The 288,358-nt window shown below is 38.8% G+C and overlaps 2 protein-coding genes across 9 annotated transcripts; one reads left to right on the forward strand and one right to left on the reverse strand.

The window, feature by feature from the left end:
- The first annotated feature begins 5,731 nt into the window (after positions 1 to 5,731).
- On the forward strand, positions 5,732 to 24,615 carry LOC114032522 (lanosterol 14-alpha demethylase). Its single transcript, XM_027847850.1, has 10 exons — positions 5,732 to 6,057; positions 8,852 to 8,950; positions 10,015 to 10,191; positions 10,752 to 10,878; positions 12,413 to 12,587; positions 15,931 to 16,050; positions 16,607 to 16,802; positions 17,129 to 17,224; positions 17,932 to 18,100; positions 23,054 to 24,615. The coding sequence occupies exons 1-10, from the start codon at positions 5,830 to 5,832 to the stop codon at positions 23,230 to 23,232; spliced, it is 1,566 nt and encodes a 521-aa protein (XP_027703651.1). The 5' UTR covers positions 5,732 to 5,829; the 3' UTR covers positions 23,233 to 24,615.
- A 422-nt stretch (positions 24,616 to 25,037) lies between these two features.
- On the reverse strand, positions 25,038 to 210,634 carry AKAP9 (A-kinase anchoring protein 9). Of its 8 annotated transcripts, none has more exons than XM_027847842.1 (50): positions 210,581 to 210,634; positions 174,995 to 175,246; positions 165,252 to 165,296; positions 162,260 to 162,310; positions 161,757 to 161,927; positions 154,753 to 154,908; positions 146,239 to 146,436; positions 140,724 to 143,162; positions 138,770 to 138,983; positions 137,369 to 137,448; positions 135,205 to 135,346; positions 132,268 to 132,365; positions 130,339 to 130,456; positions 129,737 to 129,935; positions 125,728 to 125,824; positions 123,689 to 123,781; positions 116,590 to 116,943; positions 111,731 to 111,955; positions 110,449 to 110,589; positions 109,888 to 109,988; positions 107,226 to 107,431; positions 102,530 to 102,756; positions 92,140 to 92,302; positions 86,353 to 86,565; positions 85,164 to 85,202; positions 83,715 to 83,947; positions 81,914 to 82,033; positions 72,149 to 72,325; positions 67,076 to 67,177; positions 64,456 to 64,608; positions 63,720 to 63,902; positions 59,339 to 60,247; positions 54,092 to 54,595; positions 53,439 to 53,502; positions 53,157 to 53,278; positions 52,315 to 52,488; positions 51,854 to 52,042; positions 51,367 to 51,511; positions 48,778 to 48,997; positions 47,068 to 47,218; positions 44,955 to 45,623; positions 44,493 to 44,707; positions 43,995 to 44,103; positions 43,071 to 43,253; positions 39,315 to 39,515; positions 34,265 to 34,497; positions 31,425 to 31,510; positions 30,286 to 30,436; positions 29,263 to 29,402; positions 25,038 to 25,603 (listed from the first exon to the last, which is right to left on the reverse strand). In XM_027847842.1, the coding sequence occupies exons 1-50, from the start codon at positions 210,626 to 210,628 to the stop codon at positions 25,557 to 25,559; spliced, it is 11,550 nt and encodes a 3,849-aa protein (XP_027703643.1). In that variant the 5' UTR covers positions 210,629 to 210,634; the 3' UTR covers positions 25,038 to 25,556. The 8 variants fall into 8 exon arrangements, with proteins under 8 accessions (XP_027703643.1, XP_027703642.1, XP_027703645.1 ...); XM_027847841.1 differs by having other exon boundaries at positions 52,297 to 52,488; XM_027847844.1 differs by lacking the exon at positions 162,260 to 162,310 and having other exon boundaries at positions 52,297 to 52,488.
- Between the last annotated feature and the right edge of the window lie 77,724 nt (positions 210,635 to 288,358).

The raw sequence follows: 288,358 nt of genomic DNA on the forward strand, positions 1-288,358 counted from the left end.
TCCTCCTATAAGGAGCAGGATGCCAGAGTCATACTACTTACCAGTCTTCGGAGCCTACCCGGATAAACACACAGAGACGAGCCGACCAGGAGGTGCCAACACCCGAGCTTTATTCAGAGGCCATCACAGCAAGGCCAAGCAGGAAGGCCAGAGCAAGAGAGCAGGAGCAAAGAGAGAGCGAGCTCCGACCACTACTGTCCCTTAAGTACCTACTTAGCCCCTCCTCCTCAGCCCGCCTACTAGTCATTGATTGTAGGATCAGATACCGGAAGGGGATGTCTGGGTTTAGCGCACCAAGGGAGAGGAAGTGACGCAGGAGGCTAGGACCGGATACAGGAGTCCGGGTTAGAGCTGTACCTAGGGAGAGGACGTGACCCAGGAAGTCAGGCCCAGATACCGGGAGGAGGCGTCTGGGGTCAGTACTACACAAAGGGAAAGTACGTGACCCAGGAAGTCAGGAAGGACACAGGAAGGAGGCGTCTGGGGTTGACGTTGCACCTAGGGAAGAGGACTAGACAAAGGAACTCGTTCTCTGCCGTCCCACTCCCACGTGGCACAGCCCCCTGCCTCAGGAGCATGTGCTCCGGCTACTTCCTTGTATTCTGTTCCTTCCCCAGCTATCACAGCTCCACATAGCACTGCCCACTGCCTCAGGAGCATGAGCTCCGGTTACTTCTCCGTATCCAGTTCCCATCCCAGTTCACCACAACTCCGCCTAGCACAGTCCCTGCCTCGGGAGCGTGAGCTCCCGTCACTTCCTAATATCTTGTTCCTATCCCATCTTGCCACAACCTTCACTTGGCAGTAGTCAACATCAGACAGTCCCTCACAGGCACTGGAGATAGAAATACAAAAGTGAGAACAGCCTTGGTCTTACTTATATCCTACTAGGGGATACAACCTGCTCCCAGACAAGTAAATATAGGATATATTTAAAAAAATAAATGGTTGGTAGGGGTTGGACACTATGAATTGGGCACTGATACAGGAGACAGCACTTCAGTCTCTGAAATGTGAAGGCTTGCAGAGGCTAAAGTGAGGAGAGAGAACATTCCAGGCATGAGGGGCAATCTCAGTCAATAAACATTGATAAAGCACCTACTAGGTGAGAAGGGCTGTTCAAAAACAGAAGATGAAATGTTACAAAGAAGGAACAAGAAGTTGCCCTTTGGATTGGAATGTCATCAGCCTAGAAAGGTAGGTTGGAGCATGAAGCTCTTTATTTGTATTTTTTGCTAGGCAATTGGGCTTAAGTGACTTGCCCAGGGTCACACAGCTAGTGAATGGCAAGTGTCTGAGGCCACATTTGAACTCTGGTCCTCTGCGCCACTTAGCTGCCCCTGTGTGAAGCTCTTTAAATGCCAAATGGTGTCCTTTGTACTTTATCCTGAAGACAAAGGGGAGCTCCAGCTTCCAGATTGGAGGAGGGACATAGCTGTGGCTGTGTTTTAGGAATATTGATTTCATAGTGGTGTGCTGGCTGGATTGTAGAGGTGTAAGAGGGTAGATAGGGAGATTAATTAGGAGGCTATCATTACTGGCAAGACTAGATGTGACGGAGGACTGTGGTCAGATGTGAGAAATTATTGAGGAGGTGGAATAATAGGGGTGATGGAGAAAGCAACTAGACTTGGATACGCGTGATGAAGGAGGGCTGAGTCTAGGATGTCTCCTAGGTTGTATACTGGGTGAAGGAAGGATGATGGTGCCCTTGACAGAAAGAGGGGTAACTTTTACTTAGTTTTTTATTTTTTTCCCAATTAGATGTAAAGATAGTTTTCAACATTTATCTTTGAATTATTTTGAGCTTCAAATTTTTCTCCTTCCCTTCCTTCTCTCCCTCTTCCCCAAGACAGCAAGCAATCTGATATAGGTTATACATGTGCAATCATATTAAACATATTTCCACATTAGTCATGTTGTGAAAGAAGAATCAGAACAAAAGGGGAAATCCATGAGAAAAAAAGGCACACAGAAAAGTGAAAATAGTATGCTTTGATCTGCATTCAGACTCCACAGTTCTTTCTCTAGATGTGGTCAGCATTTTCCATCACGAGTCCTTGGAATTGTCTTGGATCAAGAAGTAACCTTTAGTAGGAAAGATTCCTTAGGAAGAATATGGGGTTTAATATCCACACTTGTAAAAATGAGTTCTGCAGCAGTTAGGTGGTGAAGTGGATAGAATGTCAGGTCTGAAGTTACGGAAACTCATCTTCCTGAGTTCAAATGTGGCCTCAGACTCTTAGCTGTGTGATCCTAGGCAAGTCATTTAACCCTGTTTGCTTCAATTTTCTCATCTGAAAAATGAGCTGAAGAAGGAAATGGCAAACTACTCCAGTATCTTTGCCAAGAAGACCCCCAAAGGGATCATGAAGCGTCATAAAGGACTGAAAAAACTGGACAACAACAAAAATGATCTCTGTTTTGGACAGGTTGAGTTCGATACGCCTGTGGGACATCTAGTTGGAGATGTCTAGTGTGGAAGAGGTGGTGCAGGTCTAGAACCCTGGATGGAATCTCTCTCCCCTCTGATCCATCCTCCATACAGATGCCAAAGTGACATTTCTCAAGCACAAGGCTGACTGACCATGCTACTCCCTGCTTAAAAAGTTCCAGTGACTTTCTTTTGCTTCAAGGTCAAAATGCAATCTCCTACCTTTCCAGGCTAATCTCCAATGCCAATTTATTTTTCCTTCATAGTACTCTGTGCTCTGGTTAAACTGTCATGCTCAATGTCCCCATTGTCCCCATCACACAGTGCTCTTTCTCCCCTCTCTGGGCCTCCTCTCACCCACCCCAGAACACACTTGAATGGCTGGCTGGTTTCCTTCTTTTATTTTTGATGCCTACGATGATTGTGACTGGTGAGAAACAGTGCCACAACATAGGGAGAGGCTTCAGGCCGTTGTTTTTACATTTGTTCCTTTGTTTTAGGTGAGGGAAATGAAGCAGAAGGCTCCAGCTTTGGGAGATTCAAAAAGTCAGGAGATTGAGCCATCCAGGTGTCTGGACATTCAATAGTACAGGATCCAGCCCGGGACAGCTGAACTGAGGACTCATCTATCTAGCATCAACACCACATTTGGAATTGACTTTAGTGGTGCCGTTGCTTTGTAGAAATGGCACCAAATGTGACTCTATTCTCTCTAGGGGACGAGCCTGGATGACGGGGAGGATGGTGTATCCTCAGTAGTAACAGAGGGAGAGCATTAGCAATGGTATAGGGGAGACAGCGCCCCAAGGCACTGGGGGGCATGTTTCTTATACTATATCTTTGAAGTAAATATCCCATTCAAAAAGCAAATTGATGTTAAGTGCTTAAATGGAACTGGAGTGCTGGTTACTAAGTGATGGCTAACAGTGGGGGTGGATGGGGTTGAACCAATATTATTAAACAGATACTCCCAATAACTTGGGTAGTAGAGCTTGTTCTAGCAAGGCCAGAGCATACTTGTGAGATATAGAAGATAAATGTGACTTATTTTAAGGGGGATGGTAGTAAGAGGGGAGGCCCTATAGGATGCAACAGCTTTGAGGGAAGCTAGAGATTCGGAGGCGGAGGTGAGGGAGACGAAGGGTCACAGGGAGGGCCAAGGCACAGAGGTGAGACACAGAGCTCTCTCCTCTCCTGCTCCTGGATCCTCTGCAGGCTGGCTTTTAGCTTTTATCGAGACTACTGCAATAGCCTTCTAATGGGCTTCCCGCCCTAAGGCTCTCCCTGTTCCAATCCAACCCCTGCTCAGCAGCCAAAGTTATTTTCCCTAAAGCATAGGTGTAACCCTGTCACCCCCAATGTCAAGTGGCATCTTGTGGTTACCTCCTCAAATGACCTTTCATTGCCAAAACAAACGCCTTTTCTTAATTCTGTCTGCAGCTTCTCACTGTTAGCTCCAAAATATTCTCTCCTCCCCCCCCCCCCTTTTTTTTTTGTGGTGAAACTGTTCGTTCTCAGTCTCCTCTGCTGGTCCTTCATCCACGTCACACCCAATCTCTTCCCTCTTCTGAAGTTCCCTGTTGCTGTTGAGGGTACCACCATCCACCCCTTCACCTAGACTCCCAACCTACGTGTCTCCCTCATCTCCCTCACTGGAACTCACACACACAACAGGGTCAATTGGTTGTCAGGTCTTTCAGCTCTCCATGTCTCCTATTATTTCCCCTCTCTCAGCTCCTGTAGGTTCTACCCTCCTACAGGTGCCCATCACCTCTCACCTGGACTACCTCAACAGCCTTCTATGGTCTTCTGCCCCAAGTCTCTCCCATCCTCCCCTCAACAGCCAAAGCACTTTCCCTAAAGCATGTCACTCCCTTCCCCCCAAGACAAGAACTCCTAGTGGCGTCCCTCTAGGATCAAATATAAAGTCCTTCTGAATGTGGCCCCTCCTTCCTCATCTTACTGGCTTCCTTCCCCAGGAGGCCTTTCCTGGTCTCCCCAGATTCAATTCGGTTCAATCACATTTAGTAAGTGCCTCTTGTATGCCCGGCAGTGTGCTAAGATACAAAAAGAGGCCAAAGACGGAAACTGCCCTCTAGGAGTTGACAATCTAATGGGGGAGACATGCAGGTAAATATGTGCAAAGCATGACAAATAGGAAATAATTAACAGAGGGAAGATGATATCTCTGTCTTCTGTACACGGTGGACCGGTAGGTGGCGCCATAGTGCACAGAGCGCTGGGCCTGGAATAGGGAAGACTCATCGTCTTCTGGTCTCAGATAGTGTGTGGCCCTGGGCAAGTCACTTAACCATTTGCCTCAGTTTCCTCATCTGTAAAATGAGCTGGAGAAGGAAATGGCAAGCCACTCCAGTATCTCTGCCAAGAAAACCCAGATGGGGTCACAAAAAGTCGCTGTATATACTTCATACATGTGTATATAAAACTCTCAGCCTCGGTTTCCTCTTCTGTAAAATGGGGGCATTTAAATCTCGGCATTATTGGCAGGGTCAAGTGAGATTCACATTTGGTAAAGTTCCCGTTCTGCACACCTCACAGTGTTATTGCCATCATGTTCAAAGTCACTGACAGGCTGTGTCCCCATTAGACTGTGAGCTCCTTGAGGGCAGGGCTTTTTGTCCTCCTTGGGATCTTAATATTTATTGAGTGATTTGTGGTGCTTGCTCACTGACTGCTCAGCCTCGTTCCAGGTTCTGCTCGCTCCCCTTCTTCGCCCACCAGCAGGGGGCGCCCAACCACAGGCCTGACCTCCACGGGCCTCCCAAGAGCTTTTCCGAGTTCCGTGACCGCCTCCGAGTCAGCACGTGTGACTACGCAAAGGCCTCGCCCCCGCTACATGGTGGCTGTGACGTCACATAAGCCGACATCACCTCAGGCGGAGCCCGAGCAATCAGCGCCGCGGCCGCCGGTCAGGTGGGTGACTTCACGACGGCCTCCGAGAGATGGGTCCGCAGGATGCCTTCCACCGGCCGCCTCCCCTCCCCCCAAAAAAATAGTGCCTCGGAGCAGCCTCGCGGGGATCGCCACCTGTCCCTCCGGAAACATCGGCTAGCGTGCCTCAAGCCTGCAGGCTGGCGAGCTCGGCACCCCCTGCCCCGCCCGCCCCCCGGCGCGCTCCGACCTCCACCCCCCGCGGCGCAGGGAACCCCTTGCGGAGGGAGCGCTGAGTCCCGGGGCCCGGCTCGGGGGCGGGGCCTGGGCCGAGCCCCGCCCCGTCCAGTGTGACGTAGTCATGGTGCGAGCCGGGCCGGGAGGCGGGGCCGGGGGCATCTAGGGCGGCCGTCGCCGCCGCCCCCTACCCGGGCTCCATCCCGGTGGTGCCATCCGACGGTCCATCTGTGGTGCTCGGCGGTAGCTGCAGCGGCGGCGGCGCGATGGCGACCCGGGCCTCCAGGTCTCTCTGGTGGGCTGTAGGAGCGGCCACGGCAGGCTCGGCGGCGGCGGCGGGCATGGCCGTGCTCGGGATGCTGGAGGGCGCCGCGGAGGCGGTGACGGGCGGCGGGCGGCTGTCGGCTGCGCTGGCCGCGTGCGTCTGCACGCTCAGCCTGGCCTACCTGCTGCGCCGCGGCCTGGGCCACCCGAAGCAGCCGGCTGGAGAAGGGGTGAGGTCACGGGGGCGCGCGGGGGGGTCGACGGTGCACCGGGGGGGGGGGGGGAGGCGGGGGCGCGGTGGCCGGCGGGGCACCCCCGGGGGGGGGGCGGAGGGGGAGGAGCCGGGGCGGGGCACTCAGGGGGGGGGGGGCTGAGATGGAGGAACCGGGACGGTGCACTCAGAGGGGAGGAGGGCTGGGGCGGAGGGAAGGCGGTCCCGGAGGCCTGCTCTCGTGGATGCCCTCATCTAAGGTGGCCTCATCTAAGGAAACGGCTTATTTGGAAAATCAGGTTTTTCTCCCTGCGAGCCCCACTCCGCCCCCTCTTCTCTTCATCTCTGGGGTCCCCAGTGGAGCTGCCCGGGACCAGGCATGCCCCTTGGCCAGAGCTCGAGCTGGACGGTCCTTTATCTTGCAGCCCTCGGATGGTGGGGGGAGGGACTGCCCACCAAGAGGGACAGAGCAGATTTTGGGCTCGTGCAACGGATTTCAGTAGAGAAGTTATCGCTTGTGGTAGATTCTCCTGGTGAGAGCAGTGATGGGGGGTGCTGCCCTCTCGGGGTGATCGGAGCTCCGGCCAAGGTCAGCGCTCAGTCACTCACTCACTCAACAACTTTGTAGCGAGCGTTCACTGTGTGCGAAGCCCCGGCGTGGGGAGAGAAGCAAAAGCGACTTGTGCCCTTTTGGAGCCCTTAATCTAATGGGGGTGACAGCATGCAGGTGTCACTGACTGTGTGTCTGCCAGAGGGAAAAGACTGGGAGGGAGGAGAGAAACTGAGAAATGGAGAGAGGAGGGAGGAGAGAAACTGAGAAATGGAGGAGAAAGGAGAGAGGAGATGAGGGAAAAAAGGAGAGAGAATAAGAAAGAAGAGAGGGAAGACTGAGAAGGGAAGACAGAGAGAGGAGAAGACAGGGGGAGAAAAGGAATGTCTGAGGAAAGCAAAAGTCTGAGAAGGCAAAGGAAGAAGGGGCCTCCCGTGCCAAACAGTATTAACGTTGATTCTTTAAGTGATTTCTATTTCTAGAAATGGGGGGAGGGGGAGTAGAGAGCAGATGAGAGTGGGGAGGAGGCTTAGGAAGCAGAGAACAGCCGGGTCATTGCTGTGGTGCAGAAGGTAGAAGCCTGCCTCTGGTGGTGGCTCTTGAGTGGAGACAAGGGACATGGCATAAGCTAGAGACTGGGTGTGTGTACAGTGAGTGCCACAGGAGAATCTAGAATGACCCTTGGGTTGGAGGAGGGCCATGTGACCTGACAGCAATAGGGAAGGAGTTTGCTTTTTCTTCACCATTCATTACTAACTTGATTTCCAGAAAACTTTACTTTAGCATTAACAGTCTCATTTGGTGTGGTCAGAAGGGTTATTTATGGTTAGTTGCCAGAGTTCATCTTAAAGGGGAATTCATGTTAAAGTTCATATTAATCCTGCCTCTTTTTTTTTTTTGCTTAGCTTTTAAATGTTCCGAAATGTACTCTTTGTTCATTGATAAGTGTGTTGCTTTTATTTTGTTCCTTCCTATCCCTGTAGTTTTAATTTTTAGGTCTTTATCTACTATCCATTTGCTAGTGTTCTAGAACTGAAATCGAGAGTGCTAGAAGAAACTGGAGGCAAGGACACCCACATAGCAACCCTCCCCCCTTTTCTTCTTGCTATCTGACTCTGAAAATTTGTCCTGTATTTATTTATTTATTTTTTAATTAAACAATTTATTAACTTTTAGTTTTCAACATTCACTTCCATAAGATTTTGGGTTTCAAATTTTTTCCCCCTCCCCACTCTCCAAGACAGCATGCAATCTGATTTAGGCTGTACTTAAACTTTCATATTAAGCATATTTTCAAATTAGTCATGATCGAAAGAAGAATTAAAACTAATGGGAGGAACCATGAGAAAGAAGAATCAAATCATAGCAACAAAAGGAAGAGCAAATAGCGTGCTTCCATCTGCATTCGGACTCCATCGTTCTCTCTCTGGGTGTGGACAGCTTTTTCCATCATGAGTTTTTTGGAGTTATCTTAGATCTTTGCGTTGCTGAGAACTAAGTCTATCAAAGTCAGTCATTGCACGGGTGGCTGTTACTGTGTACAATGTTCTCCTGGTTCTGCATCAGTTCATATAAGTCTTTAAAGGTTTTTCTGAAGTCTGCTTGCTCATCATTTCTTGTAGCACAATAGTATTCCATTACATTCATTTACCACAACTTGTTCAACCATTCCCCAAATGATGGGCATCTCCTCAATTTCCAATTCTTGGCCACCGCAAAAAAAGCTGCTATAAATATTTTTGTACATGTGGGTCCTTTTCCCATTTTTATGATCTCTGAGATAAAGCCCTAGAAGTGCTATTGCTGGGTCAAAGGGTATGCACATTTTTATAGCCCTTTGGGCATAGTTCCAAATTGTTTTCCAGAATGGTTAGATCAGTTCACAACTCCAGCAACCCCTTAGTGTTCCAGTTTTCCCAGTCTTCTCCAATGTTTATTATTTTCCTGTTTTGTCATGTTAGCCAATCTGATAGGTGTGATGTGGTACCTCAAGCCGTTTTGATTGGCGTTTCTCTAATCAGTAATGATTTGGAGCATTTTTTCTATGACTGTAGATAACTTTAATTTCTGTCCTGTATTTATAGTGGTAATTTTTGCCGTGTCTTCAGCTGTGTCCAGCATCTGAAACTGCAGTGCATGTTGCTTCCATCCTTTGTGTTATTTTTGTTTTAAGTTTTAGTGGCGACTTACACAGAATTTTTTAAAACTCTGTTTGTTGTATGTGGGTCTATAATAAGTTACAATCTTTTTTCTTTTCTTTCAGAAATGTCCACCCTACATTTTCTCTCCTATTCCTTTCCTTGGACATGCAATAGCATTTGGGAAAAGTCCTATTGAGTTTCTGGAAAATGCGTATGAGAAGGTGAGTCTTCTACTTGAGTCAAGCCCAATCTACCTTGTGGATCAACAAAATTTAGATTAGCTTTTCTTAGGTTTTCCCTTATTCACTCATCCCAGGATTCTTGATAACCTGTTTATCCGTTCTTTTCAGTGTCTAGTCTTTCACACGCTTTTTCACTCTGGACGGACTCAGTTTTCCTCAGTGCTTCCCTCTTTACTCCATAACCATGGAAACTACACTGAGCTCCACTCACCTGATTGATGGTGGTTAGTAGGAAACACCTCCCTGTGGAAGGATGCTGAGGGCTAGGCTTCTTAGGACACTGTAGGGAGGTGCTTACAATAAGTACCTAAATGGATGGATTAGGGCAGTGGGTTCCTGGATGAGGCCCTGGACAGGTAGTTAGGAAGATCTGTTTTCATATTCTGATTCTTTGTGACCGTGGACAAATCACTTCACTTCTCTGTCCTTTAAGGTCAGTCAGTCAGTAAGCATTAAGCTCCTAATATAGTGAAAGTTGGAGATACAGAGAAAGGTAAAAGGCAGTCCCTGCCCTTGAGGAGGTCAGTCTGATGGGGAAGATAACACATGAAAAAGAAGCTGGAAAATGGAGGTGGAGATGTGACATGATGAAAACTTGCTGCCAGCTGATTAATGAGTGATGTGAAGGGTCAGGGAGGAGCTCTCCAAGGTCCCCACATGCCTTCCCGGAAGGAAGGGTTCCCAGGGCCGGAGGGTAAGGAGGAGGCTTTAGGCTCCTTTGTTTCTAGTTAGGTCACAGGTCCAACAAAGCTGTAGAAGGGCAGATTATGGCACAGTATAAGGGAAAACTTCTTAATCATTAGACCTGTTTAAAAGTGGACTAAGTTACGTTAAGAAATAGTGAGCTTCCTCTCACTGGAGGTGTGCACGTGGAGGCTGGCTATTGACTTGTTAGAGTTGCTGTAGAAGAATTTTGTATTTCAAGTAAAGATTGGACTAGTTGATTTCTGAGGTGTCTTCTGATCCTACAGTGTAGAAAAATTAATGAGAATGTTTCTGTGTTTCCTTCGTCACGTTATCGTGTATGCTTTCTTCCTTCCCAGTATGGCCCTGTATTTAGTTTTACGATGGTGGGCAAGAAGTTTACGTACCTCCTTGGCAGCGATGCTGCTGCCCTGCTGTTCAACAGCAAGAATGAAGATCTGAATGCAGAAGACGTTTACAGCCGGCTCACAACACCAGTCTTTGGAAAAGGAGTTGCTTATGATGTGCCAAACCCAGTACGAGTTACTTTTTGGGGATTAATATCGGTTAAATGTTTTAACCTAGAATGCCAATTAAAATTAAACATTCTCAAATTGCTTGCTGTATGTTATTAAGGAATCTCTAACCTAGTTCTGTAGCGTAGTAGTATCTTTTAACAGTTGCTACTAATTAGTAGCCTTGAGTTAGTAGGGATCGGGGAGAGGACATATATAAGGAGACCAGGAAGGTGAAAGGGCACTGTACTGAATCAGTGGAAAATTAGGAGGGTTTTGGAGTTGGTTGGTTTGGTGTCTGGCTGAGGTAGTGGGTTGGAGGGAATTTTGAAGCATGGAGTACTTCTGTGAGAAGAGTCATTTAAGACGGGGCAGCTTGAAGGCACTGGGTGCTAGGAGATGGGGGGGCACCCATTTTGCAGTTTATTTGTTTAGGGTTGCCAATTTTGGTATAGGTTTTTTAAAAAAAGTTATTCCTCTTTTAGAATATAGTTTTCTGTGAGAGAGATATTAAGGAGACTTCCTATGGTTAAAAAGAAATGTGTTCCTTGTCTTTTAATATTTAATTCATTTTTTTGAAGGTATTCTTGGAACAAAAGAAAATGTTAAAAACTGGCCTTAATATAGCCCATTTTAAACAACATGTTTTGATAATTGAAAAAGAAACAAGGGAATACTTTGAAAGCTGGGGAGAAAGTGGAGAAAAAAGTAAGCAAAGATTTAAAAAATTTATTCTAATATTTCTGCTTGGATTTGGAAAGTTATTTTAATATAGGCATTTTGCTTTTTAGGGGAGGGGAACACTTTTATTGGTATCTGTTTTGGCATCATCTGAATTTCTTGATATATCCTTCTTCCTTCTAGCTCCTCCCTACCCCCCAGTTCTCCCCCCCCAATTCTTTAACATAAGAATTTTGTTAGGTAAATTGCAGTGTTTAAAAAAAATAACTTGAATGGAATGGAAACAAAATGATTTAGTATAGACTTAAAAATCTGAGTAGAAAACTTTGTGCTGACTTGGATGTAGTTAATATAACTTTAAAATTAATATGTTTACAACTTAAGGATAAATGTAAATTTTATTATTTAAAACTTGATAAAATCTGAGATAGAAATGTAGAAGTCATTAAAAGAGGTCTTTTCAAAATAGGAAACTAATTTTAGTTTTCATGAAAGGTTAAAAGTTTTAAACTTCAAACATTCAAATTCACTTCAAAGTGTAATTATGTACAGTAATGTATCATTGAGGAAAATAAAATTCACACGAGTAAATTTTTCATCTTTATTAGCCAGAAAAATTAGTTTACCCATGACGACGGAAATATTTTCAAAGTGGATTACGTTGATTGCAATGAAGTGCACATGTTTAACGTTACCAAATGATGTTAGGTTGCCAGCATTTTTACTGGACTGCAACACAATACGGCCTTGTCCTCAAGACTGTTGGAGATCGTTGGGTCTTCTGCACTTAGAGTAAAATGACCCTTTGCTTTACTTTTGTGTAAAAAAAAAAGATGAAGTTTTTATAGTCCTTTCCTTCTTGCATTGTCAGATGTCTCTGTTCTTTTCTTGTCCTCCACAACAATTAAAATATCAAGACATTTCCATTTGAACCCACTTTGCTTTGGAATGGGAAGACCAGATAACCAAGTTTAACAGCCATCTCTCAAAGAAGAGGATTTGTATCACGAGAATAAAGCATGCAGTGCTTAGTTAATTAAGTGCTCTGTGTGGCTGGGAACCCTTTTGTTTACAAGTTAGATTTTTCTGGCGCTCAGCTGTGCTTGTCAGCTAAGTGAGGTGTTGTGATGGTCTTAGAGGAGTGATTTGAGTGCCCATCTTTGCTTGACTGAGGGCCCTTTCCTATTTTTCTTGGTTTCCTGTCTATTGCCAGTGATTCATCCATCACGCAGTGGCCGGTGATAAGCCTTGCCCTCCTTAGCAAGGCCCAGCTTCAGTCAGTGGCCCCCTGCCCACTGATGGCACCACCAGAGTGTTTCAGGCTCCCTGGAACCTGCCAGGCCTTTTGCGCAGCTGGTCGAGCCTTGAGAAGTTGCATCACCTCCATGCCACAGCGAGGTCCCTGCTTTACTTATGAAAGTCAAACACTGGCCTTCTTCGTTTCTGAATGTCTCCTGTAACGAGAAGGGTAGGCCCAGGGCCTGTCTTCTCGGTGGTCTCGGAGGAGGAGGGGGAGGCCCTGAGGGTGCCTTAACATGGACTCTTTGTCTCTTTTCCTCAGATTTGTTTGAAGCCCTTTCTGAGCTCATCATTCTCACGGCGAGCCACTGTTTACATGGAAAAGAGATCAGAAGCCAGCTGAACGAAAAAGTGGCCCAGCTCTACGCAGACCTGGATGGAGGCTTTAGCCATGCTGCCTGGCTCCTGCCAGGCTGGTTGCCTTTGCCCAGTTTCAGGTATTTACTGCACTACCTGGTTCATCTGACTCGGGACTTTTGTGGTGCTTTGTTGTTGCCTTTTGTCTGGATGGGGGATTTCATTGGCAGAGGGAACTCCCAGTGTGAGATTTCCCTCTATTGATGTAGATGAGGGTCTCTGACTCGCTGTTAAAGTGCTGGGATACTGAGGAGGGACGTCCTAAGGTGACAGAGCTGGTATGTGTCGAGCAGAAGGTGAACCCAAGCAGTCCTGACCCCCACGGCCAACTGCTTGTCCTGTCATGCTGTTTACTGTGATATTGGTATGCCGTGCTTAATGAAAAACTGACAAATGAAAGGCAGATTTAAAAAGCAAATTAGGGGATGTTTCCAGTAGAAAAAAAATTACCACAGCTGTCCTTTAAATACTGAGCTCATTTAAAGGAGAGTTTAGTTAGGTGGGTTGGTGCTGGACCTGGGCTCGGGAAGATCTGAGTTCAAAATTGGCCTCAAACACTCGGTATGTGACCTGATTCAATTATCTGTCTGCCTTAGTTGCTTCATCTGTGAAATGGGGCTGAAATATAGCACCTACCTTCCAGGGTTGTTGTGAGGATAAAATGAGATTTATAAAGCGCTTTGCACACCTTAAAAGTGCTATATGAATGTTGTTTTTATTGTGGCTGTCATTTGCAGTGGCCTTGTGGGTGTACTTAGGACTCTCTCTGGGTCTCTCTTCTTTTTTTGTGCTCTTGCTTGATAACTTCATCAACTTCGGTGAGTTTTTACTGTTGCTCTGCATGTAACTCCTGGATCAATAATCCAGCCCTGGTCTCTCTCCTGAGTTCCAGAACGTCGCTACCAACCACCTGTTGGTTCATACTGGACGTGTACCTTAGGCGGTTCAAATTTGGCATGTCCTAAACAGAGCTATTTTATTGCTTTTATTATTTCTTTTCTAAATTGCCATATATTTGTTGAGTATTCTACCTTCTTTCCAGTCCCTCAGGTTTGTAACCTTGGCGTTATCACTCTTCATTCTTCTCCCCACACATCTTTTCAGTTACGAATCTTGTGGTTTCTCCCTTTAAGCCATCTTTGGATGTTTACCCTCTGCCCACATGGTCACCATCTTTGTTTTGGCACATGTCATCTCTTACCTGGACTGCTTCAGCAGACCCTAGTGGGTCTCTCCCTATTCATCTGTTAACACACGCCTGCCAAAGTACCCCTGCGTTCAGGTGCAGGTCTGGCCAACATTGACCATTATCCTGTCCTCCCCTACTGTCCCCTCTCTCCCAAACTCCAGCAACTCCTCATTGCCTCTAAAATATAAACTGCCCTTAACTGTTTGGCCTCCCCCTGCCTCTGCTCTCCTTCCAGTAAGTCCTCAGTGGTTTGGCCAGGCTGGCTTTGCTGATCCTTCAGCACGCTCCAGTGTCTGTCTCTGTGCCTAGAAGGGCTCCCTCCTCACCTTTTCCTCCCAAAATCTCTTGTTTCCTTCCAAACTTGGCTGTAGTGCCGCTTTTCCCAGTCTCCCAGCTGCTTGTCCTCCCTGCCAAAATTATTTTGTGGCAATTTTGTGTCTTTTTAACGTACGTATAAAAGTAATGGTACTAATAGGATTAATAGTCAATGTGTACAGCACTTTAAGGTTTACATATGTTATCTGATGCGACCCTCAACCACCCTGTGAGGTAGGGGCTCTTATTCCCATTTTACAGATGGGGAGACTGAGGCAGACAGGTGAAGTGATTTTCCTAGGGTCACCCAGCTAGTCCAGGCTCAGTGTTCTAATCATTGTGCCTACCCATTGTGTCTTATGATGGAGTGTAAGATACAAGTACAAGGACTATTTCCTTTTTGTTTTTGTATCCCTTGTGCCTAAAATACAATAGGTGCTTAATAAATGCTTAATGATTGATAGAGAAAACCTTGAGAACAGCTGCATTTTCCCAAAATGCTGATTGGGTTGTCTTTTGTGACTGGTAAAGTCATCTCTGACTTTTTCCTTACATCCTCTCACTGATAGTTATTTCTGTTTGTCCTTTTATAATGTTTCTTTGCAGTCCCATTGCTTTCACTTTACTGCTCTTATCACCTTATACCCAGATTTAATTAATAACCCTAATGAATTGGTTCCCCAGCTTGTAGTTACTTCCAGATTAATTTTTTGGATTGTGTCATAAGATCACTGATTTAGAATTGGAAGGGATTTTAAGAGGTCCTTTTAGTTCAGACTCTTAATTTTACAGGTGAGGAAACTGAGGCACAAAGTAGTTAAGTGAATTACTTAAGGCCACATGAGTACAATGTGGACATCAGAAATGAGGCAAAGTGGGCATCAGAAATCTTCAGTGATGCTCTCCATTTTCTTTTTTTTTTTACAGGATAAAGTCTGCCTTATTCTCTTCAAAACCATCTCTAATCTGATCCCAACACACTTTTATAATCATGTCTCATTCCCCTACATGAAACTCCTGCTCCACTTGGATCAGTGTCTTGAACATACTTAACTGCTTTTGATTCCAGTTATCCCGCGTGAAGTATCTTTCGCTGTGCCTAACTTATGTAAATCCTAACTTTTTGAAAGAAATCCAGCTCAAATTCTGCCTCCTTCATCAAGCCTTCCTTTACCACCTCAGCTAGAATACGTCTGTAGTGTAGGAACTTGTTTGTCCCGTTTATTTAGCAGTGGTACACTTTGACATTTCTTCATCTCTATAGCGTTTAACGTGAGCTAGCATTTAAAGACGTTATGCCTTACATCCCAAACTATATGTTTTGTCAGTTCTTTGAGGGCAAGCACTATGCTGAGTTTGATATCTTTCTGTCCCTCACACTCCACATCTATTGCAGTGCCTTGCACAGAGAACATATACATGATGTTGATTAATTGTTCAGGGTTTCAGGTGGGTGCTGTGGTGGGGAGCAACTGGAATGGGCTGTGTCCTGCTTATCAGTTCCTTTAGGGGAGGCGGAAGAAAACCATTCTGATTCTTTCTATGGGGAGGGAAAGAGTAGACAAGACAGTGAGAATACATGGGAAAGCGGAAGCAGATCTGTTAGAAATGGAGCCACGCTGCCCCCGTAAGCAATCTGTGCTGCAGTGAAATTCTGAAATTTGTTAAAAAAAAAAAAAACCAAAAAACTCTGCTTTCACTCACATTGGAAGATCCTTCAAGGGCGTGATCAGTATAAGTGGCTACCTCATAAATAAACAAATGTCACTGTGTCTAATAGGGTGGGGAATTTAAATTCATTTTAAAATGGGCTCCCTTTAGCTAGAATTTTATCACTACTTATGAAATGAAAAGCCCTGAAGTTAAAAATTGGTAATTATTTCGACATTTTTGCATAATTGATAATTTTTGAATTATAGGCGCCGGGACCAAGCACATCGAGCAATCAAAAACATTTTCTGTGAGGCGATCTGGAAACGTAGGAAGTCCAAAGAAAAAATTGATGATATTCTTCAAACTTTACTAGAATCTACTTACAAGTAAGTAAAAACTGTTCAGAGGCAGATGTACTGAGCTAAAATAAGGAAATTTACTTAATAATTTTGCTTAATGTTTTATCTTTTTGTCCTCTGACTGGTAAAAGTTTGTTTTTAGCACTGAATTATGTTATTTTATCTGAAATGTCTACAGATCATTGTGAAAAATAAGGAACCGAACAGTTGAAAAATGGAGTAGCATTTTTTTTGCCAGTGGACTTCTAATGGTTGAAATAAGTTCCTTTGGGAGCAGCTAGATGGCGCAGTGGAGAAAGCACCGGCCCTTGAGTCAGGAGGACCTGAGTTCAAATGTAGCCTCAGACACATACTATTCACTAGCTGTGTGGATCTGGGCGAGTCAATTAACCCCAATTGCCTCACTTAAAAAAAAAAAAAGGTCCTTTGTTATTTACCTTTCTTTCTACTATTTTCTCCAAGAAAATGTGAACTTTAACTTGTGGCTCTTGAGAACACCATGGATTTTTACATTTCATTGACATTCTGAGGTGTCTGTGCCTGCTGTAAGTGCTAACGTTGTTTGTCTGGCTGGCTTCCTCAGGGATGGGAGGCCTCTGACAGACGATGAGATTGCAGGGCTGCTGATTGGACTTCTGTTGGCGGGGCAGCACACGTCCTCGACCACAAGTGCTTGGATGGGCTTCTTTTTGGCCAGAGACAAAACGCTGCAGGAAAAATGTTTCTTAGAACAGCAGAGTGTCTGCGGAGAAGATTTGCCTCCTCTAAATTATGATCAGGTTTGCTTGACTCTCGGTTTGAAATGAAAGACCTAAGTAGGGTCACGGAGGGCAGTTTTGGAGGTGTGGGGGTCAGGGGTTAGATTGGAGACTTTCCTTGTAGTGGCCCGCTGAGCGGCATCCATGTAGAGGTGCTGCCTGGCTTTTTTCTCTTCTTCCTCTTGGCAGTAGAAGGTGTTTTCCAGGTCTTGGCCATTGAGATGCCGCTGAGGGTAATGCAGACTATAAAATATACTAGTCAAGTAGAAAAACATTTTATACTATTTTCTTTGTGAACTTTTACCTGTATTGATTGTCAATCAGCTCACAGATTTTTCTCTCTTTAGCTCAAAGATCTACATTTGTTAGATCGCTGTTTGAAAGAAACCCTAAGACTTAGACCTCCTATAATGACTATGATGAGACTGGCCAAAACCTCCCAGGTGAGTGTTCCTCCAGACAGATGCGTGGGCAGGATTCTCTGCGTAGGGCTGGCAGGGAGCTCAGGGTCCTTCCCAAGTCCGCCTCCTCATTTTACAGATGACCAGGCTGAGAGGCCCAGGAGGTGAAGGAGCTTGTCCAGGGCACACAGGGAGTCAGGTTCAGTTAACAAGCATTGATTAGTGCCTGCTGAGTGCTGAGGATACAGAGAAAGGTAAAAGACAACCCTGCCCTAATGGGGGAGACGACATGCAAACAGTCACACAAACAAAACAGTGTCTAGAGGGAAGAGGGAATGTGCTAAGCTTAAGGAGGACTGGAAAGGGCTGGAAGCGCTGAGGAGGTGAGGTTTGAACCCAGGTCCTTGGGAGCTAAACTCATTCACTGTGCCGCGCTCCCTTCTGCCTGTGGCTGTTTTGCAGGCAGGGCACACCTGTTCTTGAAAACCTGAGACCAAGATGAAAATGATACCTAACATAGTACTTTCTTAGTAGTAGCTGCCATTCAGAGAAAATCTGCCACATAATCATGTAATGGAAGTTTATGATAAAATAATGTATTTGTTTAAACAGTCTGCCACCTAGCTAGATTTTTTTGTGATGTACAATTGCATATTGGTTCTCACTTATTTTGTGGGGTTGATTTCAGTTAATTTGAAATATATTTGAGTTGCCTAAAGAAAAATGTATTGTGTTCCTTTAACTTGTAGATTGTAGCAGGCTATACAATTCCTCCAGGTCATCAGGTGTGTGTCTCTCCTACTGTTAATCATAGACTTAAAGACTCTTGGATAGAACGCTTGGACTTTAATCCTGACCGATACTTACAAGATAATCCTGCATCGGGCGAGAAGTTTGCATATGTGCCTTTTGGAGCAGGTGAGCCTGCTGTATACTTATTTGTGTGTGTGTGTGTGTGTTACTGTATTTTTATTTTTTTGTCAAACGTTTCCTACGTGGACCTCTTCCACAAAGGGTTGGGTTGAGGGTGTCATTCCACCTCTTCATTTGAGTCCTGCTGGATATTTATAATTGTGTTCTATTTACTTTTGATTTTTTTGGGTGTCATTCTTTCCATTTACATTGTTGTGGATATTGTGTAGCTTGTTTTCTTGACTCTGCTGACTTGATTCTGCATCAGCTCATTGAGATCTTTCCTTGCTTCTCTGTCTAAATCACATGCATCATTTCTTAGGTACAGTTCTATTCCATTATATTCGTGCACCCCAATTTGTTTAGCCAGTCCTCAGTTGATGCACATCTACTTTGTTTTCAATTCTTAGTTATCACAAAAAGTTCTGCTGTAAATATTTTGGAGTATATGGGGACTTTTCTTACTGATGGCTTCCTTGGGGTGTGATAAGCTCAGGAATTCAAAGGATATAGACAGTTTAGTCACTTCATTTGCATAATTTCAGTTGCTTTACAAAGTGGTTGCACCATCTCACAGCTCCACCAGCAACAAAATAGACTGACTGTCCTCCAATAGTAACTGTTGTCATTTTTTCCAGTTTGTAGAACGTGAAGTGAAACTTCACTTAAATTTGTATTTCTTTTATTATTAGTGATTTGGAGCATTTTTTTCATGTGGTTGTGAATATTTTGTAATTTTTTTTTGTTCTTAGCAGACATATTTTTAATTTTTAGTTTTCAGCATTCACTTCCAGAAGCTTTTGAGTTGTACGTTTTCCCTCCCTTCCTCCCCAAGACCACGTGCAATCTGATATAGGCTCTACATATACATTTCTATTAAACATTTTCACATTAGTCATGTTTTAAAGAAGAATTAGAACCAATAGGAGGATCCATAAGAAAGAAGCAGCAAAACAAAACAGAAAGAAAAAAAGAGCAAGTAGTATGCTTCGATTTGTATTCAGACTCAATAGTTCTTTCTCTGGATGTGGACAGCATTTTCCATCATGAGACTTTTGGAGATTTCTTAGATCTCTGCATTGCTGAGAAGAGTTAAGTCAGTCAGAATCAGTCATCACACAATGTGGCTGTTACTGTGTACAGTGTTCTCCTGGTTCTGCTTACTTCACTCAGCATCAGTCCATACAAGTCTTTCCAGGTTTTTCTGAAATCTGCCTGCTCACCATTTCTTATGGAACAATAGTAATTCTGTTACATTCACATACCACACATTCCCCAGTTGATGATTCAATTCCCCAGCTATTCCCCAATTGATGGGCATCCCTTCAATTTCCAATTCTTTGCCACCACAGAAAGAGCTGTTATAAATATGTTTGTACATGTGGGTCCTTTTCCTGTTTTTATGATCTCTTTGGAATACAGCCCTAGAAGTGCTATTGCTGGGTCAAAGCGTTGTATTTCTTTTTAAGTGTTTATTCATATCCTTTGACCATTTAATCATGTTTATATTTATTAATTGTTTTGTATCTTGGATACCAAACCCTTCTCAGAGAAATTTGATACAAAAGACCTTGTTCCCATTCAACTACTTTTTGTCTCTTAACTTACATGCATTAATGTTGTCTGTGCAAAAGCTTTTCAGTTTTAAGTAATCAAAGTTATATTTTCTCTTTTGTAACTGCCTCTCTGTCTGGTTAAGAATACATCTCTTTTACCCGTACCTGAGAGATGCACGACCTGTTTTTCTTCTGATTTTTCTGTAGTATCATCTTTAATATTAAAGTGATGTATCCATTTAGAATATGTTGTAAAATATGGTGTGTTGGTCTAAGCTGAATTTCTGCCTGACTTTCCCAGTTTTTCCAGTGGTTTTTTTTTTTTCCACATAAGGAGCTTTTTCCTCGATAATTGAGGTTTTCCACTTAATCAAACACTGGATTATTGAGTTCTCTTGTTTATGAGCTCTCCCTATTCTTTAACACCAGATGGTTATGTTGACTGCTGCTTTATAATGTAGTGTGAGCTCAAGAAATGCTGTTTCCCCTTCTCCTCCCCTTCATTTCCCTCAATATTCTATTGTGACCCACAGTTTAAGAAGCACCGAAGAGGTTGCGAGGGGAAAAAGTTTAAAAAGTCCCGTTCTACGTATCTTTGTTTTTCCAGACAAATTTGTTCATCGTTACGTGTTACCCTTTCCATCTTTTTTTGCACATACTTTAAAGACTGGAGTTCAGCCACATCGCCTCCTTCAAATGACTCTATGCTGTTTTTATTTCACGATGATGGTCAGAATTTTATTTTTGAAAGGCCTCTTATCCACTTTCAGCTTTATTATTGTTAAGAGTGACTGACTGGGATCTCTGAAATTTTTCAGATATGCTTTGGTAAAGGTTTAGGTTTTAGGGTCTACCAAATTCTGTCCTGAAGTCACAGCTTGAGTTACGAATTCTAAGTTGTCTTGGACAGTCTATCCCACTGTACTTGTTAGTTCTGTTTCATTGTTGATCAGAATTGTCTTCTAGAATTGTTCTTCTTTGGTTAGTAATTTTGTATGTCATTTACATTTTAACTTGATGCAATTAATATTTCTTTTTAAATGTAATCTCTGTACTTAATCCAAATTTTCAAATAATTGAACATTACCAACTAATTGTTGCTAAGCTATTGGGAAGCAGTTCTTCTGATCTTGCTCTTGAATTTTTGCCTAAAAAGTGGTTTTCATAAGCAAACAGAAAAAAAGTTATTTTCATTCTGTTAAATATTTCTCAATTACATGTAAAATTTTAACAAAAATTTAGAAATTTTTTTGATTTCCAAATTTTGTTGCTCCTACCAGTTCTCACTTATTTGAGAAGGCAAGCAGTTTGACAGCGATTCTGTATGTGAGGTGATGCCAAACATTTCTATACTGGCCATGTTGCAAAAGAAAACACAAACAGAACAATAGAGTAAAAGAAGCCTGCTTCAATCTGCACTCAGTTATTCAGCTGTCTCTCTGGAGGTGGACAACATTTTTCATCATGAGTCCGGGAATTGTCTTGAACAGGATAGCTAAGTCTTTTACAGGTGATCATCCTTATAATGTTGAGCAAACAGTTCAAACGTTTCTCTCCTCCCCCCATAGAACATCTTAAAGTTGTTACAGAACTTTATAAAAGGATAGTAAACACAGTCCTTATTAGTTAAACTAGGTAAGATTTCAGGGATTCTCGAAAGCTCTTGTAGCTGCTCAAAACGCTGGAATTCCCCAAAGAAACGGTTTTCATAGTTTTCAAATGTTAAGTGTCTTTCTTTAAAGCAGATTTTGTATTGTAAGGAGGATGATACTAATTAACAATAGCATGTATGTAGCACTTTAAAGGTGCAAAGCACTTAATAGATGTTATCTCATTTGATTTTCACAACCACCCTAGGAGGTAGGTGCTGTTATGTTCCATATATATTACAGATGGGGATGCTGAGGCAAACAAATTAAGTGACTTGTCCAGGGTCACACAGCTAGTAAGTATCTGAGGCTGAATATGGCTTTAGGTCTTCCTGCCTCTAAGTCCAGCATGGTTGCAAAAGATTTATTCCTGGGCCTACCTTTAGTTCATACTTTGTCTCAGGCAAAAATTGACTCTAAAATCAAAAAGTGTTACATAGCTAACTTCAGAAAAGACATTTCAGTGGAACAAGAGGAGTAGGACCTAGAAATGACAGTTAAGTAGCTTTAGTCAGTAATTAAAAGAGTGCTGAGTTGGCAGAGGAAGGAACTTAGAGAAAGCATAAATTATTATTTCAGGGTTTCTTGACCCAACCAGAAAGCTGTATCGGCCTCTTATGAAAAGGTGGCCCCTCTTCTGTCCTGCTGGCCATTTCCATCCTATCCCCCTACACTGCCCTCTCTTGGCTGTTGGGACACGTATCTCCTGACTGTTTTCTCTTGACTATTCTCTTGCATGCTATTTTTCACCTGCTCCCTTGAAGCACGGGCATCTTCCAAGGATCCATCCTAGGTCCTCTCCCTTTGTTCCCAGGCACCCTGCCCAGACCGTCATTACTGTAACTTTTTCCATCTTGCGTTGAGTTCCTCCTGCTCACAATCCTCTCTGCCTGGTCTAGTCAAGTCCCACCACTTACTAATCGCCCAGATCCTGTGATACTTAGGAGAGGGTTGTCTTAAAAGTAAACCACCCCCCTCGCCAGTCCCTATCCTCCTCAACCCTCCGTGTCCCAGTTTCAACTCTGCCCACATTTTCCAGTATACTCTCTGAAAATTTCATTCCTCGGCTGACTGACTTGACCTTCATTTGCACCTGTTTCTGTTACTTGTGCTCACTCCGTCTTCTGGCAGAGTTTCCTTAGATGATGCTACATTGATCCTTGGGCAGGCTGACTTCTCAGAGCCTCTGCCTCCTTCTCTGTAAAATGGGTAGAATGATACTTCCCTATTTCACAGTGTTTTTCTGAGTTACTCCATTGCTGCTGTCCTCACCACCAGGCTTCATAACCTCAGCCCTCTGTATCAGGTGTCACCTCCATGAAGCTTCTCACTTCTGTCATCCCGAGCCCACATCATGAAAACGGTTCTCGAGTGCAGCCCCCCCCCCCCCCCCCCCCCCCCCCCTAAAAACGGTTCCCGGGGGCCCCCCCCCCCCCCCCCCGGTCCTTTTTACTTACAGGGAGGTGGAGGCACAACTTCCTCAGGGCCATCCAGCAAATGGCAGAGGCAGGATTTCAGTCCCCTGGTTCTCCGTGATTTTCTAACCCTCAATTCTCATTTGTTATTGTTATCTTATTCCTCATTATACCCTGTGTTGACTTGTATACGTGTTATATTTTTTTTTAGTAGAACATAAACTCCTTGAGGGCAGTCAGTATCTATTTTGTTTGATTGAATTAACTTTCACAATTTTTAGTAAGTAGCAACATTAGTCTTTAAAGTATCTTCACATATATGTTGCTTTCCCCTCATAGGTCGGCATCGCTGCATTGGCGAAAACTTTGCGTACGTCCAAATTAAGACAATCTGGTCCACTCTGCTTCGCTTGTATGAATTTGATCTTGTTGATGGATATTTTCCTACTGTGAATTATACAACTATGATTCACACCCCAGATAACCCAATAATCAGATACAAACGAAGAACGACATGAAAAAAACAAGACGGGAAAACCATGTTTGTATGTTGTGAGGCGCTGTATAGCATTTGCACTGAATGAAGTTCACAAAATAACTTTAAAATGTACTGGGTTTTTGGGTGTGCAATTTCAAAAGAAAACTAGTCTATGAATGCTTATGCTACAGTGGTATTTGTTTACATGATTATAATGCCATTCTCCATACTTTACTTGCCATGTGTACATTACTGGAGTCAAGTTCATTGAGACATTCTAAAATTGGGCTGAGAAAGATCTAATCCTCTAAACAGGATTAATTTTAAGGGTAGTTTTCTACTATAAATTCTGAGAAAAGGATGTGTATGTTTCAACTGGAAGGCGGGAGCCTGCCCAGGACTATTAACATAACGAATGTGAAATCCAGTAAAATTCCAAGGATGGATGCAGGCTTACTCAAATGACATGATGCATTTAAAAAAAAAATAAATGGTGCTTTTAAATTAGAGTAGTTGTGTTAAATGTCTTCATACTATGGTCATATTCAGGTTACATGTGGGAATAGGGTTCCTCCAAAATATCCAATTTCCTCCAAGTTGTGTCACTAGAAAATCAGACAGTTCCTACCAAGGTCTGATAAGCTTTTTGTTTTTGTTTTTGTTTTTTTGGTCTTTTAATATTATAAAAAAGGAAACTAAAATCTTTACTCTCAAATTATATGTATTTTTACAAATTAATTTTTATACTTACCAGTTATTCATGGCTTGGATGATAGGTTTCATCTTCGGTTGACACTCCCAGGAGCCTACCTGCTTCAGCAGAATTTTGGGAAGCCCCACTCTTGTCCAAGAACATCTCTTTGGATTTCTGGGAGAGAAAAGGGTGCCAGAAGTTTGTCTGGTACCAAAGGTTTATTTGTTAATATTTTGAAAAGGACTAGTTCCTTCCTCCTTTTATCTATATCAGAAAGGAACACCTGTATGCCTTCCCCCTGCCTCCGTCTCCCCTCCCCCCATAGCTGTTAGAGATAGACTGTAGTCTAAGTGTCTCCTGGGATTAAGCCTGATTGTTATTCTTACTTAAATTACCTGAATCCAATAAATGTAGACGTCTGTTTTGATTGAGGGAGAGGGAACTAAATATCAAACTGTAAAGGTAGAATTGACAGATTCATGTATATGTTCTAATTTGAAACTTTACTAGGGGTGTGTACGTATGTATGTGACTATATTGATACTGGGTATTTCAGTACACAATTTGTTCTTACTAGGTAAGGCTTGAAATATTCCCTCCTTGAAATATCATGTATGTTCCAGTAATGTTCTTAGTTAAAATAGTTTTCAGGACTCATGTTGAACTCATTAAATGTAATTAAAGTTGTGCTGTTAATTTTTCACATTAAAATAATTTTGGATAAAACAATGAGTTTATTGGCAAAGTATTTTATTTATACCGGGTGGGAAGAAGAGAATCGCCTATAGATTTTAATCAGATCATCTCATTAAATATTTGGGATTGGACAGATGCATTTGTGTTTAATGTACAAATGTATGAATCGTATAAAATAGTCATTATAAAAAAAGCTGTATTAGTTTGCTCTTGTTTTCGTATGCTATCCTCAAAGAACCTAGAAAGTTGACTTTTATGGAGGCCTGTAAGCTCTGAGCACGGCTCAGGTCTTGGCACCATCTAGTTCAGTAGTTCAGTAAGATTAGCTAAGGTTCTTTCCAGCCTGTCCTTTCAAATCCTCTACAGACTACTTTAAGATAAATAATGAGGTGGCTGGATGAGCGTAAGTCACTGTCTTTTAAATCAGTTAAATAGCTTAAAAAACACACCAGTGATTAAAATGAAGTTGTTTTTTTTTTTATTTCAGTACTTTGACAAAATACCCCCATAAAATTCAAAACGTCTACCATTACAAAAATAGGTCTCTACAAGTGCGATTTTCTGTCTGCACTGCCAGTAGCAAATATATTAGGACAGAATCATGTAACTTCAGTAGTCTTGCAATAAAAGTACAGGACACTGCAAGCTACACATTTCATCAGTAATTATATGCACAAGTTTCATCTCTTTATCCCTTTGATAAATACATGAGTCATGGTTCCATAAGTTAATCATTTAAATTAGCATTCCACAAATATACATGTAATTTAGTGATTGCTGTGCATGAACACACAATGCTTATATACATAAATTCCAGTTTGCTTAGATGTGTTGGCAAGGGAATTGTATACAATCGTAGAGCTGTGTTCATGTTGGTCCCATTAAATATACATGATACAAAAGCACAAAAGATGCATCAATTTACAAAAGGCAGTTATTTCAAGTTACTACAACTGATGATGCTGTTCAAGGGATTATCTTCTCATGCCAGCATGGAACTGAGTGTATGAAGCTGTTGACCCTGAGAAAGAAGCAAAGAAGAAAAAAGCTGATCGGAAAACTGGAAGCCGAGAGTTCAACAGTCTCAAAGTACGTGACACAAAGAGCTGGGTTCAAGCTCAGGCTTCACCAGCCCCTCATCCCCCTGCGGACCTCACAGGACCCTTGTGAGGATCAGTTAAAGCACTAGGTGCTAGTGGTTACTTTAATTAAGATCCCATCCTCTGAAATGCTAGCACTTCTATAATGCTTTAAGGTTTGCTATGCTTTCTACAAATACCTCATTTGGTCCTTAACGACAATCATGGGAAGCAAGTGCTATTATCTTCATGTTACAGATGGGGAAACGGAGGTACAGAGGTTCAGTGATTTGCCCAGGGTCACACAGCTAGTAAGCCTCTAAGGGTGGATTCAAACTCAGATCTCCTGACTCCAAGTCCAGGGCTCTATCCACTGTCACCTGTCTGGTTTAGTGGATGCTAGGCTTGGAGTTGGGAAGTCCTGGGTTCACATAGCCTTGAACATCTGGCAAGGAACCTAACCTCTCGATTTACCTACTAAGTCTCACATGGATGGAGATCTGCTATAGTGGAGGAGGTTCCCATAGGAGTTTTACATACCGATAGAAATTAGACCTTTAATCCACATAATGAAATATCAGTATTGCTTGTACATATGTTTATAAAGAACAAAGATTTGTCATGAGGTAGGATTTCTGCTTTCTAGGAACTTTGAATAAAGGCAAACAACTGATGATATAGACCCAGAAAACAGTAATGGAGTAGATATACCCAGGAGGAATATTTTCCAAACTTGAGGGTAGATAACATTTGTTTCTTTTTTCTTTTGCTTTTTGGTAAGGCAATCGGGGTTAAGTGACTTGCCCAGGGTCACACAGCTAGTTAAGTGTCAAGTGTCTGAGGCCATATTTGAACTCAGGTTCTCAGTCTTGGGGCTGGAGCTCTATCCACTAAATTTGTTTTACTTTGGCAAATGCCCCATTTCTCTGGTTGGTAAGGTTGAGGCAGCAACGAACCCAACAGAGCCTGGGTAGGTGGGGACCTCTGCAGTAGCCGCCCCTCAAACAGCACCTTCTGATGCTCTCCTTCCTCAGCTTCAGGGATGCCCGCTCGCTACCCCTATTTTGCTTCTAAAGGCTCCTCCTTCTTCTCTTGACCTAGGTCCTCTTCTCCCTCCACATCAGGGATTCTTAACCTTGGGGCAGAACAGGTACCTTGTTATCTTATGTATTGTGTTTTATGTGCTCACAGGATTACTCTGAGAAGGCTTGTTCACATGTCTACCACCACTCTGACAACCACCTCTACTCAGACTGGGCCCTGAGCCTTTCCCCAAACACAGCTGCCCGTAGGACACCTCCATCTGAATACCATACTGCTACCCACCAGTCCTCACGTCCAACACCAGGCCAACTGTCCTCCTCTTCTCACTTCACCATTTACTCTTTGCCCACGCTGCTCCTCATTTCTGCAAAGTGCTTGCTTACCTTCCCCTCTGTCTGGGTTTCTATTCATTTAAGGTACAACTCAAATGTCACCTTTTCAGGAAACCTTTCCTGAATCTTTTGGCTAATGACCAGAATTCTGCCAGACAGTCTCTGCACTTTGGTTTGTACCTCTGTAATGTGTTATGTTGTGTGTGTGTGTGGGTGTAGAGATCTGTAATTACATGTGCTGTGGCCTCATTCCCATATCAGACTGTAACTGCTTTGGGGGGTAGGGACTGTCCTTTTGTCTCTTCACTGTTCAGTACAGTGACATGCTTTATAAATGTTTTCTGATGGACATCAAGTGAAAGACAGGGCAAGCTTAGAGGGATGGAACAAGAAGAAAAGAAGAGATGGGAAGAAAGAATAAAAGGAGTAAGAAGAGATTAAGGGAAGAAGCAGCTTCTGCCAGAGCCCAAGGACATGAAGAAGATAGACTAGGGCTGTTTTTGGATCCTACTATGATGGGGCAATAGTAATCAATGTTTAAAGAGCACTTTAAGATCTGCTATGTGAGGTTGGGGCTATCGTTATCCTCATTTTGCAGATGGGCAAACTGTGGATAAGAAGAGGGCCAATGGCTGGCCCAGGATCCCACATCAGGAGGAGCCCAAGTCTTCCTGACCTCAGATATGGTGTTTGCCACACCTGGCATCTCCAGACTTTTACAATGATGCACCCCCGTTGGTAAAAATGTCTGAGCGCACCAGCGCCCATGTGTATTTACTAATTTATAATTTATATTCCGGTAGTTAGAGGTGGCATGGTCTAGCAGATAGAGAGCTGCCTCAGAGCTGGGAGGCCGTGGCTCCACGTCCCGCCTCGGACATACACGACTGCGTGTGCCCGGGCACTATCATCTACTCATCTAACTTGTCAATGCTCTAAACAACTCCAACACTGCTAAAGAGAGAGGCCTCATCATGCCAATGAAGTCACAGGTCCAGTGGCCACCGTCCTACCTCCACGATACTACAATGCTAAAAATGAGGCACACTGTGAAGTGCACATAAAACAGATATTAATAAGTAATAAGAAGATGACACGATGAGACCTGTGCTTTAGGAAAATTGTTTTGGCAGCTGAGTGGAGGATGGATTGGAGAGTAGGGAAATGATGAAGTAGGGAGCCTCAAGAGAAGAGGGCAGATCAGAGAGCCGTTGGGGGATGAGATGTGACAAGATCTGGCAACTGTCTGGCAATGGGGTGACATGGAGCTTGTGACCCTGGTCCCCTGGAAGGCTGGTGGGGCCTCTTCAAATATAGGAAGAGAAAAGATAAGAAGAAAGGTTTTTTGGGGGGGGAGGGGGAAGATAAAGAGATCTGTAATGCAGAATGCAATTTTTCCAAGTCTTGTCACCTGACGTGACTCACTCTATCTCATCAAGAATAAAAAGACATGGGGGGAGGAGGGCCAGGTTCTCACAGGTCAATGCTCTGAAACAGCAAACTCATCCCCTGACAAGGCCCTGCCAAAGTCACAAAGTAACCTGGAGGTCAAGGTGAAGCACACTATGGGGAGAGTAGACTTTTCTAATGTTATATACACAGCCATAGCTGAAGATGCTTAAGTAACACGTAGGTTATTACTGCCCCGAGAGGTCAATGCCCAGCTCAGAAGGGGGGATGTCATGGGGAGGGGAGGATGTAACACATCCCCCCACCCTCTGGATGGGGTCATGCCATATCCCCACCTTGGAGACCACTGCCCTACCCTAAGCTGGATGTACACACATATTCAAATTCTGGGGTGTGCATATTAATATTTTATGACTGAAATTCACATATTATAGACTATGTTTTGTAGAAGTAATTTATTTTCATTCTTTTTTTTTGTGCTTCATAGATTGGAGTTCCATTGCCAAGAGTTATTCTAGTTCTTCTCTAAATTAAAGCAGCATGCAGGAGAAGCTAGGGCACTGGCCTTGGGATCCAAAAGCCCTGGGTTCATCCGCCACCTCAGTCATTAACTCTGTAGCTCCTAGGCAAGTCACCCAACTACCCTGGGCCTCCATTTCCTCATCTCTAAGGTGAGTGGGGCTGGACTTGATGACCTCTAAGGTCTCTTCTGGAGCTGGACTCAGGATAGTATGAGTGAGGCTTTCTTAGGTTTTGGTCAGAAAGTCTGGCAATTACACAGACACTTTGCTGTTAGAAAAGTCAGCTGAGTATACCTGACTGTACATTTCCAAGTCTCCTCTGCAGTGCTTCTAACCGACTGATATAATCTGTCAGTGCTCGGTCAGGATCATAATTCTGAAGTTGAGAACATGCGAGGGATCCAGGATTTAGGTCAGCAGTGGGGCCTTGGTACCTGTGGGATAAGATCCAGAACAAAGGCCTAGATATTATATGAATAGTTATGCGGGAAATTGTAAAAAAAAAAAAATATTTTGGAAGGTAATCAAAGCTGTCAAGAGGCTGGCCGCATGCCTTGTTACCTGTCCCCCACCACTTCCAAAGGACTTGTAACAGAAATGGGACCCTCCCACCCTCTGATTTTAAAAGGCTGATACAGAAGGAACATGTAAACATTTCTTTCATGTTCATGCTTCCCTATGTTTTCCTGAGTCTTGTCTGTACCTATAGATCATAAGCTTTTGATGGGTAGGCAACTATCATTGTAGCTTAAAGTCTACAAACAGTAGCTGCACTGTTGGGTCCAAAGAAAGCAATAAATGAAAACCAGCTCCCTCAATGACCTTTTTTTTGGGGGGGGGGGGGGGGGGAGGTACCAGAGGCTAAACCACAGTAATAAGTCTCCTGAGTTTTATGTACCACAAATTACCCGGGTCAGTTGAGATGAAGGACAAGGATTTGTCCTTGTCCCCTGGCAGAATCTGCCAAAGCCTGTGCTTTCCGTGGCCTAATCTTGGAGAACCCCCATCACCCCTACACAAAGATGAGAGAGGAAGCAGCGATCATGTTGTTCAGACAAATCGCTGCTTCTGAGAGCCAGCAGATGGAATAACTAAGGTGCTTTAAAAAGCATAAATTACAAGGACGAAAGGGAATTTGCCTTTCAATATATGGGAGGAAACAAGTGGAGAGAAACAGGGAGCTGTGGCTTTTCAAGAAAATGGTAAACAGACTCTTGCCTGAAAAGCAATATTTTTGCCAAGTCCTGTTATCAGCCTTTTCTGTTCAAGCGGAATAAACTTACTAATTATTTGAGGCAGATTTTATCATCGTCTTACCTGTGCTGAAAGTGTAAAGGAGACCTGGGGCAGTCCAAATCGGATCTTGACCGGTAAGAGGAATGTCTCTGTTCTCCACACAGCTCCAGCCCGCCAGGAGAAGGATAAAATGGATCACTTTTTTCTGTGCCTAAAGTGACCCAAAACGTACCTTTGTATAGAAAAGAAATACCTCTTTTAAAAAATCCTATGAGATAAGACTACCAAAGCTAACACTATACTTAATCATTATGGAAAAATCTCTTTTCTATTTTCAATTATGAATGGAGGGAAGCAGTGGTAAGAAGAATCATTTGGCCTTCAAATGCATTATTTACACTGAGATACAAGTGTTCCCCACTCTTAACTGAGAACTTGTCTTTGTTGCTTGCTTAGGATTAGAGACCAGAGGGTCACACACTTTGGGAGCTTACCGATCATCTGGTCCACCCACTTTTTATGCAGACAATGACATTTTCTTGGAATGGCAGAGTAAGTCGATGCTGTGGACAGGACCAGGCCCCCCTGCCTGGGTTCCTGACTTCCAGGGCCTCGCCACATGGCTTTCCAGCGCTTTTAAGCTGGAGGTAAATTCCATTCCTTCACACTGAGTGATGCAGACTTTCAGCTCAAAGTGATCTGTCTTTTTAAAGTCTACTGCCTTTTCAGTCCTTTTTACTCAGTATTTCAAGGGAAAATGAAGATTCTGGGTTAGAAGACTCCTTTCTAGGTACGAGGAGTGATATGGGGGTCATCATGAATACTAAACAAGAAACATGGACTGGTGTTAATAAGCAACTTCTACACCAAGTGTAGACAAGTATTCAATTATACAACCCATGGACACTGCCTTAAAAGAGGCCAGCAGGCCAAGGAGTGGACACTGAGCTGACTTCTGGGCACTGCTCCCAGTAGCCAGGAGAAACAAGCCCCACAGAGCCCTCCGTGTGCTCAGGAGATGGTGGCACACCAGTTCCTCCTTTCTTTTCCTGTCCAGCCAGTGGTCTGCAGCCCTAGCTGGCCTTTTCTCCTGACAAAACCTCTGCTGCAGGTTTCAAAGCTTATCTGAAGACAGTCGTCAGATTTGTGCTTCTTTATTTAGTCTCATAAAACAGTAATTTGGAAGAACCACAAGGAAGCTTGTTTTGTTTCATTTTTACCTGGATTCTGTCCAAAGCCATCCCTATTAATATTAATGGAACAAGAGCCTGTTACCCGATGCCATCTGCGAACCAAGAACTTCATTCTAAAATAGTCAGAAAAAAATTAAATACAAAATGTCATTATACAGCCCAAGACCAGAGACAAGTTAGCTTAAAAGCAAACTTAGTATACAAAAATTTAAAATCACATCTAAGTTTCAGTATAATTATACATTAATATAGCCTTTACTTTATTCGCACATATGTTCACTGGTTTATTATGCAAGTCTTCACAAAAGGACAAAAGAGGGGCCCAGATCATGGGCACCTGTCCTCCCCAGGTAGCATCTCTACCGCCCCCACTATCTGCCACCCTTTCTCCATGAGCAGAAAAAAAGGTTTTCTGTTCTTGTTTTTCTGAGTGTTATACCTGGAAAATAGATAAGAGTGAACAAGGAACTCAGGGAAAGAGAAGAAAAATGGGAAATAGGAGCATAGGTTAGAGGAAATGCAAAGAAGAAAGGAGAAACAATGAAAGAGGACAAGCTGGAAAATACAAGAGAAGAAAGAACAGACAATAAAGGGGAATCAAAGGGGCAAAGTGAAAGCAGGCTCCATGTGGAGGTGTGGGCCCCTTAAGGGTCACTGACAGTCACTGCTCACGAAGAAGCCAAAGCTGAGAAGCCGGCATTCCTCTGGCCCGGGGGAGCCCTGCGAGGAGGAGGTGGCGCAGGGCAGGGGAGCTCTTCATTTACCTTCAGGGTAACTAGTCTCACTCCTATTTCTGTCGAAATGAGTCATTCCCAAATGTGCATTAATCTGCCCCTGCTCTGAGTCTAGGAAACAGCACCACACTGGTCTAGAAATGAGGGAGTAAGGACACACACACAGATAAGAGGCATAAAACACTGCAATCGAAGCAATTTCTATTTATGTTCCTGGAAAAAAAACAGGTTGGAGAGTTAATTAAGAGGGCTGGGTTCCAGTACTGGCTCGGTCACCAGGACAAAGGCAAATGACTTCGACTTTCTGGGCTTCATTTTCATCAACTACAAAAGGAGTGGGCTGGACTAGTGAAAGTCCCTTTCATCCTTAACAGACTATGGAGCTGGATCAAATATAAAATAGTCATTTTGAAGAAGCTATTATTCTGTTTAATAATTTTTTTAAAGTCATAGAAATTTAGAGAAAAGCTTCCATTTTATACAGAGCAGGAAGCTGAGGCCCCCAAAGGTTATCTTGTCCAGCTGGGCTTAGATTACAGGTATCCTTAATCCTATTCCAATGCTCTTTCTATTATAACTCTCTTTTTTTGTTATGTTCAAAGTAACTTTATTACTTTAAAGAAATAACAGAGGGGAGACTACAAAGTAATAAACTTTAACGGGAGTAAAGGCCCTTCAAGAAACAGCTTGGCCAAGAAACAGGGGGAAGGCCAGCTTGTAAATACTGGGAGTTGGTGGGAAGGGGGAGGGAGGAAGGAGAGGGTAAGTGGAATGGATGGTGAAGCAGATAATTCTCATGCATGAGTCACAAGGAGACCCAACTAGACTAGCCAAGGTCTTAGCTAAGAAGGGGCTCAAAGTGATGTGGTTTAGGGGTTCAGGGGTGCTGGGACCCCAAATCACAATACACGGGTCCTGCCTGAAAGAATTTGACCAAAAGCCTTCTCTCAGCCAAAGACAAGGTTTATTAGAACATCCGTCATATTGGGCAGACTCTTAAGGAGTCTGAACATTAGTAAGCTATTGGCTAGGTTATAAGAATCTGACCAGTGGCTAGATTTTAGGAATCTGAGCATCTTAATGGAGATGAGATGGACCTTATGTACAGAAAGTCTGTGGGAGGGATCCAGGAATGGCCAATTAGTCCATGGGGTAATAGAATTACCAAGGGTGGGACGTGGCCTGGGGCCATAGGAAGGCAAGACAATGGAGGGGAGATTGGGTGTTGCCACAGTGAAAGGCCAGTTGACCGGATGATAGTCTTAGGGCAACGCCAGAGATTTGGCCACGTGGGAAAGGCCAGGGTTTTTCCTTTCTGAGGCCCAGATCCCAACCCCATCAAAAGGAATAAAGCTTTTTTGTCTAAAGCTCCAAATCTCTGTTAGTCACTGTGAGACTTTAATGCCTGTCCCAACCAGAGTTGTGATTAGCAATGGATGCTGGTCTGGGCTGCCTGGTGGGCACCTCTCTATGCATCTCCTGAAATCTGCAGCTTCTTTTGCTTCTCTTCTCTTATGAGAAGCATCATGCTGTGGTAGACAGAGAGTCGGCTTGGGGTGTGGAAGCCTGGCTTCAAGCCCTGCCTCTGAAACATACCAGACAAGGCCTTTGGCCTCTTGGGGCTGGCAGCCACCTCTCTGAGGCTAGGTTCCAAAGAAGGTGCAGATCTACAGGGGGACAAGGAGTTGCCCATTGGGAGGTCACTGTTTCTTTTCAGGCTTAATAACAGCATGAGCATGACAGCTTGGGACAGAAGAGGGCAGGAGGAGAATGTGGGATGGAGATCACACGGAATACTGGTGAGCTATAGCTAGATTATTAGGGACTCTGAAAACTAGGGTTAAGATCACAGCATTGGCAAAAAAACAAAAAAATAAAAATCATCTAGTTCATAATGTTATTTAACAAGTAGACTATTTCTAGGGGGAAAAAGGCAATCTATACTGGATTAACCACAAGAACCAGTGGGAGGCAACTACTAGACACAGGAAGAAACAAGTATCTCAATGTTAGGGGTGGCAAGTGTTACAACAATGAATGCATATGGATAGCAAAGAAAAGGAGAGACTTATTTCTAAATGCTTCAACTTTCAGAGAGCTGATGCAGTTTTTTTTTCTTTTGAAGTACTTTACCTTGAAATTGCAATAGACACTCTAACGGCTGATCGAAACCTGGTGAAACCTTTGGACTGGTTTGTGATGGCTGCTAGGTCGGTACAGGAGGGCTGCCCTCCCATTCGTGCAATGAGGGCCAGAGTAGCATCTTCACATTCTTGGAACCCACCAAGTAAGAGCAGCAGGTAGTTCTTCTGATAGATGAGAGCTTTCCGAAAACTTTCTGCTCTCAAATATTTGCCATAAACTCTCTAAATTTAAAAAAGGAAGGAGAGGGAAAAAGTATTAATGAATCATGTAAAGCATTCTTGTAAATCGCTGTTATAGAGTGGAGAAAGAAGCTTACAATCTAGCAGTGGGGAGAGAGGGCTGACCTTGAAAACAGGAGGGGCCTGTGTTTGACTATGCCCTCCCAGGCATACTAGCTGTGTGACCACTGTCCTCCCCTAAGCCTGAGCTAACTGATCCTCTAAAATGGGGAGGACACGACCTACAGCACTAACTTAGAAGGCTGTCATAAGGACCAAATGGGACAAGGTATTCTATGGCAAATTTGAAGAGACAGTCATCACTTTTTCTCTGTGAGCTGAAGAAAAGGTGGCCTCTGCAAGTGAGGGGAGGAGGAGGAGAACACGGGATGGAGATCACACAGAATATCAAAGGGGAAACAGCTGGACAGGTGGGTGATGGCCAGATGACGAAGGGCTCTGAAGTCTACAATAAGGACTTTATGCTTTATTTATGGGCAAGAGGCAATCACTGCAGGCTTTTGAGTAGATAAGGGTCACTCACAATCAGAGTGTGAAGGGGGGACGGGAGATGGGATAGAATTAGGGAGGTGATATACAGAATGAAGAGAAAAGGGCCAAGGACAGAACACCTAGAGGGTCATACAGGTTTAAGAAATAAATAGAAAGTCGATGGGGCTCTGGTAAAGGAGACAGAGAAGGAAGGTAATTTAACAGCTGATTAATAAGATGGTTTCTGAGAATGCAGTTTGGATTTCTGGGACCAGTGCTGAAATAGAGAAATGGTGGGCTCCTGAATAGGAATGTAGAAGGCCTTAGAAATGACTGGCAAAAATATATCTGCTAGGAGTCTTGCAAATCCAATCAAAAGGGCTTTAAACTGAAAAGGAAAGGGGAATGAGAAAATCATCCAGATATGTGTATTAAGCTAGACAGAAAAGAGCTACAGGGAAGGAAGAAAAATAGCCAATAAGGAGCCAGCAATGAAACCTATGGCCTCAGATGTCTACCACTACTTCACAAATTACTGGTAACCAGCAAAGTGAACTAGAAATCCTGTTGCAAAGAAGTAATTCTGATTTCAAAGTGTGTGAGATACATGAAGTTTCCTCAGTACTAAAACTCGTAAATCCCCTTTGTACCCCCAAAGCAGTAAAACTTGATGAATCTGCAAACATTAACCTGTGCTCTAATTCCTCTAGCAAGGTAAAAACTGCTAGTTTAACTGCCAAGGGCTTCCGGCTTATCTGTCTCTAGGCGGGACTTCTAAATGGTTATCAAAAGTCCTCCTGATTCTTTGTCTTTAGGCAGAACTTCTAAATGGTTATCAGAAGTCCTCCTGATTCTTTGTCTCTAGGCAAATATTTCCAAATAAGGGTCTTAGAAAGCCGCGTTTAGATTGTGCACCCTGAAACCCAGGGAATGGGAAGAAGGGTTCAGAAATGGGGAGGGAATATGGCATTAGGGCTATAAAACTTTGCTTCTCACAGCCAGCAGGTGTACTCTCTGGCTGTCCCATCACTGCTCTAGCAATGAGGGCTGTGCCCTTTCTCATGAGAAAGAATAAGACCTTTTTTGATCTCTGACTCAGCCTCCGAACTTTTAATTCTAGTGTGGCCGTTGTCCCACACAAAAGGTATTACTGAAATACGGGGGGACAGGATCCATAACTAGTCTATGACTCTGAATAACACCTACCTTACTCAAAAAGAATATAAGGGTAGAGGAGAGGATGAGGGATGGAATATCACTATATATTAAGAAGGTGTATTTTGTGAGGAAATCCAGGACCCAGAGGTGGGGGAAGCACAGTAGAGAGCTTTGGGTAAAAACGGCAAACAGAAACAAACTAAACAGAAGTCATATTGTCCCTGGAGTAAGCTATAGACCAGTGCTTTTTAAACTGTGGGTCGCAACCCCATACTGCGTTGTGAAAAGTCTGGCGACAGTAAAAGGTTTCTGAACACACAACGACCAAAAGTTAATTAAAAACCAAGAGCGTAATGAATCCGGTGTTTCTGGCAGCGTGTGGCTTGCCCATCCGTGCTGCACGGCATGTTGCATGGCACTTCACTGCAGCCTGGATGCTGAACACAAAGCATGTACATTTGCGCTGCGCATGCCCGCAGGCCACACAATCATTGGGGAAGTCAGCCACAGTAAAGATGAGAAACTTTCAAGAATGAAATTCTTAAGACAAAGAGAAACAATTCGGACAAAGAAGAAAAGAGAAAATTCCTAAAGAGATTACCTATGTGGTTTGCTAAGAATTTATTTGCCAAATGAAATCTTTAAAAAGGCAGAAACAGAAAATGGAAGCAAAGGTACTCAACAGAGAATGAATACAAATCATTATCATCCACAGCATCAGAATTGTTAAAGCTTATAGGAAAAACTAAGGATTTTTTTTTTTTTACAGATATAATGAAAGAAAAGAGGATGTTCAAAGGAGAGATAGGACAAGTACCTGGAGTATGTAGGATGACAATGATGGATGTTCAACTCATATTCTGAATTTGTTCTTGCTGCCAAGGATAACGATCTTTGGATTGGACAGGAAAGAACAAAAATAGCTGATGGGGAGTTGAAACCCAAGTAAAGTAAGGCTACTAGTATGAGAACACTTTCAACCCCTTGATGAGTTCAAGTCTCTAGTCCTGGAACAAGCTATATAGTTCAGAGTACTGAAGCAATTGATGGATGTGATTCCTGAGCCACTGTTGGGGATGTCTGAAAGAATGTGTAGAATGGGAGAGGTATATCTGTCTCTCCAGAGCCTGGCAAGGTGCCCAATACATGAAAGACCTTTAACAAATGCTTGTTGATTGAATGACTAGAGAGGGCGAATGTACCAATTTTCATAAAGGGGAAGAGAAAAGGATCTGCAAACTAATGACCGGTTAAGTTAACATTAATACTTCGCAAAATTCTAGAAGAGATTATTAAAAGGATAGTTAGTGGACATATAGAAAAGGAATCTTGTGATCACAAAAAATTCGGCCTGGCTCCATCAAGATCAGGGATGCCACGCTAACCTAACTTCCTTTTTTGATGTGGTTCCAAGACTGGTAAACCAAGGGAATGCCGTATCTAGATTTTTGGCAAAGCACTGCACAAAGTCTTGCAACGGTTCTTAGGGAAGAGATGAAGAGATAAAGGTTAGACAACAGCACGGTTAGGCAGACTGAGAACTAGTTGAATGACTAGATAGGCTCCCAAAATATTCATTAACAGCTTTGACTTCAACTTAGAAGGTCTCTAGTGTAATGTTTTGGAGATTTGTGTTTGGTCTTATTCTTGCTGACATTTTTATCAATGACTTGGATTAAAGCGTCATTGGCATGCAGATGACATAAACATAGGAAGGATAGCTAACATTAGATTACAGAATCCTGTCCTCTGGATAGGATTCAAAAATGTCTCAACAGGCTAAAATGTTGGGTTGGTTATCATATAATGGAATTTAATAGGGAAAAAATGTAAAATCCAACATGTGAGTTCAAAAAACAACCTGACAAGTACAAGATGGAGGAACTATGGCTAGAAAGTAGTTTGTTTGAAAAACACATGGGAATTTTAGTTGCCTGAAAATCTAGTCAGAGTCAACATTGTGATATGGATGCCAAAAAAGCTAATACAAATTTAGGTTACATAAAGACAGCCATAACATTCCAAGACTAGGGAAGAAATAGCATCACTGGACTCTGCCCTGGCTACACCCAATCCTGAGTACTGTGTTTCCTATGGATGCTGCATTTTGGTATGGACATTAACCACGTGAAAAGTGTCCAGAGGAGGATGACCAGAATGCTGAAAGGCTTTGAGATCACACCATATGAGGCTTAATTAAAGGAACTGAAAATATTTTGCCTGAAAAAAGAGATTTAGGGCAGACATAATAGATGTCTTTACATATATTTACACACACACACACACACACACACACACACACACACACACACACACCCCTTTAAATATCTAAATAACTTTAAATACCTGAAGAGCTATCATGGAAGAGGGGTTGGATTTGTTCTGCTTGGCCACAGAGGGTAGTATTAGAAGCAATGAGTGGAAGTGAATAAAAACAGTTGGAATTGATTTCAGGAACAACTTCCTAAAAATTAGAGCAATATAAAAGTGGAACAGATTCCCTTGGGAAGTAGTGGGTCTCCTCTCATTAGAGGTCTTCAAACAAATACTGATCAGAATAGTTCTCCAGTGTAAAGGCTGATAGAGGATTCTTATTCGACTCTGGATTAAGCTAGATGCCTTTTGAGATTCTGTGAGGCAGGAAGAGAATGATAAGACTGCAGTGTCCCAGAAGTCTAAGGCGGCATCAAGAAGGGTGCCCGTTGTTGTAATGACAGTAAAAAACATCTTTATAGCACTTTTGAGGTGACAAAGCCCCTTTCATCCAACAAACCCTGTTAAGGACGTAATAATGATAAAGAATGAAAAAGGACATTGGATTTAATGATTGAAAAAAAGTTGTTATTGATCTTGGAAAAGGCTTTCCTGAAGGTAGGTAAATAAATAGAAACAGTATGTACAGACTCCTCTTTGTAGATTTCTGATCAGTAAGGGGGAGTCTGATATAGGAAGATATCTTAAGGGAGTCCAAGGAGGGTTTTTTGTTTGTTTTTTAATACTGGAGAGACCTGAACATGTTTGCGTTTTGAAAGGAAGGATTGAGCAGACAGGGAGCAAATGAAGATTCATAAGAAGGGATTACCGATAAAGCAAAGTCACAAAGGAGAAAAAAAGGAATAGGATCAAGGGCACTGAGCATTAACACAACACAACACAACCAAACCCCCTACCTTTAAGATGGCATTTTCTGAGCTGGGGTTCAAGTCTTGCAACAAAGCTTCGTTTCTTAGCTCAGCCTTCAGTCTGCATACCTCGGCTTCAGCCCGTCTCAGGGACTTCTGGAGAGCCAGCTTTTCTCTGTTCCAGATTTCCTTCTCAGAAGCTATAACTGCTTCAATGTTAGTACCATGATTGAATGAATGGCGAGTAGACTGTAGAGAGAACAAATCTTATTCACTGACTTTTACCCCTTTTCCTCATATTAAGTAGTTTTTCATTAAATTATTTTTATTATCAGTCTCCTAGGCTTTCCATAAAAATTTCTATTGAATATTTAAGTTATTCACAATGAATAATATACTTAAGGTATTTTTCAAAATGATTTCTTTCTTATGGCTCTTTACATATTCCTTTTCTCTGTCATTTTTAATATGGGGGGGTAAATAGGCAATTTTACAGTATCTCCTATGTACCAGGCAAAGTGTTAAGTCTTATTTTACAAATATTATTTCATTTGATCTTCACAATGACTCTGTGAGCTGGGTGCGACCTTCCTCAGGGCAACCATTCATACACCACTCAAAATTTTCAGCCACATCCCAACTACTGGGCTTTTATAATGCTGCCAGATGTTTACTATTATAAATAACACATTCTGTATAGTTATAAAAAATGAATTCCTCAAGATATATCAGCAAGAGAATGCTTGCAGGGCCAAAGGGTGTGATCAGTTTTGTGACTGTTCTGGTATGCCGCCTGATGGCTCTTAAAACAAATTATAACCTTCTGTGCTGCTAGTCATCTACTGGTATACCAGTTTCCTCACATCCCAGCAAAAGCTGAATTTTGTAATTTTTATTTATTTTTGCCAACTCAAACATCATAGGACTTAAGAGATGAAAAGACCTTAATGATTATTCTTATAAACCCCTCATTTTATGGAGTAAACTGAATCCCAAATAAGTCAAGTGACTTGCCTAAGGTCATTTGTTGATGCTGTTTAGTCACTCAGGCGAGTCTGACTCTATGTGACCCCATCGACTTCTGAAGGTGGATACTGGAGTGGTTTGCCATTTCCTTCTCCGGTGTATCCCCATTTTACAGATGAGGAACTGAGGCAAATAGGGGTTAAGAGACTTGCCCAGGGTTACACAATTAATAAGTATCTGAGGCTGGATTTGAACTCAAATCTTTCTGTCTCCAAGCCTGGTGCTCTATCCATGTCTCTGCCTGCAAATCTAGGGCTCTTTTCCCTACCTCATAGGAAGGTATTCCAGAAATGTGTCCATTTGATTTTCTTTGCTTAATAGTGAGATTTTTCAATCTTTCAAAGTTAGTTTACAATTTGTTTCCTCTTCTGCAAAACATCCATTCATATCCTTGACCAAAATTTGACTCTTGTGCATTTTTATTCTCCATTAAAGACATACTCCAAAAATGCATCATTAACATAGTTGTGCCTAATCATTGTATGTTTCTGAGAGTTATTTTTATGCAATCAAATAAATTCATCATATCCAAATGTGATCTCATCAATTTGTATATTCTCTCTACGGATTCAGATCTTGGCACATCCATAAATGCCCATCTTGTCTAATCCTTAGCCATATCTTTCATGAGTTTGCCACAATGAGTGAGCGGGGGGCTTTTCCTCTTTCTTGACATTGTGAGGATACAAGGAGAACGCTCGGGTCTTCTACCAGTTACTCTCATAGGACCAACTCATCTTCTTTTCTGATCATAAATTTTCCTAATGAGAGCCTTGATTCCAGCTCTTATTTGTTATATTTTTTTGTGGCTCGTCTCACATCCAACATGTTATCTTTCCCTTGCCCTTTGTTGTACTAATTTTTAAATTCTTCAGGGACTGCAGTGTTCCATGACTCACAGTTATACTACAACACTGTAGAATATTAGTATTAAAAGATGAGCTTCTGTTTATAGTAAGAGTTCAGAATTATTAATAGAACTTTGTAATTTCTTAAAGGCATTCCAGGGCACTTGATTACTTCTGCTTAATTCTGGGCCTAACTTGATAATCATTTGTACTGTCTGCCTAGGAGATCGACTGGTTGATCTACTGATCCAACTCTCTACTGATATATCTTTATCCACCTACGTAGACAGATACAGATAAGTTGAAAGACAGGTAAGACAGAGAGCTCTTTAGGTTCTCCATTTAATTGCATGTGATAAGCTGGGTCACGGACGTTTTTCGTCTGCTTGACTCTTGTGCATTTTTATTCTCCATTAAAGTCGTACTCCAAAAATGCGTGATCTTTCCTACGTGGACAGTCAGGCCAAACTCTTGAGGGGTTGTAGATCTCTTCTAGGATGGTCTGCCATGTTCCACTTCTTGAAGCAGCCAGCACAAGGTCATCTGCAAAGAGGAGTATCTGGAAGATTTCGCCATCCCAGGGAATACCTCTTCAACTGTGATGGTAAATATACAACCCACTGTGAAATTTTGCTTCTAGTTTATGATTCCCCCCCTTTAAGTTTGATATCTCCCTCTGCCTTCAAATGCCTTCTCTGTTGGAGTTGTGCTGTCTCTTGCATGAATCTCTTCTACGGGTTCTTTGTCCAGCCCAGCTGCTGCTGTTCCTGCTTTTGTTCTTTTTACTCTCATTTCTACCCTCTTGACAAGCACTTCTAGGATTAGGACATTAGATTAGACATTAGATGTGTCTCTACTTTTCTTGATGCAGAAAGCAGTTCGTTAAAAGAATCTTTGCAGATCTTTTCCATTTTTCTTCTGTTGGTTGTTCATGCTCTTTTTCATCCTTAAAAATCCTTGGGGTGATTTTGCTTAGCTGGATCCCTTGCCAAGCTTTATTTAAATTGGTTCTACCTTTCACTGTTTATATACACCTCAAAACCACCTGAAGTGACTATCCAAATCTTGGGAGGTTTTCTATCATGTACTAGACAGGTGCTCCCAGAAAGACAATAGGCCTCTAATATTTGTCAGGTTGACTTTTTAATTCTTGTCTTTGATTAAAATATCACTGTAGGTACTAATATTTTATTTTCCTGTTTGTTTGTTTTTTCATTTAAAAAAAAAAAGCAATTTTCACTAGAATTGACATGATACTTTATTTAGGAGCTTCATTTTCTTCTTATGTGTGATAAAAGTATCTGTTTATGCAGTGTATGTATGCTAAGGAAGAAGAAAGAGTATTGGCCTAGGTTCCTTCTAGGCCTGCCTCTACCACATACTACATCACCTATAGGCAAATCAAGTAAACCAACACTTATTTAAGTGCTTACTACTGTGCTATAGTAAGCTCTGGAAAACAAATACAAGCAGAAAAAAGATAATTCCTGCCCTCAAGGAGCTTATGTTTTAATTGGTGAAGATAACACATAAAGGAAGCTGAAAAGAGGGTAGAGTCAAGGTACCCTTTGCAGGAGGATGGTTAGAGAAAGTACAGTGGAGATAAGTTGGCCGTACATGCAGCCTGGAGAACAACGAAGACCTGGTGGACCTGGGTTTCCTTCTTAAAATGAAGGTTTTAGGAGGAACCAACCAGATACCTCTTTCATACTATAAATTACAAAAACAGTGACAATCTGAAGAAGTTCCTCAATGGAAACTCCCTAAACTAAAGAAATCACTTATCTGGACCCCCTCCTCTCAAAAAAAAAAAAAAAAAAGAAATTGTACCTGTACAGTGTAGAAAGACAAAGATTAAGGCTCACAATGTGCCATCAGAAAATACAACTTGCAATGTTTCTAAATAAACAAACACTGACAAAAGACATACATAGTCTCCACAAGGTCCTGCCTGTCGAAACCACCTGATCTCCTCTTCCAGCTTCATAACCACATTTCTCAAATCATTCTTTTCCTCAGTCAGCCGGCTGATATGTCCTGTCAGTTCAGCATTTTGTCTCAGTAACCTTTCAGTCAATGAGCTACAGGAAATGCCTGGTGATACCAAAGTGGGCTAGAAAAGAAAAAAAAAGTGAAGTGAAATCAGATCCACAAAATTTTAAAATAGTAACACAAATACAATGCACGGTCATATTCTTGGGAGCAGTTTAAAGTCTTACTGCAGCTCGGCTATTCCATAAACAAGGAAACTACTGTATTTTGTGAGAGAGAAGGATAGATTGTGCAATGTAAAGTTCCATACAGGGAGAAGGTGCTTGCTCTCAATGATCCATGTTCACGAAGAAGAGAGAGAATAAATGAGCTTCAGACCATTCTAAACCTTAGCCGCTAGTTTCTTTCATCATTATCCCAAATTAAACTTTTTAAATGATTCAATAACAAATAACAAAACAGATGGCTTTAAGTTTCACCTCCGTTCTCTTCACATGCTCATGATTAAAATCTCCCAAAGCTATCCTAGCAGGAAAGCAAAGGATGAGAGGCAAAGATTCAAGGGGCCAAGCATAAAGTCCATTCTCTGCCCAATGTGAATGGCCACAGAATTATTCTGTTTCATACAGTGAATGAAAAGGGAAATTACATAAAGACAACTAGCACTAGGAGGCTCTCCTGCAAATCTTTGCTGTTCCTCCACTGTTTGTTAGAAGAAACACTGAGAGGTAATGTATTGAAAAACACATCAAAAGGTAAAAGTTTTTAGGGATGGATTACACTGCAACTTTCAAAAGGTTCCTAAAATTTTCTGACAAAACTAAAGTCCATATGGCTTTAAAAATGGCTAAAAATTTCTCACCTCCTCTTGCTGGGATAATCCAGTAAACTTTTGTAATTGTAAAAGAACATGATCAATATTTTTCTGGACCCAAATAAAATCTTCATCATCTGCTGGTTCAAACTGTAACCTGTAATAAAAAAAAAAAAATCCTCATGGTTTAATTCTACTAATTTGGGGTCTTAAACTCTGTAGATACAACAATCAAAACTAAAACTCTTCTTTACATAATACTCCCTTCTCACACTTTTCCTCTAGACTAAAGCTTTACATAATTTATTTTTAATTGTACTACATTTCTTAACCTTAAATGCCAGATGTTATTAAAGGAGAGTTGGGAAAAAAAATACAAGCTCAAAAAAACAGGTTTTTTTCAGACAAGTAAAAACTGTTTCACTATTCAGATATGACAATGTAAAAATGGTGAATTTCATATTGGTTGGATCTTAATAAGCAACAGTATCTGACATTATCTGGCTTACATATCCCTTCTTGGAAAGTCAAGAAGGTTTCTCACACCTGCTAGAGGTTTTGTGGGCCAGCTGCTGTAGTTTCGATGATATGAGCTGCAGCTTTTGTCTAATGGTCTCTAGTTCACGGATATCCTCAGTCGTTACACCCCCATTCATCTCAATCAATGGGGGATAACTTGATTCTTTTTTCTCAGTTCCTTCAATTTTCTGCTGGAGGACCCAATTTCTTGTTCGATCACTGGATGAGTCCCATGTGGTTGGCTGACAAAAGGATCAAGAAGACAATAATTAATTACTGTACATCACCTGAGTTTTTTTCTTAAGTAAATACAAAAGCAATTTCCTGCCACTTTAAATAAAACTCTAATTAAGAATTTAAATAGCTTAGCCTCAGTGGCTTCACTATTTTCAGATGTTATACAGCATCTAATCAAATAAATTTTATGACCACAGAACTACATAAACATTCCATTCAAGATACATAGTTATAAAAAATGAAAATCTATACCTCATTGAGATTCTGATATGATACTCTTCCAGTTTCAAATTTTTCTTCCTTCTCTCGTTCCTGCTTCTGAAGCTCCTGTATAATTTCTTGTAATCTCTTTCTTTCGAGTTCTAATTTATAAATGTGTTGCCTTTTCTCTTCCAGCTGCCAATGGAGGTCTTCCATTTTTGACTGCAGCTCATGTATCTTTTTTAGTCCCTCAGTGCTGGCCTGTTGTTCCGTGAGCAATGTCTTCCTGTGGATTTGTCTATCTTTCTCCACCTGCTGTCTCATTTGCAAAGAGTCCAGTTTATATTTTTCAATTGCACTGACCAGCTCTACTATGCGGTTGTGCTTTTCATACAGTTGTTTCTGCAGATCTTTGAGCACGTCTTCCCCTGATGTGGACGCCTTGTCCTGCTCACGGTCATCATGAGCCTGAAGCTGTGCATGTAATTCTCTTTCCCTTTCAAGGGTCTCCTGCATTTCTAGAACTCGAATTTTCTCTGATTCAAGCAGTCCTTGAAGCTCTGACTTTTGGCTTCGCTCTTCTGATATCTGGGCATCATACAGAGTTCCCTGGGACACTATTTTCTGTTGCAAATCACTCAGGAGCTGCTTCTGTTGTTCCAAAAGTTGATTTAATTGAACATTCCTTTGTTTTTGACCTTCCAGTGAATATTTTAGATCCTTGTATATAATAAAATAAAATGAAGGAACACGATACTATTACTAACTAATTTCTGAAACGAACCAATTCTGATACTAACACATCTTTTTTAGGATACTGTGATCAGTGTTAATCCTGACAATGTAAGAACTGGGAATTACAGGTTAAAATGATTCACCCCATGGAGCTAATAAAACATTTTTCAAAGTCAAAGAATGTAAGTTAAAAAACTCGGTGGGACAGAATTCTTTTGAGAATATTATTTTTATTCTTCTAAAGAGGAGGAAACACGAAGAGGATATGAACATATACCTTTCCCCAGCTAAAAAAATGAAATGGAAAAGCATTTATTAAGTGCTTACCATATGCCAGGCTCTGTGTTAAGTGCTGGGAATATGAAAAGTGATAGTGCTTGCTCTCCAGGGCTCACATTGGGATTGGGAGAGAGAACACATAAAGAAGGTTCAGCTTCAGGGTGGATCTTTACGCACAGTGGCAGGGTTGATGTTTCTGGGTCCTTTGGGAATTAGAATCCTGGTGGACAGGGTTTGGGCCAGCACCACTGGAACATGGTCCCACGGCTGTGCAATTGGATGTGCCTTTCCAGTGCTAGGTGTGATGGTCCCTTGTACACTTCTAAATAAGTATACTCGAATTTTGCATTACTAAGATAATTTTCATTTCCCTTTTTTAGTGAGAGATGTGAATGAATACGCTAAGACTATCTTCGTGTATCAAGGTAGTGCAGTTTCTGTTTTCGGACTGGACATGATAAACAGGGCTGATTATTTTCAATTAGTAGCAATGTAATCAGGGTCAGATTCCCCTCAGCCATCTGAATCATATTATCTATAATGTAACTTAATTCAAGAATGATAAATCTGTTATGTGACTTATCTGACATAAAACTAACATGTTTTACTTTTTTTGATGGTATACAGCTTAGATAAAATAATAACATAAGTCAGTATACTGGATGTCACCCAACCTGTTGTGCCTCACAAAGATAGTTTTAGATGGCACGTTCCAAAAATGCTTCTTACCAAAGCCAGGAAAACAATACATATAAGACTACAACAATGTAAAAAGACAGACCACAAAAAAAAAAAATTCAGAAGTGAATGTTGTAACATTATAAAGAACAAGCATGGTGTAAAAGACAAGATATAAGAAAAGACTCCCACTCCACCATTTTGCAGAGGTGGGAGGTCCTCAAGTGTTGAGCTTTGCACATATTTTCAGACTTTTTCAATGCATTAATCAGTTACACCAATGTTTCCTCTTTTTTTCTCTTTTAAAAAATACTATTTGCTATGTGAGATGGTTCTCAGGGACGGAGTGGGTTGCTGGGGGACTCTATGATAAGGTAAAAAAAAAAACCAACCCCAAACTACATCAATAAAAACTTATTTTAAAAAGTGTCTTCTACTGTTCAGGATTATTTAAAGACAAAGGTGGGCATACCTCAAGTTCTTCTCTTTCCCTTTCCTCGCTACGTTCCAACTTGGCTTTTTCCTTCTCCAAAGCCCACTGAAGCTCTCTTGTTTTTTTCTGTTCACTGGCTAATGTATCATTTAACAGATGAACTTCATCTGTTTTTTCTTTGACTTCCATCCTAAAAGAGAAAGAGAAACGATATTTTAAAAACAATATTTCATCAAGGCATTATACCAAGAAGGAAAATGCATCCTCCATTGCAAAGCTGCATGTTGGATTGGTGCTTACTGTAAAAGCTAAAATATGCACCATTTAATAACCTAATCACATGAAAGATTCTTGAATATTTATAACTGTTAGTGGCTCATTTCAGGTGTATCACGTTATTCCCCTTCACGCTCTATGGTCTAGCCAGATTGTCCTATGTGTTATTCCTCTCTAATGATCACCCATTTCCCACCCCTGTGCTTTTGTGGAGGCCATCTCCCATGCCTAGAATGTACTTCCTCCTTATATCTGCTTTGGAGAATCACAACCTTCCTTCCAAGTACAGTTTAGGTGCCAGTTCCTACAGGAGGCCTTTTCTGGTCTACCTGGCTGTGAGAATCTCTTCCTTTTTAGTATCCACTTTGTACATATCTTACATTGAATTATATGTAGACAAGTTGTTTCTCCTGATAGAATGTGAACTCTTTAAGGGCAGGAACTATTTTATGTTTATCTCCAGAACCCAGAACTGTGCCTGGTGCATAACAGACACCTAATAAATACTTATTAAGACTGAAGTTAACCTATTCCAGGAGCAATACTGGTTAACTACTGTCAAGTTACCATTTATTAAGGCAGATAATACAGTATTTAATGAAAACTTATACATTTATTTAATTAAAAGTGCAATTTACTACAGTTGTAAATACACATTTTTTCCTGAGTATGGTAAATAACCATTATATAGCTACATCTTTCCCTACCATTTTTCAAAATAATAAATGAGTTTTTCTTTAGGGATCCAAACTTCACTGATATAAATGTCTAGCCTTTATATAAAATATCACCTTTTAAAAATGTACACATTTGAACTAATCCCCAATCATACTAATTAATTCATCTCACAGAGGTCATACCCATCACCTTAAGTTACTTGTTAAAATAAGTTACTCAAAATTAAATAACTTTCCTAACACCAAACCAAGGTATGAAGCTTGGGCTAGAAAAGAATCCTGGATTCAGGATTAGGAAAAACTATTTTTTTTTGTTTTTTTTCTGTTAGGCAATCAGGGTTAAGTGACTGTGTCAAGTGTTTGGTCTGAGGCTGCGTTTGAACTCAGGTCCTCCTGACTTCAGGGCCAGTGCTCTATCCACTGCGCCACCTAGCTGCCCTAGGAAAAACTATTAATGCTATGCTAGGTGAAACTGCTTACAGAAATTCTATTTCTGTGTATAATCTTTTCATTTCTTTTTTTTAACATTGCCTCTCTCAGTACATGGTATCCATCAGCTCTAATGCTCTGCACTGTAAGTCTTCTCATGTGTAATTACAGAAAAACAGTCAAGAGTCAGGAAATCCTCAAGATTTCTTGTTTCACGTTATTTCCAAATAAGTTCTGGGAAGACAGGGAAAATTTGACTTCCAGATTGAATAGTGAGGTAATTCTGGGTGCGTATCAAGGTCAGTGGAAAGGATGATGACACGAACGCCCACAACCCAGGCCGCTGACATAAGGAAGCCCGGCACACCTGAATGCCTCTAACTCCTTCAAGTGCTTGTGCTGGGCTTTGAGTGTTGTTTCGAGCTCCAGCTTGGCTTGTGCGCGCTCATCCTGGAGCTCGGCAGCTCTCACTCTCTCAGAATTGAGCTCATCCTGCAGCTCGGCTGCTCTCTCCTTCAGTGTGCTCATCTCCACCTGCATCTCCAGGAGCTGAGCCTGCTTCTGCTGCACGTTGTGTTCCAACAGTTCTGGAAAGAACACATGAATATCTGTGACACAACTGCTTAATTCCTTTTAAGAATAACTATGTCAGAGCATTACTTAATTTACAGGTCTGGTTTCTTCTATTTTATTAGCTTTATGCTTTTATTTACACTTTATATTCTGTACCATTTCCAATATTTTATTAGACAGATGTGAAATGATAATGATCTGGGATTACTGGGTGAAACATATTGCTAAACATTAAGAAAGTTCCCCATGCTATACTGAAACACCACGAAGATTACATAGCTATTGAACAAATTTATAAAAGAATTAATAAAATTAATACAAATTAATTTAATAAACATAATATTTCAAATATAAATCTTTTAAAGTTTCAAATAAAAACATGAATAATAGAATCTTTATTTTTTTCCATTCACCTACAAATTTTATTAGCTCATGCTAACAACCCTCAACTCTGTACTCCATAAATAAGTTGCCATCTATACAAAGTACTTGCATGAGTTATCCATTTAACTAGTGCTACAATTTTCAGTTTTAGTCGGCTATTTCTTTCTTTGCTGTGCAGCGCCATTTTGTAGACAATTTCTGTGAACTTTACTATAATTCTGTAGAAGTTAAGTCCAAATCTGTGTTTTTGTTCACGATACTTTCTTTGAAAACAAAAAAAACAAAACACATAAAAATTTGTAGCATGACATTAAAGTTGAAAAGAAAGTACATTTTAAAATCCCTACCCAGTTTAGAATGGGATACTTTAATAAAAATGGTGTTAGGAGACAGAAGCAACACTAGCTTTATCGGCTATTAATATAAAACTCATATGTATTTATCTATATTTTGGGGAGCAAAATTTGACTTGTGATACATAGATATATCTAAGTAATAATATGTCACGCATAATGGGATTTTAAAGAACATCAATTAAAAACTCCAAAAATAAAATCTGCAGTAATAAAACTATAGTCCATTAAACTTAAGTTTAGATAAAAGGTATTTGTAAAATAAAGCATGAATTTGGCTGTATTATTGAAATTACTTTCATCTCCATTCCTAGTGGCAGATAGATATGGCTCAATATCCTATAAACTTTATGTCACAGTAATGTAGATTCTGTTATCATACTGGACAAGACTGACAGGGCTGGCAAATTATTTTCAATAAGTGTAGCTATAATTTGGGTCAGATTTCACTTTACTCTCTCTGACTTCATCTATGATTCGATTTGTTCCAAGAATTGCTACTGAAACGCTGAGTCCCACTTTTATGATGATATCAAATACTGGGTGGGTGTAGGAAGGGCAACCTGGTGGCGTGATGCTGCTGTCTTTGACAAGTATTTTTTGGTAGGGGAAGAGACACTGATTTTACCTGAGGTATGATGGAAATCAATAAAATTAGAGCCTCATACACTTAAATAACAACATGACTTGTTCTCACTGATCTAATGAAATATACTGTAAAATCACCTTCAATTAATTTTTTTCCTAGAAACAAAACGTTTAGATGGATTATCTTTATTTTACTTAAATTATGTTTTTAGTGGGTTGAAAGGAATGTAACACTTTAAATTTTATACAGTGGTAGGACAAACTCTATTACCACACTGGATGATATTGACACAACTGATTATGTGGAGACAGCCATGATTAAGATTAGAAGTCACCCCAACTCCAAAAGACTCATGATGGAAAATGCTATCCACAACCAGAGAAAGAACTATGGACTCTGAATGCAGATTGAAGGATATTATTTGCTCTCTCTCTCTCTTTTTTGTTTTGTTTTTTTTTTCTTTCTTGTGGTTCCTCTCATTCATTCTAATTCACAATATGACTAATGTGAAAGTATATAAATAAGAATGTTTATGTACAGCCTATATCAGATTGTGCGTCACCTTGGGGAGGTAGTGGGAGAAAATTTAGGACTCCAAAGCTTACGGATGTGAATGTTGAAAACTAAAAATAAGTAAATTAATTAAAAAAAAAAAGATTAGATGTCTTTGGTGAAATTTTTGTTTAAAGTAATAACTGTTTAAATCCCAGAATTCTTCTTTCATGAGGCCATCAAGTAGAACATGGCGAAGTCAATTTGTTTATTTATTATCTCAGCCTGGATAGATACAGCACAGAGAAAGATACTAAATTTATTCAGTAGGCTTAGTGTCATTTTCAATGAAATGTTCACTGGTAACTTTTTATAAGCAAATTAAGTATTATTTTAATACTAATGAATATTGCTTTGCTCTACATTTTGCATAGTTCTCTGAGAATAACAGTAAAGTTTCAGTAACAGAAAATTTTCATTAACTGAGCAAAGGACAAAAAATAGTAAAATTAGGACTATAAATATATACTTACATATATAGGCAAGCATACACGATACTACATACCTAGGTTTTGTGAATCACTCTCTTGTTCTCTCTTCATGGTCATCTTTTTACTATTCAGCTGAGCCTGTAATGTTTGGATCTCGGTCAACAAGCTTCTTCGATCTGCACTCTGAAGATACTCCATGGCAGCTCTGTATTCAATGCCCTGTTTGGAAAGTGATATAAAAATCTGTTAATGATATCAAACAGTGAGCTCCATGAGGGAAGGGACTGTGTTATTATTCTGATTCTCCCAATTATTTCAATGTATTTCTCCCATTACCTAGCACAGTGTTCTTTATTACATACATGCTTAATGTCTGTTTAAATGCTGAACTGAAAAGACCATCACACTAATTAAGAAGCCTCTCACTAAATAATAAAACACAAAGGATACTAACAAATTTGGGATTGTGGGTTCGTGGTGTATTTCCCCCTTCACGTACGTGTGTTTCTTAATAATACTATGGAAATCAGTATGTCTTTTGAAGTAGTTTTCTTTCAGTACCTGTTCTTGTAATCTTTGCTCCAACTGGTTCAGCAATCCAAGGACATCTCTAGTACCTAGAGATGTCAGATCCGTCTTAAACATGGCTAGCAGAATGTTTCGTTCCTTTAGAAAGACTTGCTGAAGGGCATGCAGAAATTCACTTCGCCAATCTGGAAGATTTTCATGGGACTGTGAACTCTCATAAAGCTAAAAGAGTGTAAAAATAACGTCATTTTTCAAGGAAGGACATTTTTCATTATGTTCTAAAAATGACTACATATTCAAAATTTTAAAATGACAAATATTTAAATAGGCAATTGTAAAAAGTACATTATTCAAGTATGAAATTTACAGCATCTTTTACCAACATGAAGGACAAATCTTGGCTGAGAAAATAGGGCTCATTGGAAAGATTTTAAAATTCTGAAAATTTATATGCTTGCATTACATTTCTGGAGTACCTCAGTTTCCCTCTGCACCTGCATTTTGGTAATTAAATCCTTAAGAGATGAGATTGTATTGAGGTAAGTTTTTCTTTCTTCCAGCCAAAATTCTGAAGCTTGCTGAGCAAAACTGGCATCTCCTTCACTGTAGGGGGGTTCAGTGAGAGAGAGTACTTGGATGCCCTCATTATGGACTGCTCTCAGCAACCCCTGTAAAACAAACCCAAAACAAAAGGGATGAGACTGTCTTCTTCTACTGGATGACTGAAGAATGAAACAGAGAGATATTTATCAAACTAGACAAAAAGACAGTGGTATCTGCATTTCTCTCTACAGATAGCTCAGGGAAATCAAGCAGGGACTACATCTCCTGATTGTGGGGGCTGAATGGCAGCTACTGAGGTCTCTAAAAGAGAAGGCCAACGCAGCCCTCTGATGGACCCGCACCTACTCTCACCAGCGTGCTCCTGCCTAGGTACATTTCCTTTCGGCAGCTGCTCAGTGGCTAAAAAGTACATAGGATATTGTTTTTAGGTCTGTAAAAACTATCCTCATTGCTGTTTTAATCATTACCAAATACGTAAAAATAAGCAGAGAAAAAAAATCATGAAAGTTAATGGAGTAAAATATTTTTTTTCCAAGCTATGTGCTTTTAAGTTATATGTTTCTTATGGTGGAGAAAAATTTCAAACTCTTTAAGCCTGAATTTCTTTACTTAAAAAAGCTGGGAATGAGTTAAAATGATCTATAAGCTCTCTTCTAATATCACAATTCTATGAATCTACATACATAAACGTAGTACTTGTAACTCCTAATACACCACTATCTCTAATGTAGAAAGGATTTAATGTTATAGAAAGATGCTAATTTATTAATACCTTTATCTTTTTTGGAAATGAATCTGTTGAACTTTCACCTTCTTCTCCTGGACCGTCTGATACTGTATCAAATCCCTGGTTTTGTGTAAGACAGGCACCTGGACTCCAGTCTGATCCGGAGTCTAATATAAATAAAAATAATTATTTAATACAAATAAAAGTATTATAACTTTTATTTATTTAAATTATAAAAATGAAAGGAAATTTTTCACATAATGGACAAAAAATTTAGAATATGTTATTGTGGAACATGTAAAAAAATAAAATTCTATCATGACTTACCACTGGAACACATTTCTCTACTTTGATAAGAGTCAGAGTGTGTTGATCCAGGAACTGAAACTCCCTATATTGGACAGAACAAATGCATTTTAAAGAAGACCTATTACTGTCTTGCCCAATAAATAATAAAAATAACAACTGACATGTATGTATGTAAATAAAAAAAATCTATAACTATTTCTGTAAGGCTTACAAAGTGCCTTACATTTATTCTTTCACATGACTGTCACAACCATTCTGTCAAGCAGGTTCTATTATTATAAGCATTTGACAGATGAGGAAACTGAGGCTGAGAGCTGTTAAGTGACTTGTCCAGGGACACACTAATAGTAAGGTCTGAGGCATGATGTGAACCAAGGACTTTTCATGACCCCAAGTCCAGCCCTCTCCCCATTATGCTACCTAGCTCTTCAGTGAATGCTTTTGATTCTTCTCTGACGCTATCAGGAACCCATTTCTGTCCCTTTTTATGATAAATGATTTTCAGCTTCTTACCCATTTTAATTTCTTCCTTATCTAAACATTAAAGAGGTAATGTGGGGAGTGAAAAGCAAGCGACATCTTCACATTTTTCTGTCCAGGAGTCTGGTGTCAAGCTCCGATCTTACACTGGGTACAGTGAACGCCAAGCCAGCGTTTAAAAAGGCTCATACCTCTTTGGTTCGTAGGCACTGGATCACCGCCTTCAGGGCGTTGCACTCCTCTGTCAGCAGCTGAACAGCCACAAACTGCTCCCTCTTCAGGTTCTCGGCCTCAGTGATGTGTCTGCCTTCCATGTCCAAGATCTCAGCAGCGTGCAGTTCCTGCATTTGGCCAATTTTTTCGGTGAACTGTCTTATTATTTCAGTGACTTCTTCTGATGGACAGGTGCTCTGTAAATCACTTTGGATTCCTGTACTTTTAACAGGGACCTGTGGGGTCTGATTGCCACTACTGACCCAGAGGATTCTGTCTGTTTGGGATGAGGAGTTTTTACCAAGAAGGTGAGAATCTCTTTCAGCAACAAGCTGTCCAAAGTCACACGAGGACTTTTTGCTTTCTGATACTGTGGGTTCACTTTCTTTTTCTGAATAACATTCAAGTTTTTTTTCGGCTTCCATGAGCTGGTGCTTAATTTGGCTTAGTTCTTCCTGAAGTGCCCCATTGGTTCCTCTTACCTAAAATAGGAAGGGTGGAGTAAGAGAGCTTTATAATGAAATTTTTTAGCCAACAAATACAAGATAGTTGGAAAAATTTTCACAATGAAGAGTTTTATCTTAATAAATCATGATGATATAAATTGACCTTTACCGGGATAGAAGGAAAAATGCATGGATGCTTTGTAGAGAGGGCTGAATATCAGAAATCAAGGGCTGTAGTGTAAGGCTTCCTTTGTCAGGCTTGTCTATTCGTTAACATCTGCCTGTACCACTGTAACCGATCTCAAGCCCACACATGATGATGACGATGAGCATTTATAAAGAGAGCACTTTAAGGTGTGCAAGGCATATTACGTATGCTAGCTTATCGCAACAACTCTACGAGGCAGGTGCTATTATTATCATCCCCACTGTACAGATGAGGATGTTGCCGAGGGTCACAGAGCCAGTCACTGTCTGAAGCAGGATTTAGACTTAGGTCTTCCTGACTTCAAACCTGGGACTACATCTACTGCGCTACTGAGCTGCCTGAATATATCACTGTCAATGAAGGCTTCCTTCCTCCAGCAAAAAGAGACTTCCATGAAATCCAGACCAAAAAGGTAACAGTAAAGAGAGTCAGCATAAACAAAATTTCTTAGCTATTTTGTATAACTTCCATCTGGCTCCTGCTCAGTCATATAGTCCAACGAGAGAAGACTTATTAGAATAGGCGATTAGGGATCATGCCACTAGTATTTCTTGAAGTTTTTCTGCCTTTTCTCTATAGTTTGTTGGGTCCTTGCCTGCTTTAATGATGGCAAGTTGAGCAAAAAGACTTCCCTACTTTCACTTGTCTTAGTGGATCTCAAACAGACGATGCCATGAATATAGTACTACGTAAAAACAAAATAAAGCGGAACGATATGAAAACATAGAAAATACTATGTTTATAAACTAGGAAAATTAATTATGAAGTGAAACGATACATGTTAATCATGTTTATTAATGGGAACAGAAGATAAACAGCTCTTCGTTTGTCTGCACCCTTTCATGTCCCACTGCCACCAATTTCCTGCCTGGGACAATGGCTTCCCCCATTTTTATTTCATTACATGGTCCTCCACGGGGTCAGAGAATAGGGAAGAGTGGAAGATAAGCTTCTAAGTCTAGTCTCCCCATCCCCCCTCCCCAAGTTCAGGGTGTGAAGAGGCAGGATTAGTAGTTGAAAAAAAAGGGAGCTGTCCCTCTTCCTCTACTCCAGTCCTAAATGTTCCTACCTGCCCATCCTCAGGGCTAAAGAATCTCTAGAATCTGACACATTTCTTCATCCTAACCCTAAACCTCTACTTACATTTAGCTTCTATGTAGAAAAGCTAGTTGGAGTCTCTTATCCATCATTTCCCACCAGGCTGATTTCCTAGACTTGATGAACTCCTCATTCTGCTAGATGAAATCCATTCTGAAATTCATACCTCCTCAGCACCCCCAGCCCCTGGGGCCACACCCTCCCTCTAACTGAAGAGGATGGAGGTTGGACATTGGAGACCGGGTCCTTGACCCTCCATCATTTAAGGAAGGCTCTCTGGAAATTGACTTCATCATTTCACACCTATCTGCTTTCCTGGACTTCATGAAACTTCCAGAAACTCATCACTCTCCAACACAAAATAACTCTGAAACTCTCACCTCCTTATCTTGTTTCCTGACTACAGGACTTCATCATAGCTCTACAGCTACTACCTACCTCCTCACATCAGATAGTGAACTCCTTGAGGGCAAGGACTATTGTGCCTTTCTTTGCATTTCCAGCCTTTAGCTCAGCGTGTAGCACATAACAGGTGCCTAATAAATGCTTACTGACTGACTCCTTAGAAATATACCTCAATCTTACTTCAATTCATTATAAATCAAACTATGACTTTCCCTACAGGGTCTAAGTAGAAATATAGAAAGTTGAGAAGGGGGAAAACAGAAGTAACTTCCTGTTTACAACTGTTACTACTAGTAAAAAACCAAAAATAGCCTTTTAGAAAAGCTAGAAAAGGCTATGCTCACTTTTGGTGATAGGTGTAACAGTACAGAAGTTGTGAGACTTATGCTATGTTCCACAGCAAGGTGAGAAAGAAAGAAATTCTAGTAAGAAGAATGCAGGTTGTGTTGGAAGAAAAGGAAGGAGGTGGGCCAATCCCCAGGGCCTCAAAAGGAAAGGGGGGAGAGAAAGATTGGGGGGGCTGATCCAGGGTCAAGAAGTGACTTGGGAGGTTTTATCCTGGTAGGTGGGTAGGTGGCACCTCCCTTTGAGCTCCTTACTGCCAGACCACTGAAGAATCCATCTTTGATAGAAGAGAGCTTGTCCCCATCCAAGATTCCCTTCCATTGCAATATTTTCCCTGTACCAGTGGACTGAAGCAAGGCAAAGCTCCCATTCCTACTAATTAGTATGGGGAAGAGCTGCCAAGTTCACTGAAGAGATAGCTATCAGTGGGAATTGTGTTCCTAGAATCCCAACTTGGAACTTTGAGTATATTTTCTTTTTAAAATATTGTCATTTTATGTTTCTCTAAGTACAAGACTATATTTTAGGAAAGGCAGTGGACATTATGGCCATTCTTTTTTTTTTGGCTAGGCAATGGTGTTAAGTGACTTGCCCAGGGTCACACAGCTAGTTAAGTGTCAAGTGTCTGAGGCCAGATTTGAACTCAGGTCCTCCTGTCTCTAGGGCTGCGCCACTGTGCTACCTAGCTGCCCCAGCACTGGACATTACGGATACAGTTTTACTTGGAATCAAGAAGACCCAGTTCAGTTTCACACATATGGGTTCTATGACCCTGAATAAGTCACAATCTCTCATTGCCCTAGGCTACTCTAAGATTCCAAGTGTCAGAATGGTTGATTGACAGTGTGCAGTGGTGGAGAGAGTTTCCTAGAGCTCCCCATACCAATGAAGTTGTAGGTCTGAGATAATAACACTCTATCTATATATAGTTCAGGTAAATTAGAAGTTAAATGACCTTTTGTGAGGTGTCCATCCTGAGAGTCTAATAATTGTATATAACATGTCAATGCAAAAATGCATTCCAAGTGCTAAATAATCACATTTGTAAAAGATTATACATATATAATTTTACCTGAGCAAAGTCATCTTGATGAAGTGCAGGTCTGTCTGGCCATGTCACTCCCCCACCCCACTCAATAAACTTCAGGGGCTCCCTCTCGCCTCCAGGATCAATTACAATATTGTTTGGTGTTTAAAGCCTTCATCACCTGTCCTCCCCCCTTACACTTTACCCATGTCCCCTAACACTGTCCTCCTCCCTGCCTCACACATACTCTTTACTATTCTCTGGGCATTTTCCCTGGCTGGCCCCCATGCCTGGAACATCCTCCCTTTTCATCTCCACTTTGGGCTTCCCTCCTTCCTTTCATTATCAGCTATTTTACATTTTGTAATGTTCTCTATATCTTGCATAGTCCAAAATTCTTCTCTTATCCATAGATTTGACAGGTAAACTATTCTATGCTATTTTAATTTGCTTATAGTTATCACTCTTTACGTCTAGATCGTGTATCTGTTTTGACTTTATTTTGGTATATGGTGTGAGATGTTGTTCTGCACCTAGTTTCTGCTACACAGTTTTCCAGTTTTTGCAGTAGTTTTTGTCAAAGAATGAGTTTTTGTCCTAAAAATCCCACCTTCTATAGAAAGCCCTTGCTGATCCCCTCTAGCGTTAATGCCTTCCCCCTATGGATTATTTCTAATTTACCCTTCACAAGGCGTGTCTATATCTAGGCCCCCTGCCCCACCAAATTAGGCTGTGAGTTCCTGGAGAGCAGGAGCTGTTTTGTAGCAAACAGCCTAGCACATAACAGACAACAAATATGAACTGAGTGACTGAATGACTGACAAAAGCCTTGAAAGGAAGGTACTACAGGTACTGTTCCCACACTACAGATGAGGAAACCAAGGCTTAGAGAAGTTAACTAATTTGCCTGTCATCAAACAGCTAGGAAGCATCTGACATGGGATTGTAACCCAAGTCCTCCTGACTCCTAATCCAGCTCTCTGTCCAGCACAACATGCTGCTCTCTGAACTTTGCAAGTTGGAGAATGTCTGTAGTTTAGAAATGAAAATTTTGCATCCGATTTTTGGTAATGTTGCAATGACTTAGTTACTGCAAAATAAATACATTTTTCACATAATGGAAACTTCACAAATTGTTGACTAATTCCAATCATAATAACAAAATCACAGAATTTTAGAGCTTGAAGAGACCTCGGCAACAACATACTATAAAGATAATGCACATTTATAGAATGCTTTAAGGTGTGCTTTCATCACACTAGCCCTGAGAAGAAGGTAGTGCAACTATTATTATACCATTTGACAGATGAGTAAACTAGACTCTCTACACACCCATGAAGGGTTGACTGGGGACTCAAATGCAGGTCTTCTAACTCTAGCATCTGTGCTCTTTTCACAGCTTCAGAGAAAAAGAATATACAGTGCATATTGTGGAACATACACTACACCAGTTAAATTTTAATAGAGCTTAATATGATTACTAATTAATACTGGAAAGATCACTAGAAAAGAGACCTGCGTTTGAGTTTTGCCTCTACTGATGGGTCCTTTGTGCCAGTTTCCTTCTCTGTAAACTGAGCGAAGAGGCTGAACGGGACGACCGTGAAGGTCTTTTTCTGCCCTACAACACTGTGATTGATTCCAGGATTTCAAAGGAAGAGCAGTTTTCGAGGTAAGCTATCAAGTCTGAACTGACCTCAGCTGTTCCTGTGTCTTCCCCTTCCTCCTCCGGGCTCTTCTCAAGGTCTTTTTCCAAAGTGTTTTTCTCTGCAGTTTCTGCCGGCTCCTTCTCATTCATTTCAGCCACATGGCCTCCTGGCTTGGAGGTTCTGGTGGTAGGTCCCGATGGCTGGGATGCTGCCTCTTCCCAGAGCTCTGCTGAGGGTGCTTGCATCTGCTGCCAGGAGCCCATGTACTCCTGCACTGCTCTGAGCTGGGCCTGACTCACAATGAGAGCAGCCACCTTCTCTTCCAGCATTTCCTGGAGGTTGCTGACCTCCTCCTGGAGGGCTGCCCTCTCGGCCCGGCCCTGCTCTTTCATGTCCTCCATATGCTGACGGCACCGTGTAAGCTCTAGCGTCAGCTCTGCATCGCCGACAAAGACCCTGCTCTTTTCTTCTGGGGGCTGGAGTGGGGCTTGGCTCTCTAGGGGCTCCAAAGCTGCCACCAGTTCCCCGGGTCGGTTTTTGCTGTTGTCCTCCCTCACGCCCCTGGCACTTCCAGTCTGTGCCTGGTCACGCTTCTCTTCCTTCAGGATGGCCAGTTCTTCTTTCAGATGATTCATTTGGAAATTAGTCTCCTCAAGGGCAGTCTGGGCGAGGACCACCTCTTCTTGGGTTCTTTCCACTTGCTGCTCCAAAGCCAGTTTTTCAGCTTTCAGAGCATCCAGCTGCTGTTTTAGACTGTCAGACTCCTCTGGAAGAGAAGGGCCGTCCACCAGTGCCTTCTGTTCAATATTTGACAATTCCTGCTGAAGTTTTTCAATTACATCATTGAACTGTTCTATTTCTTCTTCACTATTTTTCTTTATACGTTCTTGGTCACTCTTAAGACACTCTAGCTGAGATTCCAGATATTGTATCAGTTGATTTTTTTCTTCAATAACCTACAAGTTAATGAAAAAAATATTTTTATAGCCTATCAAAAGATACACTTACATTTTTATCCATTTCATCTTATTTTGGACCAAAGTTGGGTACTCAAAAATTCTGAATTTCTTGACTATATCACATTCTGTTGATTTCAATACAGACTACCTCCATATTTATCACATCAAAAATTGGAATCATATAGAAAGTATCACCAACAAATCCAACATAATTTGATTAAATGCAGTTAAAATTGTCAAAATAAACTCAGCTAGAAATTATATTTCCAAATAGAATATAAGCTCCTTAAGGGTAGGGCCTATTGTATTGCTGTTTTAATATTACCTGAATGAAACCCAGTATCTTACACATGGTATATCTTATTTTTTAAAAATTATTATTTATTGTCCCTCCAATTACATGCAAAAACAATTTTTAAGATTTGTTGTTTTTTTTCTTAAAAGTTTTAACTTTCAAATTCTATCTCTACTTCCTTCCTCTCCCCCTGCCCTGAGATGGTAAGCAATCTGATATAGGTCAAACCTGTGCAATCATGCAAAACATTTCTGTGTTAGACATTCTGTGGAAGAAAACTCAAAAAAGAAAGAAAGGAAGAAAGATAAAGAGGGAGGAAGAATAGTATGCTTTGGTCTGTATTCAGATTTCATTAGTTCTTTCTCTGGGATTTTTCATCATGAGTCCTTTGGGATTATCTTGAATCACTGTATTACTGAGAACAGTTAAGTCATTCAGTTGCTCGTCGTACAATACTGCAGTTACTGTATACGACATTCTCCTGGTTCTGTTCACTTCACTTTGCATCAGTTTTTCTGCAGTCTGCTTGTCATTTCTTATAGCACAATATATACCACAACTTGTTCAGCCATTTACCAATTGATGGGCATACCCTCAATTTCCAATTCTTAGTCACTACAAAAAAGAGCTACTATAGATATTTTTGTGCAAATATGTTCATTTCCTCTTAAAAAAAAAAAAAAAAACCTTTTTGGGATACAGACCGAGCAGTGGTATTGCTGGGTCAAGGGGTATGCACAGTTTTATAGCCCTTTGGGTGTAGTTTCAAATTGCTCTCCAGAATGGTTGGATCAATTCATAACTCTACTAACAGTGCATTAGTGTCACAGTTTTCCCACATCCTCTCCAACATTTATCATTTTCCTTTTTTGTCATATTAGCCAATCTGATGGGTATGAGGTGGTACCTCAGTCATTTTAATTTGCATTTCTCTAATCAATAAGTGATTCAGAGCATTTTTTCATATGACTATAGATAGCTTTGATTTTTTTTTGTCTGAAAACAGGCAGTTTTCCTTTGACCATTTATCAATTGGGGAATGACCTGTACTTTTATAAATTTGACTCAGTTCTATATATTTGAGAAATAAAGTCATTAGCAGAGATACGTGCTATAAAAATTTTCCCCCAGTTTTCTGCTTTCCTTCTAATTTTGGTTGCATTGGTTTTGTTCGCACAGAAATTGTGGGTTTTTTTGTTTTGTTTTTTTGGTGAGGCAATCCGGGTTAAGTGACTTGCCCAGGGTCACACAGCTAGTAAGTGTTATGTATCTGAGGCCGGATTTAAACTCAGGTCTTCCTAAGTCCAGGGCCGGTGATCTATCCATTGTGCCAGCTAGCTGCCCCTCAAAAACTTTTTAATTTCACATAATCAAGATTATTCATTTTACATTTTGTAATGTTCTCTATATCTTGCATAGTCCAAAATTCTTCTCTTATCCATAGATTTGACAGGTAAACTATTCTATGCTATTTTAATTTGCTTATAGTTATCACTCTTTACGTCTAGATCGTGTATCTGTTTTGACTTTATTTTGGTATATGGTGTGAGATGTTGTTCTGCATCTAGTTTCTGCTACACAGTTTTCCAGTTTTTGCAATAGTTTTTGTCAAAGAATGAGTTTTTGTCCTAAAAGCTTATATCTTTGGGCTTATCAAATACTAAATTACTACGGTCATTTACTAAAATGTATTGTGTACCTCATCTACTCCACTGATCCACCATTGTATTTCTTAGCCAGTACCAGATTATTTTGAGGATTACCGCTTTATAACATAGTGTGAGATCTGGTATGGCTAGGCCATCTTCCTTCACATTTTTTTTTTCATTGATTCCCTTGGTATTCTTGACTTTTTGTTCTTCCAGATGAATTTTATTATTTTTTTCCTAGCTCTATAAAATAAATTTTTGGTAGTTTGGTTGGTATGGCACTGAATAAATAGATTAATTTAGGCAGAATTGTCATTTTTTTTCTATTGGCTCGGCCTATCCATGAGCAATTAATATTTTCCCAATTGTTTAGATCTTACTTTATTTGTGTGAGAAGTGTTTTGCAATTGTGTTCATGTAGTTCTTGGGTTTGTCTTGGCAGGTAGACTCCCAAGTATTTTATGCTGTCTACAATTATTTTAAATTTGTTTTCTCTTTCTATCTTTTGCTGCTGGACTTTGTTGGTAATATATGGAAATATCGATGATTTATGTGGGTTTATTTTATATTCTAAAACTTTGCTAAAGTTGCTAATTATTTCAAGTAGTTTTTTAGTTGATTCTCTAGGATTCTCTAAGTACACCATCATCTCATAAGCAAAAGTGATAGTTTTGTTTCCTCACTACCTGTTCTAATTCCTTCAATTTCTTTTTCTTCTCTTATTCACATGGTATACCTTTAAAAAAATGTTTGTTGAATTGAATTTTAAATATTAACTGCTGAAGGAAAAACAGTATCCAGAAGATAGCACCAATACCTAAGCCCATACCTATCAAGTGGTATGCAGATATATTTTACAACTTTTTTCCAAATGGCTCTAATTACTCTTCAAAGTTTATAATCTACATATTTATTATATATAAATATAATGTTAGGTGATATTTATACACTGTGATTATCTTCATTTTACAGATGAGGAAATTAAGGCTCAGTGAGATTAAGTGACTTGCCCAGAGTCACAAAGCTCTTAAATGTCTGAGGCCAGACTCCAACCTGGGTCTTTTGACTCCAAGTCCACTATGCTGTGCTGTCACCAATAACCTTCAAATAGACATTTTCATTATATATAAACATTGCACACATATACATGCACCTATATGTGTGGATATGTACGTGTGTGTGTGTGTGTGTGTGTGTGTGTGTGTGTTTATTAGAATTCCACGAAGAAACCTGAGATACCTATACACTAAGAAATGCTAGAATGCTGCAATGATCAAAGGTGGGTGAGTGGGGGATACTGAGATAAATAAAAAAGCACTTAGTATGCAAAAATCACTAAGTAAAGTTTGAATAACTATAGAAGCCAAAAGGGAATGAAAATGAATTAGGAATTCTAGGAGCCTAGAAAATAAGAAATATTTGAAATCTACTTGATATCACTATGTACCAAAGTTCAACATTCTGCTCTTTATCATTCTAGCTCTAGAACTTATTTCAAGTATCAGCCAATTTAAGATAACCATACCTTATTATCTGTTGTAATTTCAAGCTGCTGCTGCTGAAGTTTTGTAATTTGGTCATTTAGTCTACAAATTTCTAATTCTTTCTCCTGTATCATTTGAGTAAATTTCCCAAACAGCTGATGATGGTCCTTTGTGGAGATATCTTCAAATTCTTGTACAGTAAAACCTAGGCTTTCCATTTCATCCTGTTGACAAATAATAAACACAATGGCTGTTATTATAGTGGCATTTTCTGAATGGCCTTCCAACTAAAGATTATGTAAATTAGAATGTCAAAATGCACAACAAAAAATATGGAAAAAACAGTGATAATGATGGGTCACACTTCTATAATGTTTTAAGGTTTACAAAGTGTTTTATTAACAACAATTCTGTGAGTGTGGTATATTGCTTTGCCCATTTTACAGAAGATGAAACGGAGGCTTCTTGGCCCCTGGTCACACAGCTGCTAAGTGTCACAGCTAGAACCTGAACCCTTGTATCCTAACTCCAATCTAACATTCTTTCCACTGTACCACTCGGCCAATCCACCTTCCTTCTGCTCAAATAGATGATCACATGGTTTAAAAAAAAAACAAATTTGGCAAATTTGGCAAACCACTTTGCACTTAGATAATTTTCATGTATAATAAAGATAAAATGTTCAACTGTAATGGATCTACATTTGTGTTTCTGTGTTATAGTTCAGTTGAACAAAAACAAAGCAGAAAGGAAACTTCATTTGCCTCCAATAATTACCTTGAACAATCTATTCTCTTGCTCGAGCTCTTCCAGGCGTGTAGTAGACTCCTTCTTCTGTATTTCTAACTGCATGTGCAATTGCTGAACTTCTTCATTTTTATTTTCCAGCTCTTCTCTAAACTGCTCTAACTGCTCTTCTAAGTTCGTGATCTACGCATTCAAAATAACAAACAGAAATGGAAGAAAGAACTTCTTTATATATAATGTTCATTTCCCAAGAGATCCTGTAGAAAAAAAAGTACTGTTACCTGTTCAAAATTATATCTTATGTTTATACATGACCGGGTTCTAAGAAACCAACAGAATAAAAGGGCTGGACTAAATGGTCTGTGAGATCCCTTCTAGTGCTAATATTCTGCAATTCTAAAGTTTTTTTTTTTGTTTGGGTCAATAAAAAAATTACTGTCATTTTCAGGCAACAATTCTGGTGCATAGATTATTTTAAAAAAGAAGTTACTAACTGGCTTTCTTATTGTATTACAAACTAAGCAATTTTAAGCTAGTAAGTCCAGAGCAGATAAAGCATATCACTGGCACCTCATGACCTTGTGACATAGGTACTATCATTTCCTCATTTTTGCAAATTTGGAAACTGAGGCTGTAGGAGTTACATAATATTTGGTCCTCACAATAATCCTATAAGAAGGGTAAGACACATATGATTCCCTTATTGCAGATAATGAAATTGAGTCACCAAGAGGTTAGATGACTTCCTCAAAGTCATACAGACAGAAGGTAGCAAAACTCAAGACTCAAACCCATAGCTTTCAGCCCCCAGAGCCCAGTGCTTTCTCTCTCCACTATGCTGCACATCCCAATGCTGCCAGATGAATCTTCCTAAAGCCAATTTGCTCAAAAGCTTGAACTGATCATGGAATAAAACCCAAATTCCTTATCATGGTTTTCACAACCCTCCATGACATGATTTACCTCCCAATAGTTCCCTTCTTCTCCAACCACACCACATGACTTGGCATCCTCCTCCTGTGCCTTTGCTTGGCTATTTCCTGTTTAGGATCCCCTTTCCCCCCCTCAATCTACCTGTCAAAACCCTGCTCATTCTTTCATGTCAAACAATCAATGAACAAGTATTTCATAAATGCCTGCTACGTGTTAGGCCCCGTGAACACAAAAACCACGAATGAAACAAACCCTTCTCACAAGCTCAAATGCCATCTCCTCTACGAAGCCATTCTGGATACTAGTAGACACTAACCCTCCACTGGTACGTTCTTTCTCTTTTATAAGACTGAAAACTTTTTATAGTATATCTTAGTTATTAGTGTAACCGTCTTGTTTTGCCTAAAAGGCTATACGTTCCTTGACAGTCAAAAGCCACAAGTAATATTTACAGAATATTAGAATTGGCAAGAAGGTTAGAAATCACCTTGTCCAATCTCCTTATTTTACAGATGAGAAAATGAAGCTGGGAGAGAAGAGACTAAATGTCTAGTAAGTGACAGAGCCAGGAGCCTTCAGAGATCATCTAATTAATTCAACGTCCTCATTTTGCAAGTAAGCAAAACACGCTCATCAAGGTGAAATGATTTGCCCAAAGTCACCAAGGTAAGTGGAAGAGCTGGGATTGTACCTCAAGTCGTCCAGCTCTCCGTCTGTCACATGAGGAATTTCTTCTGTTTTATCATTATTAAGGGCAGCCAGAGGTCTGTGTACCGCTCCCTCTCTATCCTTGCCCCAGGATGAAGTGGCTTGCAACTTGGAATCTGGATTAATGAATTGAGGCTATGTGGATGGACAGTGCAAGTACACCAGAGAAGATTGTACCATCCTTCCCTCTAGGTCTTCACCAGGGAGTACTTGACCCACTTAACCTTCACTCCTTTCCCAACAGCCTCAACATGAACTCTTAAGGGTAACTGAGTGCTTTCTCGGTATCATCACCTTGCCTATTTTGGGTTTCAACCCCCTATGAACCATTTTTGCTTTGTCCATTCCTGAGGGATCATTCTTCTTGGCAGAGAAAACAGAAGAAAACACAAAGTTGAAAAGTTCTGTCATCTCTTATTATCCCAGCCACTCTCAAGTAATGGCCCACTTCTTTTATCTGCCTCTTTTTTTCTAATACAATTAAAAAACAAAAAAAGAACCCACTGCCAAACAGCTTAAAAAAAAAGAAACAACTCTAAGTCAGTCTCTCATATTGTTCTGAGTTTCAGTATTTCTGATAATATTTTCTTAGCATCTCTTTCTGACTGGTTTTCTTAAGTTAATTCTAATTTACTTGGGACTATCAGAATAAATATCAATTTTGAATTTTTAAAAATCATGTTTACTTTATCCCAAGGGGTCTTTCTCCTTTAGAAAGAAAAAAAATATACTGAGAAAGTTCAGTCATGAGATAGTTTAGGAAGGTGTGAGGGTTGGGGTGTTCACATAGTAAAGATATTACTAAAGCAAGTTCAGAGAGAAGAAAAATACTGCTTATTAAGAAAACAATTTCTAAGCAAAATCTATTGCTGCACAGTGATATATCTTTAAGTAGGCAAATTAAAGTCTTCTTAGCTAACATGCTGTAGGATCTTATGTTGAACTGATGCTTTTAAAATAACACAAAATAATTAAAATCTCAATTTTTAAAATTAATATTTTTTTTAACCTCTTTTTCCTTTCTATCTAAAGCTTCTCGTTCTGCCTGTAATTGTACTTCGAAGGGCAATTCTCTGGCTTCCACAGCTCCGAACTGTTTTCGGTTCTCCACCTGTAAAAAAGAATGAGACATAAAAAGTGTTTTCTCAATTTTACATAAAGGAGTATGTATGTATAATAAAAAATTATTATGCACAATAGTAGAGGTAAATTAGTAGTAAAGACCTTCTAAAACAGTGTTGCTATTTTAGCAGATCTTTTGTGAGTACTGATACTCTCACTCTCTGTCTCTCCTCCTTCAGTCCATTTCATTCTTTGCAACTCTTGTCTGCATCATTCTTTTTAAAAAAATAAAATTTTCTTTTAATAATAAACATAAGCATTTCAACATACAAAGAACAGTAGAGGAATTATATACCTAGTTGAGAACTCTGTTATATTTAGTTTCAAGTGTGTTAAACTTAAAATGGTGAAAACAAAACTGCCCTGCTTCTTTGCATCTCTTTCTGCTCTTTTCTCTGCATTTAAATGTTTTACTGATGTCCTTTACTTCCTTTTCCACATCACTACCACTACCCACTAACTCTCCCTCTTCCGAAAACAGAAGCCCTCTTTTGTAATAAATCAATCAAGCAACAAGTACTTACTAAATATTTACTGTGTGCTAGTCACTGTGGATACAAATAGAAAACAATGTAACAATCCCAACACACAATGAACTTATACTCTAATGGGGGAAGACATCAAATACACAGATAAATATTGACAATCATCTACAAGAATATTGAAGTCCCTAGTATAAGGGCAAGAATAGGGGAGAGGAGGAAGATAGTAAGTCAGGTACTTAGCTTCCTGAGAAACGAGAAATACCTGGGGTTGACTTTGTAGTCACTATGATTTGGATTGGGTGGAAAATTCTGATGGAGCAAACTTCAAAGGAGCAAAGGCTGAGTGAAGGAGATAAAAGTAAAGTGTGGTGGGAAGCAAGGGGTATTGATTTCCCATCCAGGACCAGTATGTTGGGGAGTCGGTATGAGAGAAAATACAGCCAACACTGAAGAGGAAAGCTGGGGATGCAGAGTCACTGGGGGGAGTCAGGTCTCAGTGTGGGCTAAGAGATGGAAGGTGAGAGAAAGAGGTCCAAGATAAAAGGTAATTAGCTCAAGATGGAATAGAAATTCAACAGGGCACAGTAGAAGAGATATATAGGGTTGGAGTAGGACATGGGTGGGAAAGGACTGGAGAAGAGGATGAGAGAATGGGCAGGAAATGAGTGCGTGGGAAGTCAGATAATGGAAAAGGGCCTGGGGAGTGTTTTCTCCTAGTACAGGAAATAGAAGAGAAAGAGGAGTCATAGGGGTGATAGTGAGTGGCACATGAAGTGGTCTCTTCTAAACTCCTGACTTCTGATTTACATTATTCAACTTAACTGCTATCTCCAAAATTACCAACGATCTCCAAATTGACAAATTTAATGGCCTTTTCTCAATACTCATCCTTGACTTCTCCGCAAATTTGTGGCTGATCAGCTGCTTCTCCTGGATATCATCTCCTCTCTAGGCGTTTGTGAGACTGAACTCTCCTGGTCCCCTTCTACCTGCTCCTTCTCCATCTCCTTTGCTGGATCTTTACCCAGGTTACACCCACCAACCTTGGGTCCTGTGCTTGGACCTCTTATCTTCTCCCTCTGTACTCTCTCTTTTAGTGATACCACTAGCTTCTATGGGTTCAATGATCATTTCTATGCTGCGACTTGTTTCTCTTAACACGGTGTCTGGCACCTAATTAATGCTTCATAAAAACTAGTTGCCTCCCTTCCTCTCCTATACTCTAGTCTCTACCACCACCTGTCTATTGGACATCTTGAAGTGGATGTCTGGTAGATAGCTCAAACCTAAAACAAAACTATTATCTTTCCTCCCACACCCTCCCACGTTTTCGATTTCCCTTTTACTGTTGAGAGGCCCACCAACCTTCAGTTATGCAGTCTTTCACCTGAGGCATCATCCTTGATTCCTAACTCACCCTTTCTCCCAATATCCAATCTGTAACCAACTCAGGTTTCTAGCATCACAACACCTCTTTCTATACATTCTGTCCTGCCTTTTAGTATAGCCACCACCCTAGTGCAGACCCTCATCACCTCATGCCTGGACTTCTCCAATACTCTGCTGTTCTCCCTCATTCCAGTCCATCTTCCTCTTAGCTATCAAAGTGATTTTCCTAAAGTATGGTTTGACTATGTCACCTCCCCCAACTCTCGTGGCCCCCTTTAATTCCAGGATCAGCCTTTAAAGCTCTTCACAAGTTGGCCCCTTCCTACCTCTCCAATCTTCTTAGACTTGACCCTCTCCATGTTCTATAATCCAGTGACACCTGCCTTCCTGATGTCCCGCCTACCCTCCATCGCCCAACTGATCCCCATGCCTAAAATGCTCTCCCTTCCTTATTTCCAACCTCCTAGCTCCCTTCAAGACTTAGTTTAAATCCCACCTTCTGTAAGAGGCTCCCCCAGCCCTATTCCTCTGAGATTTGCAATATTATACTTTATATGTACATAGTTGTTTATCAATTGTCTCCCTCATTAGAATGTGAGCTCTTTAAGGGTAGGGACAGTATTTTTGTCTTTCTTTGTAGTTGCTCAGTGCGCAACACAAAGTAAGTTCTTAAATGCTCACAGACTAAGACACTGGATCTGTCTGAATACAACATCTTACTCTGCATCTCTGTCAAATGGGGAGATGCATACTTTACAATGTTCCTCAAGAGCAAGGACTGTCTTGTTTTTGTCTTTGTATTTGCACCATCTAGTCCTGGACCATCTCCTTGCTAGCTGCCCATCTGCTTGGGGCAGAAACCACCTCCTGAGGACCTGACCCCGTGCAGCTCCAGAACTCCTGCACTAGGGTCCCACAGGGCTGACTGATGAGTTCCTCAGCTGGTCCACTATTCCTGGAGGACTACAGCCAAGAATTACTGGACAGCCCAGCCACCTTGCTGCTATGCACATGTACCACCCTATGTTATACCCCTCCCTCCAGTTGTGGAACCATAATCAAATCAATATTGCCATTACCGGCAAAACCTCTGGGCCAATCTAACCCTATGGCTCCACTCACCATCCTGATAACTAAGCAAATCAAGCCCCCAACTCGGTCACTACTCCTGATACAGGCTTAAATCTGCACTAAGACTTCTGGGACACTTTGTATGTGGTATCTCCCTACCTTGGAATCTAAGTTCCTAGAGATCAAAGAATGTACTCCCTTTGTACTTGTATCCTCAGGGCTTGCATACAGCACACAGTAAGTGCTTAATGTGGATTTTATCACTCATTCATTGCTGACTGATTCCAGGTCAGTCTTTTGAGGTCTTTCTGAGTTGTTTTCCTTTATATTCCTATTGCAGAGGACAGATGCTGGGACAGGGAGACCAATTAATAGACTATACTGACGACCCAAATAAGAGATGGTGAAGGCCTGAACTGGAGAAGGACAGACAGGAGAGATGTTATGGAGGTAGAAAAGGCAACTGGATGGGTCTCTGAGGGAAGCGGGGTGAGGAAGAATTCAGAGTTGATGATGCTGAGGCTGTGAATACATGTGAATGGAAGAATGGCAGTATCCTTAACAGAAATAGGGAAGCTACAAGATGGGTGGATCTGTGGGGGAAAATGACTTCTGTTTGGAGAATAACCATGAGACACGTCATCTGAGGCACTGGTACTCAGTAGATAAGTTGACTAGATCGATCTTGGAGTTATGTGCACAGAAATGACAATGACATACTCATGGGAACTGATTAGGTCACCAAGTGAGAGACTAGGACAGCGCCTTAGGAAATATCCAGTTAGGGAGCGTGATATGGATGTGAACCAGCAAAAGAGACTGAAAAGACAGTCATATGGGTAGGAGAATTGACAGAACATTTTTATGAAAACTCAGAGAAGATAGCCAACAGCATGAGAGGCTGCAGAAATATCAAGAAGGACATTATTATCCTTCATACTATTTTATGACTAAAGGAAATGGCTCCCTATAAAATGTTGTCAGATCTGCTTTCTTTCTCATCTTTTTGTTATGATACTTTTGGTTTCATTTATGAAGGCCTCACAGCATAATGCTTTTTCATTGGACCTTACACTAATCTTTCTGTAGACATTTTTTTCTTTACTTCTTTTTGATTTTAGAAACAATAACTCTTCTTAATTATCTACCATTGTCCTCTGTGATGTCTTGTAAGCGGGCTTGTATTCTAAATCAGTGATACCCTCGATGGCCATCTCTCTCCTGAAAAGGATTATTTTCTAACTGAGGCAGGTCCTGTATTCCTTTATCTTCCTTGCTGACATGTCTGTTTTGTGCTATGTAAACGGCAAACAATGACAGAATTAATGTCTCTATTTTGTTCATTTCTGAGTTTCGGGAGTAAACAACTTGTATAAACAAGTCAAAAATGGAGTTGTAACTGTGAATTATGTCTTCTTACCTTTATTCTTAGAATCTATTTCTTATTTAATTCTATTTTTTTCCAATTTTATGCCTTCTGTTTTTCACACCAACAGTAATTTCCTAATCTACCATCCAACTAATAAAAATATAATAGAATGTGTTCCTTTAACAAAGGAAAACAGAAAAGTGAAACTAACCAATAAAAACTGACCACTTCTGATAGCTCCTGTAACATTCCACATGTCTAGTCAGTCCATCTTCCTACTGAAAGGCGGGAGATGTGTTTTATCATCTGGGAATAAGACTAGTTATTGTGCTTAATCTGAGTTAGGATGTATTTTTTAGTACCCTTTTCATTTAAATTACTGTAGTCATTGCTTATATTGTTCTCCTGGTTCTGCTTTCTTTACTCTGGACGTATGTTCTCATGTTTTCAAATTTATCTATAGTTTTCATTTGTCATTTATTAAAACATCACTTCATTTACCACAACTTATTCAGACATTACTCATTCAAAGGGCACCCATTCTGAGTAGTTGGAATATACACCTATCAAGTAACTTTAATAGAAATGGGGTAACTGACAGTTAATGCATCATTTGTCAAATTAACCTTCATAAAACAAAGCTTACCTTTTGTAAAGTGTCCGCACTAATGAGTAACGCTTGCTCCAGTTCCCTTATTCGGGATTCCAGTTTCTCAATTTCTTCATTCCGTTCTTGCACATCCCTCTGGAGTTGCTCTTTAGATAGCAACAGCTCACTGCATTTGTCTGTTTTTTCTTTGAGATGATTTGTTAACTGTTCAACCTAGCAAGATAATACACAAGATAAATTTAGATTTCTTTATTTTGGTATAATAATAATAATATTAGAAACCAATCTATTCCTATTACAAAAATGCTTAGTAAAATATGATCATACGATATTTTGTAACGTTTTGGGAAGTAGGGTAAGCAGCTATTGTTCCCAGTTGTTAACAGGTTTCCTGAGCTGATAAAAATTTAATCAGCAAGAGAAAAACAGAAACATCGGATTGCCTTACTTGTGTTATGTATTTTAATTTCTATTTATTTTTGATGTATTTTAATATTTGCTTTTTATTAAGTATCTTTCAAATTTAAGTATTTATAACTCAGTTGTGAGAAACTATGCCTCTGAGGAAATCTAGATTAAAGGGCTTGATGGTGTAAGTACTACTGGTTGTAAGTCTCAGCTAAAGTCCCACCTTTCCTGATTCTTCTTATTGCTGGTGCCTTCCCTCTGCTGATCACCTCCAATTCATCCTGTATATATCTTGGTTTTATGTAATTATCTGCATACTGCCTCACCCATTAGGCTGTGTTTTATCCTTCCCCAGTTTATTAGGACAATATTTGTTGCATAAAAAGATTATGGCAAGGTCTTTTTTTCCCCATCAGTTTTTGAGAATAGTTTGTGTAATACGATATTAATTGTCTTTTAAAGGTTTGAAGGAATTCTCCTGTGAATACATCGGACAAGGAGGGTTGTTTTTTTCCTCTTTGGTAGTTCCTTCACAGCTGGTTCTATTTCCTTTTCTGAGATTGGATTATTTAAGATTTCTATCAGGTCTTCTGACAGCTTGGGTAGTTCATATTTTTATAGGTGTTCCTCTATTCTGTTGTATTTACATTTTTTGTTAGCATAAAATTGTGCATAACAGGTTCTGATAATTCTTTTTATTTTTTTCTGGTTTTGTTGTGATTTCACCGTGCTGATTTGCTATTTTATTGATTTGATTTTCTGCTCTCTTCTTTTTGACCAGATTGGATAAGAGTCTGTCAATTCGATTTGCTTTTTCAAGGAACTAGCTTTTAGTTTTAATTATAATTTCTATGTTTCTTTTAGTTTCCAATATCTATTTCTCCCCTAATTTTTCATACTTCCTCATTTGTGCTTTTTTTTTCAGGTTTGCGTAATATTCAGTTCATTAATCCTATCTTTCATATTTTGTTAATGTATGATTGTAGAGATATAATTTTTCTGCTGAGGACTGCTTTAGCTGCATCCCAGAAATTCTGGTGTGTTGTTTCACTGATTTCCCCCCTACATAATTATTAGTTGTTTCTATGATTTATTCTTTAATTCATTTCACTATTTAATTCATGTTCATTATTTAAAATTTTATTGTTAAGTCTCAATTTGAGTCCATCTTTTGTTTGTGTTTCCTGAACTGATTACTATTTTTATTGGATTTTGGTAGGTAAAGAATGAATTTACTATGTCTACCATTTTACATCTGTCTGCAATGTCTCTGTGCCCTAATACATGGTCAATTTTTGTAAAAGTTCCATATGGCACTGAGAAATAAACATATTCTTCTACAGTCCTATTTAAAAGATATCATAAGTATTTTTAGTTCTATTTTCTCCAGAAATTTGTTTAGTTCCATCTTTCTCCTTTTATCTTTTTGTCAAATATATGCAAAACTGAGAAGAGGGACATTGGACTCTTCTTTTTTAAAAAAAAATTAATTTATTTTAAATTTAAATACTGAAACAAATACACAATAAAAAAAGGAAAAAGAAATATATTATAAACTTAAATACAAAATAAGAAAAGAAAAAAGCATTGCCATGTGCATAGCAGAATGTAAGAGAGGATTAAAAATATACAGCAATAGATTTCCATTTCAAGAAAGCCTATATAATAAATACCATACATTGTGTTCAGAGCTGTCCATCTTTTCTTTGCATCCTTGTAAGTTTTCTTTTGTTCTCTGCTGTGCACTTTTTACTTTGTTCTTTTTTCCCCCTTCCTCTCCCCCTCTCCCAAGAAGGGTACAATTAAGCACAGACACACACAGACACACACTTATAGACTGATACACATACATACACACACATATATATATATATACTAAGATATCTATAATCATACTCATATATGGATGTACACATTCATATGCATCTACGTAAGACCATACTATACTTGTTTGTTCTCTGTTTCTCTGAGGGTGTTTAACGTTTTCCTTGATAGGTCCAAATCTTTCCATATTTTTCTAAGTCCACCAGCTTATCATTTCTTACACCACAGCAATATTCTAACCGTAGACTGTCCAATTATTTTAGTCTAAAAATATTGATTAATATGGCTGACATATAGTATACTATCACTATTTTTCTCTTTTGATTAAATCTACTTTAGCTTTAACTTTGTCTGAGATCTTTATTCCTGATCTTTGTTTTATGTTTGTGTATATCTCTTATTTCCTATCACTCCAGACTCCTCTACTTTACTTCTACCCCTACTTAGTCCTCCTGTTACTCGACTTACCCCCCCCGCCAAGATCCGTCCCTTATCCTCTGCCCCCTAGTCTTTTCCTTGCCCTCTTGTTTCTATCTGAATTTAGAAGACTTTTATAGCTTCCAAATTTATATTATTCCCTCTTTATCCCATTCCTGTTAATCTACACACCTTCTATACTCCTCCCCTGATCTTATTCCCTCACCATCTTATTTCTTTATAAATTTAGAAGACTTTTATTCCCTTTTAAGTGTATATATAGTTCTCTCTTTAATCCAGAAGTGATCTAAAAATCCCTTTAAAAATTCCTCACTTATCCTCTCCCCGCTCCCTAATCCCTTTGCCTACTTTCTTTCTGAATTTTATATGTATTCATATGTATCCCTCTTTAACCCATTATTCCTAATGAGAGTAGGGTTCCAGAACTACCAGCCCTCCTTCCCCATCTAATTCCTCTGTATCAATTCTTCCTCTGGCACCTCATTTGTCTGAGATATTTACTCTTTTTACCTTTTCCTAGATGGTATTACTTTTTAGAATCATACCATACTCAGCTCTACCCTAATCCTTCTTTTGAACTAACCAATTACTAATTACAATCTCAGACATACAGTTTACATTTCCTCACATAAAAAGTAAGTGGCCTGCTCTTATTAAGTCCCTTGTAATTAGATTTTGATGTTTACCTTATATTTCTCTTGGGTCTTGTATATCAAACTTTCTATTAAGTTCAGGTCTTTTTGCAATAAAATCCTTAAAGTCTGGCAATTCACTGAATGTCTTCTTCCCTTCCCCCAGGATTATGTTTAACTTTGCTGGGTATTATATTTTTGGCCACAACCCCAGTTCTTTTGCTCTTTGATATAAAGTGTCCCAAGATCTGTGATATTTTAGTATAGCTGCTGGTAGGTCTTGTGATTCTAATTGTGGCTCTACCATATTTGAATTGTTTTTTTCTTGTTTCTTGTAGCTTTCAGGTAGTCCGATTATTCTTATGTTTTCTCTTCTTGATCTGTTCTCCAGATCGGTTGTTTTTCTTATGAGATATTTCACATTATCTTCTATTTTTTCATTCTTTATATTTTGCTTTATCATTTCTTGGTCTCTTATATTGCTGGCTTCCCTTTGCCCAATTCTAATTTTCAAAGAGTCATTTTCTTTCTTAAGATTCTGGATCTCCTTTTCTAGTTGGTTAACTTTATTTTCATAATCTTCTTTTTCTTGTATTGTTTTTTATTTTTTTACATCACTTTTTTTTTTTTTTTTGGCAATTGGGGTTAAGTAACTTGCCCAGGGTCACACAGCTAGTGTCAAGTATTTGGTCTGAGGTCGCATTTGAACTCAGGTCCTCCTGACTTCAGGGCCGGTGCTCTATCCACGGCACCACCTAGCTGCCCCTCTTTCTTTTTTTTAAAAATTACTTTTTGAGATGAGAGTAGGGTTCCATCTCATTTGATTTTTAAAGTCTTTTTTAAGTTCTTCTATGAATTCTTTTTGGGCAGGTGACCATTTGACATTACTCTTTAGGGGAGGAGAGGCTTTTTTTGCTTTAATATCCTCCTCTGCAGACAAACTTTGGTCTTCTCTATTCCCATAGTAACTTTCTATGGTTGGGCTCTTTCTCCTTTGCCGCCTCATTTTTAAAAATAATTTTTGTTTATGACAACTTGTAGTCATCTCTAGCCCTGGGGCATGGGGGATGATACCTCTGGCCTCAGGTCCTCCTTCAGTTCTCCCCTCTGGCCTGGAACTGAAACCAAGAACTCCATCCTTCTGTAGCTGTCCACAGCCAGTGGCTTCCCCGCCCCACTGCTTCTGCATTCACCCCACGTATGCTGGTTCCTTCTTGCCCAGGGCCGCCTCTAGGCAGCACAGTTGGGCCTAGTGTCCCTTATCAGCAGAGGTTCCCTCAATCTTCCCCTGTTCAGAATCCCAACTCCCCAGACTGTCTGGGAGGTGAAAATTCTTGTGAATGGAGTAGAAGCTATCTCCCAACCCAGCTAGCCCTAGCTCTCACAGCTTGCAGTTTCAGGGGAACTCGCCTGGAGGTGTCTACACTTCACAGGGACCAAACCTCAGTCCTGGAATTTTTCTTCCTTTCCAGTCTTCTCTCAGTTATCCCAGGAGGACTACTGTTCTGCTCCAACTCTTATTTATTTATTTTTTACCACTCTGGACTCTCCTTTCACTACTGAATTATTGTCTATATATTCTCGTAGCTCAGTTAATGCTTCCTTTACGAATTTGTATTCTGCTCTCACAATTTTTATTTCTCTTTTAAACCAACCAGGAACAGCACTGCTGTAGTTCCATGCTCCTCAAGAATCCACAGGGCTCTCTGCCTCATCAAATGTTGAATCGTTTTCCTTGTTTTATGGTATTTGTTCATAGATGCCAGAACTCTTTTACTAGCTCTGGAGGCGTATTTCCTTTTGCTGTTAATATCCTTTTTGTTGGTTTATCGGTTTATGTTTAAGGTCTCTGAGTTTTCTTCCTCCCCAGATCTTGGTCATTTTAGACTTTTCCCTTTATTTTCCTCACTTTCTGACTCTGTCCCCTGTGATGGTAGTTTCTCTGGGCCCTGGATCTCAAATCATCTCAGCCTCCTCTCATGCTGGGCAATTCACAGTTTACCAGCCTAGCTGTCTGCCCTGTGTTACTTTTGGACAGAGAGAACTGGTCCCAGTTGGATGCTGGACTCTTCCCCTCAGACTCAGTGAAATGCCACACTGTCCTCCTCGCCCCCAGGAGTCCTACCCCTCTCTTCTGCTCCTCAATTCTCTGTCAAGGGTGTAGGGTATGGCTACGCTGCTATCACCACCTGAGCAAATTTCTACTGCTTGGAGTTTGGGTCACCAAGGTCCTGGGAGGAGGGGGTGGATAGGATTGAGATATGAAGGTGAATTCTGTTGTAAGCCTGTGGGTCAGCTTGTACAAATTTGCTGTTGAGAGCATGGTGGGAGGTGTACAAGGGGGTGCCAAGTGAGTGTGGTTAAGGGGTTGATGAAAATTAGCCTTCTTTGTTGTTAATCAAGTTTTTTTTTGGTTGTTTTTGTTTTTTGCCTCATTTGGGTTCTTGGTATCCTAGATGGTGGAGAGGCCTGGACTTGCTTTATCTCTGGCACATAATTTATATTCTGGACAGACTTGAGAGGTCATGAGGATTGGAGAAAATGTTTAGTTCTCCATGTCTTGTTGGTCATGTGACCTGGAAATCATTATATGGCTTTCTCATGACCAATTCAAACAGAAAATGGAGACTGCTAAGAACTAGCATCCTTTGGTCAAAACCAGACATTTTATTTTTTCTTTCTGACAGAGTCACTACATGATGATTGATCAGTACAATGCTGTAGACATACTATTCTTAGATTTCAGCAAGGCTTGTTTATGTCTTTCATGCTATTCTTGGAGGAAAGATGGAGTAACACAGGCTAGAGAACTGCAGAATTAGATAGATTTAGAACTAGTTTAATGACCAGAGCCATTAATATTTCAATATGAACTTGGATATAGATTTTTATGGAGTGCCACAAAGATATGTAATTACTTGTATAATGGCATCCTTACAATATCTGTATGTGACATGAATCTACAAGTTACAGCTAACCTAATGGATGAAAGTCAGGATCATGAAAGATACTGACAAGCTAAGCCAATGACATTTTATAGAGATATATGTAAAGTTCCACATCTTGGTTAAAAAAAAAAATCCACTTCATAAATACAGGCTAATTGAAGAATTGCCTACAGAAGAGTTTGTATCAAAAATATTTCAGGGTTTTAGTAGATCACAAGTTCAGTAGGTGTTAAAAAATATCTCATGGCAGCCCCCCAAACTAACATAATCTTAGGCTCTACGACGAGAGGCTTCATGCCCCTGACCCCGTCTGCCCTGGTCAGAACACATCTGGAGCACTGTATGTAGTATTGGGTGATACAAGTCATTGACAAGCTGGGGCTTATCCAGAAGAACGCAACCAGAATGGTAAGAAAATTAAATACTAAGTCATGTGTGCATCTGTTGAAGAAACTGGAGGTGTTTGGCCAGGACAAAAGAGGACTTGGGGTCTGGGGTATGGGATGATACAGCTCTCATCAAGTATTTGAAAAGCTATCATGTGAAAGAAAGTTAGACTTATTCTGATCCCAAATTAGACCTCAGGGAGCAGAACCAAGAGCAATGGTGGAAGTCCACAGAGGCAAGCTTTGGACTGATTAAAGAAAAACTTCTTAACAACTGTAGCTGTCTAAAGTGAAATAAATGTCTCCTCAGGACACAGTGGAGCCAGACATGACTGCATACAGACTGTGGAGTAAAGATGGGATCATTATTTTTTAGGGACATTGTAGAAGGGATTCCTGATTAGCCACAGGTTGAACCGGCTTCCTTTCTAGCTCTTAGTTAGTGTGTTTCTGTGCATGATAATAAAAGTAAGGTAAGGAGATACTAACTGAAGAATTATATGTTAATTCAGTTTTGGATTAATCCTCAATCCTCAATACTGAGGATTGAAAACTACCCAAAGAGCAGAAATGCAAATGAAACAAGATGATCCAAGGAGGAAGGGCAATATGACTTTAACTCAGGAGCTCTACCTCTGAGGATGAATAATCATTTATGAGGGATTATTTATTGAATATCTATTACTAACATGGCATCTATTATAACATGGCTGGGATACATATCTTTCACATAAATATAAACTATTGTAAACATGTGGGGAATTAAAAAATGTACAAGACACAACCCTTGTTAGGAAAAAATCTTATCATCTGGTAGAAAAGATATGTACATATATACAACTAAAATACAAGGCAGTAAAGTGTTCCTACAGGAAAGGTACAAAGAAGGTGCTAAAGGACACAGAGATAATTTCAAGGTGGAGTGATTTAAGAAAGCTTTATGGACATGGTAGTACTTGAGTAAGACCTTAAGAAGATGGGCAGGATCTTCAAAGCTGGAAGGGGAACAAGATGGGAAAGAGGAAAATGTAGCATTCTAGTGAGAGGGAAAAGGCACAAAGGCAGGACAGTACGTGGGGTTTTTAGGATGAAGTGGGAGTTGTTTGGCTGAAGTGCAGGCCTAAAAGGCAGCAGTAGTAGACAAGTCTGGAAAGATAAGAATTTAGATTGTGGAGGTCCTTAATTGCAAGAGTGAGAGGAAGAAGAGAAAGTTTATTTCCTAAAACTGAAGATACTAAACAAAATTAGTCAGCTACAGGTCATCGGTACTTGTGTGTTAGAAATGTGACTTATGAACTATGCAACTGGTTTTGTTGCATTAGTGAACATCGCCACTGTTCTGTGATCCTTTAGTCAAGGACTCACGTTCCTATATGAATCATATCTCCTTTGAGAGTCAGAAAGAAAAATATATGCAGTTATTAATTTTTAATTAAATCCAAAAATATTTTTCTCATTATAAATGGTCACTGCCCCACAGACATGCCAGGTCATTTCTTCCTGGGTGCTTGGATTCATGTTGTTCCCCTTGCATGAAATGTCTTCTTTCTTCTTCCTGGTCCATTTCTATCCTTTTAATCCTTCAGACCCAGTCAATCCTACCTTCCTCCATGAAGCCAAGTCTTGCCTTCTCATGAACTCTTTCCTGACTGAATGCCTATGGCATAGTCTTTCCACATGATTCAGCACTTAATTATATATTATTTTGTGTTGTACAATCCTGTTTAACGCATATTTTTCTTTCCTTCCACACTATAATGCGACTTAATTATATTTTCTCTCTCATATTGCCTAACAAAGTGCTGAGCACTCAGGAGGCCTTCATCACAGTCTCTTCGTACTTTGCTCTACCCAATCAATCAACAAGCATTTATCATATACCTTTGTGCCAGGCACTTGACCAGGCAATGTAGACACAAAAACAAAACAATGCCGAGACACTCCTACAGCATAAGGTCCTATCATTCATGCTAATATTCTCCAACCCTGTGGGAGCTGCAAGAGGCAGGGTAGCACAGTGGAATGAAGCCAGGGAAATCTGGGCTGCCATTGCCTAGATAAGGAAGCAGGGGACCCGAGTGTTTACGTGACTCGTCCCTGGTTAGACAGTGAAGGGAGTGGCCCTCTACAGTTCAAGTCCATTGCTCCTTCCACTCCACCAGGCTCCCTGGAGTCAAGAGTCTGAAAGGCTGTCATAAGGAAGAGGGATGAGATCTGTCTGTTTGGCTCCTGAGCACAGGACTGGAGCAGGCAGTAGAAACAGCAGAGAGGAGATGGAGGTTCAATGGAAGGAAAAGCGTTCTAACGGTGAGAGCTATTCCAAAGGGGGATGAGGCCATTTGGGCAGGAATGAATAAGCAGAGGATGTGTGACCAATTGTCAGCAGGGCTGTAGAAGAACTTTTTGGTACATGAGTTAGACTAGATGGCCTCTTGGGTTCCTTTCAACTCTTGAGATTCTGTGATCCAGTGAGTAATCAGTCTGCCTATAGAAAGGCCTGTCTCTGACATACAGGGCTGAGTCACTCAACATCTTAGTGGCCCAGGCAGCTAACTCTCCACGTCGAAAAGTTTCAGATGAATTGCTGATGCACATTGGGAAAGAATTCCCCCATTGGGAATTCTCTATGAAACCACAGGTTCAGTCAAAGAAATGGTCTCCTTATTTGCACATACTTTGAAAAAAATGAAAGTGTATAATTCAAGAAAAGTGGAACACAGAGGTATGTATATTTGGGATTTCATTTTTACCACTGAAAACAAATTTGATCAGAAATATAGTGAGGAGCTATCTCTCTGTGTTTGTGGCCTAATATTTATTAAAAATGGAAAAATCAAAGCACAAATTGAAAAGATAAAGCAACTAGAAAGATTAAGAAAAGATGTTAAATAAAACCTTGGGCAGCATGAGGTTACTACAGCTCTCCCTATCCCCCTAAAGTGATTCAAAGAGCAAATAAGAAGGGCAGTCCAAATTTCAATAAGAGCATTAAGAACATTTGGAGAGAACTTTTTACAGCAAAACAATATCAATTCTCCTGTTCTACTTTCTTGTTCTGAAGAATTATTTATTAGGATAAATGTTTTAAGTCTACTTGATTTCAGGTGCCTCTTACAGGCTTTCCAAGTACAGCCGTTTGATGCAGCCAACGGTCCAGAGCCTTACCTCTCTCGTCTGATGCTCACTGATGGGCTGAAACTTTGGGGTGGCCTTCAGCTGCTGTTCTAGTTTCTGGATTTCTTGTTGGAACACATCTCTTTCATGTTCTCGATCAATTGCTTGTTCCTAAAATTTGAACATAAGAAGATTAAAAGACAAAACAGTCATTTAGGTGTTATTTTCCCCTTAATGTAACATGATTTTAAACAGTCTAGTCCTGCTTGAAGGCGAGGAGCTAGAAGAGATGACAGCATGGAGACTTCTCTAGCTCTACAGCTCTTACAATGGCGCACTCAAAGCAATGAAGATCTGTAGAGACTGACTTCTGTATTTGACTTAGAATTTCAGTTATTATCAAAAGTATAATGAATCAATTTAATTCAACTGATGTGAAATATAGGGAGAAAGGAAATAAGCACATTATAATAATAACAGCTAATGTTTATAGAGTGCTCACTATGTTAGGCACCGTAGTAAGTGCTTTACAATTATTATCTCATTTGATCCTTAAGTGACTTGCCCAGGATCACACAGCTAGGAAGTGTTTGAGGCCAGATTTGAACTCAGGTCCTCCCGACTCCAGGCTGGGCACTCTATCCACTGTGCTAAGTGCTTTACAATTATTATCTCATTTGATACTTACAACAACCCTGGAAGGTAGGTGCTACTATTATCCCCCTTTTACAAATGAGGAAACTGAGGCAAACAGATGTTAAGTGACTTGCCCAGGGTAACACAGCTAATAAGTATCAGAGGTCATATTTGAACAAAGGTGTTCCTGGATCCAGGCCCAGCATTCTCTCCACTGTGCCACCAGCTGCTTCCATATAGAATGTAAAATGTGAAAAAACTTGCTAACTATACTCTAAAATTTATTTTTCTGCATAAGAGCAGCATAATTTAGGATCACTTGTCTACAAGGTAATAAAAATTCATTTATAAAGGCATATTGAATTAATGAACATTCCTAATCTAGTAATATACCAATTCTAAACTATTTCAGTGTTTGGCGTATAGACTAGAGCAGAATTCTGAAACCTTCAGGACAGCCCTCAATATCTCTTCCTCCCCTCATCCTTCAAGAAAAAAACAAAAAAATTAAAACCTGTGTAGTACATGGATATGTATTTTTATTTTCCGAGGTATGTACCTTGTTGTGCAAGCATCTAAAGGATTCTCCCAAAGTAAAAAAGCACAACCCCTACACACCTGACTAGTATATTTTAAATGAAAACCTCCCAGTGACATAAGGAAATGCTGGTGTGGGTCACTGGCAACTGAAGACCATGATGGATGGGAGGCAGAAGGGCTCCTCCCACCTCTACCCTGGAAGAAGAGTCATTATTTATTTGCCAGTGCCTGTGTGCTGGGCTTCTCTCTGTTCAGACTGCTGGCACCAACCGTGTTGCCCTGCTGTCAATGCCAAGAACCACCATCACTTCTGAATCGATATGGAAAACACCTCTCTAATTTGAGATTTTAAGAGCGGCTATCTTTAAACATGTATGAATGAGTTGTCATGATGTAAAAGTTGCAAACCTGGAAGGTTGTAACTGTCACTCTACTGGCTGCAGTGGAAAGAGTGCTGGATTTGGAGTTAGAAGCCTGGGGTTCACAGCTCTGGGGAATCTTGGAAAAGTCATTACACGTGCCTGGGCTTTATTTTTCTCATTTGTAAAATGAAAGACTGGTCTATTAATGATGCTATTTTACATTCTTTCTATCTCTACTTCTATGATCCTGCTAAGAAACACTGACCCTCCAGATCTTCAAAATCAGATTCATCTGCATTTTTATCTATACTTACATCTAAAAATTTTCTCATTTTCTCCAGCTGTTTCTCCAGGGCCTGGTTCTGCTGTCTCAGATCCATCACCTCAGCATTCTTTTCTTGTTCTAGTTCCATAAAGCGGCTGACCTGTTCCTCGATGTCCATTTCCAGAGCTTTCACTTGTTTCTGAAGGTCATCACAGACCTTTTCAGCTTGACATTGCACTTCTAGTTTTTCCTTCATTAGCTTTTCTGTTTCTTGCAGTAATTCTGTTAACAAATGAAGAAGCACTGCAGGTTTTGTTACCAAGTTAATGATAAAGCATTCCACAATTCTATGTACAGGATTAAACCACATGAAACAGAAAATCTGGATTTTAATTCAAACACACAAAAGAGGCAATGAGCTATGCTTTCTTTTTCTCTCTTTAAAATACTCAGAATATCTAAACATACCATGTATCATGCCACCATAGATCATCATTATAAGCATTTAAAAATGAGAGTACTATCACTAAATTATGATTCTTGTGAAAAAAAAAGCAAAGAAAGTCAAAGTTACATGTTTTTACTACAAGGAAAGGACAAGATTTAATTAATGCAAAAATCATCACTTAATTCACACAAAGCAGCTAATGTGTTCTCAATCCAAAAACATATTTTTTATATACATGCATGTCCCGCATTTGAAGAACCAGTACCATAAACCTTTACACAGGATCACTGATAATTATAGAAAGAGCAATGATTCAATTATAATGAGTTTTCCTATTTTGTCCTTTTTCATATAGCCCATTCCTGAATTGCTCTTGCATCCTATACTTTCACATACAGTAAGGGAGGACTGGCAAGTATGTATCAAATGTAAAGCTCCTCTACTGAGAAAAGATGTAAGTCATGCTGGTGCCCAGGGTCCAGATCATTGACTGATATCCATGATAACAATATGGTCAGGACCATGACGCTGCAGACAATTACCACCTCTTTTACTTTTGCAAACACTATTGATGTTAACAACGAATATAAATATAAAGCAACCAGAAAACTTTTGTTCACTACACATCAAAGATTCTTTTGAGGCCATCATCTTATATACTACTTAACCAATTCTTGATTTAGACAATTAGTATGAATCAATGTTAACAGCACTTGGCAAAGTAATTAATTGTTTGTATTAATTGCATTTGCAAGTTAAGAGGCACTAGGTTTTAAGAAACTAAAGTAGTCTTAATTAACTGTTTAAAAATGAATACAATAAGATGATGGTGAATGTGAATCTCTTTCGTTAATTTCAAACAAAGGAATATGCTCTTTAATTGCAAGAAAAATTTTTGTTAAAGGAAAAGGCTGTAAGTGTAAAATACAACAGCAAAGTTTCAGAGTTAGAGAAATAGTTAGTGAGAAGTCCAAGAATCATTATTTACTTAATTTTAGGAAGTAAGTCTATCACCCAATTAAAGACTGGCCATGCAGTATACAAACACACCTGCTCCGGGTGCTGCATCGACTGCAGCATCTACTAGCCCTAAGAGAAAAGAAAAAGGAAACAAAAGCACAGTAATTTACATGCCATATCTATTCTTCAGGTGGGATAATATAAAAAGAGAAAATGAAGCAAAAGACAAGACTGAAGTTCATTGACATTAGCTACTTTTCTTGGAAATTCTAAATATTTCTCATTAATTCACTCGACATTAAGCACATACTAGATAAAAGGAATCAGACTTGTTCTTCAGATGTGAAAAATTCCAACATTTACACCTGAAATTTTTTAATACATTAATTTCAATACATTAATTTCAATAATAATTCAAAACATTAATTCAATACATTAATTTCAATACATCAATACAATTAATTAATAATAATTTCAATACAATAATTAATAATTCACTACATTAAGTAATTTCAATACGTCAACCAGAACACCACAAATAGTTCTTCACTGCAAGTCAGAAATTTTAGTATTATTTAACATTGCTATGGAAGTTTGTGAGGCTACAAAATTCGTAATTCTGATTGTAATCTGTAATATAAAATGGACATGGCTTGAAAGAGAACAAAAATGGGAATTCAATGCCAAACAATTCAAATGCCATACTCACAAAAACCTGCATTTTCTAAATAATTAGTTTTTCCCCCTTACTCCTAAACTCTAACTTTAAGATGTTAATTACCTGAAAGATTAAAAGAAATATTTACTGTATAAAAGTAATTATTATTAAACTAGGTGGCAGCCTGCTTTTAACAGCTATTAACTTTCTTCCTCTGCTCTACTCTAAAATCAACTCTCTCACCCCTCCAAACTGCTCACCATTTGTCATCAGGACCATTCATCAACCACCTAAATTTTTTTTTTCATTCTCTGCCATTAGAGTATATACCTTTCACAAGTTCTTTCATATTCTGCATTATCAGCAACTTCCACTTGAGATTAGAGCATAAAGTTGAGGGAGGAAGTGTTCTTTTCTAATGATACCTGAGAAAAAAAATAACTATATCCCAATTACTGGCTAATAATACAATTATATGCTCCAACATCTTTAAAGCAAATTTTTAAGTACTAATATTATGTGCCAAAGACACCACAGGGAAAACTGAAGCCACTCAACTCAAAATGAATGTACACAGAAATATCACAACATCTCATAGGAAGATAGTCAAATAATACATACGTTGTTCAACTGGTCCTGCTTCTGCTTTCATGGCATCTTTCTGTCTAGAGAGTAATTCTCTTTCTTCCTGAATTTGTTGTCTTTCTGCTTCCAATTCCTGTAATCTGTTACCTATACATAACAATTCCTGCTCAAGGTGGTCAATTATGTCACTTTTTTCCTGAATTTGCCTTTCAAAAAGAGCTTTTTCATCTGCATAGCCATCAATGATACCTGGGAAACAAAATGATCAGAACAGGCTTGTTTTAGTCTGTGGTTTTATCACTGGATTTTCAAAAGAAGAACAGATGCAATATCATGACAATTTAAAACTTGTCTACATACCATTTCAAACAATACGGAATTACTTATTAAGAATATCAAAAGCTTATGTTTTGACATGGTAATTAAAGTGCTGTTTTGTTTTTTTCTTGTTGCTTAAATACTATTCTAACTTACAAATGTCCCTCATAATAACAGTTTGCATTTATCACACTTTACACATTGCTTTTTTGTGACTTAGAACAACTATATTCCCAGGTAGAACGAGGAGGAGGGGGTGTGGTGCAATGGAAAGTATACTGGATTTTTAAAAAAGTTTTATGGATGTGTCTTGTGTTTATATTACAAATAATTATAGATCACCCTCACTCCACAAGTGGTCTGTTTAACAGAGTGAAACAATGAAGTAAAGCTAATAATAGAATGATGTCATCTAAAAGTGCATCGCATGCCACATTCCACATCTATAGCACCTGCCCCACTTCTTTACTTTTAAAAATTAACAGAAGTCTACTTTCTCTCCTTCCATCTTGAATCCCAATGGGGGAAAAAAAAGAAGAAAAACATATCTCGTAACAAATGTGCACAGACATGCAGAACAAATTCCCTCCTGGGCTATATTTAAATATAAATACAAATATATATTCTGTATATGTATAGATATGTGTGTGTTTATATGTCTCATTATGTACCTTAACTCTATCGCCTCTTTGAGGTGGATAGCGTGTTTCATCACTGGTCCTCTGGAATCATGAATAGCCATTGAACTTATTGTAATTTTCAGTGCTTTCAAACGTGTTTGTTTTTCTACTATTGTTATTGTATAAATTGTTCTTTTGGTTTTGCTCATTTCATTCTTCATCAGTTTATGAAGTATGCATACCCTTTGACCCAGCTATACTACTGCTAGGTATCTACACCCAAAAGAGAGCAAAGAAGGAAAAGGCAAATAGATACACACACACATACACACACACACACACACACACACACGCACGCACACACACGCACAAAATATTTACAGCAGCTCTTTTTGTGGTGACAAAAACCTGGAAACTAAGAGGATGTTACATAATGATGACTGGCTGAATAAGGTGTGGTATGTGATTGTGATGAAATACTATTGTAATATAAGAAATAAGGAAGTAGAAGATTTAAAAAAAAATGGAGAAACCTAAATGAAGAGATGCAGAGTGAAATAAACAGAAACAGAAGAAAAATGTGTACAATTAGTATCAATATCATCACATTTTTTTTTTGAAGACTTTGATAACCTAATGAAAAGGGCTGGGTTTGTAGCTAGAGGATGTGGACCCAAATCACATCTCTGTCCCTTTCTCCTGATGTGATGGAGGCCATGTCCCTGACCTTTCTGGATCTCAGTTTCCTCATCTGGAAAATGAAGGATTTGGACCAGTCTGAAATCTGGGATTTGCAATTCAGTATCAACTTGTGATTATCAGCTACAATTTATAGATGAGGAAACTGTCATGCAGCTGGGGCTTGAACTGAAGTCCTGACTCCAAGTCATTCATTCATTTGTTCATTTAACCAGGGTTTTTTTTTTTTTTAAAATAAGTTTTCTTAGTGTCTTTTGTTTCTATGCCACAAGCATGCAATTGCTTTTAGAAATATCATTCCCTTCTAAACTTCCCAACCTCATGGAACTGAACACTCTTTTATAACAAAGAAAAACAGTTAAGCAAAAATTACTGGTAACAGTCACCGCATCTGATAATGCAGGTTTTAGTCAGCCCTCGCCTCCCTACCAAGAAGGAGGAAGTATGTTTCATTCTACTCAGAAGTTTTTTTTTTAAATTATGCAAAATTAATTCTTTTTGTTTACACTGTGGCGGTCAGTGTACATATTATCCTTCTGGTTTTCCATGTCTCATTCTGTATTCATTCATATACATCTCAGGTTACTCTGGATTCCTCATGTGTTTAATTTCTTACACAATAAAATTCAAAATAAAATTAATAAAATTAATTTCTTGCACAATAAAATTCCGTCATATTCATATACACCATAGCACGCTGATAGCAGTCTGGCTGGACTGTAGATCATGGGATGCAGAGTAATATGTAATAAACCTGGAAAAGTAGGCTGTAGCTGGATCGTAAAGAGCGTTAGATACCAAGTAGAGCAATCAATATTTTATCCTAGAGGATTCAGAGAGTTAGTTTTTTGTTTTTTTGTTTTTTAGCAGAGTTCTATGCTTTGGAAGTATAACTGGCAGCTATGGAAGGTCAATGGAAGGGAAAAGATACTGTAGGCAGAGAAACCAATCAGGAAGCTACTGGCTTCATCCAGCTACAGGTGGTGAACATCATGGCTGTGTGAGTGATGAGAAATCAACGCATGTGAGGATGTGAAGGCTCATCTGACAAGACTTGTCATCTGTGATTAGATATGAGGGAACGGAGTTACAACCAAAGGGTTTATTTGAATTACTATTCAATGTGCAAAAAAGTAAATGAAAAAGTGATCTGCTTATAATATTGTTTTGTATTATAAATTATTAAATTATAAAATATTATTAAATAATAAATTATATTATTATATTATAAAATATTATGAAATTATTATTATTATAAAATAAGCATTATATTATAAAGTATTATAAAATAAGAAAATCAGATAGAAAAGTATCTGCATAGTTCCTTGGACAGAAAAAAATTTCAGAGACAAAGACGACAGTATAATAGAAAGAATACTGAATTTAAGAGTCAAAAAACCTGGATACAAATTACAGTTTCAATATGTATTGGCAGTGTGACCAAGGGCAAATTATTTCCACTCCTGTAAAATAGGGGATAACAATTTATCTTCACTACATAATGTACTGTGTGGGAAGGAGTGAGGGAACAGGGGCAGAGAGGGAGAGAACTGTATAAATTTCTGTCTCTCTTGGTGTGCAATGCTCCTGGGAAACTGACTACTTTCTCTCTGTGGTCCTTCTGTGCCTCTTTTCCACACATCTACTGATCTCTAATAACAAACATACTGGTAGGGTAGTGCAGTGGTTTGAGAGTCAGTGCTTGAGCACAAGCCACAAGCAGATACTGCATCTGTCCAGCCCTGGATTATTCCTGTTACTCAATCTCTTGGAGTCACAGTTTCCTCATCTTCTAATGTCAATACTTTAGTAGAGCTTCTGTCATATTAAAGTGGAGCTCCATCCAATGGTTTGGATTGGGCATGGTTCCCAGAGTGTCCACTAGCATTCTGGGGCCTTCCTTGGACACTGTGGGCATCGCTGTCCAATGATGGATGTAGTTTTTGCTTCTGTGCCCCATCCTGGTGATGTGTGATAGAATCTTCACACCCCAAATGCCTCTCTGATGCTGCCCCTTTGGAGTGACCTGCAATTTTAATTCTTAGAAGCCTGTGGTGCTCCATACTCCATAGCCAAATAGAATCCGCAGAAAAATATGTGTTGAAAAGATGGACCTTTGTTTCAAAGAGAAGATTGGGAGTTATTAAAAGCCCTGCAAAACCTCCCAAAGGAAATTCAGTCCATTATTCAATTCTGGGGCCAATTTACTGTTCAACCGCAATATATGGCCTAGCCACATGTCCTTCTGGACTACCTCTCTGAGCTGTCCATCCAATTGCACACAAGAGTCTGGATAAAAGTACTTCATTTATTTGGTTTGTCCTGATTGGACAGTGGGTCAGCCTGAAGACTTTCCTGTGTATACTTGGGCTCATTCAGTTACTTATTCTTCATATGGCACATTGGGAACCAAAAATGGTGACTCCACTCTCACTAGTAGAAGGATTAGTTTGTTAGAGATATCTTGACAGACCTTTTCCACTTATTGTCTATTATCCTTCTGGTTTCATCTTTGATGATTTCTGAGATAACTGTGGAATGACCCATAAAATTTTACAAATAAGTTTATCCTAACTGGTATAGGTCTTGCCCACCATATTTCTCCATGTGGAAAGGAGATCAACTCTTTGCAGGCTTTAAGCTCTTTAGATTCCTCATTGTGGCAACTGATTTACATTGGTTAAGCTTCCTTGGAATTGTGAAAACACCTAAAAAAGGATCTCCTCTCTCTCCACGTAGAGGAGATCATATCAGACAAGCGGTCATTCAGATTTTACTTAAAGACTTTCAGTGAACATAAATCTATTACTTCCTGAGGCAGCTCATTTCACTTATGGATAGCTCTAATTGTTACTAAATTATTCTCTAAATCAGTAGTTCCTAAATTGTGTGCCGTGGACTTCCCAGGCACCATAGCATGGTTTCACAGGGAAACCATGGAATACTTTAAATTTGGACACCACACAAACTACTAGCTCAAAGTAGTTCAGAGTTTCCACATTAGATACACTACACTCCTTTCCATGACATTCTCAAATGTCTGAGACAGAATTTTGTTCACTTGTACTCTCAGCAAGGCCAGTAACTTCTCCTTTGTGATGTCCGATTGCTGCAAAGTTGCAAGTGCTTCAAGAAAATCATTGTGGAACAGGAAATGAAGATGGCAGTGTCCAATCTGATTCTAAGGTTTGAGAAGTTATTCAATGCCCAACAGGTATACACATCTCATTAGTAATTGTGGTTATTTAAGGATAAATAAAAAATATCTTTTCTTCAATTTATGTGTAAGATTTTTTTCAAACGGCCCCTAAGTTACTGGGACATAAATATTTACTAAGTTGTTTGGACCTAACTACTTAATAAACAGAACTGTAAGATATTTCTTTTCACCTAGGGGTGCCATAAAAAAGTTACTGGGACAATAAGGCGCCATGAACGGAGAAGAACATTTAAAAAGCTCTGTCTTCCACCAAGCTAAAATGAACATGTACGCAACTTCCACCCACCGATGCACATTCTGGTCAAGGGACCAGAATAAATAAATAATAGGTAATGAAAGTATTGAAATAAGTATTAAAATTAAAATTTATAACTATCTTCTACCATATAAAACATGGATATTTAATATTCATTAACACTGTTTTGCTGAAATACCTAGACTCACAGTGAACATGTTTGGGGAAAAGGTTTTATACAATGAAATGTTGACATTTTATTAGTATAAGTTAAAACATTTAATTAATAAGTCTTGTATTTCTGGAAACACCTCTGCAAACCAGAATCAGATCAAATTAAAGTTTTGTGTTTTAGGAAAAATTTCTCAACTCTGATCATAAGCATGTAATAACCATAATAAAAATGTCACATGAATTTATAGCAACATTTTATAAAATCTAATTGTTTATACTTTTTCATAATTTCATTTCATTTACATTTTACTTTTCACTCATGTAGGAAAGTGAGCTAAATAATAACTGGTGAGCAAAGCAAACCTTACAGGTAGGGGGTGTGTGTGTGTGTGTGTGTGTGTGTGTGTGTGTGTGTGTGTGTGTGCATATACATCTGTGAGTTTGCATCATACTACATGTGAACAAAAGTAATTCCTCCTTCAATGTTAAAAAACTAAAGAGAAATAAACCAGAAACCCCATCTACATACCATTAACAGATATGGCCAATGAACTCACCCTCTGCCTTACTAAGCTCCACAGCCAACTGTTCTCTGGCTTTCAACTCTTCATTGAGTCGCTCTTGTAACTCTTCTTGGCACTTCAGAAACTCTGTGGCCTCCTGTTTTTGTCTGAATGACTCATGCATCAACTCTGTCTGTGTAACCTTGGCATGTTCAAGCTAAATTAGGAGAAAAATTGCATTGATGAGGAATTCATCACATAACAAGTAAATTGAGGAAATTAAAATGCATGTCTATCCTATTGTGGCCAAAAGTTAGAATTAATGCTTAAAAATAAAGTGAAGAATAGCCTTAGTCTGTTTTAATATGATAATTTATATGAAATGAATATCAGTATAATTTGGTATAAAATTAAAAGGAGGTATTAATAAAAAAGACAAGCCTAAGAAATATGTATTAATTATTCAAGTCAGTCTTCTATGTAAATACTTTCAGTGAACATTATTATTAAGATTTAGAATAAATTACAGGGACCTTTTTATGTATTTGCTGTCTTCCCTCATAGAAAGTATGGCCCTTGAGGACGGCCTTGTTTGGTTGTGTTTGTACTCCCTTTGCTTAACATAACACCTGGCACAGAGTAAACACAGTAAATAAATGCTCTGTCTCCATATTTTATGAGATCAATTTGTATAATTGGTTTGCCTGGTGGAGCAAAGAGGGGATTATACTTGTAACTTGTAATGATAACACACTAGACCAATTCAACTGCATATGGTTACAAAGCTAAGTTTAAGTTCAGGTTCAAACTCAGGTCTTCTGACTTCAAGTCCAATACTCTTTATGTATATTTAAATAACATTGATTGATTTCACCTATTTCTGTGACTTCTGTTTGTAATTTACGTTGTGGTTGCTTAGAAAACACCTGAGAATTCAAACCAGCTAAGCCACAGGATTTTTGTTTATTTGTTTTCAATTTTACAAAATAAGTCAAGAGAATATATATTTGATTGGTATAAGGAAATAGTATTTATCTTTGTTTTGTACTGTAATCTCCTATTGATACCTAAAAATATCCTTACTAAGTTTGCTTAAGTGATATTTATCATACTGCTCTGAATGTATAGCTCACTCTCCAATATAGGCCACATTACTGAAATAAGATTTGGAAGAAAATACACACACATGCTTTAAAATAACTCTAGTTATAACTCCACTTAGGTTTTAAATTAAATCAGATTTTGGTTAAAAAAAAGTGAGCTTTATTAGGTCCAACATGGCACTATAAAATTACTAATAATGAATTAATTTTCCCATTTAAAATGAAGTTTTACTTATAACCAAACTAATTTATTGTAATAAGAATTTAATTTAATAAAATAAAAAACAGTGCAGAAGGCAGCATGCTACAGTGCAAACATTATTTAGCCAGAAGTCACAGGTGAGGTCCCTACTGTCACTTAAAACCCATGTGATTTTGGAAAGTTTCTTTAACTTCTCTGGCCCTCAACTGTCCTAATATATAAAGTGATGGGGTTGGGCAGGGTCCCCTCTAAGGTGCCCTTCAGCTTTCTCACTATCATCCTTGAGTCTTATAAAGCTATAAAATCTTTTCTTAGAGAAGCAACATTTCAGTTGATGAGAACTGTATGATACTCATGATACACATTATTTAGTTAAAATGACTTATCACTTTGCATAACAATATCAAGACTTAAACATTTTCACCTAAATATTTAAAAAAAAATACTTAGTGAATTTGTGAATTACTACTGAACCTTAAATGAGTGTTTTCAATATCCCTGATAAAATTCACTGTCACTTTAATATTAAAGTTCCGGGAAGGATAATAAAAGTACTGAAAACCACCTGGCTTGTGTGGTTAACACTGGTTAAATATTAGCTAAGTACATTATAGTTTAAGCCCTGAACTTCACAAGAATGTGGTTTATGTCACTCTAAAGAACACGAAAGGGTGATCAAAATATCTGTTTTAGCAATAACAAACTTAAGGTACAAATACTAAATATGTAGTATTCCTTATGAGAAATGCTTAACCTATAATAACGTTACATTTCATGTAAGTAGATCACAATAATATTTTCTCACAGTGGTATATTTCTATTTTTAAAATAGAAAAATTCCACATAGACTCTGAGATAAAACCCAGGTTAATAACCTAGGTATGTTTACTCCTTGACTGGTGCTGAATTCAATATATCATTCAATAAAATATTTTAAAGAAATGCACAGAAGGAACCAAAAAGGTGCTTAACTGATGCATAAACAAATGGAACAGCTCTATTACTACACAGTTAAATTTGATATATTTATTTCTTAAGAAAACACAATTGTACATAAGTTCATAGTTTCTCATACATTTATTCTTTTTGGTACACTGAAATGTTTGTATCTGTTGAAGATTAAGTTCAAAATTTAAATAAAACTTAATTTAAAAAAAAATACACCCCTTGACTTCTGTCGTCATTTCACAGAGAACGAGTCCCTCCTCTCTTCCTCTAGCAGGACCACCACGTTTTTACTGAGGCCAACCCCAGTAAACAGCTCCAGGAAGTCCCTGACAGGTCACTACAACTGGACATCAGTCACACCAGCCTATTTTTCCTCAGGTTCAGAGTAGACTCCTGCACTAGGTTACTGAAGGTCACCAATTCTAATTCACCTAAAGCTGAATAGCAATTATATAATTTAAATGAAAAACGAAAACAAACTCAAAAGTATCTTAAGCCAAAAAAAGTGGGTCCAGCACCCCTATGTCTATCATAGCTTTGTAAAATATTCTTTCTTATCTTATTTACTTTTCAACTAAAGGGACAATTTTAGTACTTACTGAGTATGGTGGGGTAGGCAAGGAGATTTTGGAAATGAGCTTTAATATATGCCCATTTCTTTTATGACTGAAATGAAAAATAGAAGTGTTAACAACGACTGAATTATTTTCATCCAACTGTTCGCTGAGAGGAAACGGATCTGGTAAAGGCACTCGTGATTCAACCTCATACATGTCTTCATCCTGCTCTTCCAACCACAAGCCACTGAAGGTATTTGAGGCCCAGTAAGTCCTATAGGAATCCATTCTACACAAGGTCACTGATGATCTGTTTCAATTGATCGAGCAGTTTGGCTACCTGTGGTTGATTAAAGAGGGCTTCTCTCCCGGTTTCTGAAGATAACACCAGGACAGCATCCAAAAAGTCTCCCTGTCACTGTCGGATGAATCTTAGACAATTAATGCATACACCTGAGCAATTAAAAAGTCACTTTTCAAAAACTAGCTGTGTGCCATTCTTCTCACAACAACAAAATCTTCTCCATAAGAGTGATAAAATCCTTGAAAAGTGAAAGAATGAGACCATAAGCAGCCACTTTCAACATCAATGCTGCGTGCTGCAAAAAGCAAGAAATGCAAGTAGAACTCAGCAGGGAAAGTCAATATTTGAGATCTCCATAGAAGCAAAAGATGGGAAGTGTAGCTGTAGCAACATTATTTGTCTTTGTTCTTGCTGCTTTACTTGGTTCAAAAGGAAAAGCTCTTCTGAATTGTTACTCAAACAGTCCATCAGGCTATGCAAAAGAATTCTAGTCAAAGTTCCCTCAGGAAAAATTCAAGGCAGAGGGAGTGGCTTCAATGTCTTTACCCATAGGTGAACTGGCAGGTGGAATCTGAATTAATCCGCCCACAAAGAAGCCTGCCTAACAGGATCCAAGGACCACGTCAGAGCTTTGAAAAGGGTGTTTAGACAAGTTCGTATTTGCAAAATAATCTGGTCATTTTTCTCAATGTTAAAAAAGCTAACGTACAGATACACTAAATTCACGGGACCACTTTACCAAAGAGCGTGTTCAAGTATGTAGCATGTTCATCATTTAATTTTGGGGAATTTTGTTGGCATTTTTATATCCATCCTCTTGAGCAGTTTGTTGATAAAAATAAATAGCTCAACTATAAACTATTTTCATATCCAAACATATATAGACTAAAAGTTGTTCAACAGAAAAACTTTTCAGCATTGTTTTAAAAACGAAGGTGCACAATGCACCCAACTGCTGAAGTCATGCCAGTCTGTGCATTTAGTGAACCTTAACTAAAGTTGAAAAGCACACAATGACACAACAGTAGTGAACTAGTGTAATTAGAAACTCTAAAATGAATACCGATTCTAGCAAGTCACTTTCAGTTTTTTAAAAAGTACATTAAAAACTAAATGACATCTTCAATGTGAAAAGAGTTTAGATATTCTTTAAATACCTTCTCTGAGCCAGCCACCAAATATCTTGAATTTGACAATTCTTTCTCACATATGATAATCATTAGTCAGGCAAGCAGATGGCTCTAATAAAAATTCAATACCAACTTACAAATTCCATTACTAGGTACCTTTATTTTATGAACAGCAATGGAAATTCCCAAATACCTCGAGGAGGGTTTTCTGGAATGGCAGAAGGAGATTTTTAATTGGAGTGGGGTACCTGACCTAGAGTCTAGAGGGAGATGACCTTCAACTTCTTCAAATAAGGCTATTGTGTTAAACATGGACCACTGTGGAATTTGTTTAGATTAAAATCTGTTGCATGCATAGAGAATTAATTCTGCCATTACTAATGCTCATCAGCTGGTTTCAGCAAAATGACATCTAGATGCTACAGTTATTAGTGAATCTTCTTAAAATTGCTCAATATTATCAAATAAGTGAAATAATTTCTTGGTGCGTCAGACAGATACATGGCTGGAAAGCACGCCTTCAACGCTCATACAGGCCATTACAGATGGCATTCTCCAGCCAAAAGACTGTCCATGGTGTTCACTGGAGAATAGGACTGATTATACAGTTAAAGCTGGGAAGAGCTGCAAAGGTCATGCAGTTAGCTCTTTCATGTTGCAGATGAGAAAACTGAGGCCCAGAGAGGCAAAGGTCCCAGAGGTGGACAGCAGCAGCACTGGGAGGCAGACCTGGTTCTTCTGAGACCAGGTCCAACATTCTTTCCACTCTTCCAATTCTTTCCACTCTTTCAAGCTTCTTCCATGATTGGCTTTATCTGACTCTCTTACGCTATTCAAAAGCTAGTCCTGCTCTTCTTTTCCTTTGTGAAAATAGAGCAGGGCTGCAAACTCCTTATTATTCATTAACGCTTCCTCTGGGACTTGTTATGTGGCGATTTTAACTACCCTGAAGACAGCCAGCAATCAGCACATCAGCAAAACAGGTCATGAAACAGTCATAATAGATGCTACAAAGGACATATTACATATATTAAAGCTCATGCACTTTAGAATCTTAGAGAAGAGCATATTTATTCATGCTTATTATATACATGACAAAACATACTTGGATTCCTGGTTCTCAAACTCATAGAATCACGGAATCAATTAATTAATAAGCATTTATTACGGGACTATTATATACACTGTGCTAGGTGCCAGGCATTCAGATGTCAAGAATAAAACAATCACTGCCCTCAAGGAGGTTACAGAAGCAGAAAACTGAAATGAATGTATTTATATTTGAAGCTCTGTTTCAGGTACATACAATGCTAATGGCAATCATAAGTATAAGGCAACCTTAGAAAGCAGAGGAGAATGCTGAAAGATGATGAAAAGCACAGGAACACCTCCATCCTAGGTTACCTTGTATTTCACAAATTTATATTTGCGCTGTGTGTATTTTTATGTGTATTTATTGTCTCATCTAAGCTTATTGCAAAGGCACACAGTAGGCACTGAAGAAATACTTGTTGATAACTTTGAATAATCAAAAAAGGCTCAATTCTGTTAAGTACATTCTGTTCAAAGGGTAAGGGGTGTGTATAAAACATGTTAAAATATTTTCATTCAAAATAGTAAATGTTTTTTAAAAGGCACTTTTAAAAGGCCAAAATTCTTAACTATATATACAAAATGCAGCGATAGAGGACGACTGGATTCTTGGGGTTTCACGCGGCTGATGTTCCACTGTGTGGGACTCTTTATCTTCAACAAATCTTCAAACTGTTTAATTGTAGGGCCAAATCCTGGATGCAGAGCCCTAACAAAACTCCGACTAATGCTCACTAGAGTGGGAGGAGCACCTTACAAGCTTCTTGTTTGCTATAGTTCTATCCGTGCTTTTGAAAAGCAAACAACCAAACAGCCGACCATTATGTTGCTGACTCATTTTCAGGAATAGCCTCCCTTCTGAGAAAACAAAATTGTTCATCATTTTTCAGGATGTATGGGTCATATGACATTTTTCTCAGATGTGGGATCAGGAAAACTCTAAAGACTATCAGATAGTGAAAGAAAAATTCTGTAGGAGTAAACTGCTCATTCATTAATTCCTCCAGGGCCTAAGGGCATCACTTGGAAAATTATCTTCTTTGGTCCTAAACTACACCTTAAAATTCTGAAAAATATTTGTGGGTGGAAAATTATTCCTACAGGGAAGTAGCTATCTGTGGCTCATTCAATTTGTGATAGCTACGTTCAAAGCTTACCACCAAAAAAGATCACCTTTGAAGGAAGAATGGCACTCTATACTAAAAAAACAAAAACCAAACTTGTTAAAAAGATACTTTTCTGCTAGTGTGAGGGAAGTCTTCTTTACTGTATGCTAATTATACAGCCTTTGGTTCACTGTTTTCAAATAGGTTAGACCCTATAATTAGCTACTCTGGGTAAAATCCAGCAGGACTATATTATAATAGTTAATTATTACATGGAACTGGATACATAACAACCACATATAATAAAAGTCATTAGCCTCTAAGGTGTATATTAATTTTCTACCTTGATTCTCATGTTATAATCATCATCTACTTTTCTTCTTAAAGCAAAAAGCTCACCTATTAACTCATCCAATGAAAGCAGAATATATCTATCAAACCCTGGAGTAGCACAGAGACTTACACAGGGTATCCCAAAAGTCTCGGTGCTGTTTTAATAGGCTTTTTAAAAAATGCTGTAGTAGCTTAAAACTGCACAGTAAATAATATATTGTGTTAGAGTATATAACATAATGCATACTGCATAATATCTAATACTTTTATATTACATGCGTGTGTTCTGGGCCAAAAGCTTAGGAGAGGGGGGATTGAGGGAGGCTTAAGGAGGGATGGAGAGGTATGGAAAATCCACTGTGGTGAACGGGATGGTAAGTTAATGAGGGAAGTTTAAAACAATTGCCTTGCAGTAGTAAGGGGCCCAGATGAAGTTACGTAATCAATCTGTAGTGGACCCAGTCAGCATGCTTTCATGATTTTCTCCAGCTTTGTTCAGCAGCACATGTGTGGAAAAGAAGGCAGTGGATGGTGGGGGTGATAAACAGCTGAAGTGTGGCAGGCCTAGTCTGGTGATTCGTGAAGGGGGCAAGAGAACAGTGGAGAGCTAAACTGCTTCACTAAAGAGTCAAGATGGGGAAGGGAGAAGAGTAGTTCCTACACAGCTGATGGCCAGGGAAAGAACTAAGGGGCCAAAGAACAGGATTTGGAGTTGCAGAAGAGAAGTGGATTGAAAATAGACTGTGATCAGATAAGGGAATGTCTGAGTTCATGAACAGGGAAGTGGGACATCTGTGGGTGATGGCAAGATCAGGGGTCTGACCCTCTGGTATGGCTGAGGTAGGGTGGAGAAGTAGGCCATGGGATACAAGTACGTCAAGGAACTGTGAAGTTGGGGCATTTGAGGGAACGTCACTATATATGCGCAAGTCCCCTAGTACAAGGGCAAGAGCTGAGGAGAAGACCGTGAGTCAGGCACTAAACTCATTTAGGAAGAAAGGGGGTATCCTGAACGTTGGCAGCTACTAGAATTCTGACTTGGTGGTATATACGGATTGAAAGAACCTCGAAGGAGGAGAGGTTACTGAGTGATGGTGGTAGAGAGAAAAGACCTAGAATGGCAATGGGAAGCAGAAGCAGGGAGTCCTCCCAACTCCCTTATGCCTACCAGTGAGTCAAAGGGGAAATGAGTGAAAGGGCAGCCAAAGCTAAAGGGAGGCCAGCGATGCCGTCATCAAGACGGCATCTTTGCTCAGTGAAAACTAGAAGACGAAGGGGTGGGAGAGGAAAAGAGGATGAAAGGAAGTTTGTTGCCTATGGAGCAGTCATTCCAGAGGGCACCGTGGAAGAGACGATTAACATGACAGTGGAGGACTGCCATGTGAATGTGGAGGTGCCGGGAAAGGGCCTGATCTTCCGTCTTTTCACATGACCAACTTCATCTTATAAACAATATATAGCCTTGATTGTCCTTGTACTGGAATGTCTCTTCTACAGTAACAGAGCTATTCTTCTAAAGATAAAGTCTCATATACAGTAAGGAATAGTGATAGCTTGTCTTCATGTTCTCCAAGCTCCAGTAAGTACAAGCTCTGTACAGTAGGCAAGTTCCCTGCAAAGTGCTTTTAACTATATTCACGTTTTGGGAAGATATGTTTAGGCTCTGAGTCTAGAAAAAAGACTATGAGAGTTCCATTTTCAGGTTTCTTTGTGAATATTAGCTCAGCACCTAACAAAACAGCATCTCAGAATGGTTCCTGGTTGTTAAGATATACTGCTGAAAAATCAAAGTCAAAGTAGAATATTCTATTACAAAGAAACCAGATCAAAATACATGATGATGGTAAAAAATCACTGATTTAGGCTGTTGCTTCATGTTGCTTTAACTATTAAATATATACATCAAGTTCAAGATCATTTTAATTACTGATTATCTTGAAGCACAGTTGAATAAATCAGAAGCTCTAAAGCTATCACAATTATCTCACATCTTCCTAGAAATTCAGAACAGATTACTGAATGAATTATGTCTAGGTCATAGTAACATCTGAGAAAACTCCAGAGTCTTACAATATCTTGATGATGCAGCTGAAACATTCAGGTCCAACCATGACACTTCCTATCTAACTTGAAGAGTCTTACTGTATCCAACAGACACTCTCCTAGGGAAACCTAAAAACTTCATTTAGATGAATAGTGAAAAGGTAAATATTATGTGAATGACCCCTACAGGAATATTTGATGGTTTACTTTGTAATCTTTGCATCAAAATGAGTACAACCATTCAGAAAATCAAAGAATTTCAGAAGAAGAAGGAACCTTAAAGAAATATATTCCTAAATTGGGTACAGACAGTTCGCACTTTTCATAAGTGGACTGTTCTGCACACCTCTATGTAAACCAATTTTTATGTAATGCATATTTGCCTACAGAGTTGGGGAAAGGAGGGAGGGAGGCAAGCAGGAAGAAGACCACGTGTCCATGGAAGGAGGGGGCTGGTACACAGTTCAAGGACATGTGGGGGCTGGGGCCAGAGAAGGGAGAGCAAGAGGAAGAACATGTGGGGGGGGGGCCTGGATGTGGACACAGACAGGAGAGGATGGCTGATATGTGAGGGTCAGGAACAGACATGCAGTACCTGAGCGTGGACAGATGGAAGACAGACATGCAGGGGCTGGATACATGGGCAGGGGTGAGTGGGGCAAAGGTCTATCCGGCCAAGCCCCTGTTCAGTGGTACCTGTTCTGCCTTTACTTGGAGGGGTTTTTTTGGGTGGGGGGTGGGAGGCCTCAGAGAGCTGAGCTGAGGGGCAGGAGCTGAGAGAGAACGAGGGCACAGTACTATATAGCGAAATTAACATACATGTTTTTTTGAAACACAAACTTCTTTCAGGATTTTTTACATAAAGTAGAATTTACATAATGCAAATTTATGTAAAGCACGAACTATCTGCCTATATGTGCCAAGTAGGCTGGCAGCATATTGTAAATGTATGCTATCTACTGGAGAACTTGTGTGAGCTGGCAAACAGTCTAAAACAATTTTTATGCTATTATTCTGGACCTGTGCTTCTACTGGTACAGTGATCTCTTGGATGCAGAGACTTCACCTACCCATACAGACCAGCATCTTCTCTGCAACCTGTTGGATGAAGAGAGTTTCTTAGGCCACCGAGAGGTTCAGTGACTCTCCCACGGTCACACAGCCAAGATGCATTGGAGAAGGGACCTGAACCCCAGTCTTCCCTGGTTCAAGGCCAGCTCTCTATCGCTTACAGTCCATCACACTGCTTCTTAATTAGGGAGGCAGTTGGAGAGTCAGTATGGAGGAGCAGAGAGCCAGCTTGGAGTCAGGAAAATGAGTTCCAGTTTCATTTCTGATGCAGCTTGGCTATGTGACCCTGGGCAAATCTCTCAACCCTGGAGAGCTTTAGGCAATTTCCTAAGACTTTAAGTTGAAGAGAAAGTGTCCATGTGATCTGCATTGACAGAAGGCATCACCTAGACCAGTGAAATCAGAGGTTGGGTCCAAAACAAAACAAAAACCCTGCTCAGAATCCCAGTGCTCCTTCGGAGAAGGCTTGCAGATTTGGAAAGCCACCTCTTCCAGGCAGTTTAAACAAAAGCCTACTATAGCCTCACCAGACATTCAACAAGTAAGAAGCCTTACCTGATTACTTGTTTCACTTATGGCTTCTAGAAGTTTTTCAACTGCTGCCTGTAGCCGAGAACTAACACTCAAGATGAGTTCTTCATTTTCAGGGTCTATTTCAGCTCCAGCAAAACCGCATCTCAGAAGACGCTGACACAGTTCCATTCTTTCATCAGTTATTTCTGACCATGTGCCAGTGGCATTACTTGGCATGCCACTTCCACAGTAAGAGCCTATGGACTCTTCTGTAAGAAGAATAATATGTTATGATGAAATTCATATTTAGAAATTATAACACATTTTTAAAATGAAACAAGACATCCGATTACCAAGTCCTTTTATGAAAAGAACCATATAATGATTGGGGGCAGCTACGTGGCGCCATAATGCATAGAGTGCCAGGCCAAGAGTCAGAAAGATTCATCTTCATGAATTCAAACCCAGCCTCAGATATCTACTAATTGTGTGTCCCTGGCCAAGTCATTTCACCCTGTTTGCCTCAGTTTCTTCATCTCTAAAGTGAGCTGGAGAAGGAAATGGCAAACCACTCTACAATCTCTGCCAAGAAAACCCCAAATGGGGTCACAAAGAGTCAAACATGATTAAAAAACTACTGAACAACATATAGTAATTATATGGGAATATACCTTTCACAACTGTAATGCCATCAAACAAATTAGGATACATTTAACAATCAAATTTATATTTGATTGGATATATTTGGCAATACAAAAAATGTAACACTACTTTGCTGTTCAACAGCTAGCAAAGAAAAAAGGTAAAAGAGATAAGCAATAAAAGTTCTGTAGAAAAGAATATCTGGATTATTTAGAATTTTTGATGTTTCTCCTCTTCTTGGCTTTGAACATTTCACTTGGTGTCTCTACTTTTTTAGGCAGGAATTGAAAAAGAAACTATTTAAACTCGGACACATTTTTAACTTGTTGATTTGTTAAAGGTTCAGTTAGTATACTAAATTGTAACTAAAACAGAATTTCTAATATAACTAAATTTAATTCATCTATACTCTTCCTGTTTCCTAGACTATATCTATTCAAAATTAATAAAGCATGTGTGTGCCTTCTATGAAGGAAAATTAAAGTGCAAGTTACCCGTTACTGCCATGGAATATGATTGCCATTTCTGAGAGTATGCTATATAACATTTATGACAGGCTGAGATATGAGAGGCAGTTATGGTTCATTGGGAAGAACTAAGAACATATCTATCTCTCTCTTCCTCATGACAGCCCTTCACATTCTTGACAAGGAACATGGCATAGTAGAGACAGAAGACCTGGGTTCAAATCCTTCCCTTTACTGGCTGGGTGATCTGGCCTCTCTGCCCCTGTCTGGGGTCCTTTTCTCTTCTCCATGACTTCATCCACTTAGGTCGGTTTAATTATTATCCTGATGCTGATGACTCCCAGCTCTCTGCATCTTGCCCTCAGTTCATTCCCAAGCAAACTCTCTGGGACCAGTAGAAACATTCTGCTGTTGTCCTGCCTGGGACAATTTCTTAGAGATTCTCAGAAATGGAGAGGATGAGAACCTATGTCCAAGGACTGTGATTCCTGCATTCACAATGAATGCCAGGGCTCACACTCAGGTCAGTCTCAGACCACAGCGTAAGAGCACACTTTTCAAAGACCTCTAAAAACTGAAAGACTTGCCCAAGGTCATGCAACTAGAGTTCAGTGTTCTTTCTGCTACAGCATGGGTTCCTCCTCGAAAGGTAGTTATGTTGGGTTGAAAATCAGAACTAGATTTCTCCCATGGGAGGAAAAAATTCTACTACTGACCATGCCTTGTACAGTTCTGGAGTGGACTTGCTTTCCCTGGATTTGCAGATAGCTCAGTGACATAAACCTAAATGAAGATTCAGTGATGTCCCACTGGCCCTAAATCTTCCTTTGCATGCAGTCCAACAGGTTATTGTTGTGAGGATGCAAACATTAACAAATCAATTATTTTTTAAACAGTTAACAGGTCACCACATGTTTAAAGTTTGAAAAAGCTCAGTCTTGAAAGTTGGTAGTCCAGAATGAGGTAAAATATCTCACATGAAACAGACAAGAAAAGGCTTTTACAGTGGAGGGGAAATGAGGGAAGATGACAGGGAATGAGTGAATCTTATTCTCATAGGATTTGGCTTAAGGAGGGAATAACATACACAATGGGGTATGGAAATCTATCTTACCCTACAGGAAAATAAGGGGGGAAGGGGACAAGAAAGCAGGGGGTTGATAGAGGAGAGGGAAGATTGATGGAAGGGATAATCAAAAGCAAACACTTCTGAGGAGGGGCAGGGTCAAAAGAGAGAATAGAATAAATGGGGGGTAGGATAGGATGAAGGGAAACATACTTATCGTTTTTCACAACAGGACTACTATGGGAGTGTTTTGCATGACTACACATCTATAATCTGTATCAAGATGCTTGCCTTTTCAATGAGGGTCGGTGGGGAAGGAGGAAGGGAGAAAATTTGTAACCCAAAGTTTTAAAAACACATGTTAAAAAAAAAAAAAAAAGAAAGAAAGTTGATAGTCCACAAGTATAGAGGCCTTTGCTAACAAGTCATGTAAAAAGACAGATGAGAAGGTGTTTCATTAATCCAATTAGCAACTTAGGAAAATGTCTTATTTAAAACTCTATAATACTCAAAACAATCTGGTACTGGCTAAGAAATAGAGTGGTGGGTCAGTGGAATAGGTTAGGTACACCATACACTGTAGTAAACAACCATAGTAATCTAATATTTGATAAATCCAAAGACTCTAAGCTTTTGGGACAAAAACTCATTATTTGACAAAAACTGCTGGAAAAAATAGAAAGCAGTATGGCAGAAACTAGGTATACACCAACATTTCACACCATATACTACGGCTAAAATGGGTACATGATTTACACATAAAGGATGAGGAGAGTATGGAATAGTTTACCTGTCAGATTTAAGGACAAGGGAAGAATTCAGAACAAAAAATATATAAAAAAATAAAACAAAGTTATCAGATGAATATTTTGAACATATATGTCATACTTCCCAGAGGGGTTCCATTAAAAATACTAGGGTCCAAAACAGATTTTCTTAAAGGACTAGATGAGTTGATGAAAAAACTCAGGTCCAGAGAGGTTCAGGGACCTGTCAGACCTGTCCCTCAATGTCCCATGAGGTGTAAATGGCAGAACCAGGATTTGAGCCTTCTACCTCTACATCTAACCCTCTTTGTACCATCCCACAATACCATGATGCCTTCTTCCCTCATGTCACTCCTCTGCTCAAGAACCTGACACACTTCCTTATGTCTCTAGAACAAAATACAAAATCCTTGGCATGGCTCTTGAAATTCTTTACCATCCTGCTCTCACCAGCCTTTCTGGGTTTACTTCATGAACTGCTTCCTTCACAAATCCCTGCTCTAGTCAGCTGGGTCTCCTTGCTCTCGCCTCTGCACTCAGCCTTCTATAACTGGCCTCTCTGCTCTGGCCCAGGTTGGTTCACTCACCTGAAATGTGCAATATCTTCCCCTGGCTCTGAGAATCTTTAGCTTTCCTCAATGCTTACTCAGGTACTAGTAGAGAAACACTTCCTCCTAATTTCCCTTATTGTTAATGCTTTTTTCCTTTTTCAAAATACCTCGTATTTGCTTATTTATGTTACATCCCTCAGTAGAATATAAGCTCCTTGTTGAATTGAATTGAACCTCAACAAATGAAAAAGAGGGGGGAAAAAAAGGAAAGATGTTACTTCTGCAGAGCCGGACAATAATTAGTGAATGTGTTCAAAACAGACTCGTGGATTTATTTAATTAGATTGGATGTGTGTAGAGAACATGTAACACAAGTGGTTGCCACATGGTAAACTGACACTGGGCACCCATAAAAAGAAGTGGACAAAAATAATACTTTAAGGAAATGCTGAAGTACAACTTAAAATTAAATGTGAGAACTTGTAGATGAAAATAGTCATGGCCTTCTTCATGTGGCCATAAGGGGACAGCTTTCCTCCATACTAAGGTAAGGTATACTGCCACTTTCTTTCCACCTCCACCAGAATTCAATCTTTCCTTTTCTTCTGATTCTTACAGCTTTGCCCATCCTTATGAAACAGGGATATGGGGAGACAGAAGATGAACCAGAGGCTAGCAAGCAAAGATAAAAATGTGAGATGGGCTTGTATAACATCTAGAACCACTGTTGGTGCATTAGCCAAAGTTAAGTCTCATGCTTTGGCACAGTACTCTTGCCTCTTTAACTTTAAATCTTTAACTTTTAATCCCTCCTGCCTTTTAACTTTACATGGTGATTTTCTTCTGGGAACCTTGAAACTTTAATAAAGCCTGTTTTTTTATTTAAATTTTTATCTCTTTACGACTTCTCAAATGTTGAAGCATTTGAGGAGGATGCTGATGGTATGTGTGGATGTTTTCTGTCCCTGGTTCAGAATTTGGCCACACAGTGACTTCTCTTGTTTAGGTGTCCTGCTGACCTTCCGGGAGGTGTATGGTTGGAGGCAGCTTTACAAGGCCCTAAGTGCTAACTCTGAAATACTTTTAAGAACATATTTAGAAGAACAGCTCCTTAGATTGATTTTGGGGGCTTTTTGTGGTGGCGGATGCTGTGACAGCTTACCAGTGAAGACTCTGCACTGCCCTGTAGATACTTAATAGACGTCTATCAATGAAAAGGACTTCAAGATTCTAGAAAACCAGTACCTTCTATGTCTTCCTCACGGGAGCAGGACTTCCCTGTTCCTTCTGCCTCTGACTTCCAAACGATGTTGGCTGAGGACTGGCCTTTATTAGAGCGATCCAAAATTCCAAGAACATGGCGGCCAATTGTTTCTTCAACTGCTGCTATTGTCTTTACAACTTCTAAGAGGATCTTGAGAAGTCTGTTATTAGCTTTCTGGAGAGCATATCTACACATGCAAACAAAGATAAATTAATTAAATTATTTTACTCTACTTGTCATGAATTAAGCATCATATATATAAAACGCAGTAAATATCCATGAGGAAATACTCATTAATTTTTAGAGGATAAACCAGCATGTAGTCATTTCCCTTAAATGATCTACAAAACTCTCATTTACAGTGAAGTCTTTCGACGTCTATATCTTAACTGATTCTTTTAAATAAGTGATTTGGGTCAATTAACTATGATATTTCAAGATGCATTAAATTTGTATTTTAGTGATCTGAAACAAATGAAGTAACTTCATATTCTTAGGCCTGCAAGCTTACAAAGAAGACCTTCAGAGTACCCATTTAACAAGCAGGCTCCCACTCTAAAAACCCCCCCTAACACTCTTCCTGTGCTTCTCTAGGGGTGACAGTTCAGATTTCCAAAGACTGAAAACTCTGGCTTTGCAGAGGCTGGATTAAGATGGTCAGAACTGAGTAGAGGTAATGGGACATTGACCCTGAACTGAAGATGGGGCCTCATCAATAAACATGAAGCACATCTGATCTCTTCACAAGAGCTTCTCCAAATGCAATGAATCTTATGAAACTTAACTGATAAAATTCTTTAATAATCAAATAACTGACTTTCTAATAGCCCAGTTCAGTGAAGACACTTCAGTGTTTCTCCTTACATTTTATTTATATTTCTATATATACACCTATTTAGGTTAATTGATATGATTTCTTGGTAGACAATATGTCTCTGAAACTAATTTTTTTTCCATAACTTCATACTGTAGGAGTTGACTACTAAGTCACAGTATATGACATATCAGGCACATGGCATTTTCAGAGTGATAAATGAGAAAATTTTCCTTCAGTTTCTGTTAAATGAATGGTGATCATGCTATTGTAAATCACATTCTCTGATTTGGATGCACACCTGAACACTGAAAAAATAAAATCAAGATCACTTAAATAAGAATTCCCATTTCATTTTTCTAAACTTCTTTACTAGCAACACAATAAGGGTAAATTTCTCCCATCAGAAAAATTTGTTTCAAAAGTATCCTTAGGAATAAACAAAATTAATTACCTAATGTATAATCAGAAAAACAAACAAAACCCGTCAAAACTACTTATTACCCAAATTCCTACAAATATTAAACATTTACTAACAAGTCTACTGATTAGAGAATGAATATAAAATAAATCATTTTATTTTATATTTCTTTGGAAACTCTAGTTTTCATACACTGTTTTTCTTGTCTGAGCTCCACACTGACTGTGCGCCATACTGAGGATCCAATGGGGGAGCCAAAATCTTAGGGGCCAAAAGCCTCCATGCAAGCTGAGGAAAGGGATTAGGAGGATACAAGAGGGTAGGCAATTACGGGAGTTGGAAAGGGAGGAAATGAAGTTAGTAGACATTAATTTTAGTTTAAAGCTGCATAATTTACATTCATTTGAATAACAATGGATCTAAAATGTCATTTTAAAATTCTTCAATAATACATAGACATGTTTTATATTTTGTACTGATGTTATAAAATGTCTGTAATAACTCATTTACAATATTTATATATAGAGGTGAAATAAGAAAAGTGCTTGACATTTGGCTCATTTTTTAAAATATACTGGTACATGAATTAAACATTTTTGTATGCTGTGCAGTGAACTAAAAGAAACAAATCTCAAGTAGGAATTACACAATGTTTTGAGTATGAAAAAAACCAGAAAAGAAATATTCTGTGATGCATCTCTATATACACTGAATAATGAAATGTTCTGTGATGAAATAACTCATCACTACAACGGTATTCTTCTGGTAGTGAAATGCTATGTAAAGTTGTGAAGTTACACAAGGGGAATTCTAAGTAATTAGAATGCCAAAAAAGGGATGGTTTTAGGATCACAGATTTAGAGAAGAAAGGACCTTCAAAGCCATCTGGTCCAATTCCTTAATTTTTCAAATGAGGAAACCAAAATTCAGTCTCTTGCCCAAAGGCACATAGTGGTGAGTGGCAGAAGCTCTGACTCCAAATCCAGTATTCTGTAAGGCCTCTGGTAATTTCTGTTTGTCTAATGCAACTTGTAGAAAACCTGGTACTCCTCTTCATATGTATTGATAGTTTTTTTTTTGTTTTGTTTTTTTTTAGGCAGTTGGGGTTAAGCGACGTGCCCAGGGTCACACAGCTAGTAAGTGTCAAGTGTTTGGTCTGAGGCCGGATTTGAACTCAGGTCCTCCTGACTTCAGGGCCGGTGCTCCATCCACTGCACCACCTAGCTGCCCCTGTATTGATAGTTTTGTTGCATAAAGGGCACATTGATTCTTAGACAAAAGATAAAAGATCAGCAAGACAGCAGTGCTATCACTAAGTAGTTTAATGTAAACAAAATAATCATTCAAAAATAATAATAATAATACTAAAATAAAGCAAACTACAAAACTACACCCACATCTTCTATACCTTTCTTTAGAGAGAATGTCAGAAGCCACAGTTTGAGATTTGTCCTCTGATTCATCCTGAACAATTTGTTGTTCTTCGACTACTTGGTTCTCATTTTCATCCTGCATTAGTTTTTGTAAAGGCAGGGAGGATAAGAGAAACAAAAATCCGGTCATTTTGGAAATGGCATGTCATTCTTCCTCTTAGTTACAAAGTGAAACCAAAAAGTTTATGTACAAATTAGATACCATTTGAAATAATATTTAACCCGACTTTATATCATGGGATTAGTATTATCAAGAAATGACAAAACACTGAGACACGTATATGAGAAAAGATCATGGATGCAACACACACATTCCGATAAGGATGGTCACAAGGCTCCTGGGTGCCCAGAGGGCTGGACCAGCAATGTGGTCATTGCCCTTCATCTGACGTGGCATGCAAGGCATCTGGGCTCCTGCAACCTTGCATTCAAGCCGGTACGAGGAAGCAGAACCCAAAGCCTGAAGAGGACAAACACACGCTGGTGCCCAGCCAGAGCGCTGCAGCCAGGCCGGCCCAAATCCACGTCCACGCTACCTGTGTTTGCGTACAGCTGCTGCGCAGCTCACAACACAGCTTCTCTCTTCCAGCTAATGATCGCTGCTGTAGGGTTTCCAGCTCCTCTAAAAGCACCCTCTCTCTCTCTGTAACCAGGTTTTCATTATCTATTGAGGCACTCTAAATAAGAGAAAAGGTCATGAGAGAATACTGCTTGCGATAGGAGGGGGAGGAGAGAAATCAGGAACATTAAAGCAGATGTCCCAGCATTTAACACAGTGCCTAGAATGTAGCAGGCACTTAATAAATTTTTATTGATTGAGTTATTGATGTCTTTTAACCCCTAGAACTAACAGACCTGGGTAATTCCATCCCACTTCAAGGGGTTAAAAGTATTCAGTTTTCAATGCAAAATTTTCAGACTTTTAAAAAATGTTAGTTTCACCTAAATATTTAGGGCTTGAATAAGCCTTTCAGATATTATTTTTAAGACTAATTTTGCATTGAAAAATCAGAAATTTAAATTCACAAAATGCAATGGAGAAAAGTTGATTCATCAGGTATACTATTTAAATATTATATTCCATACTTCAAAAAATACTTCTATCATTATATTTGACAGAATTTTAAAAAATTTTCTGGTCATTTCATATTTTTTTTTTTTTTAAGCATACAAACCTAAATTCAAAGAGGCTTGGAGCTTTTGTCCCCCAGAGATTACTGATAATTGAAAGCTGTTTTGGTCTATTACATCTTCTCCATTGATTTTGTGAGTATGCTTTTCTGTACAGAAATTTTCAAGAACCCGGCTCCCAAATTCCAAGCAAAGTACATAAATTTTCAGTCAGGAAAGGGTAGAAATGATATAAATTTGTGTTTCTAGAATCAAAATAAGATCTTCCCCTAGAGAGAGTTCTGGAAACATGTCACCTTCGAGAGAATCTACTTGTAATTAGTCAGATTAGAGCAGGAAAGAGGTCTATCTCTTTGGTGCCCAGTTGGACCTATGCACACGGAGAATGCGGCAAAACCTAATGAAGCCACATGCAGATTATACCACTCCAGGACAAACGAAAAACAAATGGGGCAAAACCAATCCTTGGACCATCAAGTCAGTGTTGGAAATGGCCTGTACACACGATGAAAGACCCACTAGGAAATAGCAGCAGACTTCCAGGAGAGGTTACAGAAAGCCTCCCTATGAGACCTAGCACAATGAGACTGTCTCCTTGAACAGTTTATTGGAAATTTGGCAAACCAAAAGCTCCTGATGCACCCTGAACAATAAGGGTCTTCCTTCCCTCGCACAGAGGATGCTGACCTGGGCTAATTCCCTGTGCAGCCTCCGGATCTCCTCCTGCAGCTGCTCTTGGTCTTCCCGCTGCCTCTCCATCTGGCGCATGTGAGCTTGCTTCAACAACTCGGTGGCCTGCTGGTGCTCCTGGTACTGCCGCACCAACTCCTGCCTCAGGTCTTCCAACTGCTCTTCAGGTACCAGCAGTTGCCTAGAAGCGTCTGTATTTGATGCCAAAATCTCATCCTGGATCTAGAAAATTTAACATCAGTTTGCAAATGTAATTTATTTCAGAGCGTATTGAAAATACGTAAGCATTCTATATCAAACTGCACGCCATTTTGGGGAGGGAGGCGGAAAGGGAGGGGGAGAAAATTTAAAACTCAAAAGCTTGTAGAAGTGAATGTTGAAAACTAAAAATAAATTAATAAAAAAATTTTTAAAATATGTAGGCATTCATATATTTAAATGAATATCAAAAGCATTCTAGTTCTTTATCCTCTAAGTTTCCTCTAAAGATATATTAAAACAAAACCTACTTTTATGTGCAAAGAAAAACAGAGGCATGCCATAATAACACTCCCAAATGAATATGAAAAAAAATTGGCTTAATTGGTCTATATTATTTTCAAAGCAGTGGAATTAGCTATCCAAGTTTAGATGTAATCAGAACCTTCCCTATGTTGATGATCTCCAATTTATCTTCCATACAGCTTGTCTGTATATAGTTGTTTGTCTGCTGTCTCCCCCATTAGACTGTGAGCTCCTTGAGGGCAGGGACTGTCTTTGCCTTTCTTTGTATCCCCAGGGCTTAGCACCATGCCTGACACATAGTAGGTATATAATAAATGTTCACTGAATAACTGACTAGAGAGTTTATCTCTCAAGATCCCTCTCAGACAAGTTAGTCTACAACTCTATTGACATATTTTTTGGGAACAAATAACACAAAATAAGCTATTTTTAATGGGCTTCTAGAAGCCAGGGACTATCATTTTTAACTCATAGTATGCTGTGATTAACATTGTACTATGCAAAAGTAACATGATATTACATGAATGAGAGTAACTTTGTAATACAGTATCTCATATACCCTCAACATACAACTGAATTTAATAAACACTGATTAAGTCCTATCATGTTCTAGGTGCTGGGTATGACAACACAACAACAAAAAATAGTCTGTGCACTCAGACAGCTCCCATTCTATGGGGCTAATACACCATATAAGGAAATAAGCAAATACAAGATAATCCCAATGATTTGGGAGATCTGCAAAGAATTCTTCCTAGGAGGGGGCGCATGAGTTGCACCTGGAAGAAAGCCAAGGATTCCAAGGAGCAGTGGTGAGGAGGGAGCACCTCTCAGGACTAAGGCACAGAAGACCTGTACATAGACATGGAGACTGGAGATGGCTGGAATGCAAGTGTGTGAAGGGGAAGCATGAGCTAAGCCTGGAAAGGCTGGCTGCAGCTAGATCATGAAGGGCTTCAAGTGCCACAGAGGGTCGACAGGTAGCACTGAAGATTCTTGAGTGACATGGTCAGACTTGAGCTTTGGGAGATGAGAAGCAGAGACACCAATGAGGAGGCAGTCCTGTTAGTCAGAGACAGGTGATAAGGACCTGCATTAGACGGGTGGCCCTATGAGAGAAGGGGACGGATGAAGGGGCTATGGAGGTAAAACTGACAAATCTTGGCACCTGACTGTAGATGGGGAACAGGGGCAGAGAGGGAAAAGCTAAGGACGATCTAAAGTTGGGAACCTGGGTGACTGGAAATATGGTGGTACCCTCAACAGAAACGGGGAGATCTGGAGGACTGTTAGGTTTAGGAGAAAGATAATGAATTCTGTTTTGGACAGAATTCCCTTTCATACACGGCGTATGAGCTGAACTGGACTATTAACTGTTTCTCAGACATGAAAATCCACTTTCTGCCACCAAATATTCCGGAGAAGACTGGCATGTCCTCTTTACCTTCGGGGCAGGCATCACTACCTTTAGAAACCTGCCCTAGTCCTCCTAACTGCCAGGGTTCTCTCCTTCCCTGGATTTTTCCAAAGCACTTCATTATGTGACTTCTCCACTGTGATAAGGATAAGATAAGGAGTGATAACTCCTTAACTTGCTTTATGTTTATGTGTACTCTGCTATTAGAATAGAAGTTCCTTGACAGCAGGAATTGTTTCATTTGTCTGTTTGTACTCCCAGCACCTATCACAGTGTCTTGCTTAATTTTTTGTTAAATTAATTAAATAAAATAAATTAAATTAAAGTTAAATTGTTTGTTGAATCAGATTTAACAGTCAATATAAGAGTGAATTGTTTTATCAAGTTCAAAACTGAAGGAAGTTTATACTATTTATGCTTTAAAGTAAGAATGTTACTACAATCGAGGTATAAAAATGAACAGAATTAACCTATTTTAACTGGAAGCGTACTTTTAAATGTGATTAACAAGAAGGTAGTGGAAATGTGTTGAACATAATGGCAAGTTTGGGCTACCTTTACAAAGCAGGCTGGGGAAATTTATGTCTACCAAGCTATTAGTCTGACATTTCTGGGGTCATTAAACAATAGCACATTATTTTACATGTCCCTCCCTATAAAAAGAACAGGTTTTCTCACTAAGCAAATGACTAACTCTCCTGTGGGGGTAATTTAAACTTATAAACAATTATAACAGAATTTCCTAGTGAACACTTCTGATATACTGATCATTTAATACAACTCTGGACCCTTAGGAAATGGATGATGAAGGGCCATGGCCACTAAGGTGACATTTCACCTCATTCCCAACACCTACCACTTCTCTCTTATACTGATTATTACTTCTGCTTTTTTTCCTTCTAACCTTATCTCCACCCTTATTTTCCTTTCCTCCTTTTTTGGGAGAGGGGATTTCTCTTTTCTGATTCTGCCTTTTTCCTGCTCTGATTCTTCTTTTTTCCCTTCCCCCCCTACTCCTACGGGGTCAGTCTTTATTTCCTCTCAGGTTCTAGGAGAAGGAAGGGGCTGCCAGTGGCTGCTACTGTATTTTGCTTCCTGAAATCTCCAAGAAGCAGCGTTGGGGCTTCCAGGTCCTGTGTACGGCTTGTGGGAAACAGGTAATAATATAGAGGTGGTAAGGTTTTCACATCCCCCTGAACCTGACACAACACAAGGAGTCACCATGAAGAAAGAGTGGATAGTAAAGGTTAGATACACCAGTGGGTTCCCCCACTCACTTTCAGCCTCAAAAAACTATTGTGTGAACAGTAACAGTTGTTAATAGATTCTTTTATAATGAATAAGGAATAGATGGTATTTTTTCTTAATATTTTTGCCACCTTGAAGAGACAAAACTGTAACTCACATATAACATAACAAATTTGGAGACCTGCTATCATTTGAAGAACCTCCAAAGTGAAGATTTAGATGTCCCAGTGCTAACTTTCAGAGACAGGGCTGCTAAAGTTAGAAGAAGGGGGAAGGTGAGGAGCATGACTAAATGTGGGTGAGGTCTGAAGATGGTAGCTCCAAGGACAGGGGTGGGGAACCTGTGGCTTTGAGGCTACATGTGGCCCTCTAGGTCCTCAAGTGCAGCCCTTTGAAGTCTGAATCCAGACTTCATAGAACAAATTCCTTTAATAAAAGTATTTGTTCTGCAAAACTTGGACTCAGTCAAAAGGTACCACCCAAGGACCCAGAAGGCCACATGTGGCCTTGAGGCCACAGGTTCCCCACCTTTGTCCAAGGGTTTGACATTAAGGAGCTCCAGAGGTCTAGTGTCCCACCTGGTCCTGGTCCAGTTCCCTAAGTCCCTTCCATTCTATTTTTCTGAGAAATCCAGGGACTGTCGTGCCTATCTGTCTTTCCATTGCCACTAGGCCTGACTTCTGAGAGGAGCTCCTCTCCTTCCTGCTCCACTGTGGAAAAGAATGAAGTTTCTTAGCTTCTCTTCTATGTACTCCCTGAAGAAAGCACACTGTGCTTTGGAGGTTTCTGAAGAGTTTTTGCAAATAACAATGATGAAAGGGAGTTAAATGGCTCAATCCTAAATAATACTCTTCAAAAAACAAAGAAAAAAAAACTTAAATCCTTTTTTCACACTTAATCCCTTTAAATACAGGTATATCCCACATAAAGTTACACCAACCAACATAATTTTTAAAATATTCTCATATATTAAAACCAAGTCATACCATAAAGCTGTGGAACCCTGCTATAATATTGTTCAGCTGGTGACACATTTACAGCATACTTCCTTTATGCCCCCTGCAATGTTGTTTTATTTCACACTGTATTTTCACAGAACTTATTAATACTAGGAAAGGTAGGCATGTAGGTGCTAATGGGATTTTTGGGCGTCCAAGGAAATAAAATAAAATTTATGTATATTTCATAGGAAGAGATCTGGGCTGCTTGGGGCATTTTATACTAGGAATTGGGTGGGTGAGGCGTCTGATGGGAAGGGGAAGTTGGGCAGGGTGGGGAAGGGGTCAGCTGGTTAAAGATACTGCCTAAGACCAGTTGTAGGACCAGGGGAAAAAAGAGGATGGGGATTTCAGGTCTCCTCATCCCTTCTCTTCCCCGGCCACCATAAGGTTTATCACCTTAGGCCTGGTTCAGGCTTAGGGTAAAGTGAAAAGTAGGTATGCAGAGACATGAGGGTTACTCCATGTTAGTTAAGCCTAGAAGCAGTCTGCTGAGTGAAAAGTTTAAGGGGGAGAAGAAAAAAACCTCAAATGATCACAATGGGAAAGGAAAGCCACCGGACCACCTGGTCAGCATTCCAAGGATGTGCACTTGTACTGTCTGTATGACTGAAATGAATCCAAACAAAAACAGAAATACTAAAAACAAAAGATGATATCTTTTTATACTTAAAGACACAAGTACTCACATGTTCTGTAAAAATAAACTCTCTGTTTGGGAAGAACATTTCTCTTGAAAAATCTATTTCTTGGTCCTTCAATTCCAACGTGCTTTCAAGATTATTAGTACTGGATAAAAGAATTTCCTTGGATTCTTCTTCACTCAACTCTTTGCTGAGAGGTTTTAGTTCTTTCAATTTCATTTCTTCTGCCTCAAAAGCCTGTATGCTAAACACATTTTTAGAATGTTTCGTTTCAGTTGCAAAGGGTTCTTTTCGTTGACAGGTATTTATTTGTGTCACTGATGCAATGTTCTTCTTTTGCCCAGAAAGTCTTGCTATTTCACTCTGCTGAGCAAATGCTATGCTCATTGATACAATGACCTGTAGACAATTTAAAAGAACCATTTGGAGACATAAAGCATGGCAGCAGCTTCAGAAATTACCATCTCAAATAATCTTCAAGAAAATTTTTAATTAAAATTAAGTTTAAAAATAATCCAATGAAGTAATAAAGATGATCTATACTTTCAACAGTAAATCCAAAATCAAAGCAATAATTTTATTGCTCCTTTTAAATGATTAAATTTTAATTAATTTATTGGCTATGATAAAACTAAATATAATTTATTTTGCATTAACTCCAGTAATTTCCAGGAAAGGTTAGAAGAAATCATTTGAAATTTGCTAAAATTCAGGGAAACTTGGGAAGTCTTGTATGAATGGATACAGAAGAGAGAGCAGATCTAGGAGAAAAAGGAACACAACAACCATGATAATGTAAAGGAAAATAATACCAAAAGATCAGAAGCTGATCAATGCAGGGTCTGCTAATGACTCTAAAGAACCAGAAGTGAAGGATGTCTGCCTCCTGTTGGTGGACAGGCTGGTGGTGACACATGGGTTTGTGTGGCCTATCCACCCAGGACGATGGATTTCATTACCTTTGCTTTGCAGGAGAGTTCCATGGGGCAGGAGAAGGGTGGGGCAGGAAGAAGAGCATGAAGGGTGGAGGGAATAAAGGTGAATCATTGGGAAGTAACAACAATGTATTTTGTAAAGCACCAATAAATTTAAAAATAAATTTGCCAACTCGATTATATAAGGATGATATCTTCTTGGACTAAAACTGATATGAGACAATCACATGTGACAATTTAAAGCTACATAAATAAACATTTATAAAACTGATGAGAATTTTGTATTTACATTATTTCACTGAAATAAGCTAAGATGCAGTTGATTCTGAGATGTTTTAGTAATTTTATTACATACAGTAATCACACTTTAAACTGTCTCCAAACTGTGCCCATGTATGTATTCTACCAAATCCAAATGCTCTAAGTAAAATGTTTTGATAGCTATAATTCAGAATTACAGAATACTGACTAGAAACCAATACTGCTACTTTTTATATGTAACATTCCTTTGAGGAAGGACAAATTTGGAGGGGAACAAAGTGATTTACAAAAGGCAATCAGAAAGGAAAATAATATACTGTCTTTTTCCCCTCTTAATATGTTTTAACATTCCCTATTTCTTTTTTTTTTTAATAAATTTATTTATTTTTAGTTTTCAACATTTACTTCCAGAAGATTTTGAGTTCCAAATTTTCACTCCATCTCACCCCTCTGCCCACCCCAAGATAGCATGCATTCTAAATACCCCTTCCCCTAGTCTGCTTTCCCTGCTATCTCTCCCCCCTTTTCTTATCCCCTTCCCTTTCTATTTTCCTGTAGGGCAGGATAGATTTCTGTACCCCATTTCCTGTATTTCTTATTTCCCAGTTGTATGTGAAAACATTTTTTTTAAACATGTTTTTAAAACTTTGGGTTCCAAATTTTCTCCCTTCCTCCCTCCCTACCCACCGTCATTGAAAAGACAAGCAATTCAATATAGGTTATACATGCGCAGTTATGCAAAGCACTTCCATAGTAGACACACTGTGAAAAACTAACTCTATTTCCTTTAATCCTATCCTGCCATTTATTCTTTCCTTTCTTTTGACTCTGTTCCTCCTCAGAAGTATTTGCTTCTGATTACCCCCTTTCCCAATCTGCCCTCCTCTCTATCATCCCCCTTATTCTTTTGTCCCCTTCCTCCCTATTTTCTTGTAGGGTAAGACAGATTTCCATACCCAATTGAGTGTGTATGTTATTCTCTCCTTAAGTCAAATCCTATGAGAATAGGATTCACTCATTCCCCCTCACCTTCCCCATTTCCCCTCTACTGTAAGAGCCTTTTCTGTTTTTTTGTGAGATAATTTACCCTGTTCTATCTCTCCCTTTCTCCTTCTCCTAGTATAATCCTCTCTCACCCCTTAATTTTATTCTCCAGATATGACCCCTTCATCTTCAACTCACCCTGTGTCCTCTATCTGTCTATCTATCTATATCTATATCTATCTATGTACATATATATACATACAGATAATTTTTTCCCTCTAACTACCCTAATACTGACAAAGGTCTCATAAGTTACAAATATCATCTTTCCATGCAGGAATGTAAACAGTTCAACCTTAATAAGTCTCTTATGATTTTCTCTTTCCTGTTTACCTCTTCATGTTCCACTTGAGTCTTGTATTGGAAAGTCAAATTTTCTATTCAGCTCTGGTCTTTTCATCAAGAATGCTTGAAAGTCCTCTATGTCACTGAATGACCATTTTTTCCCCTGAAGGATTATACTCAGTTTTGCTGGGTAGGTGATTCTTGGTTGTAATCCTATCTCCTTTGCCCTCCGGAATATTATATTCCATGCCCTGCGGTCCCTTAATGTAGAAGCTGCTAAATCTTGTGTAATCCTGATTGTGTTTCCACAATACTTGAATTGTTTCTTTCTGGCTGCTTGTAATATTTTTTTCCTGGACCTGGGAACTCTGGAATTTGGCTACAATATTTCTAGGAGTTTTCCTTTGGGGATCTCTTTCAGGAGGAGATCAGTGGATTCTTTTGATTTCTATTTTGCCTTCTGGTTCTAGAATATCAGGGCAGTTTTCCTTGATCATTTCTTGAAAGATGATGTCTAGGCTCTTTTTGATCATGGCTTTCAGATAGTCCAATAATTTTTAAATTCTCTCTCCTGGATCTATTTTCCAGGTCAGTTGTTTTTCCAATGAGATATTTCACATTGTTTTCTAATTTTTCATTCTTTTGGATTTGTTTTACAGTGTCTTGATTTCTCATAAAGTCACTAGCTTCCAATTGCTCTATTCTAATTTTTAAGGAAGTATTTTCTTCAGTAATCTTTTGGACTTCCTTTTCCATTTGGCCAATTTTGCTTTTTAGGGCATTTTTCTCCTTATTGGCTTTTTGGACCTCTTTAGCCATTTGGGTTAGGCTATTTTTTAAGGTGTTATTTTCTTCAGTATTTTTTTGGGTCTCCTTTAGCAAGCTGTTAACTTGCTTTTCATGATTTTCTTGCATCACTCTCATTTCTCTTCACAGTTTTTCCTCTACTTCTCTTACTTGCTTCTCAAAATCCCTTTTGAGTTCTTCCAAGGCCTGGGACTGATTCATATTTTTCTTGGAGACTTTGGATGTAGGAGCTTTGACTTCGTTGTCTTCTTCTGGTTGTATGTTTTGATCTTCTATGTCACCAAAGAAAGATAATATAGTCTGACTCTTTTTGTGCTGCTTACTCATGATCCCAGTCAATTACTTGAGTTTTAAACTCTTTGTTAAGGTAAGAATCTGCTTCCAATGTGGAGAATGTACTGTCCCAGGCTTGGGGTTTATACAGCTGTTTTTAGAGGTACTTCTAGAGACCTGTAAATTTTCAGTTCTTCCAAGGTAGTATGATAAGGGGCAGGGTGTTTCCTCTCCACTGCCCCAACAAGCTCCACTAGGCCAGCGCTCCTCTTCGCCCCAGGACCCCCCCTTCAGAACTACTACCCAGATCCAAGCACGGGCAGAGCAAGAGAATCCTGCCTCAGCTCTGGCAGAGAAATCCATGCAATCCCCCTCTGATCAGTCACTCGATTCCCCCTCAGTCTGTGAGCCGGGAGCTGAGGAGGTAGCTGCTGCCTTAGAGGCCACGCTTGGGACTTGCAGCTGAGACCTAGCTCCTTCTCTCACTGCAGTCATAGACTTTTCCCACTGACCTTCTAAGTTGTCTTTGGTGTTCGTGGGTCGAGAGGTCCGAAAACCGCCACAGGTTCCTGAGATTCAGTCCTCTGAGGCCTGCTCCAGGGTTGCTGCGGCCTGCGGGCCCACACTGAAGTGCGCTCCTCTCTCCACCCGTTGCGATATACCTTTCTGATCAACCATCCAGGTTGTCTTGGGCTGGAAATTTGTCTCACTCTGTCTTTTTGTGGGTTCTGCTGCTTTAGAATTTGTTTAGAGCCATTTTTATAGGTATTTGGAGGGGTCTGGGGGAGAGCTCAAACAAGTCACTGCTTTCACTCCGCCATCTTGGCTCTGCCCCCGCCAATAACATTCCCTATTTCCTGAACATGACCATAAAATGACTTCCTTTTTCTTTAGCTTTTTTTCTGAATAAGAGGCAATGTGGTGTAGGAGAAAGGGACAGCAAGACCTGGGTTCAAATTCTACCTCTGGCACATGACATGGTACAAATCACTTAAGGTCTCAAGGTCCTAGGTAACTTTTCAGGACACTAAATCCCACAACAGATGCTGATCTGCAACGGCAGAGGGAGTTTTTTCTCCATATCAGTCTAAGTTTCTGTCTATTTTTGGAAACAAATAGCCAACATTTTGATATAAAATGAAAAAAAAAATTCATGATATATACATTGGTCTTAGAGTTGTTATTCTTTTTACCTTTAGCAAATGTAGCTCATATTTGCAAGTCTAGCCAAAAAAAAAAAAAATTAGTTCTTTACCTCTGATTATGGTACCCTGCTTAACAAAAGTAGTGATTCAATCTCAAAACTATTTATTTGTTAAGGGAAAAATGGGCTAATAAAAGATGAAAATTTAAGTAACTTTTTAAAGAAAGTAACAATATAATTAAAGGAACACATGTTAGTGAAACATAAACTACATTTTTCTTTATAGTGGCTATATATATAAATATTGAACTAGATGGACATGTATTCATTTTTAAGAGGAAGGCAATACAATTAAGACTTTAAGTCTTTGTTCTATAGTTAAACAAACTCCTTTAATAAAGTCTGTATCTTAGGGCATTTTGTTGCCTTTAGAATTCACTTTTCTTGCTTGTCCAATAAAACCAAGCTTAATTAAGACCCTTCAGAGGCACATTTAAGATTTTTCCCTGACTCATGCAGCAACATGTAAAGGTAAGAAATGATCTGTTAGGCATAGAGTTGTCTGAATGAATTTATCTTTTACAAGTCAGCAGTAAATGGTGGGGAAGAAAGGTTATGCCAATATATTACCATACACTGGTGTATGTCATTATGTAACCCTGCTGGTCATTACAGCTCAGCACTCGAACAGCCTAAAACCATCTGCCAACGACATTTCTGCAAGTGTGGCAGGCAGCTGAAAGGGTTAGGAAGTGAAGGGGAACTATGAGAATAAGTTAACGAGTAGCATGCTAGTAATGCATAAGCAGTGATTAGTTGGTTTAGCAAGCAATTTGAATTGGCATCACAACCTTTGGCAATGTATCCCAAGGGCTTCTTATCTGTGAGCTGAACTAAATTCTAAAGCCCTGAAATTAAACAAGTGGAGTTCCCAATAATTTTGGGACAAAATGTCCTTTAGGAGAGCAGAAATGTGAAAAAGCAGAGGCTGAACTATACATAAGCAGATTTTGAATAATGGCAGCTAAGATAGAAAAGAGATTCTGATAAAATCACCCTATTATGTTCTATACCGTGGCCTCAAGGTCACCAGGTCCTCAAGTGTAGCCCTTTGACTGAATCCAAACTTCTCAGAACAAATCCCCTTATTAAAAGGATTTGTTCTGTAAAACTTGGGACTCAGTCAAAAGGCCTTACTTAAGGACCTAGAAGTCCATATGCGGCCTTGAGGCTGCAGGTTCCCCACTGTAACTTAGATGTTATTGGACTTTGGTTATTTTGATAACTGTCAATTACCTAGATGGTCTAATACTGAAAGAAGTTACAACCAGAATTTAAGGAGATGACAACATCCTTAGTAACTCTTTCTCTTAAGTTATGTGCTGGCCAGCAAATGGTAAATGAAGGTCTGGAATGCTTCAAAGAAGGCAAAAGCTACAAAGAAGTATGCATATGCTGTATCTCACAGCAGAATGTGAGCTCCTTGTGCAAAGAAAACATCTTTTGTATCCCTGTTATCTAGTATGGTGGTTTGCATATGGCAGATGCTTAGTAAAATCTCTGGTGAAATAATTTGTTACTCAGAGTTCTGGTCAGGGTAAATGTGGAACATAATTCCCTGACTGGTTATATTTTATCAGCTAAAGTGTCCAACCAGAACTTCGCTGTTTAAATTATTTTCCTACAAAATCAAGATCATCTAAGTGATAATATGTGTGTGTTTATGTTTACATGTACATGAGTCCCTTGAGATATGAGATCTCTGATAATGAGGTCAAAGTTATGTACTCAATTTCTGCCTAAGATTCTTCAATGGCACAGGCAGGACCCCTAATCCATAAAACTGATGGTGCTAAAGCAATGTAGATGAATAGCACTGTGTGAATCTGTCCCCACTACTGAAGAAATAGCAAATCAACTCAGCCCAATTAATGATGTTACCAGTGCTGTCTTCATGTGGTCACAGAAAAGGCAATGGAGAAGCAGAGGCATGGGATAAGCAAGGACCTGCCTGTGTGCTCCACTGGCATTCATACAATGTCAAGAGGAAGACCCATCACACGCTTGGAGCACTTGGGCAAGGGCAACGTAAGGGTAAGAAAGTATAGACAGCTTGTGACCTGTACCTTTCCAGGGAGTACCCACAGTAATCTCCATCAAAGTATTAAAGGGATGCACTAGATATTTAACATTTTCAACAGAAAAGCAAATTTAAAAGCAGCATCATATGTTGTAAGAAAATGACAATCTGGCAATGGTCCTTATGTAAATTCAATCAACAAACAAATATTAATTTGATAATGATACTGATAATGATATCATTTTCAGTAAAATGTATGCAGTCTGGGTTTTCAAAGTCATAAAAAGGTTTTAGTTGAAAAAACTGTAAACTAACCTTAGCCACCTCTTCTTCTAACCTTTCTTGGTGCTGTTTTTCCAGTAACTGAACAATATCCATTTCTTCTTTCATTCCAGTTTCATTAGTAAACTAAAAGAAAGAAACCAAACATGACACATATATTTATCTTATTTATGTATTGCCTGTTACAAAAAAAGAAGAATTTGGCCTTCATCATGAATACCTGAAAAATTCTATATGCTGGACTCTTGAGAATAAACCCTAGGTTCATCTCAACCTCACAAGGTCTAACACTGAGCCTCATCACCTTCTCTTGACCTCCTCCAAAAAATGGTTTGGCTTTTCCCTAAACTACCTTCTCTCTGTCAGGTTCACTGCTCTCCTTTTGGACTACAGGTTCCAAAGCTTAGTCAACTTTTGACTTCTCCCTTAATTTCATCCTGTATGTGAGGTCATCATGTTCTGTCTTTCTTTGAAATGTCTCTTGTCTCTGTCTCTTCCATTTCCACCATCACTATCCTAGTTAAATCCCTAGTGATTCCATACTTACAAGAGCCTTCTTTCTAACTGTGCTCCTTCCTTCCACCCCTGCCCTATACAATCCACCCTACATATCACTAGATCAATCTCACCTTTGTCATCACATCACTACCCAGCTCAAAAACCTCTAGTCACTGCCTAATGAATGGTAGAGGATATTCCTTAACATGTCACCTGAAGCCCTTCATATCCACGCATGCTTAGTAATCAGCAAGTATTTATTGAAATTTAGAGAAAGAAGAACTAAGGCACAGTCCAGAAGACAAGAGGACAGTCAGGTTAGTGCAGTCCCAGTGCCCAGGACAGTGGCTTAAACACTGCAGGTACTAGAAAAAAGTATTTGTTAAATTCATGACTGGTTATTTCCCCGTCCTCTGAACCCACCATGCTTAGTCTATTCCTAATTTTTTCTCATTTTCCTCTTCCTTTTATTCTCTGGTTACCCAAATCCTGTCTATACCCAGTCCCATTTCCTCAAAGGGGACTTTCTCTTTCTCTATGAAGTTCTCCCTGACTGATATAAATCCCCACTGGTGTCCCTTTTCTCTAACTTTGATAATAATTATGGTCTCTTGATGGCATTTAATATATCACCTTGTATTGTTATTTAGCGGTTTCATATGTATGTCTATCACCTCCAGGGGACATCAACCATATTTCAAAAAGTGCCACGTACTTAATAAAATACATAATGAATGAATAAATGCCAGCTGCCTTAATTTCCCCAAGTATCAAATGTAGTAATAGTATCAGTAATGCAGTCTAACAAAGTACTGGATAGTCTTCCTTCTAGCCTTGGAAAATGATCCTGTTTAAGACTAGGCCTAAGAACATAAATCTTGACTGCCAAAGAATATGCTTTGATTATTAATATCACCACAAAATCTGGCTGATTTTCGTCCTTCTCCGAACATATACGTTTTAGGACCTTATCGGTTCTGAGGTCCATTTGAGGAGATGAGCATTTTTTTTAGTGAAAGCAATTTTCATTTGGGGAAACCCTAAGACCTATCTTCAATCTGATCTGATCTACTGTAGAAGTCATTGGGGTTTCTGAAGTTCAGGGATGCCTGGATTTGGCTTTGAGAAGTGAGTGGAAAGGCAATATTTGCCTTAGGTGTACAACCTGATATACCTGCAGCTAGAACTAACTTTGAGGATGTGTAAAATAAAGAACATAATTTATTTAGATCTTCTTGTGCACCAGTAAAATATCTTCCAATTTCTTTAGTCATAAATTCTTCCACATCTTTAGCATGAACTAAGTAAAAAAGTTTTCTCATCAATAGATGCATCATGAATTATGAAACCACTATATTTATTTCTCTGTCATGCTCATTTTTAAGTGAACATTTCTTAGACTACAGCAACTCTCAAAGACCAATTATTACGTTAGAGAAGAGATGCAAACTTTGTCAGTAGTTAAAGTTCCCACATTGATGAAATTTAATTTCCCTGAAATTACAATAACCCATAGGCCAGAAAGTAAATGACTTTAAAAGTACTCAAATCAGATGACAGTAAAAATATAATACCTTTGCTGAACCATCTTCAGTCTTTTGAAGACAACTTTCGATATACTTTGTTTTCAGCACAACCTGATTAATATTTGTCAGTGATTCAGTGAATGAGCTATAATACAAATGAGAAAAAATGGATCAAAATGATGGTATTTTAGATTATTTAGCTTGAAAATCTAAAAAACATGAAAAACAGATACATGAAAATAATTAAGAAATCACTAAAAGATGAATATAAAATTAATTTGCATTTAATGCTGGTTTTGCCTAATTCAGCAGGTAAAAAAGAGAAAGCTATGAAATACCAGTTATTAACAAAGCATTTTAAATATAGTATACTAGGATTCTATCCAGTTTTACAGATTCTTTTAAAAAATGTTTATTTGGGTCATAAAACTGAGGGAATATAAAGAGGAAACAGAGAAAATAAATTAGCATTCTGATTTTCTTTTAGCCACTTAAATTTCCCATTGTCACTTCCCTTTCTGTTGGCTTTTCTTTTAAAATTAAATTTTATTGCCACTTCTTGTTTTTATATCATAATCACTTCAGGGAATGCCTGTCTTCTCTCTGTGCTGCTTCTCCTCTAATCCTCCCTCCCCCGATCTCCTAGAGTAAGTGAACCTCCATTTTAATAAAGAAAAACCGAGCTGTGGTATAGCAGAAAGAGCAGAGGCTCTGGAGTCCAAAGACCTAGGTGTTCCAATTCCACGTCTGATTATCTGTGTGACATGCGACCTTGGACAATTAACCTTCCTGGGCCTATAGTTCAGAGGGGTTGGACTACATAGAGATGTAGTCTGAGATTCCTTCCAGCTCAAGCTCCATGATCCTGTGATCTTCTGACAATGTATACAAGACTCAGCCCTATTTCCCAAGGTTCTCTTACGATGAGGAAAGGGGTATGGTTCATTACCCATTCTTTTGGACCATTATGGACTCAGCTTCCTTCCTATTAACATTGGCAGAGAACTCTTTCTACAGGGTTCTGCTTATCTCACTCTTGTCAAGCCATACAAAAATCTTTCTATGTTTTTCTGAAGCCTTCATTTTCACCACTGCTTCACACACACTAAAATTCAATTAGATTCATTTCCAGTTTGTTCAGTCATCCCTCAATGGGTATTTACTCTTTTTCCAGTTCTTTATTATCAGAGAAAGTACTGCTGTGAATATTTTGGGGACCTTTGTTTCTGCCTTTTTTCCCTCACGGGGTATATGCCCAGTAATAGGTCAAACGGTATGAATGTTATGGCCACTTTCTTGCACAATTCCAGACTGCATGACATAGGAAGCAGTTGAACTAATTCACAATTTTATCAACAATGTCCCAGAGTGCCTGACTTTCCACAGCTCCTTCAACATTTGTTACTATTATTTTTTCATATCTGCCAATTTGTAGGGTTGTCAGGTAAACCCTCAGAAATAATGCAGTTCTCTTATTATTAGTGATTCGGAACATGTTTTCATCCACTTTCACATTTTGTATAATGCTCTTAGGAATGTTGTATTATCTTCTCCTGCTCATCCTCTTCTCTTTCCTCTAAGCTTCTCTTATTCATAGGATCACAGATTTAGAACTGGAAGGGATCATAGAAGCCATCAGCATCCAACCCCATTATTTAACAGAAGAAACTGAAGCACAGATAGCTTAAATGGCTAGCCCAAAGGCACACATCTATAATTGTATGAGGCAGGCCTTGAACCTAGGTCTTCCTAAATACAAGTTCAGGGCCCTATCCGATAGGTCATTATTCTGCTACAAAATAGTCCCATCCTTGCCTTGTAATAACAGGGGTTTTTAACAGAATAAGATGGCAGAAATAGGCAGTAGATCCCAAAGTTATGTCTTCTCTGAGAAACCAAATAATTATATGAAATTTCTTTAATATGGAGTCATTATTCGGAATTTAAACACTTTTTAAAGCCTCTCTTCTCTCAACTATAAGAAGTAGTGTGGCATAGTTGGGCTGAGCTGGCCTCAGAGCCAAGGAAAATGGGCTCAAGTACTGCTTCTGACACGTGTTAACCTCTGTAAGCCTGGGCATGTTTTCTGAGTTCGGCAGGGAATTCTCTAAGACTCTACAGATCCAGAGATGTTGACCTGCAGCATGGAGGGAGTGCAGGCCCATCCCATCTTACTCAAAGTGCTTCAGAAACTATAAAATGCTATAGAAAACTTATTATTACTATTATACTAACACATCTTTCACACCTCTCTTCACCTCAACATGCCATTTGAAAAAATTCATGCCCTCATCCCTCTCTACAGTCATAGTCAAAGAAGTATTTCTCTTCTCAAAAGTTAGTCCTCAAAAATAAAAATCCAAAAAAAAATCATTTTTTATAAGTTACTCTACTACTTGTGAACTGGAACATACTCCTTTCCTGACTTTTCCATGCTTTTACTTGAAAATTTCTCTCCCTCTCTTCCTAGCATCTTTACTCTTTCTCTTTCCACAGTCATACTCTCCTATTTTAAAGCACACACAGGTCTCCCCTAACTTAATGAACAAGTGTTATTAAATGCCTCCTCTGAGTCAGATATTTTGCTTGGTGCTGTATATGTAAGGTTAAAATGAAACAGACTCTACTATTGCAGAGCCTTCATTTTAATAGTCAATCAATAACTTTTAAAAGAATAGGTTCAGTCCAGTGGAACAGGTGGAGGCCAGTTTACAAGAAGTAGAGAAATGAATGAGCGATAAGAATGAGTGTGGATGGTAGTGAAAAGCAAGAAAAATCAGACAATTAAAATGTTTTAAGGACAGAAGAGAATTAAAGACCTATTAGGCAGTTGGGAAGTTAAGATAAGCAGAGCCTGGAGATGAGAGAACGACAGGAATAAGAGAAGGGGCAAGTTCCTAGATGGCCCAGGAAAGGATGGGAAAAACACCTGTCAAAAAGGGTCGCTGCACAGCAGTGAGGGAGGGCCCCCCTGAAATCGGAGGATAGGAATGTGTAGTGAAGGGCCCAGTCCAAGTGGGTCTGTGGCTTCCTCCACATATGTGCAGGACTCAAAGTATTAGGGTCAAGAAAACGGATGATGAGAATGTTTCAGAGCTAAGCAACTGACAAAGTAGAAGGGCAAGAGACTCTTGAGTCATTCCCCAAAAGAGAGGTAAGGGAAGAATTCATGAAGGAGATTGGACTTTAGACATGGACCTGACACAGCCTCTGAAACATGGGGAGGAATTCCAGAGGCAAGGAAGGGAAAGGGAATCACTACACGTATAGGAAGGCCTACAGATGGAGAAAGCCCGGGGCTCCTTCAGGTGAACTCGGGGAGGATGTTTCTGTGGAAATGTAGAATGGGGGTGAGGAACAGGAAGGAAAGTGGTATGAAAGGCCAGAAAAGAAAGGTGGTTCCAGATTGGGAAATACCTTGATAGGCAAGGGCTCTGAACTGTACTCAGAGGGCAAGAGGGAGCTGCTGGAGATCTCTGAGCAGAGAAATGACATGACTGTCCTGACAGCAGGGTGGAAGACTGACTGCAAAGGGCCAGAGAGGAGAGAAAGGAAGATGCAGCTTTTACAATACCGATCCTGGAGCGTAATGAGAAAGGGTAGGGGCAACGGGCACAGGAAGGACAGAATAAGTGACAAGGATGTTATGAAGGCAGAATGACCAGGGCTGAGCATAACTGGCTGTCCCGTCACGTAGCTGAACTTAAATCTACACCGGACAAACAGATTACAGACCTTAAGCAACTTCTCGATTTCTCTACAGCGCCCAGAACAGGGCTCAGTAAATGCATGCTACCTGACTGAACTCTGCTAGCACACCTATAATAATCAGCATCTTTGTAAAGCAAAAATATCAGCAACTTCTTAACATCAGATACTTTTAGTTTATAATGACTTTTGGCCAAATAAAAAGATGTAGACAGACTTTTCACTAAATCTACCTGCCTTATTACACCACTTTTCAAGAACTTTCTGCTGGTTTGTATTTAAGTTGTCTGTCTTTGTGGCTTTTGCTGGGTGACGAGTATTATTTGATGAAATATTGGACTAGAAATACCTTGGCTGAAGAATGGGGTCTTTAACCAGCTGAAGCTCCTCTTGCAAATGGAGGTTCTCTGGAGTGTCCTTTACTCCAATCTCTTTCAACTGTGGCTGGAAATTACACGGAAGGTGTCCTTCCTCTTGAGTATCTTGTGCTTCAAGCTGATTTTTCAATTTTTCCATGCCTTCTAAAGGAGGCAAACTACCTATCACATCTGAATCCAAGAAAAATAAGGGCTAAGAATTCTTCAACATTTTGACACAATGTATGGAATTAATACACATGGAACACATTATCACTACTAAATTTTAATTCAAATTTCTAACTGTAATCACCACAATTTTTTTTTGCATAGAATATTCATTTTTCTCTCACTTTAAAAGTGAAAATTATTTTTAGGTGTTAATATTGGATTAAAGGTAAAAATATTGACTGATGTAAACAAGTAAACATTAGTAGTACATAGACCAAGAATATTTCATCTAAACTTATAGTAGCAATGGTCTCTATTTATATTGAAAGCAATTTATCTCTATTTTAACCTAATTAGGTCAAGTGTTGATTACATATTTTATAAAAAAACAAAAACAAAAAATATTTATAAATTCAAAATTTACCAGTATCTTTTGTCTGAGAAGAGACTGAGAAACACTTCGCTTTCATTGTCTTGAGATTAGTCATTTCCTCCTCTTTTGTAAATTCAAGTTTTGCATTTTCTGCCTGTTGTTCTTGAATCTATTGAAAACAGTAAGAGAAAAAAATATTCACTGATACTCACGCATTAATACAAGATTTATTATTACTTTTTGGATTTTCTGTCCTATGATCAAAAGCTAATTCATTAGTTAACCGCTACAAAAAAACCTAGATACACATTCTCTAGTATTTCTAAAAGCTCTAATGAGATGTTCCAGTTAATTTTCGGTGCACCTTAGCTAGGAGACTGATTTTCTTCTTTCTCTGCTCCTGGAGACAAGGCAACACAGAAGAAAGAGTTACACTGGCTCTGTACTCAGAAGACCTAGGTTTATATCCTGCCACTGATGCTGACTACCTGCGTGACTTTAAAGCTCTTCATAGCCTGGTTCCTTCCTACTTGTCCACTCTTATTACACGACTCCCCTCCACATACTCGACGATCCAGACACCATGGCCTTCTTGCAATTCCTTGTACTTGACACCTCATCCCCCAATTCTGTGCCTTTTCGCTGGCTATCCCCCATACCTGGGGGGCTCTCCCTCCTCACCTCTGCCTCCTGGCTTCCCTCAGTACTCAGCTCAAATTTCACCTTCTTCAGGTGGCCTTTCCCAGGCTCTTCCAATTCTTAAGCCTTTCCTCTGAGATTACTTTCCATTCTGACTATACGTATCTTATATGTATATTATTTGTATATTATTATATGTATATTATTTGTATATTTTTTCCCTCTTTAGAATGGCAGCTCCTAGATGGCTGAGATTAGATCTTAGCCTTTTTTTGTATACCTATGGCTTAGCACAGTACCACTTGTGTTAATTCCTATAGTACTTACTTGTCTATATCATCCATTTTGGCACCAAATCATATCCTGTCTGGAAGTTTTATACATGTCATTTCCCACTTCCAAGTACTCTGCAAACTAATGCAGGACAATTACTATGCCATCTATTTCTTTTGTTTCAACTCCAGTGCTAGACACACAGAAGGCACTCAACATATTTAATGACTGAATGAAAGAATAATGAATGAACTGAACTGCAGCCAAAGTCCAGCCCCCAAACCTGAAAAGCTAGACTTCTTCCATCTGTCAGATTCAGAGACATTTAGAAATCTAGAGAATAGACTTAATTTGCTTTTGAACATCAAAATCTGCCGCAAATAGTCAAGCACTGTGGTCTTTTTGGACTTGTCTACAAAAATACAAATATATCCACAGAGATGAAATGAAAATGACATTACTGACTCCAAGAAATAAGAAGGCGGCTAGGAATTGTTTGTTTTCAGGAGTGGTGATAGTTTGTGTTGTGTCACCTATTACTTTTTGAATAGATTTTCAAAACACCTGATTCTGGTCTAAATTGAAGTCCATGGTCTTGTTAGCCCATAAAGAGATAAAGCTTACAAGTTTGGCTACATTAACACTAGGTTCTAATCCACTGAATTAACCTACAATAGACCTTTCAGGAGAATAATGCAAGAAAAAACTGATCATTATAAATGCTTGTGTAAAAGACATGCAAATGGATGCAGTTGCTTGAAGTTTGATATCCTACTATATCAGAGCTGTCAAAATTCTAGACAGGAGCTACTAGATAGCATATAGCTCAGCTCATATAGTTCAAAATTCCTCCAGCCAGGTCATATGAGTTCTCTGCTATATATTTATTTCACTTTTGTGAATTTCTCTTCTAGCATATTTTTCTCATTCCATGTCACCTAAGCTTTAGTTTTTAAAAAGTTGCTAATTAATCAAAAAAATCTACACCCAAAATCTGGGAATTTAAAGAATCCTGAACAAGAAAGTATTTTTTTTTCATTTAATCCAATGTTTGTCCATAATACCTACCTTTTCACAATCCTTAGTTATTTGTGATTGAAGTGCCAACAGCTTGTTGCATTCTTCTGCTATTTTGTTAATAAGAGATTGCAGATTTGATTGCAAGTCTAGATTGTAAAGAAAATATAGTTTTAAAATCAATTTGGCAATTATCAAATTACTCCATGGAAAAAAGTCTGAAAAGCAATATTCATAAATTATAAACTGAAGATAGTCATACTGAGATAAACTCTTTATAATGAATAAATATATTTAAGAAGAAATGAGTATTTTAAATCTTTCCCTACAAAAAATGTGCTCTCAAGGTACCAATATTATATATTATTTTCATTTTATTGGCTACTAGTTTTTATCTGTAAATATTTTGTTCATCACTCCTACAACTACAGTTGTTCTGCAAGAGGGAGGAAGCAATTTCTCAGGTATGAACCGCTGACCCATTTTTTAACAAATCAAGGAAAAGGTAAATGAATTTAAGGTTGTTTTCTTTTTGTCTTTATTGTCATTCTTCTACAGAGAAACACAGTAGGTTTCATTTTAGTGACACTTTAAAAGAAAAATAAGAAATTTTTAAAGTGTGGTCTACCCAGGTCTTTCCTCTGCTCTCTCAATTCAGTGGTTTGCTATTCCTTCACAATCAAACACAAATTCCTGTCTGGCCTTTAATGCTCTTCACAACCTGGCTCCAAACCACCTTCCCAGGCTCTCCTTTACACGTGACAGATGATAGCCCAGCTCCATGCCTCTGCACTGGCCATCCCCCACAGAATGGGTGCTCTCCTCACCTCTGTTTCCTTCAAAGCTCAGTTGCAAGTTTCATCTCCTACAACGAGCCTTTTCTGACCCATCCAGCTGCTGGTGCCTCCTCACCAAAATGACCTTGGATTTACTCTGTGTAATTTGCATTTACATAAAATAGGTGCACACAAACACATATATATCTATATTTGCATATACCTATATCTGAGCATAAACACACACAAATACGTGTATACATGTGTGTATAAATACCCATGCAGTTATGTGTATGCAAATAAACATACATACCTGTATATATGTTATATGTGTGCATGTTGCTTCCTCTGATCGAAGGTAAGCTCCTGGAGGACAGGAACTATCAATGTTTTCTATTAAGTGAAACAAAAAGCCTGTCTTGTATTTACTTAAGAGATTGTTACCCTGAAAGTTTGCATGGCAACCCTGGGGGCTTTCACCTTTTCTGTGGACACCTAGAAAAAGATGTAGTCTAAATTTCTCAGGGGAAATCTTAAGTGAGGGCAAAAGCCAAACAAATGGATTTGGGGGATCCCACTAAAACTGAACCCAGTCTGTGTGAATTCAGAACCTTCAGCTCTGGGCTCTGGATTAAAAATACAAGAAATGTTTAAAAAAACACTCATTTCTACATGGTGAGTTAAGGGAAAGAGAGTAGGGACAGGAAAGACACAATGACAGAGAAATGGACAATGATAAAGAAATACAGAAACAGAACCACGTACAGAAAATGACAAAGGGACAGATCATATGTTTAACATAGTAGAGAAAGACTTAGAGGTAAATACATACTCAGAAAATCAAAGATGGACACACAATGATAAATAGAGCAACTGGGAAAAAGAGATGCATCCACACAAAGAATGAAAGAATAAAAGACGGAATTAAGAAGATAGTGGAAAAGGAAGGAGTAGAGGCTTAGAAGTTTTTATGGTGTGTATTTTTACAATATAATTTGCTGTTCACTTGGTCTATTGTCACTTAACATTATGACTATGTTTAGCTAATTTTTAACAATTTAAAAAACAGTCCCTTTTTCCCATTGATCTGCTTTTGAGAAGAAAACTTTTAATTCATAGCTTATTTCCCCATGTAATTTTAATAGTTTCACAGTATTACGAAGGAATAACTTGTATTTTATAAATTGACCTTAAGTAATCATGATTTTATCAGTGTGAGTATTCTTTCCATTAACACTGATGACAACTTTTCACAACATAGCAGATAATTTTCACTAATTATTATGGTTGAAAAAATTCATATGTGGTGAGCAATCTTGTAGTGATGAGCCCCTCCCAACTTTGGGTGGTTCTCTGATGACAGACATGAGGCATATGTGTTACGGGAGCAGGTTTTCAAAACCTTTCTAACTACCTATTATCTTTTAAAAGTTACAATTTAGCTTTATGCAACTATACTACATGATGAATGACTGTACTCTCTGTACAGTAGTGAAAGTCTGCCCAAAGGCAAACTTTTTACCTCTTTACTAACATTTTTTGGGGGAGTGGGAGAAGTGAAGAGTAGGAAGGAAAAGATGCTATTAAGCTATTGGAAAAATACTTCCAGAAACTATTATAGATGTATTTTAATTCCTGCCTAACATTTTGAAAAACAGGTAATCTTGAAATATTTTACTTTGAAATTCTTTAATCTTGAAATCCTTCATTTTTAGTGGCAATCACTTCAGGTTCCTATTCTGGAAAGTGAAACTTTATTTACAGAGGAAAAAAATTTAATAACGTTCACGGTAAAAGTCCTGATTTCATAACCTTTTAAAGATATTATAACTAAGGGATTTCAAAGTCATACTGTGCCTTTTCAATTCTAAATACATAATTAAATCCAATATTACACTTTCTGGTATTTTACTCAATTTTCGTATTCAGACAGTAGTGCAGGTTATATGTCCATGCCATAATGGAAAAATTCATCTTTACATCAATTAATCATACATTTCTATTTCTCAAAGAGTTGTAAAATACCACTCCTCATTAGTGAGTAAAAACTATGGAAACAAAACTTAATATAAAATTCACATTATATTCCAATTACAAAATGAAATTTGCTGAGTGATAATCACTTTACATTAAGGTTTATAATATAAAGTGTTGATAGTTAGAATGTTATATTTGACAGTAGAGACACCTTTTGAAAGATTTTTAGCATTACCTTGAACTTCAAATGTGCAATTTTGCAATTCTGGGCTATCTTCTTGAACTTCAGAGGAATAAATATCAGGAATTTCTCCTTTTACTTTTACTTCATATTTGAAAGGAGCTGTGTTACACGTACCAAGGATGTTGCACAAAGACTGTTGACACCAAAATTAAATAAAATTGTATGGCTGCAAATTATTATTTCAGCTAAAACAAATCATTCAAAATTGCATTAGCAGAGATACCTAACAGTTTAAAGGATAGAGGAAAGCAAAAGGAAAACAAAGAAAAATATAACTTATTTAGTGATGCAAAATCCAGTCATCATTATGTGAAATTGCAAACAGAATATTCAAGCAAAATTTCCCTCAATAACATTTAATGTAGAATGTTAGGTAAGGAAATATAAAATTCTTCTTACTATGAGACTGAAATATTTTCTGTTGAACAAAGTGAATTTCCTTCTCAAGATTTTTGTTTGAATAAATATTTCAATTTGGATTTTTTCTTTAAATGTTATACCTTGGATAATCCCTACATCCTTTTAATGACGAGATTCACCTTGAATTTTAATCCATCTCCTAGCTTACAGCCTACCCTGACATTACACCTATTACCAAACAGAAACAGCACGGAATGACAACCCTGAAACATCAGAGATGATTACCTACAGGATTAGTGATCCAACAAGTAGAACGTTACACTCTATACATCTTTCCCCTTATGTTTAAGAGTTGCTTTTGTGGCTTGCACAAAAACATCAGAAGCATTCCATGTGTTATTAACTTGGCTAATTGCTCTGAGAGATCAAACAAAAAATTTACAAATGGCAGTATGATTTTCACATCTATATAAATCTATGTCAAACAGCATCCATTGATAAATAAGTGAAAAGTACAGTTTTGTTAATAAATCTAAATTAAGATATCCCCCACATTTCTTCTAAAGGTCTAGTGGAAGTTCCCTAAAACATTTAAAATGAACAATCTACGGCTGGTTGTAATGTTCTTAATAAAAATAGTTAGCTACACATAGCTCTTATCAATGAATGTTCTTTCATACAGATTTGCTTAAAAACTAAAATAATTCAATGTGATTTTTTTTGTTATTGTTGTTCAACTTTGACTGCCAAATATTCTTCCTGGCTCCCAAGGGAGTATGTAGAATTCTGGAAGTGGAGAGAATGTCAGAGCTCCAGCAGTTTCTCAGAGGAGGAAGCATCACTGCTGGCGTCCTCCCCCTCCTCACTGAGGACGGCAGAGCACTTTCGACAGTTCTAGTAAAGCACTCCACATTCTTTCTCCCATCTGATCTTCTTAAGAGCCTTGCAAACACACTGATGTTGTCATACTCATTTTACAGATGAGTGAAAAGAACAGAAGATTTGGAGAATGAAGGCCTGGGTTCCAAGCCTACCCCCGCATAACCTAGGTGTATGAGACCTAATCTGAGACTGTTACTGGTAAAATGGGGATGAAACTTACACTCCCTAATTCAGGAGTACGGAAAAGTCCTTTAAACCAGAACACACTCTAGAAATATGATCTAATACTATTCTTATTATATACACAGAAACTGAGAACACAGAGGGAGGTAAAGTTATCTGCACAAGGTAACAGAGCTAAGTGGACAAGTCAGATCTTTTCTATCAAAGTCAGATCCTTCTATTAAACCATGTGTCTCACATACATGGACAGTTTGGGAAATGGGATTCAGAATAGTTGTGATGTTACTGAAAAAAGGAAAGCCAGTTTATGCATTACCCACTAGGGCCTTGGGCTTTCCTCTACACCTTCTTGGTTCTCTCAGTAGCAGGGCTAAAACAACAACAAGCCCAGAGGGGAGAGAGTCTAAGCAGGTGTGGATCTGTGGTTGCATTTGTCTCTGATGATAACAGAAGCGCTCCTGTGTTATCTATAGGTTTGTATTATCTTTCCCCATTCTCCCTCTACTCCTGAAGATGTATCACTTTCTGGTCTTAGCGCCTGTTGAGAAAGAATAAACCAAAATTGTGCATTAAAGTAAAAGAAAAAAAATGTTTACTAATGCTCTACTGTATGAAAGAGTCCGATACAAGGTACCATTGTATGGAAAATTGGGAGGGATAATTTTATCAAATCTGCAATTCTAAACATAGAGTTTCTTTCCCAAAAAACATTTTTAAATTAATATCTTACCTGATTAAAACAAGAGCATTCCTTAATCACTGCCTTGTGGAGTTTCTCCATAAGCATCTCTAAAGACATCCCTTCACCATCTATTAAAATAGATAATGTATTATACCTGTTAACTTGTATGTTGAAATACAGCTATTTAGCATTTATTTTACCTGAAATATTTTAATCTTCTGGTATAACTACCCATGCTGTAATAAAACTTACTTCAAATTTATTATATTCAAAGTTTTCTTCTAATTTTTGATGAACAGGTTATCTAACAAACCAGTTTCTTAGGTACTCAGTTTTGCCCCTGTTAAACTGATAGAGTTGGAGGATACCAGAAGCCCTGGTGCATGGTAAATATGTTACGTATAATGAATGCATTTTTTTGACCAGACTTGTAATTTCATTGATATGGGGAGTTCTTGGTGAGGAAATTCCTCTACCAGTGCAGAATGGCACCTTTTCTGGAAGTCAAGAGTCTTCCCAGGATCACAGGCCCTCACAGGACCCAACAGGAAGGGCAACGAGGTCAACCTCCTTCATTTACCCACCAAGATCAAAGCAGCAGGTGACTGAGGCAGGACTTAAACCCACGTCTCCTTGACTCTCTATGCACATCACCAATGGTGTCAAACTCACACGGAAATGGGGGTTGTTAATCCATACAGAAGGATCCCTGTGGGTCACCTACTAACTCAAGTCTTAAAATGTAATTTTAGTTGTGTTTTATTGTATTTTTATCTATTTTGTTAAATATTTCTCAATTACATTTAAACCTGGTTCAGGCCACATTCAGAAGTCTGGTGGGCCACATGCAGCCCACAGACCATGGGCCTGACACCTCTGCCCTTCACAAGGCTGCCTCTTATACTTAATATGGTCCTATTAAATTGTGATATTAAAGTACTCAATAAGAAGTTAAGTAGATCTCTCAAGTATACTTAGATTAGCTATAAATATTATTCAAACTTTATTTCATTATGAAAAAGGGAGTTATCAGAGGGAGGCAAATGCCATCGGGGAAAGCCCCTGGCTATCACTCCCAAAAGCAGATGCGGCTGTGGCCCAGGCCTGTGAGTTTAAGACCTATCACTAGGTCTACCTCCTAATTTGTCCCAAGTTTGTATTTCTGGGGGACTGGGTTGGTCTAAGGGTCCACGGGAGGATTTGGGCAGGCCCAGGGATAGGGATCAGTCTGGGCCTTCCTAGTAGAGTACTGATCTCTCCAACAGCCCAAGGACTGTCTTGGTTTCCTTGGGCTGGAATTCCATGGCTAATTGATTTCCTCAAGACTGAGTTAAAATTATGACATGGCAGGGCACAGACAATTACAGTATATATCCCATAGCATTTATGATTGTATTCAGATGTCAACTGGGATGGATATTACTCATAAGAACAGCTTCCACAATTTACCTGCTTCTTGTCTCTTTACATTCTGTAGCTCTAAAATATGTATTTTCTGAAGCTCCTTCATCTCCTCTTCATGAGCAGAAACAAGTCCCTCTCTAAGGCTGCTTAGCGCACTTGCTCTCTCCTCCTCCATGCAGACACGCACCTGCTTCACGTGAGCTGAATGAACCAGGGAAAGGCAAAGGTGCTGCGCCTCCATCTGAAGCCTCAAATCCGCCTTCAATTTAAAGTACACACGTTGCAAGTATTTTAAAATGACAAGTGCAACCATTCATTCTTTCTCTGCATTTATTCTTGTCCAACTACCTAAAAAAATGTCCTTATCAGCTGCATCTCAGAATTTATTTTTCTTTACTGATTTTCTATTTTCTATTAACTCAATTTGTAGGTTAAGCAATATTTCTTTACACTAACACTAAGGTAAAAAACAATTTAATTCTTTCCAATTATTTCCATTATCACCACTTAAAAAGTTTTTAATATAGAATTCAGATGATAATAGCACAAGAGATGTAAAGACAACTCATAATTTTCAAGGCCATAAGTACCACAGATTTTCTGGGTGTCTTTTTTAAAATATACTTTTTAGGTTACATTTACACTGACTAAATATTGAGCAAACCTACAGAATTTTAAGCATACATCAAATGTGGAAATGTCCGAATAAAACAACAAGTTCCCCTTTAGAAAGCTACACAATGGAAACATGATCACTAAATTTATGCAATCATTTGATATGGAGCTTTGTAGAGATATTCAGTGTGGATATAGTTAACTCTTGATTATCCATACTAATGGATAAAAATAGTCTGTTACTGTATTTCACAGAAATCCAGATTTACAAATCTAGAAAACCATAAAGGTTATAAAGTCTTTATTTTACAGATGAGGAAACTGAGGCCAAGAAGGGTGAAATGTCTTGCCCAGGGTTATACTGCTAATTAATAGGAAAATTAGGACTATAAAATTGAGGTAAAAAGAGCTGAAAATCCACTGGCCCAATACAATAATACAATAAAACAGAGAAGTCAACTTCTAATGTACTGAGGGCCACAAGTGGTAAGAAACATCTCTGAACTTCAGTGGTTTGGCCTTGGGCTCAGCCCTGAGAGTAACCAACATAGTCGAAGGAGAATGCAAGGAAGGAAAGTGAAATAATCTGCTGTAATACATTCTGTACTACTTATCACCTTTAAGCTACTTAATAAAACAATTCATTCTTTAAGCCATGGTCAGAAGATGGGAACTAAATGGCAGCTGAAAATGTTTTACTTCTACAACAGTCAGAGAACTGATCATTTAAGCAGCTGGTCTTCAGATAGAGCTATTTTCTCCTAGGAAACTTTCATTCTACAAATTTAGGTGATTTGGGGCATTGTAAGAGGAAAACATCATGTGCCATGATCTCTAAAATAATCAAATATTCAACAGATTTAAAGAGTTGACAGATATCAACTTCTTGATTTCTAAATTCATAATTAAATCAGCATAAAGTGGCCTTATTAACTAGAAATATATTTTTTTAAAATCTATCTTAGTTAGGCAGCAACATGTATCATCCTAATTATAATACACATACTTATAACTTCCAAATCATTCCATAATAATTTTCATTAATTATGTTATTGTTCATGGTATTATAGCTGGCAAAATATAAACTGTCAAATGTTTCCTCTGGCTTTATCTGAACATATAAATTGTCTTCATATACAGTCAGAGTTTTAAAGTTTTTCAGATCTAACATAACACTTAGAGAAAATTAGGATAATTTTAAATATTTTTCTATATAACATCTGCCTGAAAAATAAGTAACAAGCCCTAATGAGAATAACTTGAAAAATGTTTTCATTCTCCCTTTCAGAATGTTCATTTATATTTTTGTAAAGAACAAAAATACTTTCTAAGTAAGAGGTTTTTCCGTCTTCTATCTTAATCACACACGAATCAGTCAACAAACCTGTTCAGATTTCAGAATACTGAGCTCCTGCCGAAGCTGGTCATTTTCACTCTGTGCAATGGCCAAAGATGATGATGACGACTCATCAGCCAACTGCTCAGTCACAGAGTCCACGTGATCCAAAAGTGAATACTTTTCAGGTTTCCCCAGTTCTTGATTGATTTCTTTTTTAACAGTCTCATCTTCAAATGAAACTTTATTTTCCTCTATGATCTGTGCCCCTTCACTAAAATCTTCATGTATTTTAAATGCAGGACTTTCAGAATCTTTACTTCCCTCTGTTTGAATACCATCTTTAAAACTGCACGGCTTAAGTTTTAACTCATCCACATGCTCTGCTCGACTATGGCCAACGATGATTTCTAGCTCTTTGCATCTTTTTAAAACTTGTTCTTTCTCTTGCTTTAAGGATTTAACTTCCTCACTTAAGTGATTAATTTCACCATGCTTCTGCTTTAACTGTTCAGAAAGATCTGACAGTCTCTCAGAGAGTTCTAATTTCTCTCGCTGGGTCACCTCAAGCTTCTCCATAAGTTCTGTAGTATCTTTCTCAACAACTTCACCAACTTCAGAAATCTCTGCTGTGAAAGGCTTGTCATCTTTACAGCTTTCACAATCTGCACTTTTAGTTTTCACTAGAACTGGCTTACTTTTCTGTAAATGATAAAGCTCATCAGTGAGAGCCTTCAGCTTCATTTGATATTCTACTTCCTGCTTGCTTTTACTGTCCTCTAAATCAGCTTTTACCTTCAGAAGACAAGCATATTCTTCTCGTAACTCCTGATAGTTAACCTCAAAATTTTTTTCAGCAAATGAATATGTGTTCCTTTGTTTCTCGATCTCTTCATTTAGCTGAGTGCATTGCTTGGTGAGCCTCTCATTTTCTTCTAGGAGTACATCAATTTTTTTTTGCCAGTCACAGTCTTCAGATTTGGGCTTAACTGAATCTACAAAAATCAAGCTTTCTTCTTTGCTAATAGGAGAATATATTTTCAGCATGTCTTCCAGAGCTTTCTTTTCATTTTTAAGAACGGTATTCTCAGTTTCAAGTTGTGTAAATTTTTCTTGAAGGTCATCTTCTTTCTCTTTTATTTGCTTCTCCAAAAATTCAGTTTTAAGTTGTAACTCTTGTACTTCTTGCTCAAGCGTGCCCTTTTCCTTTTCTTCCTGTCTGAGTACTTCAATCTCTTTCTGAAGTTCACTGATTTGAAGGGTCATCTCTTCTGATTTTGAATTTACAAGAGATTGCTGTAAATCTTTCAGCTTTGAAATTTCTAAAAGTAACTGATTCTGCTTAGTTATTAAATTGTCCTTTTCAAATTGCATGGCCTCTATCTTTTGACTCATTTCATTATGTAATTCCTCTATTTGCTGTTTATAGTGAATACCTAAGTTATCTTTAAGTTTTTCTACATTTATTTCATGTTCAATTTCTAAGTCTTCTCGGAGTTTAGAGAGCTCCTCTTCGTGACTGAAGAGCAGCTGAGTTCTCAGTCTTTCCAATTCCGCTTCTTGAGATTCCGCCATTCTGTCTAACACAGCATTCTTTTCTTTCTCTAGCATTTCAAGCTTTATCTTGTAATTGGTAACTTCAGCCTCATGTTTTAATTCTAGCTCCTTCCTGGATTCAGATGCAGACACAATCTGGGCTTTCAAATCTTCCACACTGCTAAGCAATTTGTATGCTTCATTGAGTTTACCTTCCTGCTCAACTACTGTCTGTCTAGCTCTCTGAACCTGGTCCCTGGAAAAGCTTAATTCTTCAAAAAGGTCTTCAAGCTGTCTCTGTAAAGCAGACTTTTCTTCTGAAATTACTTCTAATTCTTCTTTTATTTTTTCCCTTTGAGAATTAGCATCTTGAAGTTTTAAATTCAATTCAGTAATTGCCATATTCATTAACTGTATCTGATTTTCATTTATTGGAATATTTGGACATGATTTTAAAGTATTTTCTAGTTCTCCTTTATGTCGTGCATTAAGTTCATCTATCTGTAACACATGCTGTTTTATTAACTCTTGTTTCATCTGCACAATCTGCTGCCCATACATTTCGTCCAACTCTGCCCGGAGTTGCTCCAATTTTCTTTGAGTTTCTTGTTCCATTCTTTGCACCATATCAGCTTCAAATTGGCTGTCCTTATGATTTTTCTTCTGAAGTTCTTCAACAGTCCCCATTAGTTGTTTTATTTCATCAGAACACTGTCTTTCTTTTTGTTTAGAATTAGTTAATTCTAGTCTTATATTATTTATTTCTTGGTTCTTTTCTATAATCTGTTCTTTGAATTCCCCCAGCAATTTATCAGTAGCTGATAGCTTATCCTTCAGCTCAAGTGAGTTTCTTTCTTCTTCTATTATTTTTGTTTTTAACTCTTCAATGACTGATTCCTTTTCCTGTAATTCCTTTTTACTTGAATCTTCTACTTTTTCATTTTGTTCCTTCTGAAAATAAGACAGAGAATCTTTAACTGATGGCAACTTAATAAATACTTTACAACTATGTCTTCTAGGTTTGATAGTAAAGCATTCTCCTTTCATTTTATACTTGATTGCTTTTAATAATGTCTGATTTGTATATAACAGGTTTAAATTGATACATTTTTATTTTGAAGTTTCTTAAACGTTAAACACTGTGCATATACATGTAGTACTCTGGATATTCAGTTAGGAAGGGGGTCAAAAAGCATAACCATATAGAAGGTCTGTATTCTGCAGGACTGCTAAAGACAAAAGGGTCCTGAATTACCTCAAATATACTACTGACCTAGATCTTATTAGTGACCTAGAGGTAACTTATTGGAAAAGGATGGAGAAAAAGTGATTCATAGATGCCTGATGTCTTGGCAGTATGCCTGAACCAGAAGTCACTTAATATAGCAAAACTTCAAGCCTAATCTAGGAAACTATAACATTCTGGTTTGGCAATCCAACCCCAGAATTCCAGTCTAAATTGAAATTTGGATTCAGAGAGGAAACTTTTTCTTGACTCCAGTTCAGGAGTCAGTTATAGAGTCATGGACAAGGAGAACTATGCTCGACAAGAACAACTGATAACACCATGGCTTGTGGACTGTGAGTCACTTGAGTTAGACTACTACTTATGCATTTTATCTATGAAAAATTTTAATTTACGTTAAAATTTTAACAGCATTAAATTATATAGTATAAACACTATACTGTAGCTAGTGGGAAGGGAATAGACATTTATATAGTACCTACTATGTGCCAGGTACTGTGCTAAGTACTTTGCAAATATCATCTCATTTGATAGTAAAATAGTTTGGTACTATAAGTGCCTGGCACATAGTATTATCATTGTTGAGTCGATTAGTTATGTAGGTACTTAATAAACATGTGCTGAACAAATTAATTCCAAAAGCTACCTAAATCGGTTTCTGACTTGAACAGTCCCACATACCGCTGGCTGTAAAATCTTTTTAAAGACCTGCTTAAATGAGATAATATTAGTAAAGACTTTAGCACAGTGCTAGGCACATAGTTGGTTCTTCATGTTTGTTCCCATTCCTTCCATTTCTAATGACATCATCTGCCCTGCTTAAAAACTTTCAATGGTTCTCCATTGTTTATTAAAAAAAGGTCCAAGTGCTATAACCTGGCATTCAAGACCCTACACGACCTGGCCCCACCAGACCTCTCTAGTCTTTCCCTCTGCACTTCTATACTGGCTTTGCTCCAGTAAAACTGAGCTACTAATGGTTCACTAGATGTGCCCCTCCCTTTGTTCAAGGTGTTCCCTACACCTGCGACTGGCACATAGTTAGCACAGAATTAATGCTTATTGATTTGACTTGAATAGACTTCCTTTCTATAGCTATTTATTGGAATACTTCTAGCTCTTCCAAGGTCAAGTCAAACAATCTCTGCAGAGGCTTTTTTCTCCACTTCTCCAATATGGCATAACAATTTTTCCATTTTTTTTCCATCTGGCAAAAATCACATTTTATTTATACTACTATTATAGTTCTTTCTATTGGTATTATGTCTCCTTACTAGGGTCTTAGCTTCCTGAATGCAAGGGCTGTGACTTCATTTAGCTTTATACCCACCAGTGTATGTGTTATTTTTCAAATAACACTAGTGAAACGTCTATATGGCAATTCCAAATATGACGGTCTTGATTTTTCTTAATTATATTTAAATAACAAGACCTATCCTGATCATTGCTTCATTCTCTAGCATTTATATGTCAATGACTTCCAGTGGTTTCTGCGCTTTTAACACACAATCATTGCTTAATTTCATAAATTCTCTTTTCCAGTCAGCTAGTTTTATAAGCATGGTACCATTCTTAACACTTCTCTCATTTTCACTGCTCATATTCAATTAAGGGCCAAGTCCTATTGATTGTAGCAACACAGAACTGCTTGCATTTGTCCCTTTCTCTCCACACACCACAACCACCCCAGCTGTGGTCTTCCTTACCTCTCACTAGGACCATTTCAATAGCTTCCTAACTGGTCTCCTTACTTCCAGTCTCCTCCCTAATCATATTCCTAAAACATAGCTCTGACCATGTTACCCCCCTGCTCAAAAAGGTCCAGTGGGTCTCCAATGCCTCCAGAACTCCATCCCAACTCCTCCGTCATCCTAATGCACATTACTCTCCTTCTGGCTCTCTACCTGTCAGCTAGGTGACTTGATTTGACATTCCATCTCGTCTTTGTGTCTGTGTACAGGAGGCCTGCCTTCGATGGCTAAAAGCCACTCACTGTAGCTTCAAACTTCTTTCCAAGTTTAGCTCCAATGACATGCCCTACACAAGCCCTATCTTGATGACCTCCACCTACCTCTGGAAATTGTGTTTTATTTATTTTGGATATATATTTTTTTGTTTATCAGTTTTCACCTTTCTCCCCCAAACCGAATGTAATCTTAATGACAAGGGCTGTTTCATTTCTGTTTACATATTATTTGTGTCTGGCATAAAATAGGCCCTAATAAACTTTTTTTGAGCAAATAAGTGATGTTATATTTGATTTTTTTTTTAATAAAAGGGAATTAAAATTTTGCTTTGAGAATTTTTTTGGAATTTCACAATATCCCTTGAAAACACAGAGATCTTCTTAGGTAGCATACTAACAGGGTCAGAAATCAGAGTCTATATAGAAACATTATTAATTTACAGTTTCCCTCTTAATGTAATCTGCTCATAACACTGAATTAGCATGGATTTATGCTAGACCTTTTCCAAAGGCCTTAATCATAAGACCTAGAAGAAGGGCTTCATCACCACATAAAAGTTTAACTTGGGGCTTAGAACTCAAGACTTGCATGATTATAATGGGGCTGTAAAAAGTTATAAAATAAATTATTATTTTATCTCTGAAAAGAATTTTTCTTCATTATAAAGCTTTTGTGAATCATTTGCATAGTAATGATGAAATGAATGTTTATTTCTAAAGCTTTTTAAATTAATTCAAAGGGTGATAAAAAATTAATATAAAGTTAATTGCAAAGCTACAAATCTTTTGGTAGACTATCATTAAAAAGAGCATACCATCTCATAAGTTCTAATTTTCTCTTGCAAGAAATTAATTTGCATTTTGAATTCTTCTTTCTTCTTTTGATAATCTTCTAATAAATGGTCTTGTTCTTCTAGCTGCTGCTGATGAGTGAGAATCTGTTGTTTGGCTTGAAGTAAATCTGCAGCTGTGCTACTATGACTGCTATTTCTCAGAGTTTCACTAGCCTGTAACTAAAATAAAAAAAGGCAAAAAAATGACATTAAAAATGTTAGCAATGACATTTGCACAAAAAAAGGAAGAAAGAAGAATCCTTTGTTCTTTTCCTTTGATACCACGATCTGTACATCACCCCCCATCCCCACGCCCTTTCCCAAATACAGTTCTGAAAAAACTTCCATTTTGACCAGGATGAGAATCACTTAACAGGGTATACACTGTTTAACAGAAAAAGAAGTGCCCTTCCACAAAAGTTATATTACCATCATGAGTTAGAAATGGAAGTCCGCTATGAAACTATTCAACTTGGAGCAACATTGGGTAAAACATAGATCTGCTCTGATCCCACCAAAGTGGTCTGACCTAGGTCTAAACTCCCTCCAGCCCCCAGTTAACTACTAGTTAACTACTTTACTTGCAAGAGTTCTTGTAATAATGTGAGCTACAGAGAGTTTTATGATGAGATTTCAATAACTACACAATAAAAATATATAACCATATATAGAAAAAAATATATCAAGCTTTGCATTTGCCTAGAAGGAGACTTACAGTCTCCTAAACATAATATATTGATTCAATTACATAGACCACCCTCATAATGGAGGTAGCACCCCTAAAATGAAATTTCTTTGAAAGGGGAAAAAACTTTCTGGACAGACGCTGAAATCTAATGTCATGATAGTCCCACTAGTTTAACACAAGTCAATTTTTGGAGGAAAAGTATAGACTTTATTTGGAGCAATGTTAATAAGAGCTGTGTTGTTTCATACTTTATCAACTAGAAAGGTTTGTAAAATAGTAATTTTATACCACCTTCAATTTAGCAACCTGTGTACCAACCAGTTGGAATAAAGCAAGATGACTATGCTGAGACTAGGAAAAGCCTCTCAATCTAGAAAAAAGCTCTCTCAATCAATCAACACACATTTATTAAGAGCATGCTATACACCAGGCATTATGCTAGGTGCTAGGGGTACAAAAACAAAAATAAAACAGTTCATGCCTTCAAAGAGTTTACATTTATTGGAGGAAATGACATGCAGATACATAAATATACATAAGAAATACACAAAGTAAATACATGGTAATTTTTTTGTTGAGGGCACTAACATAGGGAGAGCAGGAGTCGGTTCATTTTGTTATAAAAAAAAATTCTGAAAAGTCAAAATTATGGCACTGCTAGAAAAGTTAATTCCTCTTTTCCAATTAGTGATGTAAGAAAAGAAGTGGAGGAAAATGCAACTAATGGTATGAACACCAAATACCAATAGAAGTGATAGAAATGCAACTTATATGACCACAGAAAAATGTCATGGTCAAGATTAGTTGGACCAGTATATTACGCTCAGGAGATTATCAAGTCTCCTTCTAGGCAAATGCAAAACATATACTATGACATATTTTTTCTATATATGTTTATATACCTTTATTATATAAAACTCTCTGTAGCTCTCATGCCCTTATCACAAGAATTCTTACCGATTAAGTAGTTAACTAGGGAGATGTGGGGGCTGGAAGGAGTTTAATCTTTCTTTGTGTTATGGATCCTTTCTCAAAATAACTTTTTAATTTCTTCAATTCAATTTTATTTTCATGAATATCTCCTCTCTCTCCTACTGAACCCCAAATAGGTCAGTAAGAAAATAAGAAAAAATAAAACCTCTGCTACAAATATTATAGTCAAAACAAATACTCACATTGGCCATGTCCAAAAAAAAAAATACACACACAACATACATACAAATGTCTCAACGCGCACTATGAGTCTCTAGTTTCTCTATCAGGAGGTGGGTACCATGTCTCATTATGAGTTCTCTGGACATGCGGTTGTTCATTGCACTGATTGGAGTTCCTAAGTCTTTCAAAATGGTTTGTCTTTACAATACTGTTAATGTATAAACTGTTCATCTAGTTCTGATCACTTTACTCTGCATCAGTTTATAGAGATTGCTATAAAACCATCCTTTTCATCATTTCTTATAGCACAACAGCATTTGATCACATACATATACCATAATTTGTTCAGCCATTCCCCAAGTGATAGGCGCCCTCTCAGTTTCCAATTCTTTACTGCAACAACCACCACAAAATATTGTACATAAGTGCTCTTTTCCTCTTTTTTTGCTCTCTATGGGATGACAGACCTAGTAGAGTTATTTCTGGGTCGGAGTACATACAGCTTAGTTAGCTTTTTGTACATAGCTCCAAATCGCTTTCTAGAATGGCTAGACCAGTTCACAGTAATGCACAGTTAACAGAACATTATATACTTGTTCTCCCACAGACTCTAGAACTTGTCATTTTATTCTGTCAACTTTACCTATCTGATGGCTGTAAGGCGGTACTTTAGAGTTGTTTTAATTTGCATTTCTCTAACTATTAATGATTGAGAGCATTTTTTTCATACAGTCATAGGTAGCTTGGATTTCTTCCTTTACAAGGTGCCCATTCATTTCCTTTGACTATCACTTTGGGAAAGGCTCCTAGTCTGACAGGTAATTTCCTCTTTGCTCTTCTAACCTGTTTACGATGTCACCCTTTCTGTCTAAGTTCTGTATCTATTTGGAGCTTGTCTTAGTGAGAGATACTAGTCTATAACTAGTTTCTGCCAGATTGCTTCACAGTTTGCTCAAGTTTTGTTGGTGAGCTCTGGGATCTTTTGGTTTATCAGACACTAGGCTACTGTGCTCATTGGCCTCTGTGTACAGTGTATTAATCTCTTTGATTGATCATCCTTTCTATTTCTCATCCAGTACTAAACTGTTCTGATGACTACTGCTTTCTGGTAGTTTAGTGTGAGATCGAGCACTGCTAGGCCCTTTTTCTTCCCACTTTTTTCCATTAATTCCTTGATATTCTCGATCTTTTGCTCCTCCTGATGTATTCTGTTGTTGGTTTTTTTTTTTTTTTCCCTAACTGTATAAAGTAATCCTTTGGTAGTTTGGTTGCTATAGCACTGAAAAAGTAAATTAACTTAGGTAATATTGTCGTTATTATTTTGGCTCAGCTTAACCCATGTCCAATTAATATTTCTCTAATTACTTAGATGTCTTTATTTGTCTAAAGATATTTTACACTGTAGTTGTGCTTATATAGTTCTTGTTTTTGTCTTGACAGGTATGTAATACCGTCTGCAGTTATTTTAAATGGAATTTCTCTATCTCTTCCTGCTGAATTTTTTGGAACTATAGGCAGAAATCCTGATGTTTGATGTAGGTTTATTTTATATCCTCAAACTTTGCCAAATTCGTTAACTGTTTCAATTATATTTTAGTTAACTTTAGGGTTATCTAAGTAAACAGTTAACGTTTCCTCTTTGCTTTGTGCTTATCCTCTCGGCTTCTTTTTCTTCTCTTATTGCTATAGTTAGCATATTTAGCACTATATTAAACAGTAATAGTGATAATGAACATATGTGCTTTACCCCAATCTTAAACTAGAGGGAAGGCCTCTAGTTTATTCCCATTACAGACAATGCTGACTCTTGGTTTTACTTATATTGATGAAAAACTTCACTCCTATGTTTTCAAGTGTGTTTTTTTTTTTTTTTGATACACATGTGCGGTAGTATGTCAAAAGATTTTCTTACATCTATTGATATAACATGATTTTTAAAAATTAATATGATCAATTATGTTTATAGCTTTCCTTATACTGAGTCAGCCCTACATTCCTAGTATAAATCCAGCTTTTTCAGTGTGCAGTCTTTGTGATATGTTATAGTTTCCTTGTTGGCATTTCATTTTAAAAAATCTTTTTTTTGCATCAGTATTCATCAGGGAAACTGGTCCAGTTTTCTTTCTCTGTTCTGCCTCTCTTTGGTTTATGTATTAAGATCATATTTATATCATATAAGGAGTTTGTTGGGACTTCTTTTCCTATTTTTCCAGTTTCTATAGTATTGGAATTAATTGTTCTTTAAGTGTTTTATAGAACCCACTTGTAAATCTAACTGACCCTGTATTTTTCTTTGGAAATCATTTATGGCTTCTTCAATTTCTTTTTCTTAAGTTGGGTTGTCTTCTATTCTATATACTGTTAATTTAAGTATTTTATAGTATGAAAATATTTTCAACTTCATTTATATTGCCAGTTTTATTGGCATTTAATTGGGCAAAACAGTTCCTAATAACTTGTTATTTCTTCTTCATTGGTAGTAAATTCATCTTTTTAAAAAAATTTTGATATTCCTAATTTGTTTTCTTCTTTCTCTTTTAAAAATCCAGTTAGCTAATGGCTTATCTACTTTTTTCTTTTTAATGACAGCTCCTGGTTTTATTCATTAATTGAATGATTTTTTTTTGTTTTTAATTTTGTTAATCTCTTCCCTGATTTTTAGGGTTTCTATTAGTTGATTTACTCTTTATTTTCTTGATAAAGTGTTTAGAGATATTAATTTCTCTCTAAGAACTATTTTAGTTATATTCCAAATTGTTGATGTTTTCCTGTGATTTGTTCTTTGACTCACCTGTTTCTTTTTACTTTAAACTTATTTATTTTTTAAAATTTAATTTTTTATTACAATTTAAGTTTTTAACTGTCTCCCTTCCTCCCTCTCTATTCCGCACTGAAGAAGGCCATCACTTGAGATAGATTTACAAATTTATGTAAAATCATACTATGCATACTTCTACTTATCAGTTCTTTCTCTGGAGGTGGACAGCATCTTCCTTCATAGGTCCTTTATGGTTGATTTGAATATTTACAATACTCAGAATAACTTGGTTATTCACAATTATTCTTTGAACAATATTGCTGTTACTGTACATAATGTTTCCTTAGTTCTGCTCATTTCACTTTTCATTATTTCATGTTAAGTCTTTCCATGTTTTTCTAAATTCAATCTGCTTATAATTTCTTACTGCACAGTAGTATTGCCTCACAGTCATATACCAAAACTCATTTGGCCATCAATTGAGATTGATGGGCATCTTCTCAATTTCTAGTTCCTTGCCATCATAAAGAAAGCTGCTATAAATAGTTTAGAACATATAGGTCCTTTTCCTTTTTCCCAAATCACCTTGGGAAACAGATCTAATAGTGGTATGGATAGGTCAAAGGGTAGAATCATGTTTACTTTTTTGTGGTTCTCTTGAGTCCTGAATTTCTTCTATTGAGTTCTGATCTTTCTGTCAGGCATGCTTGGAAGATTTCCATTTCATTAAAAATCCATTTTTCTCCTTGTAGGATTATACTCAAGTTTTCAGGGCTGAGTTATTCTTACCTCTAAGTCCCTAGATCCTTTGCCTTTTGAAACATTATATTCCAAGGTCCCTGCTCCTCTTAAGTGGTGGCTGGGAAATTTTGTTTTATCCTGACTATGGCTCCTTAGTACTTGAATTCTTCTTTGCTGTCTGCTTGCAGTGTTTTTTCTTTAACCTAGAAGCTCTGGATTTTGGCTACAATATTCCTAAGAGTTTTCATTTTGGAGTTTCTTTCAGGAAGTGATCAGCAGATTCTTTATATTTCTACTTTGTCTTCTGGTTTTAAAATATCTGGAAGGTTTTCATTTACAATTTCTTGAAATATGTCTAGGTTCTTTTTTAGCCATTTTTCTTTTTGGTCATTTACTTTCACGTAGTCCAGTGATTCTTATATATATATATATATATATATATATATATATATATATATATATTTCTTTTCAATCTGTTTTCCACATAAGTTGTTTTTGCTATGAGATAGCCTATATTTTCTTCTATTTTTAATTTTTTAAACTTTAATATTTCTTGTCTTATGGACAATAATTATTAGTTTCTATTTGGTCAATTCTAATTTTAATAATAATACCTAACATTCATACAGTGCTTACTATGAGCCCTTAGGCACTGTGCTAAGTGCTTGACAATTATTATTTCATTTTAACCTCACAACAACCTTGGGAGGTAGGTGCTATTATCATACACATTTTGCAAATAAGGAAACTGAGGCTAACAGAGTTAAATGAGTTGCCCAGGGTCACTTGTAAGCTAGTAAGTGTCTGAGGTCAGATTTGAACTCAGGTTTTCCTGACTTCAGGCTTGGCATTCTACCCACTGCTTCACCTAGCTTCTAGAGAGTTTTTTCTTGGTAAGGTTTTGTACCTCTTGTTCCATGATATTAATTAACTTTCCAAATCTTTTTCTCTCTCATTTCTTTCCATTTTTTCCCTCTCTAGGTCTCTAATTTGGGTTCTAAAATTATTTTTAGCTCTTTTTAAAATGCTTGCTTCCTATCTTCCAGGAATTCTAGTTAAACTTCTATCCAAGCTGGGTTTATATTTGAGGCTCTGCTTTTAGATGTTTTGGAGCCATTCTCTTCTTCTGAGTGTGTGTCCTGAGTGTCACTGTCACCACAGCATCTCTTGATGGTGGTATGTTTTTGTTTGTTCATTTTTCCAGCCTGCTTCCTGACTTTGGACTTAGCTGGGCTCTGTGCACTTCTGGGAGAAACATCTGAACTGACCATTTGTCATCTTGGATCTTTCGGATGCTTTCCTGGGGAATTGAGCATTATGTTATGTTATTCCAAGATCTCAAGGATCGCTCAGGCTGGGCACCTGAAATCTTCTAATGCTCCTAAAGCAATGAGATCTGGGGCAATGTCCGATTATTGCCCTCCGGGTGTGAGCTCTGCAAGTTTCTGACCCTGGTCTGGGTATGCAACACTCCTACGGGCTTGTCCTTCATTGGAAGCTCCAGTAGACTGTGGCTAGACTCAAGACACTGTCAGCCAGATGGAAAACTGCTGGTTTTGCATGAGCAAACTACAGGGTCCCCTTTTGTCTGGGATCCCCGTCCTCATTAGTTCACTATAGGCTTCAGACCAGGCTAGTGGCTAGAACTGACACTCTGCTCTGCTTCCTGGGTCAGAGCCACAAAGTTGGTTTGCTTCTGAACTTGTTCCTCACTCAGTACACAGCCTAAGGCCCAGAACTTTTCCTTACCCTGCGATGCCAAACCTAGACACAGGTCCCCTCCTAGGTCCACCTTGGGTCTGGGATCTGGAATGGGATAGTGAGGGACAGCTCTGTCACTTGGCACCTGTTCCTGCACAAGGCTGGGGTCCCTTTAAGACCTGTTCTTACCCCAGTACACAGCCTCAGTCCTTCTTCAGTTCCAGCATACGGCTGTATCTCTGGCCAAGTCCTGTCCCCAATATCCAGAGAACTCTTTGTCTCCCTATACTGACCTTCATTAGAAAAAATAAAAGAGACTTGCTGTGATTTTTTTCTTTTAATTTCCTGATCAGGAATTGGCTTGGTGTATTTTCTAAATCTTTGAGGAGAGTCTGTGTTGGAGGAACTGAGCTATACTTGTCCTGCTATTCTGCCATCTTGGCTTTCTCCTCTCAGATGGTTTTAAAAGTATGAAAAAAAAAAAGAATTACAGAAGAAATCAATTACACTGAAATGCAGTTATTGAAAAACTAAAAAAGTAAGCTCATGGGCCCCAAGTTAAGAATCCCTGATCCAGGTTCACACAGTCAATTTCTCATCACAGCAGCTCTTCCACAAAGTTTCTGGGTGGCCTTGGAAGAGGTACTTCCTTATATACCAGTGTCCTCAAAGTGAACCTGGAGGAACAAGTCCTGGACTTGCTTATGAAAATGTGTTTAATAAAAGATGTAGCATGATGAAAGACAAATCTCAAGCCCGAAATCTGCTTTTTTGTAGATTTTTTTTGGCAGTTAATTCATGCTAAAAAATTCATCAATTGTGAAGGAAACCATCATCATGAAAAGAAAGAGGGTCCCATCTAGTCATCAATGTTACCTCTGCTTATTAGAATTGACCATTATATTTTTATATGCAGACATTTTTATCACTTCTGCTCCTACACACACACACACATACACACACACACACAAACACACACAACTACAAATGAATGGTAAAGGAGTTTTTTGAGGGTGAGAGAAAGATTAATCATTAGTCTTATTATTATTTGCTCAGAGCATTTTTTTTGTTCCAGGGAATTGTTACTATTATTATTGTTATTGCCTAGAAAATTATTTAGCTATCATACTATTTTGAGGAGAAAGTTCAGTCTCAGCCATGGAAACCATTAGTAAACAACGATAATGTAAAACATTGAACTTTCTGTCATCTGTAATTCTTGAAATGGAAAACAAAAGGAGAAAGCAGAGAAACCAATGAAAAGGAAGCCACCAAGGGGAATATAAACTAACGTTTAATTAATATGATTAGCTGGCACCCACTATTTCCCTTATATAATAATCCAGAATAAACAAATATTAGATGAACATAGTATTTATCCTGAAAGACACAAAAGTTATAAGAAATAAATTAAACTATTTTTAAATAAAAATTTACTAGCAAGAAGACTTACATGTTGGAACTGTATTTGCAACTTTTGACTTTGTTCTGTCAGTTCTAAAAACTCTCTCATAGTCTCATCTTTTTCTCTTCTTGCTTGCTGTAGGTTAGCAGTAAGTTGGGTTATGATGCCATCTCTTTGCTTAATTGCAGCTTCAAATTCTTGAAGCTATAAAAAAAGTGAAAACGGGTGATAAAAAACAAAACTTAAAAAAATGCAATTATAGGTTAATTGCTATTAAAATGATATACAACTAAATGTTGAAATAATACGTTAGATTCTAAAATCTTATTTCAGCAGGCATTTCCTTTCTCTTTTTTAAAACTGGGTTTCCCTATCTCTCCCAGGCTGGAAGCACAGGGGTTATTTATAAGCCCAGTGTTACTCTGACTGGCACAGGCGCTGAAGACCTGTTCTGTTTCCAACTGGTCCAGTTTGCCCCCCCTCAGGCAATACGGTAGCCTCCCAGTCCCTGGGGTTCATAACATTTAGACGCCTGATCATTTCCTCTAACCTAGACAACTTCAATAGCTCCTAACTGGTCTGCCCCTCTCAAATTCATTCTTCTTAAAGCTTCCAGCTTAATCTTCCTAAGGCCTTATCACAAACCTTCAATGGTTCCTATTATCTCTAGGATAAAATAAAAACTCCCCAGTTTAGCATACGCGGCCCTCAGCAGTACCTTTCCAGCCTTATTTCACGTCATTCCCCACCTGTACACGATCTATATTCCAGCCACACTGACCGACTGGTTACTCCTCAAACTCCACACTCCCCCCTTCCTTGTGTTTGTGTCTAATCACTCCCGTTCTTGTAATGAACCCCCTGCTCCCCACTCTCAATGCGTAGGTGCCGCCTCCCTCAGGACACATTCTCTGCACCCTCCTGCAGTTGCTAATATTCTCTCCCTCCTCAAGGGATGTTTTGCACTGAGGTATCTGTGTACGTGCTGTAGTCACTGGACAGTGCTATTGTAACAGCACTGGCCATACACTGAAGTGAGACCCAAAGACAGACCGTGGGCTCATCGGTGGTCCTACAGGTGGAGAGAAGGGAAAAGAGGCAAGCGCTATCTTGAAGTGGAATTAACAAGCTTTGATGTGAGGGGTGAGGGAGGTGACCAGTTGAGGATGACTTTAAGCTTGAGAACCTGGATGACTGGAAAGATGGAGATCTCCTCAACAAAAACAGAGAACTTAGGAAGAGAGGGTTGAAGAGGAAGTGGAAGATAATGGACTCAGTGCTGGACACATTGTGCATTTGAGATGCCTGTGGGTGACTTCTCGTTAGGAAATGGCTCTTCCTTCTTTCTCCCACCCTCGATGGAGAAAGTGGCCTCATATTTCACTGCAAAACTTAAGGCCATTCCCCAAGAGCTCTCTTTTCTCTGCTCCTTGTCTCACATCACTCAGATGCCTTCTACCATTTCTGCCTCCTTCATAGCTGTCTCACATGAAGAGGTGGCCCTTCTCCTTTGTCACAGCTGGAATTTAACAAAAAGATAAACTGAGGCAGATCTTTTCATAAGATAATATTTACGAGCAGGGGCATGTTACCTATCAATAAATGGGTCCATGGCTTGTCTCTGTTTATGCCACAGACCCTGAGCAAGAGGAGAGTTCCCCTTTCACAGGTTTTGAGGAATACAGAACAAAGAACTGAAAAGGGTAGATGACATCATGGGACTGGGGGCAACACAACTGGTTATGGAGCTGAGGTGCAGGGAACATGACTGGTTGGAAGTCTGGTAACAGGGGCCAGCAATGACCCCTCACGTCCCTTCTCTCATAAGACTAAGAAATGCTCTTTGTTGCAGTCCAAGTGCAAGAGAGCGGCCCAGACTTTTGGACAGCAAACCAGACATCTCTGAAGGATGACTTGGTGAAGTAAAGATATCAGGCCTGACGCCCTTGAATTCACACACATTCCCAAGATCAGTTAAATTCCTTGAGGCAAGAAAGCTGGATTTTTAAACTTAACCCATTACAGGCCAGCTGAATTCTAAACAAAGTTCAGAGATGAAGAACCACGACTTAAGCAGTTATACAACAAAATCAATTAATTGTAAATAGGATCAATAAGAAAATGATACAGGATCAATCTTAATCTTCTCCCCTTGATCTCATCTTCTCCAGCAGATTGCCCCCTCTCTCACCAATCTTCAATCTCTCCCTGTTTTTTGTTTTTTTTTGGCTAGGCAATGGGGTTAAGTGACTTGCCCAGGGTCACACGGCTAGTAAGTGTTATGTGTCTGAGACCGGATGTGAACTCAGGTCCTCCTGACTCCAGGGCCGGTGCTCTATCCACTGAGCCACTTAGCTGCCCCTAATCTCTCCCTATTTATGTGAGGCTTTCCTATCGCCTATAAACACACCCATGTCTCCCATCTGTAAAAGCCTCTCACTTCATCCGTCCCTTCCTCCTAACTATTGCCCCATGCCTCCCCTCCCTTTTGTGAAAGAAGGCTGTCTATAATCAGTGCCTCCACTTTCCTTCTTTCTTCTCACTCTCTTCTCAGATTTCTGCAGACTGGTTTCCAACATCATCATTCAACTGACACTGCTCTCTCCAAAGTTAAAAATGATCTTTAAATCACCAAATCCAATGGCCTTTTCTCAACCCTCATTCTGCTTGACCTCTCTGCAGCTTGTGACACTGTCAGCCACCCTCTTCTCCTTGATACTTTCTTCTCTTTAGGTTTTCGTAATACTTGTTCTTGCCTAGTTCTGTCTCTACTTATCAAAGCATTCCTTCTCAGTCTCCTTTGCTGGGCTTTCATCCAAGGCATGCCCACTAACTGTGGGTAAGAGTTCCCCATGATTCTGTCCCTGGCCTTCACATTCTTCTCTATACCAACGGTAGGCAAACTAGTCCACAGGCTGCTTTTCCTCTTTTTCTAGGCCTGTGAATTAATAATAGCTTTTACACTTTTAAATACAATAAAATTTTACTTATAAATATAAAAATCATCTTAGCTCACAGGCTCTACAAAAATGGGCTGAAGGCATGATGTGATCCATGGGCCATAGTTTGCCAACATGCTCCAAATTACTTCATTTAATGATCACATCAGCTCTCATGGAGCTTCTTCCATCTCTACGCTGACGATTCCCAAATTTGCTTATCCAGGCCTAACCTTTCACCTGACCCTATGTGCCACAACTCCAACTGCCTACTGAACTCAGTATGTCTAAAACAGAACTCATCTTTTCCCCAAAGCCCTCTTCTCTTCTTAACTTTACCTATTACTATTGAGGGCACCATCCTAGGTGTCATCCTCAACTCCTTTCTCTTACCCCCCTCATCTGCAATCTTTTGCCAAGACCTATTGTTTCAAATCATCATAACATTTTTCATACAGGCCATCTTCTCCTCTGATACTCCACTATCCTGGTCCAGACTCTTATGGTCTCCCACCTGGACTACTTCAATAGCCCACTGGTTTGTCTCCCTGCTTCAAGTCTCTCTCTTCTCCAGTCCATGTTCCACTTGCCTGTCAAAGTGATCTTCTCAAAGTGTAGGTCTAACTGCATTACACCCCAGTCCCTACTCATCGACATACTCCAGGGGCTCTTTATTACCTCTAGGATCAAATATAAAATTATATGTATGGTTATTAAAGCCATTTATAACCTGGCCCTTTCCAGTCTTCATATATTACATATCCAGTGACACCAGTCTATTTGTAGTTTGTCACACAAAACACCCCATCTCCCAACTCAGGCTATTTTTACTGTCTGCCTGGGATTCTCTCTCTTCTTATCATCCTCTGGTCTTCCTGGTCTCCTTGAAGTTTTGGCCAAAATTCTACCTTCTACAAGAAGTCTTTCCCAATCCCTCTTAAAGCTAATGCCTTCCCTCTATTGATTATCTCCAATTTATCCTTATATATTTGGTTTGTATGTAGCCATTTGCATGTTGTCTCTTTCATCAGACTGTGAGTGCCTTAAGAACAGGGACTCTTTTTTATTTTTATTTTTGGTCTTTCTTTGTATCCCCAGTGCTTAGCATGGTGTCTGGAGCACAGGAGGTAAATGCTTATTAACCGACTGATTCCAGATAAGATTTATGCATGGGCCCGAACTATTGCAAAGGATGACAAGGCATGAATGGATTGTTATCTGTAACAATGATGGGAATATTCATATCCATGTGATCAGGAGAACACAGACTGATATATAATGTCTCCACTTTACTAACATAGATAAAGCCCTTGATTAGGACATTACCAATGTCTCTAAATGTCAATGATATACAACGTACTTGTTATATTTTATTTTTAAGTTATAATATCTGTATTGTTAGCTGTCATTTTTCATCTTGACAAGAGTATTTAATGACTTAAAAATCACTCAATTATGCCTTAACAACTTCAATAGGCAAGGAGAAATATTAAAATCTATAATTCTAAATTTACATTTTCCCTGAATAAACTCCACAACATTAATTTGCCTTGCATTCTTTCTAATGAAAATAAGTATTATTTTGCACAAAATTTCTTCTCAATGTATACCACACACACCTAGAGGAGCTTTCAAAGGAAAGCATTATTTTACCCACAAAATTTATTAAAGGAATAAATTTTTTATTCTAGACCTATACTTGTGCAGTCATGAAAGACAGTAACATTAGCCATAAAGCTGAATGATTTTTAAAGTGATTTTCCTAGTAAAGTTAATTGAAACACTGGATCCTGGACTTTTAGTCCAATTAGAAAAACAAAATTACAGAGGAAACGAGAACCCCCCACCAAGAGATTTTATAGTAAAAGGGAAATTATTTCTGAATATTTATAGAGAGAAAATATAGAATTTTGCTATTTCTTCCTAAATATGGAGGGAAAACACACGATTTAATTGAGGCATACTTCAAAAGAATTTCATAAGCAATTTCATAGCAAAATTATTTTACATAAATTAAGAACCTTTAAAATATTCAATATGAAACATGTTGCAAATCATCCAACAACAAAAGCCTGTATTCCTCTTTCCAAAAAGTGGGTAATATTTTTGCTAGTGCAATAATATTATGTAAGCAGGATATAAACATGCAGTTGCCAAATTCTTTGTTTTGGCATATTCCCATACTTGTGGGAAAATGAAAATATAAGACTAGCAAAACCACTAAATATACTCATGATATATTTTCAGTGAAAACTGTCCAACATTAGAACTGATTACCATGGGAGGTTTTTGGAATACACTGCCTTCTTGATGGAAATAGGGTAGATATTATTATTTTTAAATAGTAGACAAATATATTCTTATTAGATCAGTCAAATCAATTTCTTCTGTCTCTATTCTAAGTTGGTAGGTTAGATGTTTTGACTCATTATTTTAACTGAAAAGTATTTTGATTTCCTAATTCCACAGAATATGAAGATCTGTTAATTCTCCACTAGGAAAACGAAAACTCCTCTTCCCCTCATTTTCATTCTGGAGATATCAAGTAAACAGAACATTAGTGACACATCCCTATTCTTGTCTCTATGAATACCTACTAAGGAATATGCAACAGTGCTTTCTTCTGGCAGGAACTGTAATCATCAGGTCACTCTTACTACAAAGCTATTTTTTTCTCTCTTTTTCATTGTATCCTAAGGAGAACAGCCTATCACGAGTAGTCACCCAATAAATTAGATAGGCACCACAAGAACTCACATACCAACTATAAAACTACAGTGTATTTAAGTCACAATTTTCTATGTGGATTGCTACAAAACAAAGGTTTTCTACATTGTTATTACAGGATGATAGATGAAATATAGTATAAAATATAAAGACAGAAAATGTGCAATTCATGCTCACTTCTATCATTTACTAGTTTTGTGACCTGAACCTGTTGGGCTCTGAGCCTCAGTTTATTCATTAGTTAAATGGAGATAACATCATCTGCTCAACCCACCTCATAAAGTTTTTGGAAGAATAACATGTAAATAACTCTTTAAAAGAACTTTAAGAACTTGAAAAGTTCTTAAAAAGAACTATGTAAATCATTAAATACTACACAAATTTCTGATTGTTAATGTCATAACTGGGGCCTCTAGGTAGCCCAGTGGATAGAGCATCAGACCTGGAGTTAGGAAGATGCCTCCTACTGAGTTCAAACCTGACCTCAGATACTAACTAGCTGTGTGACCCTGGGCAAGTCACTTAACCCTATTTTGCCTCAATTTCCTCATCTGTAAAATGAGCTGGAGAAGGAAATGAATGGCAAACCACTCCAGTATCTTTGCCAAGAAAACCCACCCCAAATGGGACCATGAAGAGTCAGACTCCACTGAAAACGAATGAACAACGAAAAACTATTATAACTACTCTTTAACTCAGTTACCAAAAAATTAACCTACTGAACTGTTTGAATAGCAATCTAAAACATAGTAATAAGAAATAAGAATTCAACTAAATACTGTTTAAATTATCTAAGGTTCTTTAGAAATTATTGCACATAAACAAAAAAAGGGAATTTTGTAAAACATGCAGAAATATGAAACACAAATTAAGGAAAAAAAACAAAAACTAATAAATTTTAAATGGAATGAGAAACAAACAGTTATTACAATAATATGAACGTCAAAGGTACCCTTATCTCAAGTTGTTCAAAAGAAACGTCTCTTTTAAATCAAGAAGCAAATGACACATTTTCATGTCCTCCAAGTCCCACTGTCTATTTAAACAGTCTATGGTCTGCAGCAAACCTGGTCAGTCATAGAAAGAACTCATTTTCTGGGCAAGCTGAGATCAGGAAAGTCTGATGAATAATGATTTCCCTATTACATAAAAAAACTCCAACTGATTCTAAGATTTATTTTCTGAATATTATCCAAAGAACATACAAGGATTGAAAATTGTGACTATGGAATATGAATGAAATGTGTCCTAATTTACATCAGGACAACTATAACTTCAATATTCATGCTTAAAACTATCTCTCAACAATAGTCATGCACTAGTCATGGATATGAAGGTCTCTGTTTTGATAAGCAATAAACAGGAAGCAACATAAGGTAAGTATACCTGCTGCAATCCTTCTGTGCCATACGCTGCCCTCATCTCCTCTAGCTCTCTGGTAAGCTCCTCAATCTCTTGCTGCTTCCCAACCAATTCATTCTCCATCATCGCTAGTCGTGTCGAAGGGTACTGTGCTCCTTGTTCAGAACAAGACTCACCAACGCCAAACTCTTCTTCCTAAATCAATCCAAGGTTCTTAAAAATCAGTACTTAGAGCATTCCTCAAGAGGAGCTTATTCAAATGCTGACTTCCATGTCATCTAAGAACTTACTGACTTGTTGTGTGGTTAATGTAATTTGAACCTTAAAAGCTCTGACATAAAGAACAGTTGCAAATTCTGTTAATATTAAGCTTTTTAACAAAAACTGAGTGTCCTGTATGAAGTTAAAGACACGTAAACACCACAAAGATAGCACCACATGCAGGAGAAAAGACTGATTAGCAAGCTAGTAGACAAGTGCTCTTAGTATTAAACACTGTTATTATTACATAACTTGTAATACTGTACCATTAATAAATTTGTAGGAATATCTGCTCTCACCAAACTGCAACCATTGACCTGTATAAGAACAATTTCTTAATATGTTATGAATTTAAATATAACAATCTATAGCTAATGGAAATATATTTTTTCTACACATGTAACAAAAATGCTTCATTACTATTTTATTCAGTTTGGACTAAATTTTTACAGACGCATGATAAAGATATGACAATGAACTGCAATTCAAAATGAGTATACTTTTCACTTCAGAAGGATAAAATATATCAATTATGACAAAAAATAGTTAAGCTGTTTTAACAAAATCGTGTGAAACCAGTTCAGTTTTTATGAAACATCTTATCAAAATTTTTCTTTTAAATTGCCATATTTAAGATGTGTTCAAGCCAGATCCATTTCTAATCAAATAGTTTACTAGTGCTAGGTTAGCATTACAACATTAATACAAATGTTCAGGAGGCTGGTTGTAAGATGAAAATTATGTTAAGATGGACGCTTACATAAAATTACTCAAGACAAGGCTTGGAACATCCTGACAATTCTGCCTCTCTCCCCACCCTCCTCCTGCCCATTCTATTAAGAACATCCATTTCTACAAGACTGTTTTTTTTCCTTATTCCTGCCCTCTTGCAGGCCAACTCAAGCTAATCTCCAGCATTCTTTAACAGGAGCCACTACAGCTCTTCCCCAAAGTAGAAAAAAAGTAGAAAAAGTAGAAACATGGGCAAATAGAAGGACGGAGTGGTACTCCTTAACAGAACTAGGAAAGTTAGGATGAAGGAATGTAGGGGAAAAGATACTGGGGAAAGATGAGGATAAGCTGAAAGTAAAGGATGAGAACAAGGAAGAAAAATCTGGGGTGGGGACTCATGGACATAATAACTCTTTCTAGTTTTTAAAAGAGTACCATATGTGATCAATATGTGGATCTGTTTTGTGTGATTTATACTTTTCTTGTTATATGGAAGGATGGCAGTTTTTTTTTGGTGAGGGAGTTTTAAAGGGGTGGTGATAGTAATATTAAAAAAAAAAGGTGAATGAATTATTAAAAAAATAAACAGAAGAGAACCAAAGGGCTACACAGACAAGGAGGACACTGTTGAACTCCCACCTTAAGTTTCAAAAAGAGGAAAAAAAACCAAACTCAAGCAGTACAGAGTAGTCATAGTTTTATATGACAACGTTTTTTTCAATTCTTTTCATAGAGAAATCATCGTGTTTATTAATGTTTGTCATGATCACAATAATAAAAAGGATTTTTTTTAAAAAAGATCACCTCAAGTATTTCTGTTGCTCTAAGTTAGGCAGTGATTTGGTTTAGGTGGACTTCATGTGGTTTGGTTGGATCCCAAGGAAGTTCCAAATGAGGTTCATTTATGCAGGAGAAAAATTATTAACTTCAGAATATCAAAAGCAAATAAGATGCATTCTTCTAGGATGGAATTTCACACTGATACTTCTCTGCTTAAGAATTTCAAGGGGCCTCCCTACTACCTAATTATAAATGGGTCCTCACTACTAAAGGGAATTCTTATCTCTCTTATTTTATTAATTCCTTATTATATTTCCCAAACTTTATCCTTTTTCCTCTATCAACTCCTCTCTTATCACTCTCAGATGGTGCTGATCCCTACTTTTTTTTTTTTTTTGAGATCAAGGCCATGAGATCATATAAAATTCCTTAAACTTATGCTTTCATTCACTTTAAGCAACACCAAATGATTTAAACTACTGCTATCACTTTCTGTAGGATGTTTTCTGCATACAGTAAGAATGCAGAAAATTTCTCAAAGAATGATCCAGATAAAGATTGCCCCATAAGCTGTTAGGTAAGAGGGCCAAGATATTTTTCACATCAAATTTGTTAGGTCATCCCATCACTATATTTTTTGCAATTAAAAATTCACATGTATCTTGAGGGTTTTTGTTTAACTCTGTTAGGATGATGATGAATTTTTAGCAGTACTTCACTAGTCCTACATTTTTCAGCATGTTTTTTAGAATCTCCTAACACTTACTAATGATATGCAAATTAATGACAAATGTGCAAATAAATACCCAGATTTTCCAGTACTAATTTCCCTTTCTATAAGTATTTTTTAAGCTAAAAAATTAGCACTTTTTAATCATGTTCTCATCATTTTATGTCTCAGTTCAAATACTAAACGAATCCTTCTGTACAAATAAAATTCTTAAAACTTTTTTTCATTTCAAAATTTTTCATTCCCCTTATAGCCTACAACTAATTTAAAGTGGTCTAGTTTATTTCTTCCCAAAGAAAGAGCATGATGCTTTTTTTTTTTTTTAACACCAAAGGAAATTAATACTCTTCAGTGTTCAGGCCAATGGATACAGATTGAAGGGCTGAACCATTCAGATAAAAAAATACTATCTTCTATGTCTTTAGACCAAAGAAAATAATAAAATAAAAAAGAGATGTAAATTAAATAACATGATGTATTATATGTTTATATGTGTTACTGATGTATAACCAAGATATTTCTTATAATTATGCCATTTCTAGATTAGCTTTGCTATCTTAAAAAAGCATAACCATATCTCAACACTTCTTTCAGTATAAAAAATTAACATAAGAATTCAAGCAGAACATTAAATATTAAGAGAGAATTACAGAGCATATTCTACTTCATGTAAATGTAGTAATCTTCCAAAAGTCATTTATCCTAGGAATCCAATGTAATAGGAGATATATATGTATATGTGTGTGTATGTATATGTACATACACATCTATGGAAAATTCAAATACTATAATGGAAGGTCTAAGTGAATAAGATTGAAACTAGTCAAAGAGGTTTAAGACTCTAACAGTCTCAAAAGAGACCATATGACAAAATAATTTTAAGTGTTTTTTTTTAACTTAGCATTTTGTGATACATTTTAAAGGAAAAGAAGGAGAAGGGTTTGAGTCACCAGAAATATTTAAAACTCTTAGTTCAACTTTTTTACATCTGAAACTCCAAGACCATTTAGTCTTACCTCTGAACTATAATCATCCGCGGTGGTCGAAATTTCACTTTCTGGCTAAAATCAAAACAAACAAATAAAACGTTATAATGCTTTTACTATTTTTCTGTTTTACTATAATTAACATATAAAAAGTTTCACATCTCTAAAAAACAAGTAAAATGTTTTAAATTCTCACAACGGATCTGAAAATTATGAATGTCTTTCACAAGGTGAGATGTCTGAGATTTATCACGAGATATTTTTATGAAGGGAAGCTAGGTGGTGCAGTGGCTAGAGCATTAGACTGGAGTCAGGAATGACTCATCTTCCCGAGTTCAAATCTAGCTTCAGTCAGTTACTAGCTGTGTGACCCTGGAATAATCACTTAAACCTGTTTGCCTCAGTTTCCTCATCTGTAAAATGAGATAGAGAAGGAAATGGCAAACCACTCCAGTATCTCCGCCAAGAAAACCCCAAATGAGATCATGAAGAGTCAGACACAACTGAAACGACTCAACAACAAAAATGTTTTATTAAATACATAATATCACAGATTACTTCCACTTACGACGCCTAGGATGATGTTCTATACCACCCAATTAAACACAGGATTAATGTACATTGTGTATATTAAAAAATAAAATACATTTCTATTGAGCTTTACCAAAGGAAACTTAGAAAGCTGATTTCATAGAAATTTCACTACTTTGATAGGAAGAACTATAGAATTTTAGAGTTGAAGGGAATTTCTAAATGAGCTAATTTTTAAAAAGATATTTATTCATTCAACAAACATTCATGAAATGCTCCTCATCTTAGTCTATTAAAATATTTATTCTGTGCTCTCAGAAAAACCCGACAAGGGCTGATGCAAAGTGAAATGTACTATGTGCAAAATAACAGCAATGCTGTAAGATGATCAGCTGTGAATGACTTAGCTATTCTCAATAACACAATGATCCAAGACAACTAGGAAAGACTTGAGATGAAAAATGCTCTCCATCCCCAGAGAAAGAACTGATGGTTGCTAACACTTCCAGCCCTTGTCTCCTTGTTCATCTTTCCATTTCCAGTGCCTGGGGTGCCCCAGCTGTGGTACCCTGGGCCTACTTTGCCCCAGTGCTCCTGCCTGCACCCCGCCCCCCATACCTCTATTCCTCCACGTCACAGAACTAGCACTGCCCTGCTTAGCTCTACTCTTTCAGCCCTGCTCCTACCTCCTGCATCTTCTCCCACGTCCACGGCCCGCAAAGTCTCCTTTATCAAAACCAGCCCTACCCTGGTGTGGAATCAGCTCCCCAGTCCCGCTCTCCCTTGCTCCCTCCCTGGGGAAATCCCAGATGCTGCTCTTTTTCACTTCATGTTCTCCCAACCAAGGAGTTACCACTTGTAGCATTATTACTAGGGCTTTAACTGCTGCCGTAACAGTATTTCATCTGTCTTTCCTCCTGAAACAAACTAATTTGCAGAGCCATAGGAGCCTCCAGGTAAAAGATCAGGGTGAGTGAAAGAAGAGACAGTAGGGCGGTAACTCATTCTTCTCACAAATGTGCTCACCATTCTTCTAGTCTCCCAAGTTCGTAACTTTGGCATTGTACTTGATTCCTTACTCTATCTCACCCACATTTCCCATTAGTGGCCAAATATTTCTGTTTCTATTTACACATCTTAGCACACAACTCTTTCTCCAGACTCACATAGCTTCCCCCTTAATTCAGACCTTTCACTACTTTTCACCTAGGTTACTACAACTTAACTGGTTTTTGTTCAGATCTCTCTGTACTCTGATCCATCCTACATACTACTACCAAGTCCATTAAGTAAGTGCAGATCCCATCTGACCATGTCACATCCCCACTCACTAAGGGCTCCTAAATGCCTCTCAGATAATATGTAAAAGCTCTGTTGAGCTTTTAAAGCTCTTTACTTTCTAACTGGCCCCTCCCTGTCTTCGTAGCCTCATAGAACCCTATTTCCCCTGGTGATCCTCTCTTGCGGCCTTGGCACTGGCCATCCCACGATGCATTGTCCCTCCTTACTGTGGCCTGACAGAATCCCTTTTGATACGTAAAAGAATTTCTTTTACAACTAATTTGCATTTATTTTCTACACGTTTATTCTAAACGTCACTTGTATATATCCTTGTTGTCTGCCCATTAGAATATAAGCTCCCAGATTGTTTCATTCTCTCTATTTCTGTTCCGAGCACCTAGCACACTGTAGGAATTTAATAAATTCTTGATAAATTGATTGACTGATACTGAGACAGGCAAGTATACAGGATGTAACTTAGCACAATCCAAATCTTGTCAAGCCCAACTCGAATGACTACCACTACCGCTTTAGTATGCGGCAGCTAGGTGGCACAGTGGACAGAGCAAGGGGCCTAGAACCAGAGTTCAAATCCAATCTTAGACACTTACCAGCTGTGTGACTGTGGGCGAGTCACTTAACCCTATTTCCCTCAGTTTCTTATTTGTAAAATGAGCTGGAGAAGGAAATGGCAAACCACTCTAGTATCTCTGCCAAGAAAATCCCAGATGAGGTCACAGAGAGTTGGATGAGACTGAAAACAACAAATATGCATACATATATACACAGATACATACACGTATGTATATCACATAGACACATACATGTACACTATATGTGTGTGTGTGTGTGTGTGTGTGTGTGTGGATGTAATGGAGGCAGCTAGGTAGTTCACTGGGTCTGGAGTCAGGAAAACCTAAGTTCAAATGTGGTCTCAGACACTCACTAGCTGTGTGACCCTGGGCAAGTCACTTAACCTCTGTGTGCCTTAATCCACTGGAGAAGGAAATGGCATACTACTCTAGTGTCTTTGCCATGAAAACCTCACCTGCGGATCACAGAGAGTTGGGCATGACTAAATGACTGAACGACAACAACTACCTTCAGTGATTCATCTGAGGGCAGGGATGGTCTTTCTTTTCACTTAGATTGGTATCCCCAGTATCAGCTGCCTAGCAGGCCTAACTTGTTGATAGTCTCTGAGTAAATGACTAAACCTCTCAAATCCTCAGCTTCTTACTCTGGGGTGGAGAAGTCTCTAAGAGAAGTACAAAAATAAATATGGAAAGACTCGATAAATACCCCGAAAAGGTTGGACAATCTTTTCCCCAAGCAGCAACATCCTGTCCCTCGGCCTGGCAGATAATACTAGAAATCTTAAATGGAAGCAGCTGCTCCATTTTTTTGCAGCAACCAAATTACAGGGCAGTAAAATGCTGGTTCTATAGATTGCCTAGGTAAAAAGGACCTTGCTCTGGGCCTCTGGACAAAACAGGAGAGCTCCAAGCTGTTCAACAGAAAATTCATAGTTCCTTCATCAAAATCCCACATCCTGAAAAAGAACTGGGATTTTTTGGGGGGTGGAGTGGGTGGGTGTAGAGGGGTGGGGTGGGGGGGTCAGTTGCAAGACCTTGCTTGACTAAACTGCCACCTTTTCCTATCAAAATGTATGAGGTGGGATTATAAAAGAACGATTAGTTTTTAAATAAGCATGAATTTAAATATCCACAGGAGGCTTCAAGGAGTCACCCGGGGAGGATACAATTATTCCAACTACAATGCCATTGTTCAAAAATATTTTTCTAACTCCTTTTTTGGAACTAACATCAAAGCTTGTGGTACACGTCACTGGTAGCAGGTATTCAGTCCTTTGACAAAGGAAAGTCTATTAGAAAAATCACTGATATTGGAATCAGAATACCTAGGGTTCAAGGGTCAGGCTCTGGGTCTCAGAAGCTCAGTTTCCTCACCTGTAAAATAAAGATAATAATCCTTCTACTACCAACCACAAGATTGTGAGGATGGCACTTTGTAAATTATAAAGCACTATGCAAAGTGTGAGATATTGTTATTTTTAGTTTGGATTTTTAGAAACTGCCAAAAGGCATCCTGAGCCACGTCTGTTGAATAAGGGGAGTGATAAAAGTGGATAGCTCTAAAACAAGTTGACTAGAAACATTAAGACTGATTTTTAAAATGTGTCATATATTCTCTGAATACAATTAATTCAAAGTATCACAAAATCACAGATACTTAGAAACAAAGCAACTTTGGGAATAATCTAATCTAACCCCTTCATTTGATGGATGAGAAAAAACTGAGGCCAAGTAGCAGAAGCCAGGTCTCCTAATTCCCAACCTAGTACTCTTTATATTCTACTATGCTGAATCTCCTTCCTATCCACCAAAGTTGTGCCAATACTCACTATTCACATCTATCCCTAATGTCTTATTCCTACCACCCTGTATGCAAGGTCTTCCCAAAAGACATGTTTTTAATTTTTCCTTTTAAACAAGGGAAGCAAAATTTGAGTAAGTTTATAACCTCCCAAAGTGACTACTCTGAAGGGTAGTTCTCATTTGGATATAGAAGCTGTGGTACAATTTTTAAAAATCAACTGTCCCCCTCCCAGTATCATTATTTTATAGCCTTACCTTATACGTATTTCTCAGAGAACTCCTAAACAACGCTGGCTTTGGAGTGTGCTCACATTCACATAGGCAAATGGAATGGTCATACGACATCTGCCTACAGTCTAATAAAAATACTGTTCCTAGACTGTCATATCTGGGGATCCATTTGCCACCTGATAAAAGAGCTGTCAAGTACACATTAAAATTTTTCAGCTGCATGTTCCTTTTACTCCTCCATATCTCTAATTCATATTGTAGCAAAATGTACAAAAACCCCCACAGGTTTCCCATTTCTTGGTTTTCCCTGATCATACCTGTATAATTTGCTTCATAAAGTTTAAAGATTTTTAGCAGTTTTCTTGAGATAAGTTTGGAATAATTGGCTAGGCTGGGGAAAAGAGTTTGTTTTATCAAAAGACTGACAGGTGACTTTTGAGTACAAAGTATCAAACTCTGGGACATTATTATTGTCATAATAATGATATATACTATACATGGTGTTTATATACATGCAAGTATATGTGTGTATGTATAATTATATATACATACATATATATAGAGATATCAAATATCAAGAACGTTAGAGGCAGGCAGCCTAGCCTAGTGTCAAGAGGTAGTAGTGAGATATCCAGTGCTGAGCTTGGAGTCAGAAAGACCTAGGTTCAAATGCCGCTTCTGAGCCATTACTAACTTCTACATACCTCAGATAATTATTCCCTATGGTTTACCTACTAAGTCAGAAATCTGGAGAAAGTTTGTTTCTTACATTGATGAAATCCAGTGTGCCAGAATATTCCCTATTCTAGCTTTGACTCCAAAAAGAAACTCAAAAAAATTACCAAACTCCTTCTAGTACAAGAGCCTCCTAACTGGTCTCCCTGCTTCAAGCTGCTCCCCTCTCCGATCCATCTTCCACACAGCTGCCAAAGTGATGTCCTAAAGGCCAGGGCTCACCATGGCTCCCTCATAGCTCTGCTCTCAAATGCAAACTGAGCTCTTTGTCATGCAAGCCCTTTTTAGCCCTGCCCCCATCCAACTTCTGAGTCTCATTAAGCATCACTGGTTTTTGCCCAGCTCAGCCCAAGCAAACTGGCATTCTTGCTACCCCACCTCCAGTCTCTACACCTGTGGAGAGGCTGTCTCTCAGGCCTCTGAGAATCCCTGGTTTCCTTCAAAGTATAGCTCAAATGCCACCTCCTAAATGAGGCCTTTCTTTACAGAGCTCCCACCTTCAAATTATCAGGTTTTGTGTTGTATATACTTGTAAGTGTATATGTCTCCCCTAACAGAATGTAAGGTTCCCTGATGGCAGTGACTATTTCATTTTCGTCTTTGTATCTCAAGTACCTAGCACAGAGCCTGGCAAATAGCAGGCATTTAATAAATGCTTGTTGATTGCACAACAAAAATCCGATCTTAATTGAAATTTCTATTTGTTTTAGACAGATAAAACAGGTTTTCCCTATATTCTTTTAAGGTTTAGTTTTAAGAAACAAAAAGGTCTAAGAACAGATTTAACAGAATTTGAATTTGTAACTGAGTTCTTCTATCTCCTAATTAATTTACTTTTCATCAACATTTTCCAATATAAATAAAACATTTTAAATAATTTTAAAGGAAAACTGCCAATTTCCTTTTTTAAAAAATCCTTTGGCCTTTACCCCTTAATTATTCTGCAAAATCAAGATTTTACAGTCTCTATATGTTTCTGACAATTTTAACTCATAAGTCACTATTGGTTTTTGTATTTCTAGATTAGGTTTAGTGTACAAAAGTTAGAAAATCTAACTGTATTCAAGTTGCATCTATGCTAAGTAGATTTCCAAAGAAATGATACAACCACAAAACTTCTTTGATAATCTATCATACTTCCCTAATGAATCTATAGTAAATTTTAAAAATTAAGAGCAAACAAACAGGGAAGTTGTCTAAAATTGCCATTAACTGGGGTTCAAACCACAAAGTGTTAACAAAAGAAATCAACATTTTCTTTGATTGAATTATTTGGGGACCATAGCTACAATTATGAGAGAGAGAGAGTGAGAGAGAGAGTGTCAGCTCATGGAATTCTTTCAAGGCTCTCTAGTATAATCTGAGGAGCTGAAAGACGCCAGCACTGACCACCACAAGTCACAGCATGTCTATGGGTCTTATTTTTCTCATCCATACAATAAAAGCATTGGACTAGATCCTTTCTTGTTCTACATGTATGATGGCAGCTCAAAGCATTGAAACAGTGACTATATGTCTGCAGGATTGGCTGGGTGGGTTGACGTACAATGTAAATGAACTATGATAATGAACCTATGACTAAATGATCCCTAAGCTACTTTTCAGGTATAAGATGATGTTTTAAGCTGCCTTCAAACATAAACTATTAAAATGCTTTGGGTAGTATGCCATGTGCAGCACAAAGCTGTAATGTAACTATTCAAATAATAAGCATATATATGCCTGGAATATTTCCATGGGCTAAATGGTATACCTGCCTTCACTGGAGTACAAAAATGCCTCATTCTGGCACAGAAATAACATAGGGTTTTTGAAAGTTTTGTCCACAGAGAACAACCTTTCATTGGTTCTACCACGATGGTAAGTACACCTAGGAATGTCATCTGCAGAATGGGCTAGTTAAGTATAGACAGGCTTTTGTGGAGAAGGCTGGCTATGCAGTAATGCACTTTTAAACTCCCAAAGGATTAAAAGAAGTATTCTTGAAGGTTATGTGTGCACCAATGAAATTATGGATCCTTCAATTTATCAAAGTAAAAGTATAATTGAAATATTAATTAAACACAAAGCACTCTGTACACTAAAAATGTGTCAGGGTTGTTCATAAACTACTCTCGAACTTCAAAATATGAGGCAATTTACCTCTTCCCCTAGAACAAACAGTTGTAAATTTACTACATATTTCTATTGCATTTACCATTAACCCGGTATGTAAAATTCAGAGAAGAGGCATAGTCACTATTAGGACGATAACCTGGGGAATTTTAGGCTGGAAAGGGGAATACTGTAACAAAGGTAAAGTCTTAAGTGTTTATTTTAGGAAGAATAGTTACACTGAAGTAGGGGGAAAATATTAACTCTTTTCACACTGCACATCCTGGAAGAAGTCAGTGTTAATATTCCATCTCACCTGCACAGATAACACCCTAGATCCCTGGTTCTCAAATTTTGCCAACACCACAGCAACAAAGAAGCCTAGTGAAATTTTAAAATTCTGAGGCAAACATGGAAACAAACACTACAGGAAATGAGGGTGGCGGTGTTAAATCTAATTCCAATGTTTGAGAGATTGTGCCTAACTGCCACACACATCCCATTGTTAAGTAACTAAGGTAATTTAAGAAAAAAATAAAATATTATTTTTTTCTTTCAATTTATGTGTACTATTTTTTCAAACAGCTCCTAAGTTGTTAGGATATGAATACTTACTAATTTGTTTGGAACTAAGCACTTAATATACAAAAGTACTGAGAATTTCTTTTGGCCTAGAGCACTGTAAAAAAAAAAAATCACTGCAGACAACCCAAAGTTTGAGAGCATTTGCTCTGGGAGTTGAAAAGCAGGGCAAGGAAAATTCTTTTTACGTGCGAGTTTTTATAGCTACACCTACAAACACATTCAAGGTATGACAATGGGTGAAAGTAGATAAGTCATTCCGGTTAATGAAAATGATAACTGTAAATAATTAATTAGCTACTAAACTTTGTTTTTAAACCTTATTAAGGTTAACAATTAAAATTACAGCAAAATTAGTTGAATTGCTACTTAAATCTAAAAAGAAATAAGTTTATCAAATTAATAAAATGCTAACTTGAGAAATTAAATTTCTCCAATGGATCTAATATAGACAAATGACATAAATTTATAGCTCTCAGACTAATTTGAAAAAGATGTCAAGTTTAAATACTATTTGTCTGTAGTTGAGATAACTGTAATAAGACATGACCTTGACAACAAGCCTCATGCTACAACCAGATGGGAAAATATGGTGCCAACCCTGTATAAAACTATTTAAGTGTCTTCCTTTCCATTCAAAGTAGCCACTAGCCTAAACTGTCTTTGAATAAGCAGATAAAAAGGGAACCAGTTGGAATTGTGCCCTTTATTTTATGATGACTTTTTCAATGAGGACCAGAGTCATTTCCCAAAGGTAGTCAAATGAGAAGTACATTAACACAGAAAAAAACAAAAAACAGTTCAGAAAGAGTCACAGAATGCTTTTGTTACCATTTTTATATATGAACTTAATATATACCTTTAAAAAACAAAATGCATATAACAGGAGTTCAAGGTTTTGTATCAATCATCTTTTTTTGTTCTCATTTGCATATTAAAATGTTTGTTGATGACTTTGTAATAAAAAGCAAAATTTTTTAAAAAGTACATTAGGTATTGCTTATGTAAGAAACATAAATATTCAAATAGGATAAAAGAAGCAAGAATTTAGAGGTGAAGGTGACCTTAGAGATTATGAAAGTTAACCTCTTAATTTTAAAGCTAAGAAAATGGAAGCTCAGACAAGTTAAGTGACTTACCCTAACTCAAGTAGCTAGAATTTGAACCTGAGTTGTCTGAATCTTCTTCTGTCTCTCAAAAACTCCCCTCCCCATGTACTACCTCATAAAATCACATTCCTTTTTTTTTTCCCCCAAGCAAAAGAAACACTATTATTCCTTTAAAAGGTATATAAGGGGCAGCTGGGTGGAGCAGTGAATAGAGCTCTGGCCTTGGAATCAGGAGGACCTGAGTTCAAATCCAACCTCAGACACTTAACACTTACTAGCTGTGTGACTCTGGGCAAGTCACTTAACCCTGACTGCCTCATTTAAAAAAAAAGAAAAAAAAAACAAATAAAATGGTATATAAGACACTTTATTATATCAAAATAATTATTTCTGACCTCATCTGCTATTGTGAAATACAAAAAATGTGCAAGCAACTTTAGAGATGCAAACAACTTTACTGGTTTTCTATTGTATTTATGATCTTGAACTGCTTTTTTAAAACTTTTATTTTCTACCATTATTTGTTCTGTAGTTATTTTCAACAAAAAAAATTTGTGTATTTAGATTCTATTGGTTATCTGAAAAATGAATGTTATGTAAAAACAAAAAACATTGATAACAATTGAAAAGAAAAAAACAATCTAATGTGTGTCTGTATTTTACAAATAGGGTCCCTCATATTTTTGTGTATGACCAATTAGTTATGAAACTAAAGAAATAAAGAATACATTAAATAGTACCAAATCGAATAAGGGATGTTATTGTTATTACAAAGTTTCACTCAGAAATCTTTTTCAATCTGGATACTTACTTCAATAGTGTAGGACTGGTCATGTTTGATTATTTCTCCAGTGTGTAAAGTTCTCATTATACTGAATTCAGGAGTCACTGATGCTCCTCTCTGAGAGCCAGTCATGTACAACTCATCACCTTGTGACTGATCAATATTGGAAGTATATGAAGAATCTTCATATTTTCTGGCTGATGATTTTTTCTTCCTTTTCTGCTTCTTGGAAGGATTCTGTCCATCAGACTGAGCTTTCTTTTGCCGAAACTGGGCAAGCTACATAAAAAAGAAAAAAAAAAGAATTAATCTGGAAAGTTTCCTATTTTATTGCCAATAAGTTATATCATATAAAAGCTTCTGACTCACGTCTTAAAAGATCAAAATAATGACTAGATATAAAAATGCTACAAAATTAAAAATTTTTGTTCCAGATGAATTTCAACATGCACTTAAACAATAAATCACAAATAAAGTGAAATAATAAATAATAAATTTCTGATATAACATGTCAAAGAGTTCACATAAACCCAATAAGTAGCACAATGATCTGTACATAGTAGGAGCTTAAGAAGCATTTGTTACAATGTGGTTTTGCAATTTAATGTAGGCCCATTAAAGGATAAAATTTTTGAAAGCATATTTTAAAAATCTATTAAGCCAAAAAACAAAATCAACACTACACTTTAAAATAATTCAATATACAATTCGACTCTATAACCATTTAAGTATATACTATATGCAAGGCACATAGTGAGGGGATGGGGATGGAGAATACCAAGAAAAAAAATGAAAAATATTCCCTGTCCTCAAGAAACTTACATTCTACTAGAGGGAGAGGATAAAACATGTATACAAATTAATTGAGAAGGGAGAGAATATTAAAATTTGAGGAATCTTTAAGAAAGCCTTCCTTTTCGTAGGAGGTAGTCCCTAAGCTATACCTTGGGAAAGTTAAAGATTCTAAGAATTAGAGATGAGGGGAGTATATGATTCATGTTTTTGATTAGGCCTGTGCAAAGGCAAAATGTTGGAGATTGGGGAAAGGTAAGTATACCAGTTCAGCAAAAACAAATCATGTAAAGAAAATACAAAAGGTGCCTGGAAGCTACACCATGAGTAGGCTTTAAAGACCAATCAATTCATCAGTAAGACTTAGCCTTGGAGTATATCCATGCTTAGTTAGCAAGAGACAGAAGGTTATCTGGCAAAGTAGAATGAGAAAGAACAGTCAGATAAGAGGAAACCCGGAGAAAGCAGAGTTAACTAACAAAGACCATTTCACCAATTGTTAGCACCTTAAACCGAAAGGGAGACAGGTAAAAGTATGACTTGTTATTGAACCCATTCCATCTTACTCCCTGTGAGGAGTTCTCTAGAGATTGTGTGAGGGTGAAGTATTAAAATGATGGCTAAACTCAGGGTTTCAAGAGTGATAACAAGTACAGAAACAGACAGGGTTATATATAACTCAAGCTCCAGGCCCCACTTTGGGAAAATCTAAAATATAGAAGAGATGACTTAGGAAACAATTCTCTTTATAAAGGAATCTAGCTGCAAGGTTCTTTTCACACTTCCCAAATACATATAACTGTAGATCATTAAGTACTGGACAGAGGCTCAAAAGACTCGAAGAGCAAATGTTAGGAGTCATTACCAATGAAAACTTCACTCGAAGTAAAGATAACACAACTGAAATTAAAATATAACTGCAGGAACTAACTTCACAAAAAGATATTTTGCAGTTTTTTTTCCAGCTATAGTATCTCCAGGCATACCTTCCTTTATACAATGACTGTAATTGACAATGTTTAAATCAAGGATTTAAAAATTTTATGTTGAAACATCTTCAATGCAAAGGACTATTTAAGAGGATACTTTAATTAAAAGAAATGCTGAGCTGCCTCTTCATGACAAAAAGTGACCATGGATTTTTGAAGGTTTCAGAAGTTCTCAGAAAGCTGGAAATGCTTTAAGAACGGTCTCAGTGATGGACTATATAAACCTAAATTTGGACAGGTTCATCACAAAGTTACCAGTGGGATGAGGAATTTTTTTTTTTTTTTTTTGTCACAGCAACACAAAAGAGTTTCTCCTAAGGCATGAAGAAGGGGGAGAGGGAAATCAGGGGCTATCTGTTTGACATGTGCCCATGAAACAGTATTCTCATCAACAAAATCAGAAATCCCTGAAGTAATGAAATTGGATTTTAAGGACACACCCTTGAGAAATGAGGTGATGTCACACGAGATGATCATGATCTTTTATAACATGGCCTATGATGCCTTTGTTAGAAGCAAAATATTTGGCTATTTGGAACGGTCTAACTCAATGTGGCAAAGGTTACATTCTTCTTCTAAGAACTTCATCATCATTTTAAAAGAAATGAAATGGCTAAAGCGGAAGTACTCACCTTACAGGGCCAGATGAAAGTACAGGTGTGGCTTCAGCCTGCCTTACGGACAATCTTTTTTTCTGACTGATTTACCTTTCAGGGCTCAGGCACATTAATAATGAAGGTGTACAAATCCCTGTATGGAAGGCCTTTTTACTTGATAATAATTTCTTACAAACTTGTTTTCTTTGTCTGACTAGCTTTGGGTGAAACTTCTCTGGGACTTGTTATAGCAAGAAAACTCCTGCCTCTAAGATTTCAACTCTGGATACTTTAGAGGGAATGGAGATATTTCTGTCTCAATATCAAGAAGAATGATCTCTGAGGTGAGACCTTGGATGTCTCTCATGCTTTCTTGTAGGCAAGATGGAAGGAAAACGAGCTAAATAATAGTACACTTACACTAGGGGTTCTTAATCTGGAGTCCAAGAACTTGTTTTTTAAATATTTTGGTAAGTATATTTCAATGTAATTGATTTCCTTGTAATCCTTTGTATTTTATTTTACGCATTTAAAAATATCATTTTGAAAAGGTCTGTAGGTTTCACCAAACTGTCAGAGGGCTCACGATACAAAAAAGGCTAAGAACCTCTGACAGATTTCAGAACTGGTTGAATGGCTGGAACAAAAGAAAAATCACATCTAGAAGCCTAGAAGGTCTATAGAAGATCTATAGAAGAGTATCCAGGGATCTGTTATTGGCCCCATGCTATTTAACATTTTTTTTTTATAAATGGTTGGGATAAAAGTACAGATGGTATATATATCAAATCTACAAGTGAAGAAAACATAGGAAGAAGGCACAGAGGTTTCCAAGGGGCAGCTATTCCGGTACCACCACTCCACCCGCAACCCTTGTGGCTGCTGTATTTTAGGCACGCAGCTTCTCAAGTTAACTCCATGGCACTGTCCTGGGAGAATCTCATAACCACAGTGAGTTGAGGCCTGTAAATAAGACTAGCTTCAAGGTCCAAGAAAGAAAGGGGCTGACAGTGGACGAATATAGAGGAATATAGAAAGGTGCTCAAGCTGGGGAACAAGAAAGGACAGGAAAGCATGCTAGTTAAAATTAATATTGCACAAGAGGACAGAGCCTATCAAGAACAGGAGTAAGAAAAGAGTGGAGTACACACCCAAATGCAAAGGCTTCTCAAAATATTCTTCTTCAAGACCTTTCATTTAGGGCACCTGAATCCAGTGCCCTATCCACTATACCACACTACCCCTCAGATAAAAGATAGGTCAATTTTAGAACTACATTATTATTATTATTATCATTATTATTTTTTTTTTTGCAAAGAGCAATAGCCGCAGAGAGGCCAAGAAGGACGAGGACTGAAAAAGGACACCTGATTTAAGTTAAACTGGCACTGGTAATCTTTGAAAGGGCAGTTTCAGTGTAGTGTTGAGGTTGGAAGCCAGACTGCTCAAACTTCACTGAGAAGTGGGGAGTGAGGAAGCAGAGGCAGAAAATGAAGATACCCTTTCCTTGGAGTTTGACAGTGAAAGGGTTGGTAGAAGATAGAGAAGTAGTTTGAAGGGAGGGAAGCGTCAAATCAAAGTTAAGGCATGTCTGTAGACAGCAGTGACAAGTCAGGGGAAAGAAGAGAATGAACATGAGCAGCAAGAAGGGCGTGAGCGACAGTGCAAGCTCTGGGAAGATACGGGGGGGGGGGGGGGGGGAAACGGCAGGAGGGGGGGGGGGGGGGGGGGGGGGGGGGGGGGGGGAGGAGGAGGTCGCAAGGGGTGGCAGCGGGGGGGCCAGGAGGTGCCGAACAAGAGCAGAAGGTAGCAAAGTCTGGTCAGGAGACCAGGGTGCCAGGGTGGAGGTCAGCACTGGAGGAGGCTCAAGAGGCCACAGAAGGGAGGGCTCTAGGGCAGAATCAAAGAAAGCTGGGAGGCAGTCAGAAAAAGCAAAGTATCAGAGAAGAGAGGCAAGAAACAAGAGAGGAGGCAGATGTGCAGCCTAGGTAAAGAGGAGGTGCTCAAGCCTCCACCTATCCTATTTAGTACACTAAGAACTAGGAAAGCAGATTCTATATATTTATTTTGGGCATCTCTGGCCAGCTGATTCTATGGCCATAGAACTAGAAATGAATGAATGGGAAAGCCCAACTCAAAAAAGAAGTTTAAGCAGAAAGGACCTTAGGAGAGTAAGTACATGTTCTGGGAAGAATGTTATAAAATGTGAATTCTGATCTTTTTCTACCTGTGAGGATGGAATAATGGAGGAAGACAGGATGGACTGTAGTGCTTCATAGGAAATTCTCTTTAAATACTTCAAAGGTTGATGTGCTCTTACTGTGGAAAAGATAAAGGTGGGTAAGGTGAAGGAAACCTGTAGTTTTCTCCCCGTATGAGGCCTGGGGATTTGAGGACCCCAACAAATAAAGAAAAACGATAGTAGCATAAATCTGAAAGAGGGACTACTAAGCCATGGTTTGAAAAAAAAGGTCACAGGACAAGAGTGGGTCTCTTGTACCTCCTACCACTCGAGAGCAAATTTAAATATAATGATTTCCTTAACAAATTTACAGTAGCTTACAACTTATAAAAACTATCCTCTGATCCAGATCACCTTTTCTTTCCGGACAATGCAGCTGTAAATCCAAATTTAAGTCAGAATACAAATTTTAAAATAATTCCACGTTTAGTGAGGTCTTGCCTTGCTCACTCTGCGTCACAAGCTGCTGGGAGTTAAGGTTTCTGCCCTCCCTCTTGGCTATCTCTGAAGGAGGGGGAGGGGCCAGGTTAAGAACATAATCCTGCCCAGCTGCCTCAGAAAAGAGAGGACATGCAAGATAAATGAAAAGACAGAAGTAGTCCCTCTTTGAATTCAAGAAGGCTTATTAATCAGAGGTGCTTACTTCAGATGTTAGAGGAAGGTGGAGCCAAACAGCTACCAATTCACCTTGAACATACATGGAATAGAAAAGAGGCCCATTTGAAAGGATCAAGAAACACTTGTCCCTATGGTCAACTAAAAAGACCTTTTCAGGGAAGGTGGGCCAGTGAGATATGATTATGAGGAAAAAAAAAAAAAGGTTTAAATTGGTTGAAAGCATCCTAGCCCTCAAAGGCAGGAAAGAGCTATTAACACTGTGCGGGTAAAGTGCTGGCCACACTCCAACTGGTTTACGAGAGGAGGTAACTCACACCAGATATCTGCTAAAGGACAGTGGAACAGCAGGGAACATCTAAGCCAAAGCCTGACAAGAAGGGGAGGTCAGAGACAGTCAAACAGTTGAGGTAATGGGTGAAGCAGTTGTCAGGGAGCAGCCAGAAGAGGGTATGAGTGAAAGAGCAACGCAGCACAGAGGACTAATGTGAAGGAGGAAACCTCAGTTTAGCTGGAGTCCCAGCTAAGGCAATATTTTAAGTCACAAGGGCTAGGTAGGTAGGTCTTGTGGGGGTGGACCAATGGACAAAGAGGTGGCTCATATGAGAGTCCTTTCTCTATCTTTTATTGTATAAATAAAATTGTTTTATACTTTAAAGCCTTGTGAACAAAGGGGCACAGACTTTATCAATTACTTCATTGACTGGATCCCCCTATTCATACATGTTGGAAACATGATTAGGAATCCTAAAGGAGGGGCAGCAAGCAGTCCCGGCTACTGAAATAAAAGCATCTATATTCTCAGTCCCAAACTGGCACATTGGAAAAACAATTAGACAGCCTAATCTGCTTTTCTCTGCTTAGCTTCTGACCTCAGAGCCAAAGGAGGTGAGGCGGAGCAGGCTCCTGGTGAAGAAGGCACCAATAAAATCCTAATAGCAGAAGATGCCCGTCTCCACCCCACAGGACCAATACCATCCAGACCGAAGGAGTCAGGGATTGCAAATCCATTAGTGAAAAAGTTGACCGGATTGGAGGCCAAGAATAGGCAGAGAGATTAAGATAATTTGGATGACTCCTTCAGCTTGGCTGACATACCTATTTTTAAACAAGGAGTTTGGTGGCCACAGTCCCTTGCTAATTTCCTTGGCTATTTAATGGGCTATCGTTGGGTTCTAGGCCTGCCTTAACACCTTCTAAGCAAGAATATTTGCATCCTCATTTGATCTATTGATTCAAAATACTGTCTGAACTCACCAGAAGTCAGTCACAATTAGGCCACCCTATTACAAAGTCCCTGGTGGATCAATTCAATTATGGGTAGGATTCTACTCTTTCAAGGAGAGCTCTTCACACTGGTTAAAAAGCACTGGTTTCACAGAAAGCCAGACAAGGATCACAAAATGCACCTGAGACTCTTTACAAATAGAAATAGTCTTTCCTCATCCTGAGTTGTCAGTGCTCCTTATCAAATTACATGTTTACATTTTGTATCCCACCAATAGAATGTAAGTTCCCAGAGGGAGGGGACTGTTCTTAATTTTTTTTGGACCTCAACATTTATTTAATAAATAGAAGGCTTTAATAAACATTTGTTGAATTGAAAATACATTATTTTTCTTGTTCTCTAATAACTGCCCAATCAAAAATGAAACGAAATTAGTTTAAAAACATTGAATTATTTACTGTGAAAAAGCACTGAAGTCTGTAGTTTTGCTAAAACAAGGTCAATCTAGGTAAGCTAATATCTTAGTCAACATTTAACAAATTCCACTAATTACATTTTCTTTTATCTGTTTCTCATAAATTGAATTCCTCTCCCTATTTTTCCACAGGACAGGTACATGAGAACCTTGACTTATATTTTACTCAAAAAAAAAAAAAAGAGGCCATTTGCCTAGAATTCCATTCTCTCCCCTCTTCATCTCACATCAGTCAGATGCTTTTCCTCACTATTTTCTCCTCCACCCTTGTCTCACATGAAGAGGTAGGTGGTCATTTTCAAAAGTCAAAGTCAAAATCCTTTCAAATGCACAAAAGATCCCATTCCATCCCATCTCCTCCAGCAGATTGCCCCCAGGAGCATACCACACTCTTAATCTTTAAAATCCTTTGATATTTACTGGCTACTTTCCTGAAGCCTACAAATATGTCCCTGTCTCACCTTCACTCAAAAATTGGTCATTTAATCCTTCCATCCCCGCTGGCGTCAACCCTGTATTTCCCCTTCCTTTCGTGGCTACACTCCTTGAGAAAGCTGACTACAATTGGTACCTTCATTTGTCTTCCTCTCACTCTCTTCTTAAAGTCTCTGCTGTCTCACATCTGAACTCTTATGATGATATTCCACTCACAACACTCTTTCCAAAGTTACCACCTATCTCTTAAAAGCCAAATCTAAGGTCCTTTTCTCAGTCCTCATCCTTCTTAACCTCTCTACAGCATTAGGCACTGTTGCTCACCCTTTTCTCCTGGGAGGTTCTCCAACCAGTCTGATCATTCTTTTCCAGCATCCTTTGATGCACCTTCATCCAGGTCAAGCCTGCTAACCATGGGTGTCCACCTGAGGTTCTGTCCTGCAACCTCCTCTCTTTCCCCTCTATACTATTTTCTTTGGTGATACAATAAGCTCTCATGAATTTAACTATCATCTTTATGCAGTTGATTCTCAGATTAATTTAGCCAGTCCTTCCTTTCTTTTGATCTAGAATCTCTAATTGCCTACTGATATCTTGAACTGGATGCCTTGAAATCTTAAATGCAATATGTCCAAAATGGAACTCCTTATCTTTCCCCACCAAAACCTCCCTTCTTCCTAACTTCCCATTACTGTCCAGGGTACCACCATTCTCCCAATAACCCAGGCTTGCAAAGTAGGCGTCATCCTCACGCTCTCTCACTTTCCCAAATCCAAATCCTATTGATTCCACTATTACAACATCTCTCACATATGGCCCTTTCTCTCCTCTGACACAGATACTGCCCTTTTGGAAGATCTTATCACCTCAAACCTGGACTACTGCAGTAGTAGCTTTCGGTCAGTCTTCCTATCTCAAGGGTCTCCCCACTGGGGTCCACCTTCTTTCAGCTATCAAAATGATTTTCCTAAGTGCAGGTCGGACCATGTCACTCCCCTAGTCAATAAACTGCAGAGTCTCTATTACCTCTAGGATTGAAGATAAAATTCTCTGGTGTTTAAAGCCGTTTGTAACCTGGCACATTCTTACTGTGACAGGAGAATTTCTGGCTCAGGCTTCTTGTTGACACTGTGATAAGAAAAAGATTGTGATAGGAAAGAAACTCTGATTTGAACTTCTTGCCACCACTATTATGAGAAAAGGACACTACTCCAGTCTCTATTTTGAGTTCCAGACATTGTTCCTGGAAGCTCCAAGGTCATAACACCTACAGAATCAAGGCTAGGAAAGAAGTCACAGCTCCTGTTTTTACTACTTGGCAGGTTTCCTTATTTTCCCTCTTTTGTTATTTGTTTCCAGGCATATATATCCTTATCTTCCCCTCCTGCTTTCTATGGAATTCCATTTTTCTATGCTGCTTATATATTCACATTCTACATAAGGCTGCTGAAGCTGATGCCCTGGGCTCGCTGACTTATTTTATACAAAGGAACCTGCACTCTCAGTGTAATAAAACTCTGGAGAAAACTATCTCTGCATTGTTGACTTGATGATTGACTGCGGTACTTAATCAAAGGACCGTTGGATAATTTTCATCTCATTACATCTTACTCTCATCCATAAACCAGTAACACTGGCTTCCTTGCAGCTCCTCATCCTATCTCCCAAGTCCATGCATTTTCCTTGGTTATCCATCATGCCTAGAATGTTCTCCCTCCACAGCTCTAACCCCAGCTTCTTTCAAGTCTCAATTAAAATCCCTTCTGCAAGAAATCTTAACTGGTCCCTCTCAATGCTAGCACTTTCCTTTGAGATTATTTCCAATTGGCCCTCTATATATCTTATTTGTACATAGTTGTTTACATGTTGTCTTTTTCATTGGTACTGAGCTCATTGGGGTTGGGAACTCCTTCCCCCGTCTTTGTATTCCCAGCACTTAGTACCTGTAACAAAGTACTTAATAAATGCTTGCTGATTAAATGCTATCTTACAAATCTGAATGTACTGTCCATCCTGCAAAACTGTATAAAAACAGTGGGAAAGTACTTTTTTAAAAAGGATGTTCTTAATTATGTATTAAGATTTTTAAGACTTATTAATAAATATAATTTATTATACATGAATCAAGTTATGTTAAAAGTAAACCTAAAGTAATAGGATCTCTTTATAACACTGTTCGAACACAAAGATAACTCCCACTTTATGTACTGATTATTATTAATGACTGTAGACATTTAAAGAGTCATGCTCTGACCTGTGATTTTGTAAAACTGCATAAGAAGGCATGGCTTAGTTGAGTTACATTAAATTTTTATAACATGTTAATCATGAAACTATTAAAGCTAACTCTGATTAAAGTTCTAGAACAGGAATTACTACAAGGCTAAACTACTCTAAACCACAATGTATTTTCATAAATCAAGCACAACATCATTAATACAATCTTAAATATATGAAGTAACAGGTAAAGTTTTTCTTTTAATAAACCTGTATCTTACACAGACTTGAGTCTGCACAAAAGCATTTACACATTTTGTTTCAAAAGATCATGAGAAAAATTAAAAATTAAAATTAAAATTAAAATTAAATTATGAAGGGTCTGATACTATTGACACATTCAATATTGGAATACTTTCCAAAGCATCAGTTGAAAAAGCTAATAAAAGAAAATTCTTACAGGAATAGCTTGTAAACTAAAACCCGCAGGGACTAATTTGAATCCTGGCATCATCAGACAGGAAAGAGAACAACGCAAAGTAGCATCTATGTGCATAAAAAAATTTAAGGGACATATTACAGTATGAACTATAAATCATAAAAAGTTTAACATCATTTACAATGTAATAAAATATTTTATGTGGACAAAATAATATTATTAATAGTATTTGAATACTAGTAGTATTCAAAGGTTTATGACACACTTGGGGAATATTAGTGAACATAATTTGTGCTTCATACACATCTGAAGTAGACAATAGAAAATTATAATATGTCATATTTACCAAAAATACCTAACTTTTAAAAATGAGAAAATTCTATCACATCTATCACAGTAACAAAATATATAACATGTCACCTCTTATCAATCACACTAAATTTTCTGAAAATAATCCTTAAAGTAGTAAGGAACAGGTGCAAGACCAGTTGCTTCACTTGTATGTTATTCAACTAGTCTGAACTTATTTGGACTATTTGGCATGCTCAATATTCAATCTCAATATAGAAATGAAATCATTTCTATATTCTCAAGGTCAGAAAATGCATTTGGACATTAGGAGAGATTAACTCAACTGTGCATGTAACCCTAAGTTCTTGAAGGCTATGAAAGCAGAGCCCAGGCTCGGCAGGCCCATGGCAGTCTCAAGCCATACAGAAAAGGATTTGAGTGGCCCAACAACTAGATATGTTTGTTTTATGAGGCTCAACCAGTGAAGTAAAGAAGTTCATTACCAGTAGCTAGCCATTTGGTGATGAATTCTTCAGCCATGGCAATTCATAAAACAAAGAAAAATACGAAATGGTTTCAGTCCGACCTAACCCCACTTTGGCTTCATCAGTAATGGAAAAGGGGGACAGAGGATGCTAAGAATCACATTTTTAAAAAACACACACAAATACCAAATGTTGATAAAGTAAACATGTACTTTTGGAGGGGAGGGTAAGAGAAAACAGCTTGAGGTAAATAGGAAAAGGTTCATGTAGGAGACGGCACTCGAGCATAATAAGGTCTAGAGGAAACTGGGGATTTGACAAGGTCAAGTGAGGCCGGTCAGCCAATGTAGAGGTACAGATACGGGAGATGGGATTTCTTTTTTTTTTTTTAATAGAAACAAACCCCAGAGCAACCCATTTATTGTTACAATACCATAAAAGAAAGATCAAAATAACATGGAAAAATGTGTAGCTGGTTTTTGAAGCCCAGAGAATGTAACTAAGAAAAAAAAGTATTGCCTTCTGAGTATCTTCTAACTTCACTGACCATATACTTCTTGTTACACTTGGTAGTACAGTAATGTTGTCTCCTTTTAGCAAGATCTGACCAAGTTGTTTCCCTGACTTTGTTGTAGAGTGAATTTCCTCTGCATCCTCCAACACAAGATTCATATACTCATTGAAACCAATTATGCAGCCCTCTATTTGCATATTTATTTGCTCATATAGCCACACCTGAATTAGGGACCGATTTTGGAGATACCTTAAGATGAGGTTGACGGGCTGCACCATCACCTTCTGCACTTTCTGCACCTTCTGGCCCTGGCCGCAGAACACCATGGTGGGAGCATACGATGAGAGCACTGGGCACGGCGCACCTCAGGGAAACCGAGATGGGATTTCTTACAGCAAGGAGGCCAATTTGGCTGAAATATGGCATGTGTAAAGTGATGTAGTAAGTCTGGAAATGAGGGTTTGAGCCAGGTAATACAGGATTTTAAATACCTAGCAGAAGAATTTATATTTGATGGTAGAGGCTATAGTGAGTCTTTTGAACAGAGGAATGACAATAATCAGATCTACATTTTGGGAACATCCCCGATGTCTGTGCAGATGATGGATTAGAGAGGGGAAAGACTTGGGGCAGCAAGATCAATTGGGAGGCTACTGAAATACTCCAGGATAGAAAGCAGGAGGGCCTGAACTTGGGTGCTGGCTGCTTATGTAGGAGAACTGGCAAGACTTAGGAGTGAGGGAGAGTCAAGCTTCAAGGTGACTCCAAGGTGACCAACAAAGGGAACTGAAGGAACATATCATTTTTAACATTCTCCTATAAATTAATCCAGAAGGCAAAAGAAAGTTAACAATACAACATGAGGACGGCTCACAAGTTCTCCTTTTAGAAGCATTAAGTTGGCCAGGTCTTGGTTTCTAGTCTAGGCGGCATCGGGCACCTGGTGAGATAGCCAGGAAATTAAGTGAAGCCAGCCTTAACAAGAGGCCAATCCTAAAGTTTGCAGAACACCTCATATTGATTATTTCTTTTGATATTCACAACAACCCTGTAAGTGCACTGCCATTATTATCCCCATCTTACAGATGAGGAAATGGGCTAAAATGTCTTGTCACATTGCTAATATCTGAGACAGGATTCAAATTCAGATCTTTGGGAAACTGGGTAATATTATTTAATGACTCTAAGCTACTCTATGAAAAATAAGGCTTATATTTTTAACATTAATATTATTCTGGTGATACACAGCTTTGATTTGTATAATATCACAGCCTCCAAAAAAGTAATGGGCAGCCTCAAAACCAATGAACAGAGACATAATATATTATACACTGGAGAAAAATCATAAAGGATGTTTTCAGTAAGATTTTTGACAGAAAAAGAGGTTAGCCAGTCATGTAGTGAGAACAAGGGATAATCAATGAACATACCATGGCATCCATACAATCCTCAGGTCACCATACAATGTCAGGAGAACATGGAATCACTTAGGAAGAGGAGGTGTGGATGGACTGCAAACTGCATTGTTGGAGGAAGGCCCCACTTTTACAAAATTATGGATTACAATACATATCAAGTCTACTAATACAAAGGAAAACTAAGAAATAATTTTAGGATAATACTTCAATTCTTTAATACTTAAATAAATCTCTAATCTTAACAATGTGGCCACTCTCATCAATAAAGCAAAAAGCAATTTATCCCTGTCTGTCCTCCCTAAATTTACCACAGCAGGGGTGGTCCATCTGATATGCTGGGGGCTTCTCTTTAAATCTTTTCACACTAAATGGAAACCAAGTGAGCACACAGACTTCCTGTCTGTTCTCTCTCATTCTACATGACCAGTCCTTTTCTCCTTTTATACCCCTTTCTCTGACAGCAGTCACAGCACTTCTTTGTAGTTCCTCATCGATAACATGTTTAGGAAGGCCCGTGTGCTTCTCCACTGCATTTTTTGGTGATCCTGAGCGACTGCGGTATTCTATGACCTCAAGTCATGCTTCTTCATTGGGGGAATACTAGAATTAAAAAGACAAGCCTTTGATTCAGGGAGAAGATTGGGTATAAATACCATTCAATTTCCCAAAGGCCATTCATCCCCATTTGCTTCTTTTGTTCAATTATGGGCCAATTTCATTTTCCACGTGCAGTGTCTAAAATTTATGAACTGAGAGACAAACTTTATTGGTTGCCAATTGAAGGGCATATCAATCTCTGGACAATAGGTATTCTTCATTCACTTCGGTTTTCCAATGTACTCTTCTGAGTAATCATGGAACATGTTTAGGAGGCTCTGAAATGTGATGCTCAAAGATGATTAATGATCGTTATACTGTTAAATGTTTTAAATCAATATAAATTTATCTTTCTTAGAAAACTAGTCAAAAGTGAGCAGTAGTTTTTAAAGTCTTCCACAGAATAAAAACAAAATCAAAGAATTATGTAATCCTTGCATTTAGAGCTGGAAATAACCTTAAAGGTCATCTAGTCCAACTCTCTGAATCCAAAAAAAATTAAGTAATTTGCTCAAGGTCATAGGTCAAGGTTCTAGGTCCTCTAGCATTTGTTCCACTAACAGCACAGCTGCTTCTGGAAAGGTTCCTCAAGGAAGTTATGTTAAATTATACAATGCAGAAAGATTGCACAACCCCAAGAAACATGAAAAGCACTGCTCAGTGTTACAAGTAAATTTTGATTAGTCTAAAAAAAAAAAAACAAACCACAACCAAACAAAAAAAGTCCTAACAAGAAACCACAAATGATGGCTGACCAAAATAAAAACCGGAATGCCCATGGATTGGAAAAATAGCAGCAATTTTATTTCTCTGGTAAGTGCCTACTATGCACAGAACACTGTCCTAACAGATAAAATTCAAAGATTAGATAAATTTTAGGTTCCTTCTTGAAGCTTACTAAGGAAATCTAACATATGCAAAAATATGAAATCCCACCATCTGACTCACTTAATGCCTTTTATTTGAAAAATTATAAGCTACAGAACTAAGTAAAAACAGAAATTATGTTAAATTAGCGAACACTTAATGTTGAAACAATGCTCTTTAAATTAATGTGACCATGTGAAAACATTTTCATTTGTTCAAAAACATACTTATATTCCAGACTACTGACATCTGTGTTTCTCATGTAGAAAGCACTTATAAAAATGCTAACATATGCAATCCCATAAATAGTTACAAGATTTGCACTTAGAGGATACTGTGTCTGTCCCCACCTGTCTATCAAAGTTCAATCAGTTTCTGCCTCTAAACTGACCAGAACAATTAAGATGATCTAAATGATGGAAACTTTTAATAATCTGTTATCCATTCATTTTGCCCAATTCAAAATTCACATTTATAAAGCACTCATTTTCTACATCTTTTTAAGTTAAACAATAATCACAGCTCACATGAACAGAGTGCTTTTCAAGTCTGGTCAAGTCCTTTTCTCCTACCAACCCTGTAAGGTAGGTCTTACACACTACTACCCCGCATTCCATACTCTATATTCCAGACAAATTGACCTTCCTACTGCTTTCCACTTAAATGACAACGTACCTTCTCCGTGTCTTTGCACGCGACCAGAAAGCTCTTTCTCTCAATTGTCCTTAGGAGCTCTAGCTCCATGGAGGCTCGAGTGCCACTGCCTGAAAGAAGCCCAATTCTTCCAGCTGTTAGTGTTCCTCCTTCCTTACAAAAACTACCTTTTATTTATATTTTACACAGTCTGTATTGATGAATCTGTATGCACGTTTGCCCTCTGGTCAAACCTTTAAGCACGTGGACTGTTTCCTTTCTGTCATTAGACTCTTAGCACAGTGCCTGGCACACAGTAAGAATTTAATAAATACTTACTGATTAATTAACAAATGCAAGTTGAACCAACTGAATTAAGGAGCTAGCAAAGGGTTAATTTTAGCACAAGACTACAGTTAAGTTGTTGGCTTAAAAAGAATCCTTATCCCTTGATCTTAAAGCCACAGAATCTTAGTCCAATATCCCAACAGTACATACAGATGAAAGGACTCCCACCCTATAGATGACCACCCGTATTCACGTCTGCCCACGGCAAAACATATAGAAAGTAGTTAATAAATGTTTGCTGACTATCCATCTTGAGCATGCCTCAGGCATCCACCCACTCTACTGTGGAACCCTGTCTCTCGCTCTATTGGTGATATGAAGATAACACTGGAGCATGCTGGTTATCCAAATGAGTGGCCTTTTTCCTAGTTAAGTCTCCCCCATGAGAATCAAAGCTCCTTGAGAGGTGCTTCACTTTTAGTTTTATGTCATTAGAGCTTGGCATAGTGCCTGGCACACAGTAGGAGCTTGATAGATGTTTTGTTCATGGAAGACTGACTGACATTCTTTATAGTACCTTTCTTGCATGATTCCTCATTTGTAATGTGTTGCAGCAAGGTCACTCAGCACGTACTTCTCTATTACCAGAGGGTTAGAGAATTCTATTCAATTCAATCCATCTTATCCAATAAGACTCAAACATTTTCCTTCACCACTGTTATCTTGCCCTCTTTCAGATGTATTGACTCTCTTTCCTTATGTAAAACATAAAAAAGAGAATGAAATACCAGTACAAACATGATGTCACCATCATTGATGATGAAAAAGATTTTATTATCATACTTTTTATAGATCTTTTCCATTTTAGTCTATTTAATGTTCTCCTTCCAGATCATCTTTAAATTGCTTCTGAATTACTTTCTTTAGCTCAATCTATCACCAAGCTTTCCATAAACTTATTTTTCTTTCACTGCTTCTTGATGCTTTATGAGCCAATATCCTCCATAATCTTTGACCATCCTTCTCCATAAGATACTACAAAAAGTTTATATTCTAAGTTGGTATTTATCTTGGTGGTCACATCTCTCCACTTGGAAAGGAAATCAACAGCTTAGACTGTTTCTAGAATCTTTAATCTGGTTATGGCAACTGATTTACATCAATTAAACAAATTCTTTAGGAAATGGTTATTTCTGTTGGTGTCCCTTACTCCCTGAACTGTTTCATGGGCTGCCGCGTCCAAAATATTCATCACAAAGCAGACAGCTAGTTTTTGGGAAACAAAAGTAATCTATAGTAGGAATCATACTTGACTTTTTTTCAATATGGTGAACTTGTTAGAGATTGTGTTCTACTAGCAGTCTTTGGACTTAACAGAAGCAGAAGAGATTAAGAAGAGGTGGCAAGAATACACAACAGAACTATACAAGAAAGATCAACGCAGTGTCAGATTTTATATTCTTGAGCTCAAAGATCACTACAAATGGAGACTGCAGCCATGAAATTAAAAAACTCTTGCTCCTTGGAAGGAAAGTTTTGGTAAACCTGGACAGCACACTAAAAAACAGAGGCATCGCTTTGCCAACAAAGGTCTGTACAGTCAAAGCAATGGTTTTCTAAGTAGCAAAGTATGGTTATCATAGGTGGACTACAAGGAAAGCTGAGTGCTACAGAATCGACACTTTTGAATTGTGATGCTGAAGAAGACTTCTCAGAGTCCCTTGGACAGCATGGAGATCAAATCAGTCAATACTTAATTCAGGCTTAATTTGTAATTATATGTAATATAATACATTAAATAATTATATATTATATAATATCTATATATTATTTATACTAATTATATATATTATATTATATAACAATACTTAATTCAGGCTGAAGTTTAAATACTTTGGCAACATAAAGAGAAGGACTCCTTAGACAAGACCCTAATGCTGGGAAAGATTGAAGGTGAAAGGAAAAAGGGACAGCAGAGGATGAGATGGATAGATAGTGTCTTGGAAACAATGAACATGAACTTTGAGAGACAGTGGAGGATGAAAGGGCCTGGCATGTTATGGTCCATGGGGTCACAGAGTCAGACACAACTGAGCAATGACAAAAGCATAGTCTTCAAAAACTTAGGGCTACCTCCACACTATGCTGAGGCACTAGACTTTGTCCAGAATCTTCTATGCCAGAAAACTGAATAGGATTTTAATTTAATTACAAAATTGTAATATGAACATCTCTTAGTACCAATAACAGAGAGAGCATACCAAACAGACCTTTGAACCAATCTGAAATAGGAAATGTTTATGTTATTTTGTAGCTCATTATAGTTATCTGGGAGGCAGCCTGGCATAATTGATAAAGAATTGGCTTTGGAGCCAGGAAGATCTGAGTTCAAATTCTGCTGGCCACATATTGGCTTATGTAACCCTGGACAATTCCCTTAACCTCTCAGTGTTCAAGGCAGCTGAGACTATTAAGTGGTGCATTGGTGGAAGGAGTTCTTTCACCCAGGAATTCCCTATACCAGTGAAATCACAACTCCAGTCACTAACTTAAGGTTACCTGAAGTATGTTCAGTAGAAGACTAACAGCCTATGTTACAGGATTAGTTTGTCCATAAAGAGACCACAGATGAGATATTATTTGGACTGGCTCATTTGAACTCTCATTATACAGTATTTCTCCCAAAGATGACTATGAGTATTATATAAATAACTCAATATATTGAATCCTCCTTCACTGAAATATCTTGTACACATGTTTTTGATAAACAAAAATTCATAATACGTGGAAGCCAAGCAACCTAGGAATGAAGAGGACTTGTGGGTCACAGTAAAGAAAAATAAATGCTAGTCTTCTCACTGATGGCTTGGTAGTAGCAACTGGTACAGCAGGGAAGGCGATGAAGGGTTTAACAGAGGCTATGGTGGTGGTCCAGCGGATGCTAAAGAGGAAACAGGGGCGGCAGAAAAAGTGGCAGCATCTGAAAGGCCTCAGTTCAGATACGTGGTAGCCAAAGAGATGGAAGCAAAGGAGACAGTAAAGGCTGAAGTTGTGAAAACAGCTGAAGAGATGTGGGAGGAGGAAATAGTAGATCAGTGCTATCCGAGGGCAGGCTAGGGCGCAGATGTATAACACTGTGCCCCTATATTACACTGAATGCTGATTAAAAAAAAATTCTCACAATGAAGGGTCATGCATGTACAATATACACATGCAGTATCTTTGCTTAGGAATAGTCCTTTCAAGCCCACTGTCCTCTGGTTAGTGAAGGGTGAGAAGCAAGCAGCACTTTAGAGGAGACACTTGCTACAAGTGAGTAATCACTTGTCCCTTAGACGTCTAAAGGTTCTGCTTGGCAGGAGGTTGCCTTTAGTAACCTTTTTGTTTTCTAAGGCACAGAGCAGTTTAAAAAGGGTCGAACAATCTCTAAAATTATTGTATCTATTATTGCTGCTATCCATTGCACCCAAAAAGACCGATGACGTCTGTGTGCGAGGAGGGGAGGGAAACTGCTAACAAATGGATGTATGCTCTGCACGCTGTGACAGGCGGGTGGCAGCCGCTGACCGTGGGGGCTGCTGTGTCGGCTTCTTGGGCTTGAAGTGCTGGGTGTTCCTCCGTAAGCTGGTGGTGGCTAGGCGGCCTGGCGTTTGGATGGCTGCTTTTAAGGTTAATGTCCCAAGAGGTGAGGTCTAATTAGAGATGACAGGCTGGCAGATGGGGCGGTGCAATGGACAGGGCACAGGGTTTCAGTTCCAGCTCTATCGCGGGCTCGTCTTGTAACATGCCACTTAACCATTCTAAGCCTCCGTTTCAGCACTTCTAACAAAAACGGATTGTGGTGAGGATCAAATATAAACTGCAAAGCGCTTTTCAGGCGCTTATTAGTAACCCCTCATTCCCTGATTTCCTCAAAGATGAAGGTGAAATCTAAAGAACTTTATAACAATAAAACTTCTGAGAATCTTGGCAGGCAGGTGGATGTTCCGTGTTTAAAGAAAAGTGAAAAACAATGTGGGAATTAAGGAAAACTGAAAGGTTATAGTTAAATGTGAGGAATGGCTGGAAGATATCAGAATGTGAGAGAAGAAATTCAAATTTTACACAAGGCTAAAGGGTAGAATGAAGACTGAATTGTATAGCTAGAATTTCAATGGCAGAAGCTTAGGCATGTATGGTGTCAGAAGAGGGTTCAGAAAAGAGCATTTTAAATGATGTAAACCTTTATTTTATTTAAAATTTATTTTCAGTTACATATTCCCTCCCTTCTTTCCACCCTCCCCTACTCATTGAGAAGGCAAAAAATACAGTAACTATTATACATATGAAGTCAAAAAAACATATTTCCACATTAGTCATATTGAGAAAGAAAAAAAGCATCAAAAATAAAGTTGAAGAAAATATGCTTCAATCTTCACTCACTCAGAGTTCATCAATTCTCTCTCTGGAGATAGCTTTTTTCATTAGATAGATAGACAGCATTTTTTCATCATAGATAGCATTTTTCATTCAATCCTTTGGGATTGTCATGGATCATTGTATTGATCTGAGTAGCTAGTTCTTTCACAGTAGATTATCATTATAATATTGCTGTCACTGTGTACAACGTTCTCCTGGTTCTGCACGCTTTACTTTTTATCAGCTTATATAAATCTTCCCAGGTTTCTCTGAAACCATCCTGCTCTTTATTTCTTATAGCACAATAGTATTCCATCTCAATCATATACCAAACTTGTCTGGCCATTCCCCAACTGATGGCCATGTCCTCAAGTTTTCAATTCTTTGCCACCACAAAAAGAGCTGCTATAAATATTTTTGTGCATATGGTCTTTTTCCTTTTTCTTTGATCTCTTTAGAGTACACACATGACACAGACCTTTAAAGAAAACTGGTTTGGGATCTCAAGGAACAAAAAACAATCAGACCCATGTGACAGACTACTAGGATGGTAGACATGTAGATGGACATACTCACTCAAGACAAGGATACATGTGCTAATCCATTATGCCAGTCACATAAAGTCTCAGTTATCTTGGCTTTTAAGAGATGAGCAGCAATGCAGTAATTCTATGAAACCAGCCCTGCTAAGTGGGCCCTGCACTAAAAGCTAGCACTGATTTATATACAATAGGGCAAAAGTGAGCTGGAGTCTTTGTTAAGAGGCACCGAAGGATCTCAGATCTCAAACTGTATTACAAAGCAATAATCATCAAAACTACTTGGTACAGGCTGAAAAATAGGAAAGCCAATCAATGGAATAGATTAGATATACAACATAAGGGAATATAAGAATTTAGCAGCCATAGAGCTCTGGCCCTGGAGTCAGGAGGACTTGAGTTCAAATCCTGATTTAGACACTTACTAGCTGTGTGACCCTAGGCCCCAACTGCCTCAAAAAAAAAAAAAAAAAAATTAGTAGCCTAGCGTTCAATAAACTCCCAAGCCATAACTACTAAAGTAATGAGTCACTATTTGACAGAAACTTACGGGAAGAATCAAAAGCAATCTGACAAAATTTAGATTTAGACTAACATTTCACACCGTATACCAAGACAAGTTCCAAATAGACTTAGATATAAAAGGTCACACCATAGAAAAATTAGAGGTGTAAGAAAAGAAATACTTTTCCCAACCATGGACAGGGGAAGAATTCATGACTAAACAAATGATAGAGGATCACAGAAAATAAAATGGGATAATTGTGATTACATAAATAAAACTTAAAAGTTTCTGTACAAATAAAAGGAACGTAGTTAAAATTAGAAGGTTGAACGATTAAGGCAACTACATGGCATACTGGATAGAATATTGATTTTGGATTCAGGAAGAGCTGAGTTCAAATGCTGCCTCAGATGCTAGCTTTGGACATTTAATCTGTCTCCTCATCTATAAAGTATGGATATTAGCACCTATTTTGTAGGATTATTTTGAAGATCAAATGAGATAATATAAATAAATTGATTTGCAAATCTTTAAATGTTATACATTAGCTATTATTAATAGCAGTAATTATTAACTAGAAAAAAATCTTTGTAGCAAACTTCTCTGATAAAGGTTTAATATCCAAGATGCATAAGAAAGTGACCAAAATATACAAGAACAAGAGCCATTCCTTAATAGATAAATGGTCAAATGATATTTACAGGCTATTCTCAAAGAAAGAAATCCAAGGAATCAAACTCCATGTGAAAAAAATGTCCTAAATCACTAACAGCTAAAAAAAAAAAAAGCAAATTAAAACAGCTCTGAAATTTTACTTCACAATGATCAGACTGGCAAAGATAGTAAAAATGGAAAATAACAATTGTTGAAGGGATTTTGGAAAAACAGGAACACTAATACCCTGTTGAAAGAGCTGTGAACAGCACTAGCTTTTCCAGAAGGCAATATGAAACTATGCCCCAAAAGTCACTAAACTCTGTTTATATGTTCCCTTTGATCTTTAATAACACTACTGCTAAGCCTATGTCACAATGAGATCAGAGAGACAGGAAAAATAACCCGTATGTACCAGTATGTTTATATAGCAGCTCTTTTTGTTATAGTGAAAAACTGGAAACTAACAGGATTTCCCTGGCTGGCTGTCCTTCCTCATCTCTGCCTCAGGGCTTCTTACCTTTTTTTGGGGGGGGGGAGGGTGAGGCAATGGGGTTAAGTGACTTGCCTAGAGTCACACAGCTAGTAAGTATCATGTGTCTAAGACTGAATTTGAACTCAGGTCCTCCTTATTCCAGGGTCCAGGCTCTATGCACTGTGCCATCTAGCTGCCCCTTGCCTTGGGGCTTCTCTGGCTTCATTTAAATTTCAATTCCTGATCTCCCTTAATTCTAGTGCCTTCTCTTTGTGGACTATTTCGAGTTTATGCTGTATATAGCCGTTTGTCTGTGTCTGTCCCATTAAACTATGAGCTCCTTGAGAGCAGGGAATGTCTTGCTTTTCTTTGTATTCTCAGCCCTTAGCTCACTGTAGGTGCATAAGAAATGTTTACTGACTAATGCTTCTCAATTAGGAAATGCCTAAACAAGTTGTGGTATGTGAACATAACAGAATATAATTGCATAAGAAATGATGAAAGGGATGCTTTCAGAGAAATCTGGGAAGATTTGTATGAACTCAAGAGAAGTAGAGTGAGCAAAACCCCAAGAATAATTTTAATAGTAACAACATTTTAAAAGAAAAAAAAACTTTTTAAAAGAACTGTGACCAATCATGATTCCAGAGGACTGATGAAAAAGCACCACCTACTGACTGAGAAGGCCTGGATTCAAGGCACAGAATGAGACAAACTTACTAAGACAGAACAAATATAGGAATATGTTTTGTCTGACTATGCATATTGCTTACATGAGTTTTATTTTTTCCTTTTTTTTTTTTCCAATTTGGGAGGGGGGAACAGTACACAAAAGAAATTTGCTTTTTCATTTACAATCTTCTTTCTCTGTTCTCCTTTGTTTAGGTAAATGCTCAGTTTACTTAATGTACAGAATAAAAATAAATGAAAAATAATTGCATCAAATCTAGGGTAACTCCAGATACATTTTTGAATAAGCCCATAATAAATAAACTAGATAAAGATGCACACAGGTGTCAGTAGATTTTTTTTAATGTTAGGGGCTATACTTATAAACTTACGCATAGTTTTTTTAACAGTTTCTACGTGCCTCCTCTCTTACTTGGCAGAAGAGGCCTCGTCTGGCCAAACTTCAACAATTTTATCTCCAAACAGCACTGCACAACCTTATCTCCTGCCCCATGGTCTTCTGCAGTTGTGGAGTGCTTAACAAAACAAAGATTTGTTTTAATGAGTTTATATACTAGCCAAAACTTGTGGAGAATAGGTTAGCTATGTTAATACACAGTGAAAGTCTCCTTATCTGAACATAGGACATTATATTCATTAATCACATCCTAATCTCCTCCCAAACCCATGAATGCTAACAGTTATTGCTCCTGACCTATTCCTTTCCAAATGTCATTCAATCAGTTCTAGATGTCTGGCCTTAGTAGTTTACTACAATTTGTAAAGACCTACAATGAATCACACATCTTACTTTATTTCAATCTTTTAAAACTATCATAAAAATCTCTATCCATGTTTCAAATGGGAAGTGAACATTCCCTTAAGGTTCTGAAGTCAATGATTACAAATCCATTTATACATCTGTTGCCAAATTCATTCTTAGATAAATCAAACGCAGAAATTTAATTTGGCAAACACTAAAATATTTTAGTTTAAAAGATCTATTTGTACACTATGCCATTCATTACAAGGGAGTCTGTAAAATTCATGGATAAACAAAGGATTTTTCCATTGCACTCAAAGCTATCACTGTAAATCGAGGCAAAGCTATTGCTTGAATACTGCTAAATTCTATTCCTACAATGACAAGTCTATGCACAAAACCAAAATCTTCTGCAGGGCCATAGTATAGACATTACTCGTGAACAAGATTTTGAATCTTGAATTTTTAAAATTTTGTTTTGGAAGACCCTGAGATGATGAAAAAGAAGGAAGACGAAGACGAAGAAAAAGAAGAAAGAAGCAGCAGCATTTATTAAGCTTACTATTCACTCCACTAAGCACTGGGATACAAAGAAGGCAAAAATAGTCCCTGCCATTAAGGAGTTCACAATCTAATAGGGGAGACAACATGCAAATAACTATGTACATTTAAGATATACACTGGGTAAATTGCAAGTAATCTCAGGGAGAAGGTACTTGAGGGGGAACCAGGAAAGACTTCTTGGAAAAGGTGCGATTTTTAGCTAAAACTGACACAATAAAAAGTAGTGTTGTTTAAAATTTTGCATAGTTATTTGTATAAAAAAAGACCCTATTCAATCACAGGGAGGACACGAGTTATTTTCTAACAGTGGTCATTTGTATTAAACAATTAGTACACATTGGACAGATACTTCATAGCAATATATTGTTTGTGTAAAGCAATTAACTAGAACATTTTAAGTGACAATAAGATGGGCACAGTAGGCTCAAATTCACAAACTTTGATTCATTAACATACTGTTCTAAGCAAGTCAGACTAAACGATAAAAAGAAACAGTCATTTGGAATTCAGTTGAATATGGAAAGCTTGATACAGTGAAATGGAATATAATTAATCCTCTCAACTTTTTCACCTTTATTTGAATCACTGATAATGCTGACCTATCTAAAAAGCACACCAATGAGAGAGCAATGCAGATTAAAGATCCTGACAAGGTAGGACATAACTTACTACATAACACTGCTCGATGCAGAATCTATTGTTCCATTCATTACCCGCTATTGTTTGTGATATTAAAATACCTTGCAAAATCTATAAGAGAGAAATTATTTCGTTAAGAATCTATTAAGTTACCAAAAGCTACATTGCAATAATCTATTGCTTCTTAACTCTGAAGTCTGGCTTCTGACCTCACCATTCAACTGAAGCTGCTAATGACTTTTTCTCAATCCTCATTCTCCTTGACCTCTCTGCAGCCTGTGGCACTGTTGATTATCCTCTTCTCCTCTCCAGGTTTTCAAGACCGTGATCTCTCCTGGTTCTCCTGCCTGTCTAACTGCTCCTTCTCAGTATCCTTTGCTGGATCCTCATCCAGGTTGTGCCTGCCAAAGGTAGGTGTCCCCCAAGGCTCTGTCCTAGCTCCTCTTCTCTTCTCCTTCTATACTATTTCCCTTGGTGACAGAATAAGCTTCTATGAAATCAATTATCATCTCCATGCATATGATACTCAGATCTATTTATCCAACATAATCTCTCTGCTAACCTCCAGTCTTACATGTCCAACTGCCTATTGGATACCTGAAGCTGTATGTCCTAACTCAACATGTCCAAAAATGAACTCTGTATCTTTCCTCCCAAATGCTGTCCTTTTCCTAATTCCTCTTTCACAATTGACGACTCTTATCATCCTCTGTTACCCAGGCTCACAATCTAGGTCTTGACTTCTCACTCTTTCACCTTCCCATATTCAATCTGTTGGTAAGTCCTGTCAATTCTACCTTCACAACGTCTCTCTATAAACTCTCTTCTTTATTCTGACACTGTCACCACCCTGGGTCCTGGCCCTTATTACTTCATGCCTGGATTAGTGTAATGGCCTTCTGGTTGGTCTCCCTGCCTCATCTCATCCCACACTCCAGTCCATCCTCCACTCAACTATCTAAGTGATCTTTCTAAAGTTAGCAGGTCTGACCATGTCTTCTAGTGTCTCCTAATCCAGTTTCGATTTTAAAGCCCTTCATTACCTGGTCCCTTCCTACCTTCCAGTCTTCTTACACTTTACTCCCTTTAATATACTCTATGATCCAGGGATACTAGCTTCCTTGCAGTTCTTCAGACAAGATATTCCATCTTTGGACTCTTTTCATTTTAACTGGCTGACCATCACACCTGGAAGGTTCTCCCTCATCTCCACACCTCCTTGCTTCCCTTTACTTCCTTCTGCAAGAACTGTTTTCTGGTCCCCCTTATTGCTAGTGCCTTCCCTCTGAGATTATGATCTTAAATATATCGTGTTTGTACACAAGTGATTGCATGTTGTCTCTCTCGTTAGAATGTGAGCTCCTTGAAGCAAGGGCTGTTTTGCCTTTCTTTATATTTAAAGAACTTAGCACAGTGCCCGGCACATAGTAGCTGTTAATGAATGCTTGTTGACTTGATTTCCTTCACAGAAGCTGAAATATGTGGTAGGAACCAAGGGGGAAAAACTTATCAAGATCAAGGAATGCCAATTTCACCTACAACTTATACAGTATCTTTCTCCTGAAAGTTCAGAGTTCTCATATATTTATCATATGTTCCAACATACCTGCAAATGAAGCTACAGCAGGAATTATAATAATGATAATAACTAACATTTATAAAGGGATTTAAAATTTGCAATCTGTTCATCTCATTCAAGTTTCATAGCAACCCTCTGAGCTTGGTCTTACAAGTACATATTATCACCCCCATTTATGCATGAGTACAGTGAGGCCAAAAAAGGTTAAGTAATTTGCCCATGGTCGAAAGCATCATAGGTGAGATTAGAACAGGCGCCTCTCTGATTTACAAGTCCAGCACCTATCCACTGTACTATACCGCCTCTAAAAGATGGAGCAGCTAAAGTCCAGGGTTTGATCCTGCCCTTAAGGAGCTCATATTCTAATGAGAGAGACAAGATGCAATCAACTATGTACACAAGACATATGCATGACAATGATCTCAGAGCCAAATTAAATAACTGTGGGGAGAGGTTTCAAAGAGGCAAATTCAGGATCACTAAGAGGAAAAACATCCTAGTAATTTACCTGCCCATAAGTAGAATGGGGTACCTTGTTAAGTAGTGGGTTCCCTTTCACAAGAGGTCTTCAAGCAAAGGCTAGATAACCACTTGTCAGATGTATCATACTGGAAATTCTTTTTTCCAGCATAGGTTGGACCAGAAGCCACTAAAGGGCTCCTAGTCCATGATCATAAAACCAAATAAAATTTTGGACTAGAATTCAAGTCTCTGAAACCTACCTCAGTGCTCTCGGTATTTGATGATTATTGCAGCATTTCACAGAATTACAGACTTTCAGAGTTGGAAGGGACCTTAAATCAAACCCTTGACCCATTACAAACTTAGAATGTGATACCCAGAGAAGCGGATTCCATCAAAGGGCCGAATTTGAGGACCTAGAGGACCACATGTGGCCTCGAGGCCGAAGGTTCCCCTCCTGAGTCCTGTAGAGTGCTAGACAGTTAATAGTGATGATTTAATTATATAATACTCCACAGTTCACAAAGTACTTTCTTCATGTTGGTCCTGTGAAATAGGTAACAGAACTATAATTATCTCCATATTATAGATAAGAAAGCTGAGATTTAGAAAGGTAACTGATTTGTTCAGTCATGAAATTAATAAGTAGCAAATCCAAAACCCAAACCCAGGTCTTCTGTCTCTAAGTCCAGTGTTTTTTCCACTACACTAAAATGGAAAGTTAACAGAAACTAAATAAAGTTCGTAAATAAAGTTTAAATAAAATTAACTTTTCATAAGGTGCTTTACTGTACTATAAGTCAAGCAAAAATGAACAAGGAAATTCCTTTCAGCTGATGTTTCATGGCAAGAGAATAAACTTGAGATTGTGCATTTTGAGATAAAATGTAATTACATATATTTCTACTGAAATGCAGATAAATCATAACAAAAAATATTTTATTTTAACATATTTGGTAGAGTCTAGTTCTAGTCCATTAACTTAAAAAAAAGTGGGTTTTTGCTTCATGGAATAATGTACTTTTTTTTACCTGTGACTCTTTCATCTTTAAATTATTTGAATATATCATCAAATTCCTTTTTTACTTCCTGTTTTGAATTCACTATCATCCAACTTTCAGTTTCACTGGGATTGTTAACATATACAGGAACCCTCCTTGTTAACTCTATCCTTGCTGGCCTGCATTCTGCCTTTCCTGTGGGATGTCAGCTCTACACCTGGAAGCTCATCTGCTTCAATCCCCTCACTGTACAGAGAATAAACGGACACCGACCCAGAAGATGAAACTACTTGCCCCAGTCACCTGAGTAGCTGTAGCTCAGCTGCCTGTGAGGCCAGGTCCTGACTCCAAATCTAGACTTCAGTGGTACCACGCCGCTTGTCTCCCTTTTAATGGATCCCTTCTATCCACTTTAAACAGTCCATCTTTCAGCCTCTCCTCTTATCCTGCCCCTCCACTTAGTTCCATCCTTTGAGATGTTTTCCAACAAAGCTCCAATGCCATGAAGAACGGTTTTAAATTGTACACATTTTTTCTTGTTATTGGCAATAACTGATTTAAATTCAAAAATTCAATAAGACTCACAGATTTATAAGAATACAAGTCATTTCCCAATTCATAAATGGTCAAAAGATATGAACAAGCAGCTTTCAGAGGAAGAAATCTATAATCATGTGAAAAAACATTCTAAATCACTATTGATTAGAGAAATGGAGATTAAAACAACTATGAGGTACTACCTCACACCTATCAGATTGGCTAATATTATAGAAAAGGAAAATGATAAATGTTGGAGATGTGGGAAAATAGGAACACTAATGCATTGTTGGTGGAGTTGTGAACTGATGCAATCATTCTAGAGAGCAATTTGGAACTATGTCCAAAGGCAACCACACTGTGCATACCCTTTGATCCAGCAATACCACTACTAGGTCTGTATCTCAAAGATATCATAAAAAAGGTAAAAGAACTCACATGTACAAAAATATTTATAGCAGTTCTTTTTGTGGTGGCAAAGAATTAAAAATTGAGCGGATACCCATCAGTTGGGGAATGGCAAACAAGTTGTGGTATGTGAATGTAATGGAATACTATTGTGCAATAAGAAATGATAAGCAGGCAGATTTCAGAAAAACCTAGACAGACTTATGTGAATTGATGCTGTGTGAAGTGAGCAGAACTAGAACATTGTACACAGTAACAGCAACATTGGGCGATGGTCAACTATGATAAACTTAGCTCTTCTCAGCAATACAATGATCCAAGACAATTTCAAAAGACTCATGATGGAAAATGCTATCCACATCCAGAGAAAGAACTATGGAGTCTGACTGCAGATCAAGCACACTCTTTTCACTTTATTTTTGTTTTCTGCTTTTTCTTTCTCGTGGTTTTTCCCTTTTGTTCAGATTCCTCTTTCACAACATGACTAATGTGGAAATATGTTTAACATGATTATACATGTATACCTATATCAGACTACTTACTGTCTTGGGGAGGGGGAGGAAAAGGAAGGAGGGAGAAAAAATTGGAAATTAAAATTTTACAAAAATCAATGTTGGGGGCAGCTAGATGGCGCAGTGGATAGAGTACTGACCCTAGAGTCAGGAGGACCTGAGTTTAAAGCCAGCCTCCCACTCATACTAGCTGTGTGACCCTAGGCAAGTCACTTAACCTCAATTGCCTCACCAAAAAAAAAAATCAATGTTGAAAACTATCTTTACATGTAATTGGGAAGAAAATAAAATATTTTTAAGGAAAAAAACAAGGACTGAATAAGACTCAGTACTTGTTAACAAGCATAAAACAACGCTCAAAAGTACAACAGCAAAAGAAAGCTACTTTCTTCACCTTAGAATAATGTAGCTTTAATTTCCAAGGTCCAGTAATTTTGGAGAATTATAATTTTTTTTCTTTACCAAAGGTTCAATAATTGAGAATTTGTGGGACTAAGTGGCTTAATTGACAATATAATTTTTTTCACTACTTTTCATGTAGTATTAATGTGATACTGGACATTCCCTGGCAAAACTATTTTGTTTATTGCTAAACATTTACAAAAAAAGACTAACAATCTTACTATTCAAGCAAAAAAGCATAAGGCCACCAAAAAAGGAATGTTAGCTTAGTTTTAATGTTACTGTACTGCCTTTTTTTCCCCTTAAGAAAAAAAAAGGTACTGTCAGTTATATAAACTTCTGTACATTAGTGTACCGCTGTGGTTTGTGGGATTATGCTGCAGAATTAATAGAACCTTATGAAATACAGAGTATGAATTTGCACCAGTAATAGTTTACTGCTAATCTTAACATAACTGACTTTAACTTGGTTATGCTCACAAATACCATAATGCTCTCTTTATATATAAAGTTGCAAATATTTTTACTTGGAAAAAATTATGCAATAGTTTTGAAGGGAAATGGAATTAATCATTTAGTTCTGCAGCAGAAGCAGTTTGTTTTGCCTTTCTCACCAATACACCAAATTAACTCAGTTAATAATAAAGAAGTCAGTGTAGTGGTTAGTATGTACTTGAAGTAAAGAAGATCTGTATTCAAGTCTGGCCTTTGACACACTCTCTATGACTATTACAGACAAGTTGGTCTGCGTAAGTTAAAGGAGTTTCCACCCAATGATATCATAGGCCATCAGTATATACAAAATATAATAATGTCATATCTTTAGAGGTTAATGGAGATGTGATCTCCAAATATGGCTTTTCCCTTGTATGAATTATTTGATGTCCAGTAAGAGATAGACAGGTACTAAAGGATTTCACACTTTTGTTACTTACACAGGATCTTTCCCATGTAAATTCTTTAATGCTGGATATTCACTGCACTTACAGGGTTTCTCTCCAGTATGAATCCTCCTAGTAATCTTGGCCATTTGGAACAAAGTAGTATGTGCAAAAGCCTTAGTGTTGTTAAAATGAATGGTTACAAAGCCACACACTGAAGTCCACATACTTTGTTTTACAGAAATGGTTTTCAGGTTCCGCCTCGTAAGCCAACTCTTATTCAATACTTAACAATTCTAATAAACCTGACTATTTGGTTTCCCATTAAAAGCATCACAGAGGCATGTTCAACATCTTATGATAGCCAAAAGACATTGTACAGTGGGCAGTGAAGGAGAAAGTTGATCAATATAAAAAAGGAGAAATGAAAAAGTAAATAATACTTTCAGACCCCAAATTATATTATAAAGCAGAAATCACCAAAACTATTTGATACCAACTTTTTTTTTTTTTTTAAATAGAAAAGTAGAGAAGAAGAGACTAGCTAAGAAATAATCAGACATGGACATCATATATCATAATAAGTTCAAAACATATATATTCAACCTGAACATAAGAGGTCACATCACTAAAAATTAGAAGATGAGACCAGTTACTTTTCACAAGTACGGCATGAGAGAAAATTCTTAACAACAACAAAAAAGGACAGACGTAATCACAAAAGACAAAATGGGTGATTTTGATTATTGAAATCAAGTACCTTTTATATGAATGAAATCACGCAACTCCAATAAGAAAGAAAACCACTCCCTAGGGGAAAAAAATCTTTGCATCAAAAATTTCTGATAATGGAGCAGATATCCAAGCTTTAATAGTTTAAAGCTGCACTAAGACTTTTGGAACACCTTGTATATGGAATATATGAGATCAGGAGCCATTCCCCAATAAATAAATAGTCAAATGATATGAGCAGTTCTCAAAAGAATTACAAGAATTGTATGAAAGGTTACTTCACATCACTAAGAAGAAGAGAAATGCCAATCAAAGTAACCCTACCATTTCACCTCACAACCAGCAAACTGGCAAAGATGACAAAAGAGAGAAATTGTAAGAGTCAGAAGGACAACGCTGTTGGTGGAACTGTGAACAAATCCAACCACTTTAGAAAGCATTCTGAAACAAAATTAAGTGACTAAAATGTCTACACTCTGTGACCCAAAGATCCCACCCCTTGACATATTTTCCAGAGGTCATATCTATCCTCTAACATTCACAGATGCCTCCCCACCTTTTTTTTGGGCTGGCAAAGAACTAGAAATAAAGTAGATGCCCATTATTTCAGGAATGGCTAAACAAGTTATGCTACATGAATGTAATGGAATATTATTTTAATAAATGATGACTGAAGAATTCAGAAAAAACTGAAGATTAACATGAACAAATTCATAAGAAAGCAGAACCAAAAAGAAATAAATGATAATGTAAAAGGAAAAAAAAACAAAACAAAAAAGAAACTGAATATTATGTAATTTTAAGTACCAAACTTGGCCCTAGAGAATCAATCAATAAGCCATTATTAAATAACTACTATAGCACTGTGCAAGAGATACTAGAAGAAAATGAAATCATCCCTGACTTTAAGGAACTTACATTCTTGAGAACAGCATAGGGAGAGAGACATTTACTTTTACAGGTACAAAATAAATACAAGATAATGGAGGTGGGGGTGAGGGGAGACAATAATTGAGAAAACACACTACCCTCCTTTCTTGGCAGAGGCAGGGGACTCGGTGTGGAATATTGCACATACTGTAAGTCAGTCAATAAACATTTATTAAATGGCTACTATGTGCCGGGCGCTGTGCTAAGCACTGGGGATGAAAAAACAAAAGACAGTTCCTGCCCTTAGTAGATCACAATCGAATAGGGGAAATAACATGCAAACAAATATGTACAAACAAGCTATATACAAGCAAAATGAGAAATATCAGAGAAAATGCACTAGAATTAAGAGGGATTGTTGGTTTTGCAGAGCTGCCTTTTTTCTTTTTTAAAATAATTATTACAAACAATTATTTAACGAGTCCAAGGGAAATCCAGATTTAGAAATGAATATGAACTCAAAAAACATCAATAAAAAATAAGATAAATATGTTTAAGGAATAAAATGTGCTTATGGCTGTATGCCTCTGGTGGGTAATAACAAACTTATTACTAGGGCTCCAGACAAAAGGCCCAATTTTAATAACTGATTTTAGGAAATAAAGTATATGTTTTGCTCTTTTCAACCTAAGTTCCATTAGTATCAGAAAATTACTTTTCAAAAGTCTTTCTCAAGTGTAGTTCACAACTTTGTTTTTTAAAAAAAGGTTTCAATTCCACAAGGCAATTTCAGTATTTTCTTCCAAAACAAAGGTTAAAGGTTAAATTCCTAATACTAGGAATTTTTGATTTATACAGGATTTACTGTCCTCACAACTCCATGAGGGGGAGCAGTAGAAATATTATTATCTGGATTTTAAATATAAGGAACCTAAGACTTAAAATGATTAAGTGACTTTCCTATGGGCACCCAGATAGTAAGGAAGAGATACCTTAGAGATAAGCTACGACAAACACGGGCTCCCTTCCCCCATTCAAACCCACATCATCTTTGCCAAGTTCAGTGCTCTATTCATCATACTACGCTGCTTCTCTAATTAGGATCAGGTACAAAGACTAGAGGTTCTGTCCCCCTTTCTCATGTAGAATTTTCAAAGACAAAACTAAAAAAAAAACAAAAACCCAGAAGATTTAGAACTCTAGTTTTGTATAAGAGTCCTGGGTTCAAGTTTCATCTCAGCTCCTGGGTGACCCTGGGTAGGTCACTTAACTTCTGTCTCACCTTGGTTTCTTCATCTGTGGGGTTTAGGGGGGAGGTTTGTGGACCAGATGATCTTCATAGTGCTGTGTCTCTGATCCTTATGAGAAGAATGATACACTGCATCGTTGCCCGAACAATAAGCTATGTTCTTTCAGAATGGTTTTATTTTCAGCTAAGGAATGATACCTGGGTTGAAGGTGGAGAAAATTCCAGGATAAAAGTCAAACCAGGCTTTTTGTGAAGTCAGATCATGTGATCAAAGCTTTAGAACTATAAAAAGCCTTAAAGGTCAAAGAATTCAACCCTCTCCTATTTTACTTCAGACAAGAGAGGATTAAAAAACTGTCTCCGAGGTCACACAGACATTAAGGGGGACCTGGACTGACCAATCCACGTCCCTGGCTCCCAATCCAGCAATCTTTCACCAAGTCACACCTTCTTTTCATTGGCTTTTTGAAGGTAAAGCCTCTTTGCTCTCTTGACATCAGACACTGTGCTCAGGCACTCAGAATGCCTAGACAGAAGCAGCAATAAAGAGGCTTCTAAGAATGCTCCCTTCTCTCCCACCACTTACAAAAGCCCTAGCAGGGATCCTGAATAAATTCAATCACTCAAGCCCTGACTCTAAGTGAGCCCCGATGTATTAATGTGAAGATTCAGTTAAAGCTGTATTCACTAAAATCTTAACAGTTAATACAAATTTGTCTATAGATCAAACTTAGCTCTGTTGTTGAAATCACTTGGGGAGGCCGGGTTTGAAAGGAGCAGTCAATCACATTAGCAGCTACAATACTGGAAGTGACACTGGATCCTTGAAAGCTATGCCAGCAGATTCAGCAAGACCCAGAAAAGGCTAAAAAAGTATGGACATGGTTCCTTATCTGAGGACCAGCCTAGCTAAGTTTGAAAAGGCACAGCAGAAGCAGGTTGGGGCTAGGAGGTGCTGAATATTTTGGTAGGCCACAGCAACTCATATAGACTGAGATGAAGAGAGGTTTTAATTCAAATCAATGATAGGTATACCTGTATCAGGAATCCTTTAAGTATTGAAGTACTAGTAATTATCTTTAATACCAGAGTTTAAATCCTTTAAGTAATGAAGTACTAAAAGTTGTCTTTAATAAAGACAGTTTGAATATAATCCAAAAAAGCCAAGGGCATTTTAGAGCAATAAATATTCTCAGAAGCCTTTTTTTTAAAAGAGATTCATTATTATAATTTGCATCTTGTCTACAATAATAGCTGATCCTTATGTAGCACTTTAAAGTTTACAAAAAGTATTACACAGATTAATTAATTTGACCCTTACAAGCTTATAAGGAAGGCATTACCATCCCTACTTTGCAGATGAGGACACCAGCTACTAACTGAGAGAGGTGGGATTCACACCTAGGGCTCTCTGGACTTCAGGTTATCACTTTCTACACCACCAAGTCACCTCTCCAGATAATATGTTTACTGTAAATCTGATATGTAATAACTCACAGTGAATTTTGCTTCTGACACTTACTGGCTGTAGGAACGTGAGCAAGCCACTTAACTTCTGGGTGGGTTTCCTTATCTGTAAAATGGCAGTAACAATAGCACCCACCTTGCAGGGTGGTGAAGATCAAGCTTGTAAATCGCTTTGAAAACCCTAAATTACAAAGTCACTGATTCTTAAGACCATAGGTATAATAGAGCTAAAGTATCTCCAGACTAGATCACAAAAGATAGAAATAATCAGTGTTGGAAGGGCTCCTTGGGGAAGCCGTGATCTGATCCAACCATTCTGAAAAGCAATTTGAAAGCACGCTAAAAAATAAAATCAAAGTCACCATTCCCTTTGACCCAGATATATCACTGTTGGGCCAAGTTTGTCCTGGAACCGTGGAACGTGCCTAGTGATTCTCGCTGAAGCTTCCACTCTGTTAGCTCCACAGAACACCGAACCCCCTTCCCCACCACAAAGAACTTCAAAGGTCAAGAGGGAGAGGAGAGCTCGGCCCTCTACTAAAAACACCCCCCTTCCCCTGCAGGATTTCACAGCTGGCACTTGTGGCACATTCAGGACATAGCTGTGCAGGGCCGTCCCCGGACAGCTGTCACAGGCCGATCCTGCTGGTCCACAAGTGCCAACGTGCCTCCCCCCAACCCGGGGCGAGAGCCCTGCCCGTGACTGTGGAGCGAGCAAAGAAAGAGCCCACCTGTCAAAACCTGTACATCAGCTGCATGCGTGCGTGTGCACGTGTGTATGTGTGTGTGTGTGTGTGTGTGTGTGTGTGTAGGAAGAAAGAGAAGACAAAAGACACACCAACCTGGGAGGGGGGGAGAGGGAGGAGACAAAAGACACACTGCCTAAGCGCCCTCCCCAAGCAGGGAAAGCGGGAGAAGTGCACAAAGGTTAACGAAGGGGATGAGACAAAGCCAGGTTTCAGGAAGGCTAGCGGGCCGGGGTCTGCAGCTGGAGCAAGCCTGGGCGGGGCCGGCCGCCGTGCGCAGGGACCCGGAGCCTGGGATTCTACGCCCCAGGCCAGAATGAAGGGGCGGGGCAGGGACCCCCCGCAGCGAGGCAGCGCCTCGGCGCCCGTCCCCACGGCGGGAGCAGGGCCCCGGCCGACCTCGGGCTCCCCCCTCCCCGCCCTCCCCAGGCCGGGCTTACCTTGGCTCTGCCGGCCTCCAGCTTCTTCTGTCGCTCCTCGTCCTCCATGGCCTGCGCTGGGGAGGAAGGGAGGGAGGGAGGGAAAGAGGAAAGGGAAGGGCCTGATTGAGACGGACGTCACGGCGGCGGCCCAGGACTGGGCGCTGCGCTCCGCCACCGGCCTCGCGCCAACTCCCGTAGCCGGCTCACAGGAGGACCGTGCCCGGCGCAGCCGCCATCTTCGTCTCCACGTAAACAGACAGGCCGCGGGCGGAGCGGGGGGAGGGAGGGGGACGTCGGCGGCGCAGCCGCCGCTGACCCGGGCTCCTGCAGGTGCGCCGGGAGCCCCGCCCCGAGCCCCCCGCCGCGCTCCAGGCCCCGCCCCCGGCCCCCCGCCGCCCGCGGGCCTCGGAGGATGGAGACCTGCCGACCTGCCAGTTAAGTCAGGTCCTCCAGCCTAGATTGAGGGCGCACCACGTGGTGTCCGGCGCTGGGCTGAGCGCGGGGGGCATAAAATGGCCAGGTCAGCCCGGGGGCTCCAGTAGGAGATGGGCCAGCGAGAGATAGGCTAAATGAGGGATAATGAGGGGGACCTGTCACATTTCTCGGACGGGGAAACTGAGGCCAGAGAAGTGCATTGACCCGCAGAAGTTCTGCAGGGAAAGACGAGCAGAGTGAGGTAGGATTCGAACCCAGGAATGGTGTCCAATACTTTAAAGGGCACTCACACACTGGTTTGGGAGCAGGGTCCCCTTCTGGCCTTGATGCACACGTGCTGTGTGGCTTTATTCAGACGTGGGACCACGAATGGACTCGTGGAAACAGCCCTGGATTTGGAGTTGGAGACCTTTGAGAGCCAGTGTGGAGGACTGGACACAGTGCTGAACCTAGGGAAGGGAGCTCCAGGGTTCAAATCCGACCTCAGGCAAAATGGGCAAACCCCTGGCTTCCCTGTGCCTCAGGTTCCAAACCTGTAAAAGGTTGGCCTTTCTAGGCTTCTAAGGTACCTTCTGGCTCTTAAGCTACGATCCTGTAAATCCCTTTAACTTTCAGGACCTCAGTTTCCTCACTTGTAAAATGAAGGGGATTGGACTTTTTTGTGTCAGACTCCTTTGGCTGGCTGGTGAAGCCTATGGACCCCCTTCTCAGAATGTTGTTTTTAAATGCATAAAATAAAATACATAGGATTACAAAGAAATCCAATTGAATCGAAATACTTATTATATTGAATTACTGATTACATGCTGAAATAGTTAATTTAAAAAGCAATCAAGTTCACGGACCCCAGATTAAGAACCCCTGTAAGAAATGATCTCTAAATTCTCCTTCAGCTTTCAAAATAGCTTATCTTGTGTGGGGATAATAATAGTTGTTTTTCAATTTGTTTTTTTCAAGTTATTTTTCAAACAAATAATAACAATAACACTCCCGAGGTTGTTGTGGGGATCAAATGAGATAATAATTGTAAAGTGTTTGGCACAGTGACCCGCACATAATAAGCACTACATAAGTGTTAGCTATTATTATTATTATTATTACTTAACCTCTGTCTGCCTCAGTTTCCTCAGCTAAAAGGGGGATAATAATAGCACCTCCCTCCCCGAGTTGTTCTGAGATAATTATTGTAGAGCGCTTAGGACAGTGCCTGGCACATAGTAGGGGCTTAGCTGCTATTCTTATTATTATGAGCAAGCAGTGCAACACTAGATCATTGATTAAAAGCTGGATTTTTGAGGCCATCTAATCCAGCCTCTTCATTTCATAGATAAGGAAGCTGAAGCTCAGAATACTTAGCTGACTGGTCCAGGGTCACGCAGGTAGTGTGTGGCAGAACTGAGATTGAAATCCCCGTTCTCTGCCTCTAAATCTTTCCATTGCACCATGTGTCCTTGGTAACTAATGCAAGGTAGGAGGGGAAGGGGGCAAACGGGATCTCAAACATAGTAGTAGGGGATAGTTAGAGATTTGGAGCTAATTTGAAGCAGGAGGACCCAGTAACACCTGGGGGTGGAAAGAACGGGGGAGGTTTCAGGTACAGGGTGGCAGCTTAGGTGAGACAGGAAGGAAAAGAATATATTCCAAAAGACTGAGATGAGTCTGATTCATCTGGAAAGCTTCTCCCAGCACAGTCTGGCTCCTCCGACTGGGATGCATTTCCTTCTCAACTTTAAGCGCCCCTCATTCTCCCCAGCTATCACCTCACATTATCCTGTACCACTTTATGTGGCTATTCTCTTGCCCTATTTCTTTACTCCTTACTTTGTGTCGTACTTACCTGTGCACTTGTTAAATTTGCCCCAGTAGAAGACGAGTTCCTGAAAGATAGGAACATCTTGCTTTTATCTTTTTATTCCCAGAATTCTGAACAGTGCTTTGCACATAGTAGGAACCTACTAAATGCTATCATTCTCTGATTCTAAATCTCCCTGCTCTTTCTCCTGGGCAACAAAGGAACCTCCACCCAGCTCTTTGCCATTCCCTCCCTCCCTCCCTTGGGAGAGGAGAGTATCTCTGGAGATTCTAGTAGTGAAGGGGGCAACCTAAGGGTCATGGGATTTTGCCTGTAAAGGACCTTACAAATTCCTTCATTTTACTCATGAAGAAATTGGGTGAATGAAAGGCTCTTGGTCCCCTGTAGGCACACCCCTATGCCCCACCTTAATTCTGAGATTTGAGGAAGGTCCCTATACCCAAGCCTCAGTTTCATAACTGGGTTAAGCCCTAAGGTCTGGGTGAGACAGGAACCAACCAATCCAGTTTCTAATAAAACTGTAAGCTTTTTCAGGACTGAAACAGAAGTCTTACTCATCTCTATGTTTTTCCCCCCAGGATTCCTATGGCATTGCTATGCAGATAGAAAATAGTCAATAAAGGCTGGTTGAACTGAATTAACCCAATTCTCCCTTCACTTTATCCCTCCTCTAATGTAATTCTCTCCATCTTCCAACACACACACACACACACACACACACACACACACACACACACATTATTCTCAGGCTGAACAATACCTTCAGCCTCTGAGAAGTGTCATGAAAAAAATGAGAAGGGTTCCAAATGTTACCTTGAAGGACCTGTCTTGTGCTGAAGGTATGGCAGGTGTAGGCTAAGACAACCTAGGAGTGGGAATGAAAGATCAGCAGTCTGGAAAAGGAGGGGCCCAAGAAATCAAGATGAAATCAAATGAAAGGACAAGCAAGAGCCTTGATTTTGATATATGCATTTCAGAACCGAGCATGTGAGTGTGCCAGCAGCTATATGCTCCGACCTCAACCTCTTAACTTGAATAGGGGTGAGGTGGTTATTTTTTTTTTTATTCTTTTTTATTAAGGGAGTAAACCAGCCAAATCTCTTCCCACTGGAAAAACAAGCCTAACCTGGGACGGGTTTTTTGGTCTTCAGTTTTAAATTATTTAATTTTTTTGTTTTTCCATAGTTGAAATCTACCAGTTCAGGAACATGTGACATGCAAACAGTGGAAAGGTAGACCTTTATAATTGAAAGGGACCTTAAAGATCATCTAACCCAACCTTCTCCTTTTACAGATGAGGAAACTGACCCAGAAAGATAATAGTCACATTGCTAGTTGGGGCAGAGCCAAGCCTAGAATCCAGACCTCCTGACTTCCAATTCTGTGTGTTTTCCATTTCGTTCTGCTGCCATCACTCTGGAAATGTTTTTAAAATGAAAATTATTTGTGTGCTAGGTTCCAACTATATGACATTACTTTTTGGTAATTCTCTGTTTAAATTGTAAAAATCTTTTTTTAAATTAATTTAATGATTTAATAGATCTATGCTTCCTTCAGTATCAACTTGATCTAACATTAATGAAGATGGGGAGCTCTGGATCTTATTCTCAGCAAAATTAGTTTTTCGTTTGAAGTCATGCAGCATAATGGACAGAGAGCTGGGCCTGGAGTCAGAAAGACTTAAGTTCAAATACTGCTCCAGCTTCATGCTGGCTGCGTGACCCTGGGAAAGTCCTTTATTCACTTCCAATATCGAATTTTGTTGTTGTTGTTGTTATTGTTCAGTCGTTTTCAGTTGTGTCCAACTCTTAGTGACCCCATTTAGGGTTTTTTTTGGCAAAGATGCAGGAATGGTTTGCCATTTCCTTCTCCAGCTGATTTTATAGTTGAGGAAACTGAGGCAAATGGGATGATAATAATAGTGCCTACCTTGCAAGGGAAGAGTTCTTATGCGGATCAAATGAGACAGTACATATAAAATGTTCTGCACCCTTCCAGTGCTGTATAATTAGCTCTTATTGTTTGGACAATAAAATTTCTAAAGGGACTTTACAAAGGAACCTACTTGGTGTACGTTGTATTTTTTTAGTTGGATAGTGCCAATTTATTGTTTATAAAATAAATTACACACAAGATCATGTCAGTATCTTAGTAAATCTTAAAAATATCTTTAAACTCAATAAAAAAAATTTAAAATTCTTTATAAAGTTAAAACAATTTTTCACCACTGATATCTTCCTTTTAGAGGACTCCCAGAAAATTAAAATCTTAGAAAGTTTCGTGGGGAAGTGAGAAGTTAAGTGACTTATCCAGAGTCACACGATAAATATGTGGCAAACACAGTACTTGGACCTGGGTCTTCCTGACTCTGAGGCTAGCTGTCTGTCCACTATACCATGCTGTCTCATATGTGTGGATTACACTCCAGTAAAGTCCCTCCAGTGCCTTGTGACATGGAGGGAGCCTTGGATTTTCAGAGAATGTGGCAGTGGAAAATAAGCTCTGGAAAGGCTTAGAGCGTGACCTGGCAACCACCTGTTAGCAGAAAACCATGCTAGGTGAGTCTGGAGAGGTTGATTACCCAAAGGTGGGCCACCAAGGAAATGATTTTGTCACAGTAATTCATGAAACTAGCTAAGGCATGGAGGGTATCGATGTGGGTCAGTCAGCATGATGGCGCTCCCTTACCAGTGAAATCACACATCCCTTTCGGTATAGAACTGTATGCTAAGTATACATACCATTATAAATACATTATTAATTTATTTTTCTTCTGAGTCATTATGGCCACCATCTCTGTGTTATTCAGTTACCACAAATTCAAATCCTAGAATTATATCTATATATGATTATATAGAAATATCACTTAAGCCTGTTTGCCTCAGTTTCCTCAAATCCTAGAATTATGACTCCCTGAATTGGGAGAGATGTCAAAGGCCTTTTAGTTCAGACTATATCTATGCCCCAAACCATATCATTTAGTTTATAGAATTGGCAACAAGCGGTCCAAGAAATCTCAACATACTGTGACCTTTTGGAGAGCAGAGACTGTTTTTTGCCTTTCTTTGAACCTTCTACACTTAGCTCAGTGCCTGGCACAGAGTACACAGTTGATAATTATTGATACCCCAAATCAGGGGTGGGGAACCTGTGGCCTCGAGGCCACATGTAGCCCTCTGGGTCCTCAAGTGCGGCCCTCTCACTCAATCCAAACTCCATGGAACAAATCCCCTTAACAAAAGGATTTGTTCTGTAAAACTTGGGTCAGAAGGCCACACCCAAGGACCTAGAAGGCCACATGTGGCCTCCAGGCTGCAGGTTCCCCACCCCTGCACCAAGTGGTCATCTACCTTAATGACTCCCAATGGGAGGTGTTGGGGGGGGAGGGAGGGAGAAAGGAAGCAAGTCCCACTCCCTCCTGTGGTAGCCTATTCTGCTTTTGGATAATCCAAATTATTTGTTTAATTATGATTATTCTTTATTAATTATTAATATTTTATTTAAAATAATGCAATGTTGGAGTCAAGAGGACCTGAGTTCAAATTTGGCCTCAGATGCTTATTAACTGTGTGACCCTGGGCAAGTCACTTAGCCCTGATTGCCTCCAAAAAAGTGATGTAATATAATAATGCAATGTTATCCCTTTGCAGCTTCTACCCATTGCTTTAGATTTTGTCTCTTGGGGCCAAAGAGAACCTTCTATCATTTCTGTTCTCTGGATCCCTAAGTTCCCTGTATCTCATTTAAGTTTGCAGGCCACCAGATTTGACAGCTTTCTACTAAAGGCCAAACAAATGTTTAACAAGATTATTTTGGGCTTCCTACCTTCTAAATTCCGGTTTATATATCCTAGTTGATTTTTTTTTTTAAGGCACAACCCTCTTTTATTGGCTCACTTATCTTGAGATTTCTTTAAACACCCATATTGTTTGCACTTTTCTTCCTTGACTTGTGGGCTTCGTTAAGTCCACATTATACATTGTTCCTGTCTAGGTGAATGAATTATCCTGGTGCAATCTCATCACATCTGTAGCCTAAGTACTTCTATAATTTGTTGAATTTTTTAAAATATTAATCCAGGATTATAAGGTGCCAAGTCAAGCCACCCCACCCACTGGCATATTTAGTCATCAACCTCTTTATTCCATTATAGAAGTTGGTAATAAAAATGTTAACTAGTACTGAGTCAGACTCCTTAAGGCTCAAAATGACCTAGTATTTATTACAAGCTGCTATCTAACTAATTTGGGGCAGTTAGGTGGAAAAGTGGATAGAGCCTGGAGTCAGAAAGACTCATCTTCCTGAGTTCAAATCTGGCCTCAGATTCTTCCTAGCTGCATGACTCTGGGCAAGTCACTTCACCTTGTTTGCCTCAGTTTCCTTATCTGTAAAATGAGCTGGAGAAGGAAATGGCAAACCACTCCAATATCTTTGCCAAGAAAACCCCAAACAGGGTCACAGAGGGTTGGACATGACTGAAAGGACTGAATAACATCTAACTAATTACGCATCCAACAAAGAATGCGCCTATTTTCCTTTTTTTTTTTTTTAGGCAATTGGCATTAAGTGACTTGCCCAGGGTCACACAGCTAGTCAGTGTCAAGTGTGTGGTCTGAGGCTGGATTTGAACTCAGGTCCTCCTGACTTCAGGGCTGGTGCTCTATCCACAGCGCCACCTAGCTGCCCCTCTTAATTCTTGATAAATATGTATAGTGGAATAGAATAATCACAGAGTTGGATTGCTTCCTTCTTAATACTGGTCAAAGTTTTGGTTAGCATAAGAAATAGCCATGGTGCACATCACTGAACATCTGGTGCTCCAAAACGCGTTCTTCAGTTCATAAAATTGACAACAGGTGCTCAGAGCTGGATTTGGCTCTCCCTCACTTAATTCTTCCGCTCTTTGCTATTTCCCTCAGTAGAATGTAAGGTCATTTTTATTTGTCTTTCTATCCCATTTCTTGCACATAATAGATGCTTAATTAAGTTCTTGTTGCATTAGCTTGGCTTAGATTTGGTAGTTTCTAATGATTCCCAGGTACACAAAGTAGTTGCCCAGTTTTGTACTTTTCTGCTTTAACTTAGTGGTGTTGCAATCTCTCATGGACTATTTCCAACCTACTACAAACATTTCTCCTCAGCTATCACCCTGCAAACTATCCACACAGCCAAACAGTTGCTGGATCTGGATTCAGACGACCTGGTTTCAAATAATGCTTCTTACCCCCCCTATTGTCTATGTGATACTGGGAAAGTCATTGAAACATTCTGAGCCTTACTTTTCTTATTTGAAAATGAGGGAGTTAGACTAAATGATCTCTAGGATCTGAATCTTTCCTCCTGAATGACTCCACTTTCTGATTTGCCTTTTTTTTTCCAATTAATGGTGTCACTATTCTACCAGTCTCTCAAGCTAGAAAACTTAATATCATTGTCCTAGACAGCTGGTTTCACCATTCCACTCCCAACTATTCTTTAACTAATATTTGTATTAAATGTTTGATACGCAGAAGGCACTAAAGCAGATGGTGGGAATATTTTTTTAATCACCTCTCTAATGTGATCATTGAAACTACAGAAATTGTTGAGGTTGCCAAGGGATAGAGGAGAGAGAGAGAAGTGAAGAGAGACGAAAACAGAACCTTGGTACACAGCATGAGAAAATCGCAAAGTATTCTAAAAAGGATCAGCCAGAGGGGTAGTAGGAGAACTGTATCTTAATCATGGGTTTCCCTTAAGGAACCTTTTCTTTTCTTTTCTTTTTCTATGCTCCCTCAGTGATCTTATCAGCTCCCATAGGTCCAATTATCATCTCTATGCAGATGATTCCCAAATCCACCTCTAATGACTCTCCTGAGTTCCAACCCTGCGTCACCAACTGCCCGTTCATCATTTCCATTGGGATATCCTATTGGCATCCCAAATTCAGCATCTCCAAAACAGAATTCATGACCTTTTCTCCTAAACTAGGCAGTTCTCCAAACTTTCCTGTTTCTGTTTAGGGTGCCACTAATCATCCATTTTCAAACCCAGAGTCTCTACTTGATTCATTCCTTTTCTTTCCCCCCATATTAATTAAGTTACCAAATTTGGCCAATTCTACTTCAACATCACTCACATTTATCTCTCTTTCTTGACTTACACGGCCCTCATTCAGACTCTCATCATCTCTATTATAATCGTTTTACAATTGGTCTCCCTGTTCCCAGACTCTCCCTTTTCCAAGCCATCCTTCACACAGCAAACAAAATCATCTTCCTATAGCATTCCTTTGATGAGGAATCTATAGTAGTACCCTATTAATACAAATTCAGAATCACAGAGTTGGAAGCTCACTCTGGTGAATCTGCACCCATAAGGAATCCCCCATGTAACATACCCAGCCAGTATAGCCAATTTAGCAAAGCCAGGCCCATAATAAGTGTTCCGTAAATGTTGGTTGACTTGACTTGTTGACAAATGGTTATTCAGCCTTGGCTTGTGACCCCCCAGTGAGCAAATACATCACCTTCTGAGCCAGCCCATTCCCCTTCTGGACAGCTTTAATAATTGGAAAAATCCTCCTGAAATCAAGCCTAAATTTGCTTCTTCACAGCTTCTGCCCACTGTATCTGGTTTTGTTCTTTGGGGCCAAACAGGACAAATCTAATGCCCCTTACACATGCCAGCTCCTCAGATACTTGCAAACTTTTCAGTTTGTCATTTAAAGCCCTTTAGAATCTTTTCCAGATTTATTTCATGTTAATCCCTTTCATGCACTCAAAATTCTAGCCACATTGACCCACTTGTTCTTCAAGCCTGATATGCCATCTCCTTCTGTGCCTTTGCACTGGGCTTTTCTTATGCCTGTAATGTACTCCCTCAACACCTCTGCCTCCTCGAATCCTTCAGTCCTATAAGGATCTCCACTAGATGCTACCTCCTACAGGCACATTTACCCAAGCCTCCTGATTATTAGTACATCTTCCACAAATTACCTTGTATTTCCTTATCAATTTGCCTGTTTTTATCACCTAGTAGAATGTAAATTCCATGAGGGCATGGGCATTTTTTTCCTTTGTGTCTACAGTACCTTGTACATAGTACACATTTAATGTTTATTAAAATGCATTGAAGAGAGAAGAGATTATCAAAAAGGAAGAGGCAGTCAATAGTTTCAAGTGTTACAGAAAGGTCAAGGAAGGTTAGAGTGAAAAAAAAAACATTAGATCTGACAATTAAGAAATCCTTAGTGACTTTGGAGACAGCTGTTATCTTATGTTCTTGAACTCATCAAATCCTCTCCCCATGAGTCATAACTGGGGCAGGACATCCAGGGCTTTGTCCAAGGCCAGGTTGGGGCCTCCCCACAGTGATACAGAGTTTGTAAATGCCATGCCTTGTCCTTGCTCACAATCTTCCTCTGGTCAGGGCAACCCCAATGTCTTATCACCATGGTGCCCCTCCCAGGGCCCACCTTTCCTCCTCTTCTTTCCAGAGTGTGGGTGGGGTTCTTTGTGGGATGAGCTTCCCTCTCTCCTGGAACAATTGCACCCTCAGCTAGACTGTCCTCTGTACCCGTACCCTCATTACATTACGATTGGACTATTGCAGTAGCCTTTTGGTTAGTTTCCCTCATGTCTTACCTTAGTCTGATCTGTCCTCCACTCATTTATCAAAATGATCTTCCTAAAGTGTGGGTCTGACCATATCACCCCCTATTCAGTAACCCTATCACTTTCAGGATCACGTATAAAACCTTTTTTTTGGCTATTAAAGCTTTCCATAACCTGAATACATTTCCAGTCTTCTTACACCCTACTTCTGCCTCCCACCCCCACATTCTCTGTATCCCAGTGGTGCTGGCTACCTTGGTGTTTCTTACACATGGCACCCCATCTCCCTCCTCTCTCCATTTCACTGGCTGCTCTCCTGCCCCCCCCCATATTCTATGCCTGGAATAATCTCCCTCTAAATCTCTGTCTTGTGATTTTCCTGGCTTCCTTGAAGTCCCAGTTAAAATCTTACCTTATAGAAGAAGCCTATCTTGGTCCCCTTTAATGCTAGTCTCTTCTAGTGCCTTCTTATTGTTGATTATCTCCAATATATTCCATCTTTTTCTTGTTTGAATGTAGTTGTTTGCATGTTGTTGGATCAGTTTTCAATTATGTGAGATCCTGGAGTGGTTTACCATTTCCTTCTCTAGCTCATTTGACAGACGAGGAAACTGAGGCAAACAGGGTTAAGTGACTTGCCCAGGGTCACACTGCTAATAGTGTCTGAGGCTGGATTTGAACTCATGAAGGTGAGTCTTCCTGATTCCAAACCCAGTGCTCTATGTACTGTGCCCCCTAGCTGCCCCTTATTTGCATATAGACAGTGAGCCCCTCTAAAGCAAGGACTGTCTTTTGACTTACTTTGTATTCCTAACACTTAGTATAGTGCCTGGCACATAGTAGATATTTAATAGATGCTGACTGACTATGCCATTACTTTACCCTTGGACTGTTCTTTGCACAGTGCTTCCTGTAACTTTTTTGCCTCGGCAAGAAGGATTCCTACTCCCAGCCCTGTTTTCTATCATACTTCAAACTCTCGCTGAATGGTGATGGTAGGTGCTATTATTATCTTCCTTTTACATTTGAAGAAACTGAGGCAGACAGAGGTTAAATGACATGTCCAGGATCATACAACTATAATTGTCTGAGGCAGGATTTGAGCTCAAGTTTTCTTGACTCCAGGCCCAGTAATTATCTACTGTATCACCTGGCTTCCTCAAGTTATGGGGAATTTAGAATCCCCACTTGATAGCAAGAAGGGGATCATAAACCAGAGACCGTAAGAGTTGGAAGGAAACTCAGATTGTCTAGTTCAACCCATAGCTTAATTCAATTCAGTTCAATTCAAGAAAAATTTATCAAGCACCTACTGTGTGCCAGATATCAAGCTTGGCATTGGGGGTATAAAGACAAAAATGTAACAGTCTCTTCCCTCAAGGAGTTTACATTCCACTGTACCGATTTGTCTGTAATAATGTGTGCATGATGATAATAATAATATTAATAGCTAGCATTTACATAGTACTTTAAGGTTTGCAAAGTACTTTAAATATATATATGTGTATATTTAATATATTTATACATTAACATGTTTATATATTACATATATATACGTATACATAAACTAATTTGATCCTCACAACAATCCTATGAGCTAGAAGCTATTATTATTCCCATTTTACAGATGAAAAAGCTAAGGCTAAGAAATGTTAACTTGCCCAGGGCCCCACAGCTAGTAAGGTCTAAGGTAGGACACGAACTCAGGTCTTCCTGACTCCAGACTCAGCACTCTGTCCACTGTGCCACCTTCAACAAGTGGTCGTACAACTCTGTTGTCAGGGGCTGAACAAGTCTGACTGTTAGGTCACTAGGAAATTTTTCTTTCTGTTGAGTCACAATTCACTTCTCTGCAAATTCTATCCAGTACTCCTAGTACTACTGTCTGGAACCAAATACTTGAAGATACCCATCATGTTCCTTCCTCCTCTCTCTAGGCCTCTCTCCTTCCATTTAAACATCCCTGTTTCTTCAGATCATCCTTGTATAGCATGCCCTCTAGTCCATCTTGGCTTGTCTCTGGATATGCTCTGGTTTGTCAGTGTCCTTCCTAAAATGTGGGTCTCAGAATCAAATACAATACTCCATATTCTGGCTAACCATAGCAGAACACAACAGAAATAGGACTTCCCTCTTTCTGGGTACTCTATGTAAATGCAATCAAAGATCAGGTTATTTTTTCTTGTTTCACAGATTGTTTTCACCTACAGAGTTTATCCATCAGTATGAATCTGTGATATAGACAGTTTAGATTAGTGGTGTCAAACTCAAATAGAATAAATCTATGAGGCATATTGACTTAGAAAACACAAATTGACATTATTTATGTTATATTGTATTTTTATTCATTTTGTTAGACTATATTTTAGTCTGATTCGGGCAGTAGTGGGAGTACTTTGGGCAGTACTAGTACTAGTACTTTACTCCTCTGGAATAAATGATCAGTGAGTTGGGCCCACAGTTGAAAAATAGAAGGATAGCAAAATGGATTGCCTTCAAGAAATTTCAAATCCACTTTAGAGGTTCCAGGCTTAGCTTGAAAGCAAAGACCGATCTTTTTCAATATCAATATTTTACTGGTGGTGTTATATGGCAGGGAGCCATGGAATCCAACAGTTCCTGAAGAACTAGAAATGCATCTCAACAGAAGGTAATGGAGAGAGCTTCCAGTTGGTGTGAAGAGGATACAATGTATAAGCAACAAGGAACTTAAAGAAGAAAAGAAGCTAGAGATGTCTTCAAGAAATTATATGAAAAGAATTAAAAATGGGCTGGTCACATTGCAAGAGTGAGAGACAACAGAATTCTTCACTGGTACTCTCTTGATGTCATGAATAAGCAAGGAAGACCTCTAGTGTGTTGAGAGACAAGAGACACATTGGATGGTCAAGCGTGGATGAATTGTGCTCTGCATCATTGGAAGAACTGATGAGATTAGAGATCCTTTTGAGTAAGAATATTCAAACAACTCTTGTATGGCTCCATTTAACTTCCAAATGACTTTCTAAATGGAAGGACCTTTCCATAGACACCATTCCCTCAAACAGTCTTTCCTTAACATAATGTTACACTTCTTGAGGGCAAAAACTAGCTTTCTTTTTGCATTTCTTTCCCAGAACATAGGATAGTGCCTAGCACAACATAAGTCCTTAATCAGTGCTTTTTCATTCATTCATTCTTATTTCTACCTCATCAATGAAGCAACTGAGCTGATGGGACTTGTCTCTGGTCATATGTGTCAGAGATAGTATTCATGCCCAAGTTTTTTCAGACTCTAAGCCCACACTGGGATTAGGAGAGTAGGAAGGTGGAGAGATATGTTAGTCATAGTAAAAGCCAAGTACTGACCACACAGAGATGGATATAGGTCTGAAGAAGTTTATAGGATTAATCAGCCAGAAAGTTCCATTGGGAATTTTGGTAAGGTGGTATGTGATGCCATACCAAAGGCCCTTGAGGGCTTTAGATGACTGTTCCTCAGACAAACGTGTGTGAGAGGAGGAGAGGGAGAAGAAGCCAAAACTCATCATAGATTCCTAGCCTACAAGTGACACCATGCGAGATTCCTCCTCAATGATCTCCAGGCACCAAAGCAAATAGAGATCAGTAGGGGTCTGCAATTAGACCCTACTCTTCCAGAGATCCAAATAATGAGAAAACCTTCTTCTCCAACTTATGGCTGTAGAATAGCTATTGCTCAGGACAGGTGATCACAGAAGACAAGAAGGGCAAATCACCTCAGACATCAAGGATAATATATTTTGGAGAATATGGTCCTATCATGTATGATCTGGTTCAAAACAGCCCAGAGTAATACCACTCACCTCAGTGAAGTAACTCCAGTGAAATAAGACAACTGAATCTATCAAAGTGATAATAGCAATTGGTGAAATACATTTATCAATGAAAATAGGTTTTAAAAGTGCTTTATATGTATACATATATTATCTCATTGGAGTCTGACATCAACCCTATAAGGTGGATGCTGCAAGAAATGTTAAGCCTGTTTTAAAGATGAGGAAACTGAAACTCAGAGACAGTAAGCTACTTGAATAATGGTCACATAGCCAGTAGGTATCAGAGGTGGGATTCCCAGAGATTGGAATCAGTTGTTTCATGTGGTTCCTGTGTGCAGGTGCATGGACAGGTAGGTATCACTCCACAATCCTTAGTGATAGAGTTAGTCACCCTACCAGTGGGGATTAACATGGCAGTTGTGGTCATATGCCTCATCACTGTTTCTTCAGTAGCTAAGGATGTGGCTATGAGAGTAGTCAGAACCCTGTGAAACCAGGCACAAGCATGGTGGCAGTGTTGGTGATTTCTGACTGCCATCTTTGACTTATTACTCCCTGTTGAGGCCCAAATGTTCAGCTCTTGGTTAGAATAACAAGGAGACTCATAGTTATTCTGGTCCAGTCCATATCCCCAAAATTCCCACTCTCCCAGGCAAAGGAGGATGTGACAAATGGATGCGGCTAGATGAGACAAATGGAAAGTGAAAGCACCTTCACCACCTGCTTTACTAGGCTGTTGTGAGGAAAGTGATTTATAAGCTCTAAAATGCTATTCAAACAGAAGAGGGTGAAAAATCCAAAAGTGTAGGCTGTGTATAACAGACTGTAATAGAAAATATAACAGACCTAGTCCATTAAAACACAGCAGACAACTACTCAAATACTTCCAGGCATCTTCCAGAGAAAAGGAGCCAGTTTGCCTCACTTTAAAAAGGTGTTAGAGGCAACAAGCTTCCTTTGGAGCCATCCATGGTGCTGACTTCTGACCAAGATTTTTTTTCTTTTTTCTCCAGCTGGCCTTTCTTGAAAAATTTTTCACTGCTTCCTAAGCCTGTTGAGTCTACAAATGAGGCCTCAGACTCTTGTCTACCAACCCCCTGGATGTATTACCTATAGTCAAAGCCTTGAAGCCAGGGATTCTTAACCTTTTTTTAATGTCATAGATCCCTAGTGAAGCGTATGAATCCATTCTCAAAAAGATGTTTGTAAATGTGTAAAATCAAATACACAAAATTACTACATTGAACTATATTGAAGTATAGTTATCAAAATAGTTTTAAAAACAAGTTCACAGACCCCAGGCTAAGAATATAAGGTGGAGGGCATAAATCCTGCCATTGTATATGATGGACTACATTGATCCCTACCCCATCTATCCAAGCACACTTTCCTCTAAATTTAGCCAAAGTTAAGTCCATGCCTTGGCCCCAGCCACTGATTCAGCCCAGCTGGTTCTACCTGAGACAAAACATTCCCTTCTGCTCTTCAGATTCAGATTCACCGTGCTCTGTTGCTTCTCCTTCCAGTGTCAGGTTCATTCCATTGCTATCATGCTAATCTAGCTCTTATGATAATTACTGACATTTCTATGGTGCTTTAATGCTTGCAAAGGGTTTTGCATTCATTATTCTCTTGAGGCTAACAAGGTCATTGTAAAGTTAAGTACTGAAGTTATTATTATTCCCAATTTACAGATTTGGATGTAGGTTACAAGTCATGTGGTTTGACCATGGTCACAAAGACTATAAATGTCAAGCACTGACTTTGAACCCTATTGATTCTGCCTCTGTAATATCTCTTGTGTCTATCCATCTCCTTCTCTCCATTCACTCAGCATCACCTTAGTTCAGTCCTTATTTACTTTTACCTTGATGATTACAATAATCTTAGGATTGACTTCCCTGCCTTAAAAGTCTCCAACTCCCATACAGCTGACTAAGTGAAATTCTAAAACTCAAGCTCTCTTCACATCATTACCCTGCTCAAAAAGTTCCAGTGGCTTCCTCTTTCCTGTAGGATAAAATACAAACTTCTCCATTTGGCATTTAGAACCCTGCATGGTCTGGCTTTAGACTGCTTTATTACACAATACTTATTTACACATAAATCACTTTTTTTTTTATAGGCAATTGGGGTTAAGTGACTTGCCCAGAGTCACACAGCTAGTAAGTGTTACATGTTTGGTCTGAGTTCGGATTTGAACTCAGGTCTTCCTGACTTCAGGGCCAGAGCTCTATCCACTGTACCACATAGCTACACATAACTCACATTTATGTACCCCATGTTACAACCAAAATGGTTCATTTGTTCTTTCCATAACATGACATCCCATCTCTTACTTCTGTGCCTTTGTATAGTCTATGTACCATGCCTGGAGTGCGTTCCCTCCTCATGTTTGCCTTTTAGAATTCCTAAATTTCTTCAAATCAGAGCTACATGGGGCAGCAAGGTGGTACAGTGGATAGAGTTCCAGGCCTGAAGTTAGGAAGACTCATCTTCCTGGGTTCAAATCTGGTCTCAGACACTCACAAGCTGTGTGACCCTTGGCAAGTCACTTAACCCTATTTGCCTCAGTTTCCTCATCTGTCAAATGAGCTAGAGAAGGAAACGGCAAACCACTGTAGTGTCTTTGCTATGAAAACCCCAAAAGCAGTAACCAAGAGTGACTGAAAAGACTGAACACAATAAAAACACATCTACATGAGGCCTTTCCTAATCCCCTCAGTGGCATGTTCATCTAAAAACAAATTATTTTGTATTTCTTTCATATGTATTTTGTGGTTATTTATATGTTTGTATGTTATTTCTCCCAATAGAATATAAACTCTTAGAGGGCAAGGGTAGTTTCATTAATGTCTTTGTAGCCTGAATGCCTGGCACAGTGCCTGGCACACAGTAGGAGCTTAATAAATGCACGTTTGTGGATTGATTCCCTTTTCCATATCTGGTACTCTTTTGACCAGCCCATACTGTTTCTGCCTTATTATCTCATGCCTGAATTATTATAGTAGGCTACTATTTAATCTTTCTGCCTGTAGTCCCTTCCCATATCAATCAGTCCTTCAGAACTCTTCCTGATTAAAACAACAAAAATCCACTTTCACTATGTCACACAGCTACAAAAGAGCCACCCCTTTCCTCATCAGAGCATTCAGCATATGTTTAGTCAACAAATATTTAATAAGTCTGGATGCTGGGGAAAACACTTAAGTAATTCAGCTATGTTTCCTGTTTTTCTTACAGTTTAGGTGAAGAGGTCCTGACTTCTCTTTCTAAAGCTTTCTACAGTCTCTGGACCCATCTCCATCACAGAAGCTTATTTCCCACTATTCCTCAAAATGAATTCTGCATTCGAATCTCTGAGAAGAGTATGCCTCTTCTCTGCCTTTATTATTTGCTCTTTTTCTCTCCTAGCAGGCACTTACTTCTCTTTTCTACCTATTTTTATCCTATCTTTCATGATAACTCAGCTCACATTTCTCTCTCTCTCTCTCTCTCTCTCTCTCTCATATCAGGAGTTTTTAATTGTGTATATGTATACGTGTGTGTGAGAAAGAGAAAAAGAGAGAAAGAGAGAGAGAGAGTCTGGTGAAGCCTGTGGACCCCTTCTCAGAATGTTTTTAAATGCACACAATAAAATATGTAGGATTACAAAGGAAAAATTATATTGAAATACAGTTATCAATTTTTTTTTAAAAAGTTCATGGACTTGAGGTTAAGAAACGCTGTTGTAAGTTTTTTTGCCTCCATTAGCTATCATATCTTATTATTTCTTGTAAAGGCCATCTTCCCAACTAGAAATAAATAATGCTGTGGACTAGGATAATTTCTGGTACTTCATTTATATTCTGTGTAATACTAGATGGATGTTTAATAAATACTTGTCAAGTGATTCGTTAGAAGAATTGATTGCTCCTGTATTAATATCACCTCAGAACCAATGTTCAAGGTTGAGAAGCTGGGACTGGAAGAGCCAAGGAACATAGGGAAGCCAGAAGTCTAAGAAAGGTTGTAGATTAGTAGGGGGTCTGGAGGTCCAAGTTAGGCAAAAGGCATAAACCAGACAAGCAACCAGATTAGCAGACATGAGGAAAGCTTTTATGTATTGCTTTCTGGAGCAGAAGCCAATTCCATTGTATAACCAGCACAAAGCCTACATGTAGGTGAGAGCAAGTGAGTCAGTTTAGAGACATGGTAAATCAGCAACTTGGATTGGGTGGGGAGAATGGAGTCCGATTTTAGCGTGACTGCTGACAACTAGAACCCCAAGATACCGTATTCAACATCAGTGGCAATTTTATTAATCATTGTAGTTTAAAATACCAAGAAGGCTAAAAATTAAAAATTAAAATTAAAAGGCTAAAAATTAAATAATCTGAAGTAGGCACATGCAAATTTTCTGTTAAAATGGAAGCTATGAAACAAAATTAAATTTCAACAAACCCAAAGAATGAGAAAACTCAAAAGTAAAAATACATCATGAATGAAAGTTAAACTCAGATAAATACAAAGAATGAAAAGTAAAAGAAAAAAGGCAAAAAGATACCTTTAAAAAAAACAACCAGAGATTGTCCCAAAATAAATTTTGAAAACATTCCAGATCAAGACAGTGTGATCTTTAGGGATTCACAGTCAACCGAGCTCAGTTTTCAAATGTGAAGGATGTCCTTTGTAACTTGATATTCCAGGATTGGATATCAGGGAAAAAGAGAATTAAATGTTGTGAACTTTTAATAGAAGTTGTATAATATACTGTATCACCAAGCATATTTATGTTTGTTCATGTGTCTATAAATGTTCATAAATACAAAATTTTACAGTATGAAGGAAGGAATAAAAATGCAAATGTGCATTCATAAATATTGGTTCACGTGAGTCTGGTCTTCTATGGTATATGAGTAAGTTAACAAACAAAAGTAAGGAAGCTAAAACACTAAGGAATGCATTATATAAAACTAGAACACACTAAGGAATGTTTGGAGTAAAGCTATTTTGCATACCAAGCAATTAAGCAGATTTAGCTCTGTATCTTTAGCATGAATAAAGAAGCAGTTCTGTAAATAGCATCAACAGCGCAGGTCTATCAGCTTGGAATTCAAACAAGAGTCTGACTTAATTGGTCAGTTTGTCAAATATACATGCATATATTATGTACATCTCTGTGTATATGAGCATTTTTGTCATTGTAAGGAATTATAGATGACCAAACTCTCCAACAGTGAATGAATGTCTGAGTTAACTGTTGATGTAATGGAATACCGCAATGCTCTTAAAATTACAAAGATGAGAAATTTAAAGAAATTTGGAGACACATGAAACAATGCAAAGCAAAAAACAAAAAACAAAAAACCAGAACCAGAACAGTACACCTGCTAACTATGACTAGGTGAAAGGGAAAACATATATGCAAATACATAAATGAATGAACAAATGGAGAACAGAAGGGGAAACAGGGAGTTAACAAGCTGTTATGGATGTGTGGTATATAGATATAGATACATATTTGTTTGATTTGGCTACTGTTTAAAGTTTGAAAATAAAATTAATGTATAATAAAGAAAAGAAAATTAATGTATGGTGAAGAAAAGAGACTTTGCAATAACCTGTGTGATGATTTTAATTAAGATATCTATGTGACATACATTTAGTTTTTAAATTTTAAAGGTTATATGTGACTATCTTCAAATAATATCTTCTGTAACTGGATGCTATAAGATATGGACAACATAGATGCAAACCATTTGAACTCTTTTCAAATACACCTAAATTAGATTTTGCCCCAAAGAACAAGAAGAGCATGACTATATGAAGACATGTAAAGACATTCTGGACATATTTATACGTGTGTGTGTGTGTGTGTGTGTGTGTGTGTGTATGTAGCAGTAGTGGTGGTGGTAGTGGTTAACAGCCATAGCCTATAGACATATAACTTGGAGGTCACAAGGGAGCTTGTTGGAATAAAAACACCAATCACAAGAGCATTTTAAATTATTAGTTGATGATTCCATTTTAGGATATGAGTGACAACATAAACTGCCTGAACTTCCCTTAGAGCTTATTAGGTTACTAGAATCCTTTAATTGAAGCTCAGAATGAAGAAGGAAGTTGAAATCCAATAACTAGTATACCATTGAGTACTTCGCATCAGGAACATAATAAGTCATACCCTGATGTACTAATGTACCTCACTAGTAACAAGGGAATGAATTTCACTCTAACAATAAATTACACAGGCCCAGTGCCATTTTCCTGATAGAAAGTACAGCAAAAATTACTAATATAGAACACAAAATCAGAGAGCAGCATGGAATTAAGAAATGTATTTGTTATATTTTGCTACTTTACACTTATCTCAGCTTCAACATTATGTTCCCCAAAATGTCTGTAGTCTCTACATCAAATGTAGACATTTTGTTGATTTCTTGATTGCATGTTCTCAGTCAAGTAGGTAGCAATACAAATATGAAATTTTCTTTCTGTTTCTATCTTAAAATTTTGTTCAGAACATCAATTCTGTTTCATTAACACTTAATGAATAATCATCATAGAAGGAGAATATTTTAAGATAATAAAAAAAAACTTCATTGATCAAGGAGATTTTACTCCACAAGGACCATTCACTCATTTTGCAGATGAAAGAGAAAATGGTTGAATTTTTTCCATTCCCAGCCTCTGTGACCTTAATTTTATTTTTTAGAATAATAAACACCACTGTAAAAATTTTCATTTCATCATGTTCCCAGGCTGTGCTTGATTTCCATTTTCTCTGAAAGAAGGTCTTGGCCTCAATAGCTCTCAAAAAAAAACCCGAGCAATATTAAATAATACAACAGATTTGTATAAATGCATTATCAAAAAAATGTCCTGTACATTTCCTTTTGATGCATAAAGTATGAATAACCACTTCACAAAACTTAGCCTTGCCTGGGGTTGGAACATCTTTTTAGGTTTTGTATCCTGTCTCTGCATAGTTAAGGAATAAGGAATGTCAAGGTACATGTCAATGAAATTCAACGATTTGCATCAACTAAAAGAATCTTTTTAAAAATAGCTTTTTGAAGCCCTTAGGCTGATTGCATCAAACATGCTTTGGGTAATTTTTCCTCAATTAAGAGTTCAACTGATGGAAAATATGAAATGCTTTCTTAATTTCTTGGGATACTTTTTATTGTACATGTCTAAATCTAAGTAAGCTTTTATATGCAGTCACACAACCTCTATGAACTCTAGAGGAATAAGGAATACAAATAATAAATTCATGGAGCTTATTCCAATCTTGCCCTTTTTTTTCCATTTTGGATTTTTTTCCTTTTGGTAATTTAGGTAGGTTGGATCTATCCGTGTAAAATTAGGAGGAGAATGTAGGCAAATATCTGGGTAACTCAGCTCAAAAATAAAATGATGCTTATGTCCAAAATAGCTACCTAATTGTATCAGTTCATCACTTTGTTTTTTGTGTGTAGACACAATCTCTAATTCAAATGAACTTCTTACCTTTCCTATAATTGAAAACCTTTCCTTTACTGCCTCCTCTTATTTCTCTATCATCTCCAATATCATCATTTCTCATATTTCACTGACTTGCAGTCTAGACATATGATTCATTTCTCCTCTTTCATGATCACCCAAACCATTGACCAAGGCTTCTAGAATAAGACTACCTTTATCTGATAATATTTCCCAAAGTCAATTAAGATCCCATTGTAATAACTCCAAATAATTTCTTTCTATTCTCTCTTTCCTTCAGTTCTTTAAAAGCATCAAATTACTCTTATCACTCCAACAAGGTATCTTATGCCTTTGGCTTCTCCTAGTTGAATTCTAAATTTTCTTGCACTACAATATCACGATTGTCCTGAATTTTTTGTGTCTTCTTTTCTTATAAACTCATATTTCTCTTGTGCATTTCACCAAAATCTACATATGTATGTATAGTACATTTCAACTAGAAATAAATAAGTCTAAGAGACCTAACACTTAAGATGAACATTTTTTAAACAATAGAAGCAAAGACCTCCAACTTATTCATATTCTAATTTACTTATTCACAAGGAGGATAAACGGTGTGTCCTTCAAATGGAAATGGATCCTTCAGTAAGAATATTTGCCCAGGAAGTACAGTTTACATGTGATCCTTTGTCATTTCAACTGTGAAAGCAGCATTGGCATAGAAAATTAGCAAATGTAACTCCATTCCATAACTTCCTTATAATTAGCTGCTGGCAATAAAAAAAAAAGACTGGAATATCTGCTTGAGTACTGTTAAAAAATATGGAAAAGGAAAAGGATCATAGTAAATGATAAGATACTGCTTTATTTTAAATTAAAATGTTCAAAAAATAGGGAAAGAGAAGAAACTCTTCTTCATTCATGACAAGGAGAAGAAATTATACAGCCTAGAAAGATTAAAATTATTCATGAAAGAGAATTTTCTTCTCTGGGACAATGCACTATACTTCATTGGGGTTTAAGACACACTTCTCCTCTCCTCCCCACCCCACTCCCCGCCCAAACTCCATAAATGATATATGGAAGCTAAGAAAAGGATCCTTAATATCTTATTGAGATTTTACATTGGCCTTGATCATTTGGAACTCAGATCATGTCAATGAGCATTTATTAAGCACCACCTATATGCCAAGTATTGTGTTAAGTTCTGGGGATACAAAAAAAGGCAGAAAGTAGTTCCTAATCTCAAGGAGTTCACCGTTTAATGGGAGAGACAGTATGCAAAAAATTGTGTACAAACAAGGTCAATTGGAAATAATCAACAGAGGGAAGGCATTAGCATTAAGGAGGATTGGGAAAGGCTTCTTTCCTAGAAAGTGAGATTTTAGCCCACACTTGAAGGAAGCCAAGGAAGCCAGGAGGCATTATCTGCTCTTGACACTATAACTTCACACCCTGATCGCATCATAAAAATGCAAAGAATTCACTCTAGGGAATTGAGTGAAGTTATTGGTGGCAACTAGATATAACATATGTGGAATGTTGGAGTGAGAATTGGGGATGGCAGATGGACAGCCAGAATGTTATCCTGTTATCTCTGAAATATTAAAACATCTAGTGGAAGGCTTCTGGCATTTTGGATAAATCCTCTATGACAGACTTATGGAAAAACAAAGACAGAAATTGCCTAGGATAAGAAGATGTGGAGGAATTAGGACCTGTAGTGGTGGAGTGAATGCCCTTGGGGATGGGATAACAGTTCAACTGAAGTATTGATGATATATCTTTGGCTAAGGAGATTACTAAAGCAGGGGGGCCATCTCCACTCCTCCTGATCTATATCTTGCCACTGGACCCAGATGGCTCTGGAGGAGAGAGTAAGGTTAGTGACTTGGCACAGCCTTCTCTCACTTAAATCCAATTCACTCGAAAGTCATGGCATCACCTCCCTAATGCCCTGATGCTCTTTAGGAACGAAGGATAGACAGCAATAAAGCAAGCAAGCACTCACTAAGTCTCATTTGTAAGTGACCAGAGGTGGCTCAATGACTGGAGTGCTGGGCCTGGAGTCAGGAAGGCGCATCTTCGTGAGTTCCAAACTGGCCTCAGACACTTAGTAGCTGTATCATAAGGCTCTGACACTTATGTCTCCTCCTGTGGATACACATTATTCTAAATGGCAGGTGAAGCAATAAAGTAGCATGTGTAGATTAAGTTTTCTAATGGGTTGATTATATTTTTCTTCATGAAGTATTTGTATTTCTTTTGTAACATTTACTACTGTATTTAAAAACCATTGGATTGTAAGCTAATGGTATTGCTTCTTGCCTTTCTTTGTATCTCTAGTGCTTAGCTCAGTGCCTGGCACATAGTAAGCTCTTAATAAATAAATAAATGCTTGTTGATTGACTGTTGACTGATTGGTATACTAGATTCTTGCATCTGGCACCCTGACTTATTAAGCCTTGTTATAACTTAGAAGTGGGTAGCTAGATGGTGCAGTGGATAGAGCACCAGGCCTATAGTCAGGAAGACTCATCCGCCTGAGTTAAAACCTGACCTCAGACACTTACTAGCTGTGTGATCCTGGGCAAGTCACTTTGCCTTGTTTGCCTCAGTTTCCTCATCTGCAAAATGAGCTAGAGGAAAGAAATAGCAAACCACCCCAGGATCTTTGCCATTAAAACCCCAAATTGGGTCATGAAGAGTTGGATACAACTAAACAACCACAACCACAAAGCAACTAGATGGAAAGCTGGAGGCTGAGTCTCAATTATGCCCAAAATTGCAAAAATTAGGTCCCTGTGAATAATGAATCCTGAATTTGCATTATTTGAAATTAATTACATGTAAAATGTGGTCATTGGTTCCAACCCAATGGAAATAAGTCATGAAACTTCAGGTAATGTGACCTCTTAATGAAATTCATCCAGATTTAGCTATAGTGCTTTAATGATCTTTAGCAGAAATATCCTAAAAGTTACCAAAATGAAGATTTTCCCATGAAGTTAATGCAAAAGAATTACAAAGTGGGTTGAAGCTGAGCAGAGATTGAGGTGGTCATTGCTGCAGAAACAATAGAATATTTTGAGTAAACTGACCAAAAAAAAAGGTATCTCTGAAGCAGAGGTTCTTAATTTGGGGTCTATGAACTTTTTTTAAAAATATGTTTAAAAAATAACTATTTAACAGAATTAATTTCCTTTGTGATCCTATGTATTTTATTTTATGCATTTAAAATCATTACTCTAAGAATAAGCGTCCATAGGTTTCACCAAACTGCCCAAGGGGTCCATGATGCAAAAATAATTAAACACCCCTGCTCTATTTTAAATTGCTTATTTTATCTAGGGAAGAAAAACAGGTGATAGCTAGTTCAGTCTTTGATTTTGAAACTATAATCTGCTCCCAGGAAGGTACGTAGGAATGTAGCTATAAACCAAAGATTATTCAGCAGAGTAAGTTCCTAGGTATGTGTTGGGTTCCATTCATATTTACCCTAGGGTTCCCCTTCATCTACATCTAAACATGGTATAGATAATTTCAAACTTACAAATGAATTATAACATCAGAGATTTAGAACTAAAAGAATTCTTTAGAAGCGATATAGGGGCAGCTAGGTGGCGCAGTGGATAGAGCACCGGCCCTGGATTCAGGAGGACTTGAGTTCAAATCCGGCCTCAGACACATAACACTTACTAGCTGTGTGACCCTGGCAAGTCACTTAACCCCATTGCCTAGCCAAAAAGAAAAAAAAAAGTGATATAGTCCAATTCCCTCATTTGATAGATGAGGAAACTGAGTGTCAATGAAGTTAAGTGACTTGCCTAAGGTCACAGAGTTGGTAGATGGCAGAGTTGAGATTCTAACTCAGGTCTTGTGACTCTTAAGTTCAGTACTGTTTCTACTCTACCACCTTTACATACCACTTCATAGTTTATACAATTTTCCTCAAAAAACCTATTGATATAAATATCACAAGTATTATTTATCACCGTCTTGCAGATTAGGAAGTGGAGTTATAGAGAGGGTTGGTGACTTGTCCAAGGTCCCCCAGCTAGTAGGCATCAGAGTAAAAGCCAAGGCAATCTGACTCAAGTCAGGTGTTTATTTCACTATGCTACAATGTAAGTCAATTAACAGAAACTCAGAATACGTTTTTCCTAAAAGCGATGCTATTAATGGTGACAAGGTTCTCAATCCAGCCCATACTAACCTTAAGCTTCATCTGTTTTGTAATGTTCTCACAACACCTGAACACCACCAATCCCAAGGTTTTGGGGCTCTAGACTGGTATTCCAGGAACACAGATCTCTCCTTATTAATTCTGCAGTGAGACCAGGCACTCTCTCAATATCAGTCCAACGGTGGTGACTCTATGACCCGAATCAAAAGATCTAGGAGAATGGTGGTTGAAGGGCTGGGTGAGGTACGGATCAAAGGAAGCTTGAAGGACAAGGACATGAAGATCTGAGGGGGGTTTGGTGATGAAAAACCCTGGGAAAACAGTGCCAGAGGTCAGCATGAGACCACTGGATGTCTGGTGGCTAGGGAAAAGGGGACAGAGAGAAGAGTGGGATTGATAAAAGAGTAACGGGAAGAGAAGACAGTAAAAGACAAAACTTTTTAAAAATTGCCTTTGGCCATGGTGATAGATAGCAAATGTGCCAATTTCTTAGGACTGATGTTGTAAGGTGGCAAATGGCAGTTTTCTCTAATTCTGTTCAGTTTTCCCAGGGCAGCGAACTAGTCTAGTGTTATCTTATTAAATCAGTGCGATGGATATCTCAGTTCATTTTCATCCCATGAAATATTTATTATATGTGCAAGACTGGGCTAAGTAGTGGGGATATGAAGGTATGACACAGACCCTGCTCTCAAGGAGCTGACAATCTAATAGGTAAAAGAAGACATGTTGTTTCAGTCGTGTCTGACTCTTCATGACTCCATTTGGGGTTTTCTTGGCAAAGATACTGGAGTGGTTTGCCATGTCCTTCTTCAGCTCACTTTACAGAGGAGGAAACTGAGGCAATCAAGGTTAAGTGACTTGCCCAGGGTCACACAGCTTGTAAATGTTGGAGGCCGTATTTGAACTTGGGAAGATGAGTCTTCCTGACTCCAGGCCCAGCATTCTATGCATTATGGCGCCACCTAGTGGCCTCCATGGAAAGACTAGTACTCCCCAAGTTACAGTCTTTTTTATATAATCTTCCTCACTTTCTCACTGGGAAAAATGGAAAAGGGGAAGAGAAAAAGGAGGAGATTGCTAGATTAGGGCTACTCCAACTTCCATTTTATAGCTGAATAAATTAAGGCCTGGGGAGGTTAGGTGACGTGCCCAAGGCCACAAAAGTACTATTTGGCAAAGACAGAATTTGAATTCAGGGCCTCTGATGACAAATCCGTTGTTTTTGGCACCTTAATATGTCATCTCAATATTTGGACTATAGGCCGTCCCTCTCTTTTCTGTTATCAGTACAGACTAATATAGCATTTATGAAAATCTTAATTATAAGAACAGTTATGTATAACACATTTATATATCACTTTAAGGTTTGCAAAATGCTTTCATCATAACAACCTTCTGAAGCAGGCATTCAAGGCTTATGATCAAGTATTGAAAGCAGGCTCCTTCTTGCTTTTTCTTTTCTATCCTCAATGCTTATATCCTCAACATAGTTTTTGCACATGGTAAATGCTTCATAAATACTTTTTCTCTCATTAATTCATTTGTTATCCTCATTTGACGAGCAAATAAAATAATTCACTGAGATGTTCTGTGACTTTTTTATGATCACACAACTATTTAATGTTCCAGACAGGATTCGAACCCAGGTCTCTTGAACCAGATCCACTCCTCTGTTACAACATACTACTTCATATTTGTGGAATTTTTGGAAGGAGGATCATACATGAATGCTATGAATCTGCTCTACTCTGTTTATCTAGTTAGGAAAGTTTGTAAATACATTTTATCCGAGATAGTTGAAGCCAACAACAAAAATTGGTGCTTGAAGGTTTAATCTTTAATAATCTTTAATAATGTAGAACACAGGGGCAGCTAGGTGGCGCAGTGGTTAGAGTACTGGCCCTGGAGTCAGGGGGACCTGAGTTCAAATTTGGCCTCAGACACTTACTAGCCATATGACCCCGGGCAAGTCACTCAACCCCAATTGCCTCCAAAAAATAAAATAAAATAATGTCAAACACAGACCTCAAATTCCCCTGAGCATCAGGACTGCTTCCAGGCCTTTGTCCCTTTGTTCAGAGGAATATATCAGATCAACAAATCATTGTGAAGAGAAACAAAGATTGAGCTAGTAGCAGTGAAGATTGACAAACGGCATTAACTTAGAACAAACATGAAATTTAACCCTGAGACCACTGCTCTAGAGCATTCCATTTCATAGAATCATAATACAGAGCTGGAGAAAACCTTAGAAGCCATTGAGTTCAACCCTCTCATTTTACAGATGAGGAAACCGAGGCTGAGTGACTTACTTAGAGTCACATAGCTGGTAAGTGTCCAAGGTAGGATTTGAACTCAACATTTCCTGACTCAAGCCCAATGCCCCCCAGCTGCCTAATAGGTGACATAAGTGAAGTTTTACTCTACTGTTATGCATCCCCTGTCAAAATTTCCCCTATCAATCAAAATCACTCTATTAGTTTTGAGATGGAGATGCTCCACTACAGTCTGGTCTCAGAATTAATTTGCCAGATGTGGTTGGCAGGTAATTTGCTGAAATTACCTGTAGTGTCTCTCATTGAAATTGGTTATATTTGAAAGTAATTGACTTAGATAAAATACTAATGGATCTTGAAAGAATAAAGATGCACTGTGTCAAGAAAATGTCAGTTGGTGTGTAATTGTATTTACTTTGGATATATTTTTTATGTATAACGATGGCATGTATACAGATTGTTTCCCCTGGTAGAGTATAAATGCCTGGACATCAGGGAGGGTACAGAATTTTTGTCTTTGTATCACTAGTGTCTAGCATAATGCCAGGCATATTTTAAAAATTTTGGGTCAGATCAGTGATTTCGTGGGGGTTAAGAACTGGTGAGGAAATTCCCTCCACCAATGCATGGCATTGACTTCTCTGCACTTTCTAGTCTTAGAGAATTTCTTAGAGCATAGCAAAGGTAAGTGACTTGTCTAGGGTCATGCAAACAGTGTTGGTCAAAGTCAAGATTTGAACTGAAATCATCCTGACTGAGAGACCAGCTCTCTATATACTACAGTATATATAGTGTGTCTGTGCCTTAGGTACTTAAATGATATAGACTCAAAGCCCCTCAATATTTTGCTTGCCCACCTTTGTACGTGATCTAAGTTATTAGTGTCTTTCCTACGTTGTGGTTTCATTCATCCAACATGAATGGCTGTGACTTCCTAAACTGTTGACTGCCTAAAGATTATTTTTGGCAGCATGGTGAAGGGTAACTGGGAGAGAATAGGCAGGAAGGGTAGTCAGGAGGCTGTAACAATAGCCAGACAGGAAGTGACCGGGATTTTGTGAGTGATTATGAGAGACACACGCAAGAGTTCTTAAGGAGGTAAATGTTCATTGACTCATTGAGGCAGAATTTATAGAAAGTGACCAATGAATGGATATGGGGACAGGCTGAGGGATGGTGAGACAGTCAGTCAACAAGCAATTATTAAGCACCTACTATGTCGCAGGCATTGGGCTAAAAAACAAAACAAAACCAAAAAACCAGCCCCCATCCTCAGGGAGTTCATAGTCTAACTAATGCATGCATGAAGCATGTATTAAGCTCTTACTATGTGTAAAACACTGTACTAAGTACTCGGGATACAGATAGGAAAGTAAGATAGGCCCTCTCTCAATAGACAATTATCTACAAACAAGATATATAGAGGAAAAATTGTGGATGGTCTCAGAGGGAAGGTGCTAAGATTATGAGGACTGAGAAGGGCTTCTTGCAGAAGATAGGTTTTAGCTGAGACTGGGAAGCCAGGAGGCAGAGGAGGGTGAGAGTTCTAGTCATGGGGGGGGCGGAGAGGGGAAGGGAGGAAATGCTTAGAGTTGGGAGATAGAGTAGGGGGAAGAGAAAAGGAAAAGGGAAGAGTAGATGATAGACTTTAAGGTTTCCAGTCTTTGTGCCTGGAAGAATGATGGTGACCTCAACAGAAACAGGGAAGTAGAGAGAAGAACCAGGTTTACTTAGTACAATCACTGTATTGGTTTTGAGATAGAGATGTTTCACTACAGTCTAGTCTCAGAATTAATTTGCAAGGTGTGGCTGACAGTTAATTTACTGTGTAGAGTCTCCCATTTATATTGAAAGTAATTGACTTAGACAAAATATTAATGATCTTGAGTTTTTTGGCCACATTATCTGACTCCAATCAACTTGGGTGATTTGATTGATTGCACAGCAAATATTTGTTAAGATATCTAATAAAATGTTCCCAGAATGATCAACTCAGTGATTCCATCTTGTCACAGGGTGTAAGTGAGTTCAGCGATTTTTTTTTAAGACTAAGAAAAAGTCGCAGACTTTCTTCATGGGAGAAATGACTGGATATTAGGACAGACATGGCTGGATTTTTAGTAGGACCAGCACCATGGATACACAGGGGAGGGAGTGACTTAAAAGTACTTCATTTTTATATTCGCCCCTGCTTTTTCTTCCAGCTCTTCTGCTTGAAAGTGAAGCCAAACAGTTCATTACAATAAGGCAGGAGTGAAAGCTGCTGGCAACTCTGTCACCATGGCAGCGGCATCTGGAGAACATGCAAAATGCATTATTCCAGGAGCTGAGAAGATTGATTTCTGAATTTGTACTGGGAGGCTGGGTTGTCTGGGGGATGTAAAATCAATTCTCTTTAAACCCCTGGATTATGTGCAATGCCATCGTCCTTGGAAGAAGGGAACCACATATTAAATCCTGACATGCCTTAAAGATGGTCAGTACCAAGTAAATGGGAAGCCAGAAGAAATGAAAAGGAAGAAGGAATGGGGTTACAGCTCTGAGGTTCTTGAATGCCTTTTGAGCACATTATGGGCACTTCATAAATACTAGATGATGATAATGATAAGTTTTAAAAGGGAAGAACCAAGTTGTAGATTTTAAAGATGGGTAGAGATAAAGAGTGAAGTGATTAAAAATCCTTGTTTCCCCTAAATAGCTTGATATTGTTATTTACCTCTATTAAAAAACCCTCAAAAAACTGAATAACTTCATAGTGTTGAAATGAGGGTTGAATCTCATGGTCAAAAAACCTGAGTACAAATCTCAACTCTGACATTTAGTAGCTGAATAACTCTGGGCAAGTCACCTAACTTTTCTGTGGCCTTTTCTTCCTTTTTGATAATTCCATTATGATACTTGAAACCCAATCAAATTTGACAAACACTTATTAAGGCTCTAATACATGCATGGCCCTGTGCCTATTCATGGAGATACAAAGATATAGTGAAAAATAGAACCTGCTCTCATGGGGCTTATATTCTATTGGACAGCTATAGTGTGTATATCTATGGTTATAGATAGATAGAGATGTAGATATAGATATGTGTGTATGTATGTCTGTGTGTATGTGTGTATGTATACACATGTACATATAATCATGCTATATAAGCATATACATGATTATTTGAAGTGGAAAGTAAGTCTAACAACCAGGAGGTCAGGAAGCAACAAAAGCCTATTGAGATCTCTTTGATCCTGCCTTGGTTGTCCAGTGTTAGTTATTTTCCCAGTTTTGTGCCATCTGCATATTTGATAAGCCTGCTATCCACGCCTTTATGGAAGTCATTGATCAAAATGGTAAACGTGGCAGGCTAAGCACAGATCCCTGGTGTACTCTACTCAAGACCTCTTTTCAAGTTGATATGTAACCATTAATGAGTACCCTTTGAGTCTGGCTTTTTAACCTGTACTTAATTCATCAGTTATACAGCCCACATGTCTCCATCGTTTCCAAATCAATAGCATGAAATATTTTATCCATATTTAGTTTAAGTTCTAGGTAAATTATCTACTACTATAGAAGAAACTACATTATTTCCCTGATTTACTGGTTTAGTAATTGTAAAAAAAAAAAAAGAAAAGAAAAGAAAGGTAGGCTCACACGACCTGTTCTTGATAAAGCTATGTTGGCTTTCTATAACCACTGCTTCCTTTTCTAGATGACCAATCATCTCTTTAATAGAGTATAAGCTGGGAAATAGTCAGTGGGGCTCCAGTCCTCAGAACATATGCAGGGACCTCTTTTTGCTGCCAATCCATGTAGAGGATTTGGTGTGCTTATTTTTGATGTTCATAATAATGTGTAACACACATGCTTTGCCCCCAGTTCAGAGCATATGCAGGTGTTCTGTTGTTATTTCCTGTCTGCTTTCATTATGACCTGACAAACAGGTCAAATTGCATGATCTCTTTCTTGGTGGTGATTGAGAGAAGAAATGCTATAAGCTCCTGGGTGAGAAGGGAGATGCCCAAGGCCTTTATTTCCTCAACTAGACAACCATTTGGTCCATAAACGCAAGGCCCTAATGTTTCTTCTGTCCCTGTTGTGTTTCTTTTCTGATTTTAAGAGAAAGAATATTGGAAAGAGAACAATCTTGGGGATTTCGCAAGATTGGAAGAGCCAGCAGTTTTCGCAGTGACTTCTGGGGCACAATCTGCTTGACCCATATCATCAGTGGATAGACCCAGCAGCCAAGACACCATGTATTTGCCGTAGGCAAAGGAGCAGCTCATGAATTGGCTAGGCTGTACCTGGACATTAATTTAATGGAAGGAGGAATATGTGTAGCATCCATTTTGAGTTTTAGCCCACTTTCTGCAGGATGAAAATGGTAAGATGGAGAATGTGGACCCAGTTGTGGGGAATGTGTTTGTGCTTCTGGTTTTGTTATAGCTTTTCAATAAATATCACTTTGTAAAAAGCTAGTTCATGTTAACTGCTTATTGAGGATATCAAAGAGCTATCAAATAACTAAATGATACTGAGGAGATTCTAACTGGTGTTGGCAAATGATAATGGGGCAGTAGTCACTGGTGATTGATATTGGGGGCTTGAGCAGATCACGTTAGAAGGATCCCACTAGATACCAGAAAAGTACCCCGCAGAACCCTGAGGGGGGAATGAGGCCAGTTGAGCACTAGGGTCTTGACCCATTAGGGAACATGTGGGTTGGGAGAGTAAGTCTAGAGCTGACAAAATCTACCAGTGTGTCCCAGAGTTGTTTTTTTCTTCAGGAATTGAAGATAAGTTCATTGGAAATTTGCAGACTCTTGTCTTTTTCCTTCTATGAAAACTAGGACAACATTTGGTCTTCTCTAGTTCTGTGATACCTCTCCCATTCTCCACAATCTTTCATTTATGACTGATGGTGGCTCAGTAATCATGTTTGCGAGTTCTTTCATTACTTTAGACGTAGTTCATTTAGGTTAGGATACTTGGATTTACAAGGGCTGCTAGGTGCCTTCATCATCTCCTTACTATCTTGAAGATTAAATCCCTTTTAATCATTTCTATTCTGATCTTTCCAGTGCGCATGTCATTCTTGTTGGCAGAGAAACCAGAAGCAAAAGAACTGAATAGCACTATCTTCTCTCTGACATCAGTTATTATTGACCCATCTACCTGAAGCATTGGTCCCATCCCTGCTTTGATCTTTTCCTTTCTTCTAACATAACTAACCCTCATCCCTCATCTTTTTGTTTTTCTTTTCTTTCCTTATCAACCATAGCTCATTCGGGGCTTTAGAACACCTGGCACTATTCCTGTAGTACTGTTCTATGTCTTGGTAGTCTTCCTCTGTTGCCTGGTTTTGTTTCCATCTTCTGTACATTTCTTTTTTAAAATCTAAGTTGGTTGGTTAGTTCTGTGTACATTGTTCTTTTCAGAAAACTCATTTTTCCTCTTCTTTGGAATTATTTCCCTTAATGCTTTAAAACTTTCGTTCTTAACCTACTTATCCCTCCTGGATCGATTTCCCCTCTAACCTTTTACTATGGGGATTCTATCTGTCTCTCTTCTGAACCTTTTGAAACATGTTCTACTAAAATTTCACATCAGGTTAGCCTATTCCCAGCTTATACTTCTCTATTACAAATTTTGAGACATAGTAGTCACTTCCCCATCAAAGTTCCCATCATTTCCAACCCAGTAACAAGTTTTTCTAATTAGTGAGAACCACATTCAGAATATAAATTCACTTTGTTGGTTCCACTACCTGTTGAAGGATGAAATTATCATCAAAGCAATAAAGATATTTATTCAGTGCTCTGTTTTTTGTTGGAGAAAGAGAGCTTGAGTAAATGTTTGGAAAATCAAAGTTCCTTATCATCCTTCAACAAGCCTCTGCCACAGACTTTTGACCTGTTTCCCAAATTCCTCATCTATACTTTTTTTTCTGTCCAGAGTAGTATACTCTGCTGACAACGTCACTTATGTTTCTTTCTCCACTCGTCTTCATCCAAATGTTCTCCATCACGATTCCTCGCAGTGGTTCCTGGATTTACTCACACAAATATGCCTTCTCCATATCTTGTTCCTTTTTTAATAAGATAAAACATTCAGAGTCATATTCTAATAATGGGTTTTGCCCCTTTGTTACGACTTGTGACTGGTTTGATTGTCTCCCACTACTCCCTTCCCAACTGGATGAATGGTGGCTGACTAAATTAATCAGTTTATCATTTTGGGTCATGTAGACATAATGTCAATGAGATAATTAGTTATTTGGGACGTGCAGAGTTTTTGAAAGGTTTGCCTCAGAAAGCACCTGCTCAGGCATTTGTAGCTCAGGAAGTTTCTAGTTAGTCATCTGGGCCAAGGCCTGTAAAGTTTCGTTTTCTGTTCCATGAAAATTGGCACCGTGGGGGTTGGGGAATGGGTGAGGTTGACTTCCAAAATTCTGGATGATATCACATGTTTGAGAAACCTCATCTTTATAAATGTGACCTAACTGCTATTTCTAATTATAACGGGGTGAGCAGATATCTCCTGTTTTGTTTCAGTCTAAATAACCATGTGGAAACTTGAGAGGAGCCAGTTTCCAGTCATGATGACTCAGGGGTTGGCATTGTGTGAGGTTGAAGTCTCCTAATTGATTGAGGAATAGGAAGAACTAATGACTTGGGGTACTGAGCCAGAACTGAGTGGGTAAACAAAAATAGGTAAACAAACAAACAAAAAACCTAACCTTAAACTCTCTTTCCTTTGTGGCTATGGGCAGGGCATGGCTACTTTGAGCTTATCCTGAGTGGGAGGGGTGAATGAGTGTTACCAGCTGGAAGTGCTCAGGTGACCCTGTGAATTTCGAAGATCCAGAGGTTCTATCAGAGGCCACACTAGAGGTCCAAGCTGAGGTCCCAGCAGGGACAACCAGAGCTGGCTCAGCAGCAGTGGAGTGGCCCAGCTCAACGGCCAAGTGGACGGCTTGGCCCGACCCAGAAGCAGCTATGCCTAGTAGCTAAGCAACATGTTCACACTAGTCTAGTAGCAACCAAGCCCAGTGAGGAACCAGATCTTTAGGTGAGCATCCTGTTTGACTTGACTGAGCAGTAGTATATCTTGTCCATTACTGACTCTGTACCCTACAGCAAATTACATTGGGACTCTATGAAGGGAGAAAAGGATTTCCAGGAAAGGGAATTGGGAGATGCCACTTTGTCATGTGTTCTCTACATATGTGCTTCACTACTATGTACTTTAAGGTAGATCTCACTTTTCCCACAGACTCTGGATGTATTGTTGAGAAAGTATACCCATAGGTACAGTATGTTTCTAGCCCTAATTTCACTACTGAGCCCCGGTCCTACCTTGCCAACCATCAATTTGGGACACCCCACATTGGACATCCCACATATGGATAGGCATCCATAGGAATCTTCAACTCACATTGTCCAAAACATAACTCATTGTCTCTGCTCTTTCTTCCCCAAGGCTTCTGTCTTCCCAACTTCTCTATTACTATAGGAATTGCCATCTTCCCAGTTGTGCAGGCTCATGACCTGGGTTATCCTCAACTCTTCCTTTGCACTCAACCTACATGTCCAATCTGTTGCCAAGTCTTAGAGTGTCTACCTTTACAAAATCTCTCACATTTGTCTACTCTGCAATCATACTGAAGACACCGTGGTTCAGGCCCTCATTTCCTCAGACCTGGACAACTCCAACAGTCCCCTACTTGGGCTTTCTGCCTCAAGTCTTTCTCCACTCCACTCCATTCCACTCAGCAGGTGGTTTGATCGTCCTAAAGATTAGGTCTCACCATGTTATCCCTTTACTTGATAAATTCCAGGGGTTCCAAGATTTGATCCTGAAGGAGCAAATAGAAATTTTTCTTTTGGTCTTTTAAAGCTTTGTACAAACTGGACCCTTCCTGTCTTTCCAATCTTCTTACTTTTGACTACCCTCGATGTACTCCCTCCGTGATCTAGGTATACTACTAGGTCTCCTCACATGACACTTCATTTCTCCTCCCCCTTACCTCTGTGCATTTACTCTGGCTGTCCACCATACCCAGAATGCTTTCCTTCTTTACCTCCAATTCAAAGTTTCCCTGTCTTCCTTCAAGACTATATTAAAATCCTACCTTCTGCATGAGGCCATTCCTGGTCCATCCCTGCTCCAGGTTCCCTCAACAATTATCTTTCATTTAGACTATATATGTATATATGTATATATATATACATATATACACACACACATATATATGTATATGTATATATGTATATATACATATGTGTATGATTGGTACATAGTTATTTGCATATTGTCCCCTCCATTAGACTATGAGGTCCTTGAAAGAAGAGGCTGTGTTTTTGTCTTTCTTTGCATCCCCAGTGGTTAGCATGGTGCCTATCACACAGTAGGTGCTTAATAAATGCTGTTGACTTACTGAATGGCTGTGACTCCAAATCCAGCACTCTTTCTCAAACGTTTTGAAGCATCTAATTGACATAGTGGATGGAATACTGGAATAAGACTGAGAAAGATATGAGTTGAAATCCAGCATCAGATACTACTCACTGTGAACCTGGGTAAATCACTTAGATTTTGTTAGTCTTAATTTCTTCATCTGTAAAATGGGGATAGTAGTATCTACTTCCCAGATTTGTGATGATCAAATGAAATAACATATAAAGCTCTTTGCAAAACTCAAAGAACTGTATAAATAATAGCTATCATTATTATTGTTGTTAATCTACTATGTATATTATGTGGTAATTTCTAAATATTATTCAGCTTGTAATAGGGCATGTTATTAATTTTTATCAATTTGTATTTAAGAACTAATTGCTTTGATATTTTTATGGCACCATTTAGATTAGACAAAAATAATCTAATTATGTATTTGGTTGTTTAGGGTATCATTACAAAATTTCTGTACCTATTATCCTGAGAGTTTTCCTCTATTTTATAATTATTTGAGAAGCAGCTGTAGCATAATGGCTAGAGAGCTGGTCTCAGAGTCAAGAAGACCTAGGTCAAGGTCCATCTTTGTCACATATTGGCAATAGGACCCTGGGCAAATCACTTATCTCTGTGCCTCTGCCATCTTTATAAGACTGTAAGCTGCAAAGTAAGTGCCAGTCAGCATCAAAGAGGAAATTCCCCACTTGGATGAAATCACAGATTCAATAAAAAATAAAAATAAGTAAGTTGTGATTAATAACTATAATAACAGTAACAGTAGAAACGTAATCATTCTTTGTTGTAGTTGAGAAGGATTCAACAGCTTTTCTTGGCTTTGAACCAGAAACTAGCAACCAATAATTTTCATAGGTTCATAGAATTTCAGATTGGGAGGCATCTTAGAGGTCATCAAGTTTATCTCTTGCACAGGTAAGGAAACTGAGAAGTGATTTGCGTAAGAACACACATAGTGAGTATAGACTTGGGATTCCAACCCAGATCTTGTAACTCCCCAAATCTATCATTCTTTCTACTACACCATATTGTTTGTCAATAAATTTAAAAATAGTGATAGCTTGTATCTTATGAGCTTGCTTGTAACTTTTTCCATATTGTATTTTAAAATTTTTCTTTGTTTTATTCTTTTTTGGAGGAAGAAAATAAAGACTTTCCTAGTTAGCAGCTGTACCCATGTACTAGATATAGTAAATATTCCCACCAGCAGGAATGTAAATTCTGGCATATGGAAGGGCTTAATAAATGTTTACTGACTGAGTGATTGTTCCTGACTTTCCTATCCATGATTTGCTCTTTCTCTTCCTTTTCCTTGTTGCAAAGCACTGAATGGCCTTTTCTTTGTTGATAGTCAATCAATAACAGAAGCACAAAACATTTTCAGCCTTGGCAACTAATCTGCCCAATCCTTGACAAGCTATTAAAGACTTTGACATCTCCTAACCTTTAAAATGTCAGGACTCCATGGTCTTGTCAAGATGGTGCGGAGGCTGTGTCTGTGTAGTTCAAGATAAAGTGGAGACTGACTGATTACAAAATAAGTTAGGATAATGTAGAGCATAAATCTCTGCTTAGGGTCTAAGTTAGAACAGTTGCTTCCCCTAATAGTCTCCACTAATCACATATCTTAGCTAATTTATTTTGTACTGCCTTGGAGAGAGCTAACTGGTGAAATGGTTGCCATAGTTGGTTAACTGGATTGCTGAATTTTCATAATAATAAAAATACTTAATATTTCTTATGTGAGAGTGTTGGAGTTTATTAATAATTGATTCACTACTTTCAAATAAAGGAATAAAACAAAAAGGAAATACTAATTACTTCATTGTAAACTAAGACCTCTCTTAAATCCTATAAATGAATCAAATATCATGTTTTTATATTGAGGGTTGTTCAGAAAGCTCTATATTATGCCCAATCTATTGTGTATGTACTTTCAGTACATATTGAATAGATAATTATGAATTTGGTAATCTAAAATCATTTGCTAGCCACTTAGTCTATTAAAAAAATATATTTCTGAATTTCCTTAGGAAAAGTCTGATGAATACTATGGGGGCAGGAAAAAAAATCAGCCCTGCTTAGAGCTTATGTGCATTCTCACAGTGTGGGCACAGTCACACATGCGTACAAAGCTCCTTTGGTAGTATTTTCCCTCCATCATGCCCTGGAATTCAGCTCCTTTTGTCCCACAGTGGTATTAAAATGGTGACTGTCACACAAATGTACTGAAGCCCCATCACCTCACCAGATTGCGATAATGCATACATACCCTCTGAAGAATCTGAACGTCTTTGTTTTCTTGCTCCTGGAGCTGTGTAACAAATAGTCTGGCAGATTTGAAGCTTCACGTATCTATTTTTTGACATGATGAATCTTCCTCTGTATCTTTTAATTGAAAGGGAAAAGATCGTAGGTTTCCTGGTTGAGCGGGTAGCTTCCTTTCACAACAATACGATCTGTTTCCACGGCTTAGGGAGTTTGGTGAGGTAAATAATTTAGTCTGAAGGAGTGATATGTCAAGAGAGGAAATTTAAGTAAGTGTTTAAATAATGCAGATAATTTGGTGCCCTTGTGATGGTTAACTTAAATGTGTACAAGAAATTCATGAGATCACATATTAATTATTGTTTTCTCTGGTGCATTGCAGAGCACACAGATCACTGCAGTATGAAAGAATTGATGATTGTTCTAATTTTTCCTCAAGCCGTTTAAATATAGTAATTTCTAGCTAGTCCCAGGTACTTAATTTGATTTGGGTTCATATGTACTCAAATTGGAGGTCAGAGGCCCCATTCCTATTTGGAATACCCCCTGAAAGGACCAAGCAGTTTTGCTATTAATCAATTCTTGCAAATGCATATAGATCTTTGAAAATGAGATCACAGTTAATAAGACCTATCCCAGTGCAGATCACCATCTCTCTTGGATCTATATTTTTCTGTCCTTCTATATGTCCAACTGCCTTCCTCCTTGCAAACCTATGCTTTCTTCCTATTGGACATTGAGGTGACCTAGTGGATAGTGCACTAGACTTGGAGTAAGGAGGACTGAGTTTAAATCTTCCCTCATACATTTGCTAGTTGTGTGACTTTGGGCAAATCACTCAGTCTCATATGCCTCAGTTTCTTCATCTATAAAAAGAGGATAATAATAGAATCTCCTCCCAGGGTTTCTATGAGTGAGGATCAATGAAATAATGTATGTAAACTCACATTACAATTACATTACATATATTAAACTTACATTAAGCCTTGCAAACTTAAAAGCATTATATAAGTGCTAATAATTATTATTAACTATTAATATTAGTTGTATCTTTCAAATGTTAAAGAGTTGATCCTTGATGTTATAAGTATTAGAGCTTTAAAGGACTTTTCTGAGGATGGTTCCTGGCAATGAAATGATTGTTCATTCAGATGAGCAATCCTTATGATTTGTTTGTTCTGCTACATGGAGACAGCCATGGTTTGTTGATCTCTGGGGAATTCACAAACAGTATATTCTCCTCAGGCTAAAAAACCTTCTATTCTCTGGGAAGGGGAAGTAAACAACTTGAACCCTACAACCAGATGGACAGGGTCTCTGCTCTCTGATTCTTATGAAAAAAAAAAAAAAAACAACCCAACAGAGAAATTGTCCCCTCTGACCCTGGAGGGAGGAGTGTGTTTTTCGGTTTCATAACTGCCCAGGATTGCTTCACAGAGTGCTGGTCCAAATATAGCCTATGATTTCTGCTCAATCTGATTTATATTACACCCATGTACAGACTACAATTGATATTTTTCTGTTTACTTTTGGCTTTTTTTTAATCAACAGAGATTTCATTTTAAGGGTATAGCCTATATTTTGAGATAGCCTATAATGTGATCAATATGGTACGAAGTATTTTCATTTTGCAGCTTCTGCTCTAAAAAGTTAGATGTTTAGTGCTTAGAATGCTTTTTTCTTTTAAAAAATTCAATTGTATTTTCTTTTCAGTTTTTAAATTCTCTCTGTCTCCTCTCCCCTCTGCCATCCATTGATAAGGCAAGAAAAACAAAACCCATTATACATACCTGTAGTCATATAAAACAAATTCCGACTTTAGCCATGTCAAAAAAAAAAAAAGAAAGAAAGAAGAAAAATGTCTTGGTTTTCACTTTGAGGCCATCATCTTTCTCTCTGGAAGCATATGGCATGTTTCATTGTAAGTCCTTTGGAAATGTGGTTGGTCATTGTCTTGATCAACTTTTGAAGTTGATTATCTTTATAATATTGATCTTATTGTATACATTGTTCTCTTGGTTCTGCCTATTTTACTTTGCATCAGTTCGTACAAGTCTTCCTAGGTTTTTCTGAAATCATCACCTTCATCATTTCTTAAAGCACAATAGTATTTCATCACATTTATATACCATTACTTCTTCAGCTGTTCCCCAGTTGATAGGCATCTCCTCCTTTTCCATTTCCTTGCCATTACAAACAAAAGCTGCTATAAATATTTCTATATATGGGCCCTTTTCTTCTTTCTTTGATCTTTTCGGAATATACTCCAAAAAGTATTAGTATGGAGTATGGAGTATGGAGTATACTGCAAAAAGACTTAGTAGCAGTCTTGCTAGGTAGAAGTATATGCACAGTTTAATACCTTTTGGGGCATAATTCCAAACTGCTTTGTAGAATGGGTGGACTAGTTCACAGCTCCACCAATAGTACCTTGGTGTACTTCTTTTCCCGCAGACCCTCCAGCATTTGTCATGTACTTTTTACTTATCTTAGACAGTTTGATGGGTGTGAAGTAGAACCTGAGAGTTTTTAAATTTACATTTTTCTAATTATTAATGATTTAGAGCAGGGGTATCAAACACATGATCTGCAGGCCACATTAAAATATAATTTTAACCAGGTTAAAATGTAATTGGGAAATATTTAACAAAGTAAATAAAGATACTATAGAATATACATATATATGTTAATATATTTTTTTCTGAGAAAATATGTGGCTTGCAGGAATCCTTATGTATGGTTTAGTGGCCCATGGTTGGTTGGTTTGTTTGTTTGTTTTTTTTGACATCACTGATTTATAGCTTTTTTCATATGGCTACTGATAGCTTGGATTTCTTCCTCTGAAGACTGCCTGTTCATGTCCTTTGACCATTTATCAACTGGGGAATGATTCTTATTTTTATACATTTGGCTAAGTTCTCCATGTATTTGAGAAATGAGATTTTTATCAGAGAAATTTTCTACTAAGACTTTTCCCAGTTTCCTACTTTTCTTCTAATTTTAGCAGCATTGGTTTTGTTTCTACAGAAATTTTTAAATTTTATGTAATCAAAATTATCCACATGAACTGCTATGAACCTTTCTATATTTAGTTTGGTTATGAATTCTTCTTCCCATATCCATACATTTGACATGTAATTTCTTCCATGTTATAATTTACTTGTACTGTCACCTTGTATGTATGAATCATATATGCATTTTGAGCTTCTCTTGCTATATAGTGTGTGAGATGTTTCTAGCTTCTGCCAGACTACTTTAGAATTCTTTTTTCATTGGAACCTCAGTAATCTTGAATTCTTGCTTTTCTCTCATCTCCTTCACCCAATTAGTTGTTACGTACTATCAACTCACTTATCTGTCTCCTTTTTAAAAATCATATAACTACCACCAGAGTCAGGAATCCTTCATACTCAGGCTGATGTTCTAGGTTCCTAATTTACCTCCATGCCTCTAGTCTTTCCCTACTCCAATCCAGACTACAATTACTAAAATAATCTTTCTAAAGCATAGACCTGATCATCACTCTCTGGCTCAAAAACCACAAGTGACTCCCTCTTGCCTATAGGATAAAATATATATTCCTTGGTACAGCATTCAAGGTCCCCTGCAAGGTCCCTGCTACCTTTCTAGCCTTATTTCACAGTATTTCTCTATAAACATTTTATGTTCTAACCCATCTGGATAATGTTTGATTTAGTGCAACAAACATTTATTAAACACCATATACAAAGAACAGAGAAAAAGGATTAAGGAGGATATGTGTGAGAAATATTTTGCTTGAGTTAAAAATAACTGAGCTGTGAGTTGTGACAGAGAAAGGACAAAGAGAGGCCATGAGGTGTGCATTATCCCACGAGGGAAAAGAAAAGAGGTGGTGAGGAAGAGATGGTGGGTCATTCATTTATTCACTCCAGCTACTAGGTAACAACAGAGATCAAGGACCACTCATTTGTTGTTCAAAGCCAACAGAGAATGTTTGTATGAGAGAGACTGACACAGAGGAAGAGAAAGAGAGCAGAGAGGGGCCAATAAACCAGCCTTAGGATGGAAAAAAGGAGCAAGAGAAAAGTCAATTCAGCTACCCATTTTAATAGGCTTCTATTTATACACAGTATAGCTGACAATGTCCCTTCTAATATTTTAAATGTGTGAGCAGAGAACCATACAAAAGTGCTAATGAAACCTTAACATATGAGTATCTCTCTCAGGGCTGCAGTGGGTATCAGAAGGCATAGGCAGACAGAGTTAAAAGCCAGAGTAGACTGAAAAGACTAAATGCTCAGTGACTCTGAGATCTGTTAACCCCCATCCCAATGAACTCCCTAGTACTGACCTCAGAGAGGTTTTTGAATCTGCATCCTTTGTGTACTTTATCTGAATTGTTGTTTATGCTACACTTGCCTTTCCTCCCTTTAAAAAAATATAAGCGTTTTATTAAAAATTCACATTGAGCATCAATTCAGCCAACTACAGTTGTTTAGTAAATCTTTACATTTAAATTCACTAATTTCAATGCAGAAAATGTAACAGTTTTTAGTCCCAAGTTCTCATTAGGATTTTTTTGTGTATTCATTCTCATCTGATCATAGTTAGTGTGTCCTGTGGTACTCTCCTCTTTTCAGTTTGCATTATCTCACAAAATTCTTTCTAGATGTCTTTGGATTCTTCCATCACATTCACTTTTGGTTTTATCTCACCTGTCAGTTAGTCTGCACAGAGAACCTCTGTTAAGGAACTCCCTCTACCAATGAAAATTAGCATCTACTCTGAAAATTGGTCTCAGGGCATTATTTAGGAACTGAGAGGTTATGAGTTGCCCAGGGTTACACTTGAATCCTGGTTTTCCTGGTTTTGAAGCCAATGGTCTCATAATGTCCTGCCTCTCATTACATTAATTTTATCACCTATTATTGGCCATTTAGGATGTTTCCAGCTTTTTGCAATGACATACTTTGCTACTATGAACATTTTTGAACAAATAGTTCTATCTTTGTTTGCTTCTCCTTTTTTCAATTTAATTTAATCTTTCTGTTAAATTTTAAATTCTGAACTGTTTGCCACCCTGCACTAGAGAATGCCACCATATAACACAGATATATATACACATACATAATATATAATATGTATGCATAATATATAAATATACACACATACATTATATATGTAAAATCATACTATTCATATTTCTATTTATCAGTTCTTTCTCTGGCGGTGGATAGCATCTTCCTTCATAGGTCCTTTGTAGTTGATTTGAATATTTATAATACTCAGAATAGCTTAATCATTCACACTTATTCTTTGAACAATATTGCTGTTACTGTATACAGTGTTCTCTTGGTTCTGCTCATTTCACTCTTCATTGTTTCAGGCAAGTCTGTTCGTGCTTTTCTAAGAGCATCGAGCTCATCATTTATTACAGCACAGTAATATTCCATGACGATCATCTACCACAGCTTGTTTAGCCATTCCTCAATTGATGGGCATCCTCTCAATTTCAAGTGCTTTGCTACCACAAAGAGAGCTGCTATAAATGTTTTAGAACATATAGTTCTTTTCTTTTTTCCCTGATCACCTTGGGAAACAGACCTAATAATGACATTGTTGGGTCAAAGGGCATACAGTTTAATAACTCTTTGGGCATAATTCCAGATTGCTCTCCAAAATAGTTGGATCAGTTCATAGTTCCCCCCAAAGGATATTAGTGTCTTAGTTTTTCCATATCCCCATCAACATTTGTCATTTTCACCATCTGTCATTTTAGCCAATCTGGTAGGTATAAGATGATACCTCAGAATTGTTTTAATTTGCATTTCTCTAATCAATAATGACTCAGAGCATTTTTTCATATGACTACATATAGCTTTGATCTATTCATTGAAAAACTGCCTGTTCATATCCTTTGATCATTTATCAATTGGGGAATGACTTATTCTTCTAAATTTGACAGAGTTCTCCATATGTTTGAGATATGAGATCTTTATCTGAGAAACTGTCTATAACTCTGCCCCCCCCCCCCCAATTTTCTGCTCTCCACGCTTGCTTCTTTTTGCTATCTCTTTCAAGGTATATTCCCAATGACGGAATTATTGGATCAAAAAGTATGATCATTTTTGTAACTTTTACTATGGGTTGCCAGATTGCATTCCAAAAAATTCTGTTTGCCATTTTACCTGCAGTAAACGGTGTAAACAGAATCTACAACTGTTCCCAACCTGAAGTGGGCTACATTTAATTATTCTTGCCAGTTTGATGGGTATGAAACACTCCCTTTACTTTGAATATTCCTTACTTGGGGACAAGCTTTTTACTGCCTTTTCACCCAGCATGTGAACTTTTTCACAACCTAGCAGAAGGTGGCGTGATGAGGACATTAAGCATTTATGAACCCAGTTTAGCAGTGGCTTTCAGCCATGCTGATCACTCGGTTATCTAGTCTCACCTCAATTCTGACAAGGCAAATTATTGGTCTGGTGGGGTTTGCTCATGGGAGGAATGGGGTTAGTAATGGCTTTTTGAGGATTTTTGTCAGCCTGGGTTTTGCCTAGACAGTTGCCTGGCTCAGCAGACATGTGAAGCCAGAGTATCCCAGTGAGGAAACAAAAGTCTAGAGCCCAGCCTGGGACTGTGGGCACAGCAGAAGGGGTGTAGGAGCTAGGATTTACAGGATGAACTAGGATGAGAAGATGAAGAAACTAAGTAGAGCATATTCCTATTCTGAGGCCCTTCTGAAGATCCCTGAAATCTCGACCATCCTAGTTAGGATCATGGAATCATAGGTCTGGATCTGGAAGAGGCCTCAAGAGCTGTCTATTTCAATCCCCTCATTTTACAAATGTGGAAACTGAGGCCTAGGGAAGTTAAATGTCTCTCCCAAGGTGACACAGGTCGTAAGTGCCAGAAGTAGGATTTGAGACCAAGTCCTCTGATTTCAGAATTAGTGCTCTGGCCAGGATGTTTTAGAAATCACTTCTCGGGGCAGTCAGGAGGACTTGAGTTGAAATCCGGCCTCAGACCAAACACTTGACACTTAACTAGCTGTGTGACCCTGGGCAAGTCACTTAACCCCAATTGCCTAAGCAAAAAAAAAAAAAGAAAAAAAGAAATCACTTCTCTGAGTTGACAGGCACACCTACTCTGGTGGAGTGGGGCGGGGACCTGGGACAGATAAGTAGGGTCATGTTGGACTGTGTGAGTAGGGTTACCCCCATTCTGCTCCTGTACTAGAATCTTCCCCCTTTGTTGAGGGGCTAAGATTGGGACAGAGCAGCACAGACCACTGGCTCCAGGCAAAAAAACAAAAACAAAAAGCCTGGTGGTATCAGGAGAATGCAGCTTTTTGGGGCCTGAAAGCAGAATGTTCATTAAATAGTAAGTCCTTGCTGACGATTGATTGAAATAACCTACATTCTATTGGAAACAACATGTACACAAATAAATAAATATGTAAAATATATAGACTATATAACATTTTAAAGTGTAAATAAAAGTAAACCTGGGAGTGGGTGCGGGAAGAGAATCAGTAACTGAAGAGGTCAGGATTAGCTGTGGCTAAGGGGTGGCCCTGGAGCGAAGCCTAGAAGGAAGTTAGTGATTCCAAGAATCAGAGGTGAGAAGGATATATATTTTAGGCATGATGAATATCCTGTGCAGAGTCAGAGACCGGAGATGGAATATTGAGTTTCTGGAATAGTTAATAGGCCTGTTTGGCTGGAACATACGGGATATGAAAGGAAGCAATATGTAATAAAACTGGGAAGGGGGAATGGAGCCAGAGTATGGAGGGCACGAAATGCCGAACAAGGTGGTTTATATTTTAATCCGTGGGCAATAAGGAACCACTGGTGCTTCTTGGGAAGTGAGTGTCATGGTCAGATGTGCTATAGAAATATTATTTTGGCAGCTGTGTGGACAATGGACTGGAGTGAGTAGAAACCTGAGGCAAGGAGGTTAATTAGGAGGCTGTTCCAATAGTCCAGATGAGGGATAATAAGAGCCTAAAGACTCACACTGTTGTCTGGGTGAGTTGAGAGCCTGTAGTCTAGGTTATTCTGTCCCAATGTCTGTCCCTCAATGAAAGGGGAAGCTCCTATTGGAGGGTAGGGGTGTTTTTAATCAATAACATTATGGAATCACTCCTGGCTCCAGAAGGCTGAGGCACTGAGTCCATTCCCTTTTCCACTTAATGGCTCCTCTGCTTTGGATCCATGAACTTCATCTGTTCCAGGTGCAACCTTGGAGGAACTGGTTTTTAATGAGAAAAGGTGAGCTCTTTTTCCCCTTTTCCCCTCATACTCCTCCCACTCCAGCACTCTAGGGGAAAATCTAGTAACCTCATTAAAAAGAAAATGAATTTAGTCTGACATGACCTATTCTTGATAAGGGCATGTTATCTCTGGGAAAACTACTTCCTTTTCTAGGTCTTCATCATTGTAATAATACTTTCTTGAATTTTGCCAAGAATTATAGTCAAAATCACTGGTGCCTAAAATGCATACTCTCTTCTCTTCCTTGAAGAAGAGACATTGATTCCTCTGCAGTTCTGTGGTTTTTTTCCCATTCATTCTACATGATCTTTCAGTTCTATTAGAATGCAGTTCAGCTGAACCATGATGACCTCATCAAGGGCATCAGTTTCCCAACTTGTCTTGGATATCAGGTCCTTATCAGCCATTTTTGTGCTGTCCTTTCCATATCAATGATCATTCTCCTTAGCAGAGGAGATTGAAACAAAATTAAAATTGAGCAATTCTTTGTTTCATACCTTGTCTTTTTATCACCCTCCTATCCACCCTTATGACCTTCGTGTCCTAAATGACTAAGAATATTTCTTTATGTTATTATATCAGTTAAGTAGATAATAATCAGAAAATATAAGTAAAATGAAGTATCCATATGACCATAACTCTAAATGATACCTCATGTCATCTTTTGCCCTTTTTTTTTTTTTTTAAGGCAATTGGGGTTAAGTGACTTGCCCAGGGCCACACAGCTGTCATTTTGATCTTCCTCTTTCCCCTAATGTAGCTCAATAAGGAAAAATACCTTGTTTGGTCCTTAGCTTCCCTCACTGGCCTCAGCTCATTCTGAGCTTTAACATTCCTGATGCTAATCTTTCAAATCTGTGCTCCTGTTACCTGCCTTCACTTCCCATTTTTTGGTATGTCTTTAAAAAGAGGTTTTGTTTTAATTTGCATTACTCTAATCAATAAGGATTGAGCATTTTTCATAGGAGTATAAATTGTTTTGATTTTTTCATCAGAAAAAATGTTGGAGGGGGTGTAGAAAAATTGGGACACTAATACCCTATTGGTGGAAGTGTGAACTAATCCAACCATTTTGGAGAGCAATCTGGAATTATGCCCAAAGAGTTATTAAACTCTTTGACCCAGCAATACCACTACTAGGTCTGTTTCTAAAGATGATTAGAGGGAAAAAAAATAAAAGAACCTATCTGTTCTGATATATTTATATCGGCTCTCTTTGTGGTGGCAAAGAACTAGAAATTGAGGGGATGCCCATCAACTGGGGAATGGCTGAACAAGTTGTGGTACATGATTGTGATGGAATGCTATTGTGCTATAAGAAATGATGAGCTTGTTGATCTTAGAAAAACATGGTTAGACTTGCATGAAATAATGAAGAGCAAAATGAGTAGAACCAGAGACAACATGCCCCCATCAAGAATAGGTCATGCCAGACTAAATTCATTTTCTTTTTAATGAGGTTACTAGAGTTTCCCCTAGAGTGCTGGAGTGGGAGGAGTATGAGGGGAAAGGGGGGAAAAGAGCTCACCTTCTCTCATTAAAAACCAGTTCCTCCAAGGTTGAACCTGGAACAGATGAAGTTCATGGATCCAAAGCAGAGGAGCCCTCAAGTGGAAAAGGGAATGGACTCAGTGCCTCAGCCTTCTGGAGCCAGGAGTGATTCCATAATGTTAGAGATTAAAAACACCCCTACCCTCCAATAGGAACTTCCCCTTTCATTGAGGGACAGACATTGGGACAGAATAACCTAGACTACAGGCTCTCAACTCACCCAGACAACAGTGTGAGTCTTTAGGCTCTTATTATCCCTCATCTGGACTATTGGAACAGCCTCCTAATTAACCTCCTTGCCTCAGGTTTCTACTCACTCCAGTCCATCGTCCACACAGCTGCCCCTTGGGTTATCTTAATTAACGACTACAGAAAAGCAATTAAGTAAGCCAACAAAATAAGGATCATAGATTGAGAGCTGGAAGGGAACTCAGAGGTCATCCAGTCTGACCCCCTGTATAGATGAGGAAGCTGAGACTCCAGGAGTTTAAGTGACATGCTCAAAGTCACAAAGGTAGTGAGCATCAGAAGCTGGATTCTCTGACTCCAGAATCAGCGCTCTTTCCACTGAATCTTTGACATGTCAACAGAAAGGAGGCAAAGGTTTCATCCTGTTTTTTGGGACCATCGAAATTAATTTGAGTTTGGCTGCCTTTTGGCGGTGTTTTCATTTATATTGCGACCATTGTGTATGTTGTTCTCTTGTTTGGCTTCCTAAATCTATCTTTGTCTTCTGGGGCCTCTATCTTCAATCAATATAATTACAAAGATTACTGAATAGGCCTCCTCACCCTGGAATATCCATCTGCCATGCCAGCCCCCTTCTCTCATCGGTGAGTTCCTCCTGGGGTTTCCATTTTGAAGAAGGGTCCAGGCTAGTCCATCTTCATTCTGCTCCTGGCCATGCTTTTGACCCCGAATACCTTTATCCCTCTCCTTTCTCCCACCCCTTACAGCTCTTTTCTCTGTGTTTCTTCCCCCTCTTAGAATGCAAGCTCCTTGAGGGTGACTGTTTTTATTTCTGTTTGTATTTGTATTTGCAGGGCGTTGTATAGTGCCTGGTACATGGTAATCACTTACTTAATGCCTTGTACATATCTATGTCTATATATATCTATATCTATCCTTCAGGTCATACATTCTCATTCTTGCTCAGTCTGATTATTAATACTTGATTACTGGGTATATGAAGAAATGATTTTGATATTTTTTTCTTTTGTATTCTGGCTTCAGATGTGCAGCTTTCAAGTGCAGACCTTTGGGTCTTCTGGGAAAGGTCCTTCCTTGGTAAAATGATGAGCCAGATGGTTTGTTTTTCCATGTCCTCCTCGTCTCCCTCCCTAGTACTCAGCACCTCATGCTAGCACCTCATCTGGTTTACCCTTTCTAAGGAGTACAGAGATCTTGGGATTTCAGTAGTGTGAGCAATCAGTTCCTCCACCAGAACAGATTGTATTCTGCCCATCTCTTCTTATCTTTTGTGACTGTGGTCTATGTCCTTCTATAAATCCACCATGGAGGCTCTACCTGACCTTCTGGAAGCCTTCATCTAGGTCTTTTATTATTATAGAGAGATGATAAGTGAGAGAGTGACTATAATAGAGGAGGCCATCTGCTGAAGAGTACCCTAGTCTGGAACCTGAGCTAGTAGTTGCCTTCTGGGAACCCAATTCCATTGAGTGCAAATTGAATGGGGCAGGTTAGAGAGGGTGTTACACATAAATGAATTGATACAAAATGAAGAAGTACCAGGAAAACAAGGTATACAATGACTATGACAACATAAATGGAAACAATAACAATAATAAAATTGAAACTGAAAGCTATTTAATTATAATGATTAAGCTTGACCCCAAAGAAGAGAGGAGGAAATGCACCTCCTTCCCTTCTTTGCAGAAGAGGGGGACTGTGGGTATGGAATATCACTGTCAGATTTAGTTTATCTATTTGGTTATTTATATTCTCCCTTTCTTTTGTTACAAAGGACGGCTCTCTGGGTTGGGGAGGACTTGCTGGGATCTTAGGATTTTGGGCAATGGCAAAATATTAGAAATGAAGGTGATGAGGAACAAATATAGAAATATATATAGGCTAGGCAATGGGGTTAAGTGACTTGCCCAGAGTCACATAGCTAGTAAGTGTTATGTGTTTGAGGTTGAATTTGAATTCTGAATCCAGGGCCAGTGCTCTATCCACTGCACCACCTAGCTGCCCCCCCCCCCAATATAGACAGTGCTACCCAGGCCTTAAAAATATGATTAACACCTGGATTAAAAATCAAGCTTCCTTTAAAAGAAAATGGAGGTGGAATGGAGAGCAGATGTTTAGAGACAGCACTGAGAATGATGTCTTGGGTCCTATTCAGGGTTGGATTAGTTCAATCAGTCATTAAACACTTATTAAGTGCCTACTAGGTGTCAGACACTGTGATAAATATCAGCGATTTATTGCCAATAAGGAATCATTATTCCTGTGATCCTCCTCAATGTGTTAATCATATTTTTAAGGTCTGGGTAGCACTGTCTTTCTATTCAGTTTCATTTTCTGCACAACAAAGGAAGAGATGGCTGTTCAGAACTCTTTTCTGCAGCAGATTTGAATGCAGCATAGTGAGGCAAACCAGACACCATCCAGCGGCAGGCAGAACTCACTATTTCAGCATTCCCAAAGCCTGAGAAGCCTTTTGTTGGAGTTGGAGACTATAGCAGCCGGCACAATGCATGTTGGAAGAAGCTTCACGAAATCGCTTGTTTCCTTTGATTACTCCCAAGGTATTATTATTCGTATTTTAGTTAAACATTCTAACCTACCATGTTAAAAAAAACCCAAAATACTATGCCTCAGAAACAAATTAATTCCTGGGATCAGGAAAAACCTACCAAGACACCAATAGTACTCCAAACCAAACCCCTCATGTGATTAAAGATTGTAGGATTTACCAGTTTGTCTCTGCAAACGAAACTCCATCTACGAGTTGCTTACCCCTTGTTTATCGAGCTGATTTTACTGAATTACAAGGTGCAACTGTCAATGGGCTCTGATCACACACGTTCTCCAGTGTTAACCTCCAAGTCGTTCCCTGGCTGCGGGTTTTACTGTGCACGCAAAATGGCATCTATATCACTAGAGGTATCTTCTACATCCCTGGGAGGGAGGGGGCGGTGGGGGAGGGAGGGAGAGAGAGAGAGAGAGAGAGAGAGCGCAGATATGGGCAGAGCAGGCTCTCTCTGTCTCTGTCTTTCTCTCTCTCTGTCTTTCTCTCCCTCTGTTTCTGTCTCCCCCCACCCCACTCTCGGATGTAGAACAATTGTGGGCGCAGCAGTCCGTCCTTTCTGTAGGCACAGCATGGAATAAATCAAGAACCACAGTTCAGGATCCCGAAGCAAACGGATGCAAAGCGCTTTGAGAAGCTTAAGCTGTAAATGCCAGCAATGGTTACTTTTGTCATCACTGTCATTACTAGTGCTACTGCTGCGGATGAACACAGCAAGATGATGAGGGTGGTTGTCGTACCGGGGCATGCGGCGTGACCACAGGTAGAGGCGGAGGCAGCCGGCGGCTCTCTGCAGCATCCTGCCGTGGTCTCCTGCTGCCATCTGCTGGCACCTGCTGTACTTGGCCTTGAAGCATCCCCAGGCCCAGGAAAGGGGCCGGAGCTGCTAGGGAGGGGCAGTACTACTCCAGTCCCACTCTGGCAACAGAGGGCTGTTGTTCGTCTTGGTTCCTTCCGAACTTCCTTTCTAACTTCCTCCTTTGGACTCTCACGTCCGCAGGAGTTTACGGCGGTGTGCAGGCGGCTCCACCCAGGGTGTGGACCGTGCGGAGGAGAGAAGGAATTACACCTCATCGCAGCAGCTTAGACATCGTGGCCGTGACCTTGACCATGATGCAGCTTCCTATGGTATCTGGCCCACTTGAGCCTGGATTGCTACCAGACCCAGGGCAGGATAAAGAGACCCTAAGCTGTTCTCCCCAGCCTCCTGCGAGATCTAGGTCTTGCACCATTTGCCGGGCTGGGGTGGTGGTGGGAGAGAGATTGAACCCCTTCCAGGCCTCCCAGGACCCCTCCTCTGCTTCCTTTGACCAGGAATGGGGGGGTGTGGGATTAGAACTTTTATCCATCTCCTCCCCTCTATTTCCTCTTTCCCCAGTCAATCAAGAAGCATTTATTAAACGCTTATTGTGTACCAGGCCTTGAGAATAAAAATACAAAAAAATGAAACAATCCGTCCGGGTAAGGAGCTTTCTGTTCCCATTTCCCAGTGGCTTGGTACTTAGAATCATAGAATGGTTGATTTTGTGTGTGTGTGTGTGTGTGTGTGTGTGTGTAGTTGTTATGGCCATTCTTCCCTCCAATCAAAGGGGCAGAGGATCCTGACAAGGCATGAGTTCCAGGGTTGTTGTGATCTTGCAGGATGAAGGGATTCTTGGGGACATAATGGAGAAATCCAGAGGAGGAGTGAGGAATGAAGAGGTCATATAGTTAGTATGTACAAGAGTCAGGATTTGAATCTCTGACTCCAAGTCCACAAGGCCTCTCTCATAGCATGTTGTTATGGTTAGTCTTTGGACACAGTGACCTGCCCCTCCCATGAAGGAGGGTGCTGGTGTATTCCCAGGAGGGGCCATTCATTAGAAATGTATCTTTATGCCTTTTTTAGGTTAGGTAGCTGGGTGGTTCACTTTATCCAGCACTGGGCCTGGAGTCAGAGAAACATGAGTTCATATCCCCTTCTCTCCCACACATTTGCTATCTTCGAGACCTTGGGCAAGTCACTTTACCTTTGTTTGCTTCAGTTACTTCAACTGTGAAATAGGGATAATAACATCACCTACCTCCCAAGGTTGTGTAAGAATCAAATGAAATAACATATGTAAAACACTTAGCCCAGTGCCTAGCTTGTAGTGGGAGCTATTTAAATGCTTATTCTCTTCCTGTTGTGTTTGGATGAGGCTTTTCTTATAAGGGGCGATCTGACTTCCATAATACCATTTGGGAGTAAGGAAGATAGGTGATGGTAGTTTCTCAGAATGCATTCTCCTAGAAAGTAGAAGGTCTTGTTATTGTTGCTGAGTTATTTCAGTCCTGTTGGACTCTTTGTGATCCCATTTGGGGTTTTCTTGGCAAGGATACTGGCGTGGTTTGCCATTTCCTTCTTCAGCCCATTTTACAGATGAGGAAACTGAGGCAAACAGGGTTGAGTGACTTGCCCAGGGTCACACAGGTAACATGTGTCTGAGGCTGGATTTGAATTCAGGAAGATTAGTCGTCCTGACTCCAGGTGTGGTACTCAATCCACTAGCTGCCCCCAAGAAGGATTTATGTACCACTATTTTCTATTGGAGTACAGATGTTAAGATTAGACAGAATTGTGTTAGGGTAGTGATTACTTGAAGAAAAAGCAATGTTTTTTTTTTCATATTAGGTTTTAGTTTTCTCATTCTCTGGTTTATGTAGGATACTCCATGTTTTAAACTTTTATTAAGCAAGATCCAAAGCTGTTATTTAAATAACAAAATCAAGGATGGTTGTGTTTTAGAAAGCTAGCCTGCATAACCTGGCTCCAAGCTACCTTTTCAGCCTTTTGGGAAGTTTCTCTTTCTCCAAAACTCTGTGGATCAGCCTAATTAGCTTTCTTCACTCACCAAACCATCTCTTATCTCTGTCTCCTTGCTCTGGCTGACTTTCATGCCTGGACCACACTTCTTTCTTACCTCTACCTCAAGGAGTCCTTCTTCTTTAAAATTAGACTCAGGGGGCAGCAGACACATGATACTTACTAGCTGTGTGACCCTGAGCAAGTCATTTAACCCCAATTGCCTCACAAAAAAAAATTAGACTCAAGCAGTTTCTTCTGCTAGACACCTTCCCTGAGACCCTTGACTGCTAGTACCCTCCCTCCCAAACGACCTTGTATTTAACTATTTTGTGTGTATATGTGTATATACATGCACATACATATATATATATACATATATAAGCTTTATATTTATGCTGTGTATATTTTTATATGTATTTGTCCTATTCGCTTCCTGCCATTGGAAGGTAAGCTCATTTCAAGTAGTGATCATTTCATTCATTATCCTTTATCCTCAGCACCCAGCTCTAGTGCTTGGAACAAAGTAGATGCTTAATAATACTTTACTGATTGATTGGTTAACCAAGGAACATTTATCCAGTGCCCACTATACATCTGATACAGTTCAGTTAAATCTTTTTGATGTGTGTGGAGTGAAACAGATTTGAAAATGTGCTTTGCCTAGGGTTGACCTAGAAAAGTTAACTTATACTGCCATCTGGTGGATTAGCTTGAAATAAGGAACTGGATGATGATAATTAATTAGAATTATAATTTGAGAACTGGAAGCTTTTGAGCCGAGATGTCATCAGATCCAACCCCCTCATTTTACAGAGAAGGAAACTGAGCCCCAGAGAGCTTAAGTCACTCACCCAAGGTCACACAGCTAGTAAGGAGCTGAGCCGAGAGTTGAAGCCAGGTTCTCTGAGTCCAAATCCAGCATACCTTCCACTGTCCTTGGCAAGTATCCTGTGAGGTGTTATTATACCCAAGTGTTATACCTATTTTACAGTTGAGAGAATTAAATTTCAGGATGAGATGTTTTCTGCATACTAAGTACTGTACCAGGTTTTGGGATAATAAAAGAAAAATGAAAAACATTATTAGGATCGTAGATCTGGAGTTTGAAGGGGATACCTTAGAGACCATTTAGTCCAAAACTCTGAAGAAACTGAGACCCAGGGATGTTAAGTTGCTTCAGTCGGAACTGAGTAAGGTGCCAGCATGGGGCACTGAATACCTGGGAGAGAGGAAAACAAACCATCTAGGTGGTGCAGTGGATAGAGCACTGGGCTTACAATCAGGAAGACTCATCTTCATGAGTTCAAATCCAGCCTCAGACACTTACTAACTGTATGATGCTGGGCAAGTCACTTAACCCTATTTGCCTCAGTTTCCTCACCTGTAAAATGAACTGGAAAAGGAAATAGTATCTTTGTATAGTATCACTCCAATATCTTTGCCAAGAAAACCCCAAATGAGGACAGGAAGAGTTCAAGGTGACTGAAAACGATTGAACACATGCAATGCCTTATAAGTTTGCCAAGGGAGGTCCTCTACCAGAATTTAATATGCTTCCAAGGCAGGATTTAAATTCAAGTCCTCTGGCTGTGTGATGCTTTCTATTATATTAAACTACCTCCTTTCTCATCCTTCTCTTAATATGTATCTTATGAGTTTCTTTGTGTTTTTTTGTTTGTTTGTTTTTTTTTGGCAATTGAGGTTAAGTGACTTGCCCAGGGTCACACAGCTAGTATGTATCCTGTGTCTGGTTTGAGGCTGAATTTGAACTTAGGTCCTCCTGATCCTAGGGTCAGTGCTCTATTCACTACGCCACCTAGCTGCCTCTATCTTATGTTTTTCAAAGCATTTTCCCATTCATCATGGCTAAACTCTTGAGAAAGGCATTAACCAGTGCCTCCATTTCCTTCTCGCTTGATCCCAAGTCCTCTGTAATCCAACTTTTTCAACTGAAGAGGCTCTCTCCAAAGTTTCCAGTGATCTTTCAATGACCAGATCAATTGGCCTGTTTTCACTTCTCGTCTGCCTTGTCCTCTCCTGGATACTCACTTCTCTCTAGGTTTCTGTGATACTGTTTAGTTCTGTCTTTTCCTTCTCAGATTCCTTTACTGGTTCTTTGTTCATGTCATGTCCTCTAACCCGGGAGTATCCCTCGAAGTGCTGTCTCGGGACATTTTCTCTTTTCTCTCTATACTGTTTCACTTGCTGATCTTAGCAGCTGCCATGGGTTCAATTGTCATCTCTATGTAGGATGATTCCCAGATGAAGAAATTTAGCTCTGGTCTATGATGAACTCTGGTCTCCTATCTCAAACTCCCTCTTGGACATCTCAAACTAGATGTGATATAGATGTCTTAAACTTAACACGTCCCAAACAGAATTCGTTATCCCCTACCCCACCCCAAACCCTCCTTCTTTCTGCATTCCCTACAGACTGTCCAGGAGACAGCCATTTTTCCGGTTGCCTAGGGTTGCAACCTTGGTGTCCTCCTGGACTCCTCACTTGGGAACCACTCATCCTCCATATCTACTCTGTTGCCAAATCTTGTTGTTTCTCCTTTCCCGATGCCTCATATGTATGACCCCCTTTCTCTACACACAGAGGCACAGTTACAGTCAGTCCCTCATCTCCTCTTGTGCCTAGACTACTGCAACAGTCTTCTAGCAGGTCTTTCTGTCTCAAGCCTCTTCCCCACTCTGGTTCATCCTCCATTTAGCGGTCAAGTAAAGAATAGAGCTAAATGAGCCCTAAGTGTAGGGCTGACCAAGTTCCCTTGTCCAGTAAACTCCCGTTTGTTGCTCCCTAGGATCAATGTTACCGGACTCCAGGATCAAATATAAAGTCCTTTGGCATTTAAGGTTCTCATAATCTGGCTTCTCTCTGCCTTTCCAGGCTTATTCCCCACTACACGTTGACCTATTTGTAGTTCCTCAAACACAACACTACATCTCCCACCTCCATGCCTTTTCATCGGCTCTCCTCTATGCTTGGAGGGCTCTACCTCTTCATCTCTGCCTCTTAGCTGCCCTGGTTTTCTTTAACGTTCCTCTCAAATCCCACCTGCAGGAGGCTTTTCTTCGTTTCCCGGACACTTCCCCACTTCCCCATCTTCTAATGCCTCCCCCTTTCAGATTAGCTTCATCTGCGCTGTGAATATTTTCTATGTACCTAGGTTTTTACATATTGTCTCCTCTATTATACTGAAGGCCCCAGTGAAGTTTAGGAGTGTTGTTTTGTTTTTTTTTTTTTGTTTGTTTGTTTTTCTTTGCCTTCCTATGTATCCCTGATGCTTGGTGAAGGCTTGTAAGACATATAATAAGGGCTTAATGCCAGCTGACTGACTTATTGCTTAATTTGATCCTCAGACTAGCTCTGTAAGATAGGCAGGGCACATGTTTATTCCCCACCCCCCCCTCTCTTCTTTTTAAAAAAATTAGATCTATGATTTTATTGGTATAGGAAACTTCATCTCCCAATCCAGATCTGCATCAGCCCTGCAATTTATGGTTTTATTGAGTTTCCTGGGGGCACAGGGTCACACAGCCAATATATATCAGAGGCATATTTTGAACCCAGGTCTTTCAAACTCTGAGGGCAGCCATCTATCCACTTAGAACCTTTGCTTCCTAAGTCATTGTTCTTTCCATGATTTAATCTGAGCTGGTTGTAAAAAAAAATAGAAAATTTAATTCATTTTAATAAATAGTATATATCCCAGGGGTGGGGAACCCATGATCTTGAGGCTACATGTGGCCCTCTAGGTCCTCAAGTGAGGTCCTTTGACTGAATTCAAACTTCATATATGCCCCTTTGGCATATATGTGCTATACTAAATCCTGTTAACATGTTTATGACTTATTTTTGTATTTTACAAGAGCTTAAAAAGAAGCACACATTGACTTTTCTTGGTTACATTTTAGTATGCAATAACAGGGAAAATATTTTTGAATTATTTTACTGAGAATGTCTTAGAGAAGTTCTTGTTTCCCTCCCCTCCATTCTTATAGTTGATGCAACATTTAAACAGATTGATAAATTCAACATGATTTCAGGAAGAAGAGAGCACTAACAAATTAGGGAAATCAGGAAAGACTTCCTGTAGGAGGTGACATCTGAATTAAACCTTGAAGGAAGCTAAGAGTTCTAAGAGGGGAAGGGGGAAGGCGTGGAGGTAGGAGATGCAATCTCCCTTCCTCCTCGCAGCCTCTGTCACATAGTAGAGACTCACAGTTCACAACACCTGTGATTACAATTTCTCAGCTTAACCAAACACCATAAAATACCCACAAAAGATATTCAAATGTGGCTTTTCTCACAGATGGCAATTATTCAGCAATTGGCAAATGGATGAAAGTTAGATCCTAGGGGCCAAATGCTGGGATGCACCAAAGCCTCATGTGCTCCAGGCATTACTGGGGAAGGACCGAAGTTTGACTGGTAGAGGTTCTCATAGGTAACATTTTCAAACAGAGTTCCCTATTAGCCCCACTGCTAATTAGAACTAAGCAAAGACTCCTTTAATTACCAAAAGGGAAAATTGGCAGCAGGCCACTTGATCTGTGAATTCTGTTAGCCTCAAGCAGAGAGGAAAACACACTGATAACTCTTAGATGCATTTCTATTTATTTTTCTCATAGTTTAATGTCTGTTTAAAAGAATGCACAAGCTGTTGGCCTTGTAGGGTTAGTCATTCTTATCTTCCCCTTTGAATAAATCCATTGCCAGTTCGTTAGCTATGTTGGGCATGTCTGGAATGCGCTGTGCTTGGGTGCTCTGTGTGTAGTTTGAGCTGGGCTGAAATAATCCCAGGAAGCTCATTTCATTTGAATATAGAACTAGAAGTACTCTGGAGTTCCTTTCTTGACCTGATCCAGTCACCAGGAGAGGTCCAATCCTCTAGCCTAATTTTCATTATCCACCCTTGAGCTAAGTAGGACATTAGTCTCAAGCGGAAGTAAGGGAAACATCCACAAATGGCAATTACAGGAGGGTGCAACTTGGTGCTGGAGCTGAGTCCAGTTCTGTTTGGGTCTCAGTTTCATGTCTGTAGAATTCGGGGCTTGGGCTAAGGTCCTTTTCAGCTCTACATCCATGATCCCATGGGTCAGTGGAAGAGGAGGTCTCCGTTGGATCCTTTGTCTGTTAAATGGTCTCTAAGTTTCCTTCAAACTATGAATGCTGAAGCTGAATAGGATCTTAAGACAACTAGGAGTCAGGAAGATCCAAGTCCAAATCCAGCCATAGATTCTTACTAGCTATATGACCTTGGGCACTTAACCTCTGTCTGCCTCAGTGTCCTATCTGTAAAATGGGGATAATAGTAGCACCTCCCTCCTAGGGTTGTTTATGAGTATCAAATGAGATAATAATTGTAAGGCACGTTGCTCAGTGCCTGGGGCATAGTTGGCAGTTAAAAAATGCTTCTTGCCCCTCTCGCCTAAACCGATACAGAGTTCTCATTTCATGAGTGAGGAAACTAAGTCCATGGTCCTATGATCAAATCCACTCTGCCACAGTGCCTTTGTTTACTCTTGAATTAAGTTCTTTCACAGAAGTTGGAGAGGTGTTCTTGTTTTTAATTTTTTCATCAAGGTTCTGATTATAATGCTGATGATTCACAGGCCTAAATTTCAATGAATAAGTTTCCATTTCTGACCTTGGAGGGAAATGTATACATATTAAAGCATAAATTTCTCTCTTATCCAGAAGACCATTTAAATGAATGTGCCAGCAGGGCATACATGTTCCATGAGCGTTATTCATTACCCATCTAATGTTTTTATTGTACTGTTCAGATTATTCTAACCTATCTAAAAGTGCTTACTAATTGTCATGGCTTTGAGAATCAAAATAGGGGATTTGAGGTTATAAAATGTCATACACAGGAAAGAAAGTAGTCTCAAACGTGTATAGCTATAATAACACTTATAGAATACTTTAAAATTTGCAAAGTGCTTTACAGATATTATCTCATTTGATCCTTGAGATAGGTGCAGTTATTATCTTCCTTTTACAGATAGGGAAACTGAGGCAAATAGAGGTTAAGTGACTTGCCCAGGATCACATAGCTAGTAAGTGTCTGCGGCTGAATTTGAACTCATTTCTTCCTGATTCCAGGCCCAAGGCTCTATCCAATGTACCACCTGGCTATTTTGAGCACAGACCGTAGAATGTGATGTACTATTGGTTATGTTAGCAGAAGTAGAAGACCTCCTGACATAATAATAATTAAAAGGATCACTGGGGTTTTCTAGTATGGACCCCTTCTCAGAATAATGTTTTTTGATGTATAAAATAAAATGCCTAGGATTACAAAGGAAGCCAATTATATTGAAGTACAGTTGTCTATATATATATAAAACTAGTTCGTAGACTCCCCGTGAAAGGACCCCTGATTTAACAAGTGTAGGTCACATTAAGCCACCACACCTGTGGCTCCACACTCACCTTCTTTTTCCAGTCTTCTAATGGCAAGCAGTATGAGAAAACAGAACAAAGATTTTGTAGTGCACGAAAGATCCCTCTTAGGGGTCTGGGTGGGGTGGGAAGGTGGCTGGTAGAACTGAATTGGTGGCTCACTAAAGATGAGCCTGTAGGATGCCATTCTGTCAGGATGTCCAGTGAACAGGGTCTAGTCACTGTGGCAGTGGCATGGATCCATGAACAGGAACTTCTGGAGAACCAACTTTGTAAGCAAGTGAATCTATGTTGCCATGTAAATCAGAAATCTGAACAGACCACCTCAGTCCGAGCCAATGCAAAAATTGAAAATTTGGGGAAACTGAATCTTAAAGGGGTTAAAACACCCCAAATTCTTAGGGTTTTTTTGGTGAGTTGACATCAAAGTGGCATATTTTTAAACTTTTGAAGTGAGTTTGAGACTCAGTAATACAGTCTTGTGGCATCCTACCATTGGGTGAAGATGCCATCTTTCTGATGCTCTGTTTTCCCTGCCTTAAGTCTTTTTTTTTTTTTTTTTTTGGTGAGGCAGTGGGATGAAGTGACTTGCCCAGAGTCACACAGCTAGTAAGGTCAAGTGTCTGAGGCCAGATTTGAACTCAGGTCTTCCTGAATCCTGAATCCGGTTTTCTATCTACTGCGCCATCTAGCTGCCCCCCACCCCATGCCTTAAGTCTTGTTGAGCAGCTCCAACAAAATGAAACAACCTTCTGCCTGCCTACTATACAGCAAGCATACCCTTACTTATTGTAACCTGATTTACCCAAAACACAGCTTTAGGTGTAATGCTGTTTTTTGGAGAAAATTTGTTTCAAAGCAACCATGTTATAAACTTTATAATATAAATGTAATTATAAATTATAAAATAAATATATATAATATATAAATACATATAATATGCAAGCATAATTTATAATATAAATAGTAAGTTCTTGAATAATTAAAATTTGAGCTTTTATTAAAATTGGTCTCCACAGAGAATTGAGACTCTATTAGACTTGAAATGGGCAGGGTTTCTAAGGACAGAGGTGGAAGCTCAACAGACCAACAGACCAAGACATCAGGGTGATCCCTGAGATTGGGGCAGAGGCCTCAAAGATAACCGGAAACCAAGAAGCCAAGAATCCAGCTACATCCTGGAAGAAGAGGGGAAAAGAGGTGAAGTTCCTCCCTTGGAATCCTCCAACTTTTAGTTTAAATTCAAGCTAGAGCTGATAACTCTTGGGTGAGTCGGGATATTGTTTTTTTCTTGTTTTTTTTCTTTTTTTTTTTTTGGATGTTGTTTCTTTAAATAAGGGAATGAAAGAGTGAATGAAATAGGATCTGTGGTCCACAACCTGGGGAGGAACAGTCCTTTTCCCAGGGAAAGAGCAACTGAGCAGTAATGAGAGCTGGAGCTTGGGGATTCAGGGGCCAAATCCCCCGGATATCCCACTCTCCTTTTCAGGGGACAGGAAGAACAGGGCAATCAATGGGGCAGTAATTTAGACTAAAAGGTTTAAAAAAAAATTCAAGAATTTCCAGTTTGTGTGTGTGTGTGTGTGTGTGTGTGTGTGTGTGTGTGTGTGTGTGTGTTCCAAAAGCAGCTAGGTGAAACAATTAACTTGATAGTCTTTCTGGTGAATGGGGCCCCTGGCCTGTTTGTAGAAAATGCGTTTTGCATCAGTGACATTTAACTTTGCTCTTTGTGAAAAACAGACTCAGACTGGGCACTAGGGCTGAGGCAGGTCTTCTGGATTCATTGCTGTCCGGAAATTCTGACTTCAGGGTGGGGCTTGGTTATAATGCATTAATGATGTTATTGCAAAGTGATGTTGACCAGAACAGCTTTTTTAGAAAAGTGTGCCTGCACATTTAAAAATTATACTCTCAAGTATGCTATGTTTTTACATATTTATTTTGATTTTGTGTCTCGAGGCAGTGTACTATAAAGGAGCATTGGTCTGGCAGTCAGGAGACCTGAATTCTAGCTTCATCCTGCCCCCAGCTGGCTGTGTGGCCATGAACAAATCGTGTCCCCTCTGTAGACCTCAGTTTCCCATCAGCAAAATAAAAGGTTCTAATTAAAGGATTTCTTCCAGCTTGTCTGAGATCTTCCTTCCCCTGAGTTTTGGGATTGTCTGTCTATTTGGTACTTCAAGCACATGGCATACTGTGTTTGGAGAAGGGAATACTGGGGTTCAAATCCTGCTTCTGACATTTACTAGCCATGTCTCCTGAGCAAGTCACTTAACATTGCTGAGCCCTAGTTGCTCTATTTGTAAAACAAAGGAATTACAGTTCATCAGAGATTGCCAACTGGGGATATGTGTATCTCCAGAAAGTATCAGATGCTTGTCAAGGGGTAACGGGGCATACTTTGGTAAATCACTATATTATCCTATTAAAATATTACTAAAATAGTAGAGGCAGCTAGATAGAGTGATGGATCTGGAGTCAGGAAGACCTGAGTTCAAATCCAGACTGAGACACTTACTGTGCCACCTTGGGCAAGTCACTTAATCTCTGTTTGTCTTAGTTTCCCCAACTGTAAAATTGGGATAATAATAGCACCTACCTCCCTACCTGATTGTGAGAATCAAATGAGATAATATTTATAAAGTTCTCAGCACAATGCCTACCACATAGTAGGTGCTTATATAAATGGCTATTATTATTATTATTATTATCATTATTACTAGTAAAAAATTGTGGATTGGAGAGAGAATGGTGTAGAGACCTTCCAATAGGTTGGAAGGGGAGGGAACATAGAAGAACATTTGAGAAATTGGAAAGACACTGAAGGAGTAATTTCTGTTGATCAAAACTAAATGAATGAGTTTTAGATTTAAAACTTTCCATATTTAGCTAGAAAAAGTCTGCCACACTGACTTAGTGAAAGATGTGCTAATTGATCTCCGAGATAACCAGAGACCCTCCCCTGATTGTTAGTTTCCTTTTGAGTCTCGGTTTCCCCATTAGATTGTAAGCTCCTTGAGAGCAGGGACTGCCCTTTGCCTTTTTTTTTTTTTTTTGTATCCCTGGTGCTTAGCATACTGCCTGGCACAAAGTAGATGCTTAATAAATGTTAATTAATTGATGGATTCTGAACCCATATGCAGTCACTGAAGGTACCACCTTTTTTGTGTACCCTTCTCTACCTTTTATGCTTCTGTTCCATTCTGTGCTGCTCATAACCCTTTCCTTCTGTTTGTAACAACTTATCTCTGTGAATCAAGAGTCTCTGTCCTGCTCTCACTCAAATCCAAAGCAAGAAATAAATTGGAGGTTGGACATGAAATGTAGATATTGCTTTCAAAAATTATACTGAGAGTAAAACTATTGGTTGACAAGCAACAGAATCAAGATTCTCACTAATTTAGTTGACTGTGGTCTGATAAATATTGTACAACTTTATAGTACTAAAAATATTATCTACCAAATAAAGTTTTCTTTATGAAAAATCACTTTATTTTATTTCCTACACGAGTATGAATAATTGAAAAAAGCATTTATTAAGTGATTTTATGTGCTACGCACATAGCAAAAATGTCAATCTTATTTTGAATCATAGCAGTGCTAAGTGTTTGGGAAACAGTAAACATATAAATGCAGGCAAGCAAGATAGCTCCTACCTTGAAGGCGCTTACATTCCAATAAGGAAGTGAATTGGAAGGGCACATGGACTGGCAAGATGTTAGGGGCCAGTCAGGCTACTGCTACACTGTTATTTTGATGTTAGAATGAAATGAGTAATTCAGTAGTTAACAAAGGGAGGTTTACTTAGCCGTAACATAGGAAAGATAATGGATAAAGATGCTTCAGTGCATAGAAATGGATATGGTCTGGTCAGCAGGGCAGGGTGTGGTGACTTGGACAGTTTTGGGATATCTTCCAAGTCTAAAGTGCCCTTGTTCTACATGACTGGGCCTTTTAATGTCCTTAGTTGACCAGGAAGCTATGGCAATATGGCCAATATGGCACCTTGAAGCTGCATCAGGGAAGGCACAACTTGGACTTTGCCCATCAAATCCTGGGACAGCTTTGGCATCTTTCAGGAAAAAAAAAAACTAGCCTAATTCATGTTGCAGGAGTACGGGGGAACCTTGGTAGATAGTAGTTCTATCAGCTACTGCTTGGAAATGTCTAGGAAGGAGTTTGGTGGTCCTGGGACTGGGTGAGAGAAGGTGAAAACTTACCAATCAGAGCTCAGAGTCCCAGGGGGTGGGAGTCCAAGTTCTTATAGAAGGAGAAAGGAGGAAGCCAAGGTACAAATTAGATGGCCAGAAAGTTTATCATATGGATGGATAAACTGTAGAATTTATTTCCTTTCATATTTTGTCAGTCAGTCACTAAACATTTTTTTAAGTGCTTATTATGTGCCAAGCACTGTGCTCAGCACTGGGGATATAGATACCAAGAAAAAAAAATCAGTTCTTGCCCTCAAGGAGCTTACAATCTAATGAGGGAAAACAATACTCAAAAGGAAATTAAAAAGCAAGGGATAGAGGAAAGGAAGGGAAGGCACCCAGCATGGGAGCGTGCTGGATAAGTCCAAAAGAATGCAGTCAGATGGTGAATGAATTTAATAAGGGGAATGGGAAAGTTTCCTGCAAGTCAAGGGGTATGGGTGGGAATCCCTGGAATAAATGGTTCCCTTCCAGTTTTCAATCTGTGATCCTATATTTGGTTGTTAAATACTAGTGAATGACTAAAGGATTTGCTTATTAGAGCCCATGAGCAAGATGATGAATTAGGGGTAAAGCTATTCATTAGACCATATGATCTGTTCATTAGAGCGTTATGCCTCTTAATTGGCCAAGTTTTGGTAGACATCTGTTATGCTGGAGCCTCATGACCAGGCAAAGGCTTGTGTCTGGCACCCATCACAACTGAGCACATTTTCAAGTCCCAGTCCTTGATATTTCCCAGTACAGGGCAGGGGTCTGTGACTGTTGGCATGCCTTCTTTAGACACAAATGATGTCCCAAGTAGATTGGGACTCTCCTTCCGTGATGCTGCAGACTTTGGGCTTCCACACGCTACCCCTTTCCCTTCTCTTTCTTCAAATGATCAATCGACAAGTATTCACTAAGTGCCTATTATATGCCAGGCACTGTTCTAGGCACTAAGGATACAAAGACATGAATGAAGCAGTCCCTGTTCTCAAAGAGCTTACACTGTACCAGAGGAGGCAGATCTGGTCTCTTGCTTTTGACCCTCTCTCAGTTTGGGGCTGACTGGGTGAGAGAGGAGTGGAAGGCTCCTCTCAGAACCTCCATTTAAGGAGGGCATCCAGGCTGGCCATCTCTTCATTTCCTTCCCAACTGTACTTCTTTAGACTTCTGCATCACCCCCCTCTCCTCACCTCGGCTCAGAAATGAGAATGCAGCACCCAGAACCCCACCCCTAGCCCCCAGTAACTCCCCCTAATATGCCAAACCCATGCTGGGGTCTCTTCCAGAGACAAGAGGAGAGGAGAGAAAAATGGGGGTACTGCTGTTGTCTTTCATGTCCTTATTGAATGAATGGACAAGAGAATCAAGGGGCTTAGCCCTTTATCATTGTAACTATCTGGCCTTTCTAGGTCTTACCAAGAAGAAATGATATTTCACATTTCTGTAGCTTTACTCTGGTGGAAGCAGCTAACTGCTAATATTGTTATTCTCATTTTGCAGAAAAGGAAACTGAGGTTCTGACAAGATGAGCTTGGGCTCGTCCAAAACAGTCAATGGCAGAAACAGGATTTGGATGCTAGTTGGGTGATGGATTCTAAATCTGGTGCTCTCTTCGATAGAAAACGGGAGTAAGACTGAGAGCCGTGGCCTCTCCGATGCAGAGTACTTGGGGAAAGAAAAAAATCATAGAGCTAGAGCTAGAAGGGACTTTGGTGATCATTTGGTCTGACCCACCCATTTTAAAGATGGGAAAGGTGAGGTTCAGTGAGGGGTCATATCATAAATGACCGAGCTAGATTTGGTCTATCTAATGAATAGAGCGAAGAACTGAGACATCTATTAGAGAGAGAGGAAAGAAAGCCCAGCACATTAAAGGAGTCTGCAGGAGAACAGCATGATCTAACCCTAAAGAAAGAACAGAACCTTTGTCCGTTTACATTCCAGGAAACACCAGGAACAATTTATTGAAACCAATTTCCACGGCTTGTTTTACTCCACGTATCTTTTAATCCCTTAGAAAACTTTTAAAAGACTGTGAGCTTCTTATAGGAATAAGAGAATAGGGGAGAAGACAGGAAGGCATTTTTTTCTCCTTGTTTTGTTGTGGGCCGTGGGACGAGAGGGACCCTGGTTGGTAGCATCGTCTGATAATACCACAAAGGCAAGCCAATGCTTGGGACTTTTAGGATAAAAAAGGAAGAAAAAAATAGATTAAGAGCAGCATCGCATCCAGAAAATGAGAGGTAGCAGTACTGTTGTTTCACCAAGAGGTAGTGTGGCACAGTGGGACTTCGAGTCAGGACAGACCTGGCTTTAATTACTAGCTGTGTGGCCGTGGGCAAATCAATTAACCTTTCTGGGCCTCACTCAGCTTGTAAAGTGGGGATAGTAAAACTTGTAATACCTATCACCAACCTAGGGGTGAGATAATACCTGTAATGCACTTTGTAAACTTTAAGAGATGTAATTGTAGCATCTCCCTTCCTCATCTTTCTCTGTCTGGTGTGGCTATTTTGAGTTGGGCTTTTCACTGAATTCCCATCCAATTCTTTCTCTGTTGCTAAGCTGTAGAGGACACAAATCCACCAGCTATTTAATTAAGACAGGAAACAACATGGATATCAAGGTAAGGTAATCAATCAGTAAAATAAACCCAAGCACCCAGACACAAATGGAAATGGTCTCCTACCCTAACAGGGGATGTGTAGCCTAATACTTCTTAAATCTCTTTGATTCTCCAGCATGGTGGGAGGTCATGGTCTCTTTGAAATTCATTGATCATGGGGCAAAGCTTAGGGTGTGGAGTCATCCATTGCTTAGAGTTTCTTTCCTGAGAATCTCTTGGGGGCAACCTGGAGAATGCTGATAGCTTTGGAGTCATCGGGGATCTGCTTCAGTTCCTCAGTCCCAGATTCCCTGGATGAGCCATGCTGGTCTTCACATTCCCTTCAGTCCACTGTTCTGACTGTAGGTCTGCTCTTTGACTCTCCTGGATCTGCTCCAGGCTGCCCTGCTCTTCTCTTCCCCATCCACACCTTCCCTGCTCACTCAAGTGGTCCACTTTTTCAATATCTCACCTTGTAGGCATGCCCCACTGATTGGAATCTTTGCCTGTGACATCACCAAGACGAGGCCAGCCCCAGGCATTTTGGGGAGATGTTATCCAGTCAATCTCGCCAAAAGAATAATGCCTTCTCAGACCCAAGCACTGTGGAAAATAAAGTTCCAAAGATTGATTGATTGGTTTATTTATTTATTTATTTTTTGCCCTTTTTCTTTAGTCAGACCACATCTGGAATACAGTGTTTACTTTTGGGGAGTCATATTTTAGGAAAGATATTGCTTAGCTGGTTAGCAGTCAAGGGAGAGCAATCAGGGTGGTGAAGGGCTTTGTGTTGTGCTGTGTGCATACAGTTGAAAAAAGTGCAGATATTATTTAGGAAGAAAAAGAACTTAGGTCAGACATGATTGCTGTCTCCAAGTATTTGAAGGTTTGTCATGTAGACTTATTCTGCTTGATCCTGTAGGGAAAGAAGGAAGGAAGGAACTAAGCATTTGTTAAGCATCCACTGTGTACCTGGCACTGCGCTAAGTATTTTACAAGTATTCTCTCATTTAATCCCCATGATAACCTTGAGAGGTAGGCGCTATTCTTATCCTTATTTTACAGATGACAAAACTGAGGCAGATAAAGGTTAAGTGTTATTCTCAGGGTTAGAGAGCTATTAAGTGGCTGAGGATAAATTTGAACTCAGGTTCTTCCTGACTCCAGGCCCAGGGCTCTATCCAGTAGGCTGCCTACCTGCCCTATTAGGAAAGAATTCAGAATGATTAATGGTAGCTACAAATAGCCAGATTAAGGAAATATGGTAGGAAAACTTGCTAACCTTTAGAAACATTCAAAAGTGGAATTAGCTGTGTCAGGAGATAACAATAATAGTATTTATATAAAATTTTAAGGTTTGTGAAGCCATTTATGAACATTATCTCATCTTATCCTCACCAATAACATTGGGAGCTAGGTGCTATTATTATCTTCATTTTATAGGAGAGGAAACGGAGGTTAGGTGACTTGCTCAGTCACACAGCTAGTAAGTGTCCAGGCTAATTTGACCCTGGGTCTAGTGCTCTATCCACTGAGCAATCTAGCTGCCTGGCAGTGGTTTTTTCCTTATTTGAGGTATTAAAGGGAAGGGTGGATGATCGTTTGTTTGGGTATGTCATAGAAAGTGTGAGTTATAATCTAAGATCCTTTTCTACTCTGAGATTTTGCATGAAGAATGAGCAATGGACATTGCTGGACACATGAATAAGCAGAAGGCCCCTGTTAAGGAGAGAAAGGATAAGGTATACTCTTTATTCGTTACCTTAGTGCCCTTCTTCTTGATCTTTGTAGACGTGGCTGCCATCAGTGGCTCTGAGTGAGAAGACACAGGAGCGTCTATGGTGTAGTGGGAGGGGTGCAGGATTCAGAACCCGAGGACCTAGGTTTGCTCCTAGCCCTGACACTTAATCCCTGTATGATGTTTAGGATTTTACAGGTTGATCTGGGAACCCAGTCACCATTTCTAGTATAGTTTTAATGGGAAAGCATCATACAAGTTCCAAAACAGCAGACTTAGAATCTGATTTTTGAAACACAACCCACCTGTGCTCGTCATGTCTTAGAGCTGCTCACCCCCTCTCTTGAGCTCGAGTATCCATCCTGTAAAAAGGAAGCAAAGTCTTTTATAAGGACAGACAGGCCCAAATAGTCAGTCTCTTGTAAGATAGGCTGTCTTATTTAAAGTAGGTCACATGTAATGGAACGTGGCATTAAATGGGCCTGTTTTAAATGAGGCGGTCTGTATGACATTCTACATTTTCAATCAACCATCTGTGTTTAGTTTTGTCTGAAAGCAAAAATTTCAGCCTTATTTTGGATCACAAATATCTACTGCTCAGATAAGGGGTACAAATATCGCCAAGAAAAAAAGAAAAGCAGAAATTGGGGTTTAATTTCTCCCGGTTGCCACTTTGAATAAGGAGTGTGTCAAACACAGAGATTCTAAGGGATGGCAAAGAGGAGGTGTTGGTCACTGAAGTCATGCTTTATTCGATCCTCATTTTTTTAATATGTGAACACATTATATCACCCATCAGGACAAGTTAACATGTCCTGTGCCTTTAAAAACTGGGTAGAAAAATAATTTTAATGGCTCCAATAACAACTCCAGATTAATGCTGGAAAATAGATACTCCAAATTGTCAAATTGCATATGTATTCTTTGGCTCCATTGGAATCAAGAGTAAATGCTGCTTTTGTACTGAGTTTCCCCGACTGCCAATGGAAGGACTGTAACACATTTATGAAGAACAAAAATTGGAATGAAGCATGTTACAGCAGAACACCAGTTCATTCCTTCTTGCCAATTGGAGTGAATTGAAATAATAAATCATTAGTACAATAAAGGAAGACAAGTTGGAAGGATGTTTGGTTAAAAGAAGGAATAATTTAATTAAAGAGATTTGCAAAAAAGAAAAAAAAGATGGGTTCATAAACACACCATTTGTGATCCCAAGTTTCCATTAAAAAGCAACAACAATAAATGTGTTTTTCTTGCTATCTTGGACATGGAGGAAATAGAAATAAATGTGCATGCGAAAATGAAAAAAAAAACTTGAAGAGTTACAGTTGTGAGTTTAACTGTAGTGGAAAAAATAGCTGAAAATCATTCCTTACAAAGGTCATCTCCTTCTGTTGCTGACAGCAGATCCAAGTACACATGGTGCCTTTGTGGAAGAGAGGATTCATCTTATAAATTAATTACTGCTGTTTGTGAAGAGCACAGTGTGTTGCAAAGCAAGGCTGAGTAATCCATGATGACCTTTCCTGATAATCAAAGCTGTTGTCAATTAGATGCCACCGATTCTAAGTTCTGAGCACTCCCTGGGTCATCAAAGGCAGCTTACTTTGGGAGATAAGCTAAGGATAAAGTGACTTTTAGGCAGCCTGTCAAACTCTGGAATAGTTTTCCAAAGTGTCAGAGGGTAGCCTACAACTCCATCAGCTGCAGGAGTAGATGTCCTCCACTCTTCCATGACTTAGTAGATAGTTTCCTTGGTTTCTGTAGATTCCCCCCCCCTCGAAAAAAAAAGTCACTTGAGGGTGAATTGGCATCATTTTCTGATGGAATACCTGTCAGTCATTCAATAAACATTTATTAAGGGCGTATTAGGAACCAGGCACTGGGCTAAGTCCTGGGGATACATAGAAAGGCAATGGGCAGTCCCTGCTGTTAAGGAATTCATTGTGGAGGGAGGGGCACAGGTTTAGTGAAGACCCACCTGTGGCAAGAGGGCTGTCGTTTTGTGTGGCTTGAAGGGAGGCAGAATATATATCCCTAGCTTCTCTCCTCACTCATCTCCAAGGGAGACTTTAATTCTTACCATAAGGTAAAGCAGGAGGTTGGGGCCTAAGGCCCCTCTGTTCTCCTCAGAGAGAGGGTACTTGGTTAGAAGTATATTTATCTGCTCCTTTAAAGATTGTTTGTCTTGAAGATATGATCACTTTCCGTCTAACTTCAGATTGCTTTGTCATTTTGGGGGGAAAGAGGACTCTAAGCTGTATATCCAAGGCTTGACTTCTTTCCCAACTAATACCAGTTCCACATTGAGCACACATAGCAAATATCAAAAGGAACCCATTTATCCAAATTGGTAGCAAAACAGACATCAGAGAAGATGTACATAGGAGAATGCATACTAGATAATATAGAATGAAAGTGCTGTCCTGTTGGGAGTGAGATGGGAGACAGTGCTGTGCTGAGGAAGGAGAAGATGGACCATTTGAATGGGTGCTAGAATATGGCAAGGGGAGTCATATGCAACAAAGCTGCAAAAGTAGCTTGGGGTCAGGCCGTGGAGGGTTTAAAATGCCAACAGAGGAAATGATGTTTACTTCTACAGGCAATAAGGAATCCCTGGAGTTTATTGAGTAGGGGAGTGATGTGGTCAGACCTGAGTTTTTAAAACATCAGTATGGTAGCTGGGTGGAGGATGGATTGGGCTGGGCCGAGACATGAATCAGGGAGATCATTAGGAGACTAAGGCAATAATGCAAGTGAAAGATGATGAGACCTTGAAATGTCCCCGTGGGAGAAGAGAAAGAGAAAAAAATGACCCAAAGATGTGCTGCTTCCTCATAGTCCTGCAAAAGGGGTGCCTCCTCCTATTGAAGCCAGCATCAGTGAAATCCATCTTCTGGGAGTGAAGCTTGAGGCAAAGCTTTGCTACAACCACGGTGGGGAGCACAATAGTCAATTAGAGAAGAATAAAAGAGATTTCTGCCTAGTAAGTAGTGAGGGCCCTCTTGAGATTAGATAACATGAGTTTTTAGGGGACCTGCTTGGCATTGTTCATTGGATAATAAATTTGAAGCTGGAAGGAACTTTTAAGGTCATGTAGTCCAATCCTATAATTTTACAGATGAGGAAACTGAGGCACAGAGATTGAGTCACTTATTCAAGGTCATACAGGTAGTAGATAGCAAAACTGGAATTTGAATTCATGTCCTCAGATTCCAAATCTAGGACTCTTTCCACTGGATCTTTCTGTGTTCTTAGTTATGGGACTTCTTCCTGCAGTGTTCAGCATCTTGGGAGTAGGAGAAAAGAAGTAAATAGGGGGGATGATCCAGGGCTAAGGGTGAGCAGAGTCTGAAAAAAAATAGTGGAAATGCAAAATGGCAAGGATCTGAGGGCCAAGAATGGTGGAGTAGACAGAATTTTAGTCTTGGAATGAGGAAACCCTGAATTTGAATCCTGATTCAGACACTTTACTAGCTAGTAGTTCATCTTTAGTGGTAGTGCATTTCCAACAGTGGTGCAATTTGGGGCTGGGTTATTTTCTTGCTATTGTAGAGGAAAAGCCTTGCTTCTGATGTAGTTATCAGCAGAATTTTGCTTTTAAACTAGCCTTGAAGGTTTTGGATATGAAGGGATCCTGACTGGGCTTTTGGGTAATTTGGATTTGTCATAAATTCATCATTTTGAGTAACTTTAAGCAAAGAAAACTGATGGGCAAGATAGGAAATCTGCACTGGGCAGTCTTTCTGAATTATCCAAGGTATGACCTTGAAGAAGCTACAGTTGTCTTAAAGTTGGGGTGGCAGTGGAGGTAGGGGATGGGTGTGTATATGTATGTGATAACAAAACCTGTATGGTAAATTACTTCATAGAAGTTACAAAGGGGAAAATTTTGAACTTTTAACAGACAAGCTAAAGGGTTATAAGTAGTTATACTACAAATGAAAAGAAAACTTAACATGAAAGTGAAATGGGTCGGAATAGAGTACATTTAATACAAATGTTTCTTCAGATACGGAAAGAGCTTTCTCCAAATGGGGACTATACAGGTAGTTTCAATATACATTAAGCAATAAATAGATCCAATCTCATGCAAGGGGTTGGCCCATCATTTAGTCTCATGTAGTCATCATTTAGGTAAAAATTAATATATCAGTATCATCTTGAATTGTCAGGTGGGTCATAGCAATCACAGAAGACATTCGCTAATAAAAATCCAATCCTATATCCCGATATAGGATTATAATAAAATAATAAAACCCAATCCCTCTCCCTACCTTCCATCTCCAATCCTATGTCCAACAAATTGCCAAGTCTTGTTGATGTTTTCCCCCCCACATCTCTTTCATCTGTCCCCTTCTGTTGAGTCACTTCAGCATCACTTCTGGACTGCAACAGCCTCTGAATTGCACCCCCTCTGTAATCCAACTTCCACACATCTGTGCGAATAATCTTCCTAAAGCACAGGAATGACCATTTTACTCCCCTGGTCAGGATTCTGCACTGGTCCCCTATTATCTCTGGAATAAAATGAAAACTCCTAGGTTTGGCATTTAAAATTCTGTAGAACTTGTATCCTGCCTATCTTTCCAAACATTAATCCTTTTCATGCCTACTTGATATTTTCTGATCTCATTGATCCCTTTTCCGCTTCTGTGCTTTTGTACAAGTTGTCCTGTATACCTGGAATGCATTTCCTCCTCACCTCTGCTTTTCAGAATTCTTAGTTTCCTTTAGTGCTCAGCTCAGGTGCCCCCTTCTACAGGAGGTCCTTGCTGATCTCCCTAGTTGTTTGTGTTCTTTTCTTCCTCACATTATATTGTATTCACTTATCTGTTTACAAGTCACATATCCTAGTAGAAGGTAAGCTCCTTGAGAACAGGTACTATTCTTCATTTTTTGGTCTTTGTATTTTCAATGCCTGTCATGTAGCAGTTGCTTGACAGAATTGAGTTATAAGGTCCTGAGCCTGATGAAACATCATTAGGATCACAAACTTTAGAAATATAAGGGATTTTATAGTACCGAGGCACATGTGTTGGCAATACATATGGCCAGGGTAAAGATGTCTTCCCTACTTGTAGAGGAATTTAACTCCTACCTGGCTTATTGTTGAATTTTAAATATTAGAATGTATACTTCCTAAATGAACAAATATTACAAATCAGGGCTTGATTTATTGTTTTGTTTTTTTTTGCTTGTCTAGACTTAAGAATGTGCTAGAGAAACTCATGCATATTAAACTTAAAAGAACTTCATGTGCACTTTTCTTTTCCTCTCAGAGAGTCAGCATTAAACCTTTACCAGCTCATTTTTGTCTATGTGAGTCTGCTATTCCTACTTATGCTGTGTATATGTCAAGAATATCCTCCAGGTTACTGGGGAAAATGTTTTGTTGCTAGTTTTTTTATGCTACCATTTCATTAAATGCTTTTGCTTCGCATTAATTGTGTCATCTGGCCAACTATTAAAAGTAAACTCATTGGTAGGGGCTTGTGAATTGTAGTCCCAGAGAATACCTTGAATCTGGGGTTCAAACCATCTTTGTAGATCTACCCTGTGAGTTTGGAGGGGATCATAGGCGCTACGCTCTAATTTACAGATGAGGATGAGAAAAAATCAAAGTCTAATGAGGGGAAGTGACTTGTCCAAGTTCATAAAAGTATTAGTATTAGAGCTGAGACTTGCATCTCGGTCTACTGGCTCTCAATCCAGTGTTCTAAAATGAGGATCCCTTTTTTTTCCCCTTAAGTGGAGACAAGTTTCTTGTGTTTTTCATGAACCAGGTTCACATCTGTTGGCCATCCGACCAGCTTGAGAATGTTTACATCAGCAGGTGGTTCGGTATGAATCCTTCATTATTCTGCATGTATAATGATGGAGAAAAGAAAGCTGTCCCCAGGAGTGCAGGCAACATGAACATAAAAAAGATTTTGATATCATTTTGGGAAAATAAAGTCTTCCTTGGAAAGGAAATAGAAGTTTCTTTCTTTTGTCTATTGAAGAGAGGAAGGTGAGTTCACCAGAAGGTGACAGTGAGGAACAGGAAACCCTCAGATGCTTTTAAAAAGACAATCCCCTTATTATGAAATATTTCTATAGTCCTTTGTATTTTGCTAAGTCCATTACAATGATCATTTCTCCCTCCTTTGCAATAACCTCATGATCAAAGCAGTTAGCATTAGTTCTTCCATTTATTGGATGAGAAAAAGATTTCCACAGGTAAAGCAACTTTCACAGGGTCATAAAATGCATCAAATGGAGAGTGAGGTTTAGAGTCCTTGACACTGAGGGCTTGGCTTAATTCCCTTGCAACATGCCATTTCCTGTCTTGACTAAATCTCTACAAATGGGGTATAAAAATTCTCAATCTATGAAGCCAAGTCCAGAATTCTAAACAGAAGATACTTAGTGGGCAGGTAGAGAAGACGTGAGGGATATTGAAATTTTATTAATATGGAAGTTCCCTTGGGCAGAGGCTTATGGACTATGGAGAACAGCTGATTTTGATCCACAAAATTCTCAGAAGGAATGTGTTGGAAGATGTTAGCCATTTCTGAACCTGTGGGCTAATCAACTCAGAATTTTGTTCCTGAATATAACAAGTCTGAAGGAAAAAATGTGAAGGAATGGCAATTAGAAAAAGTAATTTAGTTACCAGAAAGACAGAGTACACACTAACCCAGACCATATGAGAGGAAAAGTGAATTAGAATGAATGTGCAAATAAAGAATCCTGAGGGACATTTAGAGAGAGAGAAGCTGAAAAATTATGTCATTTTATGCTCTGAGATTCATTTATTTAAATATAAAGTCACAAAGCAAGTTTATTTGGTGATAGCGACTGGGTCTGTGATTTCAGTGGTACTAAGAAGTTCCAAGTGAGTAAACTCCCTCCACCAGTGCAGGTTTGCTCCATATTTAATTGCTTAGAATGTTGAGAGGTTTAGAAGACTTGACCAGGGTCACAAAACCAGTGTGTGTCAGAGATAGGACTTGAACTCAGGTCTACAGACTAACTTTCTATCCACTATGCCACACTTAATTAGTTGCAGTGATATTTAACATTGCTCATTGTTGAAAAATAACAAAGAAAATCAAACACCACAAATATGTGCAACGCAGTTTAATTGGTAATTTAAGGTAGAGAAATTTTAATAAATTGGTGGTTCATTTGAAAAAAAAAATGTAGTTCAACTCAGCAGTTTGGCTGCCACTAATTCTATCTGTCTTTGGATTTTTTTTCTGTTAAGTTGAACTGTACCATTTCCAGCCTCTATAATTTGCTCCAGGCCTTTCTATTCCTTTGCAGTGTGAATCTTTTCCTATTTGATGTAAGATCTGTGCTCAGTGTACTGCCATACACCCTGCAGGAACTCAATAAATATTTATTAATTATAATGATGAAAATGATACTTTTAAATATTTACATGTAAAGTATGTCTTGCACCAAGATTATATTAGATAAAAGGCTGGAGATAATTAGCAATATGTTGGACTCAGACCTAATGATTTCTTTCCTACACTTTCATTTTGTCAGACATCAAGTTACTTTATTTATCCTTTAAACATCCTAAAAGATAATTGACAAATATCATTCCCATTTATAGATGGGAAACTGAGGCACAGAAAAGCAAAATGTTCTCCTCAAAATTGTAGTGAATTGAAGGCGAAATGGGCAATAGGAAGAGTTGATTGGTAACAAATACGATTTTAATTCTTCAATGAATGAAAAAAGGAAGTAGAATGTAATCTCTTTGAGGGCAGGAGCTATTTTGTGTTTGTCTTGGTGTCCCCAGCAGAGAAGGATAGCGTCTTGTAAATAATAGGTACATAAAAACGTTTGACGAATTGAATCAAGGTGAGCTGATTCTGTAGAAAGAAAGAAGGATAACAGATGGACAGTCCAAATGCTGCCCTGGTACCCATGGAATTGTACTTTGAGCCTATTACATAGATTGGGTATGGAGTGTTTCTGGGAGGGCATGGATGAGAATTATACAGGATGCACAGATATAGATGGTTTGTGATCTGTACATATGGAGTGAAATACTATGAGATCATATGGAACCATTGAAATGTACACCCTTGGGGGCAGCTAGGTGGTGCAGTAGATAGAGCACCAGCCCTGAAGTCAGGAGGACCTGAGTTCAAATCCGGCCTGAGACCAAACACTTGACACTTACTAGCTGTGTGACTCTGGGCAAGTCACTTAACCCCAATTGCCTAGAGAAAAAAAAATGTACACCTTTGGACTTGGGTCATCCTTACCTTTTGGGAATGAAATGAAATGAAAATATGGACACTCAATACGCATTTGTATCTTGTTTGTGTGAAACAATACTCCTAAAAGGATTCTAGTTTTGAAGAATTGTTGCTATTTATAAATATAGCTGTGAGATCACAATTTTTAGAGCTAGTGAAAAACCATTTATTTATTACCCCCCTCCATCTTTGGTTACTTACTGATAGTTTTTCCTTATGAGGGAAAGTATAATATTATCTAAGGATAAGCATATTTTCTTTTCTATCCGGTCTAATTACTGCTCAAAATTTTTTTAAAAATATTTACTGTTTCTAATTATAAGTTCATAATTTTTAAAAAATAATTTGGTTCATCACAACATGGCTGTAGTGCTCTTTAAGAAATTAAAAATAGAATTAAATTTTTATCTAGAAGTGCAAGATTCATCACTGAGAAGTTTATGTACTTTAAAAACGAACATAGTAACGATATGTTATTACATTATTGATTTTTTCCATGACTCTGCATTGTCTTAAGATAACATAGTTATTTTTTAGTTGAGAGGATGAAGCTACTGAAGGTGGTTATGATTCATTCACTAAGCATTTATTTAGTACCTACTATTTTTAAAAATTGAGGCAGGGACTAGATTTGTTGTATAGGGAACTCCCAAGTGAGTAGACTCTATCCATTTAGGTTGGTATCTATTCCTCAACTTCTAGTTGTACGTAGACAAAGAGTTGCCTAGAGCACAAAGAGCTTCTTGACTGGCCACCATGTGTCAGAGGCAGATCTTGAATTCGGGTCTTCCAGGCTAGCTGTCTCTCCGTTATGCCATACATTTAATGTTCAATGAATGCTTAAAAAATAGCTTTACATACCCACTTAACT

This window comes from Vombatus ursinus, unplaced genomic scaffold, assembly GCF_900497805.2.
Source record: "Vombatus ursinus unplaced genomic scaffold, bare-nosed wombat genome assembly UNPS02005459.1, whole genome shotgun sequence".
Classification (NCBI taxonomy): domain Eukaryota; kingdom Metazoa; phylum Chordata; class Mammalia; order Diprotodontia; family Vombatidae; genus Vombatus; species Vombatus ursinus.

What these genes read in the sequence shown, in the direction of transcription:
- LOC114032522 (XM_027847850.1), top strand. Translation starts at nt 5,830, where the DNA reads ATGGCGACCCGGGCCTCCAGGTCTCTCTGGTGGGCTGTAGGAGCGGCC. An exon ending in GGGAGAAAGTGGAGAAAAAA is followed by an intron (nt 10,879 to 12,412) that starts GTAAGCAAAGAT and finishes TCTTTTCCTCAG; the next exon opens with ATTTGTTTGAAGCCCTTTCT. An exon ending in ATATGTGCCTTTTGGAGCAG is followed by an intron (nt 18,101 to 23,053) that starts GTGAGCCTGCTG and finishes TTCCCCTCATAG; the next exon opens with GTCGGCATCGCTGCATTGGC.
- AKAP9 (XM_027847841.1), bottom strand. Translation starts at nt 210,628, where the DNA reads ATGGAGGACGAGGAGCGACAGAAGAAGCTGGAGGCCGGCAGAGCCAAG. An exon ending in TGGAGGCCGGCAGAGCCAAG is followed by an intron (nt 175,247 to 210,580) that starts GTAAGCCCGGCC and finishes TTTTTTATGTAG; the next exon opens with CTTGCCCAGTTTCGGCAAAA. An exon ending in TTGCACATTTGAAGTTCAAG is followed by an intron (nt 132,366 to 135,204) that starts GTAATGCTAAAA and finishes TTTACAATCTAG; the next exon opens with ACTTGCAATCAAATCTGCAA.